The sequence below is a fragment of the Vipera berus genome (genome assembly GCF_964194415.1).
Source record: "Vipera berus genome assembly, chromosome: Z".
Classification (NCBI taxonomy): domain Eukaryota; kingdom Metazoa; phylum Chordata; class Lepidosauria; order Squamata; family Viperidae; genus Vipera; species Vipera berus.
Window position 1 is genome coordinate 61,386,501 of NC_138205.1, and position 288,358 is coordinate 61,674,858.

A 288,358-nucleotide genomic window follows, 5' to 3' on the forward strand; every position below is an offset into this window, starting at 1 on the left:
AGAAGATTGAGCGTGAATTAGACAAGCTGGTGGAACAAGGAGTTTTAGAGCCAATGGAGACTGGGAAACCCCTATTGTGATGCCATTAAAGGTAAATGGGGAAATTAGAATATGCGCTGATTATAAGGCCACCCTCAACCGAGCTTTAAATCTGCATGCTTACCCGGTCCTGACGGTCTGGCAGGTTCTCTCAGCTGTTCAAGGTGGTGGGGTTTTTGCTAAGCTTGATTTGGCACAAGCGTATCAGCAGCTGACTATCACCAAAGAATCAGCAGATGCTCAAACCATAGTGACACATAAAGGAGCCTTCCGTGTTAATCGTTTACAGTTTGGCTTTTCAGTGGCTCCTGGAATTTTCCAAGAAGTCATGGAGAGAACTTTGAAGGATATTCCTGGCATGTGTCCGTATTTTGATGATGCCCTCATTGCTGGGGAGTCTGAGGAGATCCTGTTTTAAGCAGATTTCATGTTGCTGGGCTTAAGCTTAAAAAAAGTAAGTGCAGTATTGGAGTTGCCTCCACTGAATTTTTAGGGTTCAGGATTGATGCTAAGGGCATTCACCCTACAGACTCCAAGGTCAAGGCAATTAAATTGGCTCCCACACCCACCAACAAGGCAGAATTGCAGGCTTTTCTGGGGTTACTTAATTTTTATCATGCATTTTTGCCCCACAAAGCTGCAATCACAGAACCTTTACACAGACTGTTAGATTAAAAAAAACACCCATGGAACTGGACCAAGGTCCATGAACAGAGTTTCACTAACCTCAAGTTACTACTGTCCAGTGACTCAACCATCACACATTTTATTGAGGATAAGCCCATCTTCATTGCGTGTGATTCATCCCCTTATGGAGTGGGTACAGTATTGAGTCGCATTGAGGACAATGGGGAACAAAGACCAATTGCATACTACTCCCGGACACTGTCAAAAGCGGAAAGGAATTATGCACAAATTGACAAAGAAGCTCTGGCAATTGTGTCAGGAGTCAAGACATTCCATGACTACCTGTATGGTAGAGAGTTCACAATTTGTACTGACCACAAACCATTGCTGGGGTTGTTCACCATGGATAAACAAACACCACAAATTCTTTCCCCAAAAATGCTCAGATGGCCCATATTCCTATCTGCTTACGCTTGTAAACTGGTACACAGACCAGGGAAGGACATGGGCCATGCTGATGCATTTAGCAGGTTGCCTTTAATGAGCATTGATCCTGACCCAGCACCAGCGGAACAGATTCTACTCATCCAGGATCTTCCAGAATGCCCACTCAAGGTGAGAGACATTGCTGCTGGCACCACTGCGGACAAGGTACTGAGCAGAGTCACCACTTGGGTAGTGTCTGGGTGGCAGGATAAGAGCCCGGGCCCGGAATTCCAGGCATATTTTATGAGGAGACATAAGTTGTCTTCTCATAAAGGATGTCTGTTGTGGGGTAGTAGGGTCATTATTCCTGAGAAATTGAGGGAAAGGGTTTTGCAGTCTTTGCATGAGGGTCACCCAGGCATTGTAAGGATGAAGGCACTAGCTAGAAGCTATGTCTGGTGGCCTGGTCTGGACAAAGCCATAGAGGAGCAGGTAGCGGGGTGTTACACATGTCAGAGAATGAGGCCAGATCAGCCTTAGGCTCCCATTCACAAATGGGAGGCAACACCCCCCCCCTTGGTCTAGATTGCATATTGACTTTGCTGGACCATTTCAGGAGCAATTGTTCCTAGTGGTAGTTGACAGTCACTCCAAATGGCTAGAAGTCTCTAGCATGACTACTGCAAAGACTGTTCAAGTACTGAGGGGGCTATTTGCCACGCATGGGTTGCCTGATGTGTTGGTCTCCGACAATGGCCCACAATTCACATCTGCTGATTTCCAGGCATTCACCAAGGCCAACTTGATTAGACACATCACATCAACGCCCTTCCATCCATCGTCCAATGGGATAGCAGAATGAATGGTGAGAACATATAGGTATATAAAAGGGTAGTTGCCTTTGTTCTCCCAGTCTGTGCTGAATCAATAAAGTGTTGTCCTGGGTCGTCCATCTTGGCCATGTGGTCCAGAACTCACGATCTAACAGAGAGCGTCCTCTTGTATAGTATTGTGGTTTGGTATGCTGGTTTGACAGCCACGGATAGGAAAGTATTACAGAGGGTGGTGAGTACAGCACAAGACATTGTGGGCTGTCCCCTGACACCACTGGATGACATCGCCAGGGCTCGTTGCCTTGGAAGAGTGAGGAAAATTCTCAGGGATAACTCACACCCTGGACAGTATCTCTTTACTCTCCTACTATTGGGTAGGAGATATAGAAGTATAGCCAGCCACACCAACAGGCTGAAAAACAGCTTTTATCCGTAGGCTGTTAGGCTTTTGAATGAGAAATAACTTTTGTGAATTTTATGCAGAATTGACTTGGGAGGCCGGTGTGTGGTGTAGTTGGTTCACATGGTGTAGTAAGTTGGAGGGTTTGTTGTCACTGTGTGTTGGTGGGTGGGAGCACAAAGGGAGGCTCAGCTAATCTCAATGTACACATAGTTGTACTTTGACAATAAAGGTTCATTTCATTTAAACAACACTGTTTTAATTACAAAAAGTTTTATTAGTCCTTTTACTACTTTTTGTTGATGGTTATTCTGTGAGACTCCTCCTCCAATAGTAATTTTATGGCAGTGCCCATGATACTTTTACAAATATGCCAAAAATAACAGTTTAATTCTTCTAATTACTATAGAAAAGACAATTCTTCTGTGGCATTAAAAGACCCTAGTATTTGCTTTACAAATTACAGTCTTTTGTTTGTAATTCCCCCCTTCTCCCTGCACACTCTCTCAACACAGTTACATGTATACACACTTAGCCAGAATCTGAAGACTGTTCATCATGCTATATTTTCTATTCCTTAGAAGAAATGTTCCAAATATTCTGTACTGCAAAATGATTAATCTTTTGCCTTCAGACAAAAGTTACAGTTTTTATGAAATTCACTTCATTGTGTTTTAAATACATTGGTCAAAAATGTTATTAGGAGTACAGTATAAAACCACAGCAAAAATGTCTGTAATATAGGTTTAAAAGGCAGCGCCGAAATAAAGCTGAAGCTCTCAAAAGCATTGATCAGTTGCTATTTACAGAATTGAGGCATTCTATCAAAAGAAACTTAAATTAATATCAATTTACCAAAGTATACATAAAAATAAAAGCCTGGTCAAACGTGTGGCAAATATGACAATTCCAATGATGGGCCTTGTCAGTATGGTGTAGATCACTAATATTATCCTTCCCTAAAGTATATGTGCTTTCAGTGTTAAAGAGAAAAAACTAGAACAAGAAACACCATAAACTCTGATCATACATTAGTGATACAAAGATAAAGTATATTAATTTTAAATGTACTTATATCTTGTGGCCTTTGAAATTACAGAAAATTGTTTAGGATTATTTAGTTCAAAGAATCATCATTGCATTGATGTTCACCTACAAACTGACCATTTTGTTCAGTGAATGGAGCCAAGCCTCAAATTCCAAGGAATGTGAACATAGACCAATCTATGTATTTGGGAAAAATCAGTGTGTGCAATGTAGTGAGCAGCCTGTGCTTATGAAAAATGATGAATCAAAGTGAAACCTCAGCAGTGAAAAGCCACTCTTAGAAATTATAAATTTAAAAGCCAGATATAGAAGAGGCCGATTAGAAGGGGCAATAGTTTTAGCTGTATGTTTCATTACTTTAAAATGTTGACTAAAAATGTGCAGAGTATAACAAAAGTTTGATAAAATGTGTCATCGAAGTGCATCAAAGTGTACCTGAAGCAGTTGTGACTTCCTATTCAACATATACCCCATGACAAACTTGTTATATAATATATGAATCTTTCACTATTAAATTGATGCACACAAAATTCTTCAAGTTAAAGAACAGAGATAAAACTATTATAAAAACAAAAGTGTACCTTAAGTGCAAACTGAACAAAATATGGGGTTTGCAGGAAGGATTTAACTTGATAGTGCAGTGGTACCTCGGTACTCGACTGCTTCAAAACTCATCAAATTTGGTATTTGACACATTTTGATGGGAAACTGTTGTTCTGATCCTCATCATTTGGTGCTCAACACAGTGCAAAAGGAAGTGGGGGACAGCAGCAGAAAGCAAACAGAAAGTCGGCCATGCTGGGAAAATTGCTGCAAAAGGAAGTGGGAGACAGCTGCAGAGAACAGACAGGAAGTTAGCCATGCTGGAAGGTTGGTGACATAGGAAAAAGAAACAGATATAAGAAGTCTTCCCAGCCAACTGCCGACTATAGAAGAATGGACTCTAAAGGTTTCTGACCTGGCGGAAATGGCAAAGATCTCGGCTTACTTGAAGGATCATTCGCAAGAACGTTATATTATGGAGTGGAAAAAGTGGATTGATTATATCCAGAACAAATATGGGACTAAAAAGTTTCATTTAGCATTTGAATAGGTTTTCCTTTCTTTTTTCTTTTCTTTTTTTTATATGTAATATTAATATTGCTTGTAGTCATTTTATATGAGCTAGAGGGCGATAGAATTAATAGTTTATTGTTGTTAGCATATGGATGTTTATGATTGCTCTTTGTTTTTATACCTTGTACTTAGCTCTGGGAAGTCGGGGGGGGAGGGGGGAATGGGGGGAGGGATAGGGAGGGTTAGGTAGGGGTGGGGGGAGGGGGGGATGGTTAAAGATAAAATGTACTGTAAAACTTTTCAATAAAAAAAAAAGAAGTCTTCCCAGCCAAAACAAAGGGTCATGATAAGTCACATAATTTGTTTGATACTCATCTTTTTAATGCTCGTCACACCTCCTGCAACCAATTAAGGATAAGTACCAAGGTACCCCTGTACTGAGTTTTTCAAACCTCAAATACCCTTGTATTGTTGTAGTTGTAGTTTTCCCAATTTTCTAATAGATGCACCATTAAAACCACAAACAAACATATGCATTTGTGGAGACTTTATCATCAGTTTTACAATCAGCAAAAAGATCGACCACTTATCAATAATATGCCAAACTGATCTATAAAAAATGCATCATCCTAATTGTGCATGTTTTACATAAAACAGATGGATGTGTATAAACATCCTTATGCAACTGAATCCAATGAAACCAGGCTATACTGAATATATATAGTTTGTCATGTGTTATTTATCAATATTGATCCACAACTAATAAGACTAAAAGCTACCAGCATCAATATTCAACAAAGTGAAAATGGAATTTCACATAATAGCCCTATTAAAATGTTCCCCCTTCTTTTATTCCTAAAACTTGCACAAGTGATGATGATGTGCTTTTAAAGGGGGGGAAAACATTGTTTAACAGCATTGTTATTTCCTTCCCAGGATTTCAAGTTGTTTTATAAACTCAGTTGCATGAGAAACAGAATACGGCACAGCTATATGGCAAGAACAGATAAAAATACAGCACATATGTAATTGTTTCAAACTATACAACAGGCTTTCTTTTATATTTTACCAATCAGACGGCAGTTGATTCACATTGAATCTGTTTAAGATTAGTTTGTAGTTCTAGTAAAACTGAGTCATTGGTCCTTGAAAATATTAAAGGATCTGGGTTTGGGCAAAGCACTTCATGCTTTCAGGAATTAATTGGTTCAAGTAGATTTTTCTTTGAATAACTCATGAAAATTATATCTATAGTTAACATAATTGTACTGCTGCTCTATTTTCAGAGCAATACAAGTTTAAATTCTTCTGGCCATACTCTGCTTCCATTAACTAAAACATGGGATCAGAGCACTCACATCTTATCAGTTAGGAAAAAAAATGTTTCTGTTGAGACAAAGGATAGATGGAAAAATAAGTGGTTTTAACCTGTTCTAACTCTAGATTGTTGATTTAATTAATACACTAGTTATTACAAAAATGTAAAAAGTGTATTTTCAAAACAACTGCATAAAAATATGCTAATTTTATCTTTCTACGTTTCAGTCAAATTCAGAGATGAGTGTGCACAATTAACAGCCTTAAATAGGGGATGGGAGTGAGATTTTGCAAGAAGCATTTGCTAGCAAGAAAAAGGTTCTTTTACTTAACTAAAAGTTTCTGTTTACTACACTAACATTTTTGGCTACCTACATTTGCAAAAAAAAAAAAAACAAAAACCCCACAAACCACTATTATCAATATAAAACTGTCTCATGAATGCATGCTACAAGAAGAGCTCATTTCTGGCAGCCCAGCTTTCTAATATGTATTTTTATTGAATACTATCCTGTTGATTGTGTTTTTTTTTTCCTTTTGCTTTATGGCTGCTGTTCACATAGCTCCAAATACTGCATACAGCAAAAGTTTTAATTCATGTTGAAGCGGTGTTCCCCTCGAGTTATGTGGGAAGAGAACTCATACCTATCCTGGCTGTGATAGCCACACATATTACACTCAAAAGGATCACGGAACCCATGACAACCCATATGGATGGTATACATTACATGGTCTAGAAAAAGAATTCTACAGTGTTCACATTTGTAGACTTTTACTTGCTCCCCATTGCCATTGATTACTTTGAAAGCATCTTGGGAGCTGTCATTGCTTCCTCTTAGGACATCATACTGCCTATGTTCTTCTTTTATGGAGAGGCCATTACGTGCATGAGGCACTATGTGGTTGGTTAGGTATATTAAACCACTACGTTCTTCATTATTGCTCTCAGTATCGGTGGAGTCTTGGCCACTGTTGCTGGGTGAAGGGTCCCTTTCTGAAGAGATGGACTTGGTTTTAGAAAGTAGTAACAAGTTTTCCACTGCACTGTCCTGAGCTGCATGATTGGCTCGAGCATGGTTGTCTCCAAGGGGTTTGTGAAGCTGATACATTGGACTGATGACAGGCACTCCTTCTGAGCCACCAGGGGGTGTCTGCACCAAAGGGCGCAAAGATTCTGCCCCTAGATAATTGATGGCATTATTAATAGCTTGGTCAATGACATGTGTTTGCATCATATCATTCTCCTTTTCATAATTGGTGGTTGTATCATAGGGAATATCAGATATACACTTCTCACCTGCAATCCAAAATATATCAGAGTTAGGCTTGGTTTTGAAATATTTTTCAAGATATCAGGCCTGATCAATAAGACTTGATAATGACATTGCGAAAATATGAATAATCTGCACACAAAGGTAGTAAGTTGAGAAGGTGTGCACAAAGGCAAAGATTCTAAAATGACATATTTCTAATACTTTTTAGCAGAATCTCTGTTTGGAATTCAGCTGAACTTGCCAATTTTCTGACTATTTGTGACTATTATTTTGTTTGATTAATATAATTTATTATTTGAGGACTTCCTTCCTTCCTTCCTTCCTTCCTTCCTTCCTTCCTTCCTTCCTTCCTTCCTTCCTTCCTTCCTTCCTTCCTTCCTTCCTTCCAAAATTAGGTGCCTTTGTATTTTTTTTAACTCCTCTTATTGGGAGACAAAACCTGATCCTTTGGACTGTGGACCTTCACATGCTACAGCATACCTGTGAGCTGTCAGAGATTCCATATACCGTATTTTCTGGCGTATAAGACGACTGGGCGTATAAGATGACCCCCTACATTTCCTCTTAAATTATAGGGTTTGGGCTACACACACCAAATAAAAATTAAAAAACATCAGATTTGATTTTAATATGGTAATTTTAATTCAAATGCTTATGACATGCAAGTACTTAGTAGGAAAACTGTCACTTATAAACATAAGGCTCTTTGTCATCAAACATGTAAACGTAAAACAGTGCAAGTGGATTAAACTTTTCCTAATTTGCTCGAAAGCTTTCCCTGCACAGACCAAATGGGAGATCTGCTCCAGGTTTTCCAGCCAGCCCTGTCCCTAAAGTTTCAGCACCCAGCATATAAGATGACCCCTGACTTTTGAGAAAATTTTCATGGGTTAAAAAGTCATCTTATATGCCAGAAAATATGGTACTTGCTGTATGTGGAAAGGAAATTTTTTATATAGAGAGTTCTGGGCTCAGAGAGATAATTCCCAAATATGGCTCCTTTGTGACATAGTCTGACATAGTTTGCTATGAGAAAGAGAGCAAAGCTGAGAAAGGCTTGGTGGTACCAACATGAAACTCCTGCAGAAGCAGAATTGAGATCACTCTCTATTTTTCTCACATAACTTTGTATTCTCTGCAAAGCAATTTTCTGAACAAAGCATTGTAATAGATTGGACAAAGTACATGTGCATGCTGTTTTTGCTGTCTTCCATGATTTTAAATGTTCTCATAGAATCAGACTTGTGTGACAGAAGTTAAAATACCTATGATGCAAAGTGGCAGTCAGATGAGCAGAGTAGTAACATAGCAAATAAACCTCTGCTAAAAATTCTCATGTCCTAAAACTTATTTTCTCCAGAATTGGAAACATACTTTTATTCCTGTATGGGTCAAAAAGCAGCTTTCTGTAGGGGAGGAAAAAGGTTTATAAGCCTGGAACAATGGCTTGAGAACAAGAATTAAATTCCCCTCCAGTTGCTTTTAATTTCAAAAAAGCAGGGCATCCAGTCCTGGAGATCCAAGATTCTTCATCATTTCATCCAATTTTCCACTCAATGCAGAAGATCAGAATTTGTAAATCAGTAATTCCTAAGAACACCTCCACACTGAGATGTTTGAAACTAGAAGCTTTCTGGTTTTTTTTCCTAGAAATTAACTAGTACATATATAGAACTGTAGTGAAATATTAGCATAATCCAACATTTTGGGCAGGGGAGGGAGAATTATCACCTAATGGGAAAAGAGATTCTTTCTTGTGACCAAAGCAGAATTGTGGCTACTAAACATCTGAGTTACTTGATTTCATTTTGATAAAGCCTTCATGTTTTTAGGGCCTACATCCATGTTTTACTAAAATTCTTGCTGTCATTATTGTTATCTTCTTACGCCACACTGTGTATAACTGACAGGAAACACTACTCTTCTAAGTCTTCATAGCTGGCAAGATTTCTTATTATGACAGTAAGGAAGTTAGAGCATGAAAATTGCATCTTCCTCTAGTCCCATGCCTGGCGTACTCCATAACCAAAAATGTTCTTCTCAAAGTTAACAAACAAACTCATATTTGCTCCATGTTCATAGATTTTGTATTCTGAAAAAAAATGCATGGCACTTTATTGAGATAATGTTTCTGAACCTAAGAAAGAGAGTAATTTTCATCTACAGTACAATGTAAGGTCATCTGATGAGGCTACCTATATTACAAAAGTTTCTGGGCAACAATATGGAACACTACTATCACATCTCCTAAATACCAGTCCTATGCGTTTGGCAATATCTTTGGCTTAGTAATGCTGTTATTCCTGTATCATGCAATTATACTCCGCAAGACTAAGAGTTTTATGAAATCATTTTTCTTGTGCATTTGAATTACTAATGAAGTATTCAACATTATACTGATGGGACATGTGAATTTTATATAGTTTTCATGCTGTTTCGATAGCACGGATAGGAAGCTAGGTATAGTGAACTGGATGAATAGTTTTCAAAATGTTAGTAAAAAAATTCTGCATATACATGAAAATCTTCTGTGTACTAAACACACTGTACCATAAGTGTTCATTCCATTTTTAAGCAACATTATAAAAATTAAGACATTATTCTTGGTAAACTATACATATAATCAGTAGATTTGGCTGCAAAAGCTGAATTTTCTCAATATCTCATGTCTTGCTATTAATTATTTCTCTTTTTTAGTTGAGATTATATACAGTTGAATCAATCAGAATAAGCACTGGAACAGTAGATTTACTTTAAACTATAGCCCACGTTGGACTTTCACCAAAAAGGGGGAGATTATAGGAGACATAGGAGAAAACTATCAAATCAGAAAAACTGTTTTTGCTCAAGTCAGAAGGTCTTACTTCTCATTCAATTACTCTAGTATTCTCAGAGAAACTACAAATATCTTAGAAGTGCAATTTTAGAAATGGTGAATCCATGACTCTTCAAGGTGCTGAATTATCTTTAATCAGTATCAGTTGCCAAGGCAGGAATCATGGGAGTTGTTCTATTTGAAAAGACATAGATTCAATCTTGGTAAATAATTGATTCCATGTCAGATTGCATCAATTGCTAAGGATGACAATGTCCAGAGTTTTTGTATCCCAAAGATGCTGCCAAGTATGGATATCACTTTCCTATCTTACATATCTTTCCCTATGTGTGAAGCTTCATACTGGAGGTGGTTGGTTAATTAAGTTCAATACCATCTCTGTCCCATGTGTCCAGCACCCTTCTTTGCCATATTGTCTCTAAGATTGTTAATGTTTTTTCCCCTGCTAGTTATAATGGATATTATTGTTTCTAATGTTTTTATGTTGTAAACCACTCAGAGTTGTTGGATACAAGATGGGTGGCATATAAATTTTATAAACAAACAAACAAACAAACAAACAAACAAACAATTTCTGTATTCACTCTGTCTGCTTCCCTCAGTTGCATGGTGAAACACTTTCTGGAGACTTTCAATCATGTCAATGCTGTTTTATTGATCCAAAATCTTTGCATATTTTTTACTTGACCACCACTAAGAGCAGCTTGGAATCCACATTTTTGGTGAATTGTTTTGCTCTTTCTATTGTTATACAGAAGTACCAATGAAATGGAAGAATCCAACCAGGAAAACAAGGGAGCAACTTTTAGTTCTTACCAACAAATTTCTGAGGCAGAGAACTCTTACGTTTGGCGACGTTACTTGCTAGCCTGTCCAGCATAAGGGAGCGCTCTGATCCCATCTTACATAGGTCTTCGGCCATTTCACTTTGGCTGGTTTCCTCTTTCAAGACTGGAAAAAAGTGTTAAAGGACACCAGATGTTTAAGGCACAGTTATTTTCGTTTTTTTCTGAAACTGCTGACAGTCAGGCTCTAAAGCTGAGAAGCAACAAAAAGAAAGGTAGCTTGGGGTAGCTGAAAATTAAATCCTATAACAAAGAGATGCAAAATCCAAGTACCCATTGTCATTTTTAATACAAGAGAATATGACATGTATTAAATATATGGGCATAATTATATAAATGCTTCCTATTTTAATTTGAATTAAGATTTAGTTCAGCTTAGATTTACTTTTTCCCTCTGCTTTCATCCATTTCTTTGTCCCACCTACTTTTTAAAAGAAAGCTCTTCTCTGAAAAACAAATCAACAGTAACAAAAGTGCAGCGTAGTTTGTGACAGTGGTAACCAGTGACTTTGTGAGTGTGCATAGCTGCTATTAAAAAAACAAAATATAAAACATAGGCATAAAGCAGGGGTGTCAAACTTGCAATGTCACATGACACGTCACAATGTATCATGACTTTTCACCATTGCCAGCAATGGGGTGGGCGCAGTTTTGCGCCCCTGGCATAAAGCAAAAGTGTGGAGGAAGGAAATGCCCTGTGATAACTCCGTTTCTTCTCTCTTGGACTCGAGCAGGGAGTAACAAGTCCTAATACTCAAGCAAAACAGGATGTTTTTTTTATAACCAAGAGGCCTTACTGTGTATGTTTTCCAGGAGAAATATATATCACTGAATTCTAATGCAGACCCTCATTAAGGAAGACCACCTTGTTTTACTATGGAAAAGATGTATGTATGTATGTATGTATGTATGTATGTATGTATATTCCTAAGAAATGAAGAAGTTGTAGGATAATTCTAGATATGTTATTCTACAGCTTCCTTATCTTTTCTCTAGAGGCAGCTTGTGAGACTCCAGGTTTGAATTTGAAGATCAATCAGAAGACTCAATATAAATTAAGTGAAGCAATGATCTTTAATAATTTTAATAATTTTCTACTTCCCTCTATCATTGTGGGAGGGAATTCTGTTCCACTCCCATAACAGTTTCTGATCCTTCAAGTTGCTGTTTCATTGTAAAGCAACTCAGAAATCAACGTCCATAGTGCTATTCCAGAAGAGAAACAGATTTTGAAATTTTTTTTTTGTTACTTTAATACAAACCACTTGTTATCAAGAGTATATTTGCAAAGGAGATACTTGCTACAGTTTACATAATCCATCATTTCTACTATGGTTACCTGGTGACATTCACATACTGCTCATACTCTATCACTCATATTTCCTGCTCTGTGTTGAAATCCATTGTTCTTGTGCAAAGGAATGATTTTGCCTTATCCCAACACCTAAACCTTTTCTATTTTCTACTTGGTTATAAATCATTGGCTATTTATTAAAGCATTGTCCTTAATCACTCCACTGAGCTTTTTAAATGTGGGGCTTATGTCAATTGATTCCAAATTATTTTCAAACTTTTTGTGCAATTGCTACATTACTGGATCTCTACAAAGTATTTCCAATCATCTGTACCAAGTTGGAAGTACAAATTTGTGTGAAAAAATATAGCCCAATTTGTTCTGGTTTATTTCTGTTGTGATACTCTGATTTATGTGCCCTCTAGTCTGATTAATAGATATGGTGAGTTTAAATACCTGCACATTTGGGATATTTTGACTGGTCATAATACAATCCATATGTATATTGTTTTTGAAATAGTTTAGCACACAGTGTCATAGATGCTCATTGTAATCTAGAAACAAAAGTAACCCTTTGTGTAAATCAATTTGTTATATTTAAAAGTTCCCAACTTAGCAAAAATGAAAAGGTCTCACAACATCAACTGTCAGAAGCATCTCATCTGATTTCCAACATTACTTTGACAGACATTCATTAAGATTATTTGAAAATGTGACAGCTATACAAGCACAGAGCTGTGGTGGTCCAGTGGTTAGAGTGCAGTACTGCTCACTCCAGTAGTTCGATTCTGAGTTGTTCAAGGTTGACTTCTGAGGTTGGTAAAATGAGGACCCAGATTGTTAGGGGCAGTATGCTAACTCTGTAAGCTGCTTAGAGAGGGCTGTAGAGCACTGTGAAGTGGTATACAAGCCTAAGTGCTATTGTTATTTTCCAAAAAACATTAAATGTAGCATCTGCATATGAGGCCTAAATCAACATAACCTACTGACAAGATAATCTGCAGAAATAATCTTCAGGACTTCCACGTGATACAACCATTATATATCCTGTGCTATTATATATTCCAACTGAGCTGATCATTTATTTCTAGATTGAAGGGGCCCTAGTTGTCTCCCACATTATGGATCAGCCTACCTGAAAGCTAAATTAGCACAGGCTTTGGCATTCTGTTACAAAATGAAAACTGCAGGCCTTGGAATACTACCCATTTTTATGGTGCTAATAATTGAAGTACTTGATGCAGTTGGGAATTATATTATTTTCATTGAGTTACTTCTGCTTTATGAACTGCTATACATGTCTTTATTTATTTGTGGGGGGTTTTGAGATTTGATAATGTTTTTATTGTGGTCATATAATTTGCTAGCAGAAATGTAATTAAGAGCAAAGAAATAGTTAAAATGCATTGACAAGATCAAAGCAATTTTAATTTTTTTCATTATACACACAGTAATAGGTGTATCAAAAATGCTTTATCTAATCTTGTTACAGAGACTTGATACAGTTTGTATCTTTTCCTGAAAGGACCTTACTTTCCATATAGTGTTTGATGGCAATGTTAGGCATTGTGTTTCCAGTAATCCAAAATATGCCTTCAGAAAATGTGCAATAGCCTTGTGGGGCATTCTGCTTTAAACTGTTCCAATGCAAAATGAATATGTGCTTTTAAAAAAGTGTAGAAGAAGACTTGTATATAACTGGTCTGATCATTCATATCCAATTCATTCAGATATGCAATTAGTATGCAACCAAAGAGCTCATAACCAATAGTTATCTCAACTTTAAGAAACAGTGGTCTCCATCTGTTTCTCTATGCACATTATTAATGCACGTCCATATTTTACTGTGCATTCAGCAAAGATGGAATAAGCATGAATTGTCCCCTTTCAAATAAATGTGTCTGTATGTGTGTTTGTACCTTATGATATGCAATCACTGAGATGGTTGATTAATGAGTGCTGAAACAGGAATAGGAGAAAGAATATTGCTTCTAAAATAATTTCCATATCAAAGAACTTTTTTTCCTTGGAAGATAAAAGAATTCTATCTCATATTTGGAGGTTTCCCAGATATTCCTACTTCATGTTTTACTTCATGCATCTGATATTGAAAGAGCTAGAGTAGTATTAATTCTCAGTATTGGAGCCAGTGGGGGAAAGGAGGATTGCTATTTGAGAAAGGCAGGGAAGATAGATGATCACACTATTGAACCTGCAAACAGAAAGAAGAAATAGCTTCTTATTGCTACGACAATAAGATCATCTATAAAATTCTCCAAAAAGGCATAGCTGTTTGAAAGTTAGGAAGGAAAAGAAAGTGGACAGCATAAAAGTAGCCATTCAAAGATAAGGAAAAGAGAAACAGGAAGGATCACTTGCTCAACTTCAACTGAGCAATAGTAACCAGACAAGTGGCCAATAGCTATTTCTCACATTCAATCTCTCTGCCTTTGGGAATTTGATCAGTCCCTTCCACCCTAAACTTATCAGTGCTTTCTACAGCTCCTAAAAATGTTAGTGCTCCAACAGAGCACTGGACTACTCATAAAGTTGGGCCTTATAATTGCAGCTTATTTTGAAGCCAATCTTGCCTTTTGCTTTGTATTCTTACCCGGATATAGGCCACCTGAAAGATTCATGGTTTGTAAATAGTTGTGGCAGCGCTCCTTATGTTCTTCCAAAGAGCTTCGCTGCTTATAACTCCGACCACAATATCCACATTTATGAGGTTTGCCAACTGCAGGGGAAAATGGAATTTATTGTAGAAACTCAAAGAGATCTGGGATAATATAGTCCAGATAATGTGACTCAAATAAGTACAAACAGCCAGACTCAACAGCCATCCTGAAGAATGAAAAGGATAATTTTTACTGCAATTTTGGGGGCATGTAATTTGGTCATGTTGTAATGAAAACAGGCCCATTAACTCAAAATATCCTGCCACTAATACGATTTTTTTTGCCAAGTTAGAATTTGCTCAACTCTGGCTTGAAGATTTGAGTTCATTACAAATAAATTTAATAATGAATAAAACTTGCCTGATTTTAAAATCATTTTGAAAAGTTATTTTGCATCTTTTCTACAAGAAAAGCTATAAACATGAAATTTTGACTTGAAAATTGTTTAAATGCAAAGACTCAAACCTGCATTCTATGCATGTAATATTAATGCACATATCTAATGGTAAAGAAATTTTAGCTGTTAGTTTTCTCCGTTATTGCTTCTATCTTTATAAAATAGATTGACTATGGTAGTTTTTTTAGTTATCAAATAAACCATGTTTCCCCAGCTGAATAACAGAATAACAGAGTTGGAAGGGACCTTGGAGATCTTCTAGTCCAACCCTGTACTTAAGCAGGAAACCGTATACCATTTCAGATTAATGGTTGTCCAATTTTTTCTTGAAAACCTTTAGTTTTTATGTTTTTAAACCACAACCTCTGGAGGCAAGCTGTTCCTATATATATACAGTATATATATATATATATATATATATATATATATATATATATATATATATATATATATATATATATATATATATATATATATATATATATATATATATGTGTGTGTGTGTGTGTGTGTGTGTGTGTGTGTGTGTATATATATGTATATGTATATATATATATATATATATATATGTGTGTGTGTGTGTGTGTGTATATATATGTGTGTATATATATATATATATATATATATATATATATATATATATATATATATATATATATATATATATAAAGATATAAAGATATAAGGAATAACCTATATCTTATAATTTTATATTTGGTTTGGCCCCATCTGTGGAACTGTTGGCCATATGTAGTTTGTAAATTTATGATTCATTGCATTTTACAGTGCTAATACATGACCATTTATTCAAAATAATAAATAGTTCTGAATCAAATCTATAGTTTGCTCTGTACTTGACAATTCTTGGGATCTCACAAACAGGTAAAAGATAATAAGAAAAAATTATATGGGCTGCTGGGCTGCATACAAACTGATAGGAAATACACTGTTCCAGTCTGTTATTCTGTTCTGTTGTGGGCTAGTCTACCTGAAAATTTAATTGAAATGCAATTAACCAAATGCCTAGTAGGCCTTTGGTTTCAGTTGAGGTTAGAAGTAACCTCAACTAAATTAGCATTAATCTCAAATCATTCTGTAGATATAATTTGCTTTGGCCAAGTAGCAAGCAAAACTTTTCTAGAATTTTCTATCATGGAACCTACCGGAATGGGTCCTCAGATGGCCCGTAAGAGCATCTCTACGACGGCAAGCATAGTTACACAAGTGGCACTTGAAGGGCTTTTCGCCGGAGTGTAACTTTATGTGGCGGAGAAGGTTGCCCTTTTGAGTAAAGGATGCCCCACACTGATTACACTGGAAGGGGCGTTCGCCTACAGGGAAAATGAGAGGGAAAAATATGTGAGAACAAAACTCTTACAAGGTAATTGGAGGATGATTTCAGTGAGAAAGTTGTTTTCCAACTGGTGCTCTGTGACTTCCACCAGCTGCAGGTTTGATATAACATGAGCCTTTCAGACTAAACCTGCCAGTTCCTTAATGCTTCACTGGCTGGGTCAATTTGATCTGAAAATCTAATTTTTTTTCTAAATCAGAATGGCACATCACAATGCAAATTCAAACTCATTTAAATAAAGTGACTGCAACATTTTGTGTTGAAGAGCCACTCTTCCTGATCAGCAGTTTTGGAATAAACCAATATCCAATTTTGCATGTTGTGGCATTTGGTGGGTTTTTTTAATGTGGCTTTTTTCAAAGGGTCTTTAAAATATGCCACTGAAGCAGCAAAATAAAAAGGAAACTCATTAAAAATGCATTTCAGGATCACAAGTTCATTTCAGCGTTACATTCTTATATTTAAATGAAAGGCACTTCATTATAACAGTTATAATAACTTCTTTTCATTTACATTTTCCCTGTATTTTCCCTTTCAATTTCTTCTCCATTACCTGACTGTCCCTAAGCAGCCAAATCAGGAAAGAGACAGAAAAGTGTGGGGGCAGGTGGGTGAGTGAGAGGGTGGGGTAGGGTGGGGTGAGATGGACTAAAAAAGGAAGTTAAGACAGAGCAAAGGAGAAAACATCTTCCACACAGAACTCCTAACTCTCACTGCTGATATGTTATATCAGGAATTGACTGCAGGCTTCTTTTTCTTTGTTTTGTTTTGCTTCTTTTGGTTTTCCTTTTAAAAACAGCCCAGAGTAATTGTCAGATTCACTTGTTAGGATTTATACATGGAATTGTTTTATTGTTAAAAATATCTTTTGAAGACAATAGGCTCTTTTGGTTAGACTATGCTTTACTAGCATTGCCAATCAACCTGGAGCATTTTAAGAAAATAATAGGGTAATTACAGTTTGGTAATATTTATATACTAATCATAATTCAAGATAGATGCCTTGTTAGATACTAAAGGAAGTTAGAAAACATTGTCTTGCAGCTAATCAGGCATTATTGCTTATCTATAACAATTCTCCTACAGTATATTCCTTATTTTGCTAACATGCCAAAACTAAAGTAACTTCAACAATGGTAAAATTTCATTTTGTATCTTGACCAGTTTAACTTTGTCTTCTCTATATTTTATTAGTCAAACCTGACCAACTGTAATTAAATCACATTTCCTTTCCTTTCTCCCATATCCTTTGCATAACCTCATAGTAATTCAAATATTATGTAGCAGAGGAATTTAGTGAGGTGCTGTAATAAAATGTGTGGATGACCTTGAGGAACAAAGGGAGAAGATGCTGGCTAGGAAACAATCAGACAAGAGAGACCAGTGGCATAATGTTAGAGAAAGAAGCTTAGGAAGAACTCATCCTAATTGATCAAGCAATTAAAAATGGTGACAGGAAGATTGTACTTTCAGATTTGCACGTTTCTGTTAATATACTCTCACAATAAAGTTGAATAAACACATCTAGTCATTTTTCCAGTCTGGTTCACCTGGAAGGGGTGACACCAATCTTGCAAATCTGAAAGTACAAACTTTCTGCCACTACTTTTAACCTCTTGATCTATTAAGGCAGGTCCTTCCCAAGTTTCTTCCTCTGACTGCTAAGCCACTGGGGCTCTGGCCTCTCTTGTCCCACCGTTTCCTAGGCAGCATCCCTTCCCCTCATTCCACAAGTTCATCTACATTACAGGTGCCCCTGCCTCACCATTACCTAACCCACTCTCTCTTCTCTATCAATCATTACTCCTGCCCAGCATTACAGATCCCCATTAAATGTTGAAATATGCTACTTTCATATAAACACTGATAATATAAATCCTGTCTAATAAAGGTAAGAAATCCAATGAGACAATCAATCTCCCTCTAAAAGAAGGGTCAGTTCCCATAATCCTTCCTAATTACTACTAAAACTTTTTTCTAACTGAAAAATTACTAGATATTTCTAGATATGTTCATCTTAATAAGCTAATACAGTACATTTCAAAATATGTTAGTTGTAACCAACAAATGGTTTTTCCAAAAGAAGAATTTATTCCAAAGAGAAATTTGAATTTAAAATATTGAACTGCTAAAATAATCATTTTGTCATTTTTTTCACTTTCTAATCTTATTACTTTTTTGAACAGTATGTTAAAGTTTAGCAAATCAAGAAACAATGGTTGGAAACTGATCAAAGAGAGAAGCAACCTGGAATTAAGGACAAAGTTCCTAACAGTGAGGACAATTAACCAGAAATTGTGGGTGCTCCATCACTGGAGGTTTTTTAAGAAGAGACTGGACAGTCACTAGTCTGAGATGGTATAGGTTCTCCTGCTTGAGCAGGGGGCTGGACTAGAAGACCTCTAAGCTCCCTTCTAGCTCAATTCTGTTCCTTTCCTATTTCTATTCTATTCTGTTGTGTTCTATCCTATGATCTATGATTTCCTTATTACTTATCTCCACTCTATGAAAGCTTCATTAATAAACTTGCATGTGTCTGTTAGAATAGCAATAGCATTTAGATTTATATACCACACCACAGTGCTTTGCAGTACTCTCTGGGTGATTTACAATATAGAAGAATTATTTGCATATTATTCCCAACAATTTGGGCCCTCGTTTTACCAAGCTTGAGGGATGCGGTGGCTCAGTGGGTTAGGACGCTGAGCTTGTCGATCAGAAGGTCAGCAGTTTGGCGGGTCAAATCCCGAGTGCTGCGTAACAGAGTGAGTGCCTGTTACTCGTCCCAGCTTCTGCCAACCTAGCAGTTCAAAAGCACGTAAAAATGCAAGTAGAAAAATAGGGACCACTATGGTGGGAAGGTAACAGCGTTCCGTGCGCCTTTGGCGTCTAGTCATGCTGGCCACATGACCATGGCGATGTCCTCGGACAAGCGCTGGCTCTTCAGCTTTGAAACAGAGATGAGCACCAGCCCCTAGAGTTGGAAATGACTAGCACGCATGTGCAGGGGAACTTTACCTTTTACCAAGCTTGGAAGGCTAGAAGGCTGGAGTCAACCTTGAGCCCCATCAGGGTTGAACTCCAGGCTGTAGGTAGAGTTTGTCTGCAATAATGCACTTTAACCACTGCCCCACTAGAAACTAAAGTCAAAGGAAAGGATAGAGCAGGTGGAGTTCTAGGAAAAATATCAGCTTCCCTAATCAGGAAATTGGAAACAGCAGCAAAGTTTGAGGAAAGAATTATTACCACCTGCACTGTGAAGCCCAGTTTTTGTGGTATGGGCATATACCAACTGGAAGATAATTCTCTGTGCAACTGAAACATTTTGTTTTGATATCCCTTCATGTGAAAATTATTTAAAAATAGTTTTGAAAAAGAAAAAAAAGATAAATGGAATAGAAATAGAATATTGAAAAAAGTATCTTCCTTTAACTAAGGATGTACATTGTGAAAGAGTGAAAATACATGTTGCATAGGAGAAACAGACATAAGCAAAGTGCTAGAAAGTTGCAACAGTATCCAAAAAAGAAGTTGGCAAATCAATCTTAAAACTGCAATTAAGCAATATCCAGATTTTGTACATATTTTGTACTATAGATATTTTACATTAAGAAGATATAACAAAAGATTAAGCTGTGAAATGATTTTAAAATATGCTATAGGTTTTTTAAGAATGAGGAATTAATGGAGCTGCCCTATATATAAAACCTCAACTTAAATCTAAGTTACTTTTAGCAGATGAACATGGTAGATTTGTAGTAGTGGTAATTGAATTTAGTTGAATAAAATCAATAGTGGTGGCCCTATACAGGTCAAACGATGATATAAGTAAATGTTTTGAATATCTTATGGATCAATTAATACCCTTTTCTTATGAAACTTGGTTTATGTTGTGGGATTGGAATGGAGTGACTTTACCAGCTTTGGATAGATCATCTACCAAGGTGATTAAACTCTCCCAGGGTAAATTACCAAAGACTTCTTTTGAGATGATGGACAATTTAGTACTAACAGACTCATGGAGAAACAAAAATGGTTCTGGTAGAGAATATACTTTTTTTTCTCAGAAAGACATAAATCTGTTTCAAGGATTGATATGAGGTGGATTTCTAAAAATCTTGCAAATAAAATATTGAAAGTTGACATTTTACCTAAATCTTTCTCTGACCATAACCCTGTACTTTTGGTACTTAGAGGAAAGAGTTTAAGCTATAAATGGAGATTAAATGAATCTATTTTGCAAAAGGAGGTGATCATAAAAGATTGCAAAAAGAAATTAAATGATAATAATTTAGATAAAGGGACAATCTTAACAACTGTATGGGATGCTAGTAAAGCTGTTTTGAGGGTTATTTTATACAATACTATCGCTTACAGAAGAAAAAGATCTCTGGAAAAGGCACAAAAGATATTGGATGAAATTAGACTGAAAGAAATCGAGCTGCAAAAGACACCTATGGATTCTAAAATTTCACATCAAATTAAACTGTTACAGCAACAATCGTCTATGTTAACAGTTCAAGAAATAGAAACAAAACTGAAGTATGTGAAACAACTTTGAGTTTGCAAATAAACCAGGAAGATGGTTGGCATATAAACTAAGGAAGGAGAGGTAAAAGAGAATGAGAAAAATTGTGGAGTAATAAGGTGATAAGAGAATATGAGCTTGTTAAAAAGACTTTTCATAGTTTTTACTTCAATTTGTATAAAAAATAGGAGTTAGATATGTCTAAAGTAGATGAATATCTCTTAAGATAAAGGTTGCCTAAGCTATCACAAAGTCAGAGGCAACTTATGAATGACCCAATAATTACCTTTGAAATATCAGAAGCTATTTAAAAAAATGAAATCAGGTAAAGCTCTAGGACAAGATGGCCTTACAAGTCAATATTATAAGTGCCTTGAAGAGGACCTTTTTCAGCCTCTAAAGCAGGGGTGTCAAACTGCCACCCTGCAGGCCAGATGCCACCCCCACTCCATTGCTGGCAATGGCAAAAATGTCATGATACATCATAGTATCACATGATGTTGCAAATTTGGCAGACCTGCTCTAAAGGATATAATGAATGATATATTACAGGAAGGAAAGATACCTCAACCATGGAGAGAAGCCAATATTGTGTTATTACCGAAGAAAGGTCAAGATGCTACAAAGATAAAGAATTATAGACCAATTCCATTATTAAATAAAGTCTATAAATGCTTTGCTGCAATTTTGGCAGAAAAACTAAAGAAGGTCTTACAGGCATATTCATGAAGACCAATCTGATTTTCTGCCAAAAAGACAGCTAATGGATAATATGAGGACTGAATGAATGAACCTTTATTGTCAAAGTACAACCATGTATACATTGAGATTGGCTGAGCCTCCCTTTGTGCCCCCATCCCCAACTTACAGTGACACAAACCCTCCATCTTATTACACCATGTGAGCTAATTGCACAACACACCGGCCTCACAAGTCAATCATACATAAAGTTTATAAAATTATATCCCATTCAAAAGCCTAACAGCCCATGGATAAAAGCTGTTCTTCAGCCTGTTGGTACAGCTGGCTATACTCCTATATCTCCTACCTGATGGTAGGAGAGTAAAGAGATACTGTCCAGGGTGTGAGTCATCCCTGAGAATTTTCCTCACACTTCCAAGGCAGCGAGCCTTGGCGATGTCATCCAATGGTGTCAGAGACAGCCCACAATGTCTTGTGCTGTGCTCACCACCCTCTGTAAGGCTTTCCTATCCATGGCTGTCAGACCAGCATACCAAACCACAATACAGTACAAGAGGATGCTCTCTATAGTAGACCGGTAAAAGAGGGTCATTAGCTGTTGTTCTACCCTGTTCTTCCGCAAGACCCTGAGAAAGTGAAGTCTTTGTTGGGCCTTTCTGGCCACCTGGGTTGTATTAACTTTCCAGGTAAAATCTTCGCAGAGATAGACTCCCAGAAATTTAAAGAAGGAAACTCTTTCCACACAGTCCTCCCCGATGTAAAGTGGGGCAGGTTCCTCCTTTTCCCTCCAGAAGTCTAGCACCATCTCTTTCGTCTTGCTGATGTTCCGGTGCAAGTTGTTGTTACAACACCATATGGATAGTTTTTGTACCTCTGCCTTGTATTCTGTCTCATCCCCACCTGTAATAAGACCCACCACGGTAGTATCAGCTGCAAACTTAATTATCGCAGTAGATGGGTCGGGCGATACACAGTCATATGTGTACAAAGAGTACAGATAGGGGCTAAGCACAGAGCCCTGTGGTGAGCTGGTGCAAAGCTTCAGGGCGGTGGACAAAGCAGACCTGACCCTCACTGTTTGTAACCGGTCCCTGAGAAAGTCTTGAATCCAATCACAGATGTAGGGGGAAAATTTCAAGTCAGTCAGCTTCTCGATGAGAATGCTCAGCAAAATGGTGTTGAAAGCTGAGCTATAATCAACAAAAAGCATCCTGACATAGCTTCCAGGTTTCTCAAGATGACTTGCTACAGAGTGTAAAGCAGTAGCTATGGCATCGTCTGTCGACCTGTTCCCCCTGTAGGCAAATTTATGTTTATTGAAATCCAGTGGGAGGCATGTCCTGAGATGTTGGAGAACCAGTCTTTCAAAGCATTTCATGACTACAGACTAATGCAACAGGTCTGTAGTTATTCAGGCACTCAACTGCAATTTTCTTGGGGACTGGGACAATGGTAGCTGCTTTCAAGCATGATGGTTACACATGCTGTTTGCAAGGAGATGTTAAAAATCCTTGTCAGGACCCCTGCTAATTGGTCGGCACAGTTCTTAACCACTATCCCCAGCACCCCATCTGGGCCTGTGGCTTTGCTGGGATTCACAGCCTTCAATACAGTTCTCACTTGGTCAGCAACTCAGATAGGGTGAGTTGCTGAAAATCAGAAGGCCGGCTGTTTTGAATATCACTGAATATTTACAATATCATAATGAGAAACTTGCAGCTCTAATATTCCTAGCTGCAGAGAAGGCCTTTGACAATCTAAATTGGGTTTTTATATTTAAAATCCTGAAAGAAATGGATTTTGGAGAGAATTTTATTTAAGGAGTCAAAGCTATTTATATGTCACAGCAAGCAAAAATTGTTATTAATGGTGATTTAACTAATTCATGTGAAATTCAAAAGGGTATGAGACAAGGATGTCCCTTGTCTCCTCTATTATTTATCTTGGTGCTGGAAGTTTTGAACAGCGATATTACGCTAGATGAGACAGTAACTAGTATAAGTATCAAGAAAAACTTTATAAGTTGAGGGCATTTGCCAATAATTTGGTTATATTCCTGAAAGACACAAAAATATGAGAATATTTGATGAGGAAATTAAATAAGTTTGGGGCTTTAACGGATTTTAAAATAAACAAACAGAAAACAACAGTGTTGATTAAGAATATGTCATCTCAGGGTTGTGATATATTGATTAAAAAGTCTGATTTAAAGTTGAGAAAAAAGTGAAATATTTGGGGGTTATGTTGACAAAAACAAATACAAAATTGTTTCAAAATAATTATGCTCCTCTTTGGAATGATAATAAAAAGGATTTACAAATTACCTTTACGCTACTGGGCAGAATTTCTGTAATTAAGATGAATGTTTTACCAAAGATGCCCTTTCTGTTTCAGACAATACTAATATTTGCAATGGATACTGTATTTAAACAATGGCAGAGGGATAGTTTCAAGTTTATATGTCAAGGAAAGAAACCAAGAACTAAATATAAACTACTGCAAGATGCTAAGGAAAGAGGGGGTTTGGGTTTACCAGGTTTGAAATTGTATTTTGATGCATGTTGTTTGATCTGGCTAAAAGAGTGGGTGAACCTCCAGAACAAGAGGCTACTTGATCTGGAAGGTCATGGATTAAGGTTTGGGTGGCACGGTTATTTATGATATGATGAAGTTAAAGTAAATGTTGATTTCAACAATCATTTTATTAGAAGTGTCATATTAAGAGTTTGGAATAAATATAAAACAAGATTTTTATGAAGTTGCCTCTTTGGGTATCCCCCCAAGAAGCTTTTCTAAGAAATGAAATGGCAATGAAGCTGGACTGGTAAACATATGGTAAAATAATCTTTTAATTATCGTGAGCCTACCCTCAATTCTAAGGAAGAGCTAGAATCAGAAGTCAGGTCTGCCATTGGTTTACATACTTACAAATGAAAGAGAGTTTTAAACTAAATAAAAAGAGTTATGGGTTTGACTTTGTTTAAAATGAATTGGAAATTTTACTATATGGTAGTCATGACCATATTGTTGCTAAGGTTTACAAAATGTTATTGAAATTGAATTTGGAAAGTGAACATGTAAAACACTGTATGATTCAGTGGACAAGGAACTTTGGGCATAATGTGATGCTTGAACAATGGGAGAATATGTGGACAAAAGGCTTAAAATTCACACTAAACTATAACTTAAAAGAAAACATTGATAATATGATGTATTGCTGGTATTTAACACCAAATACATTATCTAGAATGTGTAAAGGTATCTCAATGAATATTGGAAATGAAAATGTAAAGAAGGGACTTTTATCATTTATGGTGGACATGTGATAAAGCAAAGAAATATTGGAGTAGGATTCATATTTTAGTGCAGAAAGTGTCAGGACCCACCTCAATCCACATCTTAGGAAATAAGAACTCTTGGATGCAAGTTTAGTCCAAAAGGAAAATGTTTACTAGGATGGAATTGATTGTGGCAATACAAGACGGAATCTAACAAAGTTACATTTCAATCCTATATAAAGCATTCCCATTTCAGCCCCTCCCCTCATCCATTTGGTCAGATGTCAGGCCCTTCCATGGGAAAGGGAACTCTCCTTGGTTTTATGGTTATTGCTTCCTTTTTTGTTCAAATGTTCCCTGTTGTTTGAAGATGCCTAAAGTCTATCCTCCCCCCCCCTTCGGAGAGATGGCAGAATCCCCAGAATAAGCACATTGTTCTACCTATACATTTATGAAATGTGATATAAATGGATTCTGACATTCGGCTCTCCTTTCAGAAAAAAGATGAGTCCATCTGTGGGGAAAGAAAACATATAAATGTTAGCCTGGTTTGTTCGGATATTCTGTATGAAACCTCTTAAGCAACTTCGGTGCTTTGACATGGAGTTTGTTAACCCACTCATTTTCTGAGGAGGGGAGGTGTTTCCATGCCACTAAATATTGTATCGTTCCATGGTGTTTTCTGGAATCTAAGATTTCTTTCACTTCAAAATGTTGTTCTCCTTCCACCATGATGGGGGGTGGTGGTGGTGGGATTTTTGCTCGTAGTGGTGATTGTTGTTCTCTCTTTAATAGACTGCAGTGGAAGGTTGGGTGTATTCGTCTAAGATTTTTGGGTAGTTCTAATTCAACTGTTACTGGGTTTATGATTCTTTTAATTGGAAAGGGTCCAATATATTTTGGTCCTAGTTTTTTACAGGGTTGGAGTGATTTCTGGTATTTTGTGGATAAATATACCATCTCTCCTACCCTAAATGGTGTGGGATCGGTTCTTTTTTTGTCTGCCTGTGTCTTGTATGCTTTTCTGGCATCTTCCAACGCTTTCCTAACGATTGGCCATGTATTTTGTAATTGAGCAATCCATTCCTTCAGATCAGGGATAACCGGTTCTTTTGGGGTTAGTTCTAGTATTGTGTTGAAACTCTGGCCTGTAGCTACTTGAAAAGGAGTGTAACCTGTGCTTGAGTGGACTGCATTATTATATGCTACTTCTGCAAAAGGCAGTAGGTCCGCCCAGTCGGACTGCTGAAAATTAATAAAGCATCTCAGATATTGTTCAAGTATATTATTAAGTCTTTCAGAAGCTCCGTCTGTCTGGGGATGGTGACTAGATGACAGTCCTTGGGTGGTTCCTAAGAGGGATAAAAATTCTTTCCAAAATGCTGACGTAAATTGCACCCCTCTGTCAGATATGATGCGTTGTGGTACCCCGTGCAATCTGTAAATATGCTGTACAAAAAGTTTTGCTAATGCTTTTGCGGTCGGGATTTTTTGGCAAGGTATGAAATGTACTTGCTTAGAGAACAGATCTGTGACAGTCCAGACTACGGTGTTTCCATTACTTTCTGGCAGTTCTACGATAAAATCCATGGCTATTTCTTTCCATGAGGCTGAGGGGTTTGCCACCGGTTGTAACAGACCTGGCGGTTTCCCTTGCGGTCTTTTGGCCATCGTGCAAATTTGACAGCTACCCACATAGCTTTCTATGTCCTTTTTCATAGATGGCCACCAAAATTGCCTTTTAGTTAAGTGTAAGGTTTTTACAAAGCCAAAGTGTCCTGCTGATTTTGTATCATGGCACAGTTGCATGAAATTGATTCTCTGTGTGGCCGGTATATATAGCTTCTCCCCCACCCATGGCAGTCCATCTTTAATTGTGCACACATGTCTATTTTTCTGGAACCATTCATCACTTTCCAAAGACTTCCTGAATTCTATTCCAGTTTGGCTATCTACCTTCGGCTTCATTTTTTCTTGTGCCCTGGTGGTGACTGGTGCTGCCAGTTGTTCTGGTACAAGTGGTTTAAAGTCAGTAACTCTTGTGCTGTTATATTGGGGCATGCGGGATAATGCATCTGCCAGGAAGTTCTTCCCCCCTGGTAAGTGTTTGAGAGTGAAATTGAATCGGTGAAAATGTTGGGACCAGCGGGCTTGCTTAGGAGTGAGCTTCCTGGGCGTTTTTAGTGCTTCCAAATTTTTGTGGTCTGTCCAGACCTGGAAAGGTATTTTATTTCCTTCTAAAAATTGGCGCCATGTTAGTAATGCGCACCTCAACGAGAATGCCTCTTTTTCCCATATTGGCCAGCGTTGTTCTGTTTCTGTGAGTTTTCTGGATGTGTATGCGCATGGTTGCAACGTCCCCCCATCATTTTCTTGTAATAGTACGGCTCCTACCGCTACATCACTCGCATCTGCCTGTATTACAAAAGGTTTGTCGGGATCTGGGTGTTTTAGGATAGGTTCAGCAGAAAAAAGTCTCTTTAGCCTCTCAAATGCTGCTTGACATTCCATTGACCATTTCAGAGGCTGGCTGGGTTTCACGGGTGACCCCCCCCTTCATTTTCAACAAATTTGTGAGGGGCATGGCTATTTGGCCAAATGCGGGGATGAATTGGCGGTAGAAATTTGCAAACCCCAGGAAACTTTGTAATTGCTTCCGTGTGCGGGGGGGGGGGGTGCCCACTCTAGTACTGCCGTGACCTTCTCAGGGTCCATTTCGATGCCCTCTGGAGATATGCGATACCCCAGGTAGTCGATTTTTTCCTGATGGAATTCACACTTCTATAATTTAGCATATAAATGGGCAGCTCGCAACTTCTTCAGGACTGCTCTGACTAGTTTGATATGTTCCTCTTTGGTTTCTGTGAAGATAAGGATGTCATCGAGGTAAACCAGGACCCCCTTATATAGGTGCTCTCTCAGCACGTCATTAATTAATTGCATAAAGACTGCAGGGGCCCCTTGCAGTCCTCATGGCAATACTTTGAATTGATAGCACCCCATTGGGCAGTTGAATGCAGTCTTCCATTCATCTCCTTCCTTGATCCTAATACGGTAGTATGCTTCCCTCAGGTCTAGTTTGGTAAAAATCTTTCCTTTCGATAGGTGGGATAGCATATCCTTCATTAGGGGAAGGGGGTACAGATTACATTCACTAATTGTGTTCAAATTTCTATAGTCCACAACCAAGCGAAAAGACCCATCCTTCTTCTCCCTGAACAGAACCAGGGTGGCCACTTTGGGTTTGGCAGGCTCAATAAATCCTCTTTCTAAGTTTTTCTTTATGAATCTTTCCATTTCTGCCATTTCCCTTGGGCTCATGGCATACATCCTGGGTTTTGGAAGTTTTGCCCCAGGTTTGAATTCTATGGTGCAGTCTGTGGGGCGGTGGGGGGGAAGCTCATCTGCTCTTTCCTCACTGAAAACCTCAGCCAGGTCCCTGTATTCTTCCGGTATCTCTGGTAACCCCTTCTCTTTCCCCACCGCTGCTGTCTCCTCCCTCTGGGTTGGGGGGGTGCTTTTGGAGTCTAAGTTCTTCTGCCCCCCCTTTGGGAAATTGAGTTCTGCTCTCCTCCAGTTTATCCCGGGGTTCCATTTCTTCAGCCATTCCAGTCCTAGAATCATTGGGCATTCCATGCCTGGGGCCACTATAAACGTTATGTCCTCTTCATGGGGCCCCAGTGATAGGTGAATTGGTAAAGTGGCTAGGGTGGCTGGTCCTCCCCCTGCTATTGTCCCATCTAATTGACTAAAAGAGATTGGTTGTTTTAGCTTCCTCACTGGGATGCTCAATCTCTCCACCAGCGTTGGGCTGATAAGGCAGCGGATGCACCCAGAGTCTATCAGAGCTTTTATTTTGGCCGCTTCAGGCATAGGGGAAGCTAATATAGTCACTGTCTTAAGTATGGGTGGAAGGGGTCCACTTACCAATGGTTCTCCCTCTGAGCTGTCTTCCGAGTTGTCCACCGTCCCTGCGGTCCAATTCCTGGCAGGAATTGTGGACTCTACAGCCCCTGTCCCCTTCATGGAAGATTCTTTTGTGTTGCCTTGGGGCTTCCCCGGCTTCTTGGAGGATGATGCCTCTGGTTTTCATGGGGGGGCTTTTGAACGACATTCTGCAGCACGGTGGCCCTCTCTCCCGCAGTTGAAGCAACCTGTTGATTTTTTGGCTGTGGCTGGTGGTTTTTCCCCCTCGCGTGTTTGCTCGGGTGGCAGGCGGCCCCATGGTTTTCCTCTGTGGTGTCTCTTCAGTAGGTCTATTTCCACTTCCTCTGCCAGGATGTACCAGTCGTCGAGATGGGGTGGGTCTCCTCGAGGCAGGCAAGCATCATACAGGTCATAGTTTAGACCGTCCTTGAAGTGGCTGAGGAGGATGTCTTCTGGCCAGTTCAGCTTGCTGGCAATGGCTCAGAATTCTTGGGTATAATCAGCCACTGCTTGCCTTCCCTGCCTCACCGTTTTGATTCTCTCCCGGGCCTTACGGTCAGCCAAAGGATCCTCGAACCGCCGCCTCAAAGATGACATGAATCGGTTGAAGTCGTTGAGTTCTGGGGCGTTGGAGTCATGCAAGTTCACCACCCAGTCTGCAGCCGTCCTGTCTAGGGCAGATTGCACAATTCGGATGCGTGCTTTGTCATTGGGAATGTCCTGTCCGCACTCTTCCATGTAGCTGAGGACTTGGGTTAGGAAAAATCCCAGTCATGATGGCTCCCCCTTGAATTTGACTTCCAGGGGCGGGAGTCTTTGGCTGGAGCATTGTCTGTGCCGTGGCCGGTACCGCTCCTCATCCTGGTCCCCGTCTGTGGTTCTGGGGTGGGTGGGTACTGCTGAGGCAGCAATTCCTGTTCCATTGGACAGCCCCGGGGTTTCAGGTGTTGGATCCCCTCCGTTACCTTTCCAGTTACGTCCCCAGGCACTGCCTCGGTTGCGATTTTCAGCTCTCTCCTCCCTCAGTGAGCTCAGGGTTGCTTTCATCAGATCAATGGCCTTTTCCAGGATCCGCTCCTCCTCACTGGCATGCAGGGAACTCTCCATCTCTTGCCTCCATTCCGTTTGGTGGTTACTCTGCCTCAGGGTCGCTTCTCCCGAAGCCTTTTCCCACTCACTTTTCCTTCCAATGCCCATCGACCATCGGGGTTTTCGGTCGTACTGCTCCACCGCTTCTTCCCCGGGGGAATATGCTGCTTCAGCTTCCCATTGTCTCTGGGATTCCATTTGGGGGGAAGACTCCCCCTCCATGGGGCTTCCCTCCTCTCTTGCTTCATCGCCAGACATTGTATTTGTTGCAAAGTCCCCCGGTAAGGTTTTCCCTTCCAGGTTGACTCTTAAAGCAGATTCCGTCTATTGTCAGGACCCACCTCAATCCACATCTTAGGAAATAAGAACTCTTGGATGCAAGTTTAATCCAAAAGGAAAATGTTTACTAGGATGGAATCGATTGTGGCAATACAAGACGGAATCTAACAAAGTTACATTTCAATCCTATATAAAGCATTCCCATTTCAGCCCCTCCCCTCATCCATTTGGTCAGATGTCAGGCCCTTCCATGGGAAAGGGAACTCTCCTTGGTTTTATGGTTATTGCTTCCTTTTTTGTTCAAATGTTCCCTGTTGTTTGAAGATGCCTAAAGTCTATCCTCTCCCCCCCCCCTTCGGAGAGATGGCAGAATCCCCAGAATAAGCACATTGTTCTACCTATACATTTATGAAATGTGATATAAATGGATTCTGACAGAAAGTTCTTAAAGTGAATACAAAGATTAAACTAGAAACTTTTCTTCTGGGTTTAATGGAAAGAGACTTGGGGAAAAAATTAGAACTTTGATCTTATTTATTTATTTTTATTTTTTATTTTTTTTATTTTAATTCCATTTATATCCCGCCCTTCTCCGAAGACTTAGCAGATCTTATACATGTTGATGGCAGCGTATTGTATGCACAAAAATAGAAGGACATTTGATTCCCACTATGGATGAATGGCTACAGAAGCAGATGGAGTTGGCGGAGATGGCTAGATTGACCATTTTGATTAAAGAAAAGTATATAAGCACTTTTGTTTCTTCATGGAGACTGCTTCTGGACTTTGTGCTTGGGGTGAAAAAAATGATACCTTGCTTTTGGGTTTTATTGATTAGATTGATTTATTGATATAGAAATGGATAGTTCATACTACTAAATGTAAAAAGTTGAGGTTCAATATTAATGCCTTATTTTACTGCAACAGAGGGAGTCAGAAGTTAATGCCTTTTTTTCTTCCCCACCCCTTTCCCATGCCTCTTTTTTCCTTTCCCTTATGTCTGTTCCTTTTTAATTTGCTTTTGTATTTTCTTATTTTATAAGTGAATAAATTAAAAAATGTGCAAAAAAAAAAGAATGAGGAATTTAGTTACAAAGATTGTTTCCTGATGTGGAGAAAACTTTTGTCTTCTGTTTAAATACTATATTATAGATTTAATTATTTAATTCCTTATTTATTTATTTAAAAGGAAATCACCTTCCAGGTTAACTCACCTTTTGATGATTTTTGTGGGGAAATTAATAACATTTTCTTGCAATAATATGGAAATATCTTGCCACTGCCTTTTCTGAAATATTTTTCAACTTAGATGTCATCTACTGATAATTTGCTACTAAAGTTGAAAATAACAGTGAAATCAAGGGAACAATGATGAAAAATGTGTAATTTAAAATCAATATATTCATAAATACTACTATCATGACTTTGACAGAGCCAGAGTATTAAATCAAATACGGTAGTAGTCATTTTATGGTTATAATACTCCCTAGGACTGCTATAATAAAGAAAGATACAAATAATATGATCCCGCTCCAACTGTATCTGTTTTAATCTTTCCAAATGTATGCAACAATTTTTTTTAATCCCATTTATATCCCGCCCTTCTCCGAAGACTCAGGGCAGCTTACAATCTAAAGCACAAATCAATGTGCTTAGCAATAGCCTTCATTCTATGTATATGCCTGCTTATTAGGGCTTTTGGGGGCCCCCAAGCAGCATTATTACAAAGTCAGCTTATTGCCCCCAACAATCTGGCTCCTCATTTTACCTACCTTGGAAGGATGGAAGGCTAAGTCAACCTTGAGCCTGGTGGGACTCGAACCTGCACTAATTGCAGGCAGCTGGTGTTACTTAAGGAGGCATTAGCCCACTGCTCCACCAAGGCCTAAACAAGCTTGTGTGAGGTATGTTAATTAAAAGCAGGCTACTTCCCATTTACAGTCTAGAAAAAGGCTTATGTGCTATGATTTCAATCAACTGCAGAAAGTGTCAGTATTCTAATCTGTTTTGTTCTGAAAAGAGAAAAAAAATCAGATAATCTCAGTTACACTTAGGACTTTTTAAAAAAATAGAAGATATTAAATATTGTTTTGAATAACCACCTCTGGCAGATATATCTGGGGATTGGAATTATACCTTTTAACTCCTATCATATCTAACTCTTATAACTATTCATTATATTTGCTACTTATTACTAAGCTTATGCCAGTTAAGTTTAGTGGTTATGCAACAAGACTAGAAACAGGGAGGCTCTGAGTTTCAGTGTCACCTTGGACACAAAGCCAACTGTAGGACCTTGGGCAGGTCACTTTCTTAGCCTTGGGAAGAAGGAAAAGGTAAATCTCTTCTGAAAAGCCTTCCTAAGGAAATTGAAGGGATTAGTCTAGATAATTGTCAGGAATCAATACTGATTCAAAGGCACCAAAAACCTCATACTGTTATCTGATACATGCTGAAATGTCACCATGACATTGTCACATCTAAGTTTCACATGTTACTGAAAAAGTAACATTGGAGAAAATTATTTTTGCTTTCTTAGGACTAGATCTGTACAAAACCTTCATATGAGGGAATGGCTATCTGCTACATTGTGGCTACCCCAGATATCTCCCCATGCCTGAGCATGCACCACTACTTAGCTTCACCAGCATATTGAAGCATGGTAACAGGAATCAACAACATCAAACCTCTTTGCCAGGATCCTCTGCCTACAAGGTTAAAATTTCTCCTCTAATTTAGTGGCCTTTTCAAACATGACCTGAATGAAGACAAAACAGCAGTTCCCACTTGTTTTTGCATTTCCTCTTGATACAAATTAGGTCACAAAGGAGAAAATAAGCAGATAAGTAATTATTTCAGAGACTAAAATCTAGAGCCAAAAATTGAAACCTGGAGACAAGAATCATATTTATCTAATTTGGGGATCATAAAACAGTGTTGTATAGAAATATGAAACATGAGTCAGAGGATTGCTGGTGAAATAAAAAAAATCAGATCACCAGCAAAGTAGAATTAAGATGAAATGATGGAAAGATAACAAAAAAATCAGAATTAATTGTATCTCTCTAACTTGCAAATGATGCAACAATTTTCAAGGCTGCATCTTAAATACATAAAGCACACATGGAGAATCTAACATTCAGGAATAGCTGACAGGAACAACTTTCTATGCATTCCTATGGTGGAATAGTCAGGCCAACAATCCTATAAAAGAATTCATTTTAGAATTTTTCCCAGATTTCTCTGCAACACACATGGCTCTGTGTAGCAGAAGTTCAATATTTCCTCATAAAAAACTGATGTGTTGCAATTCCTTGAGGGCAAGAAATTATCTAAAAGTACCCTTTTAGATAAATATATGTAGAAGGAAAGAATGCAGTACCATTGTTAAAACTATTTGACTTGTAATTGTATATTTAAAAAATCCTATAGGACTGCTATCTCAAGTTATGTCCCCACTTGCAATTTATAGGATGGTATGTTTTAGAATCGTACCATTGTTGTGCACAAATAACCAATTTATTATTATTATGGATGATCACATTATTATTGCAACTGCAGTGACAGCTTAGTGGTGTTCTAAAGATGCTGTAAATCACTCAGGGGAAATAACCTTGAGTTGCTTAAAAACAAGATTAGTTTAGTTGAAATCTAGTGAATACTATATATTCTTACATTTAAGATATTTGCCTGGTTTCTGCCTTTTAAATTCCAAGCTCCATAAAGGTCTCTATCAACATTAATGTTTGTATATGTCCATAACCAAACACTACTAGTATAAACAACTGTAACTTATGGTATTGGAAGCAACTGTAATCATTGGTTCTTTGCTACAGAAAATACAATGAGGTTCACATAATCCTTACAATTCATTATATGAATTATGTGGGGATAATTTGCCTGCTGACAGTGATACATTGAGGCAAATGCCATGGGGAAACTATTTGTCTAAGATTTGCCACTCACTCCTTGAATCCATCTCTTTCCAGATAAGCAGAATCTATCTGGAAGATTAAAATTACTACCTGAATCTCAGAGTGATTAACTTTAGAAGACATTATTCCCACTATATTTAAAACTTTATAAAAATCTGTTTGGATATTTGATTCTGGTAATTATTATTCTGTTTCTAAAATATGGTTATTGAGTGAATGGAAACGAAGATAATTTCTCAATTTGGTAACTGCTATTATTTTGATCTAAAGTCTGGCCTGGTTTGAAGACAAGACATAGCCTTATTATTATATTGTTTGATTTACAAAAGGAATGAATTAGAAATTTAACCTAAAATTCTCCTTGGCCTCTTCATGGCTTTTGACACTATCAGCTATGGTATGGTATTGGTATTCTTGGTGTGGAATAATATAGTATGGTCTGGGTGCGTTAAGTAATGTCTGGTAACTTTCTGAGTTTCAGGATAGGAGTGGGCAGCACAGTACTGGATTAATTTGAATACAAATCTCTAATAGCTAAAGAAAAAAAAAAGCTCTGCTAGACCTTACCAGTGTGGCTTCTCTTGTGAACCATAAGAACATTGGGACCGATGCAAATTATCCCACAGACATCACACTTTAGCTTTCCGTTAGGGAGTCGAATGCCTCCAACTCCTGACATGGCTTTGCTGCCACTGTGTGAGCCATTCATTTTGTCTCCAGAGGCATCAAGCATTCGTAAATCCTCCGCACATTCTTCCCCATTCATTTCACAGGCATGCCCATTCTCTTCATCACTCTGTGTCTCTATTTTAATATTACTGGCTGAAAGAAATAATAGAGGATGCTACTCAGTGGTTTTTTTAAAATAATAATAATAATAAACCAATCAAAATCATTATGGGAAAGAAACAGCATAAAGGAAAGCATTTATCAATAATACACTTAACAATATAATTAAGTGACAAATTACAGCTGGAATGGAATGGACTTATTTAAAATACATATACAATATTAAAATATTTACATGTGTAACTCTAAGTTTCATCTCATGCCCATATGTCATATCAATATAATGTGCAAACCAGTGAAATTATCAATGTTTCTGGCAGCCACAATAGCTCTTTAATATGTTGGCACATTTGACTGGAGAATATGGCTAAATTTTGTTTTATTGATGTAACATTTGTTGCCATCAATTACATTTATTATTTATACATGGTTGTTTATTACATTATTATTTTGTTTTGTACCAAATTTTATTTGATAGTATTTGTTTTCTTTCACCTGGTAATGTTTCACCTTTATGTTTTTCTGTATTGCTTTCTGCTCATTTATTATAATAAAAGACTGACTGATATGTGACTGGATAAACAAGACCAACCTATCAAGCCCTTTCCTAGCTCATTTGCCATAGATCTGGACTACCAAAGCCTTTTTAAATCTTAAAGCAACCAAGCAGAGACTCCATGTATGACTAAGGAGGCAATGGAATATACTTTGTGGGGTGGGCTCAAGTGCACATATCTAGTGTGGGATTCAAGTATGTGAACAACTGGTGTGGATGCTGCTTCCGGAAGTCCATTCTGGGCCCAGACAACAAAAAATTAGCTACTGGTTCTGCTGAAGTGGTGCAAACTGGCTGAATCCCACCACTGCGCATATCTGAAGAAAGGTATGACTTGCACATAGTCATGGTTCCACTTGAGTCCTAGGTGCCCTAAGCAGTCACTAGAGCAGGTGCCAAAACTATTTTTAATAATGGTCATCATTTTCAGAGATTGCCAACTGTAGAATGATATAGCTATTCTTGCTCAAAATCTGACAAGAATTCTGGTCGGACCCATGAAATCTTGTGAGATTCTGCCATTTTCAGTTCCATAAACTCTGTGTTCACTGTAGCAATGGCACATACTACAGTGGTGCCCTGACTTATGTGGAACTCCAAATAAAAGAAAAAGTTAGAAGTCAGGGATCTAGGGAATGAAAGCAAAAAGAAAAAAAACTATTTTTCTATATATGACCCAGCAGTTGGAAATTGATGTTGGGCTTGGGTAGTGCAGTTTAAAAAAAATGTTTGGGCTATTAAGGCTACAGGGGGGAATGTGAGATCATCAGAAAATAGAGCTCATTTTTTCCTTCTTTTACTTTGAACATCTTGCCTTACAATGGCTGTATTTATTATTTTATAATTATTTAATTTCATATTTCTTAATTGCCCAACTCCCTTAAAATGTTTATTAGTTTGCTAAAATTGTGCCACTAAAAATGAATTATGACAGTGTGATATGGAAGTAGTCTGGGGGCAGAAAGCTGGCACATGTAATCCACACTGCAGATTGCTCATTCTAATTCTATTCTCTTAATTGTAAGAAAATTAAGTGGAAATATAAGCAGAAATCCTTTCCTATTTGAAAAACAGAATAATTCTGAAGAAAGCAAAGTATACATCAAGAAGAAATAAAGTTAAAAATTGTATTTCTGACATGCCATCTTTTTGTATAGAAAAAGACTTCTTTTCATTTATTTATCTACAAAGGTATCACCTATTCAAAGATTTTAGAAATCTTTTATATTGGAGAGAATACAAATATGTCATTTCTAGTAATATCTACGTATGCTGTTCATAAACCTAGGATTTTATTCCTTTAATAATACAAGTAATCCTCACCCACCAACTGCAATTGCATCCAGCAATTTCACTGTTAAATGACACAATCATTAAGTGAAATATTACATGATCATGTCAGATTTACAACATCAGTTTCACTGTTGTTAAGCAACAAAATCAAAACACTATAGTTATTAAACATGAATCCCAGAATTGCAACTTGCAGCAACCTGCCAGCTTTTCTGCTGATTTTTGCTTTTTAGAAGCTAGATGTGAAGGTCACAAATGGGGATTATAGATTGTGGGACCCTGCAACCATTGTAAATGTGCACCAATTACAAAGCACCTAAATTATAGTCACATGATTACAGGGACAAAGCAATAACAGTTGCATAATCTATAAAAATGTTAATTAAAATTTGTTTTCAGCTCTTCAGACCATATAGACAAAGGGGAGGTAGATGGATTATAAATGGATAGTAAAAAATGGGATAATATGTCTTCATTGTTTTGGCTGATTTCTTATGTATTAAAAGTAAATTTTCTACCATAAAATTATATAGGGTATGGTCATAGATAATATTTGAGAAGCAAAAATAATTTCCCTGTGATCATACTATGACACTGCTACAAGTAGATTTTGTCAACTTCTTCATGTTTGGTAGACCCTAAAACGGGGATCTCCAACCCTCAGTCCATGGAGTAGTACCGGGCTGGAGCATGCCAGCAACTGGTATGCACAAAGGAGCAAATCCATGCATTCTCAGGTCCATGGAAAAACCTTTCTCTGTGGAACTGGTCCCTGTTGCCCAAAAGGTTGGGGACCTCTGCCCTAAAATACTCCATCTTCCCATTCTGTTTTTTTTATCACAGCAAAACTAGATAATTGAAAATATATATCCGATTGGAGCCAGAATTAATCCATTGAATCAATGGGATAAATAAATCATGATTAATTGATTACCCTATTGATTTAGTGTGTATACTCAAAGTATGACTAACTATGGATCAAAGTCTGCTTTTATCTTCTTTCAGTTTTAAAAACAAAACATATCTTCATTCTCTCTGGGTGTAAATCTCCCTGAGCACAGTGAAACTTCTTTGTATATAGACATGCTCTGCAATGGTCCAAAAATAATATAGGCTCCTTTGAAGGAGCCTAACTGTAGAAAAGTGTTTTTAATGATCAATTGCTATGAGTTACAAAAGCCTGGTTAACTGGTACTAAGATATTAATTCTTAATCATACTCATTTCAAAAATGCAGACACAATATCCTAGCTACTATCCCACATACTGTCAAAGTGATATCAATTGTTATTACTGATAATTGACAATGACTACATTATTTTTTATGAGTGAGATCAAACAGAAGGGATGTGAGGAACATTTTAACTTCCGTTAACCTTCTGCCAAATCAGACCACTTGTATAGCACTTCTGATTAACTGGCAATGATGTTACACTGAGATTTCCCCCCCTCCAAATCTTGGTAAATAATGCTTTAACAATATAAAGTTTAGCTAACACTTGAATCTGGGTATTACATGTGTAAGACATAAGCGGTACCATTGAAACTATGTCCAGGCCTGTAATACTTCAGTGTCGAGCAGAATGGTCTGATCTTATAACCACTTCTCCTACTTAGTCACTGCTAGTTTTGACTTAATAACTGTATCATGTGCCTAGTCCTCCATTATCTGACCTCATTTGCAGTTTCTGGGCCCTAGTCAACCAACCAGTGCCTTATTTCTCAATTTTTTGTTCTCATCATTATGAAATCTGAAATCAAGGCATAAGTATTATTTTATCAATCAAACAAAAGAATCTTAATCAATTAGCCATGCACTTCTGTATGTAGAAAAGTAAATATATACTATTCAAAGTCCTTCTTTTATTTACATGGTTACAGGGCCCTATATGTAGATGTTACTAAGCATTTAATTCTCTCTTGATATAAATGGTATTTTTTTCATATGCCTCTATCAAATAGATAAATTAGGCTTTTCTCTACGCTAACTGATCTATGTGCAGTGCTTTTTTTGTAAAACAAAAAGGTGCTGGAACTCACACGTCATACAACCTGCCTTGCCTACCTTACAAGGTTCCATCCAAAAAAGGTGCCGGAACTCCGTTCTGAGTGTTCTATGAGAAAAAAGCCCTGTCTATGTGTAACACTAACATTATTTGTAAGCTTGAAAAAAATACAAGGAGATAAAAATTAAATGACAAAGGCAAGAACAAAAAAACAAAGACATCAAGAAATACATGAGTTACTGAAGTTACATGTACAGATGAAAAATATAAGCAATATCTGGCCATCACACCCACAGAATACTTACTAGAAAAAGATTTGGGGATGATGGTGTGGAAATCCTTAAAGCCTTCAGCCCCATATGCAGCTGCAATAAAGAAGGTAAAGAGGATGCTAGATTGTAAGGTGGTCAAGCAGCACAAGATGAAGAATCATAACATACATTGCTTCTATGAAAGAGACTGGCATCACTATTTATAGAGATACTGTAAATAGAGGACAGAATAATAGGGACGCAAACTCTTGATATTTAATGAAGTGTTTTCATATTTGGAAGAATGTAAGAGGAATTTTTCAGTACAGTTTAAGTGCTTAGAGCGATTCCACTCTAAAATAAACAAAAATCAAGCTATTTAATTAGCATATGTGAGGTTTTCTTCTACACTGTAAGATAACCATTTTTTTGTTAAAAAAGGGGATTTTTGGCCTTTGGTACTGTGTGCTCACTTGGAAGATAAGACCATTTAAACATTTATAAGCATCATACAGTAGGTAGAATTGGAAAGTGAAGTACAAATAAAACTTAAAATGCAAAAATAATATTTACAAGATGTAGTATGGCGGATCTGGGAAAGAGCTTTTTGCTTTGGGTAAGGAAGCTAAAACTTAGAATCATGAAATGGGAGGGGGCAATTTAGACAACGATTTTTCATATAGCAGTTCAAATCAAATCATCCAGATAGTTACGTGGCCTTTATTTAAATAGGAGGAGCCCAACATGTAGGAAATTCTATTGTCTTATTATTATATTTTTTCCCCAAATCAAAATCTGTTTCCTATAATGCAGGCATGCCAAACTGCAGACCCATGGGCTGGATGCATCATGCCAAAACTGCACCCACCCTATTGCCAGCAATAGGGAAAAAATCATGATATGTTGCACAACATCATGTAACGTCGCGAGTTTGACATGCCTAAAAAGGCAAAGGTAAAGGTTCCCCTGCACATGCGTGCTAGTTGTTTCCAACTCTAGGGGCCGGTGCTCATCTCCGTTTCAAAGCCGAAGAGCCAGCGTTTGTCCAAGCATGTGTCCGTGGTCATGTGGCCGGCATAACTAGACGCCAAAGGCACATGGAACGCTGTTACCTTCCCACCGTAGTGGTCCCTATTTTTCTACTTGCATTTTTACGTGCTTTCGAACTGCTAGGTTGGCAGAAGCTGGGACAAGTAACAGGTGCTCACTCTGTTACGCGGCACTTGGGATTTGACCCGCCAAACTGCCGACCTTCTGATCAACAAGCTCAGCGCCTTACCCACTGAGCCACCGAGTCCCTTTTTTGACATGCCTGCTATAATGTAAATCCATTATTCTGAGATATGTTGATTATATTGATAGATAATAGGCTTCTGTGCAATATTCTTTTGGGTACTTAAGGGTGCAATTCCCCATTCAGGTTTTTTTTTAAAAAAACCTAAATATTTTGCATTGCTTCTGTACATCCTTATAGAACTTAGTGTCATATTTCCTAACCCATCCTTATCCCCCTTCTCTGAATTTGTTCAAGGTGTCTAAATCTTTCCTAAAAATGCTCAGATGCTGTTTGTCTATTTTGCAGTCACATCCAACTACTGATATATAGTCAGTTTATAATCAGCTATTATTTCCAAAACTTGTCCACATACATTGTTATTCCTCTTTCAATATATCTACATTCGATTCTGTTTGATAAATGAAGAACTTTGCATTTATTTGTTGAATATTTATTTTGTAATTTTCAGGTAACTTTCTCAAAGTCATGAATTGTATTCATTTATTTATCTCCTAGGTATTTAAAAAAAATATCTCACAATTTTGTACCATTTAACATAATACAAGGTAGAAGGGATTTTGGAAATTTTCTAGTCCAATCCTCTGCTCTTATATCATTCCAGATAAATGGTTGTCCAATCTGTTCTTGAAAACATCCAGTGATGGGATGCTCACAATTTCTGGTGGGAAGCCATTAATTCTCACTGTCAGGAAATTTCTTCTTAGTACTAGGTTGTATCTCTCTTTAGTGACCTTCCACTAGTTACTTCTTATCCTGCCCTCAGGTATTTTGGAGAATAGATAGATTCTCTGTGAGAGCCCCTCAGTACTGGAAGACTGCTTTCATGTCACCCCAGTCCTTCTCATGCAGCCAAGCAATAACTATATGGCATTTCACATGATACTTACCACTACTTTGATGATGACCCATGGGTTTTTCAAGCCAGTTTTATATCAACATGCCATGTCACTTAAGCAATGCCATATTAGTTTGCTAAGCAGAAAGTTAAACTTTGTCAAGTTTTTGTTGCTGAAATCAAGATATATTTTCCCTTATTACATCCCCAGAATTCACTAACGAAGTTATCTAATAAAAAGAGTAGAGGGGTTTAGTCTGAAAAGAATTATTTCTTATATTCACTTCTGGTAATGGCCATATCATTTGCCACATGTTGAAAACTGATTATGTTTTAGTTTACAGTTTCTCTGGTTTTAATATTAAGGTGCCTGATCTGATCAGAATAGATCTGGAAGCGACTTTGGAGGTCTTCTAGTTCAGCCCCCTGCTCAAGCAGGAGACCATATCATTTCAGACAAGTGGCTGTCCAGTCTCTTCTTAAAAACCTTGAATGATTTAGCACCCACAACGTCTGAGGGCAAGCTGTTCCACTGGTTAATTGTCCTCACTGTTAGGAAGTGTCAGAATCCCCTTCAATGTTTTTTTCAGGGCTCTGCCATTCTAGTGGGAGGCTTGCTCTGTTGAGAGGGAGGACTTATGGATGTATTTCCTCTACTTTGTTCTTTCTGAATTTTGATGTATCTCTCTGGGTGTGAAAAGAGGAAAGGAATGTGCCAGGGGGCATCTGCCTTATCTCCATTGTGAGCTCTGGTGAAGAGCCTAGGCACTGTCCCTTATCAGCTCCGGTTCCCATAACAACTTTGCATCTGTGGATTGGCTGGACATAAACTGGACAGTTGAGCTCTGGGATGGGGTTTGTGTGAACGAGAGGTTTAATGTAGCAATTTGCATGGGAAATCTTTAGAACTTGCTTTGCTCTCCTGCTATCACTAACTCTCAATAAAAGTTCCTACTTGAAACAATGCCAGTTTCAAGAGTTCTGCTTTCTTGGGAGAATTAGCTGAGGCAGGTTCTTACATTAAGCAAGATCTGCAAAGTGGTCAACCCGGAGAGGCATCCGCCCTACTGTGGGGACTACGCACACTATGTAGCTCCAGGGCAGTGAACAGACGACTCTGAGTGTGGGGAAGAGCTTGCCAAAAAGACTCACCCCAAGTCTTCCTTTGGATGGATGGAAGAGAGGGGTGCCATGGAGAAATCCGCCAGGCTGAGGTGGTTGTTTGGTATGGGGAAAAGGGAAGACTGGGGCAGAAGTAATCTTCACCCAAGGCAGCTGAAAGCCAAGCTAGAGGTGTGAGATGGAATTGTTTGGTGACAATGAAGAAGCTGAGGGAGAACTGGATCCAACTGACCAGATCCTGAAGGGGGCAATGTATTTCATGGTAGAGGTGTTCCAGGACCTAAAGGATGCCACAGAGGGAGAAGTAAGGAACAACTCGAAGAGACTGGGAGAAGCAAAAGTGATGCCATAGTCACTGAGGCAGCAGGTGGAGTGGTGAGCTCCACTGGCATGGCAGTGACCATCCCAGCTGCCCTCAGTCAGCCATGGCCCTTGGAGCCAACTTTCCTCAAGTCACAAGAGGAAGAATCCTGCAACCTGAGCTCGAGCCAAAGCTGGTCCCCCTGGGAGTGAAATTTGATGGGGAAAACCTTGCCCACATCCTCACCTACATGTAGGTGTATGGAAGAACCATCCCTAGTGAGGAAGCTAGGGTCAGGGTCATCACCCTGGCTCTGGAAGGAGATGCCGCCTGGTGATGGTGACCCTGCACAGCTCAAATGCCCCAGAGCTACAGAATTTCAATCGCTTTATGTCAGCCCTGAGATAGTGATTTGAAGATCACTTAGCTAACAGGAAGACATGAGATTGCATAAAAATGATCAGTCAAGGGTGACACCCCATAGCCGAGTACACAGAGGAGTTCCAGAACCTGGCATGTTGCCTCAATTGACCAGAGGACATCCTAGTGAGCTGCTTCCAGGATGGGCTTAATGATGACCTATACAATGACCTATACAACCATGGGGCCCCAGTTCACCTACACAACTGGTGCATCATGGCCGAAAAGGCAGATATCAAACAGAACCACAACCCATACAGATTGGGGAAGACTTGGAAGAGGTCTCTCCTGGAAAAGAAATGAGAGGGAAGGTGTTTTCAAAACTAGACTTGTAGGAGACTTACTTACAGGATTATAGAAGGGGATGAATGGAAGACTGTGTTTAACTGTCCCCTTGGCTGTTTCCAGTTTAAAGTATTCTCCTTTGAATTACAAGGAGCTCGTGCTGTGTTCATGATAAATAAGGTGCTTCACGAGCACTTATACAAGGGAGTTTTGGTGTACCTGGGTAATATCTTGATTTACATGGAAACTAAAGTGGAATATGTAAAATTGATCAGAGAGGTCTTGAAAAAACTCTGAGTGGCTAAGCTGTATGCTAAGTTGTCAAAGTGTGAATTTCACCAAGAGAAGATTATTTGGTTTATTGCAATTTGCATGAAAGGGTGGAGATGGATTCAGAAAAGGTATGGGCTGTGCTAGAATGGGAGGTTCCATACACCAGAAAACAACTGCAAAGCTTCCTGGGCTTTGCTAATTCCTACAGGCAATTCATCTCCTCCTTCTCATAGATCACCCTCTCCATCACAAACTTACTGAGAATGAAGGGACGGGACAAGCTGAAGTCCAGCCACCTGTTAAAGTGGACCATGGAATGCCAAGCTGAATTCAAGAAATTAAAGAGACTTTTTTTTTCCTGTGGAGCCAGTTCTGAAGCACCCAGAGCCAGAGTGCCATTTATTATTCAAGCTGAGGCAAGCGATGTGGTGGTGGGGGCAGTCTTACTTCAGGAAAACAAACAAGGAAAGCTAAAACCCCGTGCTTACACAAGAAAGCTAACTGAGACAGAACAAAACTGGGCAGTGTGGGAGAATGAGGATTACTTGGTGAGGTGGCCTCTTCTCACCTGGAGGCATTTTTTAGAGGGAAGCAAAATTACTTTCCAGGTCTGGAAGACCATAAAAACCTGGAAGTGCTGAAAACCCCAAGAAAACTGTCCCCCAAATGGTCCCCAATGGGCACAGTACTTCCAATGGTTCAATTTTATTTTATGCTACCTGCTGATGGGAAAAGCTTCCTTGTTAGCTTGTTAGCGGCAAAGTTGTATCCGACCCATTGAGACCCTATGGACAACATTCCTCCAGGCCTTCCTGTCTTCTACCATCTTCTGGAGTCCAGTTAAGCTCACGCCTACTGCATCAGTGACTCCATCCAGCCACCTCATTCCATGTCGTCCCCTTCTTCTCTTGCCCTCAATCTTTTCCAGCATTAGGCTCTTCTTCCTTCTCATTTGGTGGCCAAAGTATTTGAGTTTTAGCTTCAGGATCTGGCCTTCTAAAGAGCAGTCAGGGTTGATCTCCTCCAGGACTGACCGGTTTGATCGCCTTGCAGTCCAAGGGACTCACAGGAGTCTTCTCCAGCACCATAGTTCAAAGGCTTCAATTCTTTGGCGCTCAGCCTTTCTTATGGTCCAGATTTCACTGCCATACATTGCAACTGGGAAGACCATAGCCTTGACTATACGCACTTTTGTTGACAGGATGATGTCTCTGCTTTTTAGTGTGCTGTCTAGATTTGCCATGGCTTTCCTCCCGAGGAGCAAACATCTTTTAATTTCTTGGCTACAGTCCCCATCTGCAGTGATCTTGGAGCCCAGGAAAATAAAATCTGTCACTACCTCCATTTCTTCTCCATCTATTTGCCAGGAATTGAGAGGGCCAGATGCCATGATCTTGGTTTTCTTAATGTTTAGTTTCAACCCAAGTTTTGCACTCTCCTTCTTCACTCGCAACAAGAGGCTCTTTAGTTCCTCTTCACCTTCTGCCATTAGAGTGGTATCATCTGCATATCTTAGGTTGTTGTTTCTTCCGGCAATCTTAATTCCAACTTTTGATTCATCTAGCCCTGCCTTTCTCATGATGTGCTCTGCATATAAGTTAAATAGGCAAGGCGACAGTATACAGCCTTGCCGGACTCCTTTCCCAATTTTGAACCAATCAGTGGTTCCGTGTCCAGTTCTCACTCTTGCTTCTTGGCCCGCATATAGGTTTCTCAAGAGACAAATAAGATGGTCTGGTATGCCCATCTCTTTAAGGACTTGCCACAGTTTGTTATGATCCACACAATCAAAGGCTTTAGCATAGTCAATGAAGCAGAAGTAGATGTTTTTCTGGAACTCTCTAGCTTTCTCCATAATCCAGCGTATGTTAGCAATTTGATCTCTAGTTCCTCTGCCTCTTCGAAATCCTTCCTGTACTTCTGGTAATTCTCAATCCACATACTGCTGGAGTCTAGCTTGTAGAATTTTAAGCATAACTTTACTAGCATGAGAAATGAGTGCAATGGTGCGATAGTTTGAACATTCTTTGGCACTGCCTTCCTTTGGAATTGGAATGTAAACTGATCTTTTCCAATCCTGTGGCCACTGTTGAGTTTTCCAAATTTGCTGGCAAATTGAGTGTAGCACTTTTACTGCATCGTCTTTCAAGATTTTGAATAGCTCAGCTGGAATACTGTCACCTCCACTAGCTTTGTTGTTGCTCAGCTTTTCTAAGGCCCACTTCACTTCACATTCTAGGATGTCTGGCTCGAGGTCAGTGACCACCTCATTGTGATTGTCAGGGACGTTAAGCTCATTCTTGTATAGCTCCTCTGTGTAATTTTGCCACCTCTTCTTAATCTCTTCTGCCTCTGTTAGGTTCCTGCCATTTTGGTCCTTTATCATGCCCATTTTTGCATGAAACGTTCCTTTCATCTCTCCAATTTTCTTGAAAAGATCTCTGGTCCTCCCTATTCTATTGTTTTCTTCTATTTCTTTGCATTGTTCATTTAAGAAGGCATTCTTATCTCTTCTAGCTATTCTTTGGAATTCTGCATTTAATTGGGCATATCTTTCTTTTTCTCCCTTGCCTTTCGCTTCCCTCCTTTCCTCAGCTATTTGCAAAGCTTCCTCAGACAGCCATTTTGCTTTCTTGCATTTCTTTTTCTTTGGGATGGTTTTGGTTGCTACCTGTTGTACAATGTTGCGAACCTCTGTCCATAGTTCTTCAGGCACTCTGTCTATCAGATCTAATTCCTTAAATCTATTTCTTTACTGTATATTCAATAGGGATATGATTTAATTCATACCTTAGTGGCCTAGTGCTTTTCCCTACTTTCTTCAGTTTAAGCCTAAACCTTGCAATGAGAAGCTCATGGTCTGAGCCACAGTCAGCTCCTGGTCTTGTTTTTACTGACTGTATAGAGCTTCTCCATCTTTGGCTGCAGAGCACATAGTCAATCTGATTTCTGTGTTGACCGTCTGGTGATGTCTACTCTTTTATTGACTATGAAGGCTACTCCATTTCTTCTGAGGGATTCTTGCCTGCAGTAGTATACCTGATGGTCATCTGAATTAAATTCACCCATTTCTGTCCATGTTAGTTCGCTGATACCTAATATGTCGATGTTCAGTCTTGTCATCTCTTGTTTGACCACGTCCAGCTTTCCTTGATTCATGGATCTTACATTCCAGGTTCCTATGGAGAGAAAATCTTTACAGCATTGGACTTTCCTTTCACCACCAGATGCATCCACAGCTGAGCATCTTTTCAGCTTTGGCCCAGTCGCTTCATTCTTACTGGCGCTACTAGTACTAGCTCTCTGCTCTTCTCCAGTAGCATATTGGATGCCTTCTGATTTGAGGGGCTCATCTTCCAGCGTCATATCGTTTTGCCTTTTGGTACTGTCCATAGGGTTTTCATGGCAAAGATACTGGGGTGGTTTGCCATTTCCTTCTCCAGTGGATCATGTTTTTTCAGAACTCTGCTATGACCTTTCTGTCTTGGGTGGCCCTGCATGGCATAGCTCATAGCTTCATTGAATTACGCAAGCCCCTTCACCATGACAAGGCAGTAATCCATGAAGGGGGAAAACCTCCTAGCAGATGCCTTATCTAGGTTACCAAAATATAACAGTGTTAAGACAGAAATAGTTAAACCCATGCTTACAATGCAGCAGCTAGCAGCAGCAGTGACTACAAGAGCACAGTTAAAGGGTAAACCCCTACTAAACACCACTGTCACATCTGAATTCAAACATGCATTGTACAAAGATGACTGGTTCCTGAGCCACAAAAGCCTCTGTTCCATGTGAAACTGTATGTGCCAGCCAGCCAGAGACTAAAGACTATGCAAATCTACCATGATTCCAAAGCAGCTGGGCACTTTGTATTCGTGAAAATGTTACTTACATAAAACAACTATTTTGGTGGCCCTCCATAAAAAAAGATGTGGAGGGTTATGTCGCCACCTGCCCTACCTGTGCAGCAGCAAAATGAAAGCAAGGAAAGACACCGTATCTATCAGTTACACGGAACCCCCTCTTTCAGGGGGTCTAATTCACCTCAAAGTTCTGGAGGACATTTTTTGACCTTTTGGGCTTTGACCAGGGCCTGACATTTAGTCATCATCCTCAAACCAATGGTGGGACAGAATGAACGAACTTGGTAGTAAAGTAATACCTACAATGTTTTATTAACTATTAACAGGATAACTGGACTGACCTCTTGCTATTTGCTGAAATAGCATACAATAATGTGGTCCATTCTAGCATGGGGTTCACTCCTTTTCAAGTGGCCACCGGCCAAGTTTTCAACCCCATGCCTGAAATGCCAAATAAAGAGCCCACCATCCCTTCCCTTAAGGAATGGATTAAACAATTGCTAAACACCTGGCCAGTAGTAAAAAAAAGTTTTAGATGAAGCCAGAGCAGCTTATAAGGCTCAGACAGATAAGAAAAGAGTGGAACCTAAACATTTCAAAATAGGGGACTGGGTATACCTGTCTACTAGGTTCCTTCAGTCATTGCAGCCATCAAAGAAGCTGAGGTCCAAATTTGTGAGTCTGTTTCCAATAAAATACATCATAAACTCTGTCACAGTAGAACTGGATCTCCCAAAACCCTTAAGGCAAATCCACCCTGTATTCCACTGCAGCCTGTTAAAACCTGAAATAAAATAACCTCTCCTTTAAAGCCCGTAGCTCCCCTGCACCTCATGGTAGAGGGTGAACAACAACAATTAAGGAGATCTTAGATTCATGCAAATACCATGGGGCTACAAAATACCTCTCAAAATGAACAGGTTCAAAAAAACATGTTAAAGCACCCAAACTGCTCAAATGGTTTCATGCTTGTTACCCAAACAAACCTGATTAACCTATTATCTTTTTCTCTCCCTACTTTATTATTTTTTGTTTCTCCAGGTAGACTTCTACTTCCTTTAAGGGGGGAAGCATGTTAGAATCCCTTCAATGTTTCTTTTCAGGGGTTTGCCATTCTAGGGGGAGGGGGAGGCTTGCTGTGCTGGGAGAGGGGGCTAATGGATGTATTTCCTCTACTTCATTCTTTCTAAACTTTGATATATCTCTTTGGATGTGAAAAGGGGAAAGGAATGTGCCAGGGGGCATCTGCCTTATCTCCACTCCTTTGCAAGATCTGGTGAAGAGCCTGGGAACCATCCCTTATCAGCTCCAGTTCCCATAACAACTTCACACCTGTGGATTGGCTGGACGTGAACTTGACAGTTGGGCTCTGGGGTGGGGTTTGTGTGAACGAAAGGTTTAATGTAGAAATTTTGTGGGAAATCTTTAGATCTTGCTTTGCTCTCCTGCTATCACTAACTCTCAATAAAAGTTCCTGCTTGAAACAATGCCAGTTTCAAGAGTTCTGCTTTCTTGGAAGAATTAGCTGAGGCAGGTTCTTACAGGAAGTTTCTCCTTAATTCTAGGTTGCTTCTCTCCTTGATTAGTTTCCATCCTTTGTTTCTTGTCTTGTCTTCTTATGCTTTGGAAAATAAATAGACCCCCTCCTCGTGGCAGCCTCTCAAATACTGGAATACCACTATGTCCCCACTAGTCCTTCTTTTCTATAGACTGGCCATTCCCAAATCTTGCAACCGTTCTTCATATGTTTTAGTCTCCAGGCCTTTAATCATCTTAGTTTCTCTTCTTTGCACTTTTTCCAAGGTCTGAACATCTTTTGTAATATGATGACCAAAACTGATGCAGTATTACAGATGTGGCCTTACTATGGCTTTATAAAGCAATACCAATACTTTATGTGATTTTTATTCTATGCCTCTGTTTATGTAACCAAGGATTGTGTCAGCTTTTTTCGCTGCTGCCATACACTGCTGACTCATTTTTAAGTGATTGTCCACTAGGACTCCATCTGTAGATCCTTTTATCACTGTAAAATTCCTAGAAGAGTTGATGAATTATACATATGCAGGGGATGTTACAAAGAGTTTTAATAGGTTCATGTTAATCTTTTCAGGAAACTCTGGATTTTTCTAATTGATTAAAGAAACAGCAATTCAGCTTAATGTATTAAATCCTTCTTTGCCTAGAAGTTGAATTCTAAATAACTATTAAGATTGCTAAAAGAAAAAAAAAACTTTCTCCCCCAAATAAACAAATCTCCCCCTGAACAATCAAAGAAATGAGCACAACCAATTGCAGAGGCTGGTGATTTGAAACTGGAATTAAACATCAAATATAAGACCACCAATCAGGAAGGGTAGCTTATTTTCTTTCTAACTGTGCTTATATTAAGAAGAATTATAAATTATGAACATAATGTTCCAATATTTATTTGGCAGTAAGTTGATGACAAGATTTGAGCAAACATTTGTGGGGGAAAACATCAGACAAACTATTGGAATACAATGCTATTGTACCCATGTTTAATTTAAAAACTGGAAAATTTACATGAGCAATATAAGGTTCTCATGGATCCAGTTCAACAAGGCCTAAATAGGCAAACTTCCCTCTGCAATCTAAACCTGCTCATTCCAAAGCATCCACAGTGATTTAGACTGAAGTCAATCAATGCTTTGTGGCTACTGAACAATTTTATATTTGAAAATACTGTATGTTGTGAGATATACAAAGAAATAGCTGCCAGGGATGGGTAGAAGGTTATTCATTTACAAAATGGCTTCCATAGTGAGTACACATTTATCACAAAACACACTAGCAAGCTGCAAGATGCTCTCTACCAATTTTATCTTTTTAATATTTCTTTTGGAGTGTATGTTTTCTAAACCCTATTTGAAAAGCTGTGAAATTTTGAAATCTGTGGCTTGTGTCCATACAATTGCTGAAAGATAAGGAAGGCTATATTATCATAATGATTCAGTGATTGTGATTTTCTATGATTAATTATCATCTAACTATTCATTTTGCTTAGTTCTGTTTCCCCTCTCCCTTCATCACATTTTAAAAGGGAGTAGGCAACAGCTGATCAAAATTGACTCTTGTTTCCTAAAGTTCTGAATATGAGTTGCTTCCATATAGATTCTGGAAGGCCATAGAGGACAGCAGACCCAAAGAGCTGACAAAGAGCTGTATTGAAATGGAAGCTAAGAATATCAAGTTCCCTAGGGAACAAGAGAGCACAGCTGAGCCAGCAAATCACTCCTTCCCCCATCTAACTTACGGTAACTGGAAATCTCAACCTATTGCTTCTCTCTCTCCTGTGCAACATCCACAAAGACAGCAATTCTGGGTTTTTGTTGGTTTTCTTCCTTTCTCCATAGTACTTCCCCTTTCTCCCCTTAGCCTTTTCTTCCTCATCAGCTTGAAATGGCTTGGACATTTTCACTTGGCATTGTTTCTACTCCCAAACCTTCAGAGCACTTTGTTTGCTCTACTATGTGATCACTTCATCACTTATCCTTGCACCTGAAATATAAAAGATGCTCAAGTAAAATAAATCTCTTTGCTTCCATTCTATATAGAAAGAGGAAAATCTAAATGGTAGTTCTATTGCCTCTCCTTCTGTGTTTTCAATTGAAATTTATTTTGTTGATAGGAAGGAAAAGATGTCTGGCCATCAAGCTGTTTATTCTTCCTACATATACATTTCTACTAAGAGATTTCATTAAAGCATGATAGAGCAGTTTTGCAGACAGTTATTTTTCCCAGAAGCTCTAACCATGTTTGGAGGGAATAGTCTTAAAAGGTAAATGTTCCCCCGCACATGCGTGCTAGTCGTTTCCGACTCTAGGGGCCGGTGCTCATCTCCGTTTCAAAGCCGAAGAGCCAGCGCTTGTCCAAGGACGTCTCCGTGGTCATGTGGCTGGCATGACTAGACGCCAAAGGCGCATGGAACGCTGTTACCTTCCCACCGTAGTGGTCCCTATTTTTCTACTTGCATTTTTACGTGCTTTCAAACTGCTAGGTTGGCAGAAGCTGGGATGAGTAACAGGCACTCAGGATTTGACCTGCCAAACTGCTGACCTTCTGATCGACAGGCTCAGCGTCCTAACCCACTGAGCCACCACGTCCCTTATTGGAATAGTCTTAAAACCTCCCTATGTGCATATTGTTAAGAGAGTGATATCTCACTTGAGACCCAATGTCAGAATTGGATTAAGAAAAGAATCTGATATGTTCTCTCTATGTAAGCAGGGAAAAACAAGCTCAAGAATAGTATTTATCAGGGGATCTGAAACTGCTAGAAGGATTAAGAATGCACTTGCTGATAAGAGTGAATATACTATTGTAGAGGGCTCTTAATTCAGATGGCAGAAAGTAGAGTGAGGGAAAGGTTCCCCAAATTATTGTTTTGCAGCCTGGACTACAACTCTTTTCCTAAACCAGGAAAAATGTTTCCAGGGATGCAAACAGTCTCAACTTTTTTAAGCAGCCCTACTTTTCCCAGGATTCCTTAACAGTCATATAGGAAAAGACAAAGCTATTTTAAATATGTCCAGGCAAGTGCTTGACAATATTGCTCTGCCTCAGCAAGAGGTTTTCTGATAGGAGAAAGAGATAACACTTCATCTTTTATAATTCTTTGATCTTTCAATTAGTTGAATTGTTAATAACCAAACATCTCAGACATTAAAATGCTTTAGGCCAAATGTGCAAACAAGAGTTGATTAGCATTAGTACTAGAGGCAATAATTTTTGTTCACTCTCAGGTATTAATTTCATTAAATTTTCTTGATTACTGTAGCTCCAAGAGGAGGAATAGCAGAAAAGAATCCATTCCAAAAATATTTGGTAGATCTCTGTTGATCAGTTAGAGAGACAGAACTTGAGATTTTTTTTCTTGCTTACTCATTGAATCTAGGAAATATAAGACTAATATTTAATTCCATGCTTCAGCATTTGCTGTCATTTTGTAATCTTTCTCAAGAGCAAAATCTTCTGAACAACAGCCAATGACACAAATAGAAGTAAACTCTTCATCTCCTATTGATAAAAGGAGAACAAGAGAACTTCAGCAAAAACACATGATGGATTTATTTATTTATTTATTATGTATAATGTATTTAACATGATGCTTTCCTCTTGCTGGTATATGACCATAATAAAGATTTGTTGTCTAATTCCAAATTAATCTGAGTGGATTGCAGTGTATCAAAACAACATAGACACAATATAACAAAAACAAACCAACAATAGAATCAGATTCAGACAAAGAAAAAAAGAAAGAAAGAAAAGCAAGATGAGGAATCTGGCAAACACTATAACATCCCACCACAACTAACTTCCAACAAAGAGGGCTCCTGGGAGAAGGGCCAGGTCTTCAAGGCCCTTTGGAACATTATAAGGGTATTATAAGGGTTGGAGCCATCCAGATCGCAAGAGGAACCTCATTCAAGAGGGCAGATGTAGCAGGGAAGACATGTTTCCTGGATCCTGATAGATGAGATTGTTTAATTGAATGAACCTGGAGCATGCCAACCTTGGTGGAGCCTTGGTGGACCAGTGGGCTAATGCCTCCTTAAGTAACACAAGCTGCCTGCAATTAGTGCAGGTTCGCATCCCACCAGGCTCAAGGTTGACTCAGCCTTCCATCCTTCCGAGGTAGGTAAAATGAGGACCCAGATTGTTGGGGGCAATAAGCTGACTTTGTAATAATGCCGCTGGGGGGGGGGGGCGAAAGCCCTAATAAGCAGGCATATACATAGAATGAAGGCTATTGCTAAGCACATTGGTTTGTGCTTAAATTGTGGGCCGCCCTGAGTCTTCAGAGAAGGGCGGGATATAAATGGGATTAAAATAAAATTAAAATAAAATAAAATAAAATAAAATAAAATAAAATAAAATAATAAAATAAAATAAAATAAAATAAAATAAAATAAAATAAAATAAAATAAAATAAAATAAAATAAAATAAAATAATAAAATAAAATAAAATAATAAAATAAAATAAATAAAATAATAAAATAAAATAATAAAATAAAATAAAATAAAATAATAAAATAAAATAAAATAAAATAAAATAATAAAATAAAATAAATAAAATAAAATAAAATAATAAAATAATAAAATAAAATAAAATAAATAAAATAATAAAATAAAATAAAATAAAATAAAATAAAATAAAATAAAATAAAATAAAATAAAATAAAATAAAATAAAACCTATCCACTTGAGGTGACATCAAGGAAGCTGGCAGTTGCTCAAATAACCAGGCCCTGTGCCATGAAAGATTTATACATTTTGCAATGGCCTGATTCCTTCATTTGACTTTTATACACTATTTTCTCTTTGATGCAGACAAAGCATTAACTTTCAATAGCAGCTACTCTCAGATACTGGAGGTTGATTTGCAGTTCATAATATAACTGGGTTTCCACATCCTCCTCATATTGCTGAAGAGGAAGAAGCTGCAAATAATGAAATATAGGAATGCAGGAAAAAGAGGAAGCAGTAGACAGCTGAGAGCCCAACCGAAATAAAAAGAATTATGGAGAAGTGACAGAAAGGGAAACCCAGACCAGGAATTGCACTTGGTGGCTTATTTACTTGAAAAACAACAAGTTAGCAACAAAAAAAGGTGGTCTCTTTCACGAAGAACCCAACATAGATTAAGGATCCTCCTTCCAATTTTGCTTACAGTTTATCTCATTGTTTTTACAGTGGACATGTTTGTTCTCAGAGTATTTATTTAAATGTTATTTGTCAACACCTCTTTAAATATCTACCCCAAATGAATTTACAGCCTTGGTTATGTGTGATCCACAGTTGTACTGGAGGACAAACTGGGAATCTGTCAGGAAAATGTATTTGGCATTCTCTTAAGAAAATCATGATTATTAATCCAATATAACCATGCCTTCCAGACACATAGCTTAAAATCCTGTCAAAATGAACAATTGCAGATGTGCAGTGGGCTACTGTAAAGAGACTGATAAGTTACAGCTTTTGCTGAATAAGAAAGCAAAGACCATAAAGGCAAAAATAGGGATAAGTCCTTTTTTTATATGTAGTAAGCCACAGGATTCTTCTATTAGAAATAGTGATGCCCAACAGACTTAGAGCTGCCTATGACTCACCAATGAATGGAATAGCGATAAACATCCTAGCAAATGGTATGTTCTTGAAGAATATCCAACACAATGAATTTCAATGTGGAGGAAAGCACAGTTTTATATTTAGGCAGGAAAAATCAAAGTTTCAAGTACAGATTAGGTGAGACCTGGCTTAAAAACAGTAAATGTGAGAGACCTTGGAGTCCTAGTAGACGATCACTTGACTATGAGCCATCAGTGTGCAGCAGCAGCCAAAAAAGCTAATATAATCCTGGGTTGTATAAACAGAAGCATAGAATCAAGATCACACAAAATATTAATACCACTTTATAAAACCCTAGTAAGACCACACCTGGAATACTGCAGCCAATTTTGGTCACCATATCACAAAAAAGATGTTGAGAGTTTGGAAAAAATTCAAAGAAGAGCAACTAAGATGATCAAAGGCCTGGAAATTAAAACATACGGAATGGCTGCAGGACTTTGGTTTGGCTAGTCTAAAGAAAAGAAGAAATAGGAAGACATGATAGCAGTGTTCCAGTATTTGAGGGGCTGCCACAAAGAAGAGGGGTCACGTTATTCTCCAAAGCACCAGAGGGCAGGACAAGAAACTATGGTTGGAAACTGATCAAAGAGAGAAGCAACCTGGAATTAAGGAGAAACTTCCTGACAGTGAGGACAATTAACCAGTGGAACAACTTGCCTCCAGAAATCACATGTGCTCCGTCAGTGGAGATTTTTAAGAAGAGGCTATACAGTCACTTGTCTGAGATGGTATAAGTTCTCCTGCTTGAGCAGGGGGCTGGACTAGAAGACCTCCAAGGTCCCTTCCAGTTCTATTCTATTCTAATAGGTCTGTGCCAACTCAAGAGCAATGTTGATGCTGCTCTTCTAGCTAGCTGTAGTGCTGCAATCAAAACTAGGGTTGTTGTTTTTTAGAAAATTCTATACTCAACCATACCTTTTATATATTATAACTTTGTTAAATGCAAAATGCAGTATATTAATGTGCATAGAGAAAAATGAAAATAAGTGGTCATGCAACTGAGTCCAAGAGTGCAAAATAATTTCCATTGAGATTGTGACATTTGGCATCCTGTTCATTCAGATTGAAACTTCCATACAGCAGGAACGGTTTGTGGATTCTAGCTATTGGTTTCTTCTTCTCTTTTTTTCCAGCACAGGAAAGAATTAGCTGGAATATTTTTTTTAGTGCAATACTTAACCCCCTGTTTACTTTGACATACTTCATTGGGGGAAAAAGAAATATTTTCAGTCTGGCCCTAAAATATATTTTAAGAAAGCACTACTGATAGTTCTGTTATATTCAGTCAACAGTATTCTTTCTCTATAAAGAATACCAAACAGTTTTTTTCAGAAACAGCATTAGGAATATGATTTTTTTTTACAATTCCAATACTCTAATAATCTCACATAGATTGTAAAGGGACAAAGAGAATTTCAAATGCAGCTGGGAACATTTAATAGAACTGGAAAGATTCAAATAATCTGTTCAAATAATCTGATCTAAGCAGTCATTTTTAAGTTTTTAAAGTGACATGGTTCATCACTTTTTTGGAGACTAAGAAAAAGTGCAAGCAGCATGATGGACCTATATATTGTAAAGAAGCTCTACTTACAGTCAGGCAGCCATAATGAAATAGTAGTGCAAGTGAAAATGCAGAGAAGAGTCAGGATTTAGATTTAGAAGATTTTGGTCTCTTCCCTACCTGCTATTCTTAGCTCTAGCAAGGAACAAACCCTAGTAGATCCATAACTTTTCTTTCAGCTTAGTTAATAGTACCAGGACATAGTAGACAAAAATATCAAATCTAGTCTAAACATCTGGCTGACTGCACAACCAACCATAATAATAAGCATCAAAGCATCACAAGCCCCTCACCTATGACATTGGGATATCCATGAGGGAATAATAATAATAATAATAATAATAATAATAATAATAATAATAATAATAATAATAATAATAATAATAATAATAGACAAAGTAATAAAAAATGAAGAAACTAAAGTGATCTGAAACTTTAGAATTCAGACATAATGTTAATGCTGTTAACATCAGATGTTCTTGCTTTGACAATATATGAAAATACAGCCATTTCCCCCTTAACTTGTGTGCTACTTTTAGAGTTAGAATTAGATGATGCTGGGGGGGGGGGGAGAAGGAAGAATGTGTATGGGAATTAGTTAGACATAACAACCTCTAGTAGAGTGGTTTTTTTTCAAGGCTGTTTGAAATAAGAGATGATAAGGAATGGTGGGTTGGAGAACTGGAAGGAAGGTTGGCATTTCAAACTAATTGGAGAATGTGATTTATGACTGTTAATTAGAGGAGGAAATTGTGCTTTTATTATGTGTTTAGGGGAGGAGAATTCAGATTTTGGCTTCAACCATGTACGTGCTGATGCCATGAATAAAGGTTCTTTAAGGTAAACAATGCCTCGAAGTTCTTTGAAGAGTAACATTTGTCGGAACCATGACACATACAAGCACCTGATACTTAACACCCATGACTTAATAACTGTTAATAAGAAAATGGATATTGCAGTACCTGGCAACAGCATAATAGAAGACAAAGAACTGGAGAAAATCACAAAATACAGAGACCCGCAAATACAGTGGCAAAAGAAAGCAGACAGTACTAATAGTAATGGGTGCCTTATGTGAAATCCCAGAACAACCAGAGCACCACTTGAATACCATTGACATTGACAAAGTCACCATTAGTCAATTGCAAAAGGCAGCTTTACTTAGACAAGCTTATAATCTGCAACAATACCTTTAACATCGTCAAATAATATCTGCCTATCACAGGTCCTTGGAAAGGACTCAATGGACAAAAGTACCAAATCCAATTAAAATATCTAGTTGACTGTGATCATCATAATAATAATGTATTGAATTTATATACTCCCCAACTTCCAGCAACTCTGTGCTCTTTCTCCTTCCCTTCCCTTGCCTTCATAATGTATCACAAGATCACACATTTAAAAAGGAGAGAAGTAAATGTGTGATGATTCAGTCCTGATTGGTTTATTTTAGGGCCAATGTACATATTAACATCCATCACTTTTTGCTTGCTACATATCCACGAACAAGCCATCAAAGGTAAATAATTATAAAACTAGAATTCATTTCAGTGGGATAAGGCCAATGAAATGCATACCGTAGTTTCCGGCGTATAAGACTACTTTTTAACCCATGAAAATCTTCTCAAAAGTCAGGGGTCGTCTTATACGCCGGGTGCTGAAAATTTAGGGACAGGGCTGGCTGGAAAACCTGGAGCGGATCTCCCATATAGTCTGTGCAGGGAAAGCGGGACCAATTGGAGAAGAAGCTGCAGTCTGTGATTTTTTTACAGGCTGGGGTCTGGGCATCTTTTCTTCTAAAGTTGAAGAGCAGCTGTAATTTATCCCAACTTGAAAGGCAGGTGGGGAAGGCAGCAGCCAGAGCAGCGGCTTAGCTCTAAGGACACATTTGACTCAGGAACTGGGCGGGCTGGCTGGAAAACCTGGAGCGGATCTCCCATTTGGTCTTTTTTTAAAAAAATCCCATTTATATCCTGCCCTTCTCCGAAGACTCAGGGTGGCTTACAATTTAAAGCACAAATCAATGTGTTTAGCAATAGCCTTCATTCTGTGTATATGCCTGTTTATTAGGGCTTTCACACACACCCCAAGCAGCATTATTACAAAGTCAGCTTATTGCCGCCAACAATCTGGGTCCTCATTTTACCTACCTTGGAAGGATGGAAAGCTGAGTCAACCTTGAGCCTGGTGGGATGCGAACCTGCACTAATTGCAGGCAGCTTGTGTTACTTAAGGCTCTGCGCAGGGAAAGCTTTAGAGTGAATTAGGAAAAGTGAAAAAGTGAATTAGGAAAATAGGGAATGGTTGCTGGAATCAGGGGCTGCCACAAAGAAGAGGGAGTCAAGCTATTCTCCAAAGCACCTGAAAGCAGGACAAGAAGTAATGGATGGAAACTAATCAAGGAGAGAAGCAACCTAGAACTAAGGAGAAACTTCCTGACACTTAGAACAATTAACCAGTGGAACAACCTGCCTCCAGAAGTGGTGAATGCTCCAACACTGGAAGTTTTTAAGAAGAGACTGGACAGCCATTTGTCTGAAATGGTATAGGGTTTCCTGCCTTAGCAGGGGGTTGGACTAGATGACCTCCAAGGTCCCCTCCAACTTCTTCTTCTTCTTCTTCTTCTTCTTCTTCTTCTTCTTCTTCTTCTTCTTCTTCTTCTTCTTCTTCTTCTTCTTCTTCTTCTTCTTCTTCTTCTTCTTCTCCTCCTCCTCCTCCTCCTTCTATTATTATTATTACTATTATTATTATTATTATTATTATTATTATTATTATTATAGTTTAATCCACTTGCACTGTTTTATGTTTACATGTTTGATGACAAACAGCCTTATGTTTATAAGTGACAGTTTTCCTACTAAGCACCTGCATGTCATAAGCATTTGAATTAAAATTACCATATTAAAATCAAATCTGATGTTTTTTAATTTTTATTTGGTGTGCATTGGAAGAGGGGTAGTCTTATACGGCGAGTATAGCCCAAACCCTATAATTTAACAGGAAATGTAGGGGGTCGTCTTATACGCCCAGTCGTCTTATACGCCGGAAAATACGGTACATGTCTGAAAACAGTTCAGAAAATGTGTGGAAGTACTTTCCACTGAGGCTGGATGTATGGCAATTTATTTAGCCTCTCATTGTTTTTGATTCTGAACCTTTGGTTCATGCTACATACAGATTTATTTAGTTAACCAACAACGTAAGTTTGAACCAGGCAAACCTGGTAGTTTTTTTAACAATGATTTTGGACATTTGTTACAGAGGAATTTTTAGAAGTGTCTGACTAACTTTCATTTTTAAAAAATGGTCACATGGCCAAGAAGAAAACAAATGCTTTAAAAAAGGAATTTGTATCCCCTAAAGAGTCAAATAAAAATATAAACCTTGTAGTATCAGTTCAAGTCATTGTTCCATTGAGCCTAAGGATTGGGCACCAAGACTTCAGGCTGTGGAGTGGGAAACAATGAATATGAGTCATTGTAACCACTTTCATGCTTCTACCATTTCAATCTCTAACCTCCCCAGAAGTATTTGAAAGCCAAGGTTAATATCACTTCCATGGATGAAACTAGGCCAATTTGTCTAGTGGTTAAGGCATTAGTCTAGAAAGTGGGAGACCATGAGTTCTAGTTCTATCTTAGCTATAAAAGCCAGCTGGGTGACATTGTGCCAGTCACTCAGCCCAACTCATCTCATAGGGTTGTTATTGTGGGGAAAATAGGAGAGAGATGTTAGATATGTTCACTGTCTTGGATCATATGTAAAAATAATAAAAGTGATAGATAGATAGATAGATAGATAGATAGATAGATAGATAGATAGATAGATAGATAGATAGATAGATAGATAGATAGATAGACAGACAGACAGACAGACAGACAGACAGATAAATAACCATCCCACCTCCAACCTCCATGCCACAGAATTCCTGCACACTTCTCATTTTTGCAACTGGTGCTGAAGAGAAGGGGGAAACTGACAAAAGACATTAACCATAGAGGCCTCTCCTTGAATTCCATGTTGAATTCACTACAGAGGACAAAGTCTTGCCAGTCTCCATCCTGATGAATTATTTGGGTAATTGTGCCCAAGCTACAAAATGCTTAAGCTGCCCCTTTCCATCATGGATCTGAAGTACAGGAACTTGGAGAATGGATGAGGCTAGAGAATGGGGAAATGGTGCTATTGTCAGGTCCACTGTCATATTTTGATTTCCTGCCATTATGCTAAGGGGGAATGAGGGCATGCTTGTGATTTTTCTGTTTCTGCTGTTTGCTTGCAAATTAGGAAGGGGGACTAGCCAGTTTTTGCCCAGTTCCAAGGCCATCGTACCCTGAGTATGAACTGTTATCTGCCTAACACTACAGCATTCTCAAAATATTTTCTTGGCATTGCATTGGCTGCCGGTTGGGGGGTTGAGATTGGGAAACCAAAAGAATTGTGTTACACTTTGTGCAGGACCTTCAGATTCTGCCTGACTTTACTGCATTCAGTTTTTCTCAGTAAAATTCTTTTGATTCAACTTAATGGGTTCAAGAGTCTTGCTTTTCTGAGGGACCAAGTGGAACAAGTCTGACAGCTATAGTTTTTCAAAAACCAACTCTGCTGAAGCGCTAGCTTTACTGCAGCCAAGCTGAAAATAAAACAGTTCAGCTCTTCAACACTGGTGACACTCTGGATATTTGGAAGCTTAAAGTTATTTTCCAGCTTGCACAAAATCTTTGTGTGGAAATGCCACAAAAAGGTGAATTTCACAGAAAGAATACAGTTGCTGCCATAGAAATTGGGTAGCAAATGTGAAAAGGAAATCTGTATGAGCTGTTATTGGTCCTTGGGCTCTACTAGTTGCTCCCATTTCCAGGACTATTATATAACTTGGGGAAACAAGCATGCCCACAAGCCCTTGCAAATGGACCCCAGTTACTTCAATCACAATCCGTTGAATTAAATACCCAACTTCCCCTGACTATTGATTCTCTTCATGGCATATTTCGCTGAATCAATCATTCAAGTGTATGAATTTGTGATGTGAGGAAACATTTATTTTAAGTTTTTGGAAGGGAAAAAGCAAAAAGGCAAAACCAATCCCAATTCTGAATTACAATTTTTATATACATGCTCTTTCAGCCAGGAAAGAGTAAATCAATCACATTTCACATATTCTTCTTCTGGCCAATGTATGGATCAACAAAGAGTCCTTTTGTCATTATGTTCTACCGTATTTTATATCTTCCATGGACACTTCTCCATTTTAGAAAATAGGGCAAAATGAGCAAGAGTATGGACTAGTTCAGAATTCTACAGGTTGCTTGAGAATGCTGAAAAGTACTAGAAAAATATAAGTCTGCTATAGAGAAATGAGATAGAATGTTTCTACTGCAGAGGTAATTAAACAAGAGTGGCAAAACTTCACTGCATGCCTTTTGCAAGTGCTGCTAGTAGCTGCTCCTGCAGCTATTATATAAATGTGTAATTTGCTAGAGCTCTACCGCAATATATCTAATGATCTCATCCCATGTTTCAGTATGAAAAACATAACCCTAAAAAAAGCCACAACCCCAAATTGGAGGATCATTCTGTTCTCAGGAAATGTGCAAATTTGAAAATGTAAGCAGCAAAAGGTATAAAAGAAGAAAATGATTTTTACATATCCATTATTTATTCACACAGGAACAACGGGGTTTTCTAGAAGTTCAGGGACTATATCATCTGTTTGTTCTGCAGGTATCATTTGCTGCCTTGCACCTGCTCTGTACTACAGGGAAGGCCTGTGGTCAGAACTATGTTGGTTGGTTAGTGGGAAACTGGCAGTCAATCTTTTGACTATGACATTACTTTTGGTTGGAAAGATGAACAGAAATTCATTCAATTTCTGGAAGAATTTTTATGGCATTCAATAAACACTGAAAAAGATATATTAAAGTATATGTTGTTTAGAACATTGAGTTCTTTTTGTGAGTTGTTTTATGTTCAATAGTTATGAAAATTGCATGCCTTCTGGAAACCAATATTGAGCTGCATCCAAAGTTTAGCCTGGAACCAAGGGCAAATTTGTGTGTGTGTGTGTGTGTGTGTGTGTGTGTGTGTGTGTGTCTGTGTCTGTGTGTGTGTCTGTGTGTTGGCAACTTTAAGACCGGTGGACTGCAACTTCCAGGATTCTCCAGCCAGCATGTACTTGGGGAATTTTGGGAGTTGAACTCCAAAAATTGTAAACTTGCCAAGGTTGGAGACCCCTGTTCTACTTAACTTTAAACAGTTTGGAAAGTTGCATGAATAATGTTTGCATGTGTATATGTTATATGTTACAGGGTTATAAGCATTTCATATTAGAAACTGTAGCATTATCAGTGCCACTAATTGACTAAGGTATTACCTAAAGAGAAAGAGAAACAGGACATGGCCAGCTTCTCTTCTTGAAAACTGGAGTTTTTCAAGAAGAGATTGGACAACAATTTATCTAGACTGGTATAAGGTCTCCTGCTCTAGCAGGAGGTTGGACTAGAAGACCTCCAAAGTCCCTTCCTACCCTATGTTATTTTCTAAAACATTTAAATTTAAATTTACCAAGTCATAAAAAAATTTCTGTATACTAGCACTCAGGGACTTTCCAGTGTTGCTATACAAGATATCCTTAGTTAAGACTATTTTTCTCTTAGAACCACGGGAAACTTAAAATGTCTAATAAATATGATTTTATTCTCAAATTAATATTAATGAAATTACTTTTGTATCTTGGATGTTTAAAGGAGACTAGACACAGGCAACACACTCCAGTATCTTTGCCATGAAAACCACATGGACAGTACCAAAAGAAAAAAGATATGATGCTGAAAGATCAGCCCCTCAGGTTGGAAGGCATCCAATATGCTACTGGGGAAGAGCAGAGGGCTAGTACTAGTAGCCCAGAAAGAATGAAGTGACTGGGCCAAAGCCGAAAGGGCGCTCAGCTGTGGATGTGTCTGGTGGTGAAAGGAAAGTCAGATGCTGTAAAGATTTTTTCTCCATAGGAACCTGGAATGTAAGATCCATGAATCAAGGAAAGCTGGACGTGGTCAAACAAGAGATGACAAGACTGAACATTGACATCTTAGGTATCAGCGAGCTAACATGGACAGGAATGGATGAATTTAATTCAGATGACCATCAGGTATTCTACTGCGGGCAAGAATCCCTCAGAAGAAATGAAGTAGCCTTCATAGTCAATAAAAGAGTAGAAAAAGCAATACTGGGATACAATCCTCAAAATGACAGAATGATCTCAGTTCGAATCCAAAGCAAACCATTCAATATCACAGTACTCCAAGTCTGTGTCCCAACCACCAGTGCTGAAGAGGATGAAATTGACTGGATCTATGAAGCCCTACAGCACCTTATAGAACTAACACCAAAAATGATGTCCTTATCATCATGGGGGATTGGAATGCTAAAGTAGGAAGCCAAAAGTTAATAGGCAAGTGTGACCTTGGAGTACAAAATGGAGCAGGGCACAGGCTGATAGAATTTTGTCAAGAGAATACGATGGTCATAGCAAACACTCTTTTCCAACAACCTGAGAGACGGCTCTACACATGGACATCACCAGACGGTCAACACAGAAATCAGATTGCCTATATGCTCTGCAGCCAATGATGGAGAAGCTCTATACAGTCAGTAAAAACAAGACCAGGAGCTGACTGTGGCTCAGACCATGAGCTTCTTGTTGCACAATTTAGGCTTAAACTGAAGAAAGTAGGGAAAAGCACTAGACCACTCATATATGAAGTAAATCATATCCCTGACAAATATTCAGTAGAGGTGACAAATAGATTTAAGGAATTAGATCTGATAGACAGAGTGCCTGAAGAACTATGGACAGAGGTTCGCAACATTGTACAAGAAGTAGCAACTAAAACCATCCCAAAGAAAAAAAAAATGCAAGAAAGCAAAATGGCTGTCTGAGGAAGCTTTGCAAATAGCTGAGGAAAGGAGGGAAGTGAAAGGCAAGGAAGAAAAAGAAAGATACACCCAGTTGAATGCAGAATTCCAGAGAATAGCTAGAAGAGATAAGAATGCCTTCTTAAATGAACAGTGCAAAGAAATAGAAGAAAACAATAGAATAGGGAGGACTAGAGATCTCTTCAAGAAAATTGGAGAGATGAAAGGAACGTTTAATGCAAAAATGGGCATGATAAAGGACCAAAATGGCAGGGACCTAACAGAGGCAGAAAAGATTAAGAAGAGGTGGAAAAACTACACAGAAGAACTGGACCTTCGCTCCTTCCGGCGCGGTCTGAAGACCCATTTATTTGAACAAGCTGGCCTGGCCTGATGGGGGACGTTAGGGTTTTTAATGGGTTTTTATATTGTTACTGTTTTTTATCTGGGCAATTGTTTAATTGTCTTTTAATTTTTGTATTTTCTATTTATATATGCCCTGTTCACCGCCCTGAGTCCTTCAGGAGAAGGGCGGTATACAAATTTAATAAAATACAAAATACAATACAAATATACAAGGACAAGCATAACATCCCTGATAACCACGATTAGATGGTCACTGACCTTGAGCCAGACATCCTAGAATGTGAAGTGAAGTGGGCCTTAGAAAAGCTGAGCAACAACAAAGCTAGTGGAGGTGACAGTATTCCAGCTGAGCTATTCAAAATCTTAAAAGATGATGCAGTGAAAGTGCTACACTCAATTTGAAAGCAAATTTGGAAAACTCAACAGTGGCCACAGGATTGGAAAAGATCAGTTTACATTCCAATTCCAAAGAAAGGCAGTGCCAAAGAATGTTCAAACTACCGCACCATTGCACTCATTTCTCATGCTAGTAAAGTTATGCTTAAAATCCTACAAGCTAGACTCCAGCAGTATGTGGATTGAGAACTACCAGAAGTACAGGGAGGATTTTGAAGAGGCAGAGGAACTAGAGATCAAATTGCCAATATATGCTGGATCATGGAGAAAGCTAGGGAGTTCCAGAAAAACATCTACTTCTGTTTCATTGACTATGCTAAAGCATTTGATTGTGTGGATCATAACAAACTGTGGCAAGTTCTTAAAGAGATGGGAGTACCAGACCATCTTATTTGTCTCTTGAGAAACTTACATGTGGGTCAAGAAGCAACAGTGAGAACTGGAGATGGAACCACAGATTGGTTCGAGATTGGGAAAGGAGTCCGGTAAGGCTGTATACTGTCACCCTGCCTGTTTAACTTATATGCAGAGCACATCATGAGAAAGACAGGACTAGATGAATCAAAAGTTGGAATTAAGATTGCCGGGAGAAATATCAACAACCTAAGATATGCAGATGATACCACTCTAATGGCAGAAAGTGAAGAGGAACTAAAGAGCCTCTTGTTATGAGTGAAGAAGGAGAGTGCAAAACGTGGGTTGAAACTTAACATTAAGAAAGCCAAGATCATGGCATCTGGCCCTCTCAATTCCTGGCAAATAGATAGGGAAGAAATGGAGGTAGTGACAGATTTTATTTTCCTAGGCTCCAAGTTCACTGCAGACGGGACTGCAGCCAAGAAATTGAAAGATGCTTGCTCCTGGGGAGGAAAGCTATAGCAAATCTAGACAACACACTAAAAAGTAGAGACATCACCCTGCCAACAAAATTGCGTATAGTCAAAGCTATGGTCTTCCCAGTTGCAATGTATGGCTGTGAAAGTTGGACCATAAGAAAGGCTGAGCACCAAAGAATTGAAGCCTTTGAACTATGTTTCTGGAGAAGACTCCTGCGAGTCTCTTAGACTGCAAGGCAATCAAACCAGTCAGTTCTAGAAGCGATCAAACCTGACTGCTCTTTAGGTCAGATCCTGAAGTTGAAACTCAAATACTTTGGCCACCTAATGAGAAGGAAGGACTCATTGGAGAAGAGCCTAATGCTGGGAAAGGTTGAGGGCAAGAGAAGAAGGGGATGACAGAGAATGAGGTGGCTGGATGGAGTCACTGAAGCAGTAGGCATGAGCCTAAATGGACTCCAGAAGGTGGTAGAGGACAGGAAGGCCTGGAGGAACGTTGTCCATGGGGTTGTTGTAATATATGTGAGTTTAAACTGTTAAACGTAAAGAAACGCAAGTGACAGCTCTTTGACAGCTGACAGCTCTACATGCGGCTACCACTGACAGCTCCACATGCGGTTACTGATGACAGCTCCACACACGGCTACCGATGACAGCTGAATCTGACAGCTGCACATGCGGTCCGCATGGATTGGATAAAACCAGAACGGTGGGAGAATCCAAGGACTGGGAATGGCTGGAGGCTTGCCGGCACCTTTATATAAGTTGGGGTTCAAACTTGCTTACTTGTTCCTGTGAGGCAATAAGCAGCTGATCGAGTTCAAGCCTGTTGTCCTCTTATTTTACCAGGAACCTGCGGCAGACAATACATCTGGTGATGAGATGGTACTGCTTCACGGACCCACATAAGAGTGAAGTCATGAGCTGACAAGTCACTGAGCAAAGTCACTGGGGAAACTAATCCCCAAAATCACTGTGAAGCAGTAATTACCGAGACAGCATGGCAGCAGTTGTACAGATCAAGGAGTTCGACCTCAAATACCCAGAGCGATGGGAATCACACCTGGGACAAGTCGAAGGCTACCTCCTGTTCAACAGAATAACTGAAGACCGCATGAAGGCAGCGGCTCTACTTTGCCTCAGCGGCTCAGCCGTATACAATGTCGCTGCCAGCCTCTGCAATCCGGACCCAGTCAGTGCTGTTCCATATGTGGAGCTGATGGATATGCTAACAAAGCACTTCGTACCTGCCCGATCGGAGCTCTACTGGTGACTCCGATTCGCCCAGCGAACCCAGCAGTCCGGGGAAGCTGCAACCGACTTTTTCACGGCCGTATGACACACTGCACACCGGTGCCATTTCCCAGACCTAGAAGATAGGATCCGGGACCAAATTGTCCTCAGACTCCTGGACAAGCGGCTCCAAAGGAAAATAGTCGCCAAACCGACTATGAGCCTCACTGAGGTAGTGAGCGAAATCCGGGCATACAAAGCCACGCATGATGAACATCAAGACCCCACCACCAATGGGACCAACGGGTCAGTCCATCAATGCCTTCAAGCCGACAGCGAGGAGGAAACCACAGAGCCCGACAATGAAATCAACACACTCCAACAACAATATACGAAGTCTGAAACACAATGAAATGACAGAAGAGGCCCTAACAGACCACAGATTCCCCACACAACAAACTCAGGGCAAAAATGTGCAAGCTGCAGAGCACCTCACCCACGGGCATCCTGCAAATTCAGGAACGCCAGATGCCACGAGTGCGGCAAGACCGGCCACATCCGTACCATCTGCCGCAGCAAGAACCACGGAACCATTAACTACCTGGATTCTTCCCTGCCAGGTACGACCAACCCCCTTCCCCCAGACACAGAGCCCCCAAACCATTGGTACAGACTACAAACTGGCTAGGTAAACCTGACAGCCGTTTAAACGTCCACCAACTGCTGAGGCCCAAGATTAGAATCAGGGTCCAATTACAAGGAATTCCTTGTGAAATGGAGGTGGACTCTGGGTCCTCCGTCTCAATAATCTCAATGGACACTTTTAAAAACATTTGCAGCCTCAGCAAAAGGAGGATTTCCCTTAAGCCCACCCCCATGAAACTGGCAGACTTTCAACAAGCCCCAATTAGAATTAAGGGAATTGTTACACTGCACGAGGGTCATCGTGGCATAGTAAAAATGAAAGCTTTAGCTAGGAGCTACCTGTGGTGGCCAGGCATAGAGCAAGACATAGAAAAGCATGTAGTTGGATGCTACCCATGTCAGCAGTCCAGACCAGGGCCTCCTCATGCACCACTACACAAGTGGGAGCCTACGCACAGACCCTGGTCAAGGATACATATAGATTTCTCTGGACCCTTCCAAGGACAGATGTTCCTTATTGTAGATGACAGCTATTCCAGGTGGCTAGAGGTCATCCCAGTTAGAAGTCTGAGTACAAGTGCTGAGGGGGCTCTTCACCTCACATGGTCTCCCAGATATTATAGTGTCTGACAATGGACCACAATTCACTTCTGCTGATTTCCAGATTTTCATCAAGGCCAACTTAATTAAACATGTCACCTTGGCTCCCTTCTGGCCTTCCACTAACGGCCTGGCAGAAGTTATGGTGAGGGCTACCAAAGACTCATTGTGCCGTATCATCTCCAGCAACTGGCACCAACGTCTGGCACAGTTCCTGTTAGCACAACACTCAACCCCCTGCACAGCTACTGGCAAAAGCCCTGCGGAATTACGCCGGGGCCGTCACCTAACCACCAGACTGGACAGACTGCACCCGGACAGGGTAACTACCGGACCTGAACTACCACCCCCACCGCATCAATTTAACATTGGGGATCTTGTATGGGCCAGGAATTTTGGATTGGGAGACAAATGGCTGCCCGGGGCAATTATTCTACGCACAGGGCCAGTTTCATATCAGGTTGAGGGGGAAGGGGGCCAGCAGTTAAGACGTCACATTGACCAGTTAAGAAAAAGATGACCTAGTAACCACCCCTTGGGCCCAGAGGCACTCCCAGTTGCAAGGGAACCTGTTCACATTACCCCTAGCACAGTAGAATCACCCCAACATGAGGAAAACAGGAACCTCCCAGATCCAGAGGAAATCCCTATCCCACAGACCAGCCCCACCGCTGTTTCTGGGCAACCAGACAACCCAGAGTCCACAACAACCAATCCCCTACCCCCACCCGGGGAAAGGACAAGGGACCGACCCCTACGTCACTCCAGCAGAACCAGAAGACCACCTGCATACCTACAGGACTACATTTGGCTGAAACCCAAGGATCAGGCCAAATGAACGTCCAAATGCAACACCATGTAAATAAGTTAACTGTTTAATTGTTGGGGGGAAGGGATGTAATATATGTGAGTTTAAACTGTTAAACGTAAAGAAACGCAAGTGACAGCTCTTTGACAGCTGACAGCTCTACACGCGGCTACCGCTGACAGCTCCACACGTGGTTACCGATGACAGCTCCACATGCGGCTACCGACGACAGCTGAATCTGACAGCTGCACACACAGTCTACGCGGATTGGATGAAACCGGAACGGCGGGAGAATCCAAGGACTAGGATTGGCTGGAGGCTCGCCGGCGCCTCTATATAAGGGGGGGTTTCAAACTTGCTTACTTGTTCCTGTGAGGCAATAAACAGCTGATCGAGTTCAAGCCTGTTGTCCTCTTATTTTACCGGGAACCCGCGGCAGACAATACAGTTGTGATGGGTCAGACATGACTTCGCAACTAACAACAACAATACTAGATAAGTGCTATTGGTCTCAATGGGACTTGCTTCTGAGTGGATAACAGTAAGATTGAACTCTACACTATAAACGTCCTATTCTCTGCATTCATAACAAGTGAGAAAAGGAAATTATGTACTGCTGTAAGAGGGGCTGCTTGACAGTGTACTGAATTCAGACATTCAGTTATATAGCAGATGTCCCAAAATCAACAATGAACAACCAACAACAACTATTAATTTCAGTAGAAATGAAATTAATAAATCAAGGTCCAATCGCAAGCAAGAAGAGTTAAATTACAGAGAATTATCTCTGATTTGAGTAAAACAGAATTAAGTAGATTTTGCAGTCAAGGTAAACCAGATTGTTCTGTGAACATTTCTTACTGCAGTTATACTCAAAAAAATAGATATGCATTTCTTTTCTTGCTTCAATTCGACACATCAAATAATTATATTAGAAATATAATTCCAATTAGGATCAACACAAAGTCCATGACATTGTAATAGATATAGCAGAGATGCAGAGATAAATTAAGAAAATGCATTGAAGCTTTAGATATTAAGGCTGGAATGAGTCAGCAATAATTTAGTTTTGATCAAACAAAGTTCAAAGCCTGTGATTCTAGCTTCAATGATTATCTAATTCAATTCTATCAGAACTGATACTAAAATTTTGCCACCTAGAGTAATTCTAAAGTCAGGAGATGCCAAAGTTGAATTAAACAAATTGAATGAATGAATGAATGAATGAATGAATGAATGAATGAATGAATGAATGAATGAATTTAATTCAGAATATGTATAAGTTACGATGGTGAAATTTTAAGATGTCTGGATTTTATATTTTGAAAATAACAAGAATAATAAATCTTAATGAAATTAATTTTGAAATTAATAGTCATAATCCTCAAAATACTGGCTCTGTTGTTTTTTTACTGGCAAAAACCTAGGCAAAAGTTTGAGAACTAAACCAAAAAGTGGGGTGAAATAATGCTCTAAAAGGTAAAGGTAAAGGTTCCCCCGCACATGCGTGCTAGTCGTTTCCGACTCTAGGGGCCGGTGCTCATCTCCGTTTCAAAGCCGAAGAGCCAGCGCTTGTCCGAGGACGTTTCCGTGGTCATGTGGCCGGCATGACTAGACGCCAGAGGCGCACGAAACGCTGTTACCTTCCCACCGGAGTGGTCCCTATTTTTCTACTTGCATTTTTACGTGCTTTCGAACTGCTAGGTGGGCAGAAGCTGGGACGAGTAACAGGCGCTCACTCTGTTATGCAGCACTCGGGATTTGACCCGCCAAACTGCCGACCTTCTGATCAACAAGCTCAGCGTCCCAACCCACTGAGCCACCACATCCCTTGAAATAATGCTCTACAGTAGGACAAAGATAACATTTGACTGCACAAAGAGAAGATCATGTACAGATAACATAGTAAATTATTAATATACAACTCAAGTTATTGAGTGTTGTTTCTAGCCATGTACACATTTCTATACTAATTTATTTTTCTTCTGTTTTTTCTTCTTTATGTGAACCAGAATAGAAATAGCAATATCTTAGAAAGACCCTGCTAATTCAATCCCTTCATCCTATAAAATTAAGGTGAAAGCTTTTTATGGATGTAATTTCTTATTCAGTTACAGCTAATAGCAGTTTTAGAGTAGATGAAAATGGCAGAAAGAGAAAAGTTAATCTTTAGTAGTATCATGACTCCAATAAATTGAGTCATCTTTTGATTTCATTTGAACAATTTTCTATGTCATATTCAGTTTGAAGTTTGTACCTAATAAATTTATAGTTATATACAACTTCCTTCCATGGACAAAAATATAAATCCCATACAGACTTCATATTTATATTAAAGTGTCAGTCTCTCAATCCTTGGGAATATGAAAATATTTACTGATTGAAAATTTTTACAGATTGATTGAATGTTTTGTGTCTATATAAAACTCCTACTCTATCAAACTGAAGGCACATTCAGGTAAAATGTTCAGACAGAATGGAGATGTTGCACATATGGGACATCCCTAAATAATGAATATGAGCAAGTTATTATTTTTAAATAATTTTGTTTCTATTCACTTAGAATACTTTCTTTTCATTTAGATATTATTTGCATTTTACTATTGCATTTCACTATTGGATGAAGTGGCAGTGGACTAGAAATCTGCAAGCATAGTGTAGCTGTGTGATTTGAAAGGTCAGTTGGTTGTCCAAGGGTTGGTACTCTGAGGACAGAGACATTGTGGTAAAGCAGAAATGCACAATGTGCATTCTTTAAATTTAACTTTTCTTTTTTAATCATTTCCTCTCCTACTTTATCCTAAAATAAACTCTGCATATCTCTTTATTGATTAATCTCTATTAAAAATGCATGCTTTGGCATATGTGATTATTATTTTTTAATGTAGAATTTCAGTAAATGTTCCTATGAACTCAAAGCAATAGTTTCTGAACAAAAAAAGTTTTATTCTCTGAATAATTCATTTTCAAACTAAAAATCTGGAAATAATAGCAATAACTTTGGTAAACTGGCTTCAGTGATAGCAGTTTTTCTTTAAAACTGATTTGGAAAAATAGAGCTGTGACTCTCCCTATATTTGTGAAAGACAGATACAGGAAAGTTTTGTGCTTACTGCCAAGTCTGCCAAGCATAGAATTGCCCTCCCTCAAACTATCCTGCCCAGCAATCCTATGGTTAAGCAGATTGATTCTCTTTTTGGCTAAAAGGACCCTTTTCTTGTGACAGTCCTAAATACCTGAGTTGAACCCTGATGTTAAGCCAGAGATCTTGCTAGATAATTTAAAGTCCACAGGACTTATCAGAATGGGAGAGATGTGCTTCACAGATAAAAATGACTTCCTCCCACTGCAGATAACATCAACAGCCTCATTATCCGAACTGAAAAAGCCACACAACTGAGTACATGCTCTCATATCTCCACATTTAGCCAGAACCATCTTTCTTTCCTCCCTTGCACAGCACGGAAAGCTGATTTTTTTTTCTTTCCGTTTGCTTCTTTCCTGAGATTAGTGATAATCATCAACAAATTTCTCCATTGCTGATGGTGGTACTTGGTTTTAGGATGTATCAATTTTGCACGTTTAACAGACACTAAGGAGAGAGAGGGATTTTGTTTCTCTTTCACAGGGATTTTATACAAGCAAACAACTAATGTTGCAATTCTACAATCACCTGGGTAGCAGTTGGACTAATAAGTCTAGACCAGGGGTAGGCAACCTTGGCTCTTTTATGACTTTTGGACTTCAACTCCCAGAATTTCTGAGCCAGCTACATTGAGGGGAAAGGGAGAGGTTTCCAAGCTAAGCCATGCTGGCTCAGGAATTCTGGGAGTTGAAGTCCATGAGTCATAAAAGAGCCAAGGTTGCCTACCCCTGGTCTAGACTCATATTCTTGGAAGTGGGAAGACATGTAAAATTACACTGCTGGTCCCACTAAATTCAATGGATTTCTACAGAGATACAGATAGGATTGTACAATAATAAGATAACTGCTTGACATATAGTTACCATAAAATGTTTAAGAACTCCTCCCCAATATTTATGTTTTCAGTGAAATTCTGCTTAACTTAATTAACTTACATTAATAGGATTCAGCCTTAATCTCTGCCCACTGTATATGTTTTCTTATCTTTCCTTTATTATTCCCCATTTTTTAGTCCCTCCCCATGATAAGAATTTGTATGATTTGTTCCTTTGTTTGTGCTATGAATTGCCTTGAGGAACTAAAATGCTATATAAATTCCATGCTTTGAATTATTGATCTTTGAGATTATGCATTATTTTATCTTTTGAACAAATTACAAATCATACCATCTATTTATATTCTCAAGGATTTGTTTCCATCCATCTAATTACCAAAGATAAAGCAAAACACACTCAAACTCTTGAGACAGGTGTGTGCCTTCACAAAACCTTCAAAATATCAGTGGACAATTACACCAATGAATATACATAACAAAAAAGAGTAACAAAATAAAAGAGTTGGAAAGGACATGAAGGTCTTCTAGTCCAATCCCCTGTTTGACCCTATTGCATTTTAGACAAGTGACTGTCCAGTCTCTTCTTAAAAGCCTCCAGTGTTGGAGCACCCACAACTTCTGAAGGCAAGTTTATTTATTTATTTAATTTTTTAGACAATTTATATTGCAGTCTACTTGCCCATGGCCACCCAAGGTGGCTTACAGGATATAAAAACAATATAAAAGAAATAAAAATAATAAAATAATAACCCCCTACCCTGGCAACACACATTCACATAAGCCATTCAATGGGCTCCATCCCTCTCTGGGTTCTCCAGGCCCACTGGCAAAACTACATATTCAGGGCCTTCCAAAAGAATGTTAGAGTGGGGCCCATCTAATCTCCAGAGGGATGATGTTCCAGAGGGAGGGAGTCACCAAGGAGAAGGTTCTTCTTCTGGGTCCTGTCAGATGTATCTCCTTAGGGGATAGGACCTTGCTTGCTTGCCCACTCTAGTGGGTTGGGTAGATGTGACTGGCAAGATATGTCCCTCAGATAAACTAGTCTCAAGCCATGAAGAGCTTTAAAGGTGACAACCAGCACCTTGAATTGCACCTGAAAGCAAATCAGCAACCAATGAGCTCCCTCAGGAGAGGTGATACATGTGCACACCAAAGTCTGCACAAAACCATGCATTTTGCACCAACTGGAGCTCCTAGATGCATTTCAAGGACAGTCCCATGTAGATCTCTTTGCAATAGTCAAGATGGGAGGTGACTGGGGCATGAGTGATCATAAATAGGAATGGTTGTTCCAGGAAAGGGAATAACTGGAGCACAACCTGCAGTTGTGCAAAGACCCTTCTGGCCGCAATTGCCACCTGCTCTTTGAGCAGGAGTTGTGAGTCCAGCAAAACCCCTGGATTACACACTGGGTCTGTTTGGGGCAGTGCCACCCCATCTAAGACCAAAGGTAGCAATTCTCTCTGGAACAAAGAATCCCAAACCCAGAGCCACTTGGTCTTGTCAGGGTTCAGTTTCAACCCATTGCCCCCCATCCAGCCCTAACAGCCTCCAGGCACTGCAAGAAGGAGGTCACCATGGGCTGAGATATATAGCTGAGTATCATTATATTGATGACATCTCAGTCTGTAGTGATGGATGATCTCACACAACAGCTTCATGTAGATGTTCAATAGGGGCAGAGAGAGTACTGAGCTCTGCAGGACCCTACAAAGCAGTGGGTGAGGGCTGGATTTTTCATCTCCTCTTAATACCAACTGAGAATGGCCACAGAGGAAGAAAATGAACCAGGATAGCACAGACTCCTCCACTCCCAACCCCTGAAGCTGCTCCAGATGGATACATGGTCAATGGTATTGAAAGCCGCTGAGAGATCAAGTAGAGCAAGGATAGATGCATCTATCCACATCCCGCTCCCACCAGAGAGTGATCAATGCTGTTCTTGTTCCATATTCAGCCCTGATTCCTGACTGTTTTTCCACTGATTGTTCTATCAAAAAATATTCTTAATTCTTGCTTCTCTCTTTGATCAGTTTCTATCCATTGTTTCTTGTCCTGCCTTCAGATACTTTGGAGAATATGTTGACTCCCTCTTCTTTGTGGGCAATCCCTTAGATATTGGAACACTGCTATCATATGTACCAATCTGAGATATGTTCCCAATAGAAGAAGAGACAGGAAAGCTCCATGTGAGGGATCTTCAGTCAGGTTATAAATTCTTTATACAGTTTGAAGTGATGCAGAATTAGGAATCTCTGCCATGAGTTTGGGAGTATATAAGTTTAGACTCGAAAAGGTTGAGGGCAAGAGAAGAAGGGGATGACAGAGAATGAGGTGGCTGGATAATAATAATAAACCTTTATTGTCAAAGTACATGTGTACATTGAGATTAGCTGAGCCTCCCCCCGTGCTCTCTCCCCCCAACACACAGTGACAACAAACCCTCCATCCTACCACACCATGTGAACCAACTACACCACACACCGGCCTCCCAAGTCAATTCTGCATAAGATTATGTCTTATTTAAAAGCCTAACAGCCACCTAACAGCCTAACATAGAGTCACTGAAGCAGTAGCTGTGAGCCTAAATGGACTCCAGAAGATGGTAGAGTACAGGAAAGCCTGGAGGAACGTTGTCCATGGGGTCGCAATGGCTCGGACATGACTTCACAATTAACAACAAAGTTTAGACATAAGAAATCATTCTGTTCTATACTAGCTAATATTTCTAGAATATGTTGCTTTTTTAAAGATAGTGGCTAGATGAATAGCATTCTTCCCAAATAAATAAACCATATTTCCCAATCAGGAATAGAATATTTCCTCTTTTTCTTTAGTGTGCTTGACTTTTTATTTTGTTTGTTGGGTGTGGACCTATATTTCAGCATTGAACAAAGATTCTAAAGGGGAGAAAAAGGAGAGAACAAATGCGTCACTGGATTTGAGCAACATCAATTTAATTATTTGTTTCCCATATTCCACTTTGCTGTTGTATTAATATAATAAAAAAACAAGCAACTGTTTTTGGAAAAAATAGGACCTTTCCCATTGGAAACAACAACAGCAACAATACCTGAATACTGGCACTTAAAAAAATATCTGGCCATAATTCATTTATGGGTTGGATTCAGAACCCTTAAACAGTGCTGGAATTCTTGATTTTAAGGGAAATTAAAGCTGAATGTAAGCAAAGCTTATCCTGGACTTCCAAAAAGTGATTTTATCAAGGTAGATAAGATTCCTTGGAAAAGTAACTCAAGATGGTACTCAAGAATATAAAAGGGAAAAAATTCAACATGCAGTTACAATGAAGAAAAAAAATCAGAAGACATCCAAAGCACAGATGGCCAGGAAGCACACATTTACTTCAATGAATTTAAACCACCAGAATCACATGTGTTGCATCCTAGAGTACTGATGGCCTGCCTCAATCTTTAGATATCACTTTTGAGAAATCCTGGAGAAAGAATGAACACTTATGACTGGAAAAGGAAAAAAAATGTGCCTATATTTCAAGAGGAAAACAAAAAATCTACCAATCAGCTCAACATCAATAATTGGAAATTCATAACCTTATTTGCTAAGTGTTTTAAAAACAATATGGTGATTATTAGATGTAAACATGGATTTGCCAAAACCAAACTTCTAACTTTTAATTGGATAAAATGTGACTAGGGGGGCCTTTGCCCAGGTTCGCCTGGTGCGCCAGTTGCGGCCCTATCTAGACCGGGATGCCTTGCATACAGTCACTCATGCGCTCGTGACCTCATGCGCTCGTGACCTCTCGGTTAGACTACTGCAACGCTCTCTACATGGGGCTGCCCTTGAGGACCACTCGGAGGCTCCAACTGGTGCAGAATGCAGCCGTGCGAGTTGTGTTGGGGGTCTCCCAATACTCCCATGTTACACCTCTGCTCCGTGAGCTGCATTGGCTTCCAGTTGCCTTCTGGGTGAGATTCAAGGTGCTGGTAATGACCTACAAAGCCCTACATGGCATGGGTCCGGATTACCTTAGGGAGCACCTGCGGCCGGCATCAACTTCCCTCTGCCCAGTGCGCTTCCACAGAGAGGGCCTCCTCAGGGTGCCACCGGTCAGAGAATGCCGACTGGTGGCCCCCAGGGGGAGGGCGTTCTCTGTGGGTGCGCCTGACCTTTGGAACCGTTTACCGGTTGAGCTCCAGATGGCTCCCGACCTTCGCTCCTTCTGACGTGATCTAAAAACCTATTTGTTTGAACAAGCCGGCCTGGTCTGATGGGTTTGGGTTTTAATTATTGTTTTTAAGTAATTGATTTATTGTATTTGGGCACTATGTTTTAATCTGTTTTTAATTTTTGTATTTTGGTATTTTAGTATTTATTGCCCTGTTCACCGCCCTGAGTCCTTCGGGAGAAGGGTGGTATACAAATAAAATAAAATAAAATAAATAAATTAAATTAAATAACTTTATGGTTTGTGAGAATGCTGAAGATTTCTAGCCTTATACCTTAAAAATGACATCAGATTTGCTCTCTTATGTATATTGGATAAAAAATCCTTCAAAAGTATTGCATTACTGTATTTCATTATATTTATATTTCATAAATCATTTGGAATGGCAAAAAACTTCTGAAAAAATGTTTAAAGAAACTTTCTTCCTTTAATGACCACAAATAATCACCACAAACCTGAGGTATTCATATGGTAACCATTGTGTGTTTGGTAAAATGTAGTAAATTAAATCATCATCATCATTTTAGCTATTGTTTATCCACTACAGGATGAAGGCTTCTTCTGCATGTTTCCAACCAATATAGTCCTGAGCTTTCTTTTGCTAATTGGGCCCACAATACTTGTTAATCACTCCATCTTGTTTTAGGTCTCTTTTGTGGACATTTTTTATCAAGTGGAATCCATTCTATGGCTGCTTTAGTCCACCTGCCATCAGTTCTTCTTGCTATTTGACCAACCAACTTCCATTTCAATTCTTTTATTCTCTTGATGATATTCTATACTTTTGTTTGTTTTCTAATCCATGTGCGAGTCTTGTCTTGTAATGCTGAGCATGTATCTTTCTGTGGCTCTTTGTGCCACTTGTAGCATTTGTAGCAATTATGAGGTTAGTGTCAATGTTTCACTGGCATATGTTAGAGCCGGTAGCACACACTGATTGAAAACATTTCTCTTCAGACATAGGGAGAGGTTGTTCTTGAAAATTATGCTTAGCTTGCCGAATGCCTGCCACTAGCTACATTTCAATTTCCTTTATTGTATCACCTACCATTGAGATCCATTGGCCAAGTATATGTAGTGGTCTACTACATCTAATTCTTCTCCAGATATAAACATTTTTCTTTCTTTGAGTAAACTAAATAAAAATACTAAACAATTGGTAAATTTCATCGGCCAATGGTAATATTGATCATATTTAAGATATAATTCTTGTTATTTGTGATGATAAATTTATTTGTAAAATCTGAGGAGATAAAATTGTTTCAATCCCAAACTACTGTTCTACAGAATAGTGATAAAAGGAATTACCAAACCTATAATTCATTCCATACATTAGTTCTGCTTGTTCCTCTGAAAATAAAGAGGTGAATGTTTTATAGATATTGGCAACATCATCCATTTGCTGTGCAAGAATGTTTCCTCATGGCTGTGCTGCAACTGTCATGATAAAAAGTTTTGTCTTATCTCTTTTTTACTTATCATGGGATCAAAAGAAACACAGAGTGGGAAGAAACCACACTAAGTTCATAGACACATGCACATTCACATGTAGCAAAGCATGAAATCTCCCAGTATGGCCATAATACTGTCATAAGGAATTATTTGTGTAACTGCACTTTAGGAAACATGGGACAATTTGTGTAATTATGTTGTGTATGTGTTTATGTATACACACACATACACAAACACACATACTATTTGTTATCCATTATCTACTATACACCATCCTCTATATAGTATAGTGTAAAGTAGTGGCTTGCAGATTCAATCAAAACATAGCAATATTTAAAGTACAGTAATATGTACAGAATCCCTACAACTTTGATAAAAAACAAAAATAATAAAGCAGCAAATTTACTTTGAAGGCCTCTGGAAATGTTGCTACAGGTAGTCTCAACTTACAACCACAATTGCAACAAGAACTTCCAACTTCCATTGCTAAGTGACATGGTCATTAAATGAGTTGCCCCCAATTTTATGATATTTATGTTGCAGTTGCTAAGTGTGTCATGAGGTCATTAAGCAAATCCAGCTTCCCCATTTGACTTTGCTTATTGGAAGCCCTCCAGGAACATTATAAATGTGATCAAGGCATAAGGCATGGCAACCATTATGTTGGTTGGTTGCCAAGCATCCAAAATTTAATCATGTGACTGCAAAGATACTGCAATATTCATTTAAGGACTGGTTGTAAGTTACTTTCTTCAGTGCCATTGTAACTTTGAATAGCCATTAAAAATACTTTAAGTCAAGGACTAAGGACTATCAGTATAGTAGAGAGTAAATGAGACAGGCCTCCCTAGGCAGAAGGTTCAGAGTCCAGATGCAGCCACTACAAAGTTAGCTCTTCCCCTATAATCCATGCCTTTATAAATTTAGTTCTTCATTATGACATCCTTTTGGGGAAACTGAACAGATTTTTTTTCAAGTTAGAGGGTTGCCTGATATTTGCTTTAAATCTGAACATTTATTTTATTTAAGACAGAAAAGAAACATGAAAAAGAGGCTTTGTGAAAAATGAGAGTACAGACTTAAATATTTTTCTCCCAAGTATAAGTGAAACAACTTATGCATGACAGAGCAGAATCAACCCATGTACCAACAATCTTACCCAAAACTCTTTCATTTCTAGAATTTGGCAATCCTCCTGTGCTAGTTGAAAGATCTTCTGGTACAGGCATGGGCTCATCAGCATCATCTGGAGCATCGCTTACTGGAGGACTTTCTTTCCCTGATAATAAAAGAGCAATCCCACCAAGTTAGGAAAGATATCTGCTATCTTTTCAAATAAGATACAGATAATACTGATAGTGATTCCAAGACCATAAAAAACAAGGCAAATCATGATGTTGGTTTGGATTGGCAAGTATTTTAAAACTAAAGACAGATTTTGAATTGAACAAAGCCTAAAGATTAGTAAGTATATTTGCTGCTTCCTCTATTTGCATCAAGTGACACTGCAAATAATTTTATCATTCTTTTCCATTCTTTTTTTATTAAAGAGTTTTACAAAAACAAAATTTTACAATATATCCCCAAATCCCTCCCACCCCAAACCCGCCCACTTCCCCCACAACTTCCCAGAGCTAAATACAGGATTATAGTTACAATAATCATATTCTAAATAAAAATTATGCATAATATACAATTAACCAAATTCATAATGTGCTTTAACTCCTCTTTAACATAACTACAAACAAAGTACCAATAACAATATCCCACTAAAATCTACTCATAAGCTAAATGGAACTTCTTAGTCCCATATTTGTTCTGAATATAATTTATCCATCTCCTCCAAACTGAAATATATCTTTCCTGTGAACGATCTTTCAAATAAGCAGAAATCTTAGACATTTCTGCAAGATTCGAAACTTTAAACACCCATTCTTCTATAGTGGGCAAACTATCCTTCTTCCAATATTGTCCCAACAGTAACCGTGCTGCTGTTATCATGTTCAACATCAAGTTAGTTTCTTTAACATCACAATCTACAACAATACCCAATAAAAACAATTGCGGAGAAAACTTTATCTTTCTCTTAAAAATCTTTTGAATGTTCCACCAAATTTTGATCCAAAAAGCTTTTATATTTCTACAAGTCCACCACATGTGAAAATAGGTAGCTTCTAAACTACCACATCTCCAACATTTAGACTGTAAATTAGGATACATGTTGGACAACTTCTTGGGATCCAGATGCCATCTATAAAACATTTTATAAAAATTTTCTCTTAAGTTTTGAGCCTGAGTAAATTTAACATTTCTGACCCAAATTATCTCCCAGGTGTCCAACGAAATTGGTTCCTGAATATTTCGTGCCCACTTTATCATACAGTCTTTAACCAGTTCCGTTTCCAAATCCAATTCAATTAAAGCATTATATATCCTCTTTATATGTGCACAATTTAAATCTCTAATTTGTTTTACTAAATTTTGATCTGTAATTGTGATGCCAACCTTTTGATCTGACTTCCACCTAGCTTTCAATTGGGTATATTGAAACCAAGAGTAACTTATGTTTTCTTGTCTTAACTCCTCTAATGATTTAAGTTGCCAATCATTCCCTTGCAATCTAAGTAATTCCTTATAAGAAACCATATCCATACTCACTCCCATAGATACGCCCTCTATCGCGTGTCCAGGAATTCCCCAAATCGATATTTTATAATTTAACTTATAACAATACTTTTTCCAGACACGCAATAAAGCACTTCTAAGAATATGGGACGCAGTGGCTCAGTGGGTTAGGACACTGAGCTTGTCGATCAGAAGGTTGGCAGTTTGGCGGATCAAATCCCGAGTGCTGCGTAACAGAGTGAGCGCCTGTTACTCGTCCCAGCTTCTGCCCACCTAGCAGTTCGAAAGCACGTAAAAATGCAAGTAGAAAAATAGGGACCACTCCGGTGGGAAGGTAACAGCGTTCCGTGCGCCTTTGGCGTCTAGTCATTTATTTATTTATTTATTTATTTATTTATTTATTTATTTATTTATTTATTTATTTATTTATTTATTTGTTTTTATATACCGCCCTTCTCCCGAGGGACTCGGGGCGGTGTACAGAGTAAGGTAGGTATACAGTTGAACAATAGTCAGAAACAATAGTAATAATAATAACTGAGACCCCAAGAGCTATCAGGCCAGGCCGGACTGCTGGAACAGGTAAGTTTTTAATTCGCGCCGGAAGGTGCGGAGGTCGGGGGCCATCCGGATTTCGGTAGGCAAGCAGTTCCAGAGGGAAGCCAGTGCAGCTCACGGAGGAGAGGTGTGATACGGGAGGCCCCCAAAAGTGTCCGTGCAGCTGCACTCTGCACCAGTTGAAGCTTCCGAGTGGCTCTCAAGGGCAGCCACATGTAGAGAGCGTTACAGTAGTCAAGGCGAGAGGTCACAAGAGCATGGGTGACTGTACGTAAGGCATCCAGGTCCAGATAAGGCCGTAGTTGGCGCACCAGTTGAACCCGGGAGAAGGCCCCCTTGGTCACAGCTCCTATGTGATCTTCCAGGGATAGCTGTGAGTCTAGGAGGACACCCAGGTTGCGGGCCCTATCAACAGGGGGTAATAACTCATCCCCGATGTTAAGGGATGGAATGTTCTGAGTATCCTGGCTTGCCGGTATGTACAGCCATTCAGTCTTGTCCGGGTTGAGTTGAAGCCTGTTCCTCCCCATCCATTCCCGGACCGCTTCCAGGCAACGGGACATCACGTCGAGGGCATCACTGATGCTGTTTGGAGTTGAGATGAAAAGCTGGGTGTCATCAGCATACTGATGATACCCTACTCCAAAACCACGAATGATCTCACCCAGCGGTTTCATGTAGATGTTGAACAGGAGAGGCGAGAGAACCGACCCCTGAGGGACTCCGCAAACGAGAGGCCTCGGAGTCGACCTCTGTCCTCCTGCCAGCACCGACTGCGAGCGACCCAGGAGAAAGGAGGAGAACCACCGCAGAACTGTGCCTCCCACTCCCAGTCCCCTGAGGCGCCGCAGCAAGATACCATGGTCGATGGTATCGAAAGCCGCCGAAAGGTCTAATAAGACTAGGACAGAGGAATGGCCCCTGTCCCGGGCCCTCCAGAGATCATTCATCAGAGCGACCAATGCCGTCTCCGTGCTGTAGCCCGGCCTGAAGCCCGATTGGCACGCGTCAAGATAAACCGCTTCATCCAGGACCTGAGGAAGTTGATGTGCCACCACACTCTCAACAACCTTTGCAAGGAAGCGAAGGTTGGAGACTGGACGAAAGCTATTCAATGAGGTTGGATCCAAGGTGGGCTTCTTGAGTAGAGGTCTCACCACCGCCTTCTTCAAGGCGGTGTGGAAGTGACCCTCACTCAGAGAAGCAGAGATGACCGCCTGAAACCAGCCTCGTGTCCCCTCTCGAGCTGCATAGGCCAGCCAGGAAGGGCACGGGTCCAGTAAGCATGTGGAGGAGCTCAACCTCCTCATAATCCTGTCCACTTCCTTTGGAGTCACAGGATCAAATTCCTCCCAGGTGACGTCGACAAGACTGTCCATGTCCTGTTCCTCCAACTCTGCCCAGTTGGAGTCCAGGCTGGTTCGAATCCGAGCGATTTTATCCAACAGATATTGACCAAATTCCTCGGCTCGACCCTGTAAGGGTTCCTCCCTCACCTCTTGGTTCAGTAGGGAGCGAGTCACTCTGAACAAGGCAGCCGGGCGATTATCTGCGGACGCGATGAGGATGGAAAAGTAGTTGGATTTCGCCACCCTTATCGCTGCGAGATAAGACCTGGTGAGGATTCTTAGTCGCAATCGGTCGGATTCGGATCGACTGGATCTCCAACGGCTCTCTAGGCCCCGTCTCCGACGCTTCATCTCCTGGAGCTCCGCGGTGAACCATGGGGCTCGCTGGGATCTGCGCCGGGTCAGGGGCCGCAGGGGTACAACTCGGTCCAGCGCCTCCGTGGCTGCCCTTTCCCAGGCTTCCACTAAGGCGTCCACCGAGCTGTGAGCAGGGAGTGCAGGTGGGTTCCCAAGCGCTGCCTGGAACCTGTCAGGGTCCATTAGGTGCCTGGGGCGGTACCATCTGGTTGGCACCGTGCACCCACGGCGGGGGGTGGCAAAGGGGAAGTCTAGCCATAGGAGGTGATGATCGGTCCATGACAGGGGCGTAACGGTCGTGGAGCCCCCACCGATATCATCATGCCACCGTCCAGATAAGAACACCAAGTCGGGGGTGTGGCCTCCCTCATGAGTCGGTCCAGAAATTATTTGTGACAGGTCCATGGCCGCCATGGAAGCCATGAACTCCCGAGCTAGTTCGGACGATCCTCCCAGGGACGGTAGGTTAAAGTCGCCCAAGACCATGAGTTTGGGGAATTCAACCACCAACCCTGAGAGGACATCGAGTAGCTTAGGCAGGGCTGCCGCTGCACGATTAGGTGGAAGGTATGCCAGCAGCAGGCCCAACTGCGCCCCCGGACCGTATCTCAGGAAGAGAGACTCACACCCGACTATCTGAGGGACGGTGGTCTCCCGCGGGCTAAGGATCTCCCTGATGATTACTGCCACTCCTCTGCCCCTACCATGGGCCCGAGGCTGGTGCAGCACCTGGAAACCAGGCGGGCAGAGGTCAACCAGAGGGACACCACCCTCTGGGCCTAGCCAGGTTTCCGTGATGCAAGCCAGGTCTGCGTGCTCACTCTCCACTAGGTCACGAACAAGGTGAGCCTTGTTAGCAACGGACCTGGCATTTAGGTAGACCAGCCTGAGCTTAGGAGGCTGCACATCTTCGCTCCCGGGTCCTCGGGGGAAGTACAGAGGGTCGGAGCGTCTCACCGCTTGTACAGAGCGGAGATGACCCTCCCGGTGTCGATACGGCCCTCTGCTTGTGCACCTTCTGCCGTTCCCCACCATCCTGGGAATTGGTTGTTCGTCAGCTCGCCACTGGGCTTTGTCGCCGACTGGCCCACGTTCCTCACCTTCGTGAACGATCGTAGGCCCGGCCTGCGCTATGGTAGTTGGAAGGCCCCCCTTCACCAAACAACCATAGTCTTTTCCCGCCCCCCTCCCTAACCCGACAAAGAACTTAACTAGGAACTTAACCAGGGGCCTCTTGTTGGACTTATGCTGGAGGCCCCTGATCCTGCCCGGCCATCTCTCAGAGGCCCAATGGTCATGCCGGCCACATGACCACGGAGACGTCCTCGGACAAGCGCTGGCTCTTCGGCTTTGAAACGGAGATGAGCACCAGCCCCTAGAGTCGGAAACGACTAGCACGCATGTGCGGGGGAACCTTTACCTTTACCTTTAAGAATATGGGATTTAAAAGCCCTGTCCACCTTCTTATCGTAAAGCAAATATGCATGCCATCCATATACCAAATCCCATCCCTCAAGATGCAGTATTCTCTTGTTAGTTAAATTAAGCCAATCACTAACCCAGGTCAAAGCAGCCGCATCATAATACAATTTCAAATTTGGTGCCTTGAGTCCCCCTCTTTCCCTGGCATCTTGTAAAATCTTAAATTTAACTCTTGGTTTTTTCCCCGCCCAAATAAATTTGTTAATACCCTTCTGCCATTGATCAAAGTTGGCATCCTTTTTCAATATAGGTATCATTTGAAACAAAAAAAGAAACTTTGGTAGAACATTCATTTTAACAACTGCAATTCTTCCCAGTAATGATAATTGTAATTTTTTCCAATTATTTAAGTCCCTTTGTACCTTCAACCATAGTGTTTCATAATTATTCTTATACAATTTTACATTTGAGGCTGCAATATATACTCCTAAATATTTAACCTTCTTCACTATTTCAAAACCTGTTAATTTAGATAACATATCCCTTTCACTCATAGATAAGTTCTTAGATAATATCTTAGTCTTATTACTATTCACCTTAAACCCAGAAACCTTACCATACTGAGTTATAATTTCCATCAAATCTATAACCGACTGTAACGGTTGGGATACTGTCACAACCAAGTCATCAGCAAAAGCTCTCAATCTATAATCATTCTGTTTTATTTTAATTCCCTTTATCATAGAAGACTCTCGAATTTTGATTAATAAAATCTCTAATGTTAAAACAAACAATAATGGTGATAGGGGGCAACCCTGTCTTGTACCTTTTTCAATTTTAAAAGTCTCTGTTAATCCCCCATTAACTATAATTTGTGCAGTTTGTTGTTGATATATAACTTTCATAGCATGTAGAAAACCTTCTCCAAAATTCATCTCCTCAACAACTCTTAATAAAAATTGCCAATTCAATTGGTCAAAGGCTTTCTCTGCATCCAAAAATATCAATATCTTTTCCATTCTTTTAACACATTGAATTGGAGCCAGGCTATTTTCAATTAAATCCTATTGAAGTCAACAAAACTTGTAATTTTTAACTTTTTATATTGATTTGTATGGCTTTAAGAGCAACCAAGTTAATATATCAGACAGCTGAACAAGGAGAATCAGATTGTGGAGAGTTTGGAATATCTTTTTGAATTGATTTCCATTTTGACTCCACATTGTTTCATATACTAATCCTTTTTTAATTGAAAATGTTAAAAAGGACAGATAAAGGAAGTGCACATTCTTTTCCACATTGATATTCCTACCTTTTTGCACAATATTTCATGAGGTACTGCATGAAGTATATTTTGGGGGAAATACACATATAAAGTGCACATCTTAACTACTTATTCTGTAACAATTACAAGTTGTTAGCCTCCTTTTTGTGCAAATTGCTTTAACATGAAAGCAAACACTACTTTGATGCTGGCTATTCCTAAATTCTGCTTTAATACTACTTTTCAAATAAATAGAATCTGGCTGTTCTTCAGCAAAACCTTCCTATTTAAATAACTAACTAACTAAATAAGTTATATTTAATGTGCTGTACATTGGCTCTTCTTGGTGTTCATATTTCATGCCTTAACATATTTTACATACCCAGATACTGTAAGTCAGAGTTTGTGGCAATTTTAATAGATATGTAATCATACAAGCATTTTCTAACAGATGACTTTCAAAGTGGAAAGATGGGGAAAATAGGCATTCTCCATTTAATTTTAAGAAGCATGTTCAGAATAATAACTGGAACTGGTTGTGCAATTGCAAACAAAGAAACAAGCATTGGGACAAAATATTTAAATGGCATCTAGACATCTGAGTCCCAAATGTGTTCCTTTGCTTCTTGATAGAAACCAGTCCCAAATACATGTTTCAACTCTGATCCATGCATTTAATTCACTCTGTTTAATTAGATCATTTTTCTTATACAAAACTGTGAGTCTAGTTTTCTGGCAGTGCCACACCTGCTATTGCCATGCCATCTCAGCTTGGCACATCATATTCTAGTCACAGCAAACAATTTTTTCAGCCAAGATAAAGTCCCAGAAGCTGGTTTGGGTGGGTCTGCTTTTTGTTATCTGACTGACAGCACTTCAATTAAAAATAACTAGATCTTGGCTGTAAATAACCATTTGATCTCTAAATAAAAGGAAAGAATTTAACATTTCTTGCTAATGGTAACAAAACACCTTGATTTCACTCTGTCAGAAAAGACAGATCACAAAATTAGAGAAAAGTATTATGATAATTTTGGGGGGAATAGCAGACAAGCTGTTCCTTGTACATATCTAGTGGCCTGCAGAATTTTTGCAGCCTAGGTACAATAGTTCTTAGCCTTCATTTTTCAAAAGAGACAATGGAATAGAGTTGTCCAAACAAACTTATTGTTGAATCTTCACTGTTATTACATTTTCAACTGAGCAGGGAAAAAGCTCATTTCAAAAACGACTGCTTTCTGGAGTGGAATAGAAGTGTGAATGGGAAGCTTATCATATAGGAAGCTCCTTCCAAATCCAAGAAGTGCAAAAAAAGCTTCTCTTTTATGTTTGTCAGCTTATATACCTACTATTTTAAATATAATTTTGCAGCTATTTTAAGGCAGGGAGCCATTCTGCTTTTTCCTTTTGTCAACAAATATGCTATTGATCCTTTTCCTACTTATACAGGCAATGGAAGCAGAAGGATTTCCCTTTGCTCAGTCTCATGTTGTTAGGAAGTTTCTATCTGTCAGACATTACTTGTTGAATGGTTGATATGTATTACAAATTATTATTGGGCATAGACTCATATTTCATAAAGAAAGGACAGATAATGTTGATTCAGAAGGAACTATCAGGATCTGAATCAGTCATTCAAGGACTGTATTTACCTGAGTGCACTTGAAACCATGCCTATCTAAAACCTTGCATACACAATGCCCCCCTTCCCACATGCATATATTCATCTGCACATGCATACAGGAACGTGACATCTTAACCTTTCAGAATTGGAAAAAAATGATATTAATGTAATGTAATGTAATAAAGCTTATGTGCTACTCCAAATCAAGAAGATGAAACTATGGTGTTTTAGGTATCTTTATCCATAATTTTGGCCTATCTTTTCCTACAGGAGAAAATTCATGGTCTTTCATTGCCATTAGCAGCAATAAATTAGCTTCAGGTGAGAAAGAAGAGGGAATTATTTATTTATTATTTAGTTATTAAATATGGATTCTTACTCAAGACCCACTAAGGAGTACACATGATGAAAAGCATAGTATATGGCTAAGATATGCAAATTTACAAGCAGACACATCCATTAAATGTGATGAATATACACACTGAGTTATTATGCATTTTATTTGTTAACATATATATTAACATGGCACTTAACATGTATTCATCTCATTGTGTGATCTGTAGATCATCTAACATCTTAGATGATCCTAATACTTTTTGAGAAGCATTTTTTTCTGACACTATATATATATATATATATATATATATATATATATATATATATATAATGTCACTCATAAGATAAGTTAAAACCACCAATTATTGTAATTTTTATTTAAAATGTTTCTTCCAAATCCTTTATAATTGCATATTCTGCAATGCTAGCTTACAGAATGTTCTTTTAAGGTAAGATGACAAATTTTCACAAGTTTTGACTTTTATATGCTTGTGTTAAACATCAGGATCATCACACCCATTTCATGTTGCACTTTGATGACATCACATTCATATATATATTTCCCAGTGCTCATTCTCAAAAGGCTCCAGGCATTTTACAAAAACTGACATCTTAACAATTAAATAGATAGCAGCATTAAAAAAATTGGAACAGTATAACCTGCTTTGAAATGTATGTTCTGAATTCGCCTCTAAGCAAAAAAGGACCAGTCCTGGCTCAGCTGCAATAACAGGTGGTTTCTGAACATCGATATCCAAAATAGTAATGATTATGGATTTAAAGTTATTTAAATGTCTTTCCATTCAAATTAACACAAACCTGGCATTCAATGAAATGTCATATGGAAGGGAAGAGATTCCTTTCAACTAGTTACAGAGGCAAAACAGCTCCAGCCTTGAGATAGGAATCATATGCCATCCTCTCTGTCCTTTCTCCAAATATCAATTAACAAATGGGTATTTCCCTCTTCCTGACCCACAACCCCTTCAAGCTTCATCATGGTAAAAATGACAAGATCTCCTTTGACCTGGTCACTCAAAGGATTTTGATTAAATGTAAATTTCTGGTATGTGTTTTCATACACTTGTACAATTTGGAAAAGAGAATACTTGTTACAATACCATATGATCTCAGAACCGATTCCTATTTCATTTCTATCTATCCACTCTAACCCAAAAGCAAACATCACCTTTCCCTGGGTTCTGCCATACTCCCAAGGAGGAGGGGGGATGTGCCCGCAGGTTTATTGCCTCTGCTTCCTCTATCTGCTACAATGTAATTTTTTGCTCTCGTTTATTGTCTTTGCTTCCTCTATCCGCTACAATGTAACATCTTGCTCTCCTGTGCTATATCTCTCTCTGAACCTATCTCCCTAAACTGTCAGCTAGAACATGGGAAGGAATAAAGAATGCAACCTCTGTGCCTCATTTGTTTCTACAATCCCAGAGGAAGGTGTGAAGAGCCGTCAACCATTGCTGTGTGATCTGGAGATGGGCTGATGTTATCTCCCTTTTTCCCATGATGGACCTAACACCTGGGGATTGGTCGTCCCACACTGGCCGGGTGCACTATGGGGTAGGTTCTTGCTTGGGGATACCTTAACCTATCATTCTGTGTGGGAAATCTCAGATCCTATCTAGTATGCCTGCTATCAACTATTCTTAATAAAAGTTCCTGTTGGAAAAATTCATTTCCAAGAGTTCTGCTTTCTTAAGATGTGGGGTTGAAGTGGGTCCTGACATTAGACAGGAACTGCAGTAATAGTCAACCTGGAAGGAGGACTTTGCAAAATCTACAATGTCAGATGATGGGGCAGGGAAGGAAGAGTCCACTGTGAAGGGGGAGCCCTCCCTCTGGCAGGGACCCTGCTAGCTGTCGGGATCCGAGACATCCTACTGCTCAGAAGAAGAAGTGGTGGAAATGCACAGCCATAAACCTCAGTGGTCAATGGGCATTGGAAAGAAAGATGAGTGAGAGAAGAGATCGAGAAAGGTGACCCTAAGATGGGGCAGCCACCAAAATGGAGCAAAAAATGGAGAGATCCTTCACCTTAATGAAGAGGAAGGAGATAGCGTGCAGCACTCGAACTGGATCCTAGAGAAAGCTATTGACCTGATGAAAAGTTCCCTCGGCTCTCTTGGGGATGAGAAACCTGAACCCCATGGCCGCACCAATACCTTGGGCTGCAGCCAGAATCGGAAGCTGAAGTCCCGGGGATGTCCACTAAGACTGCTGAGACAACAGCTACCACTTTAGCATACCCCACTCCCCACCGACCCACAGCTGCTGACCAGGATGGGAGACAACACCATCAGTGGCAAAGGTACCGATCCATCCAAAGATTCCCACCATTGATGTGAAATTCAGGGGAGAGTTGCAATGCTGGGGGTTCTTCCTAACACAAGTCCTCAGCTACATGGAAGAATACAGATGAGATGTCCCCAGTGACAAAGCCCATATCCATATTGTGCAATACGCTCTGGATGGGGCGGCTGCAGAATGGATGGTGAACATGCATGATTCCAATGCTTCAGAGCTCACAACTTCAACCACATCATGTCCTCACTGAGAAGGTGATTCAAGGACCCCCTGGCTGACCAGAAAGCCCATGAGAAGATCAAAACAGTGAAGCAAGGCAGACACCTGGTATATATATATGCAAGAATTCTGGGCCATTGCCAGTAAACTGAACTGGCCAGAAGACATCCTCCTTAGCCACTTCAAGGATGGCCTGAATTATGTACAATGCTTGCCTACCCCGAGGGGATCCTAGCTGACTAGATGAATGGTACGTCCTGGTGGAGGAAACAGAAATTGACCTACTGAAGCTTCCTCCTCAACAACGCACAGACTGTGCCATAGAAATCAAACCTGGGGCAAAACTCCCAAAGCCCAGATTGTACTCCATGAACCCTAAGGAGCAGGAGGAGATGAAAAGATTCAGAAACAAAAACTTAGAAAGGGATTTATCGAACCTGCAAAGCCCAAAGTAGCCGCCCCAGTCCTTTTCAGAGAAAAAAAGGATGTTACCTTGCGCTTGTGCATGGATTACCGCACCCTGAATGCAATCAATGAAAGCAACCTGTACCCCCTACCCCTCATGAAGGACATGTTATCCCACCTATCAAAAGGAAGAATTTTCACCAAACTAGACCTAAGTGAAGCATACTACTGCATTAGGATTAAGGAAGGGGACAAATGGAAAACTGCATTTAATTACCTGATGAGATGCTATTAATTCAAAGTTTTGCTATTTGAACTGCAAGGGGCCCCTGCAGTATTTATACAATTAATCAATGAGGTTGATTAATAATAAACATGTGTGCACAATCAAAGACAGACTGCCATGGGTGGGGGAGAAGTTATATATACCAACCACCCAAAGAGTCACTTTCATGCAGCTGTGCCATGATACAAAATCAGCAGGGCATTTTGGATTTGTAAAAACACTACATTTAATCAAAAGACAGTTTTGGTGGCCATCCATGAAAAAGGACATAGAAATCCATGTGGCCAGCTGCCCAACTTGCACAGCTGCTAAGAGGTTGCAAGTGAAATCACCCGGACTGCTACAACCAGTGGCAAATCCTTTGACCCCATGGAAAGAAATATCCATGGATTTTATAGTGGAGTTACCAGAAAGCAACGGAAACACTGTTATCTGGGTGGTTAAAAAAGGTAAAGGTAAAGGTTCCCCTGCACATGCGTGCTAGTCATTTCCAACTCTAGGGGCCGGTGCTCATCTCCGTTTCAAAGCCAAAGAGCCAGCACTGGTCCGAGGACATTTCCATGGTCATGTGGCCGGCATGACTAGATGCCAAAGGCGCATGGAACGCTGTTACCTTCCCACTGTAGTAGTCCCTATTTTTCTACTTGCATTTTTATGTGCTTTCAAACTGCTAGGTTGGCAGAAGCTGGGATGAGTAATAGGTGCTCACTCTGTTATGTGGCACTTGGGATTTGACCCACCAAACTGCCGACCTTCTGATCGACAAGCTCAGCATCCTAACCCACTGAGCCACCGCATCCCTTCTGGGTGGTTATGGATCTATTTTCAAAACAAGTGCATTTTATCCCTTGCCAAAAAATCCCTACTGCAAAAACTTTAGCAAAACTATTTGTGCAGCACATCTACAGATTGATGGGGCACCCGAACACATCATATGATTTATCACTACTCCGGAGCTGACTTGTATGCCCTTAGGGCAGTCTCTGCCTCATGGGCGCGACCTGTCGCCTGTTTCCATACTCCCCTTAATGACGATCCCAAGCTTTGGGATTCCGAGAGGTGGTTGGGCTTAGATAGGGGCCTCGAGTCAAGATATGTTAAGAGGCCCCTGATAAAATTTCTAGCCGGTTATTTTAAGAAGTTAGTGAGGGGGAGGGAAGGGAGGGAATTTTTAACCGGCACTCAGTCTGGTCCTGTTAGAGGTCCTGACGGGACGGGGTTGGGGGAGGTGGCTGCTGGTTCTGAGAATGTGGGGGTGGGGCTTCAAATCCCCACGGCGATAGGGAACGGCAGCAGGTGTCTGCGCGGAGGGCCATATCAACATCTGGGATCGCGCCCCCGCTATCTCCGAGCGGTGGCGCGCTCCGACCCTCCGGTTAGCGCCCTCTTACCCGGGGATGAGGGTGATCAGGCCCCTGAGCTCAGGTTGGTCTATTTTAACGCTAGATCCGTAGTTAACAAAGCTCCCCTCATCCGTGATCTGATCGAGGAGGAACGTGCGGATCTAGCGTGCATCACGGAAACTTGGCTGGGCTCGGAGGGAGGGGTGCCTCTCACCGAGATATGCCCGCCGGGTTTCCGGGTGCTGCACCAGCCGCGGGCTCAGGGCAGGGGTGGTGGGGTGGCAGTGGTTATTCGGGAGACTTTGTGTCCCCGGGAGGCCACCATTGTCCAGATGGCCGGGAGTGAATCCCTCCTCTTGAGATGTGGTCCTCGGGTTCAGTTGGGCTTGTTGCTCACATACCTGGCGCCCAGCTGTGTGGCAACAGCCCTGCCTGAGCTGCTCGACACCCTCTCAGGGTTGGCGGTGGAGTTCCCCAGGCTTATAGTCCTGGGTGACTTCAACCTGCCATCACTGGGGGGGTCGTCGGAGTTAGCTCGGGAGTTCATGGCTTCCATGACAGCCATGGGCCTGACCCAGGTTATTGAGGGCCCTACTCACGAGGGGGATCATACTCTCGACCTGGTGTTCCTGTCTGGACAGTGGTTGGATGATCTGGGAGGGGGTTCCCCATCCATCACCCCTCTGTCATGGTCAGATCATCACCTCCTGAGGCTGGTTTTCCGTCATGCCATCCCCCGCCGCTGGGCGGCGGAACCGACCAGGTGGTTCCGCCCCAGGCGCCTAATGGACCCGGACCGGTTCCAGAGGGCGCTTGGGCCTATACCTATCACCCTTACCCACAGCCCAGTCGATGCTCTGGTGGAGGCCTGGGAAACGGCTGCCACCAGGGCACTCGACTGCGTTGTACCCTCGCGACCTCTGACTCGGCGCAGATCCCGTTGGGCCCCATGGTTCTCTGTGGAGCTCCGGGAGATGAAGCGTCGGAGACGAGGTCTAGAGAGCGGTTGGAGATCCAGCCGATCCGAATCCGACCGATTGCAGTTAAGAACCTTTATAAGGTCTTATCTTGCGGCGATAAGGACGGCAAAGTCTAACTACTTTGCCTCCCTTATCGCGTCCGCAGATAATCGCCCGGCCGCCCTGTTTAGGGTGACTCGCTCCCTCCTTAACCAGGAGGTGAGAGAGGATCCCTTGCAGGGACGAGCCGAGGAGTTTAGTCATCATCTGGCGGACAAAATCGCTCTGATCCGGACCGGCTTGGACTCTGACTGGGCAGAGTCTGACGTGGAGGAATCAGGCGGTCTTGAGCATGTTATCTGGACTGAGTTCGACCCTGTTTCCCCTGATGATGTGGACAGGATCATGGGGAGACTGAGCACCACCACCTGTTTGTTGGATCCGTGCCCCTCCTGGCTAGCTTATGCGGCTCGGGAGGGAACACGAGGCTGGTTCCATGCAGTAATAACTGCTTCTTTGAAGGAGGGTGTCTTCCCTGCCGCCTTGAAGGAGGCGGTGGTGAGGCCCCTTCTCAAGAAGCCTGCTTTGGACCCGGCTGTTTTAAACAACTATCGTCCAGTCTCCAACCTTCGCTTTCTGGCGAAGGTTGTTGAGAGTGTGGTGGCGCATCAGCTCCCTCTGTTCCTGGAGGAAACTGATTATCTGGACCCGTACCAATCGGGCTTCAGGCCCGGATACAGCACGGAGACGGCATTGGTCGCGCTGGTGAATGATCTCTGGAGGGCTAGGGACAGGGGTTGTTCCTCTGTCCTGGTCCTATTAGATCTCTCAGCGGCTTTCGATACCATCGACCATGGTATCCTGCTGCGGCGTCTCAGGGGGTTGGGAGTGGGAGGCACCGTTTTACGGTGGTTCTCCTCCTACCTCCAGGGCCGCTCGCAGTCGGTGTTGACAGGAGGGCAGAGATCCACCCCGAGGTCTCTCATTTGTGGAGTTCCTCAGGGGTCGGTCCTCTCACCTCTCCTGTTCAACATCTATATGAAGCCGCTGGGCGAGATCATTCGTGGTTTCGGGGTGGGGTATCACCAGTACGCTGATGATACCCAACTTTTTCTTTCCACCCCGAACCAACCCAGCGATGCCCTCTCCGTGATGTCCCGGTGCCTGGAGGCGGTTCAGGTCTGGATGGGGAGAAACAGGCTTCGTCTCAATCCCGCCAAGACTGAGTGGCTGTGCATATCGGCATCTCGGGTTAACCAAGTTATTCCACCTCTAACGATGGGGGGTGAGGTGTTACCCCCCGTTGATAGGGCTCGCAACTTGGGCGTCCTCCTGGATTCACGGCTCAATTTTGAAGACCACATAGGAGCCGTGACCAGGGGGGCTTTTGCACAGGTTCGCCTGGTGCGCCAGTTGCGTCCCTATCTGGACCGAGACGCCCTACGCACAGTTACTCATGCGCTTGTGACCTCCCGTTTGGACTACTGTAACGCTCTCTACATGGGGCTGCCCTTGAAGACCACTCGGAGGCTTCAACTGGTGCAGAATGCGGCCGCGCGAGTTGTAATGGGGGTTTCCCGATACTCCCATGTAACACCTCTACTCCGCGAGCTGCATTGGCTTCCGGTTGCCCTCCGGGTGAAATTCAAGGTGCTGGTTATTACCTATAAAGCCCTACATGGCCTGGGTCCGGGCTATTTGAGGGAACACCTGCTGCCGGCATCAAACGCCCTTCGCCCAGTGCGCTCCCACAGGGAGGGTCTGCTCAGGGTGCCGCCGGTGAGAGATTGCCGGCGGGTGACACCCAGGGATAGGGCCTTCTCTGTGGGAGCGCCTGCCCTCTGGAACCAGCTGCCGGTGGAGCTGAGGACTGCCCCCGACCTCCGATCATTCCGCCGGGGCCTGAAGACCTGGCTCTTTGAGCTCTCAGGCCCAGGCTGAGGAGAAATTTTTAATTCGGGTTTTAATGTATACAGGGTAATTTAATATCTTTTAATTGGTTTTTTAACTTTTGTATGGTGGATTTTTAATTCCCTGTAAACCGCCCTGAGTCCTCAGGGAATAGGGCGGTATATAAATGCAAATAAATAAATAAATAAATAAATATTAGATAGGGGAGTGCAATCCACATCAGAGTTATGGAAAGAATTTAGAATGTCATCTAGTCATCATCCTCAGACTAATGGATCGACTGAACATTCGAACTCAATACTTGAGCAATATTTAAGGTGCTTTATTAATTTTCAGCAAATGAATTGGATGGACCTACTTCCTTTCGCAAAAGTTGCCTACAATAACGCAGTCTACTACAGCACAGGCTACACTCCTTTTCAAGTAATCACTGGCCAAAGTTTCAACCCTATGCCAGAACTAACCCCAAATGAACCGGCAATCCCATCACTGAAAGAATGGATATCCCAATTACAAAACACCTGGTCAGTGGTTAGGAACACCTTAGACGAAGCTAGACAGGCACACAAAACACAAGCAGATAAAAAAGAGTCAAACCTAAAACATTCACTGTAGGAGAAATAGTATATTTGTCTACAAAATACCTAAAATCCCTACAGCCCTGAAAAAAACTTGGTCCAAAATATATAGGACTTTTTCCAATTAAAAGAATAATAAACCCAGTTACCGTAGAATTAGAATTGCTGAAGAACCTCAGACAAATACACCCAATCTTTCACTGCAGCTTGCTGAAACAAAAACAACAATCGCCCTTACAGCCAAAAATCCCCACCACCACCTCCAGTCATGGTTGAAGGAGAACAACACTTTGAAATAAAAGAAATCCTAGATTATAGGAAGTACCATGGGGCAACCCAATACCTAGTAACTTGGAAATACCTTCCCTCTTCACAGAATGAGTGGGTCCACAAATGATATGTTTAAGCACCCAAACTGCTAAAAAAGTTTCATACAGAATTTCCCAACAAACCCGACTAACCTATATGCCTGTTTTGTTGTCTCTACAGCTGGATCTCTCCTATCTTTAAGGGGGGCAGGATGTCAGAACCCATTCCTATTTCATTTCTATGTATCCCCTCTAACCGAAAAGCAAATATCACCTTTCCCTGGGTTCTGCCATACTCCCAAGGGGGAGGGGGGACATGCCCATGGGTTTATTGCTTCCTCTATCCGCTACAATGTAATTGTCAGAATCCAGTTATATTTCATTTCTATCCTCTCTAAATTACAAACTAATCCTTACTATCTCCTAGATTCTGTCATACTAAAAATGTGGAGGGGGTATGCATGGGGGTTTTATTACTTTCACTTCCTGGATACAATACAAAGTAACCATTTGTTGATTCACTTTGGGTCTATTAACCAAAGAATGTTGCCATTTGCCTTTCATCCTATGTCTCTCTGAAGATCTGCTCTTTACTAACAGTGAGGGAAAAGGGGAGGGGGAAAGAGGCAACACTTGGGATCTGGGCAATAAGAAGATTGAATGATCGTGCCAATGGAGCTGGATGGATGTTATCTTCCAAGAGTTCTGTTTTCTTAAGATGTAGATTGAAGTGGGTCCTTACAGTAGCCTTTTGCTTTCGTTTATTGCCTTTGCTTCCTGTATTCTCTACAATACAACATTTTGCTCCCCTGCACTATATCTCTGTCCGAACTTATCTCCCTAAACTGTCAGCTAGAACAAGGGAAGGAATAAAAAATGCAACCTCTGTGCCTGGTTTGTTCCTACGATCCCAGAGGAAGGTGTGAAGAACCGTCAACCATTGCTGTGTGATCTGGAGATGGGCCGATGTTATCTCCCCTTTTCCCATGATGGACCTAACACCTGGGGATTGGTCATCCCACACTGGCCGGGTGCACTATGGGGTAGGTTCTTGCTTGGGGATACCTTAACCTATCATTCTGTGTGGGAAATCTCAGATCCTATCTAGTATGCCTGCTATCAACTATTCTTAATAAAAGTTCCTGTTGGAAGAATTCGTTTCCAAGAGTTCTGCTTTCTTAAGATGTGGGATTAAGTGGGTCCTGACATATGTGTGTGTGTGTGTGTGTGTGTGTGTATAGAAATAATAGGAATGTGATGCACTTACAGTAAGGATCAACAGGCAAGATGTGTGTGTGTGTGTGTGTGTGTGTGTGTGTGTGTAGAAATAATAGGAATGTGATGCACTTACAGTAAGGATCAACAGGCAAGAGGATGGATGCTTATTAACCTCTATTTTTCTAAACTTATTAATGTTCCTTTGCATGTTCTACAATTTATTTCTCCAGTAATTTACTACAGAACAATAAAAAACTATGAAAAAATGGGAAATGGGATTTGTGGGGGAGAACTGCAGATGTGTAAGTATTCAGCCTCTCTCTACTAAATTTCCCATGCATTTGTTCATCTAGTAAACATGGGGTGCAAGGCATATAAAAGTTGTGTTCAAACACAGGATAAGATTTATATCAAGTCTTGAGAAATGTTGATTCAAATTGCACTGAGCTGATTAAAAGTAAAAGCATGGATAGTAAAAATCTCATTGGAAAGATCTGCAAATTCATTTGTTTCATTGGTCATGCACACTTCCTTTCTGCATAATGTCCAGGGAATTCTCCTCACAAACCTGTTCACTAATCTTGCCTTTGGCAATCATGTTGTTTGTTTCTCTTCTGGTTATATCAAAAGCAAACAAGCAAAAATCATATTCATTATCAGCCAATTGCATTTATATATTTGGTAAAGAGCAAGGAAAATTATTGAATACGAATATGCTGTTGAATTAGCTGTTACCAAGACAAAATAGACTGAAGCTTTCAAAATTTTAAAAGTTCAAAACAGATAACATTTAGAAGTGGTTCAGGCATATGCTTCCCTGATTCACTGGAGTATAAGAAAGGAGATAATAAGCTGCACAGTCAGACCTGCAAAATTCTGTTATTATAAAAGTAGTGCTAGCCTTTCCTGTGGCTTTCCTAGTCAGGTATACCTAGTGGGGCTGACTAGCCTACTTACAATGTTAAACTTCACCATAATTTTGGTGTGAGATAATTGGCAACAAAAGTATCTTTTTTTCCCATTTGTATTGCTTCTGGTGAAAATTGACTCCTCATAAACTGACTCCTCATACAAAGGTAACCTTAGTAAAAAAAAAAAAAAGCAATTTTATTCTGTCTGCTTAAAAGGATCAGTGAATAAAGAATTCAGATTGTCTTCCTTTGGGCAAGGTACATTGCCTTTTCCAACTGGTCAGCTGAAGCACTCACCAATCCCATAATGAACAAAGCCATAATGGATTAGTGCAACAGTGCTGTTTTTAGCCAGCATTCAGTATTGGACAAATATAAAGTTTATATTATTTCATGCTGAATATCCAATACTAGACATTGGTAGCTAGTTCCTTCTATGATTCTTACAAGCTGTTTATGTTTATGTGCCCAGGCCTGTCTGTCCCTTGCACTTGGAATTCAGGAAAGTATTTCTTTGTTAAATAGACATTCTATTAATCTTGGTCTAATTTTCTCTATTAATTTGTTCAATTTTTTTAAACCAAACCTTACACAAAACTAAGTAATGTCACAAGTCAGTTGTCCCTCTCCTAACATCCGGCTTACTAAAGACTTGCTAAAAACTTAATTCTTACTCCACCCAAGCCCTATCCTGCTTTCTGATGCAGGTGTTTTTACAGGAAACCACACACATGAGATACTGCAAAAATTTAATTTCATTTCCTCCTCAATTTGGTTTTAGCTGAATTTGCCACTTATATATAAATACAAGATTTTAAAATTCTTTAGGTTCACTCGTCGAACCTCCCTGTTCATATTAAATTTTATATTAATATAGACCTGTGGAAAGGTAAGTGCAAAGTAAACACAACTCCAACATAATTATGTAGGCTTAGATTAGAAACATAAATCTAGGCGAGATCTAGGTGATATCACAGGCAGAAAGTTAGCAAGTGAATGTAATTTATATTGGAGAAGTTTAAAGCAATTTAACACAGCCATTTCAGTAAACCATCAGAACCATTGAAGAATGGCCCATCATTACTTTCACTGAAAGTACCAAGGACCTTTAAGAGAATTCCAGCCCAACAATGAAAACTGCTAAAGTCAGCATTCTGGCCGGGGGCATACTAAACTATTGAGGAATGGGGTAAGGCAGGCATTTCTGCAGCAAGGAAAGCAATCTACCCCAAGTTGCACAAAATTACATTGTAACGGATTGAAATATGAAAAACAAATTAATTAATTATCCCACCTTTATTATTTCTTCAATAAACAACTCAGTACAGTGAAGATACTTCCTCCTCCTATTTTTCTCCACAACAGCAGGTGAGTTAGGCTGAGAAACAGTAACTGCTCCAAGGTCACCCTGCTAGCTTTCATGGCTAAAGTGGGATTAGAACTCATGATCTCTTACTTTCTCTCAAGGTGCCTAGACCAAACTGTCTTATATAACTCCTTTTAACTCACATAGCCAAACCTAAAGTAAACAGGCTCAATTGCATAATAGTACTGACAACCTGCAATCACAGTGGTTGGGAACATAGCTAAGAAGCATCCTAAGTGCTGATCTTTGAACTGTGCCAAGAAGAACCCTAACTGTCCTACTATAGATTTGTATATAACTCTACAGATCTTATTCAGAAGAATCATATCTATTGCACCATTTGAAAAAAGATAATCTGAACAGTCTTATACAATTGACGTATCACCTGCTTTTAAGGACATTTTCCCCCAAAATGCAATCTGAGTTTAAAGAGTGATTTGGAGGTTTCTACATCACAGAAACAACCTTATTAAAAAGCCTAAACAATGACAAAGAACCTACGAGTGTCTAACATAAAGAGAAGACCAGTAATACTTGCTGACATTCTGAAGATTATACTCTGTCCTGTTATATTGTTATGCAGTTGGCTGCTATCCACACTTGATATATGGTCTTCAATGAAGTAGATCTGATGGAGGGAAGAATGCAGTGGAGTACCTCAAGGTTTCATCTTGGGCACAGTACAGTTCTTCTTTTAGGAAAGTAAAAAGTACAGTTCTACTTTTAGGAAAGAAAAACCAAAACTGGCTCAATAGTATTAATTGTGAGAGGGATCTGTGAGAGGACTAACTAGTGGAGTATCACTGCACTTTTGGTGCTGCAGTACCAAAAAAGCCAAAGCAGCTGCATTAATAGAGGGATAGAATCAAGATCATGTGAAGTAGTTAATACCGCTTGGTAATGTCTTGGAAAGACCACAGTTGTAACAGTGCATCAGTTTTCATCATAATATAAAAAAGATGTTGAGACTCTAGAAAGAGTTCAGAGAAGAGCAACAAAGATGATTAATAGACTGAAGGCTAAAACATATTAAGAATGGTTGCAGGAATTGGGTTTGTCTAGTTTAATAAAAAGAAGGACTAGGGGTGATAAGATAGCAATGTTGAAATATCTAAGGGACTGCCACAAAGAAGAGGGAGTCAAATTATTTTCCAAAGCACCTGAAAGAAGCAATGAATGGAATCTAATAAGGGAGAGAGCCGATCTAGAACTAAATAGAAATTTTCTGACAATTAGAACAATTAATCAGTGGAACAACTCATTTCCAGATGTTGTGGAAGCTCCAATACTGGAGTTTTTTAAGATTGGACAGCCATTTGTCTGAAATGGTATAGGGTTTCTTGCTTGAGCTGAGGGTTGGACAATATCAAAATTATGGATAACACCAAACTGAAGGGAATTGCTAACAGTTTGGATGATATACTCAAAATTCAGAACGATCTTGACAAGCTTGAACATTGGACTCTATGCAATAAGATGCAATTCAGTGATATAAATATCAACGAGAACAGAGCTGGAAAGGAATTTGGAGGTCTTCTAGTCCAACCCCCCACTCAAGCAGGAGACTTATTTCAGAGAAGTGATTGTCTAGTCATTTAGGCAGGAAAAACAAGAACAGGTACAGAACAGACAGTGTTGGACTCTACAGTAGTGCCTGTGACAGTCCTGGTGGACCATTACGTAAGTATGAATCAGTAGTGTGCTGCAGTTGCCAAAAGCCCAATACAGTCCTAGGCTACATCAACAGAGGGATAGAATAAAGATCACAGGAGGGCATAGTATTTGGAATACTGCATCCAGTTCTGATCACTCCAATACAAATAGATGTTGGGATCCTAAAATGTATACAGATAAGGGTAGCAAAGATGATAAGGAGTCTGGAGCAGTGGTGGGATTCAGCTGGTTCGCACCACTTCGGCAGAACTGGTAGCTAATATTTTCTTGCCCAGGCCCAGCATGAACTTCCAGAAGTGGCATCCACACAGAGAACCGGTTGTTCACATATTTGAATCCCACCACTAGTCTGGAGTCTAAATTGCACGATGCATACTTATTGGAACTAAGTATGTTTAGCTTAAAAAAGAGAAGTATTACAGATGACAGGATAGCAATCTTCTAATACTTGAAGGGCTGTCCTGGAAGAGGGGGTCAATTTATTCTCCATAGCACCTGAGGGCAAGACAAGAAGTAAGGTATAGAAGGTTATCAAAGAGAAATCCAACCTAGAACTAAGGAGGAATTTCCTGATAGTGAGAACAGTTAACCAATGGAGCAGCTTGCCTTATGGAGTTGTGGGTGCTCCATTGTTGGAGATTTTCAAGAAAAGCTGGATAATTATTTGTCCAGGGTTACATAAGGATTCCTGCCTTGGGTGGAGGGTTGGACTGGAAGACCTCCAAGGCCCCATCCAGCCCTATGATTCTGTGTTTCTAAGATTCTACAATTTTATGATTCTATTCTATGTTGGTTACTTGGCTACAATAAAAATCTTAATTTTGTCTTCTGCATTTGGGTAACAGTATTACATGGTCTTTAATATGTGCATTTTTAATGTCTATCTCTTAAATGTTGTATACAGTCTTTAGAAATATATAACACAGAGGTATCTAGAAGGATTTAAAATTCCAGCTGTAGTGGATTATGAAATACCCAGGTCTTTAGTATCTCCAACTTGCATGTTATTTTCTCTCTCCTCAAACAGTAATGCCCCTTCAAGTGTCTCCCCTTACAATTGTTTCTAGATGTAACAAATCCTTTCACACAAAAAATTGTGTAAGTGAATTTCACTGCAAAAAAATGAAAATTCAAGTCTAAGGAAATCTAAGCAAGGCAATTTAATCAGTCTTAGACTAATTATAAAAGTAAAGATAATTAAATTTAGAAAAATATTAATAGTACTTGACAGATAAGATAAAAATTATTTCTCTGGTTTATATTTGCTGTTTCATATAAAAAATTTGTAATAGAAATCTAAATATGGTTTTGAATTTAAAATGTGTCACATAGGCTCATTGTTCTGTGAGAGAAAGGAAGATCTGTGCATACCAACAAGTATGTTTCTTTTTCATTCCCCCCCATTTTTTAAAAATCCATTGCTATGTTTGAAGTGGTAAACATTAATGATATCCTGATCTGCATATAATCATTACAAAACATTGAAGCTCCTGCCCTGACAATAACAATGCTATGTTCTTGTACAGAACCAAACAAATTTGAAGATGGATGAGAGATTCCCTACTTCTTTTTCAGTCATATTCTTTATATATCCCATCTCACCAGAAACTTGGGACATGTCTTGAGTCTCATCTGTTTCCATTTTCCTCAAATTATCTGGAAAAAAAGAGAAAAATAAAAACTAAGTTTAATGTGAAATATAAAATCACAGGAGAGAGCTAAGAGAACAGAAAGAGAAAGGAACTGCTATTTAACTAAATGTTGTCCCCCTTTCTTTCCTATTCTGCATATTTGTGGGGTATCAGTCTAGTACAGACCTTTATCCTTTTAAAAAGAGCATTACAAAGATTTATAAAAAATATCATTACAAGCACAGGAAGACCAAATTTGTTATTTATTGTTAATTTCCTACTGCATAATAACCCAAAATGCAAACTGACTGCAACAAAATTAAGCAGAAAATTAAATGGCCCTGGGTCATTGTAGGCAAAGAATTCATTCTCTTGGCTGATCCATAGTTATGTTCTTTCTAATTTACTGAGCATGCATCGATGAACCTTGAGTCAGCTTGGTGACACGCGTACAATCAGCAATCAAAAACCAAAGCAATTTGCTGAAGAATGTCTCATTTACCCAGGCAGGTCTGCATATCTGAACAGCAAACGCCACTATCTCCATTAATAATGAATACACCTCAAACAGTGGCAGATGGGCAAAACAGCAGCTTCAGTCTTTTGGCCTTCTCTTTTTCAACCATCTTTGCTTCAAACCACACCAGCTTTCTTCCACATGGGGAACAGAGGCCCTCCCCAAAATAGCAAACTGAACCCTTGAGAGAAAAGGAACTTAGGTTTTTCTGTTTTACTGACAGATGGCTTGACTCTACAGATATGCAACAAATAGTGGGAAGCTGCTTGGCCTTCTGTTACAACATGTAATGTTCCAAACGATAAAGTTGCAAAATGATCACAAACACCAGGAAAACATGCCCAAAGTAGTGAGGCAGAAATAAAGCCTAGCTCTGGCCTTGGAGCATAATGCTAGAGGTCTAAGTTCTCTAGAGCCTGGATAGACATCTGCTGGCTATTTGGCCAAAAAGTAAAATAAAATAAAGCATTCTGAACACATATAAGAATGAATTCATTCAGTAACACAGGTAGCCTCTTTTCAGAATCATAGTTCAGATCAGGTTCCCTAGCCTCCACACCTTCTTTAAACTACTAAGAGCTTTATCCAGTGTTTTTTTCCAGACACCTATAGAATTGTAACTTGACAGAATTGTCACAGAACCTTTGGAAACAATCTTTGAAGTGCAATACATAAATGATTTCCAGTAAAACTCTGTTTTGTCCAATTGGCTAGCTTGGGACTTACCAAGCTGAACAAAAAAAAATATGAAACCCTTATTTTCCTTACAAGTTGTCAAGTTCCAATAAGTTGTCAAGTTGTCAAGTTCCATAAGCCAAAAATATGGTTGATATGCTGCATTTGGCTTGGTGAGTTAAATGTTATGCTGCTCTGAGCTGTTGGATCTGGATGTTGGGAACGCTATATTGAATTCTGTACAACCTATTATGACTTGGTCTGAACTTAGGGGGCATTCTATAATTCTAAAGTTAGAATGCAGCAGTCAGGACTGGCTTGTGGAATCAATTTAACACCAGCTTAAAAGAAATCACCAGGCCTTTGTTCAAGACCTTTAATATCCTAAATGGTTTGGAATATGTAGTACTTAGATTGCAGTAAAGCATTTGACAAAGTAGACCACAACCTGCTGCTTAGTAAGCTAGAAAAAGGTGGGATAGACAACATCACCACCAGATGAATCTGTAGCTAGCTGACAAACCGCACTCAGCAAGTAATCCTCAATGGTACTACATCCACATGGAGACAAGTAAGCAATAAAATACCACAAGGCTCCATCTTAGGCCCAGTACTCTTTAATATCTTCATAAATGACTTAGATGAGGGAACAGAAGGGGAACACATCAAATTTGCAGATCACTAAACTGGCAGGAATAGCTAACACCCAGAAGACAAACTCAGAGATCCAAAAAGATCTTGAGAAACTGGAACAATGGACCCTATCCAACAAAATGAATTTTAATGTGGAGAAAAGCAAACCTTTACATTTAGGCAGGAAAAATCAAAGGTATAAGCAATGGTGGGATTCAGCCGGTTTGTACCAGTTCGACAAAACCAGTACCTAAATTTTGTTAAGTTTGGAGAACTGGCTGAATGCACACTGCTTTTGGAAGTCTATTCTAGGCCTTAGAGGACTGGAAGAGGTCTCCCAGGCCTAGAATGGCCTGTCAGAAGTGTGTGGAAGCCACTTCCAGAAGTTCGTTCTAGGCCTCGGAGGCCCAGGTCTGCAACCACACAGAGAACCAATTGTTCAGATATTTGAATCCCACCACTGGGTATAAGTACAGATTAGGTGAGACCTGGTTCAAAAACAGTAACTGTGAGAGGGATCTTGGAGTCCTGGTGTCCTTGACTATGAGCCAGAGGTATGCAAAAGCAGCCAAAAAAAGCTAATACAATCCTGGGTTGTATAAACAGAGGCATAGAATCAAGATCACATGAAGTATTAATACCGCTTTATAAAACCAGCCAATTTTGGAATACTGCAGCCAATTTTGTTACCATACTACACCATACTACAAAAAAAATGTTGAGACTTTGGAAAAAGTTCAGAGAAGAGCAACTAAAATGATCAAAGGAAGCAGTCTCGAATTAAGGAGAAACTTCCTTAATTAACTATTAACCAATTGAATAGCTTGCCTTCAGACATCGTGGACATTCCATCACTGGAAGTTTTTAAGAAGGGACTAGACAGTCACTTATCTGAAATGGTATAGGTTCTCCTGCTTGAGCAGGGGGCTGGACTACAGGTACCACCTATGGTACATTGGTACCTGGCTGGTGGTATGCAACCATTCTAGAAAAGTGGTAGCAGGGGAGGGGAATGAGCTGAACCCATGGCAGCACCGCACAAGCCTAAGCAAGAGATGACTGGAGCTGCAGGGCTGTCAGGGCTCAGCCAAAGCGCCAGGATCAGCACTTCTTCAGGGCTGTCAGGGCTCAGTGGAAGCACAAGATCAGCGCCAGGCTACAGCTGGAGCTTGGAGCTGATCCTGGCGCTTCTGAGTCCAGGAGAAGCACCATTCAGCTGGAATGTTGTAGCATCCCCAGGGTCTTGTGATTTACATTCAGATGCTTGGCAACTGATTCATATTTATGACAGACACAGTGTCCCAGGGTCATGTGAAGTGACCAAAATCTGCTGCAACCACGCAGCAGATGTGAGGAATAAAAACCAAACACCCTCCCCACCCCATCCCCATTGCTAATCCTCAACAGATATGCTCACAACAGTGAAAACCTTGGACAGGAGGAAGAGCACGGTTGGGCAGGCAAACAGGTGTCTTGCTCGGCTGTGGCTTGGGGGACACTTTTTTCAGTGCCATTGTAACTTCGAACAGTCACTAAGTGAACTGTTGTAAGTCAAGGACTACCTGTACTTCATCACTTTTTTCCTTTTTTTGGTCATCAGGTTTTTGACACCTTGCTAGGCGACTGGTGGTACTCAGATGTTGCCATATCCTAAAAGTGGTACAATGGGTGAAAAGGTTGAAAAGCCCTGGACCAGAAGACCTCCAAAGTCCCTTCCAGCTGTATTCTATTCTATTCTATTCTGTTCTGTTTTGTTCTGTTCTCCCCTTGCATTGACATTATCTAAATAATCAAGTTTTGAATTGAGGTCAATCATTCCTGAATGCTGCTTTAAGCATTTCAACTTTTTTTTTTATTAAAAATGATAGCATTATAATGATGGTAATTATTTGGTATTGTAAAAATTAATTAAATTATTTTCAATTATGTTGAATTATTTTGTTGAGTCTACCTCATGTTAAAATTCAAAATACTGGGGTCACTTTTTTAATGAATAAAATGTATAATAAAATACAGCTCAGAATTCCTTTAAAGAAGACATAATAAAAGACTTACATAGACCCTTAGGCCTGAGACAGATCAACCTCTATTTTCTACTTCAATTTTACTCAATTGCCACTCTTGTTCAGACAGATACTTCTGAATCTGTTATGGATTTTCCACCCCTACATTGTACAAGATTTGGATATTTTTAACCCACATTTCTCTTGGACACTGGTGAATATTTACCAAACATTTATCTGGCAAATGCTATACAGAATTCAAAAGGGAAAATGTAGGGTTTTTCCTTGCTAAAAGTGAAATCCATTGACATCCTACATATAGATGGTATACTGGAAAAATGAAGAACTGATTATTCCATGACTTGAAAAAAGAGTCTTAGCCTATGATTTAAAATACCACACAACCCATACATAAAAGAGATGAGGATGCATAAAAACTTACATACTTCAGTAACAATATATTAGTAACAATATAGCACTCTATCAGCTGAGGATGGGAGCCTTATTTAGAGCAAGCCAACTCCTCATTGTTCTTAATAACAGGACCAGCTGCATATGAAAAGATTCACAGGAACAGTCATGTTCATATGGTGATGGTATATGTGTTATATTCATGCTATAAGATATGCATATGGATCACTATAGGGCTATAATGCATTTAATGTTAAGCACTTGTAAAGTGATTAATTCAAGATGAGTTAAACTGTTTAACAACCAATGTAAAACATTCACATTTCCATTCTAGTCTTCTACTTTGGTTCTATCTAAAATTTATCTATATTTATTTATTTAAAATGTATTTATATTTATTTATCTAAAATAAATATACCTTCAGTATATGTTGCTTATAATATATTATAATGTTGCTTATAATATATTAATTATTTGCTTTATGTTGTTTTCACTTTTCCTTTTTTTGATATTGATTTTCTTTTAATCTTAATTGTTGTATGCCACCCAGAATCACAAATTGTGAGAAATGCTTATAATTTTTAAAAATCAACAAACAATAAATTAAATGTTGATTTTACTATACATATAAGGCATGAGCCAACACATTTGTACATATGAAACCAGCTTTGTTTCACTATAGCTGTCTTGTAATAAATATTCCAAACTAGCAGGAAAACACAAAGGAATATCTCTCATTATCACGGTATCAAGCAAAGTTATAGTTCTATCAAAGTACTTGAAAGAGCTGTATATGGGTATTGTATATGCAATACCCTTAAATGTTATATTGAAGTCAAGAAACTTAAAATAGTTCATCTTTGGTAATATCAGTTTGCATTTTTAAAAGATATATCTATGTTTTATATTATATATGAATATCATCTTAAAAAACTAGATTTGCCTGGTAATCAAATAATGTTTTGTCAGAATCTTCTATCAAAATATCATGTTTTTACAAATGTACATCAATTAAGTTATACATAAACAGAAAAAATCCACTGCTTTAACATTATTGCCTTCCTTCTTGTGCTATGGACAAATAATAATTATTTTCTTATTGTTCTGTTTTTCTGATAATTCTTGTTATTATTTTTAAAGACAGGATACAAATGTATTTTAAAAAATCCACAGGCAAAACCACAATATATAAAGCTGGAACAGAACATCTCAAAGTTTATTTTCCACATTATACAGCAAATTTCAATCATGCACAGCTTTCCCATAAAGAAAGGGCATGATTGTAAAATTTATGAAACCCATCTTGGAGTAGTAAAGACTAGGGATGCTAGATTTTTGTCACTCAGTCCTGCAGTCCAGGCCTCTGATTAATCCCACAAAAGTAATATTTGAAACATTTGTTCTATTAGTTTTGATCCAGATTGTATCTACTATTTAGTGAGAAGTTGGGTGAGCATTTTTTCACAGACAAATTGGTATCTAGGCAGTGACCAAAGGCTAAAGCTCCCTTGCCTCCATGCCAAGATTCTGACCCAATCCTAGTTAAGAACAAAGAAAACATCAAAATCTGTTTGATCCTGAGATGTAACATTATTATTATCAAGCTTTGGGAATTTCACACATTAAGAATACATCATACACAAAAATACTCTATTTTTGCAGCAATGTATGTTTCATATATGTATCCCAATTGGAATTCAGCCAGAATAACCTGCAGCTCCAGTTGTAGTTTTAGATTTGTTGCTATATAAATTCCAATCGATGTCAAGAAAACATTCCTTGAGTTTCTCAGTATACTTAAAGACTTGAACAGTATGATCATCCATCCAAGTCATTTGGAACCTTAAATTATATTACCTTAATTTAAACAAGACTTCCACTGCCTTTTTTGTGAATTATCTCATTTTCAGTGTAGCTTATTTGCAAATCTATAGGATTGGAAGTAAACTTCATTAAAGACAGTAGAAAATTCCTCTATATAAATGTGCATTACAAATCAGTTTGACAATCTTGTCTACCTAAATAATACTCCAGCAAAACAGATGCTGGTATAATCTCTAACCATTTAGGAGAGTAACAACAATTATCTTTACAACATCCTTAACTCAAATGTGAAGAAATGACTTTATTTTACTCTTGAAAGAAAAAGAAACATGTTATGTGGAGAATGAGGATAAAGCAAAAATCCATATTACAGCAATACTTTTACTGCAAAGATCACAAAACATTGCTTTAGTACTGTGAAGCAAATAAGTTACAAAAGGGGAAAGGCTGATTTGACTTAAGCATCACAGCACCTGACCTCCATCAAAACTCTGACTTTGTTAACTTCATTAATTTGCATGGTGTTTTTTTTAATTTGCCCTAAAACAGTCTTTAGAATTTAACTTCTAGAGCAGATAATAAATATTTTTATATTCTGCCTACTACATTGATGGTTTTGCCTCTTAGAAAAATGGGGATGCATTGCAAAGACAGTTCCACAGTATAGATGTGTATTCTGACCACTTGTGAAAGAACTTTATATAAGATAACATACCCAAACCAGAATTAGATGCACAAATTGCCTCGAGGCCTTCCCCAATTTGGTACCCTTGAAAATATGTTTCCAAAATATTGGGAAAATCTTCCAATAGTTCATAACCAGCTATATCAGAATGAGTAGCAATCATGGGAATTATCTGGAGGAAACGTGGCTTCCCTAACCTTATTTACAGAACTCTATATGGCATTTAGGAAAAAAAGAGAGTAAAGACTTTGGAAAAAGGCAATGAATAACATTCTTTCAGAAATAAAGCCTCTAAATTTATATCTAGAAATTTGAAGTTTTATCAAATTAATAACAACAAATAAATTATTAACCACTCATGGAACTATCTTGAGTCTATCTGAAGTTGGAAGAATCTACTGTTATCATCTCATTTTTCAACAAGTTTCTTTTTTAAATCATTCTTTTAAAAAATATAGCAAACATTGTGTGACATCTAGTGGGCCCATTTAAACAAAAAAGGTACACCATGAGTATAAGAATGTGCAAAACTATTAAAACTTACCTAGTACAAATTATCACCCAGTACAAACACTGAATGGATAAAAGGAAAAACAGTGATACATATCACTGAGCTTCATATGGAATTCACTGCTCTAAGAGTTGATGAGAAGCAGCTATTTTAAGAAAGCATTAAGTAAGTATACAGTATTTATGGAGTTTAGGATATTTATTTATTTATTTAGAAAATTTATATTGCTGCCTACTTGCACATGGCTACTCAAAGTGGCTTACATGGATATAAAAATGCCATATAAAATAATAATAATAATAATAATAATAATAATAATAATAATAATAATAATAATAATAATAATAATAATAATAATAATAATAATCTTAAGCATGGCTTAAGATGAGAACCATCAAGAAAGAAACAGAAGGCTTAATACTGGCTGCTCAAGAACAAACACTTCAAACTAATGCCATGAAACCGAAGATACAAAAATCCACTGACAATCCAAATTGCCGACTTTGCAACAACAAAGTTGAAACTGTTTCACATTTAATATGTGAGTGCAGCAAAATCGCACAAACTGATTACAAAGCTAGACATGACCAAGTTGCTAAACTAATCCACTGGGCATTGTGTAAAAAATACGACTTGCCTGTGTTCGAAAAGTCATGGGAACATAGGGTGGAAAAAGTTGTCGAGAATGAGAGGGTGAAGATCTTGTGGGACTTCTGAATACAGACAGATCACCATTTGGAACACAACATGCCAGATATCGCAGTTGTAGAGAACCAAAGCATACAGCTGATTGATATCACTGTACCAGGAGATGCCAGAGTCAAAGAAAAAGAACTGGAAAAATTATGAAATACCATGACCTGGCCATCGAAAATGCGCAATTATGGATGAAATGGGTAACAGTGATACCCATTGTCATTGGGGCACTGGGAACTATGTCCAAAAACTTTACAAAATACATCAAGAAATTGCAGAATCCTGCAATAACTCCAGCAAAGCTACAAAAAACTGTGCTACTTGGAACATCTTACATTTTAAGGAGATACCTGGTTGACACCTAGGATGCTGGCAGCAACCCATGTCAACCATTAGTGCCAGTCAATTTGAGTGTTCAGTTGACTGAGTTTCATATTTAATGAATAAAAGTTAAATAATGATGATGATGATGATGATGATGATGATGATGATGATGATGATGATGATGATGATAATGATAATGATAATAATATAACACTCCTCCCACCCACCCTGGTGACAACACACACTCATACTAGCCATTTAATGGGCTCCATCCAGCTCTGGGTTCCCAAGGCACACTGACAGAGCCACGTCTGCAGAAAATATGAGAATGTGATTGACTTATGTTCCTTTATTTCATGTAGCAGGAAATAAAACAATCCCCTCTTTTGCTTTTTTTGGTGTTTCATTAACAATTGTGATCAATATGTTATTTTGAAAGGCTTTTCTTCAGAGCAAACCATTTTGGGCAAGGAAACCTGATAAACCTGTGGTGAAGGTGTCTCCACCACAAAAGCATACTGTCAGAATCCATTTATATCCCATTCATAAATCCCTATCTGTATGTTCTAAAATCTTACACCCTTCACTGGATTCTGCCATTCACAAGGAGGAGAAGAGAAGATGTTAATTGGCCATCCCTATCCATTTGATGTAAGGTTGTTTATTCAGCCTGCCTGGAGGCCGTCATCAGACCAGGGGAAGAACCTTAGAACTGAGAAGAACAAAGAAAGGGGGGGGGAGAGATCTGGTTTGTATCTCCAATTAGAATCTGAAAGGGAGGAAGGAAATGTCGTAAAGGCATGGAAGATCCCTCTTCCCTTGGTAGGTTTTGACACCTGAACCTTAATTGATCCGGGACTGACCAAATGGACTAAGGGGAGGGGGTTTCACTCGGGGACACTTTAAAAGTATCAATCTGTAACACAGTTTTCAGATCCTGTCGAGTTTTCCATTGGCAATCATGTTTTAGTAAAAGTTCCTTCTTGGACAATCCTGTCTCCAAGAGTTCTTCTTTCCTAAGACGTTGATTGGGGTGGGTCCTGACATTAGACAGGATCTGCAGTAAGAGTCAACCTGGAAGGGAAAACCTTACCGGGGGACTTTGCAAAAAAATACAATGTCTAACGACAAAGCAAGTGAGGAGGAAAGCCCCATGGAAAGGGAGTTTTCTTCCCAAATGGAACCCCACAAATGGTTGGAAGCTGAAGCATCATATTCCTCCAGGTAAGAAGTGGTGGAGCCGCACAACTGCAAACCCCGGTGGTCGATGGGCGTTGGAAGGAAAAGTGAGTGGGAAAAGGCATCGAGGAAAGTGACCCTGAGGCGGGGCAGCCACCAACCTGAATGGAGGAAAGAGATGGAGAGCTCCCTGCAGATCAGTGACGACGAGCAGATGCTAGAGAAAGCTATTGACCTGATGAAGAAAACCCTTAGCTCACTAAGAGAGGAGAAGGCTGAGTACTGCAGCCACAAGCAGCACCTGGGGCCGCAACTGGAGAGACAGTGGGGGGAACCCGGTACTTGCAACACCAGGGCCATCCGCTGGAACAGGATTTGCTGCCTCAGTAGTACCCCCCCCAAACCACAGATGGGGATCAGGATCAGGGGCAATACTGCCCGCTGCACAGACAACGATCCATTCAAAGACTTCCGCCCCTGGAAGCAAAATTCAGGGGGGAGCCACCACACTTGGGGTTTTTCCTAACCCAAGTCCTCAGCTATATGGAAGAATACGGATGGGACATCCCCAGTGACAAAGCCCGCATCTGTATTGTGCAATCCACCCTGGATGGACCGGCTGCAGACTGGGTGGTGAACCTGCATGACTCCAACACCCCAGAATTCAACAACTTCAACCAATTCATGTCATCCTTGAGGAGGTGGTTTGAAGATCCTTTGGCTGATCATAAGGCCTAGGAGAGAATCAAAATGGTGAGGCAAGGCAGACGGCCGGTGGCTGAATATACCCAAGAATTCCGAGCCATTGCCAGCAAGCTGAACTGGCCAGAAGATATCCTCCTTAGCCATTTCAAAGATGGGCTAAACTACGACCTGTATGACACTTGCCTGCCTCGAGGAGACCCACACCATCTTGATGACTGGTATGTCCTGGCAGAGGAGGTGGAGATAGACCTACTGAAGAGAGACCGCTGGGGGAAACCATGGGCCCGCCCGCCACCCGAGCAAACACACGAGGGGGAAAAACTACCGTCCATGGCTAAAAAATCAACAGGCTGTTTCAATGCAGGAGAGTGGGCCACCGCGCCACAGAATGCCACTCAAAAGCCCCCCAGCGTAAATCAGAGGTATCACCCTCCAAGAGGCTAGGGAAGTCCCAAGGCAACCCAAAAGAATCTTCCATGAAGGGGACAGAGGCTGTAGAGTCCACAACCCCTGCCAAGAACTGGGATTGGATTCCGGCCTACACCGCAGGGGCGGTGGATACTTCAGAAGACAGCTCAGAGGGAGAACCATTGGTAAGTGGATCCATTCCACCCATCCTTAAGACAGTGACTATATTAGCTGCTTCTACTGAAGGAGTTAAAGTAAAAGCACTAATAGACTCTGGCTGCACCCGCTGCTTCATCAGCTCGATGCTGGTGGGGAGATTGAGCATCCCAGTGAGGAGACTAAAACAACCAATCTCCTTTAGCCAATTAGATGGGTCAATAGCAGGGGGGGCAGCTACCCTAGCCACTTTACCAATTCACCTGTCCCTGGGGACTCATGAGGAAGACATAACGTTTGTACTGGCCCCAGGCATGGAATGCCCAAAGATTTTAGGAGTGGAGTGGCTGAAGAAATGGAACCCTGGGATAAATTGGAGGACAGCAGAACTCAACTTCCCAGAGGGGGAGCATAGGAGCTTAAAATCCCAAAGCACCCCCTTAACCCAAAGAGAGGAGTCAGCATCAGTGGGGGAAGAGAAGGGGTTACCAGAAATACCGGAGGAATACAGGGACCTTGCTGAAGTTTTCAGTGAGGAACGGGCAGATGAGCTTCCCCCCCCCACCGCCCCACAGACTGTGCTATAGAATTCAAACCTGGGGCAAAACTCCCAAAGCCCAGGATGTATGCCATGAGCCCAAAGGAAATGGCAGAGATGGAAAGATTCATAAAAAAAACTTAGAAAGAGGATTTATTGAGCCTGCCAAACCCAAAGTGGCCTCCCCGGTTCTGTTCAGGGAGAAGAAGGACAGTTCTTATCATTTATGCATGGACTATAGATCTCTAAACGCAAGCTGTGACATTATTTACATTTTCTAATATTGTCTATGTGTATATTGTTAACGATTTTTTAAAGAATGGAAAGCGGGCACTTTGCTTTGCAGCATTCAAGTTTTAGTATTTTATGGGTAGTCTTCAACTTGTGGCCAGTGGCCATGACATTTTGAAATTCTGATGGACAACCCCCCCCAAAAAAAAGAGACATACAATCCATTTTTTAAAAAATTCTGATGGTACCCTCCTTATGGCCACATGACTGCATTTTGGGTGCTCAGCAATTGCCCACATTTACTGTATAGCTGTTTGCAGTGCCCTGCAATCACATGATTATGATTTATGATGTTTTTGTCAGAAACTGGCATTTACTTATGATCTCTGGCAAAAACTGCCCAATAACAACTGCTGTGTTCATTTACATAACACTGTATTTGCTTAATGACCTCCACATTTGCTTAACAACCATTGCAAAAAAACAACAACAGGTCTAGTCATGTGGTGACCTGCTTTACAACTGTCATGACTTACAACTGTAATTGCCAGACTCAGGTATGATCATAAATTAAGGATTACCTGTTAAATAGGTAACATAGGTGACATAGGGAAAATATGGGGCAACAAATGATGTGTTTACCCTTAATATATATCCAACAAAAAGTTAGCCAGTTAGCAGGGAATAGAAGAAAATTCTCAGCTGTGCTGCCTGTTCCTCAAACCAGGGCTGGGCATCCTAGGAAGCAGATTGAGGCCATAACCTGGGTAATGCATTGGGAAGAATCATGAACAACATTTACTTGTAAATGTACCATCAGAGAATCATCACACACTGCACTTTTCTAAATTACAGTGATACTGGCACTGTTCCAAACAAAGAATATTGATTGTATTACCTGGTCCCAAAATTTTGATTTGAATAAAAGCTTCTCAGAACAAGATTGTATTCATCACCTATTCTGGAAAACATTTGACCATTTCCAGCAGAGGAAGTTGCCACAGCACTCAAAAAGTGATGGGATCTTCAAACATTAGTCTAAAGCAGGTCAATACAACATGCAGTCCACCATGCAGCTGTGGGCAGCCCACTGGCAGTTTTAAAAAGTTAACACATTTGCCCCTGCCACCCCAAGAGATTTTACTCAATGGGGCAACTGTATGATAAATAGTGTCAGCACAAAAATTAAGTGGCAGCATTTTTGGGCAGCAGAAAGGGGCAAGGGCAAAAACTTCCAGCCTTCTCATTTTGTTCTCTGGTTTGTGGAAGGGCCAATCTCTCCTGGAGAGCAAAGAACAAAGCTTGGGCTGATATTTTTAATTTATTTTTATTTTAATTCCATTTATATCCCGCCCTTCTCCGAAGACTCAGGGCGGCTTACAAGCTTAGCAGTAGCCTTCATTCTATGTATATGCCTGCTTATTAGGGCTTTCACACACACCCCAAGCGGCATTATTACAAAGTCAGCTTAATTGCCCCCAACAATCTGGGTCCTTGATAATAATAATAAATGAGAAGTGTTTGGGCTGTTATGTTACTGTTTGCTGTAATAGTTAAGGGGATACTGTGATTTCTAGTCCTATCTTAGCCACAAAACAAGCCTAAGGGTTAGTTAGTCAATCTCCTAGAAAGGAGGCAATGGCAAACCACTTCTGGAAAATCTTGCCAAGAAAACTGCAGGGACTAGTCCAGATAGTTGTCAGGAATTAACGCTGACTTGAAGGAAAAATAAAATAAAATTTAAAAATAAAATAAAATAATAAATAACATAAAATAAAATCTAGGCTTTTATTATCTTAATGGCTCTATCTACCCATAGACTCAGACATGCATTAATACGTTTGGGCAGCCCTACACTTAAGACAATTTTGCTGAACTAAATACAGATTCTTATGGATGAATGAGCTGGAAACCTTTGTCCAAAAATGCAAACCGTCTTTAATTAAAAGTATTCAATATCTCTACTAGCAGCTGATAATTAACTTTATTATTGGAATTTAATAAAGTAGACCTCTCAATCCCTATGAAAGATTTTGCTTTAGAACCATTTTAATTCTATTTTTAATTTCCTCTCTAGCATACTACAAATAAAAACTAACAAAAAAATCCTTTCTAGAAACAAAAACTGAGAAACATAGTAGTCTTTCTTTCTCAAATTTCCATTAAGTAAGTTTTCTCTCTAAGATTATCAAGATGTACAAGAAACAAAGTTTATAATTAAGATCTATTCATTTCCTCCTCTGCTGTGTTAACACATCTATATGGAACTTTTCTATAGAAAAAAGGGAGTATTTATTTATTTATTTATTTATTTAGTCATAGTTTCTTTCCCAGGAAGTTAGATGAATTGACGGTTATAACCATAAATATACTGTTTCACATCAGGCATCTACCTACCTAATGAATCGAATTTGTATCCTCCTGTTTGCAAATCCCCCCCCCCCAAATTGGAAAATGATTAAAACCACAGTCATATCCATGAAAGGAAGCTCCACTGTATTAACTGGAACTCACTTTCAAGGGCCACAAATCTGAAGTTTTTCTATGTCAAAATGTCTTCTTTTATCCAGATGTTCAAAAAAAATTTAAAATTAAAGATGGCAAATATAAACACAAATATGTACAGAAAATCCTATATAATTAATTATTCTGAAATAATTTCTTGTTACTGAATTCACACATTAGCAAGATGTTTTGTGAAAATAATTTATTAAAAACATTTCCTTTATTTTAGATTAATTCACATTATATCCTGGATAGAAAATATAAGTTCCCTTTATAAATGACATTTAAATTCTCTTACTTGCTCTTTACATTTTAATATTCAAAATATGATAAGGGAAAATTATTACAAATGCTCAAGAAAGCTATATAAATTAACCCAATCCTATGCAAGCTTATTTGTATCTAAATATAGTGAGTAACTGAATGCACGTCTAACTCTGCAAACTATTATAATGTTGATCAATTTCCCAGTTTCCCAATTTCCATTCATGTAGATGGATTTGAAATCAGTACGCTGTCCATTTAAAGCAGTCTCCCCTTGTCTTTGATTATAAGCACATTTCATAAGTATTACTTTTATTTCAATTTAATAGGTAGTCAACTTCACTCTAAATGAAATAACCAGATACAAAGTAGATTAGAATTTTTAAACATCTGGATAAAAGAAGACATTTTGACAGATACAGCTTATGATACAGGAGTAAAAAAATGCACTTGCCACCTGCTAATTCAGTACAGTATGAAAATCAAGGATAAAGAAGTCCCATTTTGCCCTGATTTGGTCTTCCTCAGTACAGTCACAATATTACCAATCCAGAAAAATACCATTTTCAGTGAGACTATAGTGTTGTTTGAAGAGAGCTAGTGCTCTCTTCAAACAATTGGCCATATTTGGATCACAAAAAGGCCACATAAAAGGCAAGATTTTAAAGAAATTACAAAACATTCTGACATAGAAACAGAACTGTACCCGTTTTATTCGTCCAATATGTTTAATGGAATGCATTCAATAATTCTAGTTTCACTAAGACTATTCAAGGAATTCCAGATTAAAAAGAAAAACAACCAACTCTTAGATTTTTGCACTTCAGATAGGTAAAAGGATTCCTAAAATAAATTAATCAACATATTTTCTGCCTCCTTGGGCCAGCTCTTTCAAGTTAACTTATTTCAGGATCTAACTCTAACTCCAGGTCAGAGTGACATTCCATTAATTTCAATGGATTGAAGATGATCAGTGCTATGGTATCTGACCAAGCGTCAGTCCTTTTCACTATTTCAGTTAGCCACAAAGAAAGATTCATTCTTGATGAGGGAAGGGAAAAGACATGTTCATTTTCATTTTTTTCCACAAATGTAAATTAAGCTGCTTATTTGTTTTCTTTATTCAATATTACTTGTTTCATTTGAATTAACCTATGCTTCCCTTTAGAAATTTTTTTGCCCCTTTTCAGATTAAGTTTATCCCATAAAACAAGACATCACATACATATTTTAATTTTGGTGTAGATTAAGCACTTGTTGCAAATAGTTCTCCATGACAGTAGGGTAGAAATCTAGAAATATCACAGTTATAGACATTGCTGCACATGAATGGCAATGCTGTTATAGACATGTAGTATAAATAATCTAGTTGAACAAGCCACACAAGTTCATGCTTCACATTTATTTCCTCCGTAGTTATTAAATTGACATAAAACTAATTAAATTTTGCAAGAACACATCTTAATCAAAGAAAATTGGACTTGATTGAGCTGAAGAGGAGACAGAATTTTGAAGGGATATACGGTATGTCCTAGGTGATTTTCTTTGCAAGAACACATCTTAATCAAAGAAAATTGGACTTGATTGAGCTGAAGAGGAGACAGAATTTTGAAGGGATATACGGTATGTCCTAGGTGATTTTCTTTGAGAGAGATGGCAAAAGTGATAGATATTAATACATTTTCTAAAACTTAAAATCACTATAGGATTATTGGTTTAAAATGATTTTATAAATTTCACAGAAATATAAACTACACACTTAAATCAAAGTATCTAAACATTTTGAGGAAATCTTCTGAAAAAAGGATAGTATTTCTGCCTTCCAGTTACTAGCTTCATACTTGTTAAACCATGGAGATTTTTTTTTCTCCCCTTTGGTAATATTCCTTATGGAAGTGAATCTAAACCAAATATTGATCAATAATTACTTTTTAATTTTACTTTGAATTGAACAGGGACTGAAAATACAGACATACTAATCTATGCATGCTGTATCTTTTTCTACTTCTACTGCGGGGTGATGAAATGGACTTTTTCAGATTATATCAGAGAGCAAGCATTGAAGGCAGGATTTAGAGTCTGATGTATAGCAAGAATTTTTTTTTAATACATCTGCTTTGGTATGGGAGGAATTGTTTGGATTTCAGGTTGCAAAATAGTTGTCTAAATTTGTTCCAGTGTCTTGATTTTTCACAAAAGTATGAGCAGAACCCTTCTGTGAAAGTTATTGTGTGGAAGAAGATTTTAGAATCTACTGTCCATCTCTTTGGAGAATGGCTTTCACTTCCATATAGCCACTGGCCTTGCATCTCTTACCTTTACAACTTTTTCACACTGTTAGGCAAGTATCCTCACTACTTGTACTTTAAATAACAGCCTCCCTGGAAAGTCACAAAACCAGGAGTCAGCTGGCACCCCATCTTTGTTCTTCCTTCACTGTGTTTTCATTTCACAAAACAATAAATAAGTTTTTATAAAACCTCAAGTGACTGAAGAAAATAGGAGGAATGGAAGATAAAGTACTGACACACTGGATGTAGAACAAACGGAGGGGAATCCCAGGAGGCAACTGGAGTTTCCACAAATGGAAAACTGCTTATCCTCTAGTTCTAGATGAAACCAGTGCAAAGATGTCTTTGGTTCTCTCAGTCAGCTCACATTTCTAACCTCCACATAAGCCCTGCAATGTTGTGAGGTCACAGTCTCAAAAAGCCATCTACACAAAAGGGCTTGAGGAAGGAAATAAGTCAGAATAAAAAAGTAGATCTTGTTTGCATCTAACCTCAATAGAAATGGCTGAACATAAGTGTGATTTTAATGCAGGAGAAAAAGGACATATTGAACATAAACTGCAACATACCTGTGGATCTGATCCAATGATTATTTAAATAGGTATCTATTAATGTAAGATTAAAATCGTTGAAGTTTTTTTTCTGTTTTTCAATACAAATTGAAAACCATATGTGCCAACTTGCCACTGTCATGCCATCTACAGCATGATGAGATTATAAACTAAAATTTTCATTTAATTTTTCTGTTTCATTTAATTGTTGTTTGTTTCAATATTCAATTATTACAGTATAAATCATGAATATTTTAAGGCAGAAAATGAACCTGACTTTGGGAAACTTAAAAAGCCATGCTTTTATCTAAAATAAATAATGTAAAATTGACAAATAATGACTGTTTAGGTCTAACAAAATTCATATTCAAATCTTGCATCAGTTGTGAAGCAAACTTTGTGCAGCAATCTCTACATTCAGAGAGCCCACACTCAAAAGTAGGCACTTTTTGCCAGTGAAATAAAGGAGGACTGCTGTCTTGCACGTCTTTTTCTGCATCTCAGATGCAGGTACTCAAAAGATGGGTAGAAGATTCCTGGATTAAATGGACTTTTCCCAGGTTCTTCATATGTATGCCTGACCCAAAGTCAGGCCTTCTCCCTTAGCCTAATTAAACATTTGGTAATGATATAAGCCTAAAATGTTTGAACAATTTTGGTTAAAGGATATGTATCAATATCATTAATAAATAAAATCCCAGAAAGGTAGAATCAGCAGCTTGTATTTCTGCAAGTAATGTGAGAAGAATTTATTTTCCCATCTTTTAAATTATAAAAAGTCAATTTTATCCCCAGTTAATAGAGTTAGGTAATGAAGCAAATGCAAGTAATCCTTCAAACTGAGAAACCAGGAAATTAAGGAAAATTAAGGACATTTTTTAATTTAAAGAAAATTAAGGAAAACATGCCACAAATCCCAACATTTGTTTATACCGGATCACAGCAATTCATAAATGGCTGATATCTTTTATGATTGATGAAATAGTGCCAAACTACCTTTGAACATTTTGGCTTTGACTCTCCTATTACCTTAACTTTCAGAACACTTGAATACAATGATGTTGTACCTATTTAATGGAAATGATTCATTTTTAACAAAAAACAAAAAAGAATGAACTTGGTAAGTTACTTTTGGATCCAGAAATAGCACATCAGGAGCATAGTGCAACACTACAGCATTCCTCAATCAGAATCAGAGTCAAGTAATAGTTGTTATATGATTTAAATTCAATATATTTTTGCCAGACTGTTTTGTAGTGTTTTCAATAAAAAGCCACACTGAAACCTTTTTCCTTGTTTGAAAAAGTTCCTATTGACATCAAAAACAACTAGCTTCTCTAAGAGATCATTATTTTGAGTTTCAATGCTTGTTTTGTTCTCTTCACCTTCAGAAGTTGACTCAAAGATTTTCACATTGGCTCTTCAAAAATAAATTATTTTCTGAAAAGAGATTGCTAAATATCAGAAAACTTTCTAATATCTTTTAACAAATATACCTGCACTACAGAGAATGGATTTTATATGTTTCAATAGGTCTTCCATTATAAATAATCTTTTAGTATTGGATTTTTAATATATTTAATTTAGCACATTAAACTGTAATGGGGTATTGTAATTCAATATGAATTAAATATTATTATTAAACTAATATTGAGCATGCTTTTTTCTGACAACATAAATTAAGTATAGTTTTATTTTCAAGCAATAAATGAATTAGTTTATTTTAATGTATGAAATTTTACATTTTTATACTTCTGTTTTACAGTGGCTTGCCTTATATGCAGATTTATTTGATGCACTACCTTGTTTAAAAAGAGATGATAATGAACCAAAGATAATTGACAACCTTAAAAAGATCTAACTCTACTTATGAAAGGTAAGCTACCTAGGTGTGGAAGCATTCAGCCAATCTGAGAAAGTTTTGGACACTGATACTTGAATTCACTGTAAAAGGAAAATGGCCTGAATACTATATACATTTCAATGGCTAAATATCCTAGTGTTATACTCAATTCTATCTGCTCAAGCTATATTAATTTGCATGGTACATTTTCAAGAAGAAATGTAAGCCTGACTCCCATATTGCAACTAAATTACAGTTCTAACTATGCTGATTAAATCTTAAAATATTAGGATTTAATGTTGTTTTATTTAGAATTTAGCTTTCTGTTAAAAAAAAACAAAATTATAAGCTTGTGATACAAATTAAGAATATATTTTCAATATAAAACATTTGGAGTTAGTGGTGTAGTTAGAAAAAAAAAACTTTTCAAAATATGCTCATAGAAGATATTTATAAAGATTCTCAAAACTTCTCTTCATTGCTACTGTGGATTACCTGTGTGAAAAGAAAATTTATTTTGAATCTGTGTAGATATAAAAACTGGGAAACCTTTGCAGGGATGGGATACAGAACAAACACCTCTCTGAAACATCAGTATTTCTACATGGACATTCATGCATTTTTTTTAAAGGATACAGTTTAGTGCTTGATATCTAAATACTAGTTTAGACCTAGTGCACTTATAGTAAACCTTTATCTCTACTTTGATGTAAAATAAATGGTTTTCATTTTTCTAAATAAGTGCCTGATCTTTAAAAAAATGAAAAAGCTGCAAAGTTATGCATCACTACTACTATACCACTACTTAGTACAACTATTATTCTTACCATTACTATTGCATTAATCCTTATAAACCGAGCCTTTTTAAGTATGTTTTCCATTCAGTTACTATGATAATAGAACACATTTGTCTGGCAAGAATATTTGAGAAAATCAAGTTAAATCAGGGACTCCAAATAGAATTTAGTGCTTTGCATAAATAAATAGCTGAAAACTTGAATAATGCAAAGACCTCACTGAAAATGGATGTGATGTCTTTCTTGAACTCACAGGCATTACTCTCTGGTGCTGCTGGATTATTATTATAGCTACTGTCATTCATACCTATTCTTATCTGGAATAAATCTCAATTGCCTTCAGTAATATTTTATATCATCTGATTTCAAGTGAAAGGTGGTTGAGGATAGTTAATTCTGCTTCTCTTGGACAGGACTTTTATTTAAAAAAATCTGGGCATGCAGGCAATCCAGTTTTTTAAAATTTCCTATTTGATGCTGAATTTTAGTTGCAATTGTTTTTGCAACTTAACTATGCATCTCTATTTTATGCATTTTTCTTGATTCATGACTCATGTTGGATTCAGTAGAAGTTCTATGAAAGAAAAGTGCTATGAAAGAAGTTTGGCTTCTGTGACTAGAAGCAGGTTTCACTGGAGATTTATGGAAGCTAGTCCCATTGTCTTCACAGAAGCTTATAGCATATTTAGGATTGCAATCTAAATGAATTTCTCAGTGGCTGAATTCTAAAGTTAATTTTGCTTTGCATATGGAAAAAAATCCTTGTCACCCAGGTAATCATGTATTTTACCTGATGACTTATTGACAAGTACAGCGAGTTCCTCACTTTTTCATTGTTTTACATATAAATATATCAGGAAAGATTGATAGAGCTGCGTTGTATTTCCCATAGGAAGTAAGCTTTCTTTGTACAATAATTCTGTTTTTAAAATGCAGATTTAATAGTTATATCCTGAATCAATTTTGGTTTTGGTTCAGTGATTAATACAGTTTTAGAAATGCTAATTTTGTACTACACACACACACACACACACACACACATGGGCACTTTGTGGAAATTTGGGGTTTAATTTATTTATTTATTTACTGCCCAATATTTGGACGCCTTAAGAATCATTGATTTTTTACTTCATGTTTTGCTTTTTGGGATAGTGGAAAGGGTGTAATTATAAAGTTCAGAAAATAATGTTCAGTTTCTTGTATTTGTATTTGTATTTGTATTCAGCTTTAAAAAAGGGAGAAATTACCCCAATCAAGGGCAGAAAATATTTCCAAAAATAGCTTTTATTTTTTTACAGCTTAATGTTTTCATAGTCTTCCACTTAGCCCTTCAGCTTTGAATTTGTTTTGAATTTCTTATCACTTTCCCTTAGAGTTTAAAATGCAAGTATACAGGAATCCCTTTGCTTATCTCTTTCAGAAATTCAGGCTTTTGGGAGCAAGAGCAAAACTTCATAATCTCTTTTTGACAGATTACAACGTAGTGGGAAAAGAAAAAGAAGCAAACTCGGCCCAACAAACAAGAGCAAGCCTGGCGCTTGAAAAGTTTCCCCTCTTCCGAATAGAGAATTCAGCGCGACACTTGTTCATTATAATTTGTTTATGAGAGAGAAAGAGAGAGAGCGAGAGCGAGCGAGCGAGAGAGAGAGAGATCTAGCACTTGTTCCAAGCGCACGCACTTCTCTTCTCTCCATCTTCTTCTCACTACTTAATAAAACTTCTGCTTTTTACTCCCTTCCCAAAAAAGTTTGCAGCCACAGAAGAAACAGCTCCGAAAGAAAGAAAGAAAAGAAGAAGAAAGAGAAAAAGACAGAAAGAGAAAAAGACAAACAAAGAAAGCCGTTATCTGTAAGAAAAGCCAAATAAGACAGGACCAATTTCGATGGGCGCGCTCTGGCGCGAAAATACGGTACCTGCTCTGGCCGGAGCTGGATAGAAAGAACTCGCCCAGATCTCTCCACTTCCATGTGCTGCGGCTCCTCGGCCAAGCAGAGCGGCAGGAGGCAGCTCCGTTCTCAGTCCCTCCCCTCGCCACTCCACTTCCTCATTCCAGTGCAACATCTTTGCAGGCGGCCGGTGGATCCCACGGGCATTTCGCCCCTGCACCAGGGTGTGCGAGCTTTTTCATTTGTGTGCAGGAGGGAGAGAGCGCGGGGGACTTGTCGTGCCTGTCAGATGATGAAGGCAACACCCCTTCTGCTGCTACCAAAGGCTCCTAGGCAGGTCAAGGGCACACCTTGCCTTTTTGGGTCCTGATGGATGCTCTTTGTGTGAAAGTACTGATTTACTTGGTGAAAGAAAACTCCAGAGAGAAAGATAGGTCTATTTTCATTCACTAGCCAGCATGGGAAAAAGGAGTTTTCACCACCAGTATACCTTAGAGCGCAAGATGATGGAGGGTTGCCTTTATATCCTGATAAAAAAATTCTCATATTAGCCTATCATGTTTTTTTGAATAGTCTTGGAAATGATGTCCCAGGTCTATACACACTTAGCTAGAAAAGTATAATAGTTAAGATCCAAACTGAAACAAGAGTGATAATTTTAATCTTCAGATTGAAATGGGTCTTCGCTAGATAGGTCTGTGTTTGGATCCAACTCACTGAATTTAGTTCAACATACTTTCGATTAAACGTACCTAAGACTGCATATTTTGCATATTCCAGAATTCCCATGTGGGAAGTATTATTAAGAATTATTGTTATATCTATAAACTGTCAAACAGTGGTGATGGGGTGTTTGAACACGTTCCAGAAAGCTACTAATTTCTACTACTGATTTCTACACACAGTATATCAAGGCAAAGTAGCTATGCAGCTGTTAAATAGCGGGTTCTTTGGTGCAGGAATGAAGACGCGGAACAGAGTACAGGATAAGTCATTGTTTATTTCGTACTGGAACTGTACTGGGGAAATGTCTGCAACTAGCTGCAATATATAGTCTAGCCCCTAGGTGGAAGCCAATAGGTTTGAATCAACCATTGCCACCTGGAGATAACCAATTGCAGCACAGGAGACTTGTAGTCTGGGTTGCTGGAGAGCCATTAGCTGCTCCAGCAACCCACGTGGTGTTTCCAAGAGCCCAGTACATAACACCCCTCCCCTCTTAGATCAGACTATAATAACACCAATTAGTCTCAACAATTGTCAAGACTCATTATCCAAACACACTAAAGTAAAATGATAATAATAATAATAAAAATAATTTTAAAAACCATGTAGGTTACAATGAGATTAAACAACGTCTCAATGAACAGGCTTCACCATGTGCACTATTAGGCAGTTACAACATAGCACTAGTTTCTGTAGTCTAGTGGCAACAGGTTTTACAATAATATATAGCTCTTTATTTTACAACGTAATCTGCAAGATATGAAGGAGGCTTGTGTGTCCTAGAGGAATGTCTCGGAGTTCCCATCACTTTGTGGTCTACCAGCTTGCCCAGTGGGCTGGGTAGACTTGTGTCCCTTTGTGCTCCTGAGTCAAGGGGATTTGATGCACTCTGGCTGGCCTCTCCAGGTTGGCCCACCCCAGAGTCAGACTGTTTGGCAGAGTAGGCACAGCGGTTGCTGAAGTTCTGTTGGCTTGCTCCATCAGGGGATCCATGTTGCACTCAAGAGCTCCCCAGTTCTCCCTCTGGTTCCACCTCAGTTAAGAAGGAGAAGTCCTGGTAGTCCGTGTGAGGGCTGGCTTGGCCGCAAGTTTGAGGACCTTGGGAGGGACTTATGACACAGTCCTCGCTTAGTGGCCATTCTGGAAACTGTTTCCTGAGCTGATCAATGTGTCATCTGACAACTCACCCTCCCTCCACCCCCACTTCATAAGATAGCGGTCCGGATGCCTTGGTGATTTGACCAGGAACCCACAGGTTCCCATGACCATAGTTCCTGGCCCAAACCCAATCACACATGTGCAGCCCTCTCGGGGGTTTTGGTCAAGAGGCTTCTGCTGCCACTCTATCTGGATGCAACCTGTCCAGTTTTGTAATCAAATGCCTCCCCCAACGTAGTTCTGCAGGACTTTTGCCTGTAGCAGTGCAGGGCATAGAATGCTGGCAGAGTAAAAAATCTGCCAATCTGTGATGCCAGTCACCTGCAACAATGCGCTTGAGTGCTTCCTTCATTGTCCTCACCATGCATTCAGCTTGACCATTAGAAGATGGATGAAAAGGTGCAGACGTTGCATGTCTGATGAGATTAGCTCTAAGGAAGGCCTGAAATTCAGTAGCAGTGAATTGGGGCCCATTGTCTGAAACTAAGACATCTGGCAACCCATGTGTGGCAAAGAGTTTTCTCAGCACCTGGATGGTCCTAGCAGTAGTCATGTTAGGAACTGGAATTACTTCCAGCCATTTTGAGTGGCTATCCACTACTATAAGGAAGAGCTGCCCCTGAAAGGGCCCAGCATAGTCTATGTGAACCCTAGACCAGGGAGTGTGCATTTCCTCCCACCTGTGAACTGGAGCCTGTGGCATTTCAGGCCTAGGTTGCTGGCATGTATAACAACCATGGACTTGACCCTTAATGGCCTTATCAAAGCCAGGCCACCAGAGGTAGCTTCTAGCTAAAGCTTTCATTCTGACAATGCCTGGATGGCCTTCATGTAATGATAGTAAAACCCTGTCTCTTAGAGAAGTGGGAATTATGACTCTGTTTCCCCATAATATGCACACTTTATGTGCAGATAACTCATGCCTCCTGACAAAATAGCTTTGAAATTCTGAGCCTGGACTTTTTTCCAACCAGTCTGTGTATACCCATGACAACACTCTACTAAGTATTTTATCTGTGGCAATTTCAGCAGCAATGTCCCCTGCATGGAGGGGACACTCAGGTATGTCCTGTATGGACAATATTCTAGCAGCAGGAGCCGGATCTGGATCCATTAGTGGCAGTGTAGTCTGCTGAGGCCATCAGCATGGCCCATTTCCTTGCCCGGTTTGTGAATTAATTTAAAATTGTATGCAGATAGGAAAATAGACCATCTCAACATTCTTGGAGGTAGTATGTGGGGGGTTTGTTTCTCCATTGTAAAAAAGTCCCAACAGAGGTTTGTGGTCAGTGTAGACCATAAAATCCCTGCCATATAAATAGTCATGGATTTTTTTTTTATTCCAACAACGATGGCTAGGACCTCTTTGTCAATCTGAGCATAGTTGTGCTCAGCAGAAGACAATGTCCTTGAGTAAAATGCTATTGGAACCTGTTTCCCATTTTTTTCTATGTGACTTAAAACTGCCCCCACCCCATAGGGAGATGCATCACATGCAAGACATACAGGTTTAGACTCTTTGTAAGTGAGTTACAGTGGACTTTTCTGACAATAGTGCTTTTAATTCCTGGAAACTTTTTTCATGCAACACTGACTCCAAACTGTAAGCGTTTAACTTTGAAAGCCCCCCTGTGAGTCACGATCATTTGAGCCACGTCTGTGGCCTCATCAACTGGCAATTGCTGATAGGCCTGTGCTAAATCAAGTTTAGCAAAAATAGTACCCCCTTGCAAAGAGGCTAAAATATGGTTGACCACTGGAACCAGGTAAGCATGTTGCTTGAGGGCTTTATCTAGTGTGCATTTATAGTCAGCACAAATGCGACCTTCCCCATTGGTTTTAAGTGGGGTGGCTATAGGAGTTTCCCACTTCCCACGATCAACAGGCTGTAACACGCCCTGTTCTACCAGTTTATCAATTTCGGAATCAATTTTATGTTTTAAGGCAAAGGGGACCCTACGAGGCTTAACCCTGATTGGAACTATGTTGGGATCAAGCTTAAATGAGATAGGTGAGCCTGTGTATGTTCCAAGGGTTGAATAAAAAACATCCGCATATTCCTTGCACACTGACGCGAGGTCTGCAGTTTGTGTCCGGTTTATGCCAGTAATCTGAATACGTAAGGCATCAAACCAACCAAGTCCAATGAGACTTGTTCTCTGGCCCCCTACTACTATTACATCCAGGTGCCCCAAAATCCCTTTAAACTTAACCAACAAAGTGGCTTCTCCCTTAACTTTAATGTGAGCATTTTGAAAATCCATTAGGATGATATCTGAGGGTCTTAGTTTTGCCCAATTGTTACTGCGCCTACACACGAAGTTAAAAGTGTCTTGAGAAATGATTGAGACTGCAGAGCCAGAGTCCAATTCCATCTTACATGGAACTCCTTGTAGCTCTACCATGAGCTTAAGTTTGGGCTTTAGGGGGTGACAAGCCCCGGTGCGGCATACACTTCTACGGCTTCTGAAGAATCCCACACTAACTGGATCCTGGGCCCCAGTACCTCTCCTAGTCGGTTCTTCCAACTGGTGTTTGGGTGACTGGTCTCTCTGTCGAGCTCTGCAAACCACCACAATGTGGCCTGTCCTTCCACAAGCTCTACACGTGGCTGAACAAAATCTGCAGTTGGCGCGAAAATGGTTGCCGCTGCACCTCTTACATCTCAGTAAGAGAACTGCCTTGTAATTGTCCTCTCGTGGCTGGCTGTTGCAGTGTGGCGCGTTGGGTTGCTTTTGGAGTCGGTTGATTTCAGGTTCTTCTTCCTTGGAGAGTTCTTTGGTGCATTTGGCATCCTCACGGTGGACCGTTTCTTTGAACTTTTTTGATTTGGCAGGCTGTACAGTTTGAACGGCACCCCCGGCAACTTCATTGGCCATCACCTCATCTTGTGCTTTGGAAAACGTTAAATTTGCCCTAGCAAATAGTCTCTGCTGAAGCGTTCTGTCCCGTAGGCCGCAGACAAGCCGGTCTTGTAGTCGCTCTTCTAAATTTGAAAACTTGCATAGGTGTGCAGCCTGCCTTAGGCCCGCTATGAACTCCGATGCTGACTCCCCAGGAAGCTGCACTCTTTGATCAAACTTGAACTGCCAAGCCATCTCAGACATCTTGGGCTGGAAGTGCCCGGTTAGCCTCTTTTTGAGATCTGCGTAAGAGACCGCTTCAATTGGTGTTGGCACAAAAAGGTTCTCAGCTAAATCAAAGGTAGCTGGGCCGCACATGCAGAGTAGTGTTGTGGCCTTCAGTCCTTCTTCAGTGACCTGATTGGCTCTGAGGTAGTTTTCTATTTGCGATAGATATGATGGCCATTCCTCCAGGTGTTTCGCTTGCGTAGTTGCCCCTGGCAGTTTTGACAGCTGTCAAAACTGCCGCGTGTTTCCCTGTCAACAGGTTTACCTCATAACTTCTTCTAAACATTGTGTACTTTTTAACATAACAGTATAACACTTAATACATAACACTGACCAGATTTGACTTCCAACAATTTGGCATTCAAGATGGGACTGCAAGATAACCTGACCAATGGACCTGGTCTGAGTAAGCTCCCACCTTGCTGGCAAAAGACCCTTTTTTTCTGGACCTTGTGTTAAGTTTATGACATATTTTTTATTTATTTTTTTATTTTAATTCCATTTATATCCCGCCCTTCTCCGAAGACTCAGGGCGGCTTACAAGCTTAGCAGGCTTTTCAAGTGACTCTGAGGCATTGTTTACCTTAAAAGTCCTTTATTTAGCGTAATACACTGGCAAATGCTTGCTTGAAGGAAGCTGGAATCTGAAATCTCCACCCCCTTGCACAATATATTAAACACAATTCTCCACCTTTCTAATTTTGTCATTAATCATATTCTCCAATTAATTTAAAGAATCAGTTTCCCTTCCGTTAGACAACCCGCCAAGTTCTAATCTTCTTTAATTTCATATGGCCTTGAGGTACAATCTTCTTCCTCCCTCCTCCCAGCCTTAACCTTATCTCTTAAAGCAATACACAAGTTTAACATATGAAATAGCTGCTTCTTCGTCTCTTGTCAAGCAAGAACATTCGATGTTAGCAGTGTTGACACCTTGCCAATTTGGAGCAAGGGTATTAAAGGGAGTTTTGAGTCTTGCACTCAATGGCTGCTTGGAAAAGAGATGAGTATCTTGAAATTTTTTATATTTTGTGCTCAGGAGTGAGTGTGAATGTGTGAGTATGTGTAAGGAAATTCTCTTTTCCTCCCACTGCAGCTAGATCTTGTTTCTTTTGTGCCATTCCCAGCCACATCCAGAGAACCTGGAAAGCAAGGGGGTTTGGTAAAAGTACAAGGATTTCTGCAAGGAGAAAAAGAACTGTCAGACCTGCCCCAATCAGATTCCTTAGAAAAGAAAGACCCTCAAATCAATTTGATTAAAGCAAAGGGTTCTTTTATTAAAGGTGTTGGTTGCAGTAAAGTCAAGCCAGCTCTGAATTCTCCCATACTCACAAGATATAAGAAAGGTTCGCCCACAACCCATCCCTACCCCCATGACCAGTCCATTTCCAACTAACCAGAGCTTGCCAAGATGTTTTGAGAATGTGGAGTTGTTTGGGGGTAATCCCCATATTCCTCAAGGCCATGGGATGCTGCTACAAAAAGGATCTGGCTGTTCTGGTCTTTATCACCTGTCATTCCCACCTCCCAAATTCCCCTCATGAACCCACATATTGCCCTTTCATTCTTCTTTCCCCTTCCAGCCTTTCATTGTAGGATGCTTGTGAGCTGCCAAGCCAAATCAGGCAGAGCTGACATTGTGTGTGTATGTGTGTGTCAGAGAGAGAGAGAGAGAGAGAGAGAGAGAGAGAGAGAGAGAGAGAGAGAGAGAGAGAGAGAGAGCGCTGGGCAGCTGTATCCTGATCTCTGAATGAAGTCCTACTTAGAAAGAGACCCCCATACTCTGTGAAAAGAAGTCCTCCCAGACCATTTTATCTGAAAACTCAGAGGCTGCTTGGTGAAAAGCTGAAAAGGTATCTTCCATTGTGGAAGACTCCAAGGGAGAGCTGGTGGGAGAACCAATAAAGGGAGTCTCATCTTGGGAGGTGGACAGAACTCTTGGAAACAATTTCTTTCAAGCAGGAACTTTTATTTATTTATTTATTATTGGGACTTATATGCCGACCTATCTCCTGAAGGACTCAGGGTGGCTAACAACAATAAAACACAATAATACAAATGTAAAAAAAAAAGATTAAACTAACAAGCCCCAGTGATAAAATATTGAAAACATTAAAAAAAAACATATCATCAGTCCAGGTCAGCCTGATGGAAAAGAAATGTTTTGAGGTCACGACGAAAAGACCAGAGATCCGGGGCCATCCAGAGCTTAGGGGGAAGCTGATTCCACAGGGCAGGTGCTTCCACAGAGAAGGCCCTCCCCCTGGGGGTCACCAGCCGACATTGTCTAGCCGACAGCACCCTGAGGAGGCCCTCCCTATGTGAGCGCACCGGGTGATGGGAAGTCGTTCCTGGCAGCAGACGGTCCTGCAAATATCCTGTGCCTAAGCCATTAAGAATAGGAGATAGTAGGCATAATAGACAGGATCTGAGATTTCCTGTTTAACACAGTAGGTTATAGTGTTCCCCAAGCAGACCCCACCCCATAGATTGAACCCCCCCTTGTGGGTTAGCCAATCCCCAAGTGTTAAGTCCATTGTAGGAACTGAGAGGATAATATCAACCCATCTTTAGCTCACATGAAAGTCAGCGGCTTGTTCATACCTTTCTCTGGGAGTGTAGACAAAATCCAGGCACTGAGGTTAGATCCTTATGTCTTCCTTTGTTCTCAATTGACAGTTTAAAAGATAGAGTTCGGAGAGAGAGATAATGCAGGAAACAGGATACAGCCCCAATAAACAAAATAAGGAATTACACTGTAGTGAGGGGGAGGAAATGAAAACAATGCCCTGCACGCACATCCCCCTTCCCCCCTGGAAGCATGGCAAAACCCAGGAGAGGTGGGATGAAATAGAAATGAAATGAAATAAAATAGGAATGGGTTTTGACATCCTGCCCCCCTTAAAAATAGGAGAGATCCACCTGTAGAGAAACAAAACAGATATAGAGGTTAGTCTGGCTTGTTGGGATATTCTGTATGAACTTCTTTAATAGTTTGGGTGCTCTCACGTGACGTTTGAGGACTTACTTGTTTTGTGAGGAGGCAAGATATTTCCAGGCTACTAGGTAATGTGTTGTTGCCCCATGATACTTCCTAGAATCTAAGATTTCTTTTATCTCAAATTGTTGTTCCCCTTCAACCATGATTGGAGGTGGTGGTGGTGGGGAGTTTTGGTCTTAAAGGTGACTGTTGTTTTCTTTTCAGCAAGAGAAAATTGGGTGTATTTGCTTGAGGGTTTGGGGTAGTTCTAATTCTACTGTTACTGGGTTTATGATTCTTTTGATTGGGAAAGGTGCTATGTATTTTGGACCAAGACGTTACAGGGCTGTAGAGATTTTAGCTATTTTGTAGACAAATATACCATTTCTCCTACAATGAATGGTTTAGGTTCGACTCTCCTTTTATCTGCTTGTGCTTTATCTGCTTGTCTAGCTTCATCCAGGGCTTTCCTAACTACTGGCCAGGTGTTTTGTAATCGTGCTATCCATTCTTTAAGTGATGGGATTGCTGGTTCATTTGGGGTTAGTTCTGGCATAGGGTTGAAACTTTGGCCAGTGGCTACTTGAAAAGGAGTGTAGCCTGTGCTAGAGTGGACTGCGTTATTGTAGGAAACCTCTGCAAAGGGGAGTAGGTCTGTCCAGTTCGTTTCCTGGAAATTAATAAAGCATCTTAAATATTATTCGAGTACTGACCGTTACATTGAGGATGATGACTAGGTGCCAGTTCCTCAGTGGTTCCTAAGAGGCATAAAAAACTTTTTCCAGAATTCTGATATGATGTGTTAGGGTGCCCAATGCAGTCAGTAGATGTGCTGCACAAATAGTTTCGCTAAAGTCTTTGCGGTGGGCCTTTTTTGGCAAGGGATAAAATGCACTTGTTTTGAGAACAGGTCCATAACCACCCAGATGACAGTGTTTTCATTGCTTTCTGGTAATTCCACTATAAAATCCATAGATATTTCCTTCCATGGCACTGAGGGATTTGCCACTGGTTGTAGCAGTCCAGGTGATTTCCCTTGCAACCTCTTGGCAGCTGTGCAAGTTGGGCAGCTGGCCATGTAGCTTTCTATGTCCTTTTTCATGGATGGCCATCAAAATTGCCTTTTAATTAAATGTTGAGTTTTTATGAATCCAAAATGCCCTGCTGATTTTGTATCATGGCACAGCTGCATGAAATTGACCCTCTGGGTGGCTGGTATATATATAGCTTTTCCCCCACCCAGGTAGTCTGTCTTTGGTCGTGCACACGTGCCTATTTTTCTGGAACCATTCATCTGTTTCTAAAGTCTTCTGGAATTCGATTTCGGTTTGGCTACCCAACTGCAGCTTTATTTTGGCTTGGGCCCTGGTGGTTACTGGTGCTGACAGTTGTGGTTTGGTCATGAGTAGTTTAGAATTGATGGCTTATGTGCTGTTATATTGGGGCATGTGAGACAGTGCATCTGCCAGGAAGTTCTTCTCCCCCAGCAAGTGTGTGAGTGTGAAACAGAATTGGTGAAAGTGCTGAGACCAGCAGGCTTGCTTAGGAGTGAGTTTTCTGGGTGTTTTTAGTGCTTCCAAGTTTTTGTGGTCCGTCCAGACCTGGAAGGGGATTTTATTTCCTTCAAGGAAATGACGCCACGTAAGTAATGACCACCTCACAGCATAAGCTTCCTTTTCCCACACAGCCCAGCATTCCTGGATCTATACACACATGGTTGCAGTGCCCTTGTCAAGCAATAACATTGTCATTTTCCTGTAATAATACAGCTTCCACCACCACATTGCTTGCATCTGCCTGTATTACGAAAGGTTTATCTGGGTCTGGGTGCCTCAGTATGGGTTCGGCAGAAAAAAGTCTCTTTAGCCTCTCAAATGCCGCTTGGCATTTCATTGTCCAATTCAGTGGCTGGCTGGGTTTCACTGAGCCCCCCCCTCTTCATTTTTAACAGGTTCATGAGGGGCAGGCCTATTTGGGCAAATGAAGGGATGAACTGGCAGTAGAAATTTGCAAAACCCAGGAAACTTTGTAATTGCTTTCTTGTGCAGGGTGGTCCCCATTCTAGTACTGCCCTGACCTTTTCGGGGTCCATTTTGATGCCCTGTGGGGATATGCGATACCCCAGAGAGTCTATTTTTTACTGGTGGAATTCGTATTTCAATAATTTGGCATAATTTCCCTTTCCTCCCCACCCTCCACAACAGTCCATCTCACATTGAATATAGGTTCTGTGGCTGAGGAACCAGTCATCTTTCTCCAAAGCTTGTTTGAATTCTGTGGCCACTGTGCTGTCCTGAGGTGTGACACTCTTTGTTTGTGATAGGGGTGAATAGTTGCCTTGTGGGCAGTAGTGGTTTGACTATATCAGCTTTCGTGCTATTGTATTGTGGCATCAGTGACAAGGCATCTGCTAGGAAGTTTTTCCCCCCAGGTAAGTAATGGAGAGTAAAATTGAATTGGTGGAAATGCTGGGCCCACTGAGCTTGCTTGGGGACAGCTTCCTAGGTGTCTTTAATGCTTTGAGCTTTTTATGATCAGTCCATACTTGGAAAGGTGGTGGGTGGGGCAAGCTCTCCATCTCTGACATGCTCCTCCATTGCTGTGGCCAGTTCCACAAACAAAAGAAGTTTGTGGGGCAAAAAAAAGTTCAATCAATCAATTCCAACTTCTCACGAAAAAAAAAAGATCTCACAAAGTTGGAATTCATTGATTGAACTTTTTTTTTAGTTCCACAAACTTTTTTTGTTTCTGGGACTGCCCATGGCAGAGGAGGAGCATGTGAGAGTTGGAAAGAAGGTTAGCAAAGAAATGCTTTGGGAAGGGAGGGCATCTGAGCAGCAGCAGAGAAATCTCCAACTCTGGCACTCCATCTGGTGCTTCAGTAGCTGTGTGTGCCAGGTGGCCAAAAATACCAGCAGTCTGGCTTGGAAGGGGAGTGAAATGGTAAATCCCCTAAGGGCACCATGCCTGAAATGGGCTCATCACTTTCTAGCAGCTGCCCAGGCCCTCTAGAGGGAAGGCCGGCATCTACTGGTACTGGCACTTATGGTAAACACAGCAGCATTCCAGCTCTGGAAGGGAAGAGGCAACCAGCATGGGTGCTGCAGGCAGGACAGAGGCTTGCTTCAGCACCATCCCTGACCTGCCAGTGCTTTGGCCTTGGGCTGCTGCTGCATGCAGAAGCCATACCCTACCCCCGCACGCTTGCCACCTGCTATAATGTAAGACATCCCCTGAAAATAAGATCTAATGGGTCTTTTGGTCAAAAAAAGAGAGATCCAGTCTTATTTGGGGGGATACATGGTAACATAACCTAGTTTTGTGTACCTATTATATTGTTCTTATTTAAGTATTAAATACATAAAATAATAAACTACCTTTTGGTAGGTAGTTTATTTATTATTATTATTTCGGTATTTGGGTTTTTTATATTTAAAATGTCCATTAGGGCAGAGAACCGGCTGTTAAATTATTTGAATCCCACCACTGGTTTTGACCCTTTAGAACAATTGATTTCCAATGGTTGTTTTAAAGACTTTGAGATTTTGAATAATTCACATATAACATCTATCTATCTGCATTCTGTGCATCTTGGCATATAGTCATGTTAGCCATATGATCATGGAAGCATCTTCGGACAATGCTGGCTCCCTCACCTAGGAAACAGAGATGAGCACTGCCTCCTGTGTCTTTCTGTTTCTCTGTTTAGCTAAGGAAATATCTCTGAAATAAGGGTGTGTAGTTCTTATTGCAATGTTCCTTGACACCTTCCCATGACTCAGTGTCTCAGTGTCAAAAACTAGGAAGCTTGCAAGGAGAAAAATCAATGGAAATCATTTGACCATGATTGATAGTGGAAGCACTGCAGTGAGTTTGGAGTTGCAAGTTGCTTCCTGGAAAGCTTGTAGAGAGAAAGTCCAGAGAGTACCTTGTGGCTTCCGGTTCTGCGCAGGTAGTGCACCAGCCGAGGGATTGAGATGATCCGATCCCTATGGCTGATTTCTCTCTGTTTGGGAACCCTAAATGGGCCCAATCCTGGAGAGATGGCAGTCAATCCAGACATCTGGGGAAAGCTCTCCAAAAACTGACAGAAGAAAGGCTAGCGTCATTCATGAATGACAAGCTACATGCAACCAAAGTGAAAAAGCACTAAACTAAGTGTGATTGTAAACAGTGTGACTGAACGGGGTAAGAATATTGATTTTCTCTCTTCTACCTGACTGATTTCCTGAGAAAAAACGGAAAAAAACCAGAAGTAAAAAATCCTCTGAAAGTGAGGGAGGGTTATCTTTGTCCCACCCTCCTTTAAATGGAAGCAGCAAATTAAGTTTAGGGTGGGGGGAATTGAAAGATGGACTGGTGCTGACATCTAGTGATGGATGAAAATACTGCCCTAAATATACAGCCCAGAAAGAGAAACCTGTTGTCATGACCTTCAAGGTGTTGATTAAACAAAGAGCAGCTGGACTATCTACAAAGTGAGAACTACAAAACTTAGAAAAAATTGACCTTCCTGGATTATAAATATTTTTTAAATTGCGACTTTAAAGTGATTGGCAGAGAAAGGACTTTTGGTCATTATGGAGCATCAGAGCTCTGCAGAAAGAACATACCAAGAAAAAAAAAATACTCACCAGGAGGAAATTTCCATGAGGAAATTAATTTAATTTCCATGAGGAAATTAAAAATGAATTTGAAAATTTAAATGAATGAATTCTCAATTTTATATCACAACAAACAAATGGTCAGAAAACAAAAAAATGAGAGAGATCATGTAAAGCAGACAACTGAACATAAGCTAGTGGAGACTCAAGTGGAGAAGGATTTACAAGAATCATTGAACATTTAAAAGATAACTCTAAGATCACAAAGTAAATTTGAGGTTAAGGAAAAAGATTTGGCAAAATGGATTGCTGAGCCGTTGGGTGTACCACAAGAAATGGGGAGACAAGGGATGATGAGAGAAATCTTCAATGAGTATAAAGGGGCAAAATCTTTTTACAAAGACATGATGTTTGATTTGTCTACTATATCCACAACAACATTTACAAGATTATGGAAAGACTCGTTGATACAACGGAATATATTGATTGGGAGAGATGCTTGGCAAAAGAAGAGGGCTAAAGTGAGAACTGAGGAATTAGATGATGGGGTGTATCAGAGGGAATATCTAAAAATTAAACACTTGTTTGAATATGGCTGAAGAAATTGAAAGATTTTAGTTTAAGAGAGATGAACTCTCTAAGTAAGACAGTATCTTTTTCCCCACACATTTTTATAGTTCTCATAATAAAAAACAAATTTCATTATGAGAACTATAAAAATGTGTGGGATGATTAACACAAAGGAAATGTTTTAAATATTTAAATCATTAAGAAAATTCCAATGGATAACTAAAAATGGGAAAAAATGTTTTGAATAGAGTTAAAAGATTAGATGATTTGGTTTATTAAGTGGAACATTTAAAGATTAAACTTAGGTTTAATTATGGGTAAGAAGAACAGAAAGAATTTGGAAATAAGTGTATACTAATTCAAGAGGGTTACATATTTTAAGTAGTATATTACAAATACAAAGTAGATATGAAAAAGATATGAAACTGTATGGATTCTATAAAGATCAAATTGTATTTGATAAGATATTAACTTCTGATGAGAAATTAATTAAAAGGTGTACAATTTTTTGTTAATTTTAGAGATGGAAAGTGAACAAACTAAAGAGACAATGATAAGGTGGGCGAAAAACTTTGATTATAATATAGAATTAGAAAAATGGCAAGAATTATGGGAGAGAAATTATAAATTGACAATGTCAACTGCGTATAAAGAAAATCTCTATAAAATGTTTTATAGATGGCAGTTGCCTCCAGTAAGATTAGCAAAAATGTTTAAAAATGTATCAGGTAAATGTTGGAAATGTAAACAGGTACGTATTATCATATTTGGTGGACATGTGACAAAGTAAAGGCATATTGGGGGAAAATATATGCTTGGCTAGAAAAAATATTAGGAGAACATGTAGTATTTAATCCTGAATTTTTTTATTAGGTATAGTACCAGAAAAGATTAATAAACAAAATCTATATTTGGTTTTATATATTATAACCGCAGCAAGAATAAGTTATTGCACAATGCTGGAAGAATGAATGAATACCTTCAGAAGAAGTAATAAAAAAGATACTTGAATGTGTGGAGATGGACAGATTAACTATGAGGTTGAAAGATAAAGAAGAAACAGAATACTACCAAAGGTGGAATTTATTCTACAAATGGCTAGAAGAAAGAACCAAAGAGCAGGACTTGACTATGTATTAGCGTTATATGAACCCAGATAACACGCTGTTTGAAAAACTAACATATGTATGTAGAGGGGGAAAAAACAATAAAAAGCTTATATACAAAAAAAATCATTACATAACTTCCTCTTATTACCTGAATAGCATTAAAATGTTTTCTGAACATGAAAAAAAAATAGAATAAGTAGTATATTATTTTTTCTTTTTTTCTTCTCTTTTTTCTTTTTTCTCTTCTTTTTCTTTTTCTATCTCACATCTTTACTTTTTCTGCATCTTTCTTTTGTGTCTTTTTCTTACTTATTTTTTACGATATGAAAATAGATTTAAATATATTAAGGTAATTAATTCTGGGAAAATTTTAACCAGTACAAATGTTTTGAGCATTGTAGGGAAAATAAATTTAAATAAGAATTGTAAACAGGATTTGTGACGAGACGACCAAGATGACCAGATACAAAAGAAGCATGATATTGATGAGATTATTATTGGTAGAAATTTTAGAAAAATATTTATATTTAATTGTTACCTATCGAATTAATAAGAATTGTATTAATTTAGGTTGCAAAGAGAATATTACTGGGAGAAGAGAAAATCAAGCTAAGTTATAATGTGGATTTTGGAATATAGAAAATAACCAATAGTGATTAATTTGTAAATGTAAACCCAGACAACGTGCTGTTTAACAAATATCAAGATGTTTATATTTAAAAAAATCAATAAAATATATATTTTTTTAAAAAAAGAGAGAGTACCTTGCAGGAAAGGTTTTAAGTTGCTTGGATAAGTCTCCCCAACCTGTGCATTCTTGGCCAGTTCTATTGTGTTCATATCACTCCAGTCATCCTTGACACAATAGCTCACAGATTTTTTAGTTGAAAACAAAAGGCAGCTATAGCTGGACAAGATTAAATTTATTAGCCCTCAAATTTTATCTAGATTTTTTTCAGTGTAGACATGCTATTCCTATCTAAGCTAATTTTTAAGATAAAATGCTTACATGATAAAATAATGCAATAAATTCAGAGTAAATAAAATTCCTGAAGAAAGAAATTCTATCTCCCATATTATCAGTCTCATACCAAAAATAATCAATTCATATCTAATGCTATTATCTTTCAGAGTATGAAACATTTTGCAGATCTGAAAAAGGAGTAGAAAAGATTCCCCCCATACCCAAGAAATTAAAACAAGAAATAAGAGAAAGAAAACATAGCTACTTTACTAAAATACCCTTCGCATTTTTTTCTGTTCTTGAAAACTATCCAATGGTATTTCATATTGTCTTTCTTCCTTAAATTTCTTAACTCCATCATTTTACTCAATCTAAAGGTAGTCCTCAACTTATGACCCTTTAAAAATTATGATGATTTCAGAAAGGGTAAAATATCATGCTGTCTTACCCCTAGGCTCATGTAGTAATCATCTGAGTGCTTGACAATCTGCTCACACTTCTTACCGGTTATCCAGTAAGTACTCAGCAATTATGTGATCACAATTGGTAATCTTCCCTTATGGCTTCCGCATAAAGTCAATGGGAAAGCTGGCAGGGAAGGTTGCAATATGCTGCCACCTGCTGAGAGGACTCCCTCGCATCTCTGGGCACTGGCCAAAAGAGCTGCCTGCCAAGGGGTGGAGAAATAGAGCACAGATCCTGAAGATCTGAGCTCTGTTCCTGCACTTCTCCAAAGGAGTTTCCATCATGATATCTAAGTGCTATAAATTGTTGCTAACTAGGGTAGTAGGAGAGGAGGTGGTAAAAGACGCAATGATTGCCTGGGGGAAGAATTTTGGTTATGCACTTCCACTTGAGAAATGGGAAGAGATTTGGTGGATTAATATGAGGCTGGTGGTTTCCACGTCATATAAGGAGAACATATACAAAATGCTTTATAGATGGCATCTCCCTCTGGCTAGACTTTCCAAAATGTTCCCCGGATTGTCAGCCGATTGTTGGAAGTGTGGTAAAGGGATTGGCACATATTATCACTTATGGTGGACATGTCCGGAAGTGGTTAGATATTGGACGAGGATCCAAAAATGGATAGAGGAAATCACAGGGTGTTTAGTTGATCTTAAACCAGAGACGTATCTGCTTGGCTCCAGGCCTGGAAATATTAAGAAGGAAATATGGTATTTGGTTTTACATGTCTTAACGGCAGCAAGGATGGGGTATGCTCAATTTTGGAAGGCAAATCATACCCCACCGGATGAAGTTATAATTAGGAGAATACTTGATTGTGCAGAAGCAGACACATTGACCAAGAAGTTGAAGGGTAAAGAAGAGACACCAGCATTTCTATCATGGAATAAATGGTATATTTGGATGGATAAAAGATTAAAGAAATGAGGGTGGCTTGGAGGTTGGTCAAAAATGAAGTTATATAGTTTTTGTTAATGAATAAGCTTTGGAGTTGGATGGTTATAAGAGACTTAATGAGTGGAATATAATTGTTAGTTTAGAAGTAGATATAATTTGAAATTTTTGAAATGGTTTTCAATTTTTCAATTTCTTCATTTTCTGTATATTGTAAATGTTTTTGTTTGTTTGTTTTTGTTGGTGTATGGTGTGTTTTTAACACGAAATGTAAATAAAGATTTATTTAAAAAAAACAACAAAGGAGTTCCCATCCACATGCAGGAGAAATGGAACTCAGATCTTGATGTTTTGAAATGTGTTTCTGCACCCTGCAGAAGGTTCTTCTGCTCATCCTTATATTTTAGCAATCATTTTCTTACATGCATTTTCTCTCCTCCATTGCTTATGTTATTGCACTTTCATACTGCCCACTAGTGCAACTCTTGGCCCTTCTGTAGAATTTTGTAATATAATGACCTGGATAATCCAGGTTGATAAACCCAAATTCAACCCAGACAAGACAGAGACATTGTTTGTGAATGGTTTGTCTGTCCAGCTGAATGGTGCTTTGCCTATCCTGGAGAGATCCACACTTACTCTAAAGTGCAGGATTACTGCAATGTGTTATATATGGGGGTGCCTGGGAAAATTGTCTGCAATCTTCCTTTGGTTCAAAATAGAGTAGCTAGACTGCTCACTGGGACTGACCAATACAATTGTATTATGGCATTTCTTTGTTATCTACACTGGCTAATTCAAAGTATTGTTTTTGACCTTTAAGTTTTGAAAACCTTAGGACCAGGTTACCTGAAGAAGTGTCTTCTATCCATGTCACCCAGTTTTTAAGATTTTCCAATAAAACCCTCTTCCAGGTCCTCCTAATCAAAGAAAGTGAGATAGACTGCTACAAATGAAAGAGCTTTTTCTGTGGTGCCCCCTGCAATCTCAGAGCATTATCTCTCCAGAGAAACTCAACTGATACACACACTAAAATTATTATAGAGCTAGATGAAGACCTTTCTATTTCTAATTGGCTCTTAATTATATTTTGTATTTAGTGTTTATATTTAGTATATGTGTTTGCATTTAGTATATAGCTTATAGGTAAATGTAAAGGTTCCCCCGCACATGCGTGCTAGTCATTTCTAACTCATCTCCGTTTCAAAGCCGAAGAGCCAGCGCTTGTCTGAGGACATCTCCGTGGTCATGTGGCCAGCATGACTAGCTGCCAAAGGCGCACGGAACGCTGTTACCTTCCTACCGTAGTGGTCCCTATTTTTCTACTTGCATTTTTATGTGCTTTCGAACTGCTAGGTTGGCAGAAGCTGGGACGAGTAACAGGCGCTCACTCTGTTATTCGGCACTCGGGATTCGACCTGCTAAACTGCTGACCTTCTGATCGACAAGCTCAGCCTCCTAACCCTCTGAGCCATCGCGTCCCTATATAGCTTATATGATGTTCTTAATTTCACACTTGGTTAATTTTATTATATACATTTTTATTCAAAATTCTTTTTTAAAAAGGTTTTTAAAAATGAATGAATGAATGAATGAATGAATGAATGAATGAATGAATGAATAAATAAATAAATAAATAAATAAATAAATAAATAAATAAATAAATATTATTTCCATGCTGTTCTCAGCAGTTCACTGCACATCCTCTTTCCTTACATCCACTTTCCATTCATTTTGTTGGAAGACTCAATAGTCTCCTTTTTCATATAAGACTTATAATGTTACTTCTTAGATGAATTTTACTTTCATTCTTGTTTCTTCTTCCTTTTTTCAGGACCATTTTCCTAAAATTGAATGACACTAATGAAAAGTGATCTGTCCCATATTCTGTCACCACCCTTGCACTCTTCACTAATTATCTCTATCTTTCATCATAAATAATCAAACCAATAGTTCTTTTTCTCTTGGATTATATTTGTTTGAAATGTTGAATAATTCTAACCCCTCCCCCCATTCATTCCCATTGTTATAATTCACTGAAGCATAACTGACACCAACCCATGGATTCCCGCTTTCACCCCCGCAACAACAATGATGACACTAATTCATACTTTCGGACATACATTTTGGCCCTTTCATTTATAATGATATTTACATTCTATATGTATTCATTAATTCCACTCCACAATATCTGGCCACCTTCATTTAAATATACAACATTTTTCTCTTATTTTACAGACAAACAATATATCCTTTAACATTACTCCTCCTTAAAGTTTCACTACCACACACAAAGTGGTCATCACTGAATGGACCCATTATAACTTTATCTGATTGAGGCTTTCTCATTTTATTTATTTATTTATTTATTTTAATTCCATTTATATCCCGCCCTTCTCCGAAGACTCAGGGCGGCTTACAAGCTTAGCAGTAGCCTTCATTTTATGTATAGGCCTGCTTATTAGGGCTTTCACACACACCCCAGCGGCATTATTACAAAGTCAGCTTAATTGCCCCCAACAATCTGGGTCCTCATTTTACCTACCTCGGAAGGATGGAAGGCTGAGTCAACCTTGAGCCTGGTGGGATGCGAACCTGCACTGATTGCAGGCAGCTGGTGTTACTTAAGGAGGCATTAGCCCACTGCTCCACCAAGGCTCATAATGTTTTCCGTAAGATCAATGAAGTTTAAGCTTAGAAGCCTTGTATTCATGCCACATGCAATATTTTTTACTAGTGGTAAAGCTAATATGTAACACTTTTGGAATATATTAGTCTCTATAAAGGTAAAGGTAAAGGTTCCCCCGCACATGCGTGCTAGTCGTTTCCGACTCTAGGGGCCGGTGCTCATCTCCGTTTCAAAGCCGAAGAGCCAGCGCTTGTCTGAGGACATCTCCGTGGTCATGTGGCCGGCATGACTAGACGCCAAAGGCGCACGGAACGCTGTTACCTTCCCACCGTAGTGGTCCCTATTTTTCTACTTGCATTTTTACTTGCTTTCGAACTGCTAGGTTGGCAGAAGCTGGGACGAGTAACAGGCGCTCACTCTGTTACGCGGCACTCGGGATTCGACCCGCCAAACTGCCGACCTTCCGATCGACAAGCTCAGCGTCCTAACCCACTGAGCCACCGCGTCCCTATTAGTCTCTATACTACACTGCAATCAGAATCCTGCTTTATTCCAAGCATACTTACACTCTTCTATGCCAGCTAGAATCTTTCTTCTAGATATTACCATAGCATACCGACACACTGTTCCCCTCAACATAGAAGGTGTTATATGTGCAATGCACTGAGATACTTTTATAATTGCTCAAGCTATGTATGAGAATTGAAAGCTGATGATACAGCTATCAGAATGCTGTTAATTGTCCAGTCCCTCAGCTGATTCAGATGAATTTAAGAACAAAGAGCAACACATGTAATATTTTAAAATTTTTGATGAATATGAAGGTCATAGGTAATGTTTTGGACAAATAGTGGTGCTAGATATCCTTTGATAACACATATAAAATTATTAACACATTGTTTCGAGCTCATTGCAATGGATAGTAATCCAAGCACATAGTGGGTGTGGCTAGCTACAGGCAAAACAAAACAACTTCAAATCCTTACTTGCTTGCAAATATTGCATAATAACATTTGCTGCAAATAAGGTTCCGTTCATCCCAGTTTGTCACTGTTTCTAGTCACTTTCCATTAACACAATTTCTTTTTCTTCAGAATTCATGAAATAAACTTTTCATCCTGCTCATCTTAACTTATAACAGCCATTAGAATCTTGTTCTTTGCATGTAGTTGTTTTATTTTGTGGTGATGAATAGATTTCTGGCTTTCCTGTAGGAAACTTAAGCATCTACAGTATAAACATATGGTGTTATACTTCTCTAGATATAACTAGAAATTTCTTATGACTAAATCCTGGAACAGTAGCAAGACTCCAGTGCCAATGATGTATATTCCTCCACTGCGTTCTTGCATTGAAACTGAAATGAATTCATCCAGTTTCCATAACTTCTAGCAACTTGTTTCCTGTGTGGAATTACCAGGTTCAATATCCCAAGCATCCTCTAATCCAGGGCTTTTCAACTGATGGTAGGTATACCACCAGTGGTACTTTGGCATGTGGTAGGTGTAGCATCCTAAAGAAGTGTAGCGGGGGATGGGAAGGAGCTGAAGCGACCCAAGCCTGAGGGAGAGGCAGCTGGAGCTGCAGGACTGTTGGGCCTCAGCAGAAGCCCCAGGATCGCTACAGGGCTCCATCTGATTGGCTCCAGCTGATTGGCGCTTCCAGAAGCAGTGTGGTGCTGGAGGTGAACTGGAGAAAAAGGGGGGAGGGAGAAGGAGGTGGTTTTGGTGGGAAAGGGAAAAAAAGACAACAGGGAAAGAGAAGGGGACAGAGAAGAAGCTGTGGAAGGAGAGCTTGGCAGGCAGGGAGGAAAAAGAGACATGGAAGAAGAAGCAGCTGTTGCTGAAGAAAAGGTCCCCTAGTTCATTTTCTCCAGCCAAGAGAATGCAATCAGCGCTGATGAAATGAAAAGCCAGGAGATGAGCATGTCAGAAAGGAGGTTGGTTTATTTGGAAGCCAGTGGGTTCCTGGTCACCTGGCAGCTTGAATGGATTACCATAAGGATTTTTATACAGTTTTTACAGCATTTTGTAATTAAGAGGCTCAGTTTGTGTGCTTTGGTTATTGGAATATTTTAGTCTGTTTCACAATGAGTCCAAAGTGTTGGCTTCCATAGGTTTAATCCCTTTAAACAAATGTACTTTACCCCCTCATCTTGAGTCTGTCTATGGCTTTTAGCAAGTTTTCTTTGTAGGTAAACAAGCTTAATTTAAAGTTATTACTTTTTGCAATTGCTGAAGTCTGGTTGCTACATTGTTTAAACTGAAACACGCCTAAGGCAGCTTAAAGGGAAAAAAAACCCCGAACTTTAGTGTTTCTTTATTCTGGGAGGCTTTTGTGAGCCTTTCTTGCTTTACACTTGGTTCCTGTGTCTTTAAGGGTACAGTGAAGGGACTGGGGGGTGCTGGTGGTTGCATTCTTACTACACTGTGGGAGGAGAGCTCAGAAGGCAGGGAGAAAGAAGAGGAGATGGAGAGAGGATGAAGGGCCAACCAGCCAGCTGGTAGTCGTGCATATTAATAAATATGGATAAATTCATCATACATTTGTCAGTGCAAAGGGAAAGTGATTCAGCAAAGGAACTGCCACTGAAGAAATTAAAACTGGTACTTTTTTTCTTTGTTTCTACAGTTTGTAACATTTTATTAGATTATAGAATAAAATGCAAAAATACAAAAGCAAATAGTAGGACACAGTGGAAAGGAAAAAAGGGGGAAAAGTGAGGGGGAGAGGGGAAAAAGAACAGACTTCCTCTGTTGCAGTAGAAGGAAGCATTAACATTGAACCTCAAATTTCCATATTATAAACTAGCTATTTCTATAACAACAAATGAATCTAATCAGTAACCCCCGCTTTTTTTAGTTTTCAAGCTTTTGATACCTTGCTAAGCACTGGTGGTACTCAAATATTGTCATGTCCTAAAAATGGTACAATCTGTGAAAAGGGTGAAAAGCCCTGCTCAGATCCATGTGATGGATCTCTCATTTCTGATTACAGTAATAACCCATAAATGTTTGAGATTGTTCCTTTAGGTTTTTTCAAAAAAAATATTAAATTCTCAAAATTAGTAGAAGGCCATATCTGGTGATTTCCTGGACATGCTCATATAGCCTGGAAGTTGTATGTCATTATAGGTAATCCTCGACTTATGACCATAATTGGGACCAGAAATCCAGTCATAAGTTGCCACAGCCATAACACATAAGTCAAGGCACTGGAAAGAGGCAAAAAGGAATGCTACTACTGATCATAAAGATGATGTTAAGTCCCTAAAGAAATGTATTCTTTCCCTTTGCATATTGTTGAATTTAGAAATGTATTCTTTCCCTTTGCATATGGTTGAATTTGTAAACCTTCTTTGTGATCTGCCATTTCTTGGGAGGGGGGAGCTTTTGGTACTGCTTTGCACTGTCCTTCTATGATGCCCTTCCTCCAGTGGATGGAATGTCTTACTCTTATCTCAGAGATGGTTGGCACTTGGAGCCAGAAGGAAATGAAAGCAAGAGAGACCTTGAATGAGTGTGCCAAAGAACTCAGTTACCAAAACACTATGCCACCTGTGAATTGGCCGAATTTTAAATGAACATTGGGACACTGGGGGGAGGAATATTAAATGTTGCTTTTATTATATTGCTTTTGTGGGTTTTTTCCCAGACCTTGCTGTCACTTGCCATTGAAACAGACAATGCCTGTTTCAAGAGTTTTGTTTTCTTGGGTAGCTTAGATGAGGTAGATTTTTACAGATGAACTGGTTACCAGGTACCTGAAATGTGATCATGTGATTATGGGGTGTATGTGATGTTTTACAATGGTCAAAAATAACTCCAAGGCTGTTGTAACTCCAAATAGTCATAAAATAACCAATTGCAAGTCAAGGACTACCTGTACTTTCATCTGCTATCTCTAGCTGTCAAGCTATGAACCCTATGCTCTTTAGGACTGCTACTTGCTTTTAACTTGCCAAAAATGCAGGAGGGAGAGGGGGGGATTTTGAATCCACAGGTATTCTTATCAGTATGAGAGCCAGAGCTGTTGAAGAGTTGTTTCGGTGAACTAAAGTTTCTTCTCATAATAATTACTGAATGATGTATTGGACAATGTAACCTGCACCTGTCAGAGAGGGGAGGAAAAGTTCCATTCTTTTAATTAACTGCTTCCTGCCATTTCCTCAGAGCTAGCTTTCCTTTAACCCTGCCAGTTTGTATTTGCTCAATAAAGTATACATTAGAGCAGGGCCCCCCAACCTCCGGTCCATGAATCAGTACTGGGCCACAGCATGCCAGCAACTTGTTCATGCAAACAAGCAAAGCCCATCCATGAGATGCAGGCAGTACACAAAACCATGCATCCTCCAGTCTGTGGAAAAATGCTTTCCATGGAACCGGTCCCTGGTGCCTAAAAGGTTGGGGACCTCTGCATTAGAGAATGCAATGGCTCTGGTGTTTTGCTTTGGATGGGCTTTTCAGCTGGAGGTTGACACTAGCTCTATAATTTCCCATTCTTTTACATTTCCAAATGTTTCCCATCCAAGTATTAACATCAATTCATGCTCTTTCAAATAATTACATAATTTTTATCTCAATTATTTCTATGCATATATCAATTGCCTGTATTCAAACTTCTAAACTTTAAAACAAGAATGTATTTTGTTTTTGTACATATATGAAGAAATATACACATTACCATATATGTACACTGGAATGGAAGAGGGACACATAACTAAGGCAGAATATCAGCAGATAGCCAGATTCTGCAAAGATGAAGTCAGGAAAGCAAAGGCTCAGAATGAACAAAGACTTGCAACAAAAGTCAAATATAATAAAAGTTTGTTTCAACATACAAATAAAAAAGAAAAAAATCAAGGAAACAGCCAGTCCATTAAAGAGAGTAGATGGCAATGAAGTAACAGGCAGAACAGAGAAAACAAAGCTGCTTAACTCATTCTTTGTATTGGTCTTCATGAAAAAAAAAAATTATAGCCCAATCTACCAAAAACATAACTGAAAAAGACAGACTACAAATAATAGTCAATTAAAAAAAAACGGTAAGAGAACACCTGTCTGATCTTGATGAACATAAATCATCAGGACCTGATGGGTTATATCCCAGAGTTCTGAAGGAGGTGGCAGATGTCATCTCACAACCACGGTGCCATATCTTTCAAAAATCCTGGGCCATCGGGGAATTACCAGAGGTTTGGAAAAGAGCTGGTGCAGTTCCCATCTTCAAAAAAGGGGAAAAAAATCAGACCCAGGAAACTGCAGACCTATCAGCCTAACATCAATTCAATTTATTTGTTTGCGGTCACAGACCAAAGTACAAATACAACAAAAGAAAAACATAGAAAAAGTCAAATCATAGACAATTGGACACCAGAAGCCTTGGCTGAGGGGAATTACAACATTCTCCTTTAATAGTTACAGCTCTTAGAAAAAATTTAGAGACCTGAGAAGTAATATATGAGGAGCCATTCCCTAAACAATATAAGACCAAATTACTAGCATTGGGACCAGAAGGGTCTATTTTAAGGAGAGACAGTAATTTAGTTCTGCCTGCGTTATACATAGGGCAGTATAAAAAGACATGCTCCACAGTTTCAACCTCAGCCCTATCACAGGGGCATAATCGCTCGCTAATCGGGAGCCTCTTAAATCACCCGTCGAGTAGTGCTGAGGGCAAGACATTAAAACGGGCTAGAGAGAAGACTCTCCTATACTTGGGGATAGTTAGAGTGTAGAAGCATGAAGCCATCCGCAGTCCATAATTATTAGACTGGCTGAAGATCAGAGGGGAGCAGGTTTTGTTAGCTCTGGCTCTTAAATATTGCAAATCTATGTCTACAAGCCATTGGACTACCCTAGATTGGGCATCTTTAAGGCCATAATCGCCCAAGGCATCACCCGAAAAACCCAGCAAGTGGAGTTTCTTCTTCAGCTCCCTCTCCCAATGAGAAGTATGAGGGTCAGCAAACACCAGGGAGAGGTAGCTACCAGGGACTGCTGAGAAGAGCACCCGAAACCACCATTTAAAGGTGTTGATCCACGCCATGCATTCGATTGAATGAATGCCCAGTTCCAGGTACATCGGAGCAAAGCCAACACAGTGAGGAAGACCCAGAAGTTTCCTAAGAAAAACAGCCTGGGTTCTTTCAATACAATCCTTGAAGCCCCGTATCCATATGGGAATTACGTAAAGAGTTTGGGCCAAGGTTTTGGCTTTATATATACGCAGAGCAGAAGGGATGAACTGGCCTCCTTGAGTAAAGAAAAATCTTAGAATCTGCTGATGGCTACAGGAAGCCGAATTCAGCACCTGGGTTAGATGTCTGGTCCAAGTGCCGGTATTCTGAAATTGAATACCTAAATACTTGAAGTGGAAGACCTGCCTAACAGCATTACCATTAATAGCTCAATTGTATAACTTCTGGGCTCTAGAAAACACCAGTACTTTAGATTTGTCATAATTAATGGACAAGTGGTTCTCGGCACAGTAGGACCCAAATGCAGAAAGTAATATTTTCAGTCCTAGTCTTGATAGTGATAGAAGGACCGCATCATTAGCATATAGGAGAAGCGGGATCTTCATAATTGACAGCTTTGGGGCATGGGACTCAATATGTCCAATGTAAGAGGCCAAATCAGATAAGAATAAATTAAACAAAAGAGGGGCCAGGACACAACCCTGCCTTACTCCGCTCTTAATCGGGATAGGATTTGAGAGTTCTCCCTGCAAGCTGCACCTGACCTGGCTGTAGGTCTGATTATACAAGGATCTAATTAGGAACAAGAGACATCTGTTGATGGAACTTTTGTGCAATTTTGACCACAGCAGTTCCCTAGGGACTGAGTCAAATGCTGCCTTTAGATCAATGAAAGCAGTGAAAAGTTTGCCACCTGGTGTCATAGTGTATTTGTCAACCAGGTGTGCTAGGACAAAGCAGTGGTCCAATGTGGCACAGCCCGCTTTAAACCCGATCTGTTCTGCACCAATAATGTTGGGCTCCTAGACCCAGGTGAGGAGTCTACGTTGGAGGTATTTAGCATACAGTTTTCCAATGATGGAAAGCAGGCTTATAGGGTGATAATCGGCTGGGTTGTTCCTATTTCCTTTAAAAACTGGGACAATTATTTCTTGGCTTCAGGAGGTAGGAATCCTGCCGGAAGTATTAATATGGATGAAAAGTGTTGCTAAGAGAGGAATCCACCACTTGGAATTAGATTTTAACAAATCATGGTGTATGGCATCAGGGCCAGGGGCTTTGCCTGACTTGAGTTCAGAGATAAGCTCAGTAATCTCAGTGTGAGTCACAGGTTGCCAGTTAGGAGTTGCAGGGGGCAGTTGTGGTCCAAGCTCAGTCAGAAGTGTTGAAGCCTGGAAGATTGACAAGAAATGATTTTCCCAATCTCTGTTGGAGATACAGCAGAGAGGAAGTCCTTGGTGGCCAGGCAAAGAGCTGGCAACAATTTGCCAAAATAATTGGGTGTTCTTCTGCTGGATGGAGAAGAGAAGTAGATCCCACATCTCTCTCTGCTTAGCCCTCTTTTTCTTAACAATTAATTCTTTATACTCCCACTTCAGGTGATAGTATTCCTCTGGTGGGCGTTTATCACCTCGATTACAATAGAGCAAGTAAACCCGGTTAATCTGGTTCCTAAGCATCAGACATTCTTCTTCAAACCAGGGATTACTTCTTAAATGATATGGGCCACTTGGCCTACGGTCAGCTCCTAGCTCCCTTTGGACACTATTAATTAGTGATTCAAAGGTCAAAATTATCTCTGAGCCGCTACTTGTTAGGGCCTGATTGTATAGACTCAGACACTCCGGAGATGATAAAAATGAATGGAACTTTCTTTCAGTATTAGGGGACCATTTGATCCTCCTTGTATATGAGGCCACATAAGGATCCAATATCTGGGGGCCTTTAGACAAATGAATATTTGAGGAAAGCCCAATGATTATACCCAAGGGATAATGGTCGCTCTCCGTAAGGCAGTCCACATAGAAAGCATGGACTGCCTTTCTTAGTAACTGGGAAACCAGCACAAAATCAATAACACTACTCCCACGTGAGGAACTAAAAGTAAACTCACTGGCTAGGTCGCCTGGGGTACTCCCATTAAGGATTATCTTATTGTGTTGGGATGCTAAAAGGGCTAACTGAATACCAGCAAAGTTTGTTAGTTCATCCTTAGAGTGCCTAGCTGAAATCTGGTGACCTATTGCCTGGAGGATTTCTTGGGAGTAAAGTGCCTCAATCAATGGAGGAACTTGGACTCCCAAATGGGCATTAAAGTCACCCCCTATAAAGGTGAACAGCGCTGGGAATTTAGTTTCAATACAAGAAATATAGTTCTCCAGTTCACCCCATTGAGCCTTAGTATCGGCTTGCCTCACCGATGGGGGGAGGTAGACGTTAAACAATAACAAATTGCTGCATCCTCTCTTAATTAGGAGCACCATGGCTAAGGAGCCACAGAGGGGCAGCTCCACTGACTCCACTTTTAAAGAGGTAGAGACCAGGCAAGCTAGACCACCCTTGGGTCTTCTCATCATAGATTGTTTGGTAGTGGCCAAGGAAGTGACCATAAACCCTGTAAGGGATATCTTATCACATGCCCAGGTCTCCTGAAGCAAGACCACATCGAATGACTGTATATAGTTGGTAAATTCTATGGTGCCGCACCTTCTCCCCCAACCTGCTATGTTCCACGAAAGGCATTTGAGAGTGCGGGGTTTTTTTTGCCAGGTTTGATAGTCATTCTGTATAGTTAATTTTTTCCAGAGAACCCTTCAGGTCTGGAAAGATACACCCGTTGTTAAATGGCAGTGTCACCCTCTTGGGAGACAAAGGCAGGGAAGAGGGGAAGGGAGGCGAGCCTTGTTCATGGGGCTGTAGGCCTCTAAGTGCGCTCCAGTTCATACATGTAGCATTAGTTGGTTGCTTAGCTGGCAGGCATTCAGTGTTATCAGCAGAGGGAGTCTGAGATAGCCCAAGATCTTCAGATTTATGAATTAAACATTCTGGAGAAAGGCCCAAGGGAACTTCCACTGATGAATCGGTATGGACTCCCTGAAATCCAAGGAGATCCTTGTCAGGTAGTGAAAGACTCCAGAGCTTAGATTTAACTGCAGCCAGACGCTTTATAATTAGGGCCCTTTCTGGTTGTGGGAGCGCATGAAAAAAGTCGAAAAGCTGTGTCTCCTCCACATTCCAGAAATTATATTGAGATGAGTCGATCTTATGGATAAGTGGAATCCCAGAGGCACTGGCCTGAGGCTTATTCACTAAGAAGCCTTGGATACCCTGGGCAGGTGTCACTTCTTTTGGGGTCATTTCTTCCCAGCTGATCAAGTCAAGGCAAGCTTCCTGATAAGATGTTACTCGCTGAGGGGGGGTTGGTTTGACCAGCTGTGGGAGGATCAATCAAGCTACCATCTGAGAGGACGCCATCAGGGGATTTTACAAGAATGGGTGTGTAATTAGTAGATGGTCTAGTGTCAGGAATGACATTCAGGGTTGGCACATTAACATGTGCTGCTGAAGGACTTTGGAGGGCAATAAATCTCTGGACACTCACAGATTGTTGATTGTTTAAAATAGGCTTAGTCGACATATCTTTGAAGACTCTTCTTGGCAAAATGTTGAAAGATCTTAGCAGAGATCTTCTCCTGTAGAATATGGCCCCTTGCCAGCCGTATTGAGCCCCAACGAGGCAAGTAGCCGTTAATGGGATTGATATTAAGGGCCACCTGTTTTGGCTGTAAAACCAGGTGACTGTTTGCATCTAAAGGTGTAGAGTTCGAACTATAAGTAGGGTTGCATTGAACAGATCTTTTGCTGAGGCTTGACAGGGAAGACCCTGCCATCGCATCGGGCTGCCAAGCAGCCAGTCCAGGGTTACTACTGGCAACCCAGGAAACTAGATAGTTTAGAGTACTTATAATTTTATCAAGCTGGAGCTGTATGCTCGCTGTTGTATCTGCAACCAGAAAACATTGATGGGCCAAAAGTTCTGTGAGGGTGGGTTCATTTAAAGATTGGTTAGAGACCGTAATTTTTGGGGATCCTTTGTTCTCAACTCAAGGGGCAACACCCTCAACCATCGGAGGATCACAGTGACTGGCAGCAGCCAGATGAAAGGGAGCTGGAGTTTTCAAGCAGAGAGGCCGAGTTAAAACAAAGTCCTCAATCTTGGATAGCTTCAGAGAAGGTTGAGAAACCAGGTCAGTGAGGGATCTGCTCCTTTTCCTTGACTTCATTATGTTAAGTAGCACAATAGAGGAGGAGCAAAGAGTAATATAGCAAAGAGTTTAATCCCTGAGACGAGTCCTGGATCCAAAGGAAGAGGAGTCAGGAGCCGAGAAGAAGCAAGTCCCAATGCAAACAATGGCAGAGCTCCTCGCAAGTAAGGCAAGGATCCTAACCCTCCTGATAAGCAGGGAGCAGGGAGTAAATAGAAATGATAAAATAATAAAAGGAAAAAAGATAAAAAATAAAAGAAAAATAGGAGGAATAAAGTAAGTAAATAAATAAATCAAATAAAAAGGTCACATCAAAGCTAAACAGTACTAAGCTTCCTGGCTAACGCAGTAAAACCTATGTAACAGGAACAAAAAACAAAAAGCAGCAGCAAGGCATTCCCATAGCTGAGGCCCACCTCGGGTAGTTACAAATACAGTTAAACTGTAGCTAAACTGTAACTGAAGTATGGTTGGAGTGGATTACTGGCCACACTGCATAGAATTTCAAAAATATAGAAGGTTTAAAAATTAGAAGATTAGAAGGCTAGGATAAAATAGAACAGTAGCCTTATAATCAGATAGTAGATAAAATAGGTTGAATAATCTTAGTTAAAAGCAGGGAGCCTACTTGCCTGCTGCTGTCACTCCAGAGCCTCCAAGCATATCTCCAGGGTTTAAAAAGTTAAAAAGGGGTAGGTTAAAAATACAATATTAAAAGAGGTTAAAAAGTTAAAATAAGAATAAAGTAATTAAAGTAAAATAAAATAAAACAAAACTTTTATTTTTGGAGGAGCTCTTTACAGCCTTTGCTGCCTAACATCAATACCTGGGGAGACACTGGAAAAGATAATCAAAAAATAGATCTGTGAACATTTAGAAACTAAGTTATAACTATAAACCAGCACAAGTTTGTTAAAGCAGATCATGCCAAACCAATCTTATTTCATTCTTTGACCAAGTAACCAAATTAGTAGACCAGCAAAATGCTGTGGACGTAGTATAAGGACCTGCCTCAGTTAAGCCTCCGAAGGAAGCAGAACTCTTGAAACTTGCATTGTCTCAACAGGAACTTTTATTGGATGTTAATGATAGCAGGATAGTAAGGCAGGATCTGAGGATTTCCCATGTGAAATGTTACATTAAAAGAACCTTTTCAAACCCCATTCTAACTGTCCATCTGGCTGGTTTGAATTGAGCCAATCCATAGGTGCTAAGATGTTGTGGGAAAGAGCCAATAAGGCATCATTCTCAAGACTGAGGTTTCTCCATGGCTTCTTCCCATCTGCCTGGAGATAAGGCAGATGGCCAGAGGCACATTCCTTTCACATCCCAAGAAAGATACTTCAAAGAGGACAGAACAAAGCAAAGGAAGTATTTAACAGAATACCCTTAAGTCCCCCTTAGGTCCCCTTCCCTCCAATAGAATGGCAGAACCCAAACATGAGGGCATAGGAAAGAAATAGGAAATACGTTGGGGTTTTGGCATGCTCCCTCTTTTGAAAAAAGAGAGATCCCCCTGGAGAAGAGAAAATAATAACAGGAGAGAAAATGAAACATAGAAGTTAGGTTTATCTGGGTAATGAGCATGAAAACATTTGAGCAATTTAGGGGCTTTCATGTGCATTTTGTGTACCCATTCATTCTGGGAGGCTGGGTGGGCCTTCCATGCCACTAAGTATTGGGTAGACCCATGGTGCTTTCTGGAATCTAAGATTTCTCTGATTTCAAAATGATGTTCTCCTTCCACCATAATTGGTTGTGGTAGAGGAGCTACTGCTGGCCTTAAGGACAAGCTCATTTCATGTTTTAGCAAACTACAATGGACCTAGCTTAATGTTTTAGGGAATTCAAACTCCACTGTGACTGGTTTGATGATGCACTTAATAGGGAAGGGTCTCATAAATTTTGGCCCTAACTTCTTTGAGGGTTGCAGGGACTGCAGAAACTTAGTGAAGAGATACAAGCTGTCCCCCACTCTAAAAGGGCTCCACCCTTTTTTAGTCTGCCTGCACTTTATAAGCTTTTCTAGCTTCATCTAAAGCTTTTCTGATCATTGGCCATGTATTTTGCAATTGTGTGATCCATTCCTTAAGGAAAGGGATGGTAGGTTCATTGGCAGGCAACTTGGCCATTGGGTTGAAGCTCTGTCTTGTAGCCACCTGGAAAGGTGTATAACCAGTACTGGAATGTACTGCATTATTATAGGCTACCTAAGCAAATGGTAGCACCTCAGTCCAATTGTCCTGTTGATAGTTTATGAAGCATCTCAAATATTGTTCTAGCACTGAGTTCATTCGTTCTATCCCCCCATTTGTTTGAAGATGATGACTAGATGACAGGCCTTGATCTGTGCCCAATAGGTCCAAAAAGGCTCTCCAGAACTTGGAGGTGACCTGGATCCCCTATCTGAGATTATGCATTGTGAGACCCCAAGTAGCTGATAAATATGTTGCACAAACATTTTAGCCAAGGCTTTAGCAGTTGGAATCTTTTGGCAAGGGATGAAGTGGACTCATTTGGAGAATAAATCTATCACTACCCAAATGACAGTGTTTCTAGGGCTTTTTGATAGCTCTATGATAAAGTCCATAGAGATCTCTCTCCAGGGTGCTGAAGGGTTTAAAACTGCCTGCAGGAGGCCAGACATCTTTCCCTGTCTCATTTTAGCTGCTATGCAAATGGGACAACTGACTACATAGCTTTCAATGTCCTTTTTAAAAAGATGGCACTAAAATGATCTCTTTATCAGGTGAAGGGTTTTCATGAATCCAAAATGTCCCACTAGTTTTGAATCATGGCAGAGCTGCATGAATTTTAATCTCTGGGTTTTTTGGAATGTATAATTTCCCTTCCCCCCACCCCCCACAACAGTCCATCTCACATTGAATATAGGTTCTTGTGGCTGAGGAATCAGTCATCTTTCTCCAAAGTTTGTTTGAATTCTGTGGCCACTGTGCTGTCCTGTGGTGGGATACTCTTTGTTTGTGATAGGGGTGAATAGTTGCCTTGTGGGCAGTAGTGGTTTGACTATATCAGCTTTCGTGCTATTGTATTGTGGCATCAGTGACAAGGCATCTGCTAGGAAGGTTTTTTTCCCCAGGTAGGTAATGGAGAGTAAAATTGAATTGGTGGAAATGCTGGGCCCACTGAGCTTGCTTGGGGGACAGCTTCCTAGGGGTCTTTAATGCTTTGAGCTTTTTATGATCAGTCCATACTTGGAAAGGGATTTTGTTCTCTTCCACGAAGTGCCCAGTCCACAGCGTAAGCCTTCTTCTCCCATACCACGCATCTTTGCTCAGTTTGGGTAAGTTTCTTTGAGGTGTAGGTGCAAGGTTGCAATTGGTTATCCTTGTTTTTCTGGGGCAGTACCGCAACCATCACTACATCACTGGCCTCATCCTGGATGATAAATATTTTTTCTGGATCTGGGTGTTTTAGCACTGGCTCCATGGAAAAAGGTCTTTTCAATTTCTCAAATGCCACCTGGCATTCCATATACCATGGGTTAGCAACCCACGGCTCTGGAGCCACATGTGGCTCTTACAGCCTTATACTGTGGCTCCCAGTCTTCCTCCGCTATTTGCAGAGAGAGAGAGAGAGAGAGAGAGAGAGAGAGAGAGAGAGACAGACAGACAGACAGACAGACAGACAGACAGACAGACAGACAGACAGACAGACAGACACGCAGGTTCTCTCTCTCTCTCTCTCTCTCTCTCTCTCTCTCTCTCTCTCTCTCTCTCTCTCTCTCTCTCTCTCTCTCTCTCTCTCTCTCTCTCTCTCTGGAGGAGGGGCTTTAAGGCTGCAGACCTTCTGGACCTTTGTCTTCTTGCAGGGTCCAACCAACCGGGCTGTAGCCAAAATAGCTTCAATCAGAATGCACAGATAAAGCAGTGTTACGCTGGCATTGAAGGCAAGCAGAGGCAGCAGATGGAGCAGGCAGGGCTCATTCCCAACATCTAGCCTGGGACCCAAGGCAGCTCCTTCAGACTAACAGACTGCCTGCTAGCTAAGCACTCGGAGCTGGCAGCCTGGCAAGTGAGTCTGACTGCACACCGTGGCTGGGCTGCTGCCAAAAAGGCCACCCCTATTTCTCCTCTGCTGCTTGCTCTTCCCAGGACAGCCTTGCATGCTCTCTCACTTGCCTCCTGCAGATGAGGCAGTAGGTGCCCCGACTGCAGGAGATGGAGAAGCCCCAATGGACAAAGGCGCTGCCAAAGAAATGGGACCTGGGCAAGGGGGAGTGAGGGAAAGGCAACCGGACTGGGGAGGGAGCAGCTGCTGTGGGCATCATGCTGATAGCAGAAGGTGGCTCTGCTACAAGTGGCAGAGGAGAAATGGGGGTGGCCTTTTTGGCAGCAGTTCAGCCATGGCGTACAGTCAGACCTGCTCGCCAGACTGCCAGCTCTGAGTGCTTAGCTAGCAGGCAGTTTGTTAGTCTGAAGGAGCTGTCCTGGGTCCCAGGGTAGACACTGGGAGTGAGCCCTGCCTGCTCTGTCCGCTGCCTCCACTTGCCTTCAATGCCAGTGTAACACTGCTTTATCTGCATATTCTGATTGCAGCTATTTTGGCTACAGCTCGGGGACCTTGGCGAGATACAAAGCAATTGGTTGGAACCTGCAAGAAAATGGAGGTCCAGAAGGTCTGCAGCCTTAAAGCCTCCCCTCCCCAGAGGGAGGGAGGGAGGGAGAGAGAGAGAGAGAGAAGCACAAGTGCCTCTCTCTCACACACACACACATACACACACACACACACACACACACATACACACACACACACACACACACTGATTGAGGGAAGAGGACTGGCAGACCAAGGGCAGGAGAGCCAGCCAAATAAGAATGTCCATGGTGTGTCAGCTGTGGTGTGGTGCCTGAGGTGCAGTGGGCATCTTAAGACAGCCGTATTCATTTGTCCCATTCTGTTCAGGCTGGTTCCTCCTCCTCTCAATCCCCGCAAGAGCAAGGTAGAAAAACTTGTGTGGGGGGTGCGTGCGGGTGCTTGGACTGGATTAATGAATGAATGGGCAGAAAGATAGAGAGGGAGAGGGAGGGAAAGGGAAGGAGGAAGGGAGGGAGGGAGGGAGAAGGAAAGAGAGAGAGGGTGGGAGAGAGAAAATATGAATATATGTGGTTGTCCTTACTGGACCTTTAGGAAAGAATGTTTAATGAAATATTTTGATTTTTTTAAATTAAGAGATGAGGTATGGGGATAATTATGCTGTATTTAAAGATGGTAGATAAGCTACTAAAATTGTTTTTACCTGTTGGGATGAAGGGGAAAGGTTTTTTTTTTTTCTTTCTCCTGTCCTTTTCTCTCCCCCCCCGGCATTTTTTTCCTATTTTCCTATTTGTAGTTTTTATAGTTTGCACTGGCTTTTTATTTCATAAATACGAAAAGGGCTCAAATAGACATTGAGTATTTTATTTGAAAGTAACCTTCGACCCAGCGTCTTTCTTTTGGAGTTCAAAATGTTTTTGTTGTTTGCAGAAATAAAATTTTGATTTCTTTGTAGCAGTTCATTGATCTCATAAATGCAACACACTATAGTTTTTTATACATAGCATAAAGGTAAAAAATGATATATGCAGTGTTATCTTCATTTTAAATGTCAAAGGGGTTTTGTGGCTCCCAGTGTTTTCTTTTCTGTGGGAAATGGGTCCAAATGGCTCTTAGAGTGTTTAAGGTTGCTGGCCCCTACCATAGAACATTTTAGTGGCTGGATAGGTTTCAGCTTGTTCTCCCCTTTTGTTTTTAGTAAGTTAGTAATGGGGAGTGCAATCTGAGTGAAGGAGGGGATGAACTGCCAATAGAAGTTAGTGAAGCCCAGAAAGCTTTGCAGTTGTCTCCGGGTGCATGGAGGGGCCCACTCCAACACAGCCCGCACCTTTTCTGGGTCCATTTCCATCCCCTCATGAGAAATTCAGTAGCCCAAATAATCAATCTTTTCTTTGTGGAATTCATATTTTGAAAGTTTGACATACAGTTTGCCTATACGCAGCTTTTTAAAATGGCTCTTACTAATTTGACATGCTCAGCCTTTGTTTCAATGTAGATTAATATGTCACCAGGTACACCAAAACCCCTTTGTATAGGTGCTCATGGAGGACCTCATTAATCAGTTGCATAAGCAGTGTGGGTGCTCTCTGTAGCCCAAATGGGAGTACTTTGAACTGGAAGCACCCCAAGGGGCAGTTGAATGCGGTTTTCCACTCATCCCCCTCCTTGATCCTAACTCTCTGATCTAGCTTTGAGAAAACTAACTTCAATTAATTTAATTTAATTTAATTTATTGAGATTTTTATACCGCCCTTCTCCCAAAGGGACTCAGGGCGGTTCACAGGGCATAAATATAAACAACAGTACAAACATTAAAAGATAATTAAATTAATGCCCAAGTTAAAACCAGAATAATAAAACAAACCTATAAAAAACCCAAGTACCCCCATCAGGCCAGACCCGCTAGTTCAAATAAATGGGTCTTCAACCTGCGACGGAAGGATCGGAGGTCTGATGCCATCCGGAGCTCAACCGGCAGTTGGTTCCATAACGCCGGAGCACCCACAGAGAAGGCCCTCCCCCTGGGGGCCACCAGTCGACATTCCTTGACAGGAGGCACCCTGAGGAGGCCCTCTCTGTGGGCGCGCACAGGGCGGAGGGGAGTCGACGCCGGCAGCAGGTGGTCCTTGAGGTATCGCGGACCCATGCCATGTAGGGACTTAAAGATCATAACCAAAACCTTGAACCTTACCCGGAAGACAACTGGTAACCAATGCAGCTCACGGAGCAAAGGTGTAACATGGGAGTACCGGGAAACTCCCAAGACAACTCTCGCGGCCGCATTCTGTACCAGTTGGAGCCTCCGAGTAGTCTTCAAGGGAAGTCCCATGTAGAGAGCGTTACAGTAGTCTAGGCGAGAGGTCACGAGTGCATGAGTGACCGTACACAAGGCCTCCCGGTCCAAATAGGGCCGCAACTGGCGCACCAGGCGAACCTGGGCAAAAGCCCCCCTAGTCACGGCCACTATGTGATCCTCCAGAGTGAGTCGTGAATCTAGGAGGACACCCAAGTTGCGAGCCCTATCCACAGGGGGTAAAAGCTCACCCCCCATAAAAAGAGGTGGAACATTTTGAATGTCCCGGGAAGCCGGAATGTACAGCCACTCAGTCTTGTCAGGGTTGAGTTGAAGTCTGTTCCTCCCCATCCAGACCCGAACCGCCTCCAGGCAACGGGACATCACAGCGAGGGCATCACTGGGGTGGTTTGGGGCCGAAATAAAAAGTTGGGTATCATCAGCATATTGATGATACCCAGCTCCAAAACCACGAATGATCTCACCCAGCGGTTTCATATAGATGTTGAACAGGAGAGGCGAGAGGACCGACCCCTGAGGAACTCCACAAGCGAGAGTCCTAGGGGTCGACCTCTGCCCCCCTGCCAACACCGACTGCGAGCGTCCCAGGAGATAGGAGGAGAACCACTGAAAAACCGTGCCTCCCACTCCCAATCCCCTGAGACGCTGCAGCAGGATACCATGGTCGATGGTATCGAAAGCCGCCGAGAGGTCTAATAGGACTAGGACAGAGGAATACCCCCTATCCCGAGCCCTCCAGAGATCATTCACCAGAGCGACCAATGCCGTCTCCGTGCTGTGCCCGGGCCTGAAACCCGATTGGTAAGGGTCCAGATAATCCGCTTCATCCAGGACCAGAGGGAGCTGATGCGCCACCACACTCTCAACAACCTTCGCAAGAAAGCGAAGGTTGGAGACTGGACGAAAGTTGTTCAATACAGCTGGGTCCAAGGCAGGCTTCTTGAGGAGAGGTCTCACCACCGCCTCCTTCAAGATGGTGGGGAAACAACCCTCACTCAAAGAAGCAGATATAACCGCCTGGAGCCAGCCTCGTGTCCTCTCCCTAGCTGCATAAACCAGCCAAGAAGGGCACGGGTCCAATAAACATGTGGTGGAACTCAGCTTCCCCATAATCCTGTCCACTTCATCAGGGGTCACAGAATCAAACTCCTCCCAGATAACATTGACAAGACCGCCCGTGTCCTGATCGTCAGACTCTGCCCAGCTGGAGTCCAAACCGGTCCGAATCCGAGCGATTTTATCCGACAGATGTTGACCAAACTCCTCGGCACGACCCTGCAAGGGATCCTCCCTCACCTCCTGATTAAGAAGGGAGCGAGTCACCCTAAACAAGGCGGCCGGGCGATTATCTGCGGACGCGATGAGGGTGGAGAAGTAATTACACCTCGCCTCCCTCATCGCAGCGAGATAAGATTCATGGCAGTCCTGAGGCACTGGTTCAAGGATCCCTTGGCCAACCAGAAGGCCAGGGATCAGATTAAAACTGTCAGGCAAGGTGGCCAAATACACCGAAGAATTCCAAGACCTGGCTTGTCATCTCAACTGGCCAGAGGACATGATAGTAAGTTGTTTCAAGGATGTGATGGTGAGGGGGCAATTCACACTAAACACCTCATCCAACTCCTGGTACTCCCTGGTATGACTTCCAATTCCTGATCATCGATAGCTGCCAGTATCTTGGGCTCGCGCTTCGCTTTGGTGCCACGGTGACTATTAGGTGAGCGGGGTATCCCTTTTGGGAATCTCAAATCTGCTGTCCTCCAGTTCACCCACAAGTTTCATATTTTTAACCATGCCAGTCCTAGGATGCTGGGGGTCACTAAAAAAGTCAAGGTTTCAGTGTAGTCCCCCATGGTTAGTTTTACTGGCATTGTGGTGAGGGTGGCCGGGATGCCCCTGCAATAGACCCATCTAATTAACCAAAGAAAATGGGTTTCTTCAGTTTCCTCAAAGAGATTCCCAGATTTGCCAGTAGGATTGGGCTTATTAAACATCTGGTGAAGCCCGAGTATAGTAAACTTTAGGACTACCTTCTCCTCCATCCCTGGATCAGCAGTTCTATTGGCCTGGTAATGGGTACAATGGGTCCACTTACCAAGGGCTCATCATTGAAGTCACTGTCAGATGTCTCAGGTCCCTTCTCTGGTGGGGTCGGAGATCCCACTCCCATTTTCTTGGAGGGTTGGAACTCCATCATCTCAGTGTTTTTCATCGCCATCTCCCTGGGGCGCTGGAGGGGTTTCCCAGGATTCCCCACCCCGAGGCTGGTCTCCTTTTCTCACTGGAGTCTTCGAATGACACTCTGCAGCTTGATGACCCTCTTTTCCACATTTAAAGCAATTGAGATGAAAAGCCAGGTCTCGGAATTCTTTGGTGTACTGTATTTGGCCATGGGGTGTCAACCCTGCCTGAAAGTTTTAATCCAATCCCTGGCTTTCCAGTTGGCCAAGGGATCGTCAAACCATTGCCTCAGTGCTGCCATGAATTGATTGAAGTTTCAGAGTTCAGGTCCTTTGGCATTATGCAGAGTGACTATCCACTGAGCCACTGCACCTTCTAGGGCCAGGGTGATGACCCGGACCAGGGCGCTCTCGCTGGGGATCTCCCAGCCATATTCCTGCATGTAACCTAGAATGTGGGCTAGAAAGAAACCCAGTTGCTGGGGATCCACATCATATTTCACTCTGTGGGGGAAGTCTTACATTTGACACTGTGTGTCCCCCTCCTTCTGGCTTTGTGCCTATTGCCACTGGCTGGTGTAGCTTGAGCTGGAGTCATTGCCATGGTTTTGGTCCCCGTGGTGTCTGTAGTGTTGGCAGAGGTGCCTGAGTTGGAGGGTTCACTCTCCCCCCTTCCTCTTCCAGCCACTCCTAATCTCTGTCTTGGCAAGGATCTGTTTCTATGTCTCCAAGGTTTTTGAAAGCCTCCACCATCAGACTTAAGCTTGCTTAAGGAAGTGATTGGCTTGGGTCAGCCTTTTGTCCTCCTCTTTGCTAAGGTTGAGTGACTGCTCCATTTCCTGTTTCCAACCTGGCTAGTGGCTGTCCCAGCTGAAGGTCACTTTCCAGGACCTTTCTTTCCAGTCCTCCTTCCTCCCAATGCTAATCGACCACTCGGTTTCAAGAGGGTCTCCCCAGTTGCAGCCTTTCTCCCAAGCTAGAGAAATCAGAGGAGCTGTCACTAGGGCAAGCATTTGAGGGAGGGCCTCTGCCCAGCATTTGCTTTCTTCCTTCTCACTGCTGTGGTTAGATATTGCTTGCATGGTCCCCCCTGTAGAGGTTTTCTCTCCTCTGGGGTGACCATTCTGCAGATCATGCCTAAGTAAGGACCTTCCTCAATTAAGCCACTCAAGAAAGCAGAACTCTTGAAACTTGCATTCTCTCAATAGGAACCTTTATTGGATTAATAGCAGGATAGTAAGGCAGGATCTGAGGATTTTCTGCACAAAATGTTACATTAAAAGAACCCTTTCAAACCCCACCCCAACTGTCCATCCAGCTGATTTGAACTGAGCCAATCCATAGGTGCTAAGTTATTGTGTGAAAGAGCTGATAAGGCGCTGTTCTCAAGGCTGGGGATAAGGCAAATGGCCAGAGGTGCATTCTTTTCACACCACAAGAAAGACACTTCAAATAGGACAGAACAAAGCAAAGGAAGTATACAGCAGAATACCCTTAACTCCCCCTCAGGTCCCCCTCTCCCCTCAATAGAATGGCAGAACCCAAAAATGATGGCATAGGAAAGAAATAGGAAATACATTGGGGTTCTGACACACAGTATATTTAGACCAGTGTTTTTCAACCACTGTTCCGTGGCACACTAGTGTGCCGCGAGATGTTGCCTGGTGTGCCGTGGGAAAAATTGAAAAAACACTGACCTAGGAGACAGCGGTGAGAGGAGGAGGAGGAGGAGGAGGAGGAGGAGGAGGAGGAACAGCCACGGGCGGAGCGGCGCTGCAAGACTCTCTGGCGGGGAGCGCTGGGCACCGGAGCCTTGGCTAAGCTGACGGAAGCAAAAGCCCGGGAAAAGAAGTGGGCTCGACCTCTCTAGGCACCAGGGCTCCACGGCAGCATAGCTCCGCCCCCTTCTCTGGCTTCGGAGGGTCTCTTGCTGAAGAGAGAGAAGCTGGGGAGAGGCGACCGGCTCGCTTATCAGAAGAGGACGGACGGGCGGCCAGCCCGGCTCGCCTGAGCTGTCGCGTGGTTGGTTGCCTGCAACGTTCGAAAAAGCTCTTCTTCCCCAGCACGCGCCGCTTACTCCTTACTCCCCGCGCGGCTGAGGATGCGAGACTCCCGCCTGGTCGGCTGCCTGGCTCCGCTTTCTTTGCTCTCCGCGACCTCTCGCCCCAGCCCGAAATAGAGGGATCTGACCGCTTTGCTCTTGGAGGCTTCGCTTGCGTCTGAAAAATTACATGGCTGATTTTTTTTTAACCTGTCCTTTTGATACGGTGCATAATAAAATGTCCTTTGGACCAAAGCAATTAAAAACCTTTGGGGTTCCCCCCCCCCTCTGGAGTGAAGTGCTTTTGATGGTAAAGGTGAGAAAGAAAGAAAAAAGGAAGGGAAAAAAGGAGAAAGGGGGAAGGGGAAAAGGGAGGGAGAAAGAAAAAAAGGAGAATAGAAAAGAAAGAGAGAGAGAGAGAGAGGAAGGAAGGAAGGAAAAAAAGCAGGAAGAAAAATTAAAAAGAAATGCAAGTAGCTTCCAGTTTCCACAACAAGTAGAAAGCAAGAAATTGAGAGAGGGAGGGAAAGAAAGAAAGAAAGAAAGAAAGAAAGAAAGAAAGAAAGAAAGAAAGAAAGAAAGAAAGAAAGAAAAAATGAAGGAGAAAAATGCAGAAAGAAAAATTAAAAAGAAATGCAAGTAGCTTCCAATTTCCACAACAAGTAGAAAGCAAGAAATTGAGAGAGGGAGGGAAAGAAAGTGGGAGAGAGAAAGGAAGGAAGGAAGATAAAGAAAGAAAAGAGAGGGAGGGGAGAGAGGGAAGGAAGGAAGGAAGGAAGAAAAGAAGAGAAAAAAGAAAATACAGAAAGATAAATTAAAAAGAAATGCAAGCTTTCCTTTTCCTTCACAGCAAAAACAAACAAACAAAAGCCCCAAAATAAAATAAAATAAAATAAAGAGGCTAATAATAATAATAATAATAATAATAATAATAATAATAAGAAGAAGAAGAAGAAGAAGAAGAAGAAGAAGAAGAAGAAGAAGAAGAAGAAGAAGAAGAAGAAGAAGAAGAAGAAGAAGAAGAAGAAGAAGTAGAAGAAGAAGAAGAAGAAGTTGGAAGGGACCTTGGAGGTCATCTAGTCCAACCCCTTGAGAACACAGGCCATCCTCGACTTACGACCGTTCGTGTAGCGACCGTGGGGAGGTCCAACGGTGCGGAAAACGGTGGAGTGCCTCGTGATATTTTTCATGAAACAAGTGTGCCTTTGCCCAAAAAAGGTTGAAAAACACTGATTTAGACTTTAGCAAGGCCACAACTTACTTCTAAAAAAAAGTGGGATAGGACTTCCGGTGGCAACGCCACGCTGATGATGGCTTTTCTTCGGCTGCCCATCCTGAGGCTTCATTAGAACTGTAGAGATGGTGACAATCAGTTGTCCTGCGGCTCGTAAACTTCCCCCTCAGGAGAAGAGAGGGAGGTGAGCTTTCCTCGGGTAGAGGTAGAGCTCCCCGGGACCTCCCAGAAATATCTGGGATTCGGAGGGTGAGAGCTCCCGTGGAGCCCGAGGCTTTCTCTGAGTCCAGGACGCCTTTGCTCCGAGTTGCAGGGGTGAAGCTAGACGCCGCATCCACATCTGCAGATTATAGTGATTTCTGACTGATTTGAAAGCAGACAGAGCTGATCAGGAGGAGCTAAATTTGCAAGTATTTAAAACTTTAACTCGGGGAGCATTAATCTTCTCCACACCTTAATTTGACTTTGAAAGGAAAAGATGGTGCTGAAATGTTTTTCTTTTGTTTTTTGAAAGAATAAAGCATGAAGAAAGAGTTATATTTTGCTGAAGTTTAAATAATATATTGGATTCTTGTGTATTTCAGAGATTTTTTAAAGTTTTTTAAGATTTTTTGTTTTGGGACTTTACTTTTATTTTGAAGTGCAGAGGGAAAGTGAAAGTAAAAAGAGAAAGTGAATTGTAACAAGCAGGGAAATGGCTTCAAGACGGCAGGCAATTCCTGTTGTTTCTAAAAGTTCAATTTCTTCTCCTGTAACACAGCCTGTAACGCAATCCACTTCAAAGCCCAGATCCCCCCCCTTCTCCCCCACCACCCACATTTACACTTAAAGATCTGCAGGATGCTTTGAAGCTTCAAGCACAACAAACAGCCCAACATATAAAGGAGGAGATGGCTGATCTTCTTGAGGGTAAAAACAGAGAGATGAGAGAAGACATATTGCTTGCACTTCAAGGGCTGGCCGCACATATTGAACGCTTAGATGACCATGTGGATGAGGTTGTGCAAAACAGTGAAAAATTAGAAAGTAGAATTGCCAAAGCTGAAAATAAAATTGATAGAACTGAGGATGAGGTGACTATCTCACAATATAGAGACATGGAATTTGCTCTGAGAATAAGAGGATTGAAAGAGAATCCACGAGAGGATTTGCAAGAGGAGGTAGTAAAAGCTATAGCTCCCGTTTTGGGATGGGATCCTGAGGAGTTATCAAAGGAGGTGGATAAAATATTCAAGGTTAACTCTTGGATTGCGAGGCAGAAAAATTTACCTAGAGATGTGGTGATTTATTTTTCTAAGAGGTCACTTCGAAATGCAACTATCCAGGCCTTTTATCAACAGAGATTTCAAATTGCAGGTCAAGATATTATAATTTTGAAAGAAATACCTCCTAAAATTTTGAGAAAAAGGAAGGATTTTGGTTTTTTGTCTGAGGAGCTTAAAAATCAACAGATTCAGTTCAGATGGGACATACCTGTTGGAATAGTGGTAAACTATGCAGGGACACGATACTGACTTAATATGATTACAAAGGCAAAAGATTTTTATACATGTCCTGAAAGCAGGTTCACCACCATCTCCACAATTTAAGAAAACAGAAGAAAGTTTGGAAGATAAACAAGTTGAAGGTGCAACATCACAGTTTGCTGGAGAGGTATAGCTGGCTGAATCTACTGAACAGATTTTGGCATTAAAGGGTGATCCAAAAGAACAGAGAATGACACAGGCTGTGCATAAACATAAGGAAAAGGAGCAATTGAAACAGAAGATAGATTCTGGGCCAATGATACAAGGCCCGGTTACTACGGAGCTGGTGGGAGGGGCACAACTGAAGAGACCAACTGCGGATCTCCAGGAAGTGTTCCATAGGCTTCAGGTCACTAAGAATGGCGATAAAGCTTCTGACATGGAATGTTAATGGCCTGAACTCACCTCAAAAAAGAAAGAAAGTATTTCACTACTTGAAGCAACATAAAAATGACATTGTTTGTTTACAAGAAACTCATATCTGTGCAAAAGATCAAAACTATTTGATTAATTCCCAGTTGGGATTACATTTTACAGCATCTGCCCCAGATAAAAAGAGTGGGGTGGTTATCTATCTAAGAAGAGACTTATCGGCTAGATCACAGGTTGGCAACCTGCGGCTCCGGAGCCGCATGCGGCTCTTTGAGCCATCCCATGCAGCTCCCAGGCCTCCTCCCTCTTTTTTTTTTTTTTTTTTTGAAAAAAAAGTGGCACTAAAAAAAATTAATCAGTTTAAACTTCTCACAAAAAAACTTTAAAAGTTTAAATTGATTGGTTGGTTTGTCGGACGGCCCACAAACCATTTGTGGGACTACCCACAAACCTCTTTGTTTTTTTAACTGCACTTTGCAGAGTGGAGGAAGAGACGGGAGAACTAAAAAGGTGAGTAGGGTGGAGTTTTTCCCGCCCTTCCTTCTCCTTGCCATGGGAGAAGGCTCGCTAGCAGCCTCGGCAAGGAGAAGGAAGGGGCGATTTTCTCCCCCCCTTCTCCTTGCCGTGGCTAGCAGCCTCGGCAAGAAGGAAGGGGCGATTTTCTCCCCCCCTTCTCCTTGCCATGGCTAGCAGCCTCGGCAAGAAGGAAGGGGTGATTTTCTCCCCCCCTTCTCCCTTGCCGTGGCTAGCAGCCTCGGCAAGGAGAAGGAAGGGGTGATTTTCTCCCCCCCTTCTCCCTTGCCATGGATAGCAGCCTCGCCAAGGAGAAGGAAGGGGCGATTTTCTCCCCCCCTTCTCCCTTTCCATGGCTAGCAGTCTCGGCAAGAAGGAAGGGGCGATTTTCTCCCCCCTTCTCCCTTGCCGTGGCTAGCAGCCTTGGCAAGAAGGAAGGGGCGATTTTCTCCCCCCCCTTCTCCCTTGCCGTGGCTAGCAGCCTCGGCAAGAAGAAGGAAGGGGAGATTTTCTTCCCCCCTTCTCCCTTTCTCTCTCTTTCTCCTCCTCCTTCTCACCCTCTGCTCTTGGATCAGGCTGTGAGGCAAAGCTGGATGGCTTTGGGTGGTCCTGGCAGCTGACATGGGATCTCTGTTTGTGCGTGTGCGCGCGCACATACGTTGTACATAGACCGGAGAGGCGCACAGGCTGGCGTGTGGGTGGGAGGCCTGCGTGGTGTATATTTCTTCCCCTTTTTCCCAGCCCCTCGCCCCCTCCTCGATCTGTAAAGAGATTCCGTAACCCCGTGGGGATATTTGGGTGTTTTCCCCCCTTCCTCTCTCTCTCTCTCTCTCTCTCTCTCTCTCATCTCCCCTTCTTGGTGTCTCCCCGTTCTTCTCCATCTGCACCCCTCCCCCCATTCTCGGAATCCTTCAGAGAACCCCTTCCCCATCCTCTCCTTTTCAGATTTTCAAAGGTGTATTTTGTTTTTTTCCCCTTTTTATCTCTTTGATTTTTCTGTTTTTCTTTTTCTTTTGCTTATAAATGAATAATAACAGTCACCAAATGGGAGGGGGCGTTTACTCGTTCCCAAACAGCTGAGGGGAAACAGTCTTGGAGCTGCTCACAGCCACCTCTGTGCAAGGCTGGCTTATTAAAAAGGATTTTACCTTAAGAACCTGGGTAAGGAGGCGCAGGTGGGGCTGCCAGCCCCAAGGACTCGGGTAGGCAACCTTGGCTCTTTTATGACTTGTGGACTTCAACTCCCAGAATTCCTGAGCCAGCCAAGCCGAGGAGAAATGGAGAGGTTTCCATGCTGGCTCAGGAATTCTGGGAGTTTAAGCCCAGGACTCATAAAACAGCCAAGGCTGCCTACCCATCACAAGGGGAAACCAGATTCACTTAACAACCTGAATACTAATTTATCAACTGCAGTGATAAACACACACCAAAGAAGTGATGGGAAGAGGGGGGGAGCGCCCCGTTTCTTCTTCAGGCAAAAACTCTGTGCAGAACCTGGATTGGGGAGGGGGATGATGAGGAGGAAGAGCTGTGATTGACAAACTGCCAGCCAAACTCTTTGGGAGTGGGGGCGCAGGATGGAGAGGAGGGCAGCTTGCCTTGGAGAAGGAGGGGGGAGCCAATTTTAAAGGTTGTCCAGCTAAAAGGGAGCAAAGAATCTGGGCTGGAGTGCCTTGGAAAGGTGAGCAGGCCGCACATCTGCACGGGCTGGTTGGGCTTTCTGCAAGTTTTGCCTGCAATTAAGGCAGGGTGAGTTTTTTTTGCTCAGGGGAGGCTGGGGGGAGGGGGAGCTGCTTGTGGGGGGGACATGCCTGCTCACATAAATGCAAATGTGTTTCTTCTGCATGGAAGCTGCTTTGCTGAAGGTTATATCTTCTTTCTTTCCTTCCTCTTCTTCCATGTTCTTCGCCTCTCTGCTTTGTGCCGCCTCTGGGGATGGAGGGGGAAATTTGCTCTGCACCTTTTCCTCGTGTTTGTGTGTGTTTGTGTGTGTGTTTGTGTGTGTGTGTGTGTGTGTGTGTGTGTGTGTTTGAAGCCTCCGTTTGCCTGCCTGGCAAGGCGGGGGAAATTTGCTCAGCCTCCTCTCTGGTGTATGTCTTGCTTAGGTAAGCTCCACTTTAATCAAATCCTGTTCTGCACATGTGCGCGCACGTGCGCATGCACACGCGTATTTTGCGGCTCCCAGGGTTTTTTTTAGTGAGAGAGCTGGTTCCAAGTGGCTCTTTCACCGATTCAGGTTGCCTACCCCTGGGCTAGATTAATTGAGTCTGATCTACAGGGAAGATATGTTATTATTGAATTAGTGTTACAAGGCAAGAAAATTCTTATTATTGGATTATATGCTCCTAATCAACAGCAAGGAAAGTTTTATAAGTTTTTACATGACAAATTAACTCAATTGTATTATAAATCTGTTATTTTGATGGGTGACTGGAACAGTGTTTTGGATTCATGCAAAGACAAGAAGGGATCTTTTAAAAATTCTCCTAACCATTCTAGATTGCCTAAAGCTTTTTTTGATTTGAAAGATGACTTGGAATTAAGAGATATTTGGTGGGATCAGAATTTGGAGGACAGAGATTTTACTCTTTTTTTGGACAGGCATCAATCGTTTTCTAGAATTGATTTTTTCTTAATTACTGGTGATCTTATTTCCAGGGTCAAGAATGTCAAGATTTTTCCTAGGACATTGTCGGATCATAGTCCTGTATGGATGAAGTTGTTCAGGGAAGATGGGACCAGAAGATCTTGGAGACTGAATGAGAACTTATTCAGATATGAAGTGCTCTCGGAGAAATGTAGCAATTATTTGAAAGAATTTTTTGTTTTGAATATGCATAAAGGTACACTGATTGAAATGGTTTGGGATGCTAGTAAAGCTTATATGAGAGGGGTTTTGATTCATATGAATAACGGTCATAGGTGTAAGCAGATGCAAAAACGTAAAGAATTGGAAGAAGAGATTAAATTGAAAGAGAAAGCTCTTATTTTGAATCCATCAGACAAGACACTAAGGATCTCAATAAATCTGTTGAAAGAGCAATTTAATATGTTAATGGCAGATCAGGTTGCAACTAATTTGCGATATGCGAAACATAATACTTTTTATAATGCAAATAAGCCTGGTAGGTGGCTAGCTTATCAATTAAGGAAAAAACAGAAGTTACGTACCATAGAGAAAATAGAATACAAGGGTAAAGAAATATATCAACAAAATCTGATTAAAAAGGCTTTTTTAGATTTTTAAGCAAAGTTATATGCTAGCGAGAATATACAAGCTTTAGATATAGATAAATATTTACAGGAAGCGCATATTCCTATGCTTTCACATGAACAATGGGAAGGGATGAATCATTTAATTACTTCTGAGGAAATTATTTCAGCAATTAAACAGTTAAAAGTGGGTAAGGCTCCTGGTACAGATGGTTTATCAGAAATTTATTATAAAATTTTTACTTGTAGAGATGGTAGAACCTTTAAACGAATTATTTAATAATATCCAGGCTGGAGGGGAGGTGCCTCCATCCTGGAGAAGGGCTTTTATATCACTGATCCCCAAGGAGGATCAAGACCTTACCCAGCCTAAGAATTACAGACCTATATCGCTTTTAAATACAGATTATAAGATTTTTGCAAAAATATTGGCAAATAGATTAATGCAAGTTTTGAAACAAATGGTTCATAGTGATCAGTCTGGATTTATAACTGGAAGATATATGAAATATAATGTAAGACAAATTGTAAATTTAATAGAATATTTGGATAAGAACAACCAAGTGTCTGCGGCATTGATATGTTTAGATGCTGAAAAAGCGTTTGATCAGTTGAATTGGCAATTTTTATTGAAAGTTGTGGATAAGATGAATTTTGGGGATAAATTTCTGCAATCTATTAAGGCTATATATCAACAACAATCGACGCAAATTATAATTAATGGGGGACTAACAGATGCATTTAAAATTGAAAAAGGTACAAGACAGGGATGTCCCCTGTCACCATTGTTGTTTGTCTTAACATTGAAGATTTTATTGATTAAAATTCACGAATCAACCAAAATAAAGAGAATAAAGATAAAGCAGAATGATTATAGGCTAAGGGCATTTGCGGATGACTTGGTTGTTACACTATCTCAACCGATTCAATCGGTTATAGACTTGATGGAAATTATAACTCAATATGGGAAAGTTTCTGGTTTTAAGGTAAATAATAATAAGACCAAAATATTATCTAAAAATATGACCATGAATGAAAAGGAAATGTTAGTAAAACTGACAGGTTATGAAATAGTGAAAAAGGTTAAATATTTGGGAGTATATATTACAGCTTCTAATGCGAAATTATATAAGAATAATTATGAGATGTTATGGTTAAAAGTACAAAAGGATTTAAATAATTTGAAAAAAATTACAATTATCTTTGCTGGGGAAAATTGCAGCTTTTAAAATGAATGTTTTACCAAAGTTTCTCTTTTTGTTTCAAATGATACCTATTTTGAAAAAAGATGCTAATTTGGATGAATGGCAGAAGGGTATTAATAAATTTATCTGGGCAGGGGAAAAACCAAGAGTTAAACTTAAGATTTTACAAGACGCATGGGAAAGAGGAGGACTTAAGGTGCCTAATTTGAAACTATACTATGATGTGGTGGTTTTAACACTGGTTAGTGATTGGCTTAATTTAACAAATAAAAGAATACTTTATCTTGAGGGATGGGACTTACTATATGGGTGGCATGCATATTTAATATATAACAAAAAAGTTGACAAGGCATTGAAATCTCATATTTTAAGAAGTGTTTTATTGCATGTCTGGAAAAAGTATTATTATAAGTTGAATTATAAAATACCAATTTGGGGGATTCCTGGACAGGTGATAGAGGGTGTATCTATGGGTGTGAATTTGGATACGATTTCCTATAACGAATTACTTAGATTGGTAGGGATTGATTGGCAATTAAGGTCGTTAGCTGAGTTAAAACAAGAAAATATTGTACAGTCTTGGTTCCAGTATACTCAATTGCAAGTTCGGTGGAAGTTAGATCAGAAGGTTGGTATTACATTAATGGATGAAAATTTGGTAAAACAGATTAAAGATCAAACTGGAGCACATATAAAGAGAATTTATAATGCTTTAATGAATTGGATTCGGAAATGGAATTAGTTAAAGATTGCATGGTAAAGTGGGCTCAAAATATTCAAGAACCAATCCCATTGGATATATGGGAGGTAATTTGGGTTAGAAATGTAAAATTTACCCAGGCCCAAAATTTAAGAGAAAATTTTTATGAAATGTTTTATAGATGGCATTTGGATCCTAAAAAGTTGTCTTGTATGTATCCTAATTTACAGCCCAAATGTTGGAGATGTGGTAGTTTGGATGCTACTTATTTTCATATTTGGTGGACTTGTAGAAATATAAAAGCTTTTTGGATTAAAATTTGGTGGAACATTCAAAAGATTTTCAAGAGAAAGATAAAGTTTACATAACTATTTTATTGGGTGTTATTACAGATTGTGATACTAAAGAAATTAATTTGAAGTTGAACTAGATAACAGCTGCAAGGTTATTGGTAGGGCAATATTGGAAGAAGGATTGCTTGCCTACTATAGAGGAATGGATGCTTAAAGTGTCAAATTTAGCAGAAATGGCTAAGATTTCTGCTTATTTGAAGGATCATTCACAAGAAAGATACATTTCGGTCTGGAGAAGATGGATAGATTATATTCAGAATAAATATGGGACTAAAAAGTTCCATTTAGCTTATGAGTAAATTTTAGATTGTTATAGTTTATTATAGTGGAAATTTTTCTTTTTTATTATTAGCTCTAATTATATGGTATTATTATTATTATTTTTAGTATTAGCATTGTTTAATAACTTGGATACTTTTATCTTACTTGTATTTATGTTATAGGGGAGTTAAAGCACATTATGAACTTGGTTATCTATATAGTTGGTTAATGTTAGTTAGATTATGATTATTATATTTGTAACCCTGTACTCAGCTTTGGGAAGTGGGGGAGGGGGAGGGGGGTTTAAGGGTGGGTTGGGGAGGGGATAATATTGTAATCTTTATAAAACTTTTTAATAAAAAAGTGGGATAGACAGCATCAACATCAAATGGATTTTTAACTGGCTGACAAACCATACTCAATGAGTAGTCCTTAATCGTACTACATCTACATGGAGGGAAGTAAGCACTGGGGTACCACAAGGTTTTGCCCTAGGTTCAGTACTCTTCAATATCTTCATAAATGAGTTAGATGAGGGAATAGAAGGGAAACTTATCAAATTTGCAGATGAGACTAAGCTGGCAGGAATAGCCAACACCCTAGATGATAGGGTGTTGGATCTGGATCTTTACAGACTTGAACACTGGGTTCTATCTAAAAAAATGAAATTCAATGTAGAGAAAAGTAAAGTCTTACACTTATGCAGGGCTTTTTGTCATAGAACACACCAGAACAGAGTTATGGCACCTTTTTTAACGGATTTTTCAGAGTTGCATTCTTTTCCTATCATTGCCATTCCTATCCTCATTTGTTTTTCAAAATGCCCCGCAGCCGGTACAGTGTGAGTGGGGTCCCCTCTGGCACTGTCTGCCTCCTCTAGGAGGAGCCATGAGGTTTTGCAGCACCACAGCATGGCTTGATTGGCTGGGTCAGACCATGTGGTGTGGAAGCCAATGGTGATGATGGGAGACACATAAACCTGGAGGCCATCTTTCACAAGAGGGTGAGTGAGCCTTTTGCCTTCCCTTACAGTATGAGGTTTAATCAGATCTATTTATTAAATTGGGTTTAACTTAAAGGTAAATTAAAAGTAATCTATTCACTGACAAAGTTTCAACTTTAATTTGTTTCAAGTCAATATCCATATTAAACTCCAAATGTAAATTTTTGTTTAGCAACTTCTTTGTTTAACAACTTCTTAAAAATAATTCAATCTTTTACAAGCAACAAAATTTTGTTTTATTGGGCCAATTTCATTCCACATAGAAAGCTGACATTTCTACTCATTAAGCTAAATGGGTATGCCAGTGGTAAATGTCCCAAAAGATTAATAAAATGCCTTATTGTAATTTAAAGCCACGTAGTGCATGGTAACATTAATAGTATTAACTTACCTTGAACAAATTCCTAGTCTTTTAGATACACTAAAAATTGAAGGGTTTTTTTTTCAACTACAAAGATAAACCTTGTATGGTAGGCAAGGTGGGTTGTATGATGTGTGTGAGTTCCCGCACCTTTTTTTTTTCTTTCAAAAAAAGCACTGCACTTAGGCAGGAAAAACCAAAAGTACACATATAGACTGGGTGAAATCAAGCTTAATAGCAGTAACTGTGAGAGGGATCTTGGAGTTTTAGTGGACAATCAATTAAAAATAAGCTAATAGTGTGCTGCAGCAGCCCAAAAAGCCAATACAATTCTAAATTGCATTAACATCAGTCAAGATCACGTGATGTACTAATACCACTCTGTAAAGCCTTAATAAGATCACACCTAGAATACTTCAACCAATTTTGGTTTCCATACTATTAAAAAAGAAGTTGAGACTCTAGAAAAAGTGCAGAAAAGAGCAACAAAGATGATTAGGGGACTACAGGCTAAAACCTATGAAGAACGGCTACAGGAACTGGACATGGCTGGTGTAATGTATTGGGCTTTGTCTTGTGAAAGGAATATCACATGGGAGGAGACACACACCCCCGGTCAAGGATTCATATAGAATTTGCTGGGCCCTTTCAGGGACAGCTCTTTCTTATAGTGCTCAACGCTAAATGGCTGGAAAGTTATACCAATTGCAAATATGACTACTCCTAGGACCATACAGGTGCTTAGAAAACTCTGCAATGCATGGGCTACCGGACGTCGTAGTGTCCAATAACGGGGCCCAATTTACTGCAGCAGAATTTCAAGCTTTTCTGAGTGCAAAGCTCATTAGACAGGCTCCATTTCACCCATCTAGCAATGGTCAAGCCGAATGAATAGTTTGCACCACAAAAGAATCATTGAAATGCATAGTGATCAGTGACTGGCACCACAGACTGGCCAACTTTTTGCTCTGGCAACATTCCGCGCCATGCACGGCAACAGGAAAAAGCCCAGCAGAGCTGTGCTGGGGGAGGTGACTAATCACAAAACTGGACAGGTTGCACCCAGACCGGGTGGCAGCTGAAGCCTCTTGCCCAAAACCCCCGAGGGGGCTGCAAGTGGGCGATGGGTTGTGGGCCAGGAACTATGGGCATGGGAACTTGTGGGTGCCAGGGAAAATCACCAAAACATTGGGCCCTTTCTCATACAAAGTGGGCCTAGATGATGGGTGAGTCGTCCATCGCCATATCGATCAGCTTAGAAAGCGCTTTCCAGAATGGCCACAAAGCGAGGATTTCCCCTCAGGTCCCATCCACAGACTGCAAATCGGCAGCCAGGCTGATCAATCCATAGGCTCTGAGGTCCCAAGCAGTCAGAGCAATGGGGAGGTGGCCGTAGGGGAGCAAAGCCCAGGAGTGCAACATGGGGCCCCTGATGGAGAAAACCAACTAGAACACTACAGCTGCTGTGCTTACTCTGCAGAGCAATTGGACTCTGGGGTGGGCTGACCTGAAAGGGCCAGTCAGAGAATTCTGAGTCAGCCTGACTCACTTGAACTTGTGGGCCCTGGTCTACCCAGGCCAGGGAGTGCCTGACTCCCCCAGGCGATCCACGAGGGTTCGCAAGCCTCCTGCATATCTACAAGATTTTGTTCTGAAATAACTGAGCTATAATGTTGTATGTATCATTAATGTGCTGCTAATCAGGAGACTCTCTGTATTAGCCAGTATGGAAAAATGTTTACATTGCATATTACTGTTGTACCTCTGTAAAACTTGTAATTGCTGTAATCATTCTCTTTGTTGTTATAATGTGTGTACATTCTAGGGGGGAGGAGTGTAATGTATTGGGCTTTGTGTTGTGAAAGGAATATCACGTGGGGTTAATGGCTGGAAAGTTGCTCAAGCAGGGAAGCTGGCTAACGACTCCCAGCTCCTCAGACAACCCGTCTCCAGCGCCCCCATTGGCTGCCTCTAGGGTGGCAATAGGTTGCTTTAAACCTATTGGCTGCTGCCTAGAAGCCAGGGTATAAATTGCTACACTCGCAGCCCTGTTTCTCAGTTCAGTTCCTGCAACCAAATAAACAATGGTCTTTGCTGAACTCATTCGCCTTGTCTTGTCAATCAAGCAACGAACCCAGTATTTAACAGCTAGTCTAGTGAAGAGAAGGACCAGGGGAGACATGATAGCAGTGTTCCAATATTTGAGGGGCTGTTGCAGAGAGAAGGAGTTTAACCTATTTTCCAAAGCACCTGAGGGCCAGACAAGGAATAAAGGATGGAAACTGATCAAGGAGGGATTAAACCTAGAAATAAGGAGAAATTTTCTGACAGTAAGAACAATAAACCAATGGAACAGTTTGTCTTCAGATGTTGTGGGAGTTTCATCATTAGAAGCTTTCAAGAAAAAACTGAAATACCATCCATCAAAAATGGTGTGGGGTCACCTGCTTGGGCAGGGTGTTGGACTAGATGACCTACAAGATCCCTTCCAACTCTGTTATTCTATTCGGATTCCAAAGTTGCCAGCTGAGTTCAGAAGAGATTAGCAATGAAGAAGATATTCTGTCATTTTGACAGTTCACTGGGTTAGGGCACCTGCCTAGAGAGCCAGACACCATGATTTCTAGTCCTGCCTTAGAAATAAAGTCATCTGAGTGATTTTGGGCCAGTCTCTCTGTCTATCTGAGTCCTAAGAAGGAAGCAATGGTAAACACTTGTGAAAAATCTTGCCAAGAAAACTGAAAGGACTTATCCAGGCAGTAGCCAGGAGTCAACACTGACTCCAAGGCACACACATATGGTTTTTGTAATACTACATGCGCTATATCATGCCTAATGTGGGATCCTATATCATTTTCCTGTGTGTGTGTGTGTGTGTGTGTGTGTGTGTGTGTGAGAGAGAGAGAGAGAGAGAGAGAGAGAGAGAGAGAGAGAGAGAGAGAGAGAGAGAGAGAGAGAGAGAGAGAGAGAGAGAGAGAGAGAGAGAGAGAGAGAGAGAGAGAGAGAGAGAGAGAGAGAGAGAGAGAGAGAGAGAGAGAGAGATTTTAAATGAAGCTCTTTAGGCTTTTTTGAAAGAAAAAAATGAATTTCATATTAGATTAAATTCACTGGCAACCTAAGAATATGTGGAACCTCAGTGTTAAGTCTGCTATTTTATAGGGTTTTTCTCTCAAGAATCTATTGTTTTATTTGACAAAAAAACCCACAAACCTTCCTCTCCCTCCCTCCCTCCCTTCCTTTCCTTCTGTAGGAGGACAGCACCTCCCCTCCCAGAGAAAGAAATATTTTGGTAATATTAAAAGGCAGAATATTATATTTTTCCAAAGGATATTAAGGGCAGAAAAGCAGGCCCAGCTTTTCTTAATGTTGTTGTTGTTAGCTGCGAAGTCGTGTCCGACCCATCGCGACCCTATGGACAACATTCCTCCAGGCCTTCCTGTCCTCTACCATCTTCTGGAGTCCATTTAAGCTCACGCCTACTGCTTCAGTGACTCCATCCAGCCACCTCATTCTCTGTCGTCCCCTTCTTCTATTGCCCTCAACCTTTCCCAGCATTAGGCTCTTCTCCAGTGAGTCCTTCCTTCTCATTAGGTGGCCAAAGTATTTGAGTTTTAGCTTCAGGATCTGGCCTTCTAAAGAGCAGTCAGGATTGATCTCCTCTAGGACTGACCGGTTTGATCGCCTTGCAGTCCAAGGGACTCGCAGGAGTCTTCTCCAGCACCATAGTTCAAAGGCCTCAATTCTTTGGCGCTCAGCCTTTCTTATGGTCCAACTTTCACTGCCATACATTGCAACTGGGAAGACCATAGCCTTGACTATACGCACTTTTGTTGACAGGGTGATGTCTCTGCTTTTTAGTGTGCTGTCTAGATTTGCCATGGCTTTCCTCCCCAGGAGCAAGCGTCTTTTAATTTCTTGGCTACAGTCCCCATCTGCAGTGATCTTGGAGCCCAGGAAAATAAAATCTGTCACTACTTCCATTTCTTCCCCATCTATTTGCCAGGAATTGAGAGGGCCAGATGCCATGATCTTGGTTTTCTTAATGTTAAGTTTCAACCCAGGTTTTGCACTCTCCTTCTTCACCCGCAACAAGAGGCTCTTTAGTTCTTCTTCACTTTCTGCCATTAGAGTGGTATCATCTGCGTATCTTAGGTTGTTGATATTTCTTCCGGCAATCTTAATTCCAACTTTTGATTCATCTAGCCCTGCCTTCCTCACGATGTGCTCTGCATATAAGTTAAATAGGCAGGGCGACAGTATACAGCCTTGCCGGACTCCTTTCCCAATTTTGAACCAATCAGTGGTTCCGTGTCCAGTTCTCACTGTTGCTTCTTGACCCTCATATAGGTTTCTCAAGAGACAAATAAGATGGTCTGGTACTCCCATCTCTTTAAGAACTTGCCACAGTTTGTTATGATCCACACAATCAAAGGCTTTAGCATAGTCAATGAAGCAGAATTAGATGTTTTTCTGGAACTCCCTAGCTTTCTCCATGATCCAGCGTATGTTGGCAATTTGATCTCTAGTTCCTCTGCCTCTTCGAAATCCTGCCTGTACTTCTGGTAGTTCTCGATCCACATACTGCTGAAGTCTAGCTTGTAGGATTTTAAGCATGACTTTACTAGCATGAGAAATGAGTGCAATGGTGCGATAGTTTGAACATTCTTTGGCACTGCCTTTCTTTGGAATTGGAATGTAAACTGATCTTTTCCAATCCTGTGGCCACTGTTGAGTTTTCCAAATTTGCTGGCAAATTGAGTGTAGCACTTTTACTGCACTGTCTTTTAAGATTTTGAATAGCTCAGCTGGAATACTGTCACCTCCACTAGCTTTGTTGTTGCTCAGCTTTTCTAAGGCCCACTTCACTTCACATTCTAGGATGTCTGGCTCGAGGTCAGTGACCACCTCATTGTGATTATCAGGGATGTTAAGCTCATTCTTGTATAGTTCTTCTGTGTAATTTTGCCACCTCTTCTTAATGTCTTCTGCCTCTGTTAGGTCCCTGCCATTTTGGTCCTTTATCATGCCCATTTTTGCATTAAACGTTCCCTTCATCTCTCCAATTTTCTTGAAAAGATCTCTGGTCCTCCCTATTCTATTGTTTTCTTCTATTTCTTTGCATTGTTCATTTAAGAAGGCATTCTTATCTCTTCTAGCTATTCTCTGGAATTCTGCATTCAATTGGGCATATCTATGTTTTTCTCCCTTGCCTTTCGCTTCCCTCCTTCCCTCAGCTATTTGCAAAGCTTCCTCAGACAGCCATTTTGCTTTCTTGCATTTCTTTTTCTTTGGGATGGTTTTGGTTGCTACCTGTTGTACAATGTCACGAACCTCTGTCCATAGTTCTTCAGGCACTCTGTCTATCAGATCTAATTCCTTAAATCTATTTGTCACCTCTACTGTATATTCAACAGGGATATGATTTAATTAATAGCCCCCAGTAAAAACTCAGGAAACCACCTTTTAGAAATGCAGATATGATAATCCCATTCAGCCCCATTCATAAGCAAATCCCATCAGGTAGAAGCCCATTCAAGACAAAATATTTTGAAATCCCCTGCAGCAGAACTGAAAGCTAACAAAAGCAGAGTGATCGAATTAGAACCAGCAAACCCTCATCCAATAAATCCAGCACAGGAAGTAAGCCATTAGTCACAGCCCCAGAGAAGCAGGATATGACCTTTGGGACATAATAGGATTAACCCACCAATACCAAAAAGGACACACACAAAACCTCAGGTCAAAGTTCATGCCTTAGGAATAGGAACTCCAAACATAAAAGCCCAAGAAGGTATAAAAACCTACCACTCCCAGCATCATGTGGTCAGTTTTCCCAGAGCCACATTTCTGACTGTCCGTGCCCTTCAATAAACTACAACCTTCTTTCTAAAGCAGTCTCCATTTTGTTTATTCCCAGTTTAGACTGGACTCTGATGCTCCTTCCTTCCTTCCTTCCTTCCTTCCTTCCTTCCTTCCTTCCTTCCTTCCTTCCTTCCTTCCTTCCTCCCTCCCTTCCCTTCCCTTCCCTTTCCCTCCCTCCCTCCACCTCTTTCCTTTCTCCATCCATGCAGGGTGGTGAGAGTTGAGTATATGTGGGATATGTGAGGGTAAGGAAGAGGTAATGGCAGATTGTGGATGTGTGGTGGTGTGGTGGAGGTCAAGAAAGATGCACAGGGGTGTGCAAGAGATGCTCTGAGAGTTGGGGAGGGTATGCCAATGTGCAGGGCAGGGCAGGAAGAGTGTGCAGGGATGCACAGGGGTGCATAAAAATTCCATACAGATCATGGAGGGCACAGAAGTGCATGAGAAATGCTGCATAGTGTAGGAAGAAAAGTCTCCATCATGGTTCTTCCAAGCGGGGAATAAACATGGCAACTGCTTTGGAAAGAAGGTTGTAGTTTATTGCAGAGGAAAGGCAGACAGAAAGATGGATCCAACAGGAAAAGAAGGACTGAGCACATGTGTGTAGTGGGTTTTTGTACCCCCTGGACTCTATTGTCTGGAGTTATTTCCTGTTTCAAGCTTTGTATTTCCTTTGTCACATATTCTGTCCTGAGCCTAGGTGTGCCACTCTAGGATTCTTGCTGGTTGTCTGTCCCAGCCCACCTCCCTGGGGCAGGGGTATGTAGATTTTAGAAGTCTTCTTAGCTTCAACCTTCCTGAATGGTTTACATCTGCATTTCTATAGAGTTGGTTTCCACTTGGGGGAGGGAGACTTGGGGCTATTAAGAAAACCTGGGCATGTTTTTCTGTCTCTTTAAGATCCTTTTAGGGAGACTTCCGGGTGGCAAGGCTCCGCCGCCGGCAGCCATTCTGGCTGTCAGCCCTGTCGTCTCCGTGGAGCCGCCGAAAACAGCGCCAATCAGCTGTTTTGACGGCTCGGAAGCCCGCTCCTTGGGAGAAGAGGAGGGGGTGAGCACCCAGGCAGGGGTAGAGCTCTTCTGGGCCGCCAGAGTTGAAACTCTGGTGGCTGAAGGATTGAGCCCCCCCGAAGCCTGAGTTTGCTCTGGACCTCGGGACGCCTCTGCTCCAGGGCTTTGGAGCAGAGCAGGGCGTAACAACCATCCCTGCCAGCAAGAGTTAACTTCAGATAACTTGGATGCAGGCAGAGCGGTACAGGAGAATCAGGTGAAAGCAAGTTTATGATCTTTAACTCGGTGGACTTTGTGGAGTTTGGTAAAAGTGAAAGTGCGTAACAGGCAATAGTGGGTTAAAATGGCTGCCAAATCTTCTAAAGTTCCCAGAAGCGCGGGGGCTTCTCCGGTGCAGCAATCTTCGCTACAAGCTTTAATGCCCCCCCCTGCACCTGCACCTGCACCTGTACCAACTTTTACAGTGAAAGATTTGCAGGATGTTTTGCAAGAGGCTTTGAAAAAGCAATCTCAACAATTAGCTGAACTTATGGAGGAGAAGCTTACAGAAATGAGGGCAGACATTTTACTTGCATTTCAAGGCATGGCTGTATGTATAGAGCGTTTGGACAAGAGAGTGGAAGATCTCAGCCAAAATAATATCAGATTAGATGCAAAAATGACAGAGACTGAAAATGTGGTGGATAAGATTGATGATGATTTGACCTTGGTACAGTACAGGGAGATGGAGTTTGCTGTGAGAATTAGAGGTTTAAAAGAGGATTCTAAGGAAAATCTGAAAAAATAGTTTCAGAGGCTTTGGAAGGTGTTTTGGAGCGACCAGCAGAAGGAATTATGGATGATATAGACAAAATATTTTGTGTTAAATCGTGGGTTGCAAGGCAAAGGAAATTACCCAGAGATGTGGTGGTTTACTTTACAAAGAGAGCAATTAGAAATGTGGTTATTCAAGCTTTTTACAATAATAAATTTGCAATTGCTGAACAAGAAGTTTTAATTTTAAAAGAGATCCCTCCAAGAATCTTAAGGAGAAGGAAGGAATTTGCTTTTCTGGCACAAGAATTAAGAAGACGGGATATTCAGTTCAGATGGGAGATACCAGTGGGCATGGTGGTGATGTATGCAGGCACGAGACATCGTCTTTTTACAGTGTTACAGGCACGTGATTTTTATACTAATGTTTTAAAAGCAGTCCCCATACCACTTTTGGAATCTAAAAAGAAGAATGGTGAGGGAGAGTGTCAATCACAAAGTGAGAATGTACAAGGTGCTGAAGGAGCTACGCAGATGAAAGATGGAGAATTCCAGAAAGTTACAGGAGTGGATCAAATTTCAGTATCATCGGAGGAGGTTAGAGACCAGAGAATGACACGTGCTGCTGCTAGACGAATGAGACAAGAGCAAGAACAAGAACAGCAGAGAGTTATGATGGCACCTCCAAAACTTACTTACAGTGAAGCAGTGGGAGGAGCGCGACCTAAGAGAGTGCAGGTGATTTTGGAAGAAGCGCTCCAAAAGCTTCAGGTCGCGAAAGATGGCAACAAAGTTTCTAACCTGGAATGTTAATGGTTTAAACTCACCACAGAAGAGAAATAAAGTATTTCAATACTTTAATAAAGTATTTCAATAAAACAATTTAAGAATGATGTTATTTGTCTACAAGAAACACATATTAGAGCCACGGATCAAAAGTATTTGTTAAACTCAAGGTTGGGCACACAGTTTATTGCTTCTGCAATTGATAAGAAAAATGGAGTGGTTATTTATGTTAAGAATACTTTGACAGCGGCTTTAATTGAAGCAGATAAACAAGGAAGATACGTCATAATTGAACTGTTAATAGAAGGCAAGAAAACGCTTTTGGTTGGACTATATGCTCCTAATCAACAACAAGGAGATTTCTACAGTTTATTACACAGCAAGATCATACAGTGGGATTATAAATCTTGTATTTTGATGGGAGACTGGAATGGTGTTTTGGATGTACAAATGGACAAGGTTTTTTTTTAAAAAAAGCACCCCAAGTCATGCTAAACTGCCTAAATCTTTTTTTGAGATGAAGGATGACTTGGAATTGCGAGACATTTGGAGAGAAAGGAATTTGCAAGAAAAGGACTATGCTTTTTTCTCTGACAGGCATCAATCTTTCTCCAGGATTGACTTTGTATTAATTACTAATGGTTTTTTCTCTAGGATTAAGAAGATCAATATTTGTCCAAGAACTATGTCTGATCATAGTCCAGTATGGTTAGAGATAGAAAAAGATAATAGGGATAGATGGTCCTGGCGCTTAAATGAAAATTTGTTTAGATATCAGGAAAATGTGGAAGAGTGTAAAAAACAGATGAAGGAATTTTTTAAAATTAATATGCATAAAGGTACTTCTATTGAGATGGTTTGGGATGCTAGTAAAGCTTATATGAGAGGTGTATTAATATATTTGAACAATAAATATAGACGTAACTTGGAATTTAGGAGGAAAGAATTAGAGGATGAAATTAAGGAAAAAGAAGGCTTTAATTTTGAATCCATCTGATGGGAAGATTAAAGAGGTAATTACTTTATTAAGGGGTCAGTTTGATACATTAATGGCAGATCAAGTGGCAACTAATTTACGGTATGCTAGACATAATATTTTTTGTAATGGTAATAAACCAGGTAGATGGTTAGCTTATTTGTTAAGGAAGAAGCAAAGGGCTTCTAATATAGATAGAATAGAACATAAGGGTAAGGTAGTGTACCAGCAGAGTCTTATCAAAAAGACTTTTGTTGATTTTTATTCTAAGTTGTATGCTAGAGATAAGATTAGAGATGCAGATATAGATAATTATTTGGCAAGAGCCAAATGTTCTTACGCAAGAACAAAAGGAAGGGATGAATCAATTGATAACTGATGAAGAAATTTTTTTAGCAATCAAACAACTGAAAGTGGGCAAAGCATCGGGTACGGATGAATTGACTGCTGTGTATTATAAAAATTTACAGTTAGAGATGGTGAAGCCTTTAAGGGAATTGTTCCAGACAATTCAAATGGGAGGAGGGGTACCTCCATCTTGGAAGACTGCTTTTATTTCCTTGATCCCGAAGGAAGATCAGGATGTCACCCAAGCAAAAAATTATAGGCCAATATCACTTTTGAATACGGACTACAAGATATTTGCCAAAGTTTTAGCTAACAGATTAATGAGGGTAATACAACAAGTAATTCATGGTGATCAAACTGGGTTTATAAGTGGTAGACAAATGAAGAACAATGTGAGACATATAGTAGATTTGTTGGAATTTTTGGAAAGAAACAATCAGATCCCCGCAGCGTTGATCTTCTTGGATGCTGAAAAAGCTTTTGATCAATTGGATTGGCAATTTCTGATGAAAGTATTAGAGAAAATGGAATTTGGGGATAAATTTTTACAACCAATTAGGGCAATATATCAAAAGCAAAGAGCCCGCATAATAGTTAATAATAGTTTGACTGAAGTATATAATATTGAAAAAGGTACAAGGCAGGGGTGCCCGTTGTCACCTCTATTATTTGTTTTAACATTGGAAATTTTACTGATTAAAATACGTGATTCGGATAAAATTAAGGGAATTCAAATTAGAGACCAGGATTATAGATTGAGGGCGTTCACAGATGATCTGGTTGATGGAGATAATAACGCAATATGGGAAAGTTTCTGGATTTAAGGTCAACATACAAAAAACTAAAATGTTGTCTAAAAACATGACAGTATCACAAAAGGCTGTTTTAGAAGAGCTAACAGGATTTGAAATAGTTAAAAGGGTTAAATATTTGGGGATATATTTGTCACCCTCAAATGTGAAGTTATATAAAAATAATTATGAAAAGTTATGGGGAAAAGTACAAAAAGAATTAGATAGTTGGAAAAAATTACAATTATCCTTATTGGGAAGAATTGCAGCAGTGAAAATGAATGTTTTACCAAAATTTTTATTTTTATTTCAAATGATACCTATACTTAAAAAGGATTTAAATTTGGAGGAATGGCAAAAAGGAATTAATAAATTTGTATGGGCAGGGAAAAAGCCACAAGGTTAAATTTAAGATAATGCAAGATACGCGTGAAAGAGGTGGTCTTAAAATGCCTAATTTCAAATTATATTATGAAGCTGCTGCTTTGTCAGCGATAAGTGACTGGTTTAATTTAACACAAGTGAGATTATTAAATCTTGAGGGTCATGATTTGTTATTTGGATGGCATGCATATTTATTGTATGATAAGAAGGTGGATAATGTGTTTAAGATACATATTTTAAGGTATGCTCTGTTGCGAGTTTGGAAAAAGTACAGACACAAGTTAAATTATAAGATACCTATTTGGGCAATACCTAAACATGCAATAGAAAATATAAATGTTGGATTTAAACACGATGTGACTACATACAAGGAAATTTTAAGTTTTGAGAGGAATGTATGGCAATTAAAGTCATATAATATTTTAAGCAGTAGGCGTGAGCTTAAATGGACTCCAGAAGATGGTAGAGGACAGGAAAGCCTGGAGGAACATTGTCCATAGGGTCGCGATGGGTCGGACACGACTTCGCAACTAACAACAACAAAAACAACAATATTTTAAAAGAAGAAAAGATTGTACAAACCTGGTTTCAGTATGGGCAATTACAGGCTAGGTGGAAAGAGGACCAGAAAACTGGTTTTTCAATGATTGATGAAAATTTGGTAAACCAAATTAGAGATCAAGGTCAAGCACATATAAAAAGGATATATCTTGCATTGATAGAAATTGATTCAGAGACGGAACTTGTCAAAGACTGTACGATAAAATGGGCTCAGCATTTTCAAGAAGTTATTACAATGGATATTTGGGAGAAGATCTGGGTGAGAAATGTAAAATTTACACAGGCCCAAAACTTAAGAGAGAACTTTTATAAAATGTTTTATAGGTGGCACTTAGATCCTAAAAAATTAGCAAGTATGTATCCGAACTGCCAGTCCAAATGTTGGAGGTGTGGTTGTGAGGATGCAACGTATTTTCATATATGGTGGACTTGTAAAAGGGTTAAAGCTTTTTGGATTAAAATTTGGTGGAATATGCAAAAAATATTCAAGAAAAGGATAAAGTTTTGTCCGCAACTGTTTTTATTGGGTATTATCACAGATACTACCATTGTGGACACCAAGCTGATGTTGAATTTAATTAAGGCAGCGAGACTTTTAGTAGCGCAATATTGGAAGAAGGAAAAACTGCCGACTATAGAAGAATGGACTTTAAAAGTTTCCAATTTGGCGGAAATGGCAAAGATTTCGGCATATTTGAAAGACCAATCGCAACAGAGATATATTGTGGAGTGGAGAAGATGGATTGATTATATCCAGAATAAATATGGGACTAAAAAGTTTCACTTAGCATTTGAATAAGTAGTGGATTTATATGATGTATAACTAGCTTGTAGTTATTTTATTAAGAGTTAAAGTGCGATAGAATTTAATATTTTGTTGTTTGCATATTTTAGATTATGTTTGTTTGTATTTTTATAACCTGTATTTCGCTTTGGGAAGTCGGGGAGAGGGGGAGGGGAGGGGAGAGTTGGGGAGGTTTGGGGAGAGGGGAGGGGGATGGGAGGGGTTTTGTATTCAAAAATGTACTGTAAAACTTTTTAATAAAAAAAGAAAAGGAAAAAAAGATCCTTTTAGGAAATATATTTTCCTGCCCTTTAAATATTTCCTTCTCTGGGGAGCTGACTTCCCACAATAGTTTGGGGAAGGCCTGTGGGTATGCAACATAGAGGTTTTTAAGAAGAGATTGGACAACCATTTGTCCAGAATGGTATAGAGCAGTGATGACAAAACCTTTAGACACCGAGTGCCCAAAAACCACCCTGCCCCCCTGTCTGTCCCCGCCCCCACCTCTCACCCCCACTCTGCCCCCCACAGGGCTACCTACTGCCTCCATGGCCCACCACAGCAGATTACCCAGGCAGCCCTACAGCACCATCGTGGCCACGCCCTCTGCCCATGTCCCACAGCATCATCTGCATGCTATGGGGCTCAAGGGTGGAGTCTTGTCCCTGTTGCCCGGATGCCATCCTTGGCTGTATTGCTCTGCACGGGCCACATCCATGAGTGACTCTCTTCCAGGGGGGCTGCTGGTGAAGGGGCTGCAGGGGTAGGTGGGGCTGGGGCAATGGTGTGCATGAAAGGGCTCTGTGTGCCACCTCTGGCATGCATGCCATAGGTTCACCACCACTGGTATAGAGTCTCCTTCTTGAGCAAGGGTTTAACTAGAAGACCTGCAAGTTCCCTTCCAACTCTGTTATTTTGTATTCTGTATTTCTATGACAGCCATTTTGGTCTAGTGGTCAAGGTGCTGGCCTAGAAACCAGGAAACTGAATTCTAGTCCCACCTTAGGAATGAAAGCCAGCTGGGTAACTATGGGCCTATGTCTCTGGCTGAGCTAAACCCACAAGAATTGTTGTGAGGAAAAATGAAGAGGAAGAAGTATTAGGTATGTTAACAATTTGAGTTATTTATAAAAATATAAAGGTGGGATATAAAGATTCTGAAAATAAAAGTCTGCCATTGTACAGAATCAGAGAGAGTTAGAAAATTCAGTTGTGGAGTTTTTATAAGCTCCAGAATTTGGAGCTGTAGGCTTCAAAGAATTAGCAGTTTTGACCCTTTGACCCTGTTTATTTACTAACAGGATGAAATTGATGGGGAGTAGTATTAAAAAGAGAAATATTGTCAGATTCCCAAAACCACTCATCCATTCCTTTTTGCCTTCTATTCTTTTGGGGCCTGCCATTCTACTGAGGGAGGGGGTGCATGGGGGATTGTGTTAGTAACTTTCACTTTTCTCTTTCTTTATCTGGCCTCCTTCTGAGATGGAATGTGTCTCCTTATCTAGGAGACAGTTGCAAGGAAACGAAAGCTGGAGAAGATCTTGAGATCTGTGTCTACTGTACCCATCAAGCTACCTGTGGATTGGCTGGAGTTCAAACGGACGTTATGACTTTGGTGGGAGAGGGGCATATTGCTTGCTTTAATTATATCATTCACATGGGCTTTTCTTCAGATCTCGCCTTACATTCCCTTCTATCACTAGTCCCTAATAAAAGTTTCCTTTTGAGACAATGCCTGTTTCAAGAGTTCTGCTTTCTTGGATGATTAGTTGAAGTAGGTCCTGACAGAAGGCGAAATGTTTGGCCATTGGCAACTTGGAAAGGAGTGAACCCAGTGCAATGTACTGCACCGTTGTAGGCAACCTCAGCAAAAGAGAGTAAATCTGACCAGTCATCCTGTTGATAATTAATAAAGCATCTAAGATATTGTTCTAGAACCGAGTTCAGACATTCCATCATGTGATGACCCAGGGCACAGCACAGAGGCAATGCAGTCAGCTGGTAATTCAAACTGCCCTTTAAGTGCTCCAAATTTTCCCCAAATGCTCCCATGTTTCTGGCAGGCCTCAAAACAAAGGAAGACACACACACACCTTCAGCCACCTTTGGTAGTTTCAAGTAGTTTCACATACAGTCTGATTAGAAGAGTAATTTACTCAAGGCCATGGAGATAACAAGGAATGACACATACATCCAAAATCTAAAGAGTCTGTGGAAATACAAGCTTGCCTGAGCAGTTTCAGAAGAGAAGCCAAAATACAATCTGAGGTCTTTGAACATCCAAGCAACATTGTCAGTCAGTTCAATGGTCAGAGTTTCTGGGTTTCCAAGCAGAAATCACAACACAGAACAAGAGATCAGCAACAACACACAAAACTCCAAGGAATCAGTGTTTGTTCCCAACAAATGCCTCTCCCCATAGCATTTCCTTAAATCACAGTCTCCAGGTGTGCCTTGTGCAGAGGGCCAGGATGCTTTCCTTCTGAGTAGTTGAGCCTGCCTGCATTGTTCCCTCCTTCTCTCCACTCTCCATGCTCTAGGATCCGGAGGGGGTGGCCCTTGCTCATCACCTGAACTCTGTCTCTCCTGTTCATCCTGTCCCAATCCTGAAAAGCCCTGGCCTGCCTCAGCCTGCTCTTCCCCATATCCCTCTGAAGCTACAGACACATCTCCCTTGACCTCCATTCCAGCTCATTTTCCTCAGCAGGTTCAGGCTCCAATGGAGGCATGACACGTTGCACCATTTGTCTGGGGATGATGGGAAGATGATAACCCTTGAGTAGAATCCAAAAGATCTAGAAAATCTTTCCAGAATTTTGAAGTGAATTGGACCCCTCAATCTGAAATGATCTGATGTGGGACACCATGGAAATGGTAGATGTGCTGCACAAAAAGCTTGGCTAAGGTTTTATCAGAAGAGATTTTTGGGCAAGGTATAAAATGCACTTGTCTAGAAAACATGTCAGTAACCACGTATATTCCCAGCACTTTCAGGCAGTTCAACAATAAAATCCATGGAAATCTCTCTCCATGGTGCTCACGGGCTTGCTACCAGTTGTAGTAACCCTGGCATCATTTTGCTGCTGCACATAAGGGACAACTGGCTACATAGTTTGCAATGTCCTTTTTTTGATACAGGCCACCAAAATTGCCTTTTAATTAGATGCAAGGTTTTCACAAATCCAAAATGCCCAGCACTCTTTGAATCATCACCAGCTGCCATCATCTTAAGTCTCAAGCTAGCTGGGACATATATTTTTCCCCAAACCCATGGTAATTCATTTTTGAGTACACATAGATTGTTGTGATTATGAAACCATTCATCAGTATTTAAAGCCTGTTTGAATTCCAGCAGTAAAGGTTTATTTTCTGGTTCCTTTGTTCTAGCTTGAGTCCTGGTATTGACCAGGGCAGCTAGTTGATGAGGCTGCAGGAATGGTTTAGCTATCTCAGGCTTCTTACTGTTCTACTGAGGCAATCTTGATAGGGCATTAGCTAAAAATTCTTTTCCTCTGGCAGGTAATGGATCGTGAAATTAAATCTGTGAAAATGCTACGACCACCTTGCTTGTTTTGGGGAAAGTTTCCTGTGTGTTTTCATAGCCTCTAAGTTTTTATGACCAGTCCGTACCTGCAATGGTATTTTATGTCCCTCAAGAAAATGTCTCCAAGTAAGCAAAGCCCATCTTACTACATAGGCTTCTTTTTCCCACACTGCTTGTCAGCACCCACCTCTTCCCACTTCTTAAGAAAGCAGCACTCTTGGAGACAAGATTTTCCAAGCAGGATCTTTTACTAAGAAATAGGAGATAGCAGGCATAATAGACAGGATCTGAGGCATTCTCTTACATCTTGACAATTTTAAAGTGGCCCCAAGCAAACTCTCCCCACAGTTCATTTGGTCAGTTTCAAATCAGCCAATCTCCAGGTGGTAAGTCCATCATGGGAAAAGAAAGATAAAAATCTGTTTCCAGCACGATCATTTCCACAGCTCTTCACACTTCTTTCAGAGAAACAACCCAGATCCTGGAGGGTTATAATTCTCCCCCCCACCCCATTTTCTAGTTGCCCAGTAAGTTCAGAGAGAATGCCTAGTAAGAAAGCAATTTGGTTTACATTGTAATGGATAGCAGACAGGCGGAATAAACAAAAGGTTACATTTAATGAAGGAAGTAAAAGCAATAAAGCCCCATGCTTGTTCCCTCTCCTTCTTGGGAATGGCAGAATCCAGGGGAAGATAAGATTTGGTTTTGCACAGAAGAGATAGTTAGAAATGAAATATAAATGGATTCTGACATCCTGCCCCTCTTTAAAAATAGGAGAGATCCACCTGTAGAGGAAACAAAAATATAGATGTTAGCCTGTTTTGTTGGGATATTCTGTATGAAACTTTTTAGCAACTTAGGTGCTCTGATGTGACGTTTATGGACCCACTCATTTTCTGAGGAGTGAAGATGTTTCCAAGGTACTAGGTATTGAATTGCTCTGTGGAACTTTCTAGAATCTACGATTTCTTTACCTTGAAGTGTTGTTCTCCTGCAACCATGACTGGAGGTAGGGGGGAGGGGAGGTTGGCCATAAGGGTGACTGTTATTTCCTTTTCAGCAAGCTGCAGTGAAAAATTGGGTGTATTTGGCTAAGATTTTTGGGTAGTTCTAATTCTACTGTTACTGGGTTTATGATTCTTTTAATTGGAAAAGGTCCTATATATTTTGGTCCACGTTTTTTACATGGCTGTAAGGGATTTTAGGTATTTTGTAGATAAATATACCATGTCTCCTACACTGAATGGTGTGAGGTTGACTCTCTTTTGTCTGCTTGTGCTTTGTATGCTTGCTGTCAGAATCCATTTATATTTCATTTCTAACTCTCTCTTCTGAGCTAACCCCAAATCTCATCTCCCCCTGGATTCTGCCATTCCCAAGGGGGAGAAGGAATAGGCATGGAGTTTTATGGCTTTCACTTCCTCCCTTAAATGTAACCTTTATTTATTAACCTTTATTTATTCCGCCTGCCTGCTATCCATCACAATATAATCAATTGCTTTCTCAATAGGCATTCCCTCTCAAACTATGAACAACAAGGAAAGGGGGTGGGAAAGGGAGAAATACAACCCTCCAAAATCTGGTTTGTTTCTCTGAATGAAGTGTGAGGAGGGTGGAAATGATCCTACTGCAAATGGACTGTTATCTCTCTTTTCCCATAATGGACTTACCACCTGGAGCTTGGCTTATCCAGAACTAACCAAATGAACTATGGGGTGGGGTTTTGCTTGGGGACACTTTAAAAATATTGATCTGTGAGGGAATTCCTCAGATCCTGACTATTATGCCTGCTATCTCCTATTTCTCAGTAAAAGTTCCTGCATGGAAAATCTTGTCTCCAAGAGTCCTTCTTTTTTAAGATGTGGGCTGAAGTGGGTTCTGATATTAGACAGGATCTGCATTAAGCATCAACTTGGAAGAACCTTACCGGGGAATTTTACAAAAAAATACAATGTCTAACAATGAGGCAGGGAAGGAGGGAAGCCCCATGGAAAGGGAGCTTTACCCCCAACTAAAATCCCACCAACTATCGGGAGCTGAAGCAACATATTCCTCTGGGGAAGAGGTGGAGGAGATGCGCGACCACAAACCGCAGAGTTCGATGGGCCTTGGAAGGAAAAGCAAGTGGGAAAAGGCATCGAGGAAAATGACCCTGAGACAGGGCAGCCACCAACCCAAATGGAAGCAAGAGACAGAGAATTCCCTGCATGTCAGCGGGGAGGATGGGAGTCATTCACCACACTCAGACTGGATCCTAGAGAAAGCTATTGACTGATGAAAAACCCTTTGCTCTCTAAAGGAGGAGAAACTTGAGCCCCACAGCCACACCAGAACTGGGAGCTGCAGCTGGAGAGACAGTGGGAGGGATCTGGAACCTGTAGCACTGGGGACATTCGCTGAACCCATAGCTATGACCTCAGCAGCCCCCACCCTCTGCCAACCCACAGATAGGGATCAGAATATGCATCAATACCACCAGCAGTGAAGGCAGTGATCTGTTCAAAGACTCCCACCTCTGGAAGCAAAATTCAGGGGGGAGCCACCATGCTTGGGGTTTTTCCTAATTCAAGTCCTCAGTTATATGGAAGAATATGGATGAGACATACCCGGTGACAAAGCCTGCATCCATATCGTGCAATCTGCCCTGGATGGGCTGGCCGAAGACTGGGTGGTGAACCTGCATGACTCTGATGCCCCAGAACTCAATGACTTCAAATGGTTCATGTCATCCTTGAGAAGGTAATTCAAGGACCCCTTGGCTGATCGTAAGGCCCATGACAGAATCAGAACGGTGAGGCAGGACAGACAGCCAGTGGCTGAATATACAAAAGCCGCTCAAAAGCCCCTCAGCGCAAATCAGACCGAACACCGGCCAGGAAATCAGGGAAGTCCCCAGCCAACCAAAAGAGCCTGCCATGAGGGGCATAGAGGCTGTAGAGTCTACAACCCCTCCCAAGGAATGGGAGGGAACTCCAGCCTACACCACAGGGGTGGTGGACACCTTGGAGCACAGCTTGGAGGGCAAAACCCTGGTAAGTGGATCTATTCCACCCATCCTCAAGACAGTGACTATATTAGCTTCCTCCATGCCCGAAGCTGTCAAAGTGAAAGTTTTAATAGACTCTGGATGCATCTGCTGCCTCATTAGCTCAACGCTAGTGGGGAATTTGGGCATTCCAGTGTGGAGACTAAAGCAAACAATCTCATTTGGCCAGTTAGATGGGTCCATAGCAAGGGGGGAGTACCAGCTACCCTAGCCACCTTACCAGTTCATCTGTCCCTGGGTACCCATGAAGAAGATACAACATTTGTAGTGACCCCAGGCATGGAATGCCAAATGATCCTAGGGCTGGAATGGTTAAAAAGATGGAATCCAAGGGTAAATTGGAAGACAGCAGAACTCAAATTCCCAGAGGCGGATCATGCAAACCTAAAATCCCAAAGGCCCCCACAAACTGTAGGAGCACAGAAAGCATCAGTGAGAGAAGAGAAGCGGTTACCAGAAATACCAGAAGAATACCGGAACCTTGCTGAAGCTTTCAGTGAGGAATGGGTGGATGAGCTCCCTCCTCACCGACCCATGGACTGTGCTATAGAAATCAAACCTGAGGCAAAATGCCCAAGCTGAGGCTGTTCTCCATGAGCCCTAAAGAGATGGAGGAGATGGAAAGATTCATAAAAAAAAATTTAGAAAGGGGATTTATTGAACCTGGCAAACCCAAAGTAGCCACTCTGGTCCTATTTAGGGAAAAGAAGGATGGCACTATGTGTTTCTGTGTAGATTATTGCACCCTGAATGCAATTAGTGTAAGTAATCTGTATCCCCTACCCTCATGAAGGATATGCTATCCCACCTATTGAAAGGAAGGGTGTTTTTTTACCAAACTAGACCTAAGAGAAGCATACTACCATGAAAATCTTTGGAAACAGATGAATGGTTCCAGAAAAATAGACATGTGTGCACAATCAAAGACGGACTACCCTGGGTGGGTGTGAAGTTACACATACCTGCCACCCAGAGGATCAATTTCATGCAGTTGTACCATGATACAAAATCAGCATTTTGGGTTTGTAAAAACCTTTAAAAAAGTAAAGGTAAAGGTTCCCCCGCACATGCGTGCTAGTCGTTTCCGACTCTAGAGGCCGGTACTCATCTCTGTTTCAAAGCCAAAGAGCCAGTGCTTGTCCGAGGATGTCTCCATGGTCATGTGGCCGGCATGACTAGATGCCAAAGGAACACGGAATGCTGTTACCTTCCCACCATAGTGGTCCCTATTTTTCTACTTGCATTTTTACGTGCTTTCGAACTGCTAGGTTGGCAGAAGCTGGGACGAGTAACAGGTGCTCACTCTGTTATGCGGCACTCTGGATTCGACCCACCAAACTGCTGACCTTCTGATTGACAAGCTCAGCATCCTAACCCACTGAGCCACCACGTCCCTTGTAAAAACCTTACACTTAACTAAAAGGCAATTTTGGTGGCCATCCATGAAAAAGGACATAAAAAGCTTTGTGGCCAGCTGCCAAATGTGCACGATGGCTAAGAGGCTGCAAGGAAAGTTGCCTGCACTGTTACAACCAGTGGCGAACCCCTCAGCCCCCTGGAAAGAAATAGCCATGGATTTTATAGTGGAATTACCAGAAAGCAATGGGAACACTGTCATCCGGGGGGTTACGGAGTTTTCCAAACAGGAGCACTTTATCCCTTGCCAAAAGATTCCCACCACAAAAACCTTAGAGAAACTATTCCTAATGATTGGCCAGGTGTTTTGCAATTGTCCAATCCATTCTTTCAGCGATGGGACTTCTGGTTTGTTTGGGATTAGTTCTGGCATAGGGTTAAAACTTTGACCAGTGGCTATTTGAAAAGGAGTGTAGCCTGTTCTGGAGTGGACTGTGTTATTGCAAGCAACTTCTGCAAAGGGGAGTAGGTCTGTCCAATTTGTTTGCTGGAAAATAATAAAGCATCTTAAGTATTGCTCAAGTACTGAGTTCCTGCGTTCTGATTGGCCATTTCCTTGAGGATGATGACTAGATGACAGTCCCTGAGTGGTTCCTAAGAGGGATAAAAATTCCTTCCAAAACTTTGATGTAAATTGCACTCCCCTATCAGAGATGATGCATTGGGGTGCTCCATGCAATTTGTAAATGTGCTGCACAAATAATTTCACTAAGGTTTTTGCGGTGGTAATCTTTTGGCAAGGGATAAAATGCACTTGTTTGGAAAACAAATCCGTAACTCCCCAGATGACAGTGTTCCCATTGCTTTCTGGTAATTCCACTATAAAATCCATGGCCATTTCTTTTCAGGGGGCTGAGGGTTTCACCACTGGTTGGGCAGCTGGCCACATAGCTTTCTATGTCCTTTTTCATGGATGGCCACCAAAATTTCCTTTTAATTAAATGTAAATTTTTTACAAATCTAAAATGCCCTGCTGATTTTGTATCATGGCACAACTGCATGAAATTGATCCTCTGGGTGGCAGGTATATATAACTTCTCCCCCACCTAGGGTAGTCCATCTTTGATTGTGCACACATGTCTATTTTTCTGGAACCATTCATCTTTTTCCAAAGACTTTCAGAATTTAATTCCAGTTTGGCTATCCAGCTGTGATTTTATTTTAGTTTGGGCCCTGGTGTTGTTTGGGCATAGGTGGTTTAGAGTCTGTGGCTCATGTGCTGTTATATTGGGGCATGTGAAAACAGTGCATCCGCCAGGAAATTCTTTCTCCCTGATAAGTGTTTAAGTGTGAAACAGAATCGGTGAAAGTGCTGAGACCAGTAATGACCACTTCACAGCGTACACCTCCTTTTCCAACACATCCCAATGTTGTTTTGTCTCCATGAGTTTCCTGGATGTATATGCACATGGTTGCAGTGCCCCCTCTTCATGTTACTGTAATATTACAGCTCCCACCACCACATGGCTTCTGTCTGCCTGTATTATGAAGGGTTTATCAGGGTCCGGGTGTCTCAGTACTGGTTCGGCAGAAAAAAGTCTCTTTAGCCTCTTGAATGCCGCTTGACATTCCATTGTCCACTTCAGGACCTGGTTGGGTTTCACTGCCCCGCCCCTCATTTTCAACAAGGTTGTGAGGGGCAGGGCTATTTGGGTGAACAAAGTGATGAATTGGCAGTAGAAGTTTGCAAAACATTGGAAACATTGCAATTGCTTCCTTGTGTGGGTGGTGCATATTCTAATACTGCCCTGACTTTCTCGGGGTCCATTTTGATGCCCTGCGGGGATATGCGATACCCCAGGTAGTCTATTCTTTCCTGGTGGAATTCACATTTTGATAATTTTGCATATAGGTGGGCAGCCCGCAATTTTTTAGACCTGCTCTGACTAGATTAATATGCTCATCTTTGGTCTTAGTGAAGATAAATAGGTGCTCTCTTAGCACTTCATTGATTAATTGCATAAAAACTGTGAGGGGCCCTTGCAGTCCAAATGGCAGAACTTTGAACTGGTAGCAACCCATTGGACAACCCATTGAATGAGGGCTTCCATTCATCCCCTTCCTTAATCCTAACATGATAGTATGCTTCTCTCTTTAGGTCTCAACAATTTTAAAGTGCCCCCAAGCACAGTTCATTTGGTCAGTTCCAGATCAGCCAATCTCCAAGTGGTAACTCCATCGTGGGAAAAGAAAGATAAAAATCTGTTTGCAGCACGATCATTTCCACAGCTTCTCACACTTTCTTTGGAGAAACAACCCAGATCCCGAAGGATTATAATTCTTCCCCCCCATCCACCTTTCTAGTTGCCCAGTAAGTTCAGAGAGAATGCCTAGTAAGAAAGCAATTTGGTTTACATTGTAATGGATAGCAGACAGGTGGAATAAACAAAGGTTACATTTAATGAAGGAAGTGAAAGCAATAAAGCCCCATGCTTGTTCCCTCTCCCCCTTGAGAATGGCAGAATCCAGGGGAAGATGAGATTTGGTTTTTGCACAGAAGAGATAGTTTGAAATGAAATATAAATTGATTCTGATACTGCCTATCTCTGTTCAGTGTCTGACAGTATCTTAGAGATGTATGCACAAGGTTGTAACCTCCCTTCTTTATTCCTTTGTAAGAGAACAGCCCTCACCACCCCACAGACTGTGCTACTGAGATAATCTCAGGAGTGAAGCTACCAAAACCAAAAATGTACTCAATGGTTCCTAGAAAACTGAATGAACTGGAAATGTTTATAAGAAAAAATTTACAAAGGGGTTTTATTGAGCCAGCTAAACCTCAAGTAGCTGCCCCAGTCCTGTTTAAGGAAAAAAAAGATGGGTCTTTTTGTCTCTGCGTGGACTATCGAAGACTCAATGCTGTGTGTGTGGAGACTGTGTACCCCTACCTTTAATGAAGGACATGTTAGCACACTCTCAAAAGGGAAAATCTTCTCAAAACTGGACCTGAGGGAAACTTACTACCGCATGAGGATTAGGAAGGGAAATGAATGGAAAATTGTTTTTAACTGCCCATTAGGATGTTTCCAATTTAAAGTACTTCCATTTGGACTTCAGGGAGTCCCTGCCATCTTTATGCAGTTGATGTGCTGAGAGAGCACCTGTATAAAGGGGTTCTGGTCTACCCGGATGATATCTTCATCTACTCTGAAATGAAAAATGTACACATTATATTGGTCAGAACTGTTTTGAAAAAGTTATGCTCTGCCAAACTGTTTGCCAAGCTATCTAAGTGTGAATTTTACAAAGGGCATATTGATTACCTGGGGTATCACATATCCCATGAGGGGATAGAGATGAACCCAGGAAAGGTGAGATCAGTGCTGGATTGGGCTACCCCAAGAATCAGAAAACAACTCCAAAGTTTCCTGGGATTTGCAAATTTTTATAGACAATTCATTCCATCATTTGCTCAGATTGCCCTCCCTATCACCAATCTGTTAAAAACTGGGGGGGGGGGGAATAAACCAAAACTTAGCTAGCCACTAAAATGGACAGGTGAATGTCAAGCAGCATTTGAGAAACTTAAAAATATGTTCTCAATGGAGCTGGTTTTAAAGCATCCAGACCCAGACCAGGAATTCATCATCCAAGCTGATGCCAGTGATGTGACTGTGGAGGCTGTTCTCTTATAAAGGAAGAAGGGAGGTTACAACCTTGTACATATACCTCTAAGAAACTGTCAGACACTGAACAGAGAAGGGTAGCATGGGTAAAATAAGCCCATCAGTAGATCATCAGTACATTGATGATACTCAATTTTATTTCTCCAGTCCTTTAGCCTCAGAATAAATTGTTTGGTGGCAGGTTTGATATCCTGAAATAGTAATGACTGGATAAGATTCATTAAAATGCTGGTAAATCCTGGCAAGGTAGAGGCATTGTGATAATATACTTCTCGGGTCTGGATATTAGGCATTGTCTATTCTAGTTGGGATCAGCACTTAATCAGGAGATCTTACTTAAATTAAGAGTACAAACTGAACATAAAGATAAGTACTATGCTCCATGCTCTAAGAAACAATGTAATATACAATGTAAATAACAACAATAGCAATAAACTATTCCTAAATGATAAGGAGACTTTTAAAAGAACATTTAAAAATGTGTGTAAATGTAGTGATTGAACAGTTGGAACAACCAAAGTTCAGGCCCACCTTCAGCCATTGAGCCAGTCATTCTCTCCCAATCCAATTTACAAGATGGTGGCAGCATAGGAAGCAGTATCAGATCATGGGAGAGATGTTACTAAACTAAGTAGGATGGTACAAAGAGAGGGGGGGAAGGATCAGAAAGATAAAGAAGATAAAAAGCATAAAGGAAAAGAAGAAACTGGAGTAAGAAGGAAAAATACCAGCAGACTGGAGTGCAGCAAATGAATGGCTGCATGTGGAGTCAGAGGCAGCTGGCAGCAGAGAATAGATCCAGCTCAGGAGTCCAACCAAGCAGCCCAATGCTGGAAAAGAGGCAACTGAGAACAGGAAACTGGCAGCTGAACAAGAAGGGAGAATGATGGAGGCAGCAAACCAATGGGTGAGGAATAGCTTAGACCCTTAGGCAGCCCATCTTGGGGGAAGCCAGGCATCCCGGCCCAGGGCCCAGCAAACTAGAGGCAGCCTGACTACCACAGCGCTCTCCGTGCAACTCTCCAACCCCTCAGTCTTCCCCAGTGATTTGCCTCAGGTGGAGGACTTGATCAACATTCCCTCCCCAGGGAGATCAGCAGCCCCCCCCCATCTACTAGCCTGGGAGCCCAACTGGTGGAGGACAAAGGGCTTGGAGCAACAACAAAGGTAACAGGTGGCTATGAGAAATTGGTGGTGGCAAAATCTGTGGAGGGGAGAAAGGCAGCAGCAGCAGCAGCAGAGGCACTTCAAGTTAGAGAGCTCTGATCTCTAAAGCTGAGTGGCCAGCTGAGTGAACAAATAACTCCCAGAGGTTTGACCCAACACATAAAACCTTGGAGGAAGACAAATGGAGGTATGTCATACATAGAAGGAAATGAAATAATCAAAGAAAGAAGCAACATACAACTAACAAAGTCCTACTGCCCAATCTAACCCAACCAGAAGCAGCCCCATTAAAATTGAGCAATCTCTCCCCCTAGATGGCAACGTGGAGGCTGACGAAGCCGGCAGTGGTCTATTTGGACTTGTGTCTTTTTCGAGCTACCGGCTGTTGGCTACCGGCTGCTGGCTGCTGGCCCTGCCGCCCTGCCGCCCTCCGGCTGCTTCTTCTCGCCTTTTCGGATCGCCGTTTTTACCTTTTACTTTCTCCGGGGCTGCTCGTACCTGGCGTGGCGCTCCCTGCTGCTTTCGGGCCGTCCGGGCCACTTTGGTGTTCGCGGGCCGGCTCGGGTTGACGAGGAGGACGCCCGTCGGTGAGGAGTACGCCCGTGAGGCTGTTCGGGCGGCGGCGGCGATGATGGCGGCGACGGCGTGGGCGTCGGCCCCGGCGCGGGTTGTAGCCTGCACGATGATCCTTTGGGCCGCGCTCGGCGGTGTTGGCGGCGGTGGCGGCGGCCCGAGTCTGGCGGCGACGGTGACGGTGGCATGCCCCGGACGCTTGGGAATTCACCAGCTTGCCTTAGGGCTGTTCCTAGCTGTACCGGTGTTTCTGGGACTGTTGCCCCGTCTGCGGGAGCCGGCTGCTGGCTTTGGTGCCTTTTTTGGGCTTTTGACCCCTTTCGCCGGCGGCGGGACCCCCATGTTGCCCCAGGCCGCCTTGGCCCGCTTCGGTGGTGGTGTCGCCCTCGGGCCGTTTTGGCGGCGGAGAGGGCGACTATTATTCATCCCGGCAGCGATGGTTGATCTTTATCCTTGCTTCAGGCCGCCTTGTATGGCGACGGCGTCTTCGGACCGCTTTGGTGGTGAAGAGGACGACCGGGGGTTATCTTACCGGAGCAAGGACGACATGGGGCTCCTGCATTATTTCTGGACTACTTCTGCAGTGACGCCGGTGATTCAGACTATCTCCTTTATTCTGGCCTGCCTACCCTCTTTGCCTTGGACATATTTTTTACCATCTGCCTGCCTACTCTCCCCCCCTCTCCCTTTGGACTTTCGACACACCTGGGTATCGGCCACGGTGGGAGAGTGGCTGGACTTCTCCATTCGCAACCTCATAGAGGTGGGAGCTCTATGGGGTTTGCCTACCCAGAGGATACCTGGTCCACCCCCAGGAATGGAGTCTCATCCCGTCGTGAGAGGGAGGGGAGCAGCCTGTCTCTGGGGGAACCCAACTGAGTGGCAGTGAAGTTGGGTGGGGACCCAGATATCTGTCTTCATGTTCAATCCTCCCATGGACAATTAAGGGATGCCTATCCTGGACTGCCTGGACTTTCTAGACTCATGCGGCAATATACTAGCACGGACTTGTACGCCCTCAGGGGTGCCCCCCTCTCCTGGGTGCGACCCGCCTCCTCAAACATTTTTAACCTCGATGACGGGGCCGAGTTTTGGGTCTCTGAGAGATGGCTGGGCAGGGGCAGGGGCCGTCAATGTAAATCTAATAGAAGGCCTCTGATTACTTTTTTATCAAAATTTTTTATAGGGTTAGGGAGCGGGGTGGGTGATAGGGGTTGTCTGGCTATGGGGGGTGGCCATTCAACCATGGTTCAGGCCAGACTTGGGTCTGACCGCACGGGGGGAGAAAGGGGTGTCGTTGTCGCCGGGGCTCATGAGCGGGTCATGGGATTATCAATTCCCACGACGGGGAATGGCAGCAGGCGGATAGACAGGGGGCCGTATCGCTACCGGGAGGGCCGTCTCCGCTACTTGCAAGCGGTGAGGCGCTCCGACCCTCTGCTTCTTCCCCGAGGTCCCGGGAGCGAGGATGTGCAGCCTCCTGAGCTCCGGCTGGTGTACCTGAATGCCAGGTCCGTGGTTAACAAAGCTCCCCTCGTTAGGGACTTAGTTGAGGGTGAGCATGCGGACCTGGCTTGCATCACGGAGACTTGGTTGGGCCTAGAGGGTGGGGTCCCTTTGGTTGACCTCTGCCCACCAGGCTTCCGGGTGCTACACCGGCCACGAGCTCATGGCAGGGGTGGGGGAGTGGCGGTCACTATTAGGGAGACCTTATGTCCGCGGGAGACCACCGTTTCTCAGATAGTCGGGTGTGAGTCTCTCTTTGTGAGATTTGGTTCTGGGGCGCAGTTGGGCTTGCTGCTGGTGTACATTTCGCCTAGTCGCACAGCGGCAGCCCTGCCCGAGCTGCTCGATATCCTCTCGGGGTTGGTGGTTGAGTTTCCCAAACTTATAGTTTTGGGAGACTTCAATCTACCATCCCTGGGAGGTTCATCTGAGTTAGCTCGGGAGTTCATGGCTTCCATGACGGCCATGGACCTGACGCAAGTAATTTCTGAGCCAACTCATGAGGGAGGCCACACCCTTGACCTGATTTTTTTATCTGTTCTGAACCAGCCAACTACCGGCCTTGTAATAAGGCAAACCCCTGTTCAAGTAGTAGAGACTGGAGAGCGTCTGAGGCTGCAAAGCGTCTGACAAGTTTAATTCACAAGCAAAACAACAGAACAAGAAACACAAGAACTTGAATCCTCAAGCGGAAGGGTTGCTTTCAGCAACCAGCCCCTCCCCAAACACTCCTTTTATTTAGAGTTCAGGGCGTGGTCTCCCTGTGCCTCCTCCCGAGGAGTCCCACAGCCTTTCTTTGTTTGTTCCTGCTCGACTGCCTCCTGCGTCGGGCGTCCTTGAACAGGGCCAGCTGTGGGTCATCATCCTCCGCACTATCGGGCTCACGCAGCTGAGAAGAGGGCCCCGGCTGAGGGCTCTGCGAAGCCTCCAAGCCATCATCAGCCGGTTCGTCTTCCACACCCTCCTCCTCCCCCTCATCTGAGTCATCCGATACATCTGAGCCGGCTGCCGGACCCACCGGCTGGCCCTGAGTCACAACATTATCTAGACGGTGGTTGGATGATCTTGGTGGGGGCTCTCCATTTATTATGCCCCTGTCATGGACCGATCATCACCTCCTGCGGCTGGTCTTCCGTTTTGCCACCCCCTGCCGTGGGGGTACGGAGCCAATTAGATGGTACCGCCCCAGACGCCTAATGGATCCTGATAGATTCCAAGCGGCGCTGGGGTCCCCACCTGCCTCCATTGCTCACAGCTCGGCAGATGCCTTAGTGGAAGCCTGGGAAAGGGCAGCCACTGAGGCACTTGACCGGGTTGTACCCTTGCGGCCCCTGACCCGGCGCAGATCCCAGCGAGCTCCATGGTTCTCCGCGGAGCTCCGGGAGATGAAGCGTCGGAAACGGGGCCTAGAGAGCCGTTGGAGGTCTAGCCGATCCGAACCTGACCGGTTGCGGTTAAGAACCTACATTAGGTCTTATCTCGCAGCGATGAGGGTGGCGAGGTGTAATTACTTCTCCACCCTCATCGCGTCCGCAGATAATCGCCCGGCCGCCCTGTTTAGGGTGACTCGCTCACTTCTTAATCAGGAGGTGAGGGAGGATCCCTTGCAGGGTCGTGCCGAGGAATTTAGTCAACATCTGTCGGATAAAATCGCTCGGATTCGGACCGGTTTGGACTCCAACTGGGCAGAGTCAGGCGATCAGGACACGGGCGGTCTTGTCAATGTTACCTGGGAAGAGTTTGATTCTGTGACCCCTGATGAAGTGGACAGGATTATGCGGAGGCTGAGCTCCACCACATGTTTATTGGACCCGTGCCCTTCCTGGCTGGTTTATGCAGCTAGGGAGAGGACACGAGGCTGGCTCCAGGCGGTTATATCTGCTTCCTTGAGTGAGGGTTATTTCCCCACCGTCTTGAAGGAGGCGGTGGTGAGACCTCTCCTCAAGAAGCCTGCCTTGGACCCAGCTGTATTGAACAACTTTCGTCCAGTCTCCAACCTTCGCTTTCTTGCGAAGGTTGTCGAGAGTGTGGTGGCGCATCAGCTCCCTCTGGTCCTGGATGAAGCGGATTATCTGGACCCCTACCAATCGGGTTTCAGGCCCGGGTACAGCACGGAGACGGCATTGGTCGCTCTGGTGAATGATCTCCGGAGGGCTCGGGACAGGGGATATTCCTCTGTCCTAGTCCTATTAGACCTCTCGGCGGCTTTCGATACCATCGACCATGGTATCTTGCTGCGGCGTCTCAGGGGATTGGGAGTGGGAGGCACAGTTCTTCAGTGGTTCTCCTCCTATCTCCTGGGACGCTCGCAGTCGGTGTTGGCAGGGGGGCAGAGATCGGCCCCTAGGTCTCTCGCTTGTGGAGTGCCTCAGGGGTCGGTTCTCTCGCCTCTCCTGTTCAACATCTACATGAAACCGCTGGGTGAGATCATTCGTGGTTTTGGAGTTGGGTATCATCAATATGCCGATGATACCCAACTTTTCTTTTCGACCCCAAACCACCCCAGTGATGCCCTCGCTGTGATGTCCCGTTGCCTGGAGGCGGTTCGGGTCTGGATGGGGAGGAACAGACTTCAACTCAACCCTGACAAGACTGAGTGGCTGTGCATTCCGGCATCCCGGGACATTCAAAATGTTCCATCTCTTTCTATGGGGGGTGAGCTCTTACCCCCCGTGGATAGGGCTCGCAACTTGGGAGTCCTCCTAGATTCACGGCTTACCCTGGAAGATCATATAGTGGCCGTGACTAGGGGGGCTTTCGCCCAGGTTCGCCTGGTGCGCCAGTTGCGGCCCTATCTGGACCGGGATGCCCTGTGTACAGTCACTCATGCGCTCGTGACCTCTCGCCTTGACTACTGTAATGCTCTCTACATGGGGCTTCCCTTGAAGACCACTCGGAGGCTCCAACTGGTACAGAATGCGGCCGCGAGTGTTGTCTTGGGAGTTTCCCGGTACTCCCATGTTACACCTTTGCTCCGCGAAGTGCATTGGTTACCAGTTGTCTTCCGGGTGAGGTTCAAGGTCTTGGTTATGATCTTTAAGTCCTTACATGGCATGGGTCCGGGTTACCTCAGGGACCACCTGCTGCCGGCGTCAACTCCCCTCCGCCCTGTGCGTTCCCACAGAGAGTGCCTCCTCAGGGTGCCTCTGGTCAGGGAATGCCGACTGGTGGCCCCCAGGGGGAGGGCCTTCTCTGTGGGCGCTCCGGCATTATGGAATCAACTGCCGGTGGAGCTCCGGATGTCATCAGACCTCCGAACCTTCCGTCGCGGCCTGAAGACCCACTTATTTGAATTAGCTGGTCTGGCCTGATGGGGGAATATGGGTTTTAAATTGTTGTTCTTAGTATTGTATTATTGTTTTTTAACTGGGCATTGGTTTAATCTTTTTTAATCTTTTGTATTGTTATTTATATATGCCCTGTGAATCGCCCTGAGTCCCTAGGGAGAAGGGCGGTATACAAAATTAAATAAAACCAAAACCAAACCAAATATGCAGACATACAACCTCCACCTTAAAGAAAACATGCTGACACCTATCAAAGAAACAACATGAAATATCCCTAAAAAGTGACATTAACAAACACACCTGAGATAAACATATAAACAGCACCTCAGACTGCATTCCCCCAAAAAAGAAGGTGAGGGGTGGTAACAGGAGATTCTATCCTCAAAGAAACAGAATCAGCCCTCTGTAGACAGACATACAATCCAGGGAGGTATGTTGTCTCCCTAGAGCAAAAATCAAAGATGTGGCCAAGAACCTAACCAAAATAATTAGGCCCACAGATTACTATTCTTTTCTCCTCCTTCACATTGGGAAAAATGACACAACAGAAAACCTGAGTACAATACTGAGAGATTATAAGCAACTAGGCAATAAAGTTAAGGAGCTAGTAGCTAGTAGTGTTTTCATCAGTGCTCCCAATAAAAGGCCAACACCCATTGAGGGGGAAAAAGAATTCTAGAAATAAACCACTGGCTAAAGGGTTGGTGTGACCAAGAAAACTTTAGTTTCCTGGACCATGGACTGCATTTCCTACATGAAGAACTCTTAGCAAGAGATGGGCTGCACCTCAGGAAAACAGGAAAAAATGTACTCAGAGAAAGACTGACCCAACTCATCAGGAGGGCTTTAAACTAAAATTGAGGGGGAAGGATTGCCAATCTTTAGAATCTCTAGAACACAAAAGCAATCATAAACACCAAGAAAACAAATCAAACAGTGAGGTAGGGAGTAATGAGAAAAAAGAAAAAAACCAAGCAAAAATCAGGAGATGCAGGAAATATACCCACAGACAGGCATAAAAGTCTTAAATGCTTATATATACAAATGCTCAATGCTTGGGGAACAAACAGAGTGAATTAGAAGTAATAGTACATGAGGGAGGGTATTATATAGTTGGCATTACAGAAACCTACTGGGACAAAACCCATGACTGGAATGTATTGGTAGAAGGATTCAAATTGTTCAAAAGAAATAGATCCACAAAAAGAGAAAGGGGAGTTACACTATATGTAAGAGAACATTACATATCTACAGAAATGCACATGATCAAAGATAAAATCTCTCCAGAATGTATATGGGTCAATATAAAAGAGGAAAAAAGTGACATTGCCATAGGTACATATTAACTGCTACCCAACCTATCAGAAGAAACCAGTTAACAAAGAGCCTTGGTGGAGCAGTGGGCTAATGCCTCCTTAAGTAACACCAGCTGCCTGCAATTAGTGCAGGTTCGCATCCCACCAGGCTCAAGGTTGACTCAGCCTTCCATCCTTCCGAGGTAGGTAAAATGAGGACCCAGATTGTTGGGGGCAATTAAGCTGACTTTGTAATAATGCCGCTTGGGGGTGTGTGTGAAGGCCCTAATAAGCAGGCATATACATAGAATGAAGGCTACTGCTAAGCTTGTAAGCCGCCCTGAGTCTTCGGAGAAGGGCGGGATATAAATGGAATTAAAATAAATAAAATAAATAAAATAAACAAATGTGTGTAGGAAGCATACCACAGTTTTAATTGGAGATTTCAACTATCCAGATATCAAGAGTGATACCAACTCTGCAGCAAGTGGGATATCAGACAGATTCCTAACCAACCTAGCTAACAAATTTGTCATCTAAAAGATTAGAAGAGGGAACTAGAAGTAAAGCTATACTGGATCTAATTCTTGCTAATAGAGAAGAAGTGGTTGAGGGAGTTGACGTTGCCAGAACCTTGGGCGAGAGTGACATAGGTCATATTGGAATTCAATATAATGCAAGCACAGGCAACAGAAAATAATCCAACCAGTGTCTTAAACTTCAAAAAGCCGATTTTAACAAACTCAGAGAGAAGCTAGGAAAGATTCCATGGATGAAAATCCTAAAGGGGAAAACAACTCAAGAAACATGGGAAACTCTGAAAAATGCTATCATAAAAGCCCAGTCCAGCACAATACCACTGAAAAAGAAAAACAAGAAAGTCAAGAAGAAACCAGCATGAATGCATGAATATCTCTCTGACAAACTGAATGACAAAAAGGACAAGTACAAAAAATGGAAAGAGGGACAAATAACTATCAGCCGACAGCCAGAATATGCAAAGTTGAAGTCAGGAAAGCAAAGGCTCAGAATGAAGAAAGATTTGCAACAGAAATCAAGGACAATAAAAAAAATTCTTTCAACATATTAATAACAAGAAAAAAGTCAAAGAAACTCTAGGTCCACTAAAGAAAGAAGATGGCAAGGAAATAACAGACAGTAGGGAGAAATCAGAGTTGCTTAACTCATTCTTTGCATCAGTCTTCACACAAAAAGAAATTATGGCCCAACATTCAAATAAAAACTACTGCAAAAAAGACAAACTAGAAACAAAAATTAAAATAAGCAAGAAAAGGCTAAGAGAACACCTATCTGACTTTGATGAACATAAATCACCGGGACCTGACAGATCACACCCCAGAGTTCTGAAAGAGTTGGTAAATGTTATGTCAGGACCATTGTATCATATCTTTCAAAAATCCTGGAGCTCCGGAGAAGTACATGAGGATTGGAAAAGGGCTGATGTGGTTCCCATTTTCAAGAAAGGGAAAGAAACATACCCAGGAAACTACAGACCAATCATTCAACCACCAATACCTGGGAAGATCCTAGAAAAGTTACTCAAAAACCAGATGTGAACAACTAGAGAAGCAAACAAAGTTATAACTAGTAGCCAGCATGGGTTTGTTAAAAACAGATCATGCCAAAGCAATCTTACTTCATTCTTTGATAAAGTAACTAAATTAGTAAACCAGGGAAATGCTGTGGACATAACATAGTTAGATTTCAGTAAGGCATTAGACAAAGTAGACGACAATCTACTGCTTGGTAAGCTAGAAAAAGGTGGAATAGACAACATCACCGCAAGATGTATTTGTATCTGGCTAACAAACCATACTCAATGAGTAATCCTCAATGGTACTACATCCACATAGAGAGAAGTAAGCAGTGGGGTACTACAAGGTTACATCTTAGGCCCAGTACTCTTCAATATCTTCATAAATGACTTAGATGAGGGAATAGAAGGGGATTTCATCAAATTTGCAGGTGACACTAAACTGCCAGGAATAGCCAACACCCCAGAAGACAAGCTCAGGATCCAAAATTGGGACATGAAAGCCAGAAAAGTAGCCCTCAAATGTGGTAGCCATCAACCTGGCTGGAAGCACAAGATGGAGAGATTGCTCAATGTCAGTAAAGAGGAGGGTGAGAGGCCAGCACACTCTGATCATTTTCTTAAGCAAGCCATGAGCATGCTGATGGAGGCATTCAAAAACCTCCAGGAGAAAGAGGCCGACCCCTGCTGTGGCTCAATAGCCATGGTATGGAACAAGGAAGAAGAGATCTGGGAGAATGAACTCGTGAACCCTGGCCCTTCTTTGAGCACTTCAGAAAACACTGGAGTGGCTGCCAAGGCTGCAACCCCAGCCTGTGTCATCTCAGCTGGAGAAGACAGATTCCAGGCTAGAAGGAGCACTCATCCACCTGATCGCAAAGTTCTAGCCCTGGAGATAAAGTATGATGGATTGCCCTAGCAATTGGGCTTCTTCCTGGCCCATGTCCTGAGCTACCTGCACAAATATAGGTCAGACATCCCTGGGGACCGCAGATGTGTCAGGATCATAACCCTGGCCCTGGAGGGTCCTATGGCCAGGTGCATGGTGACCCTGCATAACACTGATGCACCTGAACTCCAGAATTTTAATCTGTTCATGGCAGCCCTGAAATGAAGATTCGAGGACCTCCTAGCAGAATACTAGGGAATGCATCAAGACAATAAAGCAGGGCAGATAACTGGTGGCCATGTACACTGAGGAGTTCGAAGACTTGGCGAGCCACCCTCAACTAGTCAGAACAAATTCTCAGTGGCCTTTTCAAACACAGGCTGAAGGATGACCTCCACAAACCCTGCATCGCCCGTGGGGATATGGCATGCCTTCATAGTTGGTACGTCATGGCAGAATAGGCAGAAATTGACCTGGCATGTAGCCAATGGTGAATGGGTCAAAACTGGAGATGCTCCTCCCCAGAAGAGAAGAAGGAGACAGCTACGACCCTGACTGCGAACTCGCACTCGACCTCCTGCTTTAGATGTGGTAAAAAAGGCCATCAAAAGTGCCAATCCTGAGGGCGGACTGAGTCATAGCGGGAAAACCCAGGAAAACATCACTGTGCCCCAGGAGACTGCTATGAGAGGCGCCAAGGTCCAACCCTCTAAAACCCAGGGAGGGGGAATTCTGACCCCACTGGAAAAACTGCTGAAAACCTCTGACAGTGACTCAGACAATGAGCCCCTGGTAAGTGGACCCATCATTCCCCTCACCAGATCCATAGAACTGTTCAGCCCAGAGATGAAAGAGAAAGTAGCCCTTAAAGCTCTAATAGACTTAGGTTGCTCCCATTGTCTAATCAGCCCAATCCTTGCGGGGAATTTGGGAATTCCAGTGAGGAGGCTGAAGAAACCCATTTCCTTTGGTAAATTAGATGGGTCCATTTCAGGGGGAGTTCCAGCTACCCTGGCCACCTAGCTGATTGAACTCACAATGGGGACCATACAGTCTCTGATGTTTATTGTAGCCCCTTGTCATGGAATGGCCCCTAATTTTGGGGATGACGTGGTTGAAAACATGGAATCTGAGAGTCAATTGGAGAATGGGAGAAATGAGGTTCCCAAAAAGGATGGATGTGTCACAAGGCAGGAAGCCAAAGCTGAAAGGGGGGAGAAGGTCCGAGATGGTGGCAGCCATGAGTGACAGAGCATCAGAAGGTATACCCAAGGAATAACAAGATCTGGCCAAAGTTTTCAGTGAGGAGAAGTCTGATGAACTGCCCCCTCACCATCCTACTGACTGTGCCTCAAAATCCTGCCAGGAGCTAAGCTGCCTAAGCCCAAGCTCTATTTGATGACTCCTAGAGAGCTCAAGTGGCTGCAGAAGTTTGTTGAAAAGAATCTGGCACAGAAATTTATTCAGCCGGCATGGCTGAAGATGGCCACCCCTGTTCCATTCTGGGAGAAGAAAGATGGGTCTGTTCACCTATGTGTGAACTATACATCTTTGAACGCTGTTTGTGAGAACAATGTCTACCCTTTGCCATTAATGAGGGACATGCTTGCTCATCTTTCCAAGGTGAAAATATTCTCCAAATTGGATCTAAGAGAAGCATATTATTGAGTTAGGATAAAAGAAGGGGATGAGTGGAAAATGGCATTTAATTGCCCCTTGGGGTGCTTCCAGTTCTGAGTGCTGCCCTTTGGGCTGCAAGGGGCACCTGCAGTATTCATGCAGCTGATAAATGAGGTCCTCCAGAAGCACCTGTATAAGGGGTTTTTGGTATATTTGGGTGACATCCTAACATTTACAGAAACGAGGGAGGAGCATGTCAAACTAGTCAGGGTGGTCTTAAACAAGCTCTGTGCAGCCCGTCTCTATGCCAAACTTTCAAAGTGTGAGTTCTACAATGAAAAAATTGATTACTTGGGCTATAGGATTTCCCACCAGGAAATAGAGATGGACCCAGAGAAGGTACAAGTGATGTTAGAATGGGTGCTGCCTCGAATGAGGAAGCAATTGCAAACCTTCCTTGGATTCACAAACTTTTGCAGTTTATTCTTTCTTTCACTCAGATCACCTTCCCCATCACTAACCTACTAAAAATGAAGGGGATGAGAAAGCCAAAACCCAGTCAGCCATTGAAATGGACTATGGATTGTCAAGCAGCTTTTGAGAAACTAAAGAGGCTTTTTTTCTGCGAGTGTTAAAACACCCAGATCTGGAGAAACCATTTGTCATCCAGGCAGATACCAGTGATGTGGCAGTGGAGGCAGAACTGCTCCAAGAAAATCGGGAAGGGAAATTGCAACCTTGCGCATATACCTCCAAAAAGCTCACTGAAACTGAACAGAGATAGGCAGTGTGGGGGAAGGAGATGTATGCAGTGTGCTGGGCCCTTCTCACTTGGAGGCATTTCCTGGAAGGGAGCAAAATCCCCTTCCAGGTGTGGACTGAAAACAAAACCTCGAAGCACTGAAAATCCCAAGGAAGTTATCCCCCAAACAAGCTTGATGGCCTCAGCATTTCCACCAATTTGATTTTTCTATTAAGTACATCCTGGGGGTGGGGGAAGGGGGAGAGAACTTTTTGGCCACTGCCTTATCAAGGATGCCACAGTATAATAGCATAAAATTTGACGTGATCAAAACCTTGATGACTCCAAAACAATTAGCAGTTTCTTGATACAATCTTGGCAATGACTGAGCAAATTAAAGCCAAACTGCAAGATAAATCTGACAGCTTAAATCTACCAAATCAAACTTTGACCTTAAATGATGAAATGAAAATCCAAAAACAAGCAGAAGAACTGGAAAGTAACACTAAGATAGGAGACTTTAAAGAACAACAAACACAATTTACAGAGAACTTTGAAGCCCAAACCTTGATCTCAACGATAAAACCTACAACTCAAAAAATAACAGTACTTGAAGAAAGCAACATTAAGAGGGAAGATATTAAAGGCCTTCAAATACAATACGTTGAGGACCCAGCCAATCAACTGATAACCGTAACATCAGTTACTACTTTTAACCTAAGCCAGATGGAATTGGAAGAGGAAAAAGACCAGACTGAACTAATGACAATTACATTATACCAAACATTGAAAATTGAGGTATTAAAGCAACTCTTCAATGACTACAAAGGGGACACTTTCTTTGCAAAACTGACATTTGGATGGTCTCCCTGGATTCAAACAATGTGTGTAGGAAGAAAGGGAGACACATCTGAGAATCTAAAGGCACCAATATGGAAGCCTGATTGGCACAAAAAGAAGGCAAGATTTAGATTTAAAAAATTAGACTTGTCTCTTTCTTGGGATTTGTAAGAATAAAGCTTAACAAATTTCTTTTAATGGGCTAAGGGGAATTCTTAAAAAATATAAACTGATTTTATATTTAGGTTTTAGATTGTTAAGGGAAAACAAAATTAAGCTATTAGAACATAACTCTGAACTATATTATAGAATCTGGAATGATATAATAAAAGACATTATTTTAATTGATGAACTATTAAGATGACATATAGAATATATTTTTTGTAATGATATAGATATAAATTGACTTTATATTTAACTTTTAGGTGTTTAAGGGAAAGGAAAGTTGGCTATTAGAATTGATTTATATTATATAATTTGGAAGGATATAACAAAAGATATTTTTCTAATAATTGGTGAATTATTAAGATAATAAATAGAATTTACTTGTAAAAATAAGAATGTATTGATATGAATAATGTAAGTTCTGTAGACAGGATAAATACTTTTTATTGAAATAGGGAAATGTGGGTTACCCCCAAATTAAGTTTTTTTTCTTTCTTTCTTTTATATATATCATAGGCTATTCCAGGATATTCTATTGCAATTAGGTAAAACTTAAAAACAGGATATGGATATGTATAAGTGAAAATATATTGAAAATTCTTCTAATTGATTATGTCACAATTAGAAATGTATTAATTCTATTAATTTGATTATGTCATAACTAAGGGAATCAGAGAGGGAATCTTTGTTGACACAACTTGAGCTATTTACAAATAATTTATTATTTGCAATTGTTTACTTTTGTACCCAACTACTGTATTGCTTCACATATATCTGAATGTAAAATTTAAAAAAATTAATAAAACTTGTCCAAAAATCAACAACCATGGGTGCTCCATCACTGGAGGGTTTTAAAAATAGACTGGACAGTCACTTGTCTGAGATGGTATAGGCTCTTCTGCTTGAGCAGGGGGCTGGACTAGGAGACCTCCATGGTCCGTTCCAGCTCTATTCTATTTCTCCTATTCCAATTTATGTCATAGAAATATAATCAGCAAAGAACTAAAATCAAAATCAAGCAAAGAAAAAATGTCCTTTTTTGACAAAGAAGTGATTGCTGATTTTATTAAGTGGCAAATTAGGAAAACATTTTTTAAAAAAAAAATCCAGGATATTTTAATGTGCAGCAGAGAGAATGTACATGATAATCAACAATCATTATGGATTGAACTCCCCCGAAGCCTGGGTTGCTCCCAGCTGGCCAGCGTCTCTGCTCCGGATTTCTTGAAATTTCTTGACATTTTATGATGGAAATGTTCAGATTATATATGGGACTGATGAACTGCATTTTCAAATTGTCATGGATTCCACTTTAATTCACAGATACAAGAAGTTTCTATTGAATCTTCAACTTTATGGTACAAGCTTTTATAAACAGATGATAATCCATCATTTTTTTTAAAAAAATTCCAACTCAATGCCCTATGTATATATGTTGAATGTTACTACAATAATCTTGGCCATTTAAATTGCCAAGTTGGCTGAGAGGCATAAAAGATAACATTTAATCCCTTTTGAGGATACTAATTTGAGAAGGGTTGCTTTATATTCAATCAGACTACATAATCTAAAACAATCTGTTTAGCCATAGGTATTTATACAATTATTTTTAATATGTGATTTAGCCTTACAGCAGAAGGTGTATACTGAATCTTATTTCATATTCCAAAATGGAGGTTTATGAATGATGTGCATGTTTTTAATCATACTCATTCTATTCAATGGAAATAAGTGATTTTCAACCTTTTTTTTAAATAGTAAAAAAAAAACTGGGATCCAGGTTCTTTCATTGCTTAAATTAAGAAGTGGCCAAATTTGTGTAATATCTAGCTACGTCTCTTCAGAGATGTCCAAATCCCTGACTTCTCCACTTCAGTGCATTCCTCAAGGAGCTCCACCCATTGGGAGGCTGCAGAGACATTTTCAGATATGAATTACAGAAATAGCCTCAGCCTTCTCTGCAACTTCTACCAACAAAAGCAGCTCAAAGGCTTTAGCAAAATGTATTTATAAGGAATAATGTCTGTAGTATCACAAGACTGATATATTGGGTTATTAGAGAGTGTTTGAAAATGTACTTGATTTGTGATTTATCTAATTACTGTAGACTGACTACATTCATATTCTGAATTGACACTTATGAAATGGGATACCATGATTATTAATACAAAACAATAAAAATGAAGCACAGAATTTTTATTCCCCTTTAATCCTAGGAAAACTCAGTAGACTGGCAAAGTATTTTTAAACCACTTTGTCTACTGGACATGTTTCTCTGGATCTGATATCACTGCAAACAAGATTCTTAAAATGTTCTAACAAGAAAGATTCCTCAGTCTCTATGGGCAATCTATTTTCATTGCTTAACTCAAAATTTCTGGAATTATGAAATTTTTCTGGATAAACAAGTTGAGACTTGCTTTCTTCAGTCAGCCGCACTTCCTTAGTGGCAAAGCAAGAACAATTGCTTCATATTATGTTCTGAAAGTGGTTAAGTTAGTTTCTTTGGGTTAAATGCAACATACTAAAGGGGAAAATGTAACCTAATGCAACCTAAAGACAAAACAACTCAAGAAACATGGGCAACATTGAAAAATATGATCATAAAAGTTCAGTCCAAAACAATACCACTAAAAAAGAAAAACAAGAAATCCAAGAAGAAACCAGCATGGTTGCACAAAGATTTCTCTGATAAATTGAAAGACAAAAAGGATAAGTACAAAAAATGGAAAGAGGGACACATAACTAAGGCAGAATATCAGCAGATAAGTTCAGTCCAAAACAATACCACTAAAAAAGAAAAACAAGAAATCCAAGAAGAAACCAGCATGGTTGCACAAAGATTTCTCTGATAAATTGAAAGACAAAAAGGATAAGTACAAAAAATGGAAAGAGGGACACATAACTAAGGCAGAATATCAGCAGATAGCCCAAATCTGCAAAGCAAAGTCTCAGAATGAACAAAGACTTGCAAGAAAAGTCAAAGATAGTTTTAAAAAGTTTCTTTTAACATATAAATAACAAGAAAAAAGTCAAGGGAACAGTCAGTCCACTAAAGGGAGAAGATGGCAAGGAAAAAACAGGCAGTAGAGAGAAAGCAGAGCTGCTTAACTCATTCTTTGCATCAGTCTTCACACAAAAAGAAACTATAGCCAAACCTACCAAAAATATAACTGTAAAAGACTAGATGTGAACACTGCTAACATCGAATGTTATTGCTTGACAAGAGATGAAGAAGTAGCTATTTCATATGTTAAACTGGTGTATTGCTTTAGTTTAAAGTGGGAGGAGGGAAGAATAGGAATGCATTTGTTTCTCTAAAGAAGATAAAGCTTCAGCAGTTCTTCTAATGGAAGGGAAACTGATTCTTTAAATTAATTGGAGAATATGATTAATGACAAAATTAGAAAGGTGGAGAATTGTGTTTTAATATATTGTGCAAGGGGAGGAGATTTCAGATTCCAGCTTCCTTGAAGCAAGCATTTGCCGGTGCATTAGGCTAATAAAGGACTTTTAAGGTAAACAATGCCTCAGAGTCACTTGAAAAGCCCATACATCGGAAACTTGACACTAGAAATAAAAATTAAAATAAGCAAGAAAATAGTAAGAGAACAGCTATCTGACCTTGATGAATATAAATCACCAGGATCTGATGGATTATATCCCAGAGTTCTGAAGGAGCTAGCAGATAACTCTCAGAACAATTTTAAAAAAATCTTGGAGCACTGGGGAACTACCAGAGGATTGGAAAAGAGCTGATGAGGTTCTCATCTTCAAAAAAGGAAAAAGATAACAGACCCAGGAAACTACAGATCAATCAACTTAACATCAATACCTGGGAAGATGCTTCAAAAAATAATCAAAAAACAAATTGTGAACATCTAGAAACAAATAAAGTTATAACTAGAAGCCAGCACAGGTTTGTTAAAAACAGAGGGTCAGGAACTTAGAGGCAACTAAACCCCAATGCATGAAAAAAGCTCCACCCAAACTGAACCAAACAACAAACAAATAACTCCCAGAGGACTTAACCCTATCGATAAATCCTCGGAGGAAGGCAAATGGAGGTATGTTGCACACAGAACGAAACAAAACACTCAAAGAAAGAAACAATATGCAACAAACAAACCCCTTCTGCTCAATCCTACCCAACCAGAAGCAACCCCATTAAAACTGAGCAATTGGTTACTCCCCTTAGAAGGAAATATGCAGACCCACAACCTCCCCCTCAAAGAAGACATGCAGACACCTAGCAAAGAAACAACTTCAAATAATCCTAAAAAAGTCACCTCAAATATCTCTAAAAAGCCACATCAACAAACACACCTGAGACAAACAGAAAAAGACCCCAGACTGCATCTCCCACCAAAAAAGAAAGGAGAGTGTTGGTAATAGGAGATTCTATCCTCAAAGGAACAGAATCATCCATCTGCAAACCAAACATAAAATCCAGGGAAGTATGCTCTCTCCCTGGAGCAAAAATCAAAGATGTGGCTGAGAACCTAATCAAAATAATTAGGCCCACAGATTACTACCCCCTCCTCCTCCACCACATTGGAATGAATGACACTACAAACAACCTGAGTGCAACAGTAAAAGACTACAAACAACTAGGCAACAAAGTTAAGAAGCTAGGAGCACAAGTATTGTTTTCATCAGTGCTCCCAACAAAAGGCTAACAACCATTGAGGGGAAAAAAGAATTTTAGAAATAAGCCACTGGCTAAAGGGTTGGTGTCACCAAGAAAACTTGGTTTCCTGGATCACAGAGTATATTTTCTACACAAGGGACTCTTGGCAACACGAAAACAGGCAAACATGTACTTGGAAAAAAGAATGGCCCAACTCATCAGGGGGGCTTTAAACTAAAACTGAGGAGGGAGGCTGACCAATCTCTAGAATCTCTAGAACCCAAAACCAATCACAAATCCCAAGAAAGCAAACCAAACAGCAAGGTATGTAGTGTTGAGAAAAAAGAAAAACTCCACCAACAATCAGGAGATACAGGAAACATACCCACGGACAGGCATAAATGTCTTAAATACTTATACACAAATGTTCAAAGCTTGGGGAACAAATGGTGAACTAGAAACAATAGTACATGAGGGAGGGTATGACATATTTGGCATAACAGAAACCTGGTGGGATGAAACCCATGAATGGAATGGACAGATGGACGGATACAAATTGTTCAAAAGAAACAGGTCTACAAAAAGAGGAAGGGGAGTTGCAATGTATGTAAGAGAACATTACATATCTGCATTTGCACATGACCCAAGACAAAATCTCTCCAGAATGTATATGGGTCAATATAAAAGAGGAAAAAAGTGACATTGCCTTAGGTATGTATTACAAACCACCCAACCAACCAGAAGAAATAGATGAACTCTTTGCCATCCAGTTAACAAATGTATGCAGGAAGTACTAATGGGAGACTTCAACTAACCAGATATCAACTAGGAGAAAAACTCTGCAGTGAGCAGGAGATCAAACAGATTCCTAACCAACCTAGCCAACAACTTTGTCATCCAAAAGGTGGAGAAGGAAACTAAATGCAAGGCTATATTAGACTTAATCCTTACAAATAGAGAAGTGATAGAGATATAATGCAAATACTAGCAATAGAAAATAATCCAACCAATGTCCTAAACTTCAAAAGACCCGACCTTGACAAACTCAGAGAGAAGCTAGGAAAGATCCCATGGGTGAAAATCTTAAAGGAGAAAAGAACTCAAGAAGCAACTCCTGAAGAATGTGATCACAATAGTCCAGACCAGCACAATACCACTGAGAAAGAAAAACAAGAAATCCAAGAAGAAACTAGCATGGCTGCACAAAGATCTCCCTAACAAACTAAAGGACAAAAAGGACAAATAGAAAAAATGGAAAGAGGGGCACATAACCAAGGCCATTTATTAGCAGACAGCCAGAACATGCAAAGAGGAAGAAAGATGGACCCAGGAAACTAGAGACCAATCAGTTTAACATCAATACCTGGGAAGATCCTAGAAAAGATAATAAAAAAAACAGATCTGCAAACAACTAGAAGCAAACAAAGTCATAACTAGTAGCCAGTACGGGTTTGTTAAAAACAGATGATGCCAAGCCAATCTTATTTCATTCTTTGATAAAGAGACTCAACTACTAGACCAGTGAAATGCAATGAAAGTAGTATACTTAGATTTCAATAAGGCATTTGACAAAGTAGACCACAACCTACTCCTTGGTAAGCTAGGAAAAGGTGGAATAGACAACATCACCACCAGATGGATCTATAGCTGGCTCACAAACCATACTCAATGAGTAGTCCTCAATGGCACTAAATCCACATGGAGAGAAGTAAGCAGTGCATCATAATACAGTTTCAAATTCAGTGCCTTGAGTCCCCCTCTTTCTCTAGCATCTTATAAAATCTTAAATTTAACTCTTGGTTTCTTCCCCGCCCAAATAAATTTATTAATACCCTTCTGCCATTCATCAAGGTTGGCATCCTTTTTCAATATAGGTATCATTTGGAACAAAAAGAGAAATTTTGGCAGAACATTCATTTTAACAACTGCGATTCTTCCCAATAAAGATAACTGTAATTTTTTCCAATTATTTAAATCCCTTTGTACCTTCAACCATAATGTTTCATAATTATTCTTATATAATTTTACATTTGAAGCTGCAATATACACTCCTAAATACTTAACCTTTTTTACTATTTCAAAACCTGTTAGTTTAATAAACATTTCCCTTTCACTCATAGATATATTCTTAGATAATATCTTAGTCTTATTACTATTCACCTTAAACCCAGAAACCTTACCATACTGAGTTATAATTTCCATCAAATCTGTAACTGACTGTATCGGTTGAGATACTGTCACAACCAAGTCATCAGCAAAAGCTCTCAACCTATAATCATTCTGTTTTATTTTAATTCCCTTTATCATAGAGGACTCTCGAATTTTAATTAATAAAATCTCTAAAGTTAGAACAAACAATAATGGTGATAGGGGGCATCCCTGTCTTGTACCTTTTTCAATTTTAAATGTCTCTGTTAGCCCCCCATTTATTATAATTTGTGCAGTTTGTTGTTGGTATATAGCTTTAATAGAATGTAGAAATCCTGCTCCAAAATGCATCTCCTCAACAACTCTCAATAAGAATTTCCAATTCAATTGATCAAAAGCTTTCTCTGCATCCAAAAATATCAATGCTGCAGGGACTTGGTTGTTCTTATCCAAATATTCAAGCAAATTTACAATTTGTCTTACATTATATTTCATATACCAATAGAATGTAGAAATCCTGCTCCAAAATTCATCTCCTCAACAACTCTCAATAAGAATTGCCAATTCAATTGATCAAAAGCTTTCTCTGCATCCAAAAATATCAATGCTGCAGGGACTTGGTTGTTCTTATCCAAATATTCAAGCAAATTTACAATTTGTCTTACATTATATTTCATATACCTTCCTGATATGAATCCCGATTGATCACTATGAATCAATTGTTTCAAAACTTGCATTAATCTATTAGCCAGTACTTTAGCAAAAATCTTATAATCTGTATTCAAAAGCGATATAGGTCTATAATTTTTAGGTTGAGTAAGGTCTTGATCCTCCTTTGGTATCAATGATACAAAAGCTTTCCTCCAAGATGGAGGAACTGCTCCTCCAGTCTGAATTTCATTAAACAAGATCTTTAAAGTTTCAATCATTTCAACCAACAACCTTTTATAATAAATTGCTGTTAATCCATCTGTTCCCGGGGCCTTGCCCACTTTCAACTGTTTAATAGCTAAAGAAATTTTCTCTGATGTTATTAGCTGATACATCTCAAGTTGTTGTTCTTTTGAAAGTCTCGGAAAATGAGCTTCCTGTAAATACTTATCTATATCTAAAACTTGTATATTTTCTCTAGAATATAATTTCGAATAAAAATCTAAAAAACTCCTCTTAATCAGCTTTTGTTGATAGACTTCTTTTCCATTATATTCTATTCTATCTATAGTACGTGACTTCTGTTTTTTCCTTAATTGGTAAGCCAACCACCTACCAGGCTTATTAGCATTGCAAAAAGTATTATGTCTAGCATAACGCAAATTAGTTGCTACTTGGTCATCCAATAGCATACTAAATTGTTCTTTCAATAAATGTATCGAAATCCTTAAATTATTATCCAATGGATTCAAAATAAAATCTTTCTCTTTAGATTTAATCTCTTCCTCAAGATCTATACGTTTTTGCATTTGCTTACGCCTATAAGCATTATTCATATAAATCAAGACCCCTCTCATATAAGCTTTACTGGCATCCCAAACCATTCCCATCGATGTACCTTTATGCATATTCATAACAAAAAATTATTTCACATGTTCTCTACATTTCTGCAAGAACACCTCATTTGTAAATAAATTTTCATTCAGTCTCCAGGATCTTCGACTACCATCTTCAGCAAAAAACTCCAACCAAACAGGACTATGATCCAACAATGTCTTAGGAAAAATCTTAACGGGAACTTCCGGCAGCACTGCCGCTTCGAATGGCGGCGTTCTGAAGCCGCCCGATCCTGGGAAGCGTCAAAACGCCCGGAGGCAGCAAAACCAGCTGTTCCGCGGCACTGGAGCTTCTTCTTCGGGAGAAGAGGGAGAGGCGAGCCTGCCTGGATAGAGGTAGAGCCCCCATACGATCCTCCCAAGTAGTTTGGGGGATAAAAGGGTGAGCTCCCTCGGAGCCCAAGCTTTCTCCGCTCCCAGGACGTCTTCGCTCCAAAAGGAGTGGAACAAGACGCGACAACTGCACCTGCTGCTTAGAGGGGACTGTGAGTATTTTGAAAAGCAGGCAGAGCAAAGCAGGAAGATCTGGATTTTTAAACTGGATCTTAACTTTAACTCAGTTTCATTATCTTCTTCAAGCTTCAAGTGTGAAATGGAGTGAAAATGGCGCTGGAGTGTTTCTCTCCTGTGTGAAGTGACTGTGTTTGAAAAGTGTTATATTTTGCTACGAAGCAAGAGATACAACTCGCAATTGACTCTATTCAGTATTGGATTTTGTGTATTTGATTTTGTGTATTTGAAAGCCTGTTCCCTATTCTTCTTATTGAAAGTTAAAAACTCTGGGAGAATTGTTACTTTTTTTTTCCTTTTCTTCCTGAACTTTGATTCTGCTGGGTGACAGAGGAAATTGAAACTTAAGAGATGGCTGCAAAACGTGGGGGAGGGCCCCCGCTTTCTAAGAACGCTATCTCCTCACCTATGCCACAAACTGCAGGGCAGACTTCGATGAAACCTACAGTACAACCACCCTCTCCCCCACCTCCTGCATTTACACTGACAGACATCCAGCAAGTTGTGATGCAGTCAACGCAAGTTCTGCAACAAGAAATAAAGAATCAAAACAACCAGATGAGGGAAGATATAGTGCTTGCACTCCAGGGCTTAGCAGCACATATAGAACGCCTGGATGCTCGTGTGGATTCAGTTATGGAGTATGTGGAGAACTTGGAAAATAAAATTACTGATGCTGAGCAGAAGGTTGATAGAGCAGAGGCCAAGATTGACAGAACAGGGGATGAGGTCACTATATTAGAGTATAAGAGCATGGAGTTTGCTTTGCGTATTAGAGGCCTCAAAGAGAATCCTAAAGAAAATCTGGAATGGGAAATAGCACAAGCAGTGGCTCCTGTTTTGAAATGGGAACCTGAAGAATTACTTAAGGAAATGGATAAGATATTTAGAGTTAACTCCTGGATTGCTAGGCAAAAAAGTCTACCTAGAGATGTAGTGATCTATTTTTCCAGGAGATCAACTAGAAATTCTATTATCCAGGCCTTTTATCGGGAAAAATTCCAGATTGCAGGCCAAGATATTATGATCTTAAAGGAGATACCTTCAAAAATTCTTGGAAAGAGGAAAGACTTTGCCTTTTTGTCTGATGAGCTTAAGAAGCGACAAGTCCAGTTCAGATGGGAAATTCCTATTGGGATTGTGGTAAATTATGCAGGGACCAGATACAGACTGGATACAATCTTAAAAGCAAAAGATTTCTACACTAAGGTCCTGAAAGCAGGTTTACCACCATCTCCCCGAATTAAGAGAACAGAAGCTAGACAAGATGATAAACAATTGAGTGAAGAGGCAATGTTACTGCCCCCTGAGGAGATCCAGAAACCGGAGGCCATAGAGCAGAATTTGATATTAAAGGAAGACCCCAAAAAACAGAGGATGACAAGAGCTGCACATAAGCGTATGGAAAAGGAACAAAAACAGAAGTCTGCAACTGGTTCAGCTACGCAAGATGCGACTGTTTTAGAGCCCGTGGGAGGAGCACGTCCTAAGAGAGCAACAGCTGATCTTCAGGCCATGTTCCAAAGGCTCATGGTCACCAGAGATGGTGAAGTTCCTGACATGGAATGTTAACGGGCTAAATTCACCACAGAAAAGAAAGAAAGTATTTTTTTATTTGAAACAACATAAAAATGACGTTGTTTGTTTACAAGAGACACATATTGCATTAAGAGATCAAAAATATTTGACTAATTCCCGATTGGGAACATATTTTGCATCTTCTGCTCCGGACAAGAAGGCTGGAGTGGTTATTTACTTAAGAAAAGACTTTTCGGCAAGGTTGATTGAATCAGATCAGCAAGGGAGATATGTTAGTATTGAATTAATATTACAAGGAAAGAAAGTTCTTCTTATTGGATTATATGCTCCAAATCAACAACAGCAAAAAAAATTTAAATTCTTACACCAAAGGCTAATTGAACTGGATTACAAATCTGTTATTATGATGGGGGATTGGAATGGGGTCTTGGTGCCATCTGAAGACAAGAAGGGGTCTTCTAAAACCCTTTGTAACTCAAAATTGCCTAAAGCCTTTTTTGATTTGAAGGAAGATCTGGAATTAAGAGATGTATGGCGGGAAAGGAATATGAGAGACAGGGATTTTACTTTTTTTTCGGATAGACACAAATCTTTTTCCAGGATTGACTTCATTTTGATTACTACTGACCTTTCCTCCTCGGTTAAGAATGTTAAGATTTTCCCTAGGACAATGTCTGACCATAGTCCTGTTTGGCTGGAGCTCTTTACTGAAGACACTAGTAGGAGATCCTGGAGGCTGAATGAGAACTTATTTACAAATGACTTGTTCTTGCAGAAATGTAGAGAACATATGAAAGAATTTTTTGTCACGAATATGCATAAAAGTACTTCGATGGAAATGGTTTGGGATGCTAGTAAGGCCTATATGAGAGGGGTTTTGATTTATATGAATAATGCTTATAGGCGTAAGCAAGTGCAAAAACGTTTAGATATTGAGGAAGAGATTAAAATTAAAGAGAAAAAGTTTATTTTGAATCCATTGGATAATAATTTAAAGATCTCAATACATTTATTGAAAGAACAATTTAATATGCTATTGGCTGATCAAGTAGCAACTAATTTGCGTTATGCTAAACACAATACTTTCTGTAACGCCAACAAGCCTGGTAGATGGCTGGCTTATCAATTAAGGAAGAAACAGAAATTACGTACTATAGACAAAATAGAATATAAAGGAAAAGAAGTCTACCAACAAAATTTGATTAAGAGGAGTTTCCTAGATTTTTACTCGAAATTATATTCTAAAGAGAATATACAAGCTCTAGATATAGATAAGTATCTACAGGGAGCTCATTTCCCAAGACTTTCACAAGAACAACAACTTGAGATGAATTGCCCAATTACACCAGAAGAAATTTCTTTAGCTATTAAACAGTTGAAATTGGGCAAAACTCCAGGAACAGATGGATTAACAGCAATTTATTATAAAAAGTTGCTGCCTGAAATGATTGAACCCTTAAAGATTTTGTTTAATGAAATTCAGACTGGAGGCGCAGTTCCTCCATCATGGAGGACAGCTTTTGTATCGTTGATCCCAAAGGAGGATCAAGATCTTACCCAACCTAAAAATTATAGACCTATATCGCTCTTAAATACAGATTATAAGATCTTTGCTAAAGTATTGGCTAATAGATTAATGCAAGTTTTGAAACAAATGATTCATAGTGACCAATCGGGATTTATATCTGGGAGGTATATGAAAAATAATGTAAGACAAATTGTTAACTTGCTTGAATATTTGGATAAGAACAACCAAGTCTCCGCAGCACTGATATTTTTGGATGCAGAGAAAGCCTTTGACCAATTGAATTGGCAGTTTTTATTAAGAGTTGTTGAGGAGATGAATTTTGGAGAAGGTTTTCTACATGCTATTAAAGCTATATATCAACAACAAACTGCACAAATTATAGTTAATGGGGGACTAACAGAGACTTTTAGAATTGAAAAAGGTACAAGGCAGGGCTGCCCCCTATCACCATTATTGTTTGTTTTAACATTAGAGATTTTACTAATTAAAATTCGAGAGTCCTCTTTGATAAAGGGAATTAAAATAAAACAGAATGATTATAGACTGAGAGCTTTTGCTGATGACTTGGTTGTGACAGTATCCCAACCGCTACAGTCGGTTGTAGACTTGATGGAAATTATAACTCAGTATGGTAAGGTTTCTGGGTTTAAGGTGAACAGTAATAAAACTAAGATATTATCCAAGAATTTATCTACGAGTGAAAGGGATATGTTATCTAACTTAACAGGTTTTGAAACAGTGAAGAAGGTTAAATATCTAGGAGTGCATATTGCAGCCTCAAATGTAAAATTGTATAAGAATAATTATGAAACACTATGGTTGAAGGTACAAAGGGACTTAAATAATTGGAAAAAATTACAATTATCACTACTGGGAAGAATTGCTGTTGTTAAAATGAATGTTCTACCAAAGTTTCTCTTTCTGTTTCAGATGATACCTATACTGAAAAAGGATGCCAACCTTGATCAATGGCAGAAGGGTATTAACAAATTTATCTGGGCGGGGAAAAAACCAAGAGTTAAATTCAAGATTTTACAGGATGCCAGGGAAAGAGGGGGACTCAAGGCACCGAATTTGAAATTGTACTATGATGCGGCTGCTTTGACCTGGGTTAGTGATTGGCTTAATTTAACTAACAAGAGAATACTTCATCTTGAGGGATGGGATTTGGTATATGGATGGCATGCATACTTGCTTTATGATAAGAAGGTAGACAGGGCTTTTAAATCCCATATTCTTAGAAGTGCCTTGTTGCGTGTCTGGAAAAAGTATTATTATAAGTTAAATTATAAAATAATGATTTGGGGAATTCCTGGACACGCAATAGAAGGTGTATCTATGGGAGTGGGTTTGGATATGTTTTCCTATAAGGAATTACTTAGATTTGAAGGGAATGATTGGCAACTTAAATCATTAGAGGAGTTAAGACAAGAAAACATAAGTTACTCTTGGTTTCAATATACTCAATTGAAAGCTAGGTGGAAGTTGGATCAGAAGGTTGGCATCACAATTATAGATGAAAATTTAGTAAAACAAATTAGAGATTTAAATTGTGCACATATAAAGAAGATATATAATGTTTTAATCGAACTGGACTCAGAAATGGAATTGGTTAAAGATTGTATGATATTGTATGATAAAGTGGGCACAAAATATTCAGGAACCAATCTCGTTGGACACCTGGGAGATAATTTGGGTTAGAAATGTTAAATTTACCCAGGCTCAAAATTTAAGAGAAAATTTTTACAAAATGTTTTATAGATGGCATCTGGATCCCAAGAAGTTGTCCAACATGTATCCTAATCTGCAGTCTAAGTGTTGGAGGTGTGGTAGCTTAGAAGCTACCTATTTCCACATGTGGTGGACTTGTAGAAACATAAAAGCCTTCTGGATTAAAATTTGGTGGAACATTCAAAAGATTTTTAAGAGGAAGATAAAGTTTTCCCCGCAATTGTTCTTACTGGGTATTGTTGTAAATTGTGATGTCAAAGAGACTAATCTGATGTTGAATATGATAACGGCAGCACGGTTACTGGTGGGACAATATTGGAAGAAGGACAATCTGCCCACGGTAGAAGAATGGGTGTTTAAAGTTTCTAATCTTGCAGAAATGTCCAAGATTTCTGCTTATTTAAAGGATCACTCACAGGAGAGATATATCTCAGTTTGGAGGAGATGGATAAATTATATTGAAAACAAATATGGGACCAAAAAGTTCCATTTAGCTTATGAGTAGAATTTAGTGGGATATTGTTATTGTTAGTAGTTATGCTAAGAGAGAGTTAAAGCGCAGTACGAATTTGGTTGATTGTATATTGTGTAAATTTTTATTTAGAATATGATTGTTGTAACTATAATCCTGTATTTAGCTCTGGGAAGTGGGGGGGGAAGTGGGGGGGTTGGGGTGGGAGGGATTTGGGGATATATTGTAAAATATTGTAAAACTCTTTAATAAAAAAAAGGAAAAATCTTAACGTTCTTAACCCTAGAGAAAAGATCAGTAGTAATTAAAATAAAGTCAATCCTAGAGAAAGATTTATGTCTATCCGAAAAAAGTAAAATCTCTGTCTTTCATATTCCTTTCCCGCCATACGTCTCTTAATTCCAGATGCTCCTTCAAATCAAAAAAAGCTTTAGGCAATTTTGAATTAGAAAAGTTTTTGAAGGATCCCTTCTTATCTTCAGATGGGTCCAAAACTCCATTCCAATCCCCCATCATAATAATAGATGTGGTGGCCTTGACATGGGTTAGTGATTGGCTCAACTTAACTAATAAGAGAATACTTCATCTTGAGGGTTGGGATTTGGTATATGGGTGGCATGCATATTTGCTTTATGATAAGAAGGTGGATAGGGCTTTTAAATCTCATAGTCTTAGAAGTGCCTTGTTGCGTGTCTGGAAAAAGTATTATTATAAGTTAAATTATAAAATAATGATTTGGGGAATTCCTGGACACGCAATAGAAGGTGTATCTATGGGAGTGGGTTTGGATATGTTTTCCTATAAGGAATTACTTAGATTTGAAGGGAATGATTGGCAACTTAAATCATTAGAGGAGTTAAGACAAGAAAACATAAGTTACTCTTGGTTTCAATATACTCAATTGAAAGCTAGGTGGAAGTTGGATCAGAAGGTTGGCATCACAATTATAGATGAAAATTTAGTAAAACAAATTAGAGATTTAAATTGTGCACATATAAAGAAGATATATAATGTTTTAATCGAACTGGACTCAGAAATGGAATTGGTTAAAGATTGTATGATATTGTATGATAAAGTGGGCACAAAATATTCAGGAACCAATTTCGCTGGATACTTGGGAGGTAATTTGGGTTAGAAATGTTAAATTTACTCAGGCTCAAAATTTAAGAGAAAATTTTTATGAAATGTTTTATAGATGGCATCTGGATCCCAAAAAGTTGTCTAACATGTATCCTAACTTACAGTCTAAATGTTGGAGATGTGGTAGTTTAGAAGCCACCTATTTTCATATGTGGTGGACTTGCAGAAATATAAAAGCTTTTGGGGTGAAAATTTGGTGGAACATTCAAAAGATTTTTAAGAGAAAGATAAAGTTTTCTCCGCAATTGTTTTTATTGGGTATTGTTGTAGATTGTGATGTTAAAGAAACTAATTTGATGTTGAATATGATAACAGCAGCACGGTTACTGGTGGGACAATATTGGAAGAAGGATAGTTTGCCTACAATAGAAGAATGGGTGTTTAAAGTTTCAAATCTTGCAGAAATGTCTAAGATTTCTGCTTATTTGAAGGATCATTCACAAGAAAGATATATTTCAGTTTGGAGGAGATGGATAGATTATATTCAAAATAAATATGGGACTAAAAAGTTCCATTTAGCTTATGAGTAGATTTTAGAGGGATATTGTTATTAATTTTAGTGTTAGTACTTTGTATGTATTTATGTTAAAGGGGAGTTAAAGCACATTATGAATTTGGTTAATTTTATATTATGGATAATCTTTAGCTAGAATATGATTATTATAACTATACCCTGTATTTAGCTCTGGGAAGTGGGGGTGGTTTGCGGTGGGTGGGATTTTGGGATGTATTGTAAAATTTTGTTTTTGTAAAAATCCTCCCCCCGAACAGACAAAACATCTGTCAGAATTCATTTATATCCCATTCATAAAATTCTATATGTATGTTCTAAAAATCTTACAACACCACTGGATTCTGACATTTTTCCAAGGAGGAGAAGAGAAGAGGTTAATGGGCACAAAGATGTTTATTCAGCCTGTCAGGAGGCTGTCTTCAAAGACCAGGGGGAGAACCTTTGAACTGAAACAACAAGGAAAGGGGGGGGGAAGAGATCTGGTTTGTTCCTCTGATTAGAATGTCTTTCCCATGGAAGGATTTCACACCTGAATTTTAACTGATCCAGGACAAACCAGATGGCTTGAAGGGAGGGGTTCATCTTGGGGACTTTTTTAAAAGGTACCAACCTGTAACACAGTTTCAGATCCTGTCTAGTATTCCCATTACCAATCATGTTTCAGTAAAAGCTCCTTTTGGACAATTTCTGGTTCAAGAGTTCGTTCTTTCCTGGGATGTGGATTGGGGTGGGTCCTGACATTAGACAGGATCTCTAGTAGTTTAGTTTTTAGTTTTAGTTTAGTTTTATTAAATTTTTATACCGCCCTTCTCCCGAAGGACTCAGGGCGGTGTACAGGGCAATAAATATCAGAATATAAATACAAAAGTTAAAAGAAGTTAAAAGAATTAAATAATCATGCCCAATATGATGCAATGATTAAAACTATGTTAAAATTAGACCCAACCCCAAATTGAGCCGGGAGTCAAGGAGGATGCCCAAGTTGCGAGCCCTATCAACAGGGGGTAACACCTCACCCCCCATCATTAAAGGTGGAATGGTCTGGTTAACCCGAGATTCCGATATGCACAGCCACTCAGTCTTGGTAGGATTGAGACGAAGCCTGTTTCTCCCCATCCAGACCTGGACCACCTCCAGGCAATGGGACATCATGTCGAGGGCATCACTGGGATGGTTTGGGGTTGAAATAAAAAGCTGGGTATCATCAGCGTACTGATGATAACCAACTCCAAAACCACGAATGATCTCACCCAGAGGCTTCATGTAGATGTTGAACAGGAGAGGCAAGAGGACCGATCCCTGAGGAACTCCACAAACGAGAGGCCTCAAGGTCGACCTCTGCCCTCCTGCCAACACCGACTGCGAACGCCCCAGAAGGTAGGAGGAGAACCACTGAAGGACTGTGCCTCCCACTCCCAACCCCGCAGCAGGCGCCGCAGCAGGATACCATGGTCGATGGTATCGAAAGCTGCTGAGAGGTCTAATAGGACTAGGACAGAGGTACAACCCCTGTCCCGAGCCCGCCAGAGATCATTCACCAGCGTGACCAATGCCGTCTCCATGCTGTACCCGGGCCTGAAAGAGTCAACCTGGAAGGAAAACCCTTACCGGGGGACTTAGCAAAAAATACAATGTCTAGCAACGAAGCAAGGGAGAAGGAAAGCCCCATGGGAAGGGAGTTTTCCCCTCAACTGAAACCCCACCAACGGGGGGAAGCCGAAGCATCAGATTCCTCCAGGGAAAAAGGTGCACAACTGCAAACCACGGTGGTTGATGGGCATTGGAAGGAAAAGTAAGTGGGAAAAGGCATCGAGAAAATTGACCCTGAGGCGGGCAGCCACCAACCGGGATGGAAGGAAGAGATGGAGAGCTCCCTGCACGTCAGTGAAGAAGAGTGGGTGCTAGAAAAAGCTATTGACCTGATGAAGACAAAATTTGGCTCACTAAGAGAAGAGAAAGCTGAGCACCGCAGATGCAGCAGCACCTGGGGCCGCAACTGGAGAGACAACGGAGGGGATCCTGTACCTGGAACACTGGGGCTGTCCACTGGAACAGGGTTTGCTGCCTCAGTAGTACCCCCCCCAGAACCACAGACAGGGTTCAGGATGAGGGGCAATACCGCCTGCGACGCAGACAATGGTCCAATCAAAGACTTCCACCTATGGAAACAAAATTCAGGGGGGAGCCACCACGCTTGGGGGTTTTCCTAACCCAAGTCCTCAGCTATATGGAAGAGTATGGACGGGATATCCCCAGTGACAAAGCCCGCATCCGTATTGTGCAATCCGCCCTGGACAGACCGGCTGCAGACTGGGTGGTGAACCTACATGACTCCAATGCCCCAGAACTCAATGATTTCAACTGATTCATGTCATCCTTGAGGCAGCAGTTTGAAGATCCTTTGGCTGATCGTAAGGCCTGGGAGAGAATCAAAACGGTGAGGCAGGGCAGACGGCCGGTGGCTGAATATACCCAAGAATTCCGAGCCATTGCCAGCAAGCTGAACTGGCCAGAAGATATCCTCCTTAGCCAGTTCAAAGATGGGCTAAACTACGACCTGTATGACATATGTCTGCCTCGAGGAGACCCACACCACCTCGATGACTGGTATGTCCTGGCAGAGGAAGTGGAAATAGACCTACTGAAGAGGCACCATCGGGGGAAACCATGGGGCTGGCCGCCAACTGAACAAACACATGAGAGGGAAAACCCACCGTCCACAGCTAAAAAATCAACAGGATGTTTCAAATGCGGGAGAGAGGGTCACTGCGCCACAGAATGTTGCTCAAAAACAACCCAGAGTAAATCAGAGGCATCACCCCCCAAGAAACTAGGGAAGCCCCAAGGCATCCCAAAAGAATCTTCCATGAAGGGGAAAGAGGCTGTAGAGTCCACAACCCCTACCAAGAACTGGGATTGGATTCCGGCCTACACCGCAGTGGATACCTCGGAAGACAGCTCAGAGGGAGAACCATTGGTAAGTGGATGCATTCCACCCATTCTTAAGACAGTGACTATATTACATTCCCCTATGCCTGAAGCCATCAAAATAAAAGCTCTAATAGACTCTGGTTGCACCTGCTGCCTTATCAGCCCAACGGTGGTGGGGAGACTCAGCATCCCAGTGAGGAGACTAAAACAACCAATCTCCTTTAGCCAATTAGATGGGTCAATGGCAGGGGGGACCAGCTAGCCTAGCCACTTTACCAATTCACCTATCCCTGGGGTCTCATGAGGAAGACATAACATTTCTAGTGGACCCAGGCATGGAATGCCCAATGATTTTAGGACTGGAATGGCTGAAGAAATGGAACCCCGGGATAAATTGGAGGACAACAGAACTCAACTTCCCAGAGGGGGAACTTAGGAATTTAAAACCCAAAAGCACCCTCTCAACCCAAAGAGAGGAGTCAGCATCGGTGGGGGAAGAGAAGGGGTTACCAGAAATACTAGAGGAATACAGGGACCTTGCTGAAGTTTTCAGTGAGGAACGGACAGATGACCTTCCCCCCCCACCCCACAGACTGTGCTATAGAATGCATGCCATGGGCCCAAAGGAAATGGCAGAGATGGAAAGATTCATAAAGAAAATTTAGAAACAGGATTTATTGAGCCTGCCAAACCCAAAGTGGCCGCCCCGGTCCTGCTCAGGGAGAAGAAAGATGGCTCTTTCCACTGTTGTATAGATTAGAGAAATTTGAACACAATTAGTGAATGTAATCTGTACCCGCTACCCCTAATGAAGGATATGCTATCCCACCTATCGAAAGGAAGGATTTTCACTAAACTAGACCTGAGGGAAGCATATTACCACATTAGGATTAAGGAAGGAGATGAATGGAAGACTGCATTCAACTGCCCATTGGGTTGCTACCAGTTCAAAGTATTGCCATTTGGGCTGCAAGGGGCCCCCGCAGTCTTTATGCAATTAATTAATGATGTGCTAAGAGAGCACCTATATAAGGGGGTCCTGGGTTACCTAGATGACATCCTGATATTCACTGAGACCAAAGAGGAACATATTAATCTAGTCAGAGCAGTTTTGAAAAAGTTGCGGGCTGCCCACCTATATGCTAAATTATTGAAGTGTGAGTTCCACCAGGAAAGAATAGACTATCTGAGATATCGCATATCCCCAGAGGGCACCGAAATGGACTCTGAAAAAGTCACGGCAGTATTAGAATGGGCACCCCCCTGCACATGGAAGCAATTGCAAAGCTTCCTGGGATTTGCAAATTTCTAACACCAATTCACCCTTTCATTTGGCCAAATAGCCGTGGCCCTCAGAAACTTATTAAAAACGAAGGGGGGGTCCCCTGTAAAACCCAGCCAGCCTCTGAAGTGGACCATGGAGTGTCAAGCAGCATTTGAAAGGCTAAAGAAACTTTTTTCTGCTGAACCTGTCCTGAGACATCCAGATCCTGATAAACCTTTTGTAATACAGGCAGATGCTAGCGATGTGGTGGTGGGAGCCATATTATTACAGGAAAATGATGAGGGGGCATTGCAACCATGTGTATATACATCCAGAAAACTCACAGAAACAGAATAACGTTGGCCCATATGGGAAAAGGAGGCTTATTCTATAAGATGGGCATTAATTACATGGCGCCAGTTCCTGGAAGGAAATAAAATCCCCTTCTAGGTCTGGACAGACCACAAAAACATGGAAGCATTAAAAACACCCAGGAAACTCACTCCTAAACAAGCCCGCTGGTCCCAACATTTTCACCGATTCAATTTCACTCTCAAATACTTACCGGGGGGGGGGGAGAGAATTTCCTGGCAGATGCATTATCTCGCATGCCCCAATATAACAGCACACGAACCACTGACTCTAAACCACTTGTGCCTGAACAACAACTGGCAGCACCAGTCACCACCAGGGCTCAAATAAAAATGAAGCCCAAGGTGGATAGCCAAACTGGAATAGAATTCCAGAAGTGTTTGGAAAGTGATGAATGGTTCCAGAAAAATAGACATGTGTGCACAATTAAAGATGGACTACCCTGGGTGTGTGAGAAGTTATACATACCTGCCAACAAAAGGATCAATTTCATGCAACTGTGCCATGATACAAAATCAGCAGGGCATTTTGAGTTTGTAAAAACCTTACACTTAACTAAAAGGCAATTTTGGTGGCCATCTATGAAAAAAGACATAGAAAGCTCTGTGGGCAGCTGTCAGATTTGTATGATGGGCAAGAGGCTGCAAAGGAAATTGCCAGGACTGTTACAACCGGTGGCGAACCCCTCAGTCCTATGGAAAGAAATAGCAAGGGATTATCGTGGAACTACCAGGAAGCAACAGAAACACATATAGTCTGGACTGTCACAGATCTTTTCTCTAAGCAAGTACATTTCATACCTTGCCAAAAAATCCCAACTACAAAAGCATTAGCAAAACTTTTCGTACAGCATATTTACAGATTGCATGGGGCACCACAACGCATCATATCGGATACAGGGGTGCCATTTACATCGGCATTTTGGAAAGAATTTTTATCCCTTTTAGGAACAACCCAAGAACTGACATCTAGTCATCACCCTCAGTCGAACGGTCAATTTAAAAAGGCTAACTCAGTGCTTGAGCAATATTTAAGATATTTATTAATTTCCAGCAAACAAACTGGATGGACCTGTTACCTTTTGCAGAAGTGGCATATAATAATGCAGTCCACTCCAGCACAGGGTACACTCCTTTTCATGTAGCTACTGGTCAAAGTTTCAACCCCATGCCAGAACTAACCCCAACCGAGCCGGTAACTCCCAAACTGAAAGAGTGGATTGCTCAATTGCAAAACATCTGGCCAATCATTAGGAAAGCTTTAGATGAAGCTAGACAGGCATACAAGACACAGGCGGACAAAAGAAGAGTTGATCCCATACCATTCAGGGTGGGAGAGATGGTATATTTATCCACAAAATACCTTAAATCACTACAACCCTGTAAAAAACTCTGACCAAAATATATTGGTCCTTTTTCAATTAAAAGAATAATAAACCCAGTAACAGTTGAATTAGGACTACCCAAAAATCTTAGACAAATACACCCAATTTTTCACTGCTGTCTACTAAAGAGAGAACAACAGTCACCCCTGCGAACAAAAACCCACCACCACCACCTCCTATCATGGTGGAAGGAGAACAACACTTTGAGGTGAAGGAAATCCTAGATTCCAGGAAACACCATGGAACAATTCAGTATCTAGTGGCTTGGAAACACCTCCCCTTCCTCAGAAAATGAGTGGGTGAATAAACACCACATTAAAGCACCAAAGTTGCTTAAGAGGTTTCATACAGAATATCCGAACAAACCGAGCTAACATTTATGTTTTATTTCCTCTACAGATGGACCTATCTATTTTTCTAAGGGGAGCAGATTTGTCAGAATCCATTTATATCCCAATCATAAAATTCTATATGTATGTTCTAAAAATCTTACAACCCCACTGGATTCTGACATTTTTCCAAGGAGGAGAAGAGAATTTAATGTAATTTTAATTTTATTTTATTTGTATACCGCCCTCCTCCCGAAGGACTCAGGGCGGTGAACAGGGCAATACATGTTAAAAAGACAGAATACAAAAATTAAAAAAGATTAAACAAGTGCCCAGAACTCTTAGATAGATTAAAACGCATTTAAAAGTAACAAAAACCCAACCCCCTCCCATCAAGCCAGGCCAGCTTGTTCAAAAAGATACGTCTTTAGATCGCGCCGGAAGGAGCGAAGGTCGGGCGCCATCCGGAGCTCAACCGGAAGATGGTTCCATAAATCCGGCGCGCCCACAGAGAATGCCCTACCCCTGGGGGCCACCAGTCGGCATTCTTTTTTTTATTTATTTAAAAAGTTTTACAATACATTTTGACTTTAATCCCCCCCTCCCCCACCCCTATCCCTCTCCCCCACTCCCTCCTCCCCCCGCCCCCCGACTTCCCAGAGCTAAATACAGGGCATAAAATCAAAAAACAAACATAAACACCCCTATGTTATCAACAATAAACTATAAATTCTATCTCTCTCTAGCTCATATAAAATGAATACAAACAATATTAATATTACAAATAAAGTAGAAAAGAAAAAGAGGAAAACAGAAAAAGATCTTTACTCAAAATAAATTTTCTTAATCCCAGTCCTTATTCATATTAATTTCAAAAAAAAAAGGAAAAGAAAAAAAAAACTTTCACCTGCTATTTGCATTCTCCCACCTTTCTCTAATTTCCAAACAGATTCTCAGTTACGCACCAAAAGCGCTTATCTCTGTTAATCTTAATAATCTACGACCAAACTAAACTATAATCAAAAATAGTTCTTGCATATATCACGCCAAATGTCTCACAGTTCCAAATCATCCTTAAGTTCAAATAAAAGTTCAAATAAAAAGAGTATATAAAAAAAAGATTTAGGCAATCTCTAAGACAACTTGTTGTTAATTAGGAGCTTACATACCCATTCTTAGTTCAACACATAATTAAGTCCATAACCCTAATATACTTTTCTAGCAAGCAAATAACATCAATCTTAAATTGTGTAAAATATTAAAAAAGAGGGGGGAAAACTTTCTTTCTCCTCTATAATAATTTTACTCCATTGACATTCTAATCTAAAAATTTAATCAGCAATCTTAACGCCCCAAAACTTTTGGAGCACCTCTGTCATGACCCCCAAAACTTCTTTAGACCGCTCTCCTCCTACATTCTTTGACCGGTGGCACCCTGAGGAGACCCTCTCTGTGGGAGCGTATTGGGCGGAGGGAAGTTGATGCCGGCTGCAGGTGCTCCCCAAGGTATTCCGGACCCATGCCATGTAGGTCTTTGTAGGTCAATACCAGCACCTTGAACCTCACCTGGAAGACAACTGGGAGCCAATGCAGCTCGCGGAGCAGATGTGTAACATGGGAGTATCGGGAGACTCCCAACACAACTCTCGCGGCTGCATTCTGTACCAGTTGGAGCCTCCGAGTAGTCTTCAAGGGCAGCCCCATGTAGAGAGCGTTGCAGTAGTCTAAACGAGAGGTCACGAGCGCATGAGTGACCGTACGCAGGGCATCCCGGTCTAGATAGGGCCGCAACTGGTGCACCAGGCGAACCTGGGCGAAGGCCCCCCAGTCACAGCCACTTGTGATCTTCCAAAGTAAGCTGTGAATCTAGGAGGACTTCCAAGTTGCGAGCCCTATCTACGGGGGGTAATAGCTTACCCCCCATAGAAAGAGATGGGATATTCTGAATATCCCGGGATGCCGGTATGCACAGCCACTCAGTCTTGTCGGGTTGAGTTGAAGTCTGTTCCTCCCCATCCAGACCCGAACCGCTTCCAGGCAATGGGACATCACGTCGAGGGCATCACTGGGGTGGTTTGGGGTCAAAATAAAAAGCTGGGTATCATCAGCGTACTGATGATACCCAACTCCAAAACCACGAATGATCTCACCCAGCGGTTTCATATAGATGTTGAACAGGAGAGGTGAGAGGACTGACCCCTGAGGGACTCCACAAGCAAGAGGCCTCGAGGTAGACCTCTGCCCCCCTGCCAACACCGACTGTGAACGTCCCAGGGGATAGGAGGAGAACCACTGAAAGACTGTGCCTCCCACTCCCAATCCCATGAGACGCCGCAGCAGGATACCATGGTTGATGGTATCGAACGCCGCTGAGAGGTCTAATAGGACTAGGACAGAGGAATGTCCCCTGTCCCGGGCCCTCCAGAGATCATTCACCAGAGCGACCAATGCTGTCTCCGTGCTGTGCCCGGGCCTGAAACCCGATTGGTATGGGTCTAGATAATCCGCTTCATCCAGGACCAGAGGGAGCTGATGCGCCACCACACTCTCAACAACCTTCGCAAGAAAGCGAAGGTTGGAGACTGGACGAAAGTTATTTAACACAGCTGGGTCCAAGGCAGGCTTCTTGAGGAGAGGTCTCACCACCGCCTCCTTCAAGACGGCGGGGAAACTGCCCTCACTCTAAGAGGCAGATATGACCACCTGGAACCAGCCTCTTGTCCCCTCCCGAGCCGCATAAACCAGCCAGGAAGGGCACGGGTCCAATAAACATGTGGTGGAGCTCAACCTCCCCATAATCCTGTCCACTTCCTCTGGAGTCACAGAATCAAACTCCTCCCAGATAATATCGACAAGACCGCCTGTGTCCTGATCGTCAGACTCTGCCCAGTCAGAGTCCAGACCGGTCCGAATCCAAGCGATTTTGTCCGACAGATGTTGACTAAACTCCTCGGCATGACCCTGCAAGGGTTCCTCCCTCACCTTCTGATTAAGGAGGGAGCGGGTCACCCTAAACAGGGCGGCCGGGAGGTTATCTGTGGACGTGATAAGGGTAGCGAAGTGGTTAGACCTCGTCACCCTTATCGCTGCGAGATAAGACCTCATATAGGTTCTTAGTCGCAATCAGTCGGATTTGGATCGGCTCGACCTCCAACAGCTCTCTAGGCCCCGTCTCCGACGCTTCAGTCAGGGGCCGCAAGGGTACAACTCGGTCAAGTGCCTCCGTGGCTGCCCTTTCCCAGGCTTCCACTAAGGCATTCGCCGAGTTGTGAGCAACGGAGGCAGGTGGGGGGTCCCAGCGCTGCCTGGAACCTATCAGGGTCCATTAAGCGCCTGGGGCGGTACCATCTAATTGGCTCCACACACCCACGGTGGGGAGTGGCAAAACGGAAGACCAGCCACAGGAGATGATGATCGGTCCATGACAGGGGCGTAACAATTGGGTAGCCCCCACCAAGATCATCTAACCACCGTCCAGATAAGAAAACCAAGTCAAGGGTGTGGCCTCCCTCATGAGTCGGTCCATGAATTACTTGTGTCAGGTCCATGGCCGTCATGGAAGCCATGAACTCCCGAGCTAACTCAGATGATCCTCCCAGGGATGGTAGATTGAAGTCACCCAAAACTATGAGTTTGGGGAACTCAGTCACCAACCCTGAGAGGATGTTGAGAAGCTCAGGCAGGGCTGCTGCTGCGTGACTAGGCGAAAGGTACACCAGCAGCAAGCCCAACTGCGCCCCAGGACCACATCTCAGAAAGAGAGACTCACACCCGACTATCTGAGGAACGGTGGCCTCCCGCGGACACAAGGTCTCCCTCATAACTACCGCCACTCCCCTGCCCCTACCCTGAGCCCGAGGCCGGTGTAGCACCCGGAAACCTGGAGGGCAAAGATCAACCAGAGGAATACCACCCTCTGGGCCCAGCCAAGTCTCCGTGATGCAAGCCAGGTCCGCATGCTCACCCTCAACCAGTTCCCGGACAAGAGGAGCCTTATTAACAACGGACCTAAACCAGATCAAATTCTCACTGAAATGGAACTATAGAAAAAAGTTTATTTATTTGTCATTCAGCACTTATAGAAAATGATTAATGAGACAGTAGATTTCAGTTCTTATAGGGAACACTCCATAGGGGAAAGCTGTAAGCCAGTTCTGGCCAGTAGATGATAGATTGCAAAATTATTCTTCCCTTTTCTTCTTATCCATGTCTCCTTTAATTCAAATTTGAACTTCAGAACATTTTCCCCCAGTAGTCGTTTTTAAACTCATTATATCATAATTTAGGTTATATAGCTGGTTCTTGATTATTTTGGTACTAGAATTATTATCTTGGACATGAATTTTCATAACTGTTAAACATAAATAGTAAAAAAATAAAAATAGCAAGTTTTATGAGGTAGTTTCTTATTTGGAGGATGAATGAGCACTGATTAAAGATGCAATAGAAATATTCTCTTGCTATATCTGGATAGCTCCATTTCTGCAGTCCACCTGTTTAAAGTTGTCCTACTCCAAGACGTATATAGACATCAAACACTGTGACTTTCCTTTACCCATCATGCAGGTCTATTTACAGCAGCTATAACAACAAGCATATTATCAAGCTTCTTGTATCACTTCCTCAAAACCTAGCTTTGCAGAAAACAATGATTTTCTCTAGTGAGTAGAGATTTTTAAACAACTTTTATAGAATGGCTGTTTATTTTCCTAGAACATGCTTGTATGGATCCCAGAAGCAATAAAAATTAATCCAAAATGGTAAAGTTTCTCAATACCAGTAGTAATCATTTTGACTTGTGCTCCTTGGCTAGCATGATGAGGGAGAGTTTTATGAAAAGAAAATTAGTTGCAGAAAGATAATCAGCAGAGGATGATTAATACAATATTGGGGCTATTAGAAGGTAGAGAGTAAATGTCATAAAAAGAAATGTTTACTACAACTGCCCCATTACACTATAATTAGTTTGTATAATTCAAATTTACTTCTATGTAATTTGTAGGAGAGGAAAACTAGAAGTGCCTGAGTGGATGAATCACATGACAACACAGCTATTGAGCTGTTGGACCTAGCTTCAGACAAGCAAATAATCTTGAGGTTACCTACTCACATTGTATTGTGCTGACAAATGGATCTTGACAGCTCATAGCTGAATTTGGTGAAAAATATTATTCATCTGAAAAGTCATGAATAGTAATTATTTTCCCTGTTTCTCTGACTTCATCTTCCTGTGTGAAGGCTAGAGTGAAAAAAAACATCAAAAGAAAGTCCATCAAACAGTGCAACCTTGAAATTTAGCAATCCTGGGCTATAATACCTCTATTTCTATGCTTTTTTTCTCACCCTATGTTCATTTACTATGCTAATCTTATATTTATATTTATTAACTTATGTAAAATCATAGACCACAATACAGAGATAAAACAGAAATATTCCATCATAAATGTCTTGTTTGCAGAAGAATCAGAATCAGAAAAAGAGAGTTGGAAAGGATGTTGTAGGTCATCTAGTCCACCACCACCACCCCACCCAAGCAGGAGACCCTACACCATTTCTGACAGATGGCTGTCCAGTCTCTTCTTGAAAGGTTTCAGTGATGAAACTCCTACAACATCAGAAGGCAAACTGTTCCATTGATTGGTTGTTCTCACTGTCAGAAAATTTCTCCTTATTTGTAGGTTGAATCTCTCCTTGATCAGTTTCCATCCTTATTCCTTATCTGGCCTGCAGGTGCTTTGGAAAATAGGTTTAACTCCTCTCTGCAACAGCCCCTCAAATATTGGAACACTGCTATCATGTCTCTCCTGGTCCTTCTCTTCACTAGACTAGCCATGCCCACTTCCTGTAACCATTCTTCATATGTTTTAACCTCCAGTCCCCTAATCATCTTTGTTGCTCGTCTCTAGACTTTTTCTAGAGTCTCATCATCTTTTTTATAGTGTGGATTCCAAAATTGGTTGCAGTATTCTAGGTGTGGTCTTACTAAGGCTTTGTAGACTGGTATTAGTATGTGACTGTTTCCTTGATTTTTTTTCTTATTTATATGTTGAAAGAAACTCTTTTAAAATTATCTTTGACTTTTGTTGTCAGTCTTTGTTCATTCTGAGCCTTTGATTTCCTGACTTTTTCTTTGCAGATTCTAGCTACTGCTGACATTCTGTCTTAGTTATGAGTTCTTCTTTCTATTTTTTGTACTTGTCCTTTTTGTCTGAGTTTATCAGGGAGATCTTTGTGCAGCCATGCTGGTTTCTTGTTAGATTTCTTGTTTTTCTTTTTCAGTGATATTGTGCTGGATTGGTCTTTTATGATGATATTTTTCAGTTTCCCAAGCTTCTTGAGTTGTTTTCCCCTTCAGGATTTTCATCCAAAGAGTCTTTCCCAAGTTCTCTCAGAATTTGTTAAAATCAGCTCTTTTAAAATCTAATACTCTGGTACCATTGTGTTGTATTGTTTGTATTTGCATTATATTGAATTCCAGTATGACATGGTCACTTTCACTCAAGGTTCATGCATTTTCAACTCCCTCTATCACTTCTTCCCTGTTTGTGAGAATTAGGTCCAGTATAGCTGTCCCTCTAGCTCCCACCTCTACCTTTTGGACAACAAAGTTGTCAGCTAGATGGGTCAGGAATCTATTTAATTTCTCACTTGGTGCAGAATTAGACTTCCAGTTGAAGTCTCTCATTACTATTGTAGTGTGTTTCCTACATATATTTGTTAACTGGTTAGCAAAAAGTGCATCTATTTGCATGCTTGGTTGGGTGGCCTGTAGTATACATCTATGGCAATGTCATTCTTTTTTTCTTTTTCTTTAATATTGACCCATATGCATTCTAGGAGGTTTTCATCTTTGGTCTTGTGCATTTCTGTAGCAATATAGTGGACTTTTAAATATAGTGCAACTCCACCTCCTCTTTTATGGGATCTGTTTTTTTAAACCATTTGCATCCTTCTATCAGAATGTTCCACTCATGGGTTTCATCCCACCAAGTTTGGTAATTCCAATTATAGCATATCTATAATCTCGGGAGAAGGGCGGTTTATAAAAACAAATAAATAAATAAATAAATAAATAAATAAATAAATAAATATCTACCTTCATGTATTAGTAATTCTAATCCATCCTGTTTGTTCCCCAAACTTTGTGTATTTGTATATAAGTGTTATGTATCCATGTGAAAAGAACACATACACACTTACATAGCAGTCACCACCAGTGGGCGTTGAACTGTATCTGTTTTGGCGGGAACCCAGTTTCGGCAGGAAACAGAGGTTCAAACCAATTGGCCGGCTGCTCACCTGGCCAGGTATAAAAGGAGGACAGGTAACCCCTATTCCCCAGTACAGTCACTTCCACCGAATAAAGATCTGCCATCCTGTACTCATCGTCTCGGCGTCCTTCTTGCTCTCCAGAACCCACTACACAACAGTGGCGATTAAGGTGGGATTCTGCTTCACCATAAGAGCTGAAAGTCACTAGGGGATGGCATCGCTTGCTGAAGGAAAGAAGCATCTTTCCCCCCCCCCCTCGACGACCGACTAGCCACCACGCTAGCGGCCACATCAGTGGAGCAGGATTCACGGAAGCCGGATGCAGAGATGGCACAGATCGGACAGCCCTGAGAATTTGACATCCATCACCCCGAACGGTGGGACTCTCACCTGGGACAGATCGAAAATTTCCTCCAGGCAAACCGTATCACCAAAGATGGCCTGAAAGCGGCGACCCTGCTCTGCATAAGTGGACCCGCCATTTATGACTTGGCCGTAAGCCTGTGCTTGCCGACACTGATCGGGACTGTCTCATTCCGAGACCTCACCAAGAAGCTGAATGGGCATTTCAAGCCACGAATGTCTGAGCTGACCTGGTGGTTCCAGTTCGTCCAGAGGGTCCAACTGCCGGGCGAATCGGTGTCAGAGTTCATCATGGCCTTGCGGCAGGCCGCCCACCTCTGCAAGTTCTCCAATCTGGACGAGAGGCTGCGCGGCTGGCTCGTGTTCGGCCTATGTGATAAGCGCCTGCAACAGAAGCTGTTCGCAAGGCCCAACTTAACCCTCCAAGAAGTTCAGAATGAGATCTTGGCCAATGAGGCAGCCGGCAGCACGGGGCAAGCAGTCCATACTCCCCAACCCAGCAGCCCAGGAGGATCCATCCACCTCGAAGACGCTGTGTATGGCGGGAGCAGAGAAGCAGAGGAGACCAGCATCAACCAGGTTTGGAGGAGGCCGGGACAACGAGGAAGCCGGGAGAACCAGCAGAAGGCAATTCCCTTCCCAAAATGCGCAGACTGTGGCAGAGACCACGTGCGGAAAAACTGCAAGTTCCAGTCGTCCATGTGTCGGGCCTGCAGAAAATCAGGCCACATCACAGCAGTCTGCCGTAGCCATTTCCGAGAGGGCCTCCATGAGCTACAGCTGGAGGATGTGTCGCAGAAAGGTACCAGGGCCCAGAAATGGACCAGCATAGGATTTTTCGAAAGTTGGAGGGCCATCCGCCAAACTGGGGCCCGACGGCCACTTAAACCCAAAATTAAATTGGACGTCCATTTACAGGGCATTCCCTGTAAAATGGAGCTTGACTCTGGCTCTGAAGTCTCAGTCATATCATATGAAACTTTTAAACTTATTTGCAACCGGAGCAAGCAGTGGGTCAAATTGAGGCCCTCAAACATTATCCTCACCAATTTCCAAAATGCCCCAGTAAAAATCAAGGGGGAGGCCACCCTTTCAGTGCAGTTTAAGTAGTTCCAAGGGCAGGACTTCTGGGTGGCAAGGCTCCGTCAATGACGGCTGTTCCGACCGTCAGCCCCGTTGCTCTCTGTTGAACCACGAAAACAGCAACAATCAGCTGTTTTGTGGTTAGGAAACCTCCCCTCAGGAAAAGAGGGGAGGGGGAGCTCCCTTAGACCCTTAGAATTGTTATTCTGGGGGTTGAAGGGTGAGAGCCCCTCCTGTAGCCTGAGTTAGCTCTGGACTCAGGGACTCCTCTGTTCCAAGGCTTTGGAACAGAGCAGGATGCTGCAACCATCCCTGCAATCAAAATTGTATTTTGGATTACTTGGATGCAGGCAGAGCTGAGCAGGAGAATTTTGAAACAGCAAGTATATGATCTTTAACTCCAGTTTATACTAAAAGAAAGGAAGAAAGATGGCGCAGGAGTGAATTGTTAGTGAAAAATAAAAGGATAAGGAATATATTATAAAATATAAAGACTGAGAAGGAAGAAATCAGTTTTTTAAAGTCATTCTGCGCAAAATATTTGAAATTGGTTTAAAAGTGCACTTAAGGATTTGTGTATTTAATAGGGGAGAAACAAAGTTGCAAGCTGAGTGGGAAAGTGAAAGTGCGCAACGAAGATTAATTGGGTGTCAAAATGGCCTCTAAAACAGCTAACGCTTCTGCTCCTAGAAGTACTGGTGCATCACCAGTTCAACATTCTTCATTACAGGCACTGATGCCACCCCCTGTGGTACCTGCACCTGCATTAACATTAAAAGATTTACAAGATGCTTTAAAAATCAATCTCAGCAAATATCTGAACTTATTAATGAGAAGAATAAAGAAATACAAGAGGACATATTAGTGGCCTTTCAGGGGCTGGCAGTTTGCATTGAGCGTTTGGATGAACGTGTGGAAGAGGTGTATCAAAATAATTTGAGATTGGATGCTAAAATGTCAGAAGCTGAGAACAAAATAGATAAGACTGAGGATGAGGTAGTTATGATACAATATAGAGTTATGGAGTTTGCTTTGAGGATAAGAGGATTGAAAGAGGATCCAAAGGAAAACTTGAAAGTGTTACTGGCAGAAGCCCTGGAACCGATTTTGGGCTGCCAAGCAGAAGAAATTATAAGGGATATAGATAAAATATTTTGTGTTAATTCTTGGATTGCCAGGCAAAGGAAACTACCTAGAGATGTGGTTGTTTATTTTACAAAGAGATTGATCAGAAATGTGATTATCCAAGCTTTTTATCACAATAGATTTAAAATTGCTGATCAAGAAGTTTTAATTTTGAAAGAAATTCCACCGAGAATTTTAAGGAGAAGGAAAGAATTTACTTTTTTGGCAGATGAACTAAAGAAATGTCAGCTTCAGTTCAGATGGGAGATACCAATAGGCTTGGTGGTGAATTATTCAGGCACAAGATACCGTCTCAACACAGTTTTGAAGGCACAAGATTTTTATTCTAATATATTGAAAGCAGGTTCTCCGCCATCCCCAGAATTTAAAGGAAGGAAGGAAGATGGAGGGCGACAGACACAAATGGAGAGTACATAGGGAGATGAAGAAGTCATTTCACGGATGGGTAAAGAACTTCAGCAAACTTCGGAAACTGTGCAGCCCCAGGCATCGTTAGAAGAGGTTAAGGAAGAAAGAATGACACAGGCTGCAACCAGACGAATCAGACAAGAACAAGAACAACAGAAATCTACAATTATATCTCAAGAATCTACTTATAGTGAAGCAGCGGGAGGAGTGAGACCGAAGAGGCAGGTGCTTGTGGTTTTGCAAGACGCGCTCCGAAAGCTTCAGGTCACAAAAGATGGCGACAAAGTTTCTAACCTGGAATGTTAATGGCTTAAACTCCCCGCAAAAGAGAAGGAAAGTATTTCAGTATTTGAAACAATTTAATAATGATGTTGTGTGCTTACAGGAAATGCACATTCATGTAACAGACCAAAAATATTTGATAAATTCCAGACTGGGTGTACAGTTTAGTGCATCTGCTTTAGATAAGAAAAATGGAGTAGTTTTTTATGTAAAGAAGAATTTAACAGCCCATTTAATTGAAGCTGATAAACAAGGAAGATATGTTATAATTGAACTTTTAATAGAAGGCAAGAAAATATTTTTAGTTGGACTATATGCACCTAATCAACAACAAGGAGAATTTTATAAATTTTTACATAATAAAATAATTCAATGGGATTATAAATCATGTAATTTGATGGGAGATTGGAATGGAGTCTTGGATGCACAGAAAGACAAAAAAGGTCTTTTAAAAAGTACTCCGAATCATGCCAGATTGCCTAAATCTTTTTTTGAGATGAAAGATGATTTGGAATTGAGAGACGTTTGGAGAGAACGAAATCTTGAAGAAAAAGATTTTACCTTTTTTTCTGATCGACATCAATCCTTTTCTAGGATTGATTTTGTATTAACTACTAATGATTTTTTTCTAGGGTTAAGAAGATTAAGATATGTCCAAGAACTTTATCAGATCATAGTCCAGTATGGTTGGAATTGGATAAGGAGAGGAAAGATAGAAGATCTTGGAGATTAAATGAAAATTTGTTTAGATATCAAGAGAATGTGGATGAATGTAAACAACAGTTGACAGAATTTTTAATATAAATATGCATAAGGGTACTATTGAAATGGTTTGGGATGCAAGTAAAGTCTATATGAGAGAAGTGTTAATTTATTTGAATAATAAGTATAGACGTAGATTGGAATACAAGCGTAAAGAGTTAGAGGAGGAAATCAAAAGGAAAGAGAAGGTTCTAACTTTGAACCCATCTGATAAGAGGGTGAAGGAAGCAATTACTTTGTTAAGAGGTCAGTTTAATATGTTGATGGCAGATCAAATGGCATCTAACCTGCGGTATGTTAAACACAATACTTTTTGTAATGCTAATAAGCCGGGTAGGTGGCTAGCTTATTTGTTAAGGAAAAAACAAAGGTCACGTAACATAGATAAGATAGAATATAAGGGTAAAGAGATGTTTCAGCAAAATTATATTAAAAAGGCTTTTGTTGAATTTTATTCTAAGTTATATGCCGGGGATAGAATTTAAGGTTTAGATATAGATAGATATTTACAAGAAGTGAATATCCCTGTACTCACACAAGAGCAAAGGGAAGGGATGAATCAATTGATAAATGCTAAAGAGATTATTTTGGAAATTAAACAATTAAAAGTGGGTAAAGCACCAGGAACAGATGGTTTGACTGCCATTTATTATAAAAAATTACAGTTAGAAATGGTGGAACCTCTGAAAGAGTTATTTAGAACAATTCAATCTGGAGGAGAAGTGCCTCCATCGTGGAAAACAGCTTTTATATCGTTGATTCCAAAGGAAGATCAAGATCTTACCCAAACCAAAAACTACAGACCATATCGCTTTTAAATACTGATTATAAGATATTTGCAAAAATTTTAGCAAATAGATTAATGAAAGTTATGCAGCAAATGATTCATAGTGATCAAACAGGATTTATAAGTGGTAGACAAATAAAAAATAATGTGAGACATATTGTAGATTTATTGGAATTTTTGGAGAGGTCTCTGCAGCGCTGATCTTTTTGGATGCTGAAAAGGTTTTTGATCAATTGAATTGGCAATTTTTATTTAAAGTATTAAAGAAGATGGAGTTTGGGGATGAGTTTTTACAATCTATTAGAGCAACATATCAGAAGCAAACAGCTCAAATAATAGTTAATGGTAGTTTGATAGAAGAATGTAATATTGAAAAGGGTACACAACAGGGGTGCCCGTTGTCACCTTTGTTGTTTGTTTTAACACTGGAAATATTATTGATTAAGATACGTGATTCAAATAAAATTAAAGGAATTAATATAAGAGATCAAGATTATAGATTGAGAGTGTTTGCGGATAACCTGGTTATTACATTAAGTCAACCAACTCATTCGGTTGTAGACCTGATGGAGATAATATTGTTATATGGAAAAGTTTCTGGATTTAAGATAAATATGCAAAAAACTAAAATATTGCCTAAAAATATGACCACAGAACAAAAGGTAGTCTTAAAAAAATTAACAGGATTTGAAATAGTTAAAAAGATTAAATATCTGGGGGTATATCTTTCAGTTTCAAATGTGAAATTATATAAAAATAATTATGAATTGTTATGGTTAAAAATACAAAAAGAGTTAGATAGTTGGAAAAAAATACAATTGTCTTTATTGGGAAGAATCACAGCAGTGAAAGTGAATGTTTTACCAAAATTTTTAGTTTTGTTTCAAATGATACCTATACTCAAAAAAGATTCAAATTTGGAAGAATGGCAGAAAGCTATTAATAAATTTGTTTGGGCAAGGAAAAGACCAAGAGTAAAATTTAAGATAATGCAAGATGTACATGAAAGAGGTGGTCTTAAAATGCCCAATTTTAAATTATATTATGAGGCTGAGGCTTTATCATCAATTAGTGATTGGTTTAATCTAACACAAGGGAGATTACTGAATATTGAGGGATCTGATTTATTATTTGGTTGGCACGCATATTTATTGTATGATAAGAAGGTGCATAATATTTTTAAGACACATATATTAAGGTATGCCCTGTTGCGAGTTTGTAAAAAAATATCGACATAAGCTAAATTATAAAATACCAATTTGGGCAATACCTAAACATGCAATAGAAAATATAAGTGTGGGATTCAAACATGATGTGACTACATATAAAGATATACTTAGAATGGAAAGGAATGTATGACAATTAAAGCCATTCAATATTTTAAAAGAAGAAAGACTTGGTTTCAGTATGGTCAGTTACAAGCTAGATGGAAGGAGGATCAGACAGTTGGTATTTCGACAACCGATGAAAGTTTGGTTAAACAAATAAGAGATCAAAGTCCAGCGCATATAAGGAGGATATATAATGCACTGATAGAAATAGATTCAGAAACGGAACTTGTTAAAGATTGCATGATAAAATGGGCCCAGAATTTTCAGGAACCCATAACAATGGATATCTGGGAAAAGATATGGGTCAGAAATGTAAAATTTACACAAGCACAAAATTTAAGAGAGAACTTTTATAAAATGTTTTATAGATAGCATTTAGATCCTAAAAAATTAGCATGTATGTATCCGAATTATCAGCCTAAATGTTGGAGGTGTGGTTGTGATGATGCAACCTATTATCATATATGGTGGACTTGTAAAAAAGTTAAAGCTTTTTGGATTAAAATTTGGTGAAATATGCAGAAGATATTTAAGAAAAAGATAAGGTTTTCTCCACAGTTATTTTTGTTGGGTATTATTACAGATTGTACTGTTATAGATATTAAATTGATGTTAAATTTAATTACAGCAGCGAGACCTTTGGTAGAGCAATATTGGAAGAAGGAGGAACTGCCTACTATAGAAGAGTGGACTTTAAAAGTTTCAAACCTGGCAGAAATGGCAAAGATTTCAGCATATTTGAAAGAACACTCGCAACAGAGATACATTTTGGAATGGAGAAGATGGATCAATTATATTCAGAATAAATATGGGACTAGAAAGTTTCATTTAGTATATGAATAAGTATTAGTATTATATGATGTATTATTATTAGTTATTATTATTTAGTTATTTAGTTATGTTAAGAGGAGTTAAAGTGCAATAGAAAGTGTCTTTTTTAGTTGGTTAGCATATTTTAGCTTAAGTAGGTTCAGCTCTGGGAAGTCAGGGGGGAGGGGAAGGGTGGGAAAGTGGGGGGGAGGGGGAGTGAGTGAGTTTATGTTTTTAAAAATGTATTTGAAAACTTTTCAATAAAAAAAAGAAGTTCCAAGGGCACTTGGATATTATCTTAGTTGAGGGCCGGAAAACCAGTCTAGTCGAGCTAGACTGGTTTGCGGCACTAGGCATAGGGATCTCAAGCATCTATAGGACACAAGGAAGCAGCATCGAATCCATCTGCAAAGAATTTGCAGACGTATTCGATAACAAGCTAGGCAGGTACAGTACACCGGGCCCCCATCACTTTTAAACTAAACCCCAGCATCCTCCCCATTAGGATTAAACCCCGGAGAGTCTCCTTTGTGCTTAAACACAAGATAGAAGGGGAGTTAGACAAACTAGTTGAACAGGGAGTCCTACAGCCAGTAGAAGGGGGAGAGTGGGAGACCCCATAGTCACCCCTCTAAAGCTAATGGGGTGGTCAGGATCTGCACTGACTATAAATGTACGTTAAATCAGGCCCTTAACCAGCACACTTACCTGGTCCCAACAGTCAGCCACGTTCTCGCTTCCTTCCAAGGTGGCACCATCTTTGCTAAGCTAGATCTTGTGCAGGCGTACCAGCAGCTGCCAGTTACCAGGGAGACAGCAGAAGCACAAACAATAGTAAGACACAAGGGAGCCTTCAAGGTTAACCGCTTGCAGTTTGGTGTCAGTGTAGCACCAGGCATCTTCCAGGAGGTAATGGAGTGGACTCTTAAGGGCATTCAAGGGGTATGCCTTTATTTTGATGATGTCCTCATTGCAGGGGACACAGAAGAAGTACTGGCTGAATGACTGAGGGCAGTTTTAGGCAGATTACGTGCTGCAGGTCTCAAATTAAAAAGAGACAAATGCAGTATTGGGGTAGCATCCACTGAGTTTTTGGGGTTTAAAATAGATGCCAGTGTGATGCACCCTGCAGAATCCAAAGTGAGGGCAATTAAGATGGCCCCCACTCCCAAGAACAAGACTGAACTGCAAGACTTCCTTGGACTGCTCAACTTTTACCATTCCTTCTTACCTCACAAGGCAGCAATAGCTGAGCCCTTGCACAGGGTCCTAGATAAGACAGCTGCATGGAGGTGGACCATAGCAACTGAGACTACATCAGATAAAATCCTGAGTAGGGTCCAGTCTTGGGTATTCACAGGGTGGCAAGATAAGAGTCCAGGCCCGGAATTCCAGGCTTATTTCATAAGAAGACATGAATTGTCTGCCCATAAGGGATGCCTGTTGTGGGGTAGTAGGGTTATCATACCAGACACACTGAGGGATAGAGTCCTGAAATCCTTACACGAGGGGCACCCTGGTATAGTGCGAATGAAGGTGTTAGCTAGGAGTTACCTTTGGTGGCCAGGGCTAGATAAGGCAATAGAAGAGCAGGTACACGGGTGTTACAATTGTCAAAGGTCCAGACTTGAGATGCCCCAAGCGCCTGTCCACAAATGGGAGGCCACACACACAACCTGGTCCGGGGTCCACATAGACTATGTGGGCCCATTCCAGGGACAGCTCTTCCTATTAGCAGTAGATAGCCACTCCAAATGGTTGGAGGTAGTGCCAGTCCCCAATATGACCATGGCCAGAACAATCCAAGTGCTCAGGAGACTTTTGCTACACATGGCCTGCCTGACGTCTTGGTATCGGATAATGGGGCTCAATTTACCACTGCTGAATTTCAGGCCTTCATGAAAGAGAATTTGATTAGACACGTCACATCCGTGCCTTTCCACCCATCAACTAATGGACAAGCAGAGTGCATGGTGAGAACAACCAAGGACGCACTCAGGTGCATCATCATCGGTGACTGGCATCACAGGTTGGTGGACTTCCTATTATCCCAACACACCACACCATGCACAGCAACAGGGAAGAGCCTGGCAGAACTCCGTTGTGGCAGATGCCTTATCACCAAATTGGACAGACTTCACCCCAACAGAGTGGCTTCAGAGACTGAGCAACCCAAAACCCCTAGGGAGTTACACTCTGGTGACTTGGTCTGGGCCAGGAACTATGGGTCCAGACATTTGTGGATTCTGGGGGTGGTGGTTGACAAAACTGGGGCTTTATCCTATGTAGTAGGGGTGGAGGGGGGTCGCCAGGTCAGACGGCACATAGACCAGGTCAGGAAATGGGTTCCTGAACGGTCACAGAGCGACCACCCGGAAAAATACCCATCATCAAGCTCAAATCATCACTACCAACCCCACTGACAAACAACAGAACCTGAGCCCGAGGAAGACCTCTATGACTCAGTACTGTTGCCAGCAAGCCCTGTTCGACCAGGACAACAACATGACCAGGGCCGCAGCAACAACCCTGCCACAAGGTCAGACTCTGGGGTGGGTCAACCAGAAACGGTCAACCAGGACTCAAACACTGACTCTGCCATCCAAGATATAGGGGAAGTTCCCCTAAGACGTTCATCCGGGTTCATCGGCCACCTGTGTACCTGTCGGGAACCCAGTTTTGGCGGGAAACAGAGGTTCAAACCGATTGGCTGGCTGTTCACCTGGCCAGGCATCCTTCCTGCTCTTCAGAACCTACTACACAACAATAGGGATTTGAGATCTTTATGTCTGACTCTGAGTATGCTTCCTATGTCTCCTATTTGGTGTTTGAGTTTGTCCTCCTTCCCATTCCTCCTTACCTCATTATTTGATTTGTTTTCCAGGGGTTTTCCTCATAATTAGGTCCTGGAGATCCTAAAGATTGGTCACCCTCTCCCCTCAGTTTTAGTTTAAAACTGTCCTGATAAGTTGAGCCAGGCATTTTCCAGGAACATTCTTCCCAGTTTTTGTGAGGTGCAGCTCATCCCTTGCCAAAAATCCATCATGCAGACCATGCTCCAGGAGTTCAAAGTTCTTTTGACAACACCAACCCTTTAGTCCTATGGTGGCAAAACTATGGCATGCGTGCCACAGGTGGCTTGCAGAGCCCTCTCTGTGGGCACATGCACCATTGCCCAAGTCCTAGGCCTCCACTGCCATGTGCAAAAAATATAAAAGGTTCAATCAATCAATTTCAACTCACGGGGGGAAAAAGTTGGAATTGCTTGATTGAACTTTATTTTCAGTCCCATACAGCAGCAGAGGAAGTGACACATCCGAGCTGGAAAAAAGCTGCTGGGGGGGAGCAGTGGGAGCAGGGTGCTACATGAGAGGGATGGGGTGGAGCCAGTTGCTTCCCTCCCCCTGCCAGACACTTGCCAAAGCCACGCAGGATAAGGTTGCTGCCCCCACTCCTGCCCAGATGCCCTCACCTACCCCAAGCATTATTTTTACTAACCTGCCTTTCAGCTGCATTCCATTTCTCCATTCACTTCTCAGCCTTCACCACATGTTTGTGGGACAAAAAAAGTTCCATGAGACTTTCTAACTTCTCACGAGATCTCGCGAGAAGTTAGAAAGTCTGATGGAACATTTTTTTTTACCAATAGTCCCACAAACACATGACAAAGGCTGAGAAGCAAACGGAGAAACAAAAAGCAGCTGGAAGGCAGGTTAGTAAAAAAAATGCTTGGGGGAGGCAAGGGCATCTGTGCGGGGGCAAGGACAGCAACCTTACCTTGCATGGTGGTGAGAGGGTTAATGGCAGGTGGGGGGGCAGGAGGACCTGCACAAATCCTTTGTTCTCTTACCAGATGTTGACCTTTCATTGGCTTTACAGATGAAAAAACTACTTGTACACCTAACTACTTGACCTTCTTGTCTAGCTGTTCATAATCATTTGATATTGTTTTCAGGTCCATTTTCATGTCATTTGTCCCTACCTGTAGTAGTAGAAAAGGGTAGTAATCTGTGGGTTTTATGTTCTCAGCTACATCTTTAATTTTTGCTCCAGGGAGACAACATACCTCTCTGGATTGACTGTCCAGTCTACAGATGGCTGATTCTGTTCCCTTGAGAACAGAATCCCTCCTATCACCAATACTCTTCTTTTTTTCTTGGGGAGTTTTGGGGTATTTTTATATTTTTCATAGAAGCACTTGGTGTTGCTACTATTTTAGGGACATTTGATGATGCTTTTTTTCTAGTTGTCTGCCTGTTTTCTTCCGGGGACAATCAGTTGCTCAGTACCAGTGGGGCTGCATCAGAGTGGTTTGTGTTGGACAGGGGTTTTGTTCTAGTTTTGTCCTTTTTTCTATGAGTGACATATTTCCATCTCCTTTCTTCTAAAGGATCAATTCTTTTAGAAGTTGTTTGATCATTATTATGTTCAATTTGGGCACATTCTTCTTGCAAGGTTTGGAGTTTCTCATTTTATAGGTTGAGTTACAAAGTGGTTTGAGTTATCTCTAAACCTTTTACTTTTTCTTTAATAACACAATTAGTTTACATTTGGTACATTTATACTTTGGATCCTCTATGGGCATAAGTATACATGGAACATGTTTTGCAGATCACAACAGCATCAGTTTCTTTTTCCATGAGTGGATTTAAAAAATGAAATATGAGAAAAAATGAAAATCAGGAAAAAATAAAAATGAGAGTTTAGAAGGTTTTACCACAGATTTTTAAAAGAGGAAATGTCCAATTTAGAAATTTGATATTGTAGCAGATCATTTAAAAAAATTCAAAATTTGGGGGAAAATGTCTAGTTTAAAAATGTAAAGTTCTAGCACTTCATTAAACAAGGATACTGAGGTCATATTCAGATCCAGTGTTGAATTTGGCCAATTTTCTGATGACTTTGTAGTTCATGGTCATTTAGGACACAGTCAAATTTTCTGTTGGACTAGTCAGATCATATGAAGAATTAATTCTATGTTCCAAGAATGAAAAATATATGTTACACACAAGAGTACAACTGCCTCAATTTTGGTGTCACTGTGAAGAGCAAAGTATATAAGTGTGCCAATAGTGCTTTCTATGGAGGGCACAAAGATTGATAGGTGAATTTATTGTAGCAGAAATGTGAGGTGTTAATTTTATCTCTTCACACATCAAAATCTAGAATTTTCTGCTTGACCTCACTTTAACCTTTATTTAGGTTACGTAAAGAGTGGGGAATAAACAGACAGATGTCATTTGATTTTTCAAGGGTAATTATATCTGTCTATACAAATGGACTAGAGAATTATGTACTTATTTTTGCTTGAACTAACAGTTTTGCTTAGCCTCAAAAGAGTCACATCAAAGTTCTAAGTGGAAACTCTGAATCTCATGATGCAGCAGAAAAAACTAAAATGATAACCTGTCATGTAAACTGAAAATTTCATGATTATGTCCCTGCAGGTTTCCAATTATTTGAACTTAATTTGCTAAGTCTTTTCAGCAAATTGTTATGTAATCACTGTACTAGAAGGAGTCTGATATAATTCCCAAGATTTAGGCTCCAAGTTCCTACCTTAATTGGAAATACACTATATAACACAGGTTTGTGTTTTTGTGAGGAACATAAATCCTGTTGAACTTAAACCTCAGTCCTTATTACTACTACTATTATCACTTCTACTTAGGCTAAAATATTTAAACTGTACAGTTAGTATCTACTGTAAACATTCAGGTAATACATCAGCGGTTGCATGCCAGAAATGTGCAAGACAAAGTTGATTGGGTAATTCTATGGCAAGCTTGTAGTGCAGGATGTGGTTCCTTAATGTGACATTCTTACATTCTTGGGGGGGGAACTCCTCACAACTCAAGACAATTGCATTCTAAAACAGGAACAGAATTATTGGGCTCAGCAATTTTTTCCCCAATAGCAACACCTTCCTCTATATACTATGGTGCTGTTTAAAACTAAACATGTAAAACTATTCAAATATTTCAATATTGAAAAAGGTTTTTTTTCAGCTCACAGAACTGAGTTTTTTCCCTACTAAGGGCCTAAAGAAAGTATTAGGGAAAAGAAATGTAAATTGGATATTCATGGGTTTAAATTCCATCAATTTTAAATTCATGTACATATGTGAAGCAAACTTCAGTGTTGCATTCTGTTGAAACTGATAAATTCCAGTGTTGTATCCTGTTGAACTGATAAATTGTTAAACAATAGACTATTCAATCAGGAAGAGACTTATGATATCAGTGAATGAATGAACCTTTATTGTCAAAGTACAACCATGTATACACTGAGATTGGCTGAGATATGCAATATCTACTGGCTTATTAAAATATTGCTATTGCTTGGCCACCTGAAAGATGAAGGTACTGATTATGACATAAACTTCTGTGAACCAGGGACAATTTCATCAGATATCACTCTGAATTATCATATCTACAGAATAAAATTATCATATCTACAGAATACAAATAAAAATCTATCTGTATTTATCCATTACTCAAACATAAATTAAGCTCTAGGTTTTTGGAAGTGAGCATAAGAGAATCTGTCAGGACCAACCCCAATCCACATCTTAGGAAAGAAGAACTCTTGGAGACAGGATTGTCCAAGAAGGAGCTTTTACTAAAATATGATTGCCAGTGGAAAACTAGACAGGATCTGAAAACTGTCTTACACATTGAAACTTTTAGAGTATCCCCGAGTGAAACCCCCTCCCCTCAGTCCATTTGGTCAGCTGTGGATCAATTAAGGTTCAGGTGTCAAAACCTTCCAAGGGAAGAGGGATCTTCCATACCTTTACGACATTTCCTTCCTCCCTTTCAGATTCTAATCGGAGATACAAACCAGATCTCTCCCCCCTTCCTTTCTTTGTTCTTCTCAGTTCAAAAGTTCTTCCCCTGGTCTAATGACGGCCTCCAGGAAGGCTGAAATAAACACCCTTGCATCAAATGGATAGGGATGGCAAATTAACATCTTCTCTTCTCCTCCCTGAGAATGGCAGAATCTAGTGAGGGGTGTAAGATTTTAGAACATACAGATTTATTTTACTTTTTTATTTTTTTTATTTTTATTGAAAAGTTTTACAGTACATTTTATTTTTAACAAAACAAAACAAAACCCCTCCCAACCCCCTCCCCTTTTCCCAACCCTCCCCAACACCTCCCTCCCTCCCCCTCCCCCCTCCCCGACTTCCCAGAGCTAAATACAAGGTATAACAGTAAAAACAATCATAATCTACCATATGCAAACAACAATAACTATTAAATCTATCGCACTTTAACTCTTATAAAATACCTACAAGCAATATAAATATCACATCAATACTTATTCAAATGCTAAGTGAAACTTTTTAGTCCCATATTTATTCTGGATATAATCAATCCATTTTTTCCACTCCACAATATATCTCTGTTGCGAATGGTCTTTCAAGTACGCTGAGATCTTTGCCATTTCCGCCAGGTTGGAAACTTTTAAAGTCCATTCTTCTATAGTCGGCAGTTCTTCCTTCTTCCAATATTGCCCTACTAAAAGTCTTGCTGCCGTAATTAAATTCAACATCAACTTAGTGTCCACAACAGTAGTGTCAGTAGTAATGCCCAGTAAAAACAATTGCGGACAAAACTTTATCCTTTTCTTAAATATCTTCTGCATATTCCACCAAATTTTAATCCAAAATGCTTTAACCTTTTTACAGGTCCACCATATATGAAAATACGTTGCATCTTCACCACCACACCTCCAACATTTAGGCTGGCAGTTCGGATACATACTTGCTAGTTTTTTAGGATCTAAATGCCACCTATAAAACATTTTATAAAAGTTCTCTCTTAAAGTTTGAGCTTGCGTAAATTTTACATTTCTCACCCAAATCTTTTCCCAAGTATCCATTGTAATGACTTCTTGAAAATTCTGAGCCCACTTTATCATACAGTCTTTAACAAGTTCTGTCTCTAAATCAATTTCTATCAGTGCAAGATATATCCGTTTGATATGTGCTTGACCTTGATCTCTAATTTGCTTTACCAAATTTTCATCAGTCATTGAAAAACCAATTTTCTGATCTTCTTTCCACCTGGCCTGTAATTGCCCATACTGAAACCAAGTTTGAACAATCTTTCCTTCTCGTAAGATATTATACAGCTTCAAATACCATACATTTCTTTCCAAACTTAAAATTTCCTTATATGTAATCACATCATGTTTAAACCCAACACTTATGTTTTCTATTGCATGTTTCGGTATTGCCCATAAAGGTATCTTATAATTTAGCTTATGTCTATACTTTTTCCAAACTCGCAACAGAGCATGTCTTAAAATATGCACCTTGAACGCATTATCCACCTTCTTATCATACAGTAGGTAAGCATGCCAACCAAATAGCAAATCATGACCTTCAAGATTTAATAATCTCACTTGTGTTAAATTAATCCAATCACTTATCGCTGACAAAGCAGCAGCTTCATAGTATAGTTTAAGATTAGGCATTTTAAGACCACCTCTCTCACGCATATCCTGCATAATCTTAAATTTAACTCGTGGCCTTTTCCCTGCCCAGACAAATTTATTAATACCCTTTTGCCATTCCTCCAAGTTTGAATCCTTTTTAAGAATAGGTATCATTTGAAATAAAAATAGAAATTTCGGCAAAACATTCATTTTCACTGCTGCAATTCTTCCCAATAAAGATAATTGTAGTTTTTTCCAGCTATCCAATTCTTTTTGGACTTTTCCCCATAGCTTTTCATAATTATTTTTATATAGCTTTGCATTTGAGGGTGACAAATATACCCCCAAATATTTAACCCTTTTGACAATTTCAAATCCCGTTAGCCCTTCTAAAGGAGCCTTTTGTGATACTGTCATATTCTTAGACAACATTTTAGTTTTTTGTATGTTAACCTTGAATCCAGAAACTTTCCCGCATTGCATTATTATCTCCATCAGTTCTACAACTGAATTTTCTGGCTGGGTCACCGTAACAACCAGATCGTCTGCAAATGCCCTCAGTCTATAATCCTGATCTCTTATTTGAATTCCCCTAATTTTTTCCAAATCCCGTATTTTAATCAGTAATATCTCCACTGTTAAAACAAATAATAAAGGTGGCAACGGGCACCCCTGCCTTGTACCTTTTTCAATGTTACATACTTCGGTCAAACTATTATTTACTATTATACGGGCTGTTTGCTTTTGATATAGTGCCCTAATTGGTTGTAAGAATTTATCCCCAAAATTCATTTTATCTAATACTTTCAACAAAAATTGCCAATCCAATTGATCAAAGGCTTTTTCAGCATCCAAAAAGATCAATGCTGCAGGGATCTGATTGTTTCTTTCCAGAAATTCCAACAAATCAACTATATGCCTCACGTTGTTCTTCATTTGTCTACCACTTATAAACCCAGTTTGGTCACCATGAATTACTTGTTGCAGTACCCTCATTAATCTGTTAGCTAAAACCTTAGCAAATATCTTGTAGTCCATATTCAAAAGTGATATTGGTCTATAATTTTTTGCTTGGGTGACATCCTGATCTTCCTTTGGAATCAAAGAAATAAAAGCAGTTTTCCAAGACGGAGGCACCCCTCCTCCCATTTGAATTGTCTGAAACAATTCCCTTAATGGCTTTACCATCTCTAACTGTAAATTTTTATAATACACAGCAGTCAGCCCATCCGTCCCTCGCACCTTGCCCACTTTCAATTGTTTAATGGCTGAAAAAATTTCTTCCTCAGTTATAAATTGATTCATCTCTTCCTTTTGTTCTTGTGTAAGAGCAGGAATATTAGCATTCATCAAATATACATCAATATCTGCCTCGCTAATCTTATCTCTAGCATATAACTTATAATAAAAATCAACAAAAGTTTTCTTAATAACACTCTGCTGACATACTACCTTACCCTTATGTTCTATTCTATCTATATTAGAAGCCCTTTGCTTCTTCCTTAACAAATAAGCTAACCATTTACCTGGTTTATTGGCATTGCAAAAAGTATTATGTCTAGCATACCGTAGGTTAGTTGCCACTTGATCAGCCATCAACTTGTCAAACTGTCCCCTTAATAAATTAATTGCCTCTTTAATCTTCACATCCGATGGATTCAAAATTAAGGCCTTTTCTTTATCCCTGATTTCATTCTCTAATTCCTTCCTCCTAAGTTCCAGATTACATCTATATTTGTTATTCAAATATATTAACAGACCTCTCATATAAGCTTTACTAGCATCCCAGACCATTTCAATAGAAGTACCTTTATACATATTAATTTCAAAAAAATCCTTCATCTGTTTTTTACATTCTTCCACATTTTCCTGATTTCTAAACAGGTTCTCATTTAGACGCCAGGAGCGTCTATCTCTATTATCCTTGTCTATCTCTAGCCAGACTGGACTATGATCAGACATAGTTCTTGGACAAATCTTGATCTTCTTAATCCTGGAAAAGAAATCATTGGTAATTAGTATAAAGTCAATCCTAGAAAAAGATTGATGTCTATCAGAAAAAAAAGTATAGTCCTTTTCTTGCAGATTTCTTTCTCTCCAAATATCTCGCAGTTCCAAATCATCCTTCATTTCAAAAAAGAGTTTAGGCAGTTTAGCATGACTTGGAACACTTTTAAAAGAACCTCTCTTGTCCATTTGTACATCCAAAACACCATTCCAGTCTCCCATAAAAATAAAAGATTTATAATCCAACTGAGTAATCTTGCTGTGTAGTAAACTATAAAAGTCTGCTTGTTGTTGATTAGGAGCATATAATCCAACCAGAAGTGTTTTCTTGCCTTCTATTAACAGTTCAATTATAACATATCTTCCTTGTTTATCTACTTCAATTAGCTCTGCTGTCAAAGTATTCTTAATGTAAACAACCACTCCATTTTTCTTGTCCGTTGCAGAGGCAATAAATTGTGTACCCAGTCTTGAATTTAATAAGAACTTTTGATCTGTAACTCTAATATGTGTTTCTTGTAAACAAATAACATCATTCTTAAATTGTTTTAAATATTGAAAAACTTTCTTTCTCTTCTGCGGTGAATTTAAACCATTAACATTCTAAGTTAGAAACTTTATCGCCATCCTTCGCGACCCGAAGATTTTGGAGCGCTTCTTCCAGGATCACCTGCACTTTCTTAGGTCGTGCCCCTCCCACAGCTTCACTATAAGAAAGTTTTGGAGGTACCATGACTTTCTGCTGGTCTTGTTCTTGCTCTCGTCTCATTCGTCTCGAAGCAGCACGCGTCATCCTCTGGTCTCTGGCCTCCTCCTATGATACTGAAATTTGATCCACTCCTGTAGCTTTCTCATCTATCTGCGTTGTTCCTTCAGCACCTTGTAAATTCTCACTGCGTAGTTGAGGCTCTCCCTCACCATTCTTCTTTGTAGATTCCAAAAGTGGTATGGGGGTTGCTTTTAAAATATTACTGTAAAAATCATGTGCCTGCAACACTGTAGTAAAACGATGTCTCATACCTTCATGCATCACCACCATACCCACTGGTATCTCCCATCTGAACTTAATATCACGTCACCTTAATTCTTGTGCCAAAAAGGCAAATTCCTTCCTTCTCCTTAGGATTCTTGGAGGGATCTCTTTCAAAACCAAGACTTCTTGCTCAGCAATTGCAAATTTAGTATTTTAAGAGGCTTGAATGACCTCATTTCTAATTGCTCTCTTTGTAAAATAAACCACCACATCTCTGGGTAATTTCCTTTGTCTTGCAATCCATGAATTAACATGGAAAAATTTGTCTATATCTTCCATAATTGCATCTGCTGGTCGCCCCAGCACCCCTTCCAAAGCCTCAGAAACTATTTTTTTCAAATTTTCTTTAGGATCCTCTTTTAAGCCTCTGATTCTCACAGCAAACTCCATCTCATGGTACTGTACCAAGGTCAAATCACTATCAATTTTCTCCACCACATTTTCAGTCTCTGTCATTTTTGCATCTAATCTGATATTATTTTGGCTGAGATCTTCCACTCTTTCGTCCAAGCGCTCAATACATATAGCCATGCCTTGAAATGCTTGTAAGATGTCTGCCCTTATTACTGTTAACTTCTCATCCAGAAGCTCTGTAAGCTTTTCATCCATAATCTCAGCTAATTGTTGTGATTGCTTTTCCACAGCCTCTTGCAACACATTCTGCAGGTCTTTAACTGTAAAAGTTGGTGCAGGTGCAGGTGCAGGGGGAGGGGGCAATAAAGCTTGTAATGAAGACTGCTACACCGGAGAAGCCCCCGTGCTTCTAAGAACTTTAGAAGATTTAGCTGCCATTTTCACCCACTATTGCCTGCTACGCACTTTCACTTTCAAACTCCGCAAAGTCCATTGAGTTAACGATCATAAATTCACTTTCACCTGGATCTCCTGTATCGCTCTGCCTGCATCCAAGTTCTCAAAAGTTCTCTCTTGCTGGCAGGGATGGTTGTTGACGCCCTGCTCTGCTCCAAAAAGCCCGGAGCAGAGGCGTCCCGCAGTCCGGAGCAAACCCAGGCTTCGGGGGGGCTCAATCCTTCAGCCTCCAAAACTTTTAGCTCTGGCAGCCCCGGAGAGCTCTACCCCTACCTGGGCGCTCACCCCCTCCTCTTCTCCCGAGGAGGGGGCTTCCGAGCCGCCAAAACAGCTGATCGGCGCTGTTTTCGGTGGCTCTACAGAGCCGCGGGGCTGACAGCCTGAGAATGGCTGCCTCCGGCGACGCCTTGCCACCCGGAACATACAGATTTATGAATGGGATATAAATGGATTCTGACAATCTGCTCCTCTTAAAAGAAAGATAGGTCCATCTGTAGAGGAAATAAAACATAAATGTGAGCCCAGTTTGTTAGGATATTCTGTATGAAACCTCTTAAGCAACTTTGGTGCTTTAACGTGGTGTTTATTGAGCCACTCATTTTCTGAGGAAGGGGAGGTGTTTCCAAGATATTAGATACTGAATTGCTCCATGGTGTTTCCTGGAATCTAGGATTTCCTTCACCTCAAAGTGTTGTTCTCCTTCCACCATGATGGGAGGTGGTGGTGGTGGGGTTTTTGTTCGTAGGGGTGACTGTTGTTCTCTTTTCAGTAAACTGCAGTGAAAAAATGGGTGTATTTTTCTAAGATTTTTGGGTAGTCCTAATTCAACTGTTACTGGGTTTATGATTCTTTAAATTGGAAAAGGTCCAATATATTTTGGTCAGAGTTTTTTACAGGGTTGTAGTGATTTAAGGTATTTTGTGGATAAATATACCATCTCTCCCACCCTGAATGGTATGGGATCGACTCTTCTTTTGTCCGCCTGTGTCTTGTATGCTTGTCTAGCTTCATCTAAGGCTTTCCTAATGATTGGCCAGATGTTTTGTAATTGAGCAATCCATTCCTTCAGTTCAAGAATTACCAGTTCGGTTGGGGTTAGTTCTGGCATGGGGTTGAAACGTTGACCGGTAGCTACATGAAAAGGAGTGTAACCTGTGCTGGAGTGGACTGCATTATTATATGCCACTTCTGCGAAAGGCAGTAGGTCTGTCTACTTTGTTTGCTGGAAGTTAATAAAGCATCTTAAATATTGCTCAAGCACTGAGTTAGCCTTTTCACATTGACCGTTTGATTGAGGGTGATGACTAGATGTCAGTCCTTGGGTTGTTCCTAAAAGGGATAAAAATTCTTTCCAAAATGCTGACATAAATTGCACCCCTCTATCCGATATGATGTATTGTGATGCCCCATGCAATCTGTAAATATGCTGTACGAAAAGTTTTGCTAAGGCTTTTGTGGTAGGGATCTTTTGGCAAGGTATGAAATGCACTTGTTTAAAAAACAGATCTGTGACAGTCCAGACTACCGTGTTCCCGTTGCTTTCTGGTAATTCCACTATAAAATCCATGGTTATTTCTTTCCATGGGGCTGAGGGGTTTGCCACTGATTGTAACAGTCTGTTCTGTACCAGCCTGCTACCGGCCCTGCAGAAAAGGCAGGGTCAACCCCTTTACAAACGGCAAGAGGCTGGAATTACGCCTGCCAAATTTATAGCTACAAAAACAAACAAGACACGAACCAAGAAAAAGGAGCTTTAAGAAACATGAACCATCCGAGCGGTTGCCTTCAGCAAACCAGCCCTCCCAGACATTCCCCTTATATAGAGTTCAGGGCGTGGCTTCTCTCTACCTCCTTCCGAGAAGCCCCATTGCCTTCCTCTGTTTACTCCTAATTGACTGCCTCCTGCGTCGGGCGTCCTTGAACAGGGCCAGCTGTGGGTCATCTTCATCCACACTGTCAGGCTCACACAGCTGGGTCTCCGTGGTGACCAAGTGGGAGGAGCCTGGCTGAGGGCTATCATCAGCAAGATCTTCAACCCCCTCAGCAAGGTCTTCAACACCCCCACCTCCTCTGAGTTGTCCGACCCAACTGCCGAACCCACAGGCTGACCCTGAATCACAACACAGTCCTGGCGATTTTCCTTGCAGCCTTTTGGCCATTGCGCAAATTTGACAGCTGCCCACATAGCATTCTATGTCCTTTTTCATAGATGGCCACCAAAATTGCCTTTTAGTTAAGTGTAAGTTTTTTACAAACCCAAAATGCCCTGCTGATTTTGTATCATGGCACAATTGCATGAAATTGATCCTCTGGGTGGCAGGTATTTATAACTTCTCACCCACCCAGGGTAGTCCATCTTTAATTGTGCACAAATCTCTATTTTTCTGGAACCATTCATCACTTTCCAAAGACTTTCGGAATTCTATTCCAGTTTGGCTATCCACTTCCGGCTTCATTTTTATTTGAGCCCTGGTGGTGACTGATGCTGCCAGTTGTTGTTCAGGCACAAGGGTTTTAGAGTCAGTGGCCCGTGTGCTGTTATATTGGGGCATGTGAGATAATGCATCTGCCAGGAAATTCTTTTTCCCCCCCCGGGAAGTGTTTGAAACTGAAATTGAATCGGTGAAAATGTTGGGACCAGCAGGCTTGCTTAGGAGTAAGTTTCCTGGGTGTTTTTAATGTTTCCAAATTTTGTGGTCTGTCCAGACCTAGAAGGGGATTTTATTTCCTTCCAGGAACTGGCGCCATGCGGGCCAGTGTTGTTCTGTCTCCGTGAGTTTTCTGGATGTATATGCACATGGTTGCAATGCCCCCTCATCATTTTTCTGTAATAATATGGCTCCCACCAGTACATTGCTAGCATCTGCCTGTATTACAAAAGGTTTATTGGGATCTGGGTGTCTCAGGAAAGGTTCAGCAGAAAAAAGTCTCTTTAGCCTCTCAAGTGCTGCTTGACATTCCATTGTCCACTTCAGAGGTTGGCTGGATTTCACTGGGGACCCCCCCTTCGTTTTCAACAAGTTTGTGAGGGGCAGGGCTATTTGGCCAAATGCAGGGATGAATTGGCGGTAGAAATTTGCAAACCCCAGGAAACTTTGCAATTGCTTCCGTGTGCGGGGAGGTGCCCACTCTAATACTGCCCTGACTTTCTCAGGGTCCATTTCGATGCCCTCTGGGGATATGCGATACCCCAGATAGTCTATTCTTTCCTGGTGGAATTCACATTTCGATAGTTTAGCATATGGGTGGGCAGCCTGCAACTTTTTCAGGACTGCTCTGACTAGGTTGATATGTTCCTCTTTGGTCTCAGTGAAGATAAGGATATCATCTAGGTAAACCAGGACCCCCTTATATAGGTGCTCTCTTAGCATGTGGTTAATTAATTGCATAAAGACTGCGGGGGCCCCTTGCAGTCCAAATGGCAGTACTTTGAACTGGTAGCAACCCATTGGGCACTGGAATGCAGTCTTCCATTCGTCTCCTTCCTTAATCCTAATACGGTAATATGCTTCTCTCAGGTCTAGTTTGGTAAAAAAAAATCCTTCCTTTCGATAGGTGGGATAACATATCCTTCATTTCGGGTAGGGGATAAAGATTACATTCACTAATTGCGTTTAGGGATCTATAGTCCACGCATAAACAATAAGAACTGTCCTTCTCCCTGAACAGAACTCTCAGTAAATATCAGGATGTCATCTAGGTAAACCAGGACCCCCTTATATAGGTGCTCTCTTAGTACGTCATTAATTAATTTCATAAAGACTGCGGGGGCCCCTTGCAGTCCAAATGGCAGTACTTTGAACTGGTAGCAACCCAATGGGCAGTTGAATGCAGTCTTCCATTCATCCCCTTCCTTAATCCTAATGTGGTAATATGCTTCCCTCAAGTCTAGTTTAGTGAAAATCCTTCCTTTCGATAGGTGGGATAGCATATGCTTCATTAGGGGTAGTGGGAACAGATTACATTCACTAATTGTGTTCAAATTTCTCTAATCTATACAACAGTGGAAAGAGCCATCCTTCTTCTCCCTGAGCATGACCGGGGCGGCCACTTTGGGTTTGGCAGGCTCAATAAATCCTGTTTCTAAATTTTCTTTATGAATCTTTCCATTGCTGCCATTTCCTTTGGGCTCATGGCATACATCCTGGGCTTTGGGAGTTTTGCCCTGGGTTTGAATTCTATAGAGCAGTCTGTAGGGCGGTGGGGGGCAAGCTCATCTGCCCATTCCTCACTGAAAACTTCAGCAAGGTCCCTGTATTCCTCTGGTATTTCTGGTAACCCCTTCTCTTCCCCCACCAATGCTGACTCCTCTCTTTGGGTTGGGGGGATACTTTGGGGTTTTAAGCTCGTATGTGTTCTGAACCAGCCAACTACCGGCCTTGTAATAAGGCAAACCCCTGTTCAAGCAGTAGAGACTGGAGAGCGTCTGAGGCTGCAAAGCGTCTGCCAAGTTTAATTCACAAGCAAAACAACAGAACAAGAAACACAGGAACTTGAATCCTCAAGCGGAAGGGTTGCTTTCAGCAACCAGCCCCTCCCCAAACACTCCTTTTATTTAGAGTTCAGGGCGTGGTCTCCCTGTGCCTCCTCCCGAGGAGTCCCACAGCCTTTCTTTGTTTGTTCCTGCTCGACTGCCTCCTGCGTCGGGCGTCCTTGAACAGGGCCAGCTGTGGGTCATCATCCTCCGCACTATCGGGCTCGCGCAGCTGAGAAGAGGGCCCCGGCTGAGGGCTCTGCGAAGCCTCCAAGCCATCATCAGCCGGTTCGTCTTCCACACCCTCCTCCTCCCCCTCATCTGAGTCATCCGATACATCTGAGCCGGCTGCCGGACCCACCGGCTGGCCCTGAGTCACAACAGTATGATCCCCCTCTGGGAAGTTGAGTTCTGCTGTCCTCCAATTTATCCCGGGGTTCCATTTCTTCAGCCATTCCAGTCCTAAAATCATTGGGCATTCCATGCCTGGGGCCACTACAAATGTTATGTCTTCCTCATGGGACCCCAGGGATAGGTGAATTGGTAAATTGGCTAGGGTAGCTGCCTCCCCCCGCTATTGACCCATCTAATTGGCTAAAGGAGATTGGTTGTTTTAGTCTCCTCACTGGGATGCTCAATCTCCCCACCAGCGTCGGGCTGATGAGGCAGTGGGTGCAACCAGTCTATTAAGGCTTTTACTTTGACGGTTTCAGGCATAGAGGAATCAAATATAGTTCTATCTTAACGATGGGTGGAATGGATCCACTTACCAATGGTTCTCCCTCTGAGCTGTCTTCCAAGGTGTCCACCACCCCTGCGGTGTAGGCCGGAATCCAATCCCAGTTCTTGGCAGGGGTTGTGGAATGGACAACCTCTGTCCCCTTCTGTTGTGATTCAGGGTCAGCCTGTGGGTCCGGCAGCCGGGTCGGATGACTCGGATGACTCAGACGAGGGGGAGGAGGAGGGTGTTGAAGACGAACTTGCTGATGATGGCTTGGAGGCTTCGCAGAGCCCCCAGCCAGGGCCCTCTTACTTGGTGGAGACTCAGCTGCGCGAGCCCGACAGTGCGGATGATGATGACCCACAGCTGGCCCTGTTCAAGGACGCCCGACGCAGGAGGCAGTCAAGCAGGAGCAAGCAGAGAAAGGCTGTGGGACTTCTCGGAAGGAGGCACAGGGAGGCCACGCCCTGAACTCTAATAAAGGGAGTGTTTGGGGAAGGGCTGGTTGCTGAAAGCAACCGCTCCGGTTGAGGATCAAAGCTCCGGTATCTTGTTTCATGTTTTGTTGTTTGTTTGTGTAATAAACTTGGCAGACGTTTTCCAGCCTCAGACGCTTTCCAGCCTCTGCCGTTTGTACAAGGGTTGCCTTTCTGCAAGGCCGGTAGCAGGCTGGTACAGAACAGTTTGCTTTCAGCCTCCCACCCCTTACTACTATTATGGAGCAGCTACGTGCCGAGAATGCTCAGCTCACCCAGCAACTCACTTTGCTGGCAGCTCAGGTGGCTCAACTGCAAGCTCAGGTTCATGCTGCACCCCCACCCAGGAGAAAATGCCAAGTTGCAATGCCGGATAAATTTACAGGTACTCCAGAACTGTTTCCTGCTTTCCTGGGACAATGCCAGCTCTTTATCAGCGTGAGAGCAGCTGATTTCCCCACTGACCGGGATAAGGTGGGGTTTGTGTTAAGCCTTCTTTCGGGTGATGCAGCTCGTTGGGGCACGCCTCTGCTGGCTCAACCTAGCCCATTGTTGGACAACTTTGTGGGGTTTTGTGACCATATGCGTCTGATGTACGAGGACCCTATTAAGACGCAGACTGCCACTCGACGCCTGAAAGCTCTGAGGCAGGGTCAACGCCCCTGGGCTATATCAGCGATTTCCGGCTGCTTAGCCAGGATTCCGCCTGGAATGAGGCTGCGCTCGTGGATGCCTTCCAGGATGGATTGTCGGAGGAGATGTTGGATGAGCTGGCCCGTGTGGATATTCCCTCAGACCTGAATGGGCTGATCCATCTCTGCCTGCGGATCGATGCTCAGTTGCAGCAGCGAAAGAGTTGCCGTGCCACCCCACAGACCCCTGCCACCCCTGTTGTGCGTGAGCCCCCAGTTCAAAGGGAGGAGCCAATGGAGCTGGGTGCCACCAGGTCTCGTCTATCGGTGACTGAAATGAACAGACGACGATCGGGGGGTTTGTGTTTTTACTGTGGGGACCCTGGACATTTGGCTGCTTTTTGCCCAAAGAAGCGTCAGCGGGCATCAGTGACCAAGCCTGCCCCGAGAAAGTCCCCTACTTTGCTGTCGGGAAACGCCCCGAGCCCGATCTAGACGGTGTGAGAGATCGGGCGTCCCACAACAACAACACCGAGCGACGCCTTTCCGATGGTGCCTGTGAACCTCCACGGCATTTGATTTTGGAGGCACGTCTGATCCTTCCTGGCAAGCCAGAGGGGATTCCAGTCCATGCCTTAATTGACTCTGGGGCCACCACAAACTTTATGGACTCAGCCTTTGTGGCCAAATGGGCTGTTCCCCAGTGCCCGGTGGATCCGCCCATGTTAGTGGAGACTATCGATGGTCGAGTGCTCTAGTCTGGGCCTATTACGGCCGCCACGCAACCAGTATGTATGGCCATCAGTTCCCATGTGGAGGCCATCCAGTTCTATATCACCTCAGATCTGCACTTCCCCGTGGTCTTGGGACTGGCGTGGCTCCGGGCGCATGACCCACAGATCTATTGGTCACAAAACTTGGTCACCTTCCCAAGCTTGCAGTGCGTGGACCACTCCCGCCATATCTGTGCCGGCCAGGTGGAGGGTTCCCCAGGGGTTTCCTTGCCTCCCGAACTGTCTGACTTTGCTGATGTGTTCAGCGAGTCAGAGGCGGATCAATTACCCCCGCACAGGCCCTATGACTGCTCCATTGATTTAGTCCCTGATGCGCCTCTCCCAGTGGGGCGTTTGTACTCCATGTCAGAGCCCGAGTTGGCTGCATTGCGGGACTTCCTGGAGAAGAATTTGGCTCGCGGTTTCATCCGGCCCTCGTCCTCGCCAGTGTCTGCACCCGTGCTCTTCGTCAAAAAGAAGTCGGGCGAATTACAGCTTTGCTGCGACTACCGGAAACTCAACGCCATCACGGTGCGCAACCGTTACCTGCTGCCCCTCATCCCCGAGCTCTTGGACCGACTCCGGGAGGCTAAGATCTTCACGAAACTGGACCTGCGTGGAGCTTACAACCTCGTCAGAGTTCGGCCGGGTGATGAGTGGAAGACGGCGTTTGGTACTCGCTATGGACATTTTGAGTACACGGTGATGCCGTTTGGCCTGACCAACGCTCCCGCTGTGTTTCAGCATTTCATGAACGACATCTTCCGGGATTTGTTGGACCAGTTTGTCGTGATCTATTTGGACGACATCCTGATCAACTCCCCGTCGCGTCAAGTGCATCATCAGCATCTCCGTCAGGTTCTGCAGCGACTCCGAGAACATCGGCTGTTTGCCAAGTTGGAGAAGTGCCAGTTCTACCGGGTGACCATCGATTTCCTGGGTCACCGCATTTCTCCTGAGGGCATCGCCATGGAGCCGAGTAAGGTTGAGTCGTTGTAGAGTTGGCAACCCCCGCGTCGCGTGAAGGATGTTCAGCGACTTCTTGGATTTGCCAACTACTACCGAACTTTCATCCCTGGCTTTGCTGCCTTGACAGCCCCCCTCACCCGGCTCCTGCAGAAGAAGACTCGGTTCCAGTGGAACGCACCAGAACAACAGGCGTTCCAGGCTTTGAAGGACGCCTTCATGAAGGAGCCCATCTTGAAGCATCCTGACCCGCAACGGCCGTTTGTCGTGGAGGCGGATGCCTCCGACATTGCCATTGGGGCAGTGTTACTCCAGGCAACGACGCCCAGCGGTACCCTTTTCCCTTGCGCGTATCACTCTTGAAAATTGAACCCCTCGGAGCACAACTATACCATCTGGGAGAAGGAGCTGCTGGCCATCAAAGCGGCGTTCGAGGCCTGGAGGCATCATCTGGAGGGAGCGCGGCATCAAATCGAGGTCCGGACGGACCATAAGAATCTGGAAAGCCTGCAGACCACTCGGAATTTGAACCCACGCCAGATCCGGTGGTCTCTTTTCTTTGCGAGGTTTGACTTCCGGGTTCGGTACATACCAAGCGGGCACAATCAGAGAGCGGATGCTCTGTCCAGGAAGCCCGAATATACCCGAGTGGAAGACAAGCTTCTGCCCAGGACAGTGATCCCCGTCGAGTCTTTTGCTGCGGTACGGGAGCCGGTTGATATACGGGCTCGGATCCGGGAGGCACAGCAGCAGGAGGCGTGGGTGGCTCAGCGGAAGGAGGAGGTGGGGCCAGATTCGCCTTGGACGGTCACGGATGGACTCTTGTATTATCGTGACCGGCTCTATGTTCCGGGAGGGCCACTCAGGGGACTCGTCCTCAGCCAGTGTCACGATAATCCGGCAGCGGGGCATTTTGGCTTGTTCAAGACCCTGAACCTGGTCTCCCGTACCTTCTGGTGGCCCCGAGTCCGACACGACGTCCAGTCTTATGTCACCTCCTGCATCCCATGCAGGCAGGCCAAGTCAGCGACAGGGGCACCGCCTGGATTACTGCAGCCTTTGCCAACACCCAAAAGACCCTGGGGGGCTGTGTCCATGGACTTTCTGACGGATTTACCCCCATCCTCTGGTTTCACGACAGTGTTTGTGGTGGTGGACATGCTGACCAAGATGGCGCACTTCATCCCCTGTCGCGGCTTACCGTCAGCTCGCGCCACTAGTCTTATGTTTATTCAACAGGTGTTTCGGCTGCACGGCCTCCCCGATAGAGTCGTCTCCGATAGGGGGGCCCAGTTTACAGCCCGCTTCTGGCAGGAGTTGATGCATGCGTTGGATATCAAGGTTTGCCTCTCGTCTGCGCATCATCCTCAAACTGACGGGGGAACCGAGAAGGTCATCGGTATCCTGGAACAGTATCTGCGCTGCTACGTCAATCTGCAGCAGAACAATGGGGTGGACTATCTGGCCATAGCTGAGTTTGCCTTTAACAACTCGCAGCACACCTCCACACAGATGACACCGTTCTTGGCCAATGTGGGTTATCACCCCCGGTTTTTCCCCCTTTCTCCCGTGGACTCACCGGAGCCGGCAGCGAACAACTTCTTGGCAGAGTTACAGGCGATCCATCGATTGGTGCGACGGCAATTGGAGAAGGCCAAGGCCGATTACAAAAGGTTTGCTGATCGGTCAAGACGGGATACGCCTCCACTATCGGTGGGGGATCGGGTCTGGCTGTCCACCAGGAACTTACCGTCCACACGGCCGGTGAGGAAGTTAGATCACCAATATTTAGGACCGTTCCCAGTCGAGGCTGTCATCAATCCGGTCGCCTATCGCTTAACTCTGCCACGTTCCCTGCGCGTGCACCCAGTCTTCCATCGGTCTCTGTTGGTCCCCGAGCAACCGGCTTGTCCACTCCGCCAAGCGGAACCTCCCCCATCAGGACCTCGTGATGGAGGCAGCACCCCCGAGTACGAGGTCGCCAGCATCAGGGATTCCCGTTGGCTGAAAGGTCGTTTCCAGTACCTGATCGAGTGGAAAGGTTACGGGCCGGAGGACTTCACCTGGGAAGACGCGACCGCCGTTCATGCCCCTGCGTTGGTGACTGCTTTTCACGAACATTTCCCATCCCGACCGCATCCGGATCGGCAGCCCCGGGGGAAGGGCCCTGCGGTGCGGGATAGTGTTGTGATTCAGGGTCAGCCTGTGGGTCCGGCAGCCGGGTCGGATGACTCGGATGACTCAGACGAGGGGGAGGAGGAGGGTGTTGAAGACGAACTTGCTGATGATGGCTTGGAGGCTTCGCAGAGCCCCCAGCCAGGGCCCTCTTACTTGGTGGAGACTCAGCTGCGCGAGCCCGACAGTGCGGATGATGATGACCCACAGCTGGCCCTGTTCAAGGACGCCCGACGCAGGAGGCAGTCAAGCAGGAGCAAGCAGAGAAAGGCTGTGGGACTTCTCGGAAGGAGGCACAGGGAGGCCACGCCCTGAACTCTAATAAAGGGAGTGTTTGGGGAAGGGCTGGTTGCTGAAAGCAACCGCTCCGGTTGAGGATCAAAGCTCCGGTATCTTGTTTCATGTTTTGTTGTTTGTTTGTGTAATAAACTTGGCAGACGTTTTCCAGCCTCAGACGCTTTCCAGCCTCTGCCGTTTGTACAGGGGTTGCCTTTCTGCAAGGCCGGTAGCAGGCTGGTACAGAACACCTTCATGGAAGATTCCTTTGGGTTGCCTTGGGGCTTCCCTAGTTTCTCGGAGGGTGATTTACACTGAGCGGCTTTTGAGTGGTATTCTGCAGCGCGGTGACCCTCTCTCCTGACTTTGAAACAGCCTGTTGATTTTTTAGCTGTGGACGGTGGTTTTTCCCCCTTGCGGGTTTGCTCAGGTGGCGTGCGGGCCCATGGTTTCCCCTGGCAGTGCCTCTTCAGTAGGTCCATCTCCGCCTCCTCTGCCAGGACATACCAGTCGTCGAGATGGTGTGGGTCTCCTCGAGGCAGGCAGGCATCATACAGGTTGTAGTTTAGCCCATCTTTGAAATGGCTAAGGAGGATATCTTCTGGCCAGTTCAGCTTGCTGGCAATGGTTCAGAATTCTTGGGTATATTTAGCCACCGGCCGTCTGCCCTGCCTTACTGTTTTGATTCTCTCCTGGGCCTTACAATCAGCCAAAGGATCCTCGAACCGCCTCCTCAAGGATGACATGAATTGGTTGAGGTCGTTGAGTTCTAGGGCATTGGAATCATGCAGGTTCACCACCCAGTCTGCAGCCGGTCCGTCTTGGGCGGGTTGTATGATATGGATGCAGGCTTTGTCACTGGGGATGTCCTCTCCATATTCATCCATATAGCTGAGGAATTTGGTTAGGAAAAACCCCAAGCGTGGTGGCTCCCCCCTGAATTTTGCTTCCGGGGTGGAAGTCTTTGAATGGATTGTTGTCTGTGCAGTGGGTGGTATTTCCCCTCCCCCTGATCCCCATCTGTGGTTCAGGGGGGGTGGTGTTACTGAGGCAGCAACTCCTCTTCCAGTGGACGGCCCCGGTGTTGCAGGTACCGGATCCCCCCACTGTCTCTCCAGATGTGGCCCCAGGCACTGCTGCGGCTGTGGTACTCAGCTTTCTCCGCTCTTAGTGAGCTAAGTGTTTTCTTCATCAGGTCAATAGCTCTCTCTAGGATCCACTCCTCTTCACTGACGTGCATGGAGTTCTCCATCTCTTGCCTCCATTCAGGTTGGTGGCTGCCCTGCCTCAGAGACACTTTCCTCTATGCCTTTTCCCACTCACTTTTCCTTCCAATGCCCATCGACCACTGCGGTTTGTGGTCATGCATCTCTGCCACCTCTTCCCCGGAAGAATCCGATGCTTCAGCTTCCGACCGTTGGTGGGGTTTTGGTTGGGGGAAAAACTCCCTTTCCATGGGGCTTTCCTCCTGCCTTGCTTCATCATTAGACATTGTATTTTTTGCAAAGTCCCTCAGTAAGGTTTTTCCTTCCAGGTTGACTCTTACTGCAGATCCTGTCTAATGTCAGGATCCACCCCAATCCACATCTTAGGAAAGAAGAACTCTTGGAGACAGGATTGTCCAAGAAGGAGCTTTTACTAAAACATGATTACCAGTGGAAAAGTAGACAGGATCTGAAAACTGTGTTACAGATTGATACTTTTAAAGTGTCCCTGAGTGAAACCCCCTCCCCTCAGTCCATTTGGTGAGCCCCAGATCAATTAAGGTTCAGGTGTCAAAACCTTCCAAGGGAAGAGGGATCTTCCATGCCTTTACGACATTTCCTTCCTCCCTTTCAGATTCTAATTGGAGATACAAACCAGATCTCTCCCCCCTCCCTTTCTTTGTTCTTCTCAGTTCACAGGTTCTTCCCCTGGTCTAATGATGGCCTCCAGGCAGGCTGAAATGAACACCCTTGCATCACATGGATAGGGATGGCCAATTAACATCTTCTCTTCTCCTTCTTGGGAATGGCAGAATCCAGTGAGGGGTGTAAGTTTTTAGAACATACAGATAGGGATTTATGAATTGGATATAAATGGATTCTGACAGAATCTCATATAAGAGAATCTTATATGAATGAATGAATGAATGAATGAATGAATGAATGAATGAATGAATGAATGAATGAATGAGTCAACTGTCCAGTTGGCAGATCCAAAAAAAGAAACTCCTGAGACATTATTTTACCAAGAGTATAAACTTTACTGAATAAACCATATTGGCACTGATGAAGTGAAACCAGCTCTGGGTTTCCACTGCAAAAGCTAGCATAGTTAATTTCCCACTTTCCCTATAGGCCACCCACAGTCCATTACATCCACCAATCACTTCTGCTCATTCTTCAGCAAGCCATGCTAGGCCATTTGCTTGATGTGTCCTTAGTTTGAAGCACTGTCTCAATGGAACTGACAATGTTCAAATACAATTCCCACCACCCTTTTATACCATTCTGCCTCCTCCCTTTTCTTTCTCAAGCTGAGAAGCAGAATATAAGTGAAAATGCAAATCAGTCATGACATGCTGACCTACAGGAAGGATAGACCTGAAACAACAATAAACATATATAGCATCATTACTCGCAACCCAACTATGGCCACACCACTCTTTGGGGCCATTGAGGGTATTATTATGAAACTTCTTAATTAACCTCACTGCCTTAACATCTGGAGTAGCCACCCAATCAGTATCTGCTAATGAGTAGCCTTTCCACAGTATTAGGTATTGTAATTTTCCCTTGTGATATCTGGAGTCGAGAATCATTTTGATTTCATAATGCTCCTCTCCCTTAACTAGAATGGAAAGAGGAGGTGGTTTTTGACTGGCCTCAAGCCAGATTCACAAAAGGATTTAAAAAGACTGCAATGAAATACCAGATGGACCCACCTGATGCTTTTTGGCAACTTCAGCTCCAGTGTGACAGGTTTCGTGATCTGAATGATTTGGAAAAGCCCTATATATTTGGGACATAATTTCTTGCTAAGTTGCCACTTGGTGGATAGATACACGCTACTCCCCACTCTAAATTATTTCTGTGGAGCCCTTTTCTGATCTGGTTGCCTTTTTTGGTTTTCTTTAGCTTTGTTTAGTGCCTCACATACAGTGGGCCACCCTATTTGCTTTTAAACTGCCAGAGGCTGCTGGGAAAAGCTACAATACTGTGAGTTAAGGAGAAGGTGTGTGGAGGAGCAAAGTAGCTAAGTCCTTGCTGATTGGACCCTCTTTGCTTTTAAACTGCTAGAGGCTGCTGGGAAAAGCTACAATACCATGAGTTAAGGAGAAGGTGGGTGAAGGAGCAAAGTAGCTAATGCCTTGCTGATTGGACCCTCTTTGCTTTTAAACTGCCAGAAGCTGCAGGGAAAAGCTACAATACCGTGAGTTAAGGAGAAGGTGGGTGGAGGAGCAAAGTAGCTAAGCCCTTGCTGATTGGACCCTCTTTGCTTTTAAACTGCCAGAGGCTGCTGGGAAAAGCTACAATACTGTGAGTTAAGGAGAAAGTGAGTGGAGGAACAAAGTAGTGGCCCACTCGCCTAATGGCATGTGAATGATATAACTAAAAATCAAAAATAGTGGTGGTACATTCAGGGCAAGTGCATCTGAGATTCCTTTCATCTCAGAATGTCTGGCTTAGTTCAGTGCAACACTTGTTTTGCAGCTGTCTTTCGCAGCACTCTTTTCAAACTGGGAAACTTTCCTATCTGTACACAAATCACTAGTCCACAAGAACAGATTATTTATCTAGGGTCTGTAATCTGTGCTCTTCAGGCAGAAATTAGGTGTTCAGTACAGCCCTCCTACTCTACTGACCCTCTGCGTTATCAGCCCCCTCTACCGCAAAGATCCTGCAGGAGAAGGGCAGTGCAGACAACCATTGGATCTGGCAGGGTGAGAGCTGTGACCCTTAAACCCAAAGCTATCACTGTGTCCCTGCATAACAGATACAGTGCCCTTGCTGACCTTAATAGGGACATTAAGGAAACAGGTCAAAGTAATTGTGATGATAACTCAAATAAGCAGGGGACCATGGTCCGAGATGAACTTGGTTTTGACAAGGAGAAGTAAGAATCAGGTATTACACATCAGTCATACAAGAAAAGAAAGGTACCCAAAAAGAGAAGCCACCTTCTGCTGGTGATTCAATTATAATGGATGTAAATTTAAGAAAGGATACAGAGGTTTCAAAAGAGGTCAGGAGTCTTCCAGGTGCTACTGCCAGTAGGGACAAGAAGCGTATTTTCAAAATAGTCAACAATGCCAGCAATGACCGTGATGTGGATACTATTGTACATCTTGGCACTAATGATCTGTCCCAAAAGGATGTACTCTGTGTGCAGAATGATTTCCAGAGCTTGGGACAGGAACTCAGCAGAATAGGCTATAGGCTCACTTTTTCAGAGGTCTTACCAGTGTATAAGGAGCAAAATGAAAAAGGCCAGCGTATAGCAGAATTCAATATGTGGCTAAAGGAGTAGTGTAAAGGAGAAGGCTTTGGTTATATTAGTTACAATGTGTGTAGCTGGTCCAATGAAAAAACCTACAAAAGAGATGGTCTGCATCCATCCAAGAAAGGGACTGAGTTACTTGGCAATAAATTCACAGCTTTTCTGGAGGAATATTTAAACTAAACAATGGGGACAGTGAGTTAATTGATGCAGAACATCACTGTCCCCGGCAATCTAAGAAAATAGGGGAACTCAGGCACCACACAAGTTATGTAGCAAGTAAACACAGGGTCAGTTATAAAGGACTCAAATGTCTATACACCAATGCACAGAGTATGAACAGTAAGCAGGGTGAACTAGAAATTCAGGTAAATGAGGGCGGATATGCTATTGTTGCCATTACGGAAACATGGTGGGATGAAACCCACAAATAAAACAAACAGCTAGAGGGATTTAAATTATTTAAAAGAAACAGACTAAACAAAAGAGGAGGTGGAGTTGTCCTCTATATAAGAAATAACTTTATCTCTACAGAAATAGAGCACAACAATGATGAAAACTGTAAACTTGAATGCATTTGGGTCAAAATAAAAGGGGAAAAATGACATTGCCATAGGTGTATACTATAGGCTGCCCAACCAAGCAGAGAAAATAGATGAACTTTTTTGCTAGTTAGCTAACTAAGGTATGTAGGAAGCACATCACAATAGTGCCATCTTCAAAAGACTGCTGGAATTAATTTGGTAGCTGTTCAGACCTGCCTGTACAATCTCCCCCACGCATGCTATGACATGTCCTTGAGCCTCACGCCTGTCCAGAATCATGGGGAATGACATGTCCAGACATGTCCTGAACAAGGCCTAACCCCATATTTTTTTTACTAGCAGATTCAAACACGCATACCCGGAGCCGCGTTCCTGGCTGTCCACCTCTTGTGAACATTTTTTTTATTTTATTTTAATTCCTATTAATATTCCTTGTCTTTTACTGTAGGGTTAGAATAAAATTTATTAAATCTGTGCTATGAACGGTTACGCGTACATATAGATTCGAGGGGGGTTACAAATGCCAAAATATATGTCTTTAGATTTTTACAAAAGGTAAAAACCGGCTGTGGGCTTTAAAAGGTCTGTGGTTTTTCCCCTCTACATTCAGAGAAATTTTTTTAAAAATTGCCTGGTTTAAATGCAAACCCTGGCCGCCTTTTAGGTGCTCCTCCCCCCCCCAGCTTTTGAGGTATTGATTTTTAAAACTCCACAAAAATTAAAAGCATCATTAGGCTAGAATGATTACCCCCCTCCCAAAAGCAGGGTTTTGTTTCCCAAAAACACAGGTCTCTGTGTTTCTTTTGGATTTGCATGTCCATAGAATTAGTCTAGGCTTAATGTAATCAAGTACACAGAAGCTTAACTGCCACATGTTTCTTGATGGGATTAGGTTCAGCAAGCACCATCTGAAAATAGGGTTATGACCTTGCACCACACCTTATCTGTTAGGGTTACCCATGCTTATTTTGATGGGGTTAGGTCAACACGTCATATCCGGCTAGGTTATGTGAGTCCTGTACCACGTGGGGGGGGGAGGATTATGCACATCACATCTGGGGAGGAGGGCTGCGCACATCACTTCCGTTTATGGGCATGGCCTGGTGACGTAATCAGCACGTGGCTTTGTTTACTTTGATAACGTCACTGATCAAACCTACTGATAATTTCCATTAAATGTTTGTATGTACTTATACTACTACAATCTACTAAGGAATCTTCTGAAATGCTGGCACACCTCAATCTTTCTTACCATCTTTTTCTTTAGGGAATGGACCTCTGGTAGAATGAACTGTTGCAATGAGTTTTTCCTTTTATCTCTTAGGAAAAGATTTTCTCTTTCCTGTAATTTAAAAGCATTTTAAGTTGATCTTCTCTACTATTAGGCTAACCATCTATTTTTCTACTTTCTAGTCATCCCTCCTGGTTAAGTCTTTTCTTCTCTTTTCTCCCCCATGCCACTGTGCATCCACAGTTCCAGATTTTTTATTCTTTTCTAAGCTTTGTCTTACCTCGTCACTCCTTGGGAGAGACATCCTTCATTTCCTTTCTGTACTGACTCCAAATTCCTGGACCAGCAATATTTGATAACAATGAAGATGCTAAAATGCTCTTGGACTTTAGAGTTCAAACAGACAAACAGACATCTGTTACATAAGATCCCAGAAGTGACAGTTGTTGATAAAAAAGTTAAGAAAGTCTGGACAGTGTACGTGAAAGTAACTGGAGACAGCAGAATAGAAGAAAATGAATTGGATAAGATAATAAAATACAAAGATCAGCAAATAGAAATAAAACAACTGTGGCTGAAGAAAGAAAAGGTAGTACTCAGTATAGCTTACATTAGGTAAGCTTTACATCTTTAACACATAAAAATCTGTCTATTCTATATCCTTGAGAAGGAATCAATAGGTGAACAAAAATGCTAAATCCAGTCTGAACATCTGGTTGACTATGCAATTAATAATAATAATAATAATAATAATAATAATAATAATAATAATAATAATAATAATAATAATAATAATAATAATAATAATAATAATAATAGCAGCAACAGCAGCAGTAGTAGTAGTAGTAGTAATAACATGCAACATAACAGCCCGGACTTAACAATTGTTGATAAGAAAGACAAAAAAGTCTGGATAGTGGATGTGGCAGTGCCTGGAGACAGCAGAATAGATGAGAAAGAACCGGAGAAGATAACAAAATACAAATACCTACAAATAGAAATAGAAAGACTGTGGCAAAGGCAAGCAAGGGTAGTACCAATAGTAATAGGCACCTTGGGTGTAATCCCAAAACAACTGGAGCACCACTGGCATTGACAAATTCAATGCAAATGAATTTGTCAATTGCAAAAGGCGGCCTTACTAGGAACTGCTTCCATCTTGCAACAATCTCTGTAATACCATCAAACATCCACATCTGCCTATCCCAGATCCTTGGTAAGGACTCGATAGGTAGACAAAAATGCCAAATCCAGTCTGAATATCTGGCTGACTGTGCGATGATCAATCATCATCATCATCATCATCATCATCCTGTGGCTGGGTGTGAACAGCTATCGGGTGCAGTCCCTATGGTTATGGGATTACTGGTCTTCAGATTGGTAGTGGCTTAGCCACCGTGAACCAACCCAGGCACCTCCCATCACCAATGATGAGAAGAAATTAAAAAAAAATCCATACCGGATTGGTCGTCACCTGGGTCAACAAGGACCGTGTCAGATGCTATGGCTCCTGGACATCTGTCAAAACATGGGCCAAAGGGCTCAGTTGTTACTGCTAGGGAACCAGAGCGTACAACTGTAAAGCAACTGGAACAAAAGCGCAAAACCTGGACAACTGAAGAAAATTGAGAAATCATCCAATGCTACTACCAGGCAGAACCAACAGCCAGGAGATTTCAAAAAAGAATGATGCAAATGTGGAAGGAAAAGCATCCGGAAAGTGATGTAACTGAGCAACGATTAATGGATCAAAGACGTTTCATCATCCGTAATAAAGTTTTTACAGATGTGGAAATTCAACATCTAGGAACATTGGCTAAAAAGGAAACAACAAGCAATGATGATGAACAGGATGAAGAAATTGTTCCAATACCTGAACAAACTGATCAACAAACTGACCAACCAGCAGAAGAAGCCGCCACACAGGATGAAGACTCCCCTGTGCAACAACTCGAAAAAATAGAGCTAAGTAATCTAGCTGAAAGAAAAGATTGAAAACCACAGAAAAAAACACAGAAAAAAGCCTGCCTGCCATCCGTGAAGTGCATAGCAAACGAGTGAAAGATTTACTAAATGCTGTGAACAACATTTTAACTTCCATCCCATCCAGCACACTGTATGAAACAAATCAACTGATGTACAGTAAAGCCACCATTATAACTGCAGAACTGGGTTATAAAATGCCAAAAAAAGAAACCCACTAGAACACCAAAGTGGAAAATCCGACTTGAAAATAAAACAAAAAGACTACGAGGAGATGTCAGCAAACTGAAATACTTGAAAGAAGGAAAACTAAAGAATGAAAAGCTAAAAAATAGTTTATACAAAAAATATAACTTGGAGGAAAAAACAATGATGGAAGTCATGGAAAACTTAAAGCAGTGTGTAATAGCAACAGCAAAGAAAATTGAAAGATATGAAGGACGAATAAAACAATATCATGAAAATGTCCAGTTCAGAAGAAACCAGCACTTCTTCTATCGGTCACTTGACAAAAATAAAGTCCAAACTACAGTTCTACCATGTAAAGAAAAAACCTTAAACTTTTGGAAAGAACTGTGGGGAAACCCAGTGGGACATAATAAAACTTCCCCTTGGATCAAAGATATCCAAAAACAAGCAACACAAAACAAAATGGAGAATATTGTAATAACCACTGATATAGTTGCAAAACAAGTAAAGAAGGTCAAGAACTGGAGTGCACCTGGCCTGGATGAGCTGCATGGATACTGGTTGAAACACCTCACCAGCCTCCATCACCACATGGCAACTCAGTTTGATGAAATGCTTCAAAATGCCACAAGTGAAGAATGGTTAACAGCTGGTCGAACATACTTTATAATTAAAGACCCTGAAAAGAGCACAGAACCAAGCAACTACCGCCCAATTACTTGTCTGCCAACAACGTTCATACTTTTTACAAGAATACCTGGCAAATTCAGTATTCAGTCATGTGATGGAAAACAATTTGTATCCCGCAGAACAAAAAGGAAATTATAAAAAATCAAGAGGAACAAAAGATCAGCTGCTCATTGACAAACTGGTACTTAAAAATGCAAAACGACAAAAATCAAATTTAAATATGGCGTGGATTGATTACATGAAAGCATTTGACTCATTACCCCACAGTGGGATTAATGCATGTTTGGAAAACTTTGGAATCAGCAAAAACATTTGTACATTTTTGAAAGCAAATATGCAAAAATGGAAAACAGTTCTAATAGCAAATGGGGAGAACATTGGTGAAATCAACATCAGATGAGGAATCTTCCAAAGGGACTTACTTTCACCACTGCTGTTCAACATCACATTAATTTCATTGACAATAATATTATGAAACACAAAACTGGGATACCACATCTCAAGCCAGCATGGCAAAACAAACCATCTACTATACATGGATGACTTAAAACTGTATGCGAAAAACCACACTGAACTTGAATCAATACTCAATGCAGTTCAACTGTTTAGCAGCGACATCAGAATGGACTTTGGACTTGGAAAATGTGCAGCGAGGAAAAATGGGAAAAATAGAAGGAATAGAACTGGGAAATTGAAGTATTATATAAGCACTAGCAAAGGATGATGGTTACAAATATCTAGGTATATTGGAAGCAGATAACATCTTCAATGGAAAAGTCAAAGAGTCAACACAAAAGGAATACATCAGGAGAGCCCGCAAAATACTAAAATCAAAGCTGAATGGTGGAAATATAATTAAAGCCATTAATACATGGACAATCCCAGTGATCCGCTATCCAGCTGGAATTATCAACTGGACTTTGGCTGAATTGGAACACCTAGACCGGAAAACGCGTAAACTTTTGAACATACACCACGCTCTACATCCACAAAGTGATATTGACAGATTGTACCTGCCAAGAAGAATAGGGGGCAGAGGGCTACTGCAAATCCACCAAACTGTAGAAGAAGAAAAATGAAGTTTGAATGACTATGTAAATCAAAGTTCAGAAAAATTGCTGCAGGCTGTGAAAACAGAGAGCATTATCAAAATAAGAGAAACAAAGGCAGAATATAAGGGAAAATGGCTGGATGACAGATTAAATAGATGGAAAACCAAAGCTTTGCATGGACAACATTTGAAAAACATTGAAGGAAAATGTGATAACAACTTGACATGGGCATAGCCTAAGATGGGAACCATCAAGAAAGAAACAGAAGGCTTAATACTGGCTGCTCAAGAACAAGCACTACAGGGACTTCCAGGTGGCTCTTCAGCAGCGCAGATGGTCGGGATCGACCGCCAGCCCCTCGATCTTGTTAAAGCTGCAGAGCAGCAACGATCAGCTGTTCTGTGGCTTGAAAACCCTTCCCCTCAGACAAAGAGGAGAAGGGGAGCTCTGGGTAGGGGTAGAGTTCCCCTAGAGCCCTAGAATATTTATTCTGGGGCTTGAAGGGTGGGAGCTCCCCCGAAGCCTGGAGATACTCCAGATCAGGAGGACTTCTCTGCTATAAGCAGAACAAGACACTGTATCCACTCCTGCTGGATTTGATTGTTATCTTGAGTAACTGAAGCAGGCAGAGCGGATGCGGGAGCTGTATAAATAGCAAGTATAAGACTTTAACTCTGGAACTTCAACTTTTTTCCTGTTTCAACAATCGTTTTAAAAAAGAAGGGGAAGATGGCGCCTGAGTGATTTTTTTTTGTAACAAGAATTGAAAGTGTTTGGTTGGTGTGTGTTTTTTTTCTCCAAAGTGAAAGTGATTGTTTGGATATTGAGGAGGAATATGCAAAGTGGATTCTCAAAATTTTAAAAGATTTTGTTAAACTTTGGAGCTGTTTAAAAGTGATTATAAGACTTGGATATTTAATAGTTAAACTACAATAGCAAGTGGGGTGGAAAAGTGAAAGTGTGTAACAAAAGTTAATTAGGTGTTAAAATGGCTTCCAAACCACCTAGAATTCCCATTTCTAAAAGTCTGGGGGCATCGCCTGTTCAGCAATCTGGAATTCAATCTTTGATGTCATCCTCTGCAGCTGCTGCACCTGTATTGACTTTAAAAGATTTACAAGATTCTTTAAAAGATGCTTTAAAACTTCAGTCTGAAAAAATATCTGAGCAGGTGGCAGAACTTATTGAAGAGAAAAATAAGGAAATACAGGAGGATATTCTGTTGGCATTTCAGGGGCGCTCAGGTTGTATTGAGAGTCTGGATGAACGTGTGGAAGAAGTGAAACAAAATAATCTGATGCTGGAGGCTAAAATGTGTGAAGTTGAGAATAAAATGGATAAAATTGATGATGAAGTGGTGATGATACAATATAAAGACATGGAGTTTGCCCTGAGGATAAGAGGTTTAAAAGAAAATCCACAGGAAAATCTGGAGGAGATGTTGGTGGATGCTCTGTGGCCTATTTTGGGAATTCAACCAGAAGATTTTTTTGTGGAGATAGATAAAGTATTCCATGTTAATTCTTGGATTACTAGGCAAAGGAAACTTCCAAGAGATGTGGTTGTGTATTTTACAAAGAGAAAGATCAGAAATGAGATCATTCAAGCTTTTTACAATAATAGATTTAAAGTGTCTAATCAAGAGGTTTTGATTCTGAAAGAGATTCCCCCAAGAATTTTAAGAAAAAGGAAAGATTTTGTTTTTCTGGCAGATGAATTAAAAAAACAACAGCTTCAGTTCAGATGGGAGATACCAATGAGGATTGTGGTGAATTATGCTGGAATAATAATAATAATAATAATAATAATAATAATAATAATAATAATAATAATAATAATAATAATAATAATAATAATAATAATAATAATAATAATAATAATAATAATAATAAAGTAGGAAGGGACCTTGGAGGTCATCTAGTCCAACCCCCTGCTCAGGCAGGAAACCTTATACCATTTCAGGCAAATGGCTGTCCAGTCTCTTCTTAAAAACCTCCAGTGTTGGAGCATTCACCGCCTCTGGAGGCAGGTTGTTCCACTGGTTAATTGTTCTAACTGTCAGGAAGTTTCTCCTTAGTTCTAGGTTGCTTCTCTCCTTGACTAGTTTCCACCCATTGCTTCTTTTCCTGCTTTCAGGTGCTTTGGAGAATAGCTTGACTCCCTCTTCTTTGTGGTAGCCCCTGAGATATTGGAACACTGCTATCATGTCACCCCTCACCCTTCTCTTCATTAAATTACACATACCCAATTCCAGCAACCGTTCCCTATATGTTTTAGCCTCCAGCCCCCTAATCATCTTTGTTGCTCTTCTCTGTACCCTTTCTAGAGTCTTGACATCTTTTTTACATCATGGTGACCAAAACTGGATGCAGTATTCCAGGTGTGGCCTTACCAAAGCATTGTAAAGTGGTATTAGTACTTCACTTGATCTTGATTCTATCCCTCTGTTAATGCAGCCTAGCACTGTGTTGGCTTTTTTGGCAGCTGCAGCACACTGCTGGCTCATATTGAAGTGATTGTCTACTAAGACTCTGAGATCCCTCTCACAGTTACTACTATTGAGCAAGGTACCACCTATACTATACCTATGCATTTGATTTTTCCTGCCTAAATGTAGAACCTTGCTTTTTTCACCATTGAATTTCATTTTAATTTTTTTTAATTTTTTTTAAAATTTTAATTCCATTTATATCCCGCCCTTCTCCGAAGACTCAGGGCGGCTTACAAGCTTAAGCAGTAGCCTTCATTCTATGTATATGCCTGCTTATTAGGGCTTTCACACACACCCCAAGCGGCATTATTACAAAGTCAGCTTAATTGCACCCAACAATCTGGGTCCTCATTTTACCTACCTCGGAAGGATGGAAGGCTGAGATCCTTCTGTATCTTAAGCCTATCTTCTGGAGTATTGGCTATTCCTGCCAGCTTGGTGTCATCTGCAAATTTGATTTCTCCATCTATCCCCTCATCCAAATCATTAATGAAGATATTGAAGAGCACTGGGCCCAGAACAGAGCCCTGGGGCACCCCACTACACACTTCCTTCCATGTAGATGCGGTTCAATTGAGGACCACACGCTGAGTATGGCCTGTCAGCCAGCTACGAATCCATCTGGTGGTAATGCTATCTAACCCACATTTCTCTATCTTATCAAGTAGTAGGTTGTGATCTACTTTATCAAATGCCTTACTGAAGTCCAAGTAAATTATATCTACAGCATTCCTGTGGTCCACTAGTTTTGTCACTTGGTCAAAGAATGTAATAAGATTTGTCTGGCATGATCTGTTTTTGACAAACCCATGTTGACTTTTAGTGATTACTTTGTTTGCATCAAGGTGTTCGCTGATTTGTTGTTTGATTATCTTTTCCAGAATCTTCCCAGGTATTGAGGTCAGGCTGATAGGTCTGTAGTTTCCTGGATCTATTTTTTCCCCTTTTTTGAAGATATTGTCTTAATACAGTCTTGAAGGCATGTGATTTTTATTCTAATGTATTGAAAGCAGGTTCACCACCATCTTCAGAATTTAAAAGAGGAAAAGAAGAAGGAGAGTGACAGTTACAATAAATAAAGCAAATTTTGGAAACCGTGCAACCCCTGGTTTTATTAGAAGAATCTAAGACTCAAAGAGTGACACAGGCTGCATCTAGACATAAGGAACAACAACAACAACAACAGAAACAGTGTTCTATAACTACAAGTCAGGAATCTACTTCTAGTGAAGCAGTGGGAGGAGCTAGGCCATAGAGGCAGATGCTTGTGGATTTGCAAGAAATGCTCCGAAAGCTTCAAGTCGCAAAAGATGGCGACAAAGTTTCTAACTTCGAATCTTAATGGATTAATTTCACCACAAAAGAGAAAGAAAGTATTTATGTATTTGAAACAATTTAAAAATGATGTTATATGTTTGTAAGAAACGCATATTCATGCATCTGATCAAAAATATTTGATAAATTCTAGACTGGGTATACAATTTATTGCATCTGCTCCAGAGAAGAAAAATGGAGTAGTTATTTACATATGTAAACAAAGACTTAACAGCTAATTTAATTGAAGCAGATAAACAAGGAAGATATATTATTTATGAACTATTAATAGAAGGGAAGAAAACACTTCTAATTGGAGTATATGCACCTAATCAACAGCAAGGAGAATTTTATAAACTGTTACATAACAAAATAATTCAATGGGATTATAAATTGTGTATTTTAATGGGAGATTGGAATGGAGTGTTGGATATTCAGAAAGATAAAAAAGGATCTTTTAAAATTACTCCAAGCCACGCTAGATTGCCAAAAAAATTTTTTTACTTGGAAGATGACTTGGAATTGAGAGATGTCTGGAGAGAACGAAATTTGGAAGAAAAGGATTTTACTTTTTTTTCTGATACACATCAATCTTTTTCAAGGATTGATTTTGTATTAACTACTAATGATTTCTTTTCTAGGATTAAGAAGATTAAGATATGCCAAGAACTCTATCAGATCATAGTCCAGTTTGGATGGAATTGGATAAGGGCAAGGGGGATAGAAGATCATGGAGTTTAAATGAAAATTTGTTTAGATATGAAGAAAATGTGGTAGAATGTAAAAAGCATATGCAAAATTTTTTTATTATGAATATTCATAAGGGTACTCCCATTGAAATGATCTGGGATGCAAGTAAAGCTTATATGAGAGGAGTGTTAATATATTTGAATAATAAACAAAGATATAGATTGGAATATAAGCATAAAGAAATAGAGGAGGAAATAAAGTTGAAAGAGAAAGCTCTTATTTTGAACCCATTTGATAAGAGGTTGAAAGAAGTAATTAATTTGCTAAGAGGACAGTTTGATATGTTAATGGCAGATCAAGTAGCAACTAATTTACGATATGCCAAACATAATACTTTTAAAAATGCTAATAAGCCAGGTAGGTGGTTAGCTTATTTATTAAGGAAAAAACAAAGATCACATAATATTGATAAGGGTATAAGGGTATATATGTCTGATGTCTCTTCTCTTCCCATGAGAGACTTACCACCTGGAATCTGGCAGATCCAGAACTGACCGAATGAACTGTGGGGTGGGGCTTCCTTGGGGACATTTAAAAATATTGATCTGTAAAGGGATTTCTCAGATCCTGTCTATTATGCCTGCTGTCTCCTATTTCTTAGTAAAAGTTCCTACTTGGAAAACCTTGTTCAAAGAGTCCTTCTTTCTTAAGATGTGGGTTGAATTGGGTTTTGACATTTATACTGAACAAGTTAGGTCATGGTTATCAAACTTCAAAAACATCTACTAGGCTATCCCATATTTTTTACATGGATAATCTGAAGCTGTATGGAAAAATGACCTGTGAAATAGAATCACTATTCAACATTCTTCAT

The 288,358-nt window shown here is 41.0% G+C and overlaps 1 protein-coding gene across 7 annotated transcripts; it reads right to left on the minus strand.

Moving 5' to 3' along the window:
- Positions 1-2,604: 2,604 nt before the first annotated feature.
- IKZF1 (IKAROS family zinc finger 1) lies at positions 2,605-125,294 on the minus strand. Of its 7 annotated transcripts, XM_081346496.1 has the most exons (8): positions 124,937-125,294; positions 103,248-103,301; positions 79,773-79,892; positions 34,729-34,983; positions 16,233-16,400; positions 14,606-14,731; positions 10,672-10,806; positions 2,605-7,042 (listed from the first exon to the last, which is right to left on the minus strand). In XM_081346496.1, exons 1-8 carry the CDS (start codon positions 125,082-125,084, stop codon positions 6,336-6,338), a joined length of 1,713 nt encoding a protein of 570 aa, XP_081202622.1. In that variant the 5' UTR covers positions 125,085-125,294; the 3' UTR covers positions 2,605-6,335. The 7 variants fall into 7 exon arrangements, with proteins under 7 accessions (XP_081202622.1, XP_081202619.1, XP_081202618.1 ...); XM_081346493.1 differs by lacking the exon at positions 34,729-34,983 and having other exon boundaries at positions 10,702-10,806; positions 124,937-124,973; XM_081346492.1 differs by lacking the exon at positions 34,729-34,983 and having other exon boundaries at positions 124,937-124,973.
- Positions 125,295-288,358: the final 163,064 nt, after the last annotated feature.

Bases quoted from the DNA above. Each gene is read 5' to 3' on its own strand.
- IKZF1 (XM_081346496.1), bottom strand. From the start codon at position 125,084: ATGTTGCACTGGAATGAGGAAGTGGAGTGGCGAGGGGAGGGACTGAGA. The intron at 34,984-79,772 runs GTAAGATTGTTG...TATTTCTTTCAG, and splicing joins TAGAAATGAAAGAGTTTTGG to CCAGTAATATTAAAATAGAG. The intron at 16,401-34,728 runs GTAAGGTCTAGC...TTTTCCCTGTAG, and splicing joins TCACAAGAGAAGCCACACTG to GCGAACGCCCCTTCCAGTGT.